The sequence below is a fragment of a genome, unplaced genomic scaffold (genome assembly GCF_019419815.1).
Source record: "Pyrus x bretschneideri cultivar Hongxiangsu unplaced genomic scaffold, Pyrus_bretschneideri_v1 Contig6, whole genome shotgun sequence".
NCBI lineage: Eukaryota > Viridiplantae > Streptophyta > Magnoliopsida > Rosales > Rosaceae > Pyrus > Pyrus x bretschneideri.
Window position 1 is genome coordinate 8728493 of NW_025999798.1, and position 244911 is coordinate 8973403.

At 37.1% G+C, this 244911-nt stretch overlaps 26 protein-coding genes, 1 long non-coding RNA gene, 1 other non-coding gene and 1 pseudogene across 46 annotated transcripts; 15 read left to right on the top strand and 14 right to left on the bottom strand.

Annotated features, from left to right (window-relative positions):
• The first annotated feature begins 4325 nt into the window (after window positions 1–4325).
• On the top strand, window positions 4326–7048 carry LOC103938388 (inactive beta-amylase 9). The gene is made up of 3 exons (XM_009348395.3): window positions 4326–4716; window positions 5332–5814; window positions 5915–7048. The coding sequence occupies exons 1-3, from the start codon at window positions 4492–4494 to the stop codon at window positions 6797–6799; spliced, it is 1593 nt and encodes a 530-aa protein (XP_009346670.2). The 5' UTR covers window positions 4326–4491; the 3' UTR covers window positions 6800–7048.
• Window positions 7049–8791: 1743 nt separating this feature from the next.
• LOC103943709 (tubby-like F-box protein 3) lies at window positions 8792–11952 on the bottom strand. Of its 3 annotated transcripts, none has more exons than XM_048572319.1 (6): window positions 11464–11952; window positions 10690–10777; window positions 10298–10439; window positions 10042–10221; window positions 9330–9803; window positions 8792–9088 (listed from the first exon to the last, which is right to left on the bottom strand). In XM_048572319.1, the coding sequence occupies exons 1-5, from the start codon at window positions 11767–11769 to the stop codon at window positions 9332–9334; spliced, it is 1188 nt and encodes a 395-aa protein (XP_048428276.1). In that variant the 5' UTR covers window positions 11770–11952; the 3' UTR covers window positions 8792–9088; window positions 9330–9331. The 3 variants fall into 3 exon arrangements, with proteins under 3 accessions (XP_048428276.1, XP_048428275.1, XP_048428277.1); XM_048572318.1 differs by having other exon boundaries at window positions 8792–9093; window positions 11464–11949; XM_048572320.1 differs by having other exon boundaries at window positions 8792–9093; window positions 10310–10439; window positions 11464–11941.
• Window positions 11953–16357: 4405 nt separating this feature from the next.
• LOC103943612 lies at window positions 16358–23125 on the bottom strand. 5 transcript variants are annotated; one of them, XR_007253650.1, is made up of 13 exons: window positions 22724–23125; window positions 22215–22437; window positions 21998–22084; window positions 21676–21722; window positions 20410–20467; window positions 19832–19945; window positions 19429–19554; window positions 18852–18963; window positions 18064–18152; window positions 17495–17578; window positions 17165–17286; window positions 16818–16970; window positions 16358–16675 (listed from the first exon to the last, which is right to left on the bottom strand). XR_007253650.1 is itself a non-coding variant. In XM_048571949.1 (13 exons), exons 2-13 carry the CDS (start codon window positions 22294–22296, stop codon window positions 16623–16625), a joined length of 1188 nt encoding a protein of 395 aa, XP_048427906.1. In that variant the 5' UTR covers window positions 22297–22343; window positions 22724–23125; the 3' UTR covers window positions 16358–16622. The 5 variants fall into 5 exon arrangements, 4 of the variants coding, with proteins under 4 accessions (XP_048427906.1, XP_048427905.1, XP_009352204.2 ...); XM_048571949.1 differs by having other exon boundaries at window positions 16818–17031; window positions 22215–22343; XM_048571948.1 differs by having other exon boundaries at window positions 16818–17031; window positions 22215–22390; window positions 22724–23124.
• Window positions 23126–34744: 11619 nt separating this feature from the next.
• On the top strand, window positions 34745–39295 carry LOC103943611 (sodium/hydrogen exchanger 2). Its single transcript, XM_009353925.3, has 15 exons — window positions 34745–34945; window positions 35281–35512; window positions 35684–35802; window positions 36199–36296; window positions 36573–36632; window positions 36716–36762; window positions 36850–37044; window positions 37133–37179; window positions 37350–37416; window positions 37517–37617; window positions 37734–37835; window positions 37955–38093; window positions 38184–38246; window positions 38467–38550; window positions 38651–39295. Exons 2-15 carry the CDS (start codon window positions 35336–35338, stop codon window positions 39005–39007), a joined length of 1656 nt encoding a protein of 551 aa, XP_009352200.2. The 5' UTR covers window positions 34745–34945; window positions 35281–35335; the 3' UTR covers window positions 39008–39295.
• A 484-nt stretch (window positions 39296–39779) lies between these two features.
• On the bottom strand, window positions 39780–43225 carry LOC103943610 (vesicle-associated protein 2-2). Its single transcript, XM_009353924.3, has 8 exons — window positions 42875–43225; window positions 42653–42723; window positions 42368–42449; window positions 41851–41966; window positions 41587–41769; window positions 40917–41249; window positions 40338–40415; window positions 39780–40098 (listed from the first exon to the last, which is right to left on the bottom strand). The coding sequence occupies exons 1-8, from the start codon at window positions 42927–42929 to the stop codon at window positions 39982–39984; spliced, it is 1035 nt and encodes a 344-aa protein (XP_009352199.2). The 5' UTR covers window positions 42930–43225; the 3' UTR covers window positions 39780–39981.
• A 7346-nt stretch (window positions 43226–50571) lies between these two features.
• On the top strand, window positions 50572–51784 carry LOC103943609 (annotated as a pseudogene).
• Window positions 51785–54543: 2759 nt separating this feature from the next.
• LOC103943608 (classical arabinogalactan protein 27) lies at window positions 54544–55164 on the bottom strand. Its single transcript, XM_009353923.3, has one exon. It carries the CDS (start codon window positions 55086–55088, stop codon window positions 54696–54698), a length of 393 nt encoding a protein of 130 aa, XP_009352198.2. The 5' UTR covers window positions 55089–55164; the 3' UTR covers window positions 54544–54695.
• Window positions 55165–57441: 2277 nt separating this feature from the next.
• On the bottom strand, window positions 57442–63634 carry LOC103943607 (serine/threonine-protein kinase RUNKEL-like). Its single transcript, XM_048571471.1, has 11 exons — window positions 63398–63634; window positions 63202–63291; window positions 63020–63072; window positions 62822–62897; window positions 62583–62644; window positions 62405–62483; window positions 62252–62311; window positions 60487–62133; window positions 59341–60210; window positions 57716–58838; window positions 57442–57631 (listed from the first exon to the last, which is right to left on the bottom strand). Exons 1-10 carry the CDS (start codon window positions 63443–63445, stop codon window positions 57726–57728), a joined length of 4098 nt encoding a protein of 1365 aa, XP_048427428.1. The 5' UTR covers window positions 63446–63634; the 3' UTR covers window positions 57442–57631; window positions 57716–57725.
• A 13995-nt stretch (window positions 63635–77629) lies between these two features.
• On the top strand, window positions 77630–97984 carry LOC103943606 (chromatin structure-remodeling complex protein SYD-like). The gene is given in 35 exon segments (XM_018646561.2): window positions 77630–77786; window positions 78531–78650; window positions 78773–78834; window positions 79511–79599; window positions 79694–80515; window positions 80893–81068; window positions 81489–81655; window positions 81759–81823; window positions 81930–82538; window positions 82708–82877; window positions 84121–84218; window positions 84703–84888; window positions 85040–85220; window positions 85302–85496; window positions 85572–85615; window positions 85903–85959; window positions 86175–86271; window positions 86358–86530; window positions 86614–86827; window positions 86968–87093; window positions 87196–87285; window positions 88701–88817; window positions 88895–88975; window positions 89139–89246; window positions 89397–89566; window positions 90199–90277; window positions 90368–90442; window positions 90575–90672; window positions 90750–90857; window positions 91395–91452; window positions 91584–91814; window positions 91919–93134; window positions 93228–96598; window positions 96897–97683; window positions 97686–97984. Coding segments are annotated over 34 exon segments (10272 nt in total). The 5' UTR covers window positions 77630–77786; window positions 78531–78545; the 3' UTR covers window positions 97733–97984.
• A 3947-nt stretch (window positions 97985–101931) lies between these two features.
• On the top strand, window positions 101932–107024 carry LOC103943605. Of its 4 annotated transcripts, XM_048571747.1 has the most exons (4): window positions 101932–102193; window positions 102738–102851; window positions 103702–103917; window positions 104028–107024. In XM_048571747.1, exons 3-4 carry the CDS (start codon window positions 103845–103847, stop codon window positions 106622–106624), a joined length of 2670 nt encoding a protein of 889 aa, XP_048427704.1. In that variant the 5' UTR covers window positions 101932–102193; window positions 102738–102851; window positions 103702–103844; the 3' UTR covers window positions 106625–107024. The 4 variants fall into 4 exon arrangements, with proteins under 4 accessions (XP_048427704.1, XP_009352193.2, XP_048427703.1 ...); XM_009353918.3 differs by having other exon boundaries at window positions 103555–107024; XM_048571746.1 differs by having other exon boundaries at window positions 103702–107024.
• A 388-nt stretch (window positions 107025–107412) lies between these two features.
• Window positions 107413–107484, bottom strand: TRNAP-UGG. The gene has a single exon. It is a non-coding gene; the product is annotated as a tRNA-Pro (tRNA).
• Window positions 107485–107841: 357 nt separating this feature from the next.
• Window positions 107842–113860, top strand: LOC103943604. Of its 4 annotated transcripts, none has more exons than XM_048572108.1 (10): window positions 107842–108365; window positions 108714–109265; window positions 109625–109681; window positions 110196–110288; window positions 110376–112537; window positions 112617–112886; window positions 112961–113041; window positions 113174–113285; window positions 113372–113438; window positions 113603–113860. In XM_048572108.1, exons 1-10 carry the CDS (start codon window positions 108251–108253, stop codon window positions 113697–113699), a joined length of 3606 nt encoding a protein of 1201 aa, XP_048428065.1. In that variant the 5' UTR covers window positions 107842–108250; the 3' UTR covers window positions 113700–113860. The 4 variants fall into 4 exon arrangements, with proteins under 4 accessions (XP_048428065.1, XP_018502072.2, XP_048428067.1 ...); XM_018646556.2 differs by having other exon boundaries at window positions 107843–108365; window positions 110367–112537; XM_048572110.1 differs by having other exon boundaries at window positions 107843–108365; window positions 110232–110288.
• A 671-nt stretch (window positions 113861–114531) lies between these two features.
• Window positions 114532–118407, bottom strand: LOC103943603. Its single transcript, XM_009353915.2, has 8 exons — window positions 118118–118407; window positions 117123–117536; window positions 116567–116681; window positions 116072–116384; window positions 115580–115652; window positions 115129–115219; window positions 114967–115046; window positions 114532–114775 (listed from the first exon to the last, which is right to left on the bottom strand). Exons 1-8 carry the CDS (start codon window positions 118202–118204, stop codon window positions 114635–114637), a joined length of 1314 nt encoding a protein of 437 aa, XP_009352190.2. The 5' UTR covers window positions 118205–118407; the 3' UTR covers window positions 114532–114634.
• Window positions 118408–122295: 3888 nt separating this feature from the next.
• LOC103943602 lies at window positions 122296–124527 on the top strand. Its single transcript, XR_007253748.1, has 4 exons — window positions 122296–122462; window positions 122584–122669; window positions 123616–123750; window positions 124314–124527. It is a non-coding gene; the product is annotated as an uncharacterized LOC103943602 (long non-coding RNA).
• An 8351-nt stretch (window positions 124528–132878) lies between these two features.
• Window positions 132879–134948, top strand: LOC103943706 (peroxidase 24-like). The gene is made up of 4 exons (XM_009354048.3): window positions 132879–133130; window positions 133468–133659; window positions 133783–133948; window positions 134162–134948. Exons 1-4 carry the CDS (start codon window positions 132897–132899, stop codon window positions 134563–134565), a joined length of 996 nt encoding a protein of 331 aa, XP_009352323.2. The 5' UTR covers window positions 132879–132896; the 3' UTR covers window positions 134566–134948.
• Window positions 134949–136913: 1965 nt separating this feature from the next.
• LOC103943598 (probable 1-deoxy-D-xylulose-5-phosphate synthase, chloroplastic) lies at window positions 136914–141333 on the bottom strand. The gene is made up of 10 exons (XM_009353911.3): window positions 140980–141333; window positions 140692–140823; window positions 139987–140151; window positions 139717–139867; window positions 139155–139426; window positions 138775–139048; window positions 138223–138530; window positions 137800–138081; window positions 137418–137702; window positions 136914–137305 (listed from the first exon to the last, which is right to left on the bottom strand). The coding sequence occupies exons 1-10, from the start codon at window positions 141103–141105 to the stop codon at window positions 137156–137158; spliced, it is 2145 nt and encodes a 714-aa protein (XP_009352186.2). The 5' UTR covers window positions 141106–141333; the 3' UTR covers window positions 136914–137155.
• A 2752-nt stretch (window positions 141334–144085) lies between these two features.
• LOC103943600 (50S ribosomal protein L33) lies at window positions 144086–145640 on the bottom strand. Its single transcript, XM_009353912.3, has 2 exons — window positions 145501–145640; window positions 144086–144444 (listed from the first exon to the last, which is right to left on the bottom strand). Exon 2 carries the CDS (start codon window positions 144440–144442, stop codon window positions 144269–144271), a length of 174 nt encoding a protein of 57 aa, XP_009352187.1. The 5' UTR covers window positions 144443–144444; window positions 145501–145640; the 3' UTR covers window positions 144086–144268.
• A 120-nt stretch (window positions 145641–145760) lies between these two features.
• Window positions 145761–147166, top strand: LOC103943601 (NADH dehydrogenase [ubiquinone] 1 alpha subcomplex subunit 8-B-like). The gene is made up of 2 exons (XM_048571469.1): window positions 145761–145948; window positions 146828–147166. The coding sequence occupies exons 1-2, from the start codon at window positions 145761–145763 to the stop codon at window positions 146958–146960; spliced, it is 321 nt and encodes a 106-aa protein (XP_048427426.1). The 3' UTR covers window positions 146961–147166.
• A 117-nt stretch (window positions 147167–147283) lies between these two features.
• LOC103943597 (serine/arginine-rich SC35-like splicing factor SCL28) lies at window positions 147284–151276 on the bottom strand. 3 transcript variants are annotated; one of them, XM_009353909.3, is made up of 7 exons: window positions 150942–151276; window positions 150450–150527; window positions 150097–150261; window positions 149915–149976; window positions 149752–149791; window positions 148216–148431; window positions 147284–147506 (listed from the first exon to the last, which is right to left on the bottom strand). In XM_009353909.3, the coding sequence occupies exons 1-7, from the start codon at window positions 151124–151126 to the stop codon at window positions 147497–147499; spliced, it is 756 nt and encodes a 251-aa protein (XP_009352184.2). In that variant the 5' UTR covers window positions 151127–151276; the 3' UTR covers window positions 147284–147496. The 3 variants fall into 3 exon arrangements, with proteins under 3 accessions (XP_009352184.2, XP_009352183.2, XP_048427425.1); XM_009353908.3 differs by having other exon boundaries at window positions 149915–149979; window positions 150942–151275; XM_048571468.1 differs by lacking the exons at window positions 147284–147506; window positions 148216–148431 and adding an exon at window positions 148433–149372 and having other exon boundaries at window positions 149915–149979.
• A 6684-nt stretch (window positions 151277–157960) lies between these two features.
• LOC103943596 (squamosa promoter-binding-like protein 7) lies at window positions 157961–163941 on the top strand. Its single transcript, XM_009353907.3, has 10 exons — window positions 157961–158642; window positions 159730–159902; window positions 160007–160230; window positions 160328–160402; window positions 160508–160615; window positions 160727–160844; window positions 160963–161098; window positions 161598–161760; window positions 162274–162837; window positions 163312–163941. Exons 1-10 carry the CDS (start codon window positions 158080–158082, stop codon window positions 163633–163635), a joined length of 2448 nt encoding a protein of 815 aa, XP_009352182.2. The 5' UTR covers window positions 157961–158079; the 3' UTR covers window positions 163636–163941.
• Window positions 163942–168891: 4950 nt separating this feature from the next.
• Window positions 168892–172705, top strand: LOC103943592 (sugar transporter ERD6-like 16). Of its 2 annotated transcripts, XM_048571650.1 has the most exons (19): window positions 169102–169233; window positions 169335–169482; window positions 169607–169669; window positions 169761–169850; window positions 169951–170010; window positions 170098–170163; window positions 170308–170373; window positions 170477–170552; window positions 170653–170717; window positions 170834–170926; window positions 171018–171098; window positions 171206–171290; window positions 171391–171434; window positions 171520–171582; window positions 171669–171728; window positions 171833–171886; window positions 171993–172052; window positions 172147–172261; window positions 172376–172705. In XM_048571650.1, exons 1-19 carry the CDS (start codon window positions 169133–169135, stop codon window positions 172519–172521), a joined length of 1536 nt encoding a protein of 511 aa, XP_048427607.1. In that variant the 5' UTR covers window positions 169102–169132; the 3' UTR covers window positions 172522–172705. The 2 variants fall into 2 exon arrangements, with proteins under 2 accessions (XP_009352178.2, XP_048427607.1); XM_009353903.2 differs by lacking the exon at window positions 169335–169482 and having other exon boundaries at window positions 168892–169233.
• An 835-nt stretch (window positions 172706–173540) lies between these two features.
• On the top strand, window positions 173541–178665 carry LOC103943593 (LEC14B homolog). Its single transcript, XM_009353905.3, has 10 exons — window positions 173541–173702; window positions 173981–174459; window positions 174604–174723; window positions 174895–174972; window positions 175699–175872; window positions 176050–176127; window positions 176499–176674; window positions 177333–177488; window positions 177720–177780; window positions 178214–178665. The coding sequence occupies exons 2-10, from the start codon at window positions 174070–174072 to the stop codon at window positions 178403–178405; spliced, it is 1425 nt and encodes a 474-aa protein (XP_009352180.2). The 5' UTR covers window positions 173541–173702; window positions 173981–174069; the 3' UTR covers window positions 178406–178665.
• Window positions 178666–179448: 783 nt separating this feature from the next.
• LOC103943594 lies at window positions 179449–180197 on the top strand. The gene is made up of 2 exons (XM_009353906.3): window positions 179449–179706; window positions 179805–180197. The coding sequence occupies exons 1-2, from the start codon at window positions 179559–179561 to the stop codon at window positions 179945–179947; spliced, it is 291 nt and encodes a 96-aa protein (XP_009352181.1). The 5' UTR covers window positions 179449–179558; the 3' UTR covers window positions 179948–180197.
• A 17260-nt stretch (window positions 180198–197457) lies between these two features.
• Window positions 197458–197967, top strand: LOC125471488. Its single transcript, XM_048571924.1, has one exon. It carries the CDS (start codon window positions 197458–197460, stop codon window positions 197965–197967), a length of 510 nt encoding a protein of 169 aa, XP_048427881.1.
• Window positions 197968–205919: 7952 nt separating this feature from the next.
• Window positions 205920–212774, top strand: LOC103943704. The gene is made up of 12 exons (XM_009354044.3): window positions 205920–206249; window positions 206987–207166; window positions 207266–207376; window positions 208018–208350; window positions 208669–208845; window positions 208945–209232; window positions 210238–210360; window positions 210468–210665; window positions 210875–211128; window positions 211322–211526; window positions 211760–212065; window positions 212271–212774. The coding sequence occupies exons 1-12, from the start codon at window positions 206043–206045 to the stop codon at window positions 212574–212576; spliced, it is 2688 nt and encodes an 895-aa protein (XP_009352319.2). The 5' UTR covers window positions 205920–206042; the 3' UTR covers window positions 212577–212774.
• Window positions 212775–214534: 1760 nt separating this feature from the next.
• On the bottom strand, window positions 214535–216547 carry LOC103943591 (histidine-containing phosphotransfer protein 1-like). Its single transcript, XM_009353902.3, has 6 exons — window positions 216100–216547; window positions 215835–215965; window positions 215614–215682; window positions 215099–215170; window positions 214916–214988; window positions 214535–214810 (listed from the first exon to the last, which is right to left on the bottom strand). The coding sequence occupies exons 1-6, from the start codon at window positions 216157–216159 to the stop codon at window positions 214751–214753; spliced, it is 465 nt and encodes a 154-aa protein (XP_009352177.2). The 5' UTR covers window positions 216160–216547; the 3' UTR covers window positions 214535–214750.
• Window positions 216548–221679: 5132 nt separating this feature from the next.
• Window positions 221680–224313, bottom strand: LOC103943590 (probable prolyl 4-hydroxylase 4). The gene is made up of 7 exons (XM_009353901.3): window positions 224109–224313; window positions 223963–224020; window positions 223770–223874; window positions 223504–223561; window positions 222772–222947; window positions 222280–222349; window positions 221680–222168 (listed from the first exon to the last, which is right to left on the bottom strand). The coding sequence occupies exons 1-7, from the start codon at window positions 224246–224248 to the stop codon at window positions 221873–221875; spliced, it is 903 nt and encodes a 300-aa protein (XP_009352176.1). The 5' UTR covers window positions 224249–224313; the 3' UTR covers window positions 221680–221872.
• A 1029-nt stretch (window positions 224314–225342) lies between these two features.
• On the bottom strand, window positions 225343–228649 carry LOC103943589 (receptor-like cytosolic serine/threonine-protein kinase RBK2). Of its 2 annotated transcripts, none has more exons than XM_018646552.2 (9): window positions 228484–228649; window positions 227629–227744; window positions 227103–227537; window positions 226728–226979; window positions 226475–226629; window positions 226308–226387; window positions 226074–226209; window positions 225838–225987; window positions 225343–225716 (listed from the first exon to the last, which is right to left on the bottom strand). In XM_018646552.2, exons 1-9 carry the CDS (start codon window positions 228549–228551, stop codon window positions 225528–225530), a joined length of 1581 nt encoding a protein of 526 aa, XP_018502068.2. In that variant the 5' UTR covers window positions 228552–228649; the 3' UTR covers window positions 225343–225527. The 2 variants fall into 2 exon arrangements, with proteins under 2 accessions (XP_018502068.2, XP_009352175.2); XM_009353900.2 differs by lacking the exon at window positions 228484–228649 and adding an exon at window positions 227836–227879.
• A 2067-nt stretch (window positions 228650–230716) lies between these two features.
• On the bottom strand, window positions 230717–233506 carry LOC103943588 (uncharacterized protein At4g15545). 3 transcript variants are annotated; one of them, XM_048572227.1, is made up of 9 exons: window positions 233099–233506; window positions 232946–233014; window positions 232800–232856; window positions 232631–232718; window positions 232259–232360; window positions 231913–232134; window positions 231718–231760; window positions 231163–231241; window positions 230717–231044 (listed from the first exon to the last, which is right to left on the bottom strand). In XM_048572227.1, exons 1-9 carry the CDS (start codon window positions 233375–233377, stop codon window positions 230952–230954), a joined length of 1032 nt encoding a protein of 343 aa, XP_048428184.1. In that variant the 5' UTR covers window positions 233378–233506; the 3' UTR covers window positions 230717–230951. The 3 variants fall into 3 exon arrangements, with proteins under 3 accessions (XP_048428184.1, XP_048428182.1, XP_048428183.1); XM_048572225.1 differs by having other exon boundaries at window positions 232259–232372; XM_048572226.1 differs by having other exon boundaries at window positions 232259–232363; window positions 233099–233502.
• Window positions 233507–244911: the final 11405 nt, after the last annotated feature.

A 244911-nucleotide genomic window follows, 5' to 3' on the forward strand; every position in this document is an offset into this window, starting at 1 on the left:
TCTGGGCCCCACTTTTTGATTCCCTTGAGCCACCTGGCCCACCTGCTCTTCCTCCTCTGTCACCTGGGCCTGGATCCTTGTTCACTGCTTTACTTGCAATAAATACAGAAAATGATTACTCCCATGGAGGGAGAGAGTGATTCCTCTTGCTCATTTTTTCTTGTTCCCCTAAAATATTCCAAGTTAATTACTTAGCCCTATTTTCCAAATAGGTTAGTTTGATCATTGACTTAAAATCGTTGATTGATGTGAATTTTATAGATACTAAATTTGGACATGTGATTAATTGTTCACACGTATATAAATAAGTCAACAGATGTACGTGAGATTTAAAATAGTAATGAAGTTAATCTTTGTCTATAAAAGTACAAAACTAGCCACATAGTGATATCTTTCAAGCACTTAATTCTTTTAACAAAACGATGTTCTTATTATACATAGTAATTTGTATAAAGATAAGTTCGAACTTGAATACAAAAGATCACATACTGCCGTAATCAACTGACTTAACTCATATCTGTTATAGAGCTTGTTTGGATGTACTTTTAAAATGATTGAAAATGTTTTTGGTGAAAATATTTTTAGAAACAATCCTTAGTAAAAATGCTAGTAAATTATTGAAAAGCAGAAGCACATAACTAGTGCTTCTTATAGAAATCACTTAAAGTGCTTTTGGAACCCAAAAACATTTTATCTAAAAGCATTTTCAGTTATTTGAAAAGTATATCCAAACGAGCCATAATCTTTTAAGCACTTAATGCAAGACTCTAATCTCTTAGTTCGATCGCTCTCACTACTAATTAGAACAAGAGAAATATGAAAGATGATACATGTTTTGCCATAATATATGCAAAGAAGGAAAGAGATAGTTGCATTGCATGGAAAAAGCACTAATTCAACATTTGCCAACAGTTTGACAATGCCTTATCCAACCTAAAACTCGTGTCAAACGTTTGAGCTTACCTTTCTTGACGTTCTCGTTTAACATTTGACACCATTGCAATTGGTGTTATATCATTTTCATCATGAAATTATTAGAGAGATGACTCACGTTTTGCATCACAATCAGAATTATAACGATAGAAATCAATTAGCAGTATGCAGAGTAGCAATGCAAAGTTTCCTTTGCTTCTCGCTATGCGATTTAGCTCCCATATAATCTCGCATTATTTGTACCAAGAAGTTATCATATATTGTAAGCAGAATAGGATATCACATCCGGCATATAAAACATACAATTAATATATGAGAGATTTTACAGTTGCTAACACCAAACTCTATTATGATAAACCTTACATGTAGTGATAGGTAATTAAGTAAAAACAATACCGGTGATGCTGGTGATAATTGAACACAGTAAGCTAGAGATGAGGAGATATGGTATTAATACAACTTTTTTTATCCTAATACTCGTGGGTTAGCTAGATTTATATACATGATCGCGAAGAAAGTTCAAATTTCCTCGTAAAACCAATTGACAGCAAGAACAATGCACCAAACCCTCCACAAACACGTCGAAAACAAGTGGCTGATCGAGGCTGATATCATGTCGGAGTTTGCAAGTTAAGGCTAAAAATGCATGTTCCAGAAGTTTCACTCAAAACTTGCAGACACCAGTTGGGCTAATTGCAAGCATTATTTGCCTTGTGATGACTGGATATGTGTAACCAAACAAAATCCAGATGCTCTCTCTTTTATTTATTCCTACTCCGATCCCAACTTTTCAAACCCACAACCACAACATCTCTGAGGGCTGGTAATGTTGTGGGTCATGTGAAAGAGCAATGTGAAAGTGAATTTTTTGTTTACAGATTTTCTTATATGCGCATGATTTGAATTGACGACTTATCACTACAATATTGATAGTATAACGACAATACTTATATATTATTAATATGGTCAGAGGTGAAATCAGAATCGTTTTTTAATATGGTGGAGTTACGGTGTCAATACTTTATTTACAATTATCATGTGTAAATTATGCACACAATTCAGATGCACAAATGAGTAAATCATAAAAAACTTATATTTAACGCATTTCATTATTGCAACAAAGCATCATCATATCGATAGTATATCATGCACGTTCTTATCACGAAGACGTGTGCGGTTGGCAATTAATCAGACTCATCCGAAAAAGAAAAGGAAAAAAATAAAAACAAAAACAAAAACGGAGGCATAAAAAATAGGAACTCAGTGTGTCCATGAAAATAAAATAGGAAGCAGTCTGGCTTGGAGCTGAGTCAGCACCGTAAACGATTGCTTTGCTTCCTGAATTATTTACCACATGCGATGCCACGCCAATCCAAACATCCATTCCAATATTCCAAAACATGATCCAATCTTTGAATAATTTCGGAATAAAAATAAAAAGGAAAGAGAAGTCGGTTTTGTGGTTGATGGAATTTGGAATGAGGCGGCTGCCTAGTAGTCCATGTAAACCAAAACCACCACGCAACTCAACTCATCCTCCATGACGAGGCTTGGAAAAATCATTTTACGTTGTTTTCGTATTATACTCGTTATCTTAATAAATCATGTTATGTCAAATATGTTATTTTAACGGGTTCTTAATAAGTGATCCGATAACTATCCGATTCGTTAACAGGACGTGTCGGATTAACGGTCATGCTTAATTAATGTATAGATCAAGCAAACAATATCTAATCAAGTTCTTAATAGGTGTACCGATAGTGATCTGACTCGTTAACGGATCTTAATGGGTGATCCATAACATCCCAACTCGTTAACAACAAATTAACCTGAAACCTGTTATTTTCGTGTCGAATTAATAGGTTGTGAAAGAAATTGTTAAAGCTTCACTCCTCATGATCAATGTTCTGTTTTGGGTAAGCTCCAATATACAGTTCATGAAGGGTTTATATAGCCCCTGTGGAGGATAAATTTTTGTATGTATACAAGACTGTTAGAGAATGAATCTCATATTGAGTGATGAGGGATATTGTATGGACTTATAAGTAAGTTAGATTACTCTCTGTATTGTCAATTAGTTTTATAGTAGAGCCTCAGCTTTCTTCATGGTATCAAAGCCAGGTTATCCTGTGTGTGAAGTTCAATAGTCACACATGCTCCATGGCACATCGTTTTGTTGTTCATATATTACACTTGAAAATTCACCACGCGTGAAAAAGCATGTTGAGAATGAATCTTATGGATGAAAGAAGAGATGACTACTTGACTATGACTACTCCCCCTCTGATCTTTGTCCATGTCCACAAATGATGTCTCTCCACATATATATGTTTTCCACACCACACCCAAATCTATTCAACTCACAAAATTCTTAATTAAGTCGAATTCTAGGATTAGGATGACAATTACAGAATTCTTGGTTAAATGTTGTAAACTAATTTACTCTGAACTTTTCTAATAACAAATAACACTCTTTGTTGTTGAATATATTCAACTTTTCTTTAAAAGTTTGGGACTGTTTAGTCGTATAAAAAACAAATGGTGAAGATTGACTTTAAAAAAATATAACGGTGAAGAATATTTAAAAAGTCAAACTACTTGGTAGACCGCACTACCAAAGACAATAGGTCCTTATGCATTACCTATGCTTTCTCTTAGGCTAGTAATGTTAATCCTCGTTCTTTAGCTTTGTCTATTCGTTCTATTTTTCTCATTCTACCGTGTATTACCAATATATCACAGACAAAATCTGTATTATATCTCTTTATGTACCATGATTGACACATGACAACGTGAATTCTTGATAATGGCATCAAGATCCATCGGATGTGCACAAAATTTTGACTTTTTTAAGGTTTGAGTGGTTGAAACTTGAAAGGATACTATTTGTTTTTGGAATGACAGAAATGGATGGGCCAGTTCTAAATCTTAAACGAGACAACACATAACCTCAACGCCACGTATCAACACAACCACACCCACATGCCTGTCCTATATTATTAATAACCTAGCAAACATCACCTAATACCATTTGGATTGGAAAACCAAAATTTATGTGGAATATTTTTGCTCACCGCATTCGGTTGGCAATAATGCTCATCACAGGTGAATTTAAATTTAGAAATTTTGGAGAAATGTGCATTGAATAGAAACAAATATTAAAATTTAAACTTATTTAACGGTGATAAACAAAATGTAAGCAAAAATGCATCCAAGCACAAAATTTTGAACAAAAAACGTAAGGATAAAACAGAAATTTTCAAACAACCTATATGGCTTCCTGTGCGATCGACACGTGGCAGATTCTTTTGGCTTTTCAATTTTTTTCTTTAAAAATAAAAAATAAAAAAGACGCGTATGAGGACATCTGGGGTGTATATAAAGCTCAGCTTCCAGGTTGCCGTTACCTTAACTTCTCAAAACTCGTCATCATCTGCATTCAGAAGCTCTCAAACTTTCTGGATTTTCAGAAGTTAAAGCCACAAAAACCAATCTTTCAATTGTTTTATTCTGGGTTGTGAAAAGTTTGAGTCTTTCGGGTAGCCGGGTTTTTGGGAAATGCAGGTTTCGGTATTTCGCGGCTCTCAGGCGGCGGTCGGAAAGACCGAGTTGGGGCGAACGGAGCTTGGGTTTTGTAAATTGAACGGAAATTTGAAGACCAACGTCTGTTTTGGTCAGAGCACGAGCTGGAAAAATGAGCGGCTTCAGTTTACTGTGAGGGCCGTACAATCCGAAACGGTTCGGTCCGGTAAAGTTTCGGGACCTGCCAGAAAATCAAAACCGGTAAGTGGTTTCTTCTTCAATTCCGTTGTGTTAGATTTTTGTTTGGTTTCTAAAAAATTGGAGGAAAATGGAAAAGGAATTTAAATTTCAAATAACTGCTTAGGTTGGAGTTGTTTTTGTAAGATTGTGATTAAATTTCAAATTTTGATTCATATAATTGACCTTTTTTTTAAGAAATTATATATTTGATCTTAAATTATGAAATTATAAAAGAATTCAAGGTCCTTAGTTCGTTTGAAGACTAGAATTTCAGATCCTCTCCGATCCTCTCACTGCGACCCGGGGGTCAATACATAATAACCGTTCATCAAAATTGTGCGATCATAATTTTTTCTTTTTTTTTTTAATTTTTTACGCAAAACGAAGCTATTTACTTTTAAAAGTATAAAAAATATTCAATTGTGGCCGGACGTTCTTTTAAGAACGGTTACTATGCGTTGATTCTTGGGATCCTCGGTGAGGGATCCGGAGAGGATCTAAATCCCAAATAAAACAATCCTTAATTTAACTTTAGCAACTGTTCATGTTTGAGAAGTTGAATATTTTATTTGTTGATTTTCCGGCATGATTTGTGTAACTTAATTGACTTGTTTTTCTGATGTGCATGCTATGCAGAACGATGGAGTGAGATTATTTGTTGGGCTACCTCTAGATACGGTTTCAGACTGCAACGCGGTGAACCATGCTCGAGCGATTGCGGTCGGATTGAAGGCTCTGAAGCTGTTGGGGGTGGACGGCGTTGAGCTCCCGGTCTGGTGGGGAATGGTTGAGAAAGAAGCCATGGGGAAGTATGAGTGGACAGGCTATCTTGCCGTTGCGGAGATGGTTCAGAAAGCCGGCCTCAAGCTCCATGTCTCACTCTGCTTCCATGCGTCTAAACAACCGAAGATCCCACTCCCTGCGTGGGTATCTCGCCTCGGCGAGTCCCAGCCTAGTATCTTTTTCAAGGACCGGTCAGGGCAGCATTACAAAGAGTGCTTATCGCTTGCTGTGGATGAACTTCCTGTTCTGAATGGAAAGACTCCGACCCAAGTTTACCGAGACTTCTGCGAAAGCTTTAAATCTTCGTTCGAGCCTTTCCTGGGTTCCACAATCACGGTAAGAAGCCATGCTGCTTAAGCTTTATAACGAAACATTAGTTGTCTCATGTTTTGTACGCGTACTAAACTGTCATTCTCTCCCGTTTTGTCAATTTCAGGGCATCTCAATGAGCTTAGGACCGGATGGCGAGCTTCAATATCCATCTCAGCGCCGGCTAGGCAAGAGCAAGATTCCCGGGGTTGGAGAATTCCAATGTTATGATGAACACATGCTTAGCATTCTTAAGCAACACGCTGAAGCAGCCGGAAACCCTTTGTGGGGTCTTGGTGGTCCTCATGATGTTCCTAGCTACGACCAGTCCCCAAACGCAAACAACTTCTTCAAGGATGATGGCGGCGGTTCATGGGAGTCTCCATATGGTGATTTCTTCCTTTCCTGGTACTCAAACCAGCTTGTTTCTCACGGAGACCGCCTCCTCTACCTTGTCTCTTCAACTTTCAGCGACACTGAAGTGGAAATTTGTGGCAAGGTCCCGCTAATGCACTCTTGGTACAAAACAAGGTCTCACCCTTCTGAGCTGACTTCTGGGTTCTATAACACATCCTCTAGAGATGGTTACCAAGCAGTTGCCGAGATGTTTGCGAGGAATTCGTGCAAAATTATATTGCCTGGAATGGACCTATCGGACGAACATCAGCCACAGGACTCCCTTTCGAGTCCCGAGTTATTACTATCACAAATTAAAACCGCTTGCAGAAAGCATGGGGTTGAGATTTCAGGCCAAAACTCATCAGTTTCGGGAGCTCGCGAAGGCTTTCAACAGATGAAGAAGAATTTGTTGGGAGAGAATGCAATCAACCTGTTCACTTATCAGAGAATGGGAGCTGATTTCTTCTCGCCCGATCATTTTCCTTCGTTTTCTGAGTTTGTTCGGAGCCTTAACCAACCGCAGCTGCAGTCAGACGATCTACCTATTGAAGAAGAAGCTGTTGAGTCCGTACCTACGAATTCGGAATCAGTCGTCCGCATGCAAACCGCTTAATACAAGTTAGAATTTGTGGTTGTATTTGTATGTATAAAACTAGTCTCCTATGTGTATCCGACGCACAATTGTATATAATTCAAGGTTTTAAAAGACGCTAGGCGCTAGTTGGGTAGGCGCTAGTTGGGCGGGAAGCTGAGGCCTAACACCTAGACGCCTAGGCGGACTAGACGGATGTAAGTAAATGTATTATATTTCGTGTAAATAATTGTGTGTTTATACTTAAAATATATATAATTTTATCATAAACTACAAATTAGAATGACATATACATTATGAAGTATTAGAACATAATAAAAACATGGAAAACAAGCATATAATGTGTGTTCATTTAAATATTCAACAAATCTCTTATTGAAAAAATAAAATGCAAAATGAAAGTTTTCTATTTTGTCTAAGTGAGTTGCAACCGAGGCAGGTTTTGGCGGGTTAGGCGGTGGTCTAGGTGAGAGCCTCAGCAAGTCTAGGCACCATTTCTTAATTTTCAAACGCCTAGGCATTAATCAATGCGGTGACTAACCGCCTAGTGCCTAAGCAGGACCTAGGCTGCGTTAGTTGGGAATTTTTAGAACAATGATATAATTCAAATCATAACAAGAACAACATCATATCACTGCGTTACGTTGTACCAAAAACTATGGTCATATGAGCAAAGTTAGGCTTTTATTCTCTCTGGTACACAGTACTATTGGAATCCCACATCGGTGGGTGCAAAAGAAAATAATGGGTTTAAATATGATTACCTTACTATAACTAATATTGAGGCATTTTGGGGTTAATATCTCACACCTGACGGATTAGGCAGGTGGTAAAGTTGGGAACAGTATAGGTGTCGTCAGAGTAAGGCCCTCCCAAGCCTGTCAATCTAAAAAATTTCAATATGGTACCAGAGGCAAGGTTCGGGCCTGTGCAAGCCAATGAGCTTGTCACCAAGAACAAGCCAGGACTATTAACAGAGAGTCAACCTTTGAGTTTCATTGAAAACAAGTCTAGACTCTTAACATAGAGCCGACCTCTGAGTTTCAATTGTCCATGTGTGGATCTCCACATGTGAACCACTAAATAGGGTTTCACATGAGGATGAGTGTTGGAATCCCACATAAGTGGGTGCAAAAGAAAATAATGGGTTTAAATATGATTGCCCTATTCTAACTAATACCGAAGCTTTTTGTGGTAAAATTCCTTGGGCAAATAATAAAGTTGAGGATAGTATCGGTCTTGTCCCCTCCCAAGCCCGTCGATCCAAAAAAATTTCAACAAGTACTTCAACTTCGGCCACCAAATTTTTACAAGCTGTATCGTTTTGTCCGACCACATCTTCTATAGGGCACCTCACAAATGCATCGGATAGCACTATAATTTGGTGCCACTCGACTCAACACCGTGCTATCCCATTCGATAAGAGAGCTGCCTTAACTAGGCAGGCCTAGTGAACTTCAGAACCAAGGGTCTTCAAGCGTGTTGTCGTAGGTTGCTAACATTGCAGCGACGAGGATTAGACGTCGTCCATGTCCTCCGGTCTGAACCTGGTGCCGCCTTTACGTTAGTGGGGTCGCCGATAATAGCTCCCTCACATCCCAAAGCACGCTGCGCTCCTCGGCATGCAACAGTAAGTAATCGGGTTTTATGCCGTACGTATACCAAAGAGCCAAGGTTTGGTATCAACCTCTGCACCAAATGGCATGCAAACACTTCACAAATGCTGGAGTTTGATCAACAAGTATGCTGTGCCTCATCACTCCATAAAACCCAACTCAGCCCTCTTCAGAAAACTCGCAAAATCGGTACCACTGTCAAAATGCACGTAGATTCTTTGATAAATTTCTACGTTGGCAGAAACACATGTCGTTCCATTAACATAGCAAATACTACAAGAAAGGACGGGTGAGGTTTGGGACAGCGGTGGAAGAGCCACCGTCCTTCATCGACGAAGCTTTGCAAAGCAAACTAGTTATAAGGAAGTCTGAATCCAACGGGGGATTGAACAGCCTATACTGACGAAACAAAATATACGTATAAAATCAAATGTGGTCAAATTTCAGGAAAACAGGGTTTGTAAACATAGGCTACTATGTACATTTAAGAAGTAAAATTTACAGCACATGGTGGATGACCAAGAACCAAAGCTCTCCATCTTTAAATTCCAGAACTCCTCCAGGATTTGGCAAAATCATGATCCAGGAAGGGCTGGAGCGTCTGAGCATGCTGTATGCCTGCCAATCCCAGCACTACGATCAGTCAATCACCTTCAGCGAACAGCCTCATTGAATCAACCCACTATAGCTGCTCCTGGACCGCAAGAAAAGGATAGGGTTAATCATGCTCGTTTAAACAGATATTGGCATCTAAAGACCAACCAACTCCATCAACATTACAAACAAAGCACTCAAACAACCGTATGGACTCTGGAAGTGTTACGAGTGTCTAGGGTGAAAGAGTTGTGTTCAAGCATATAATAGTTGGTGAAGTTAGGTTCAAATTTAACTAATTACTATCACGGAAAATAGCTTTCAAATTAATAAATCAATACCTTTATTCACAAGCAATCTTGGTGTCAAAGCTACTGAGGCAGATTGAAAATGCCTGGAATGCTGATATTGGATACCGGTAATCCATGGTAAATAAATCCTTGCCCACTTTCCCAAATTGGAGGATGATCTTCTCGTGTTCTGGTCCTGTGGGTCCATTTTCGGGAGAAGCCACCAACTGAAAGTTTTTCACTGAAGCAACTGTTACTCGTCCATGAAAGTTCAAACACCAACACTGGAGTTGTTCATGCCACCGAGGAGACTTGTTTCTTAACACCAGCACCCCATATTTCTGTCTGGCCAAAGGCCCTGACAGAAAACTCTCAACGCGGTTTGATTTCGATCGGAAAAATGGGAGGGATGGAAATAATTCTGCATTATTATGTGAAAACTCTGCCTGTGTGGGGGCCACTCCTCCAGGTTCAACTGAAGAGGATGGAATCGAATCCATGGTACACTGCATTCTCCTTGGACCCCTGCTTATAAATATTTTCTGTGAGCTTTTTAGTATCCTCAGTTTGTAAAAAAGAAAATGCACCCCAAGTGTACCGAAAAACTTATGATCACACACAATGTTGTTGTGAGGATTGCGAAGAATTATAGGAAAAAAATGAAAGCATCACCTATGCAGATGGAATACTAGATCTAGATGTACTCTTATAATTTCATTTCTAAAGTATGGTTCAATAACTTGTCAACAAGCATAAATTTTACCTGGAGCCCATCATATTTAGTTCATACTGGATTTGAGCCACTGGATAGTTGCCAGCAGGGACCCTAGGGAAAACTTGTTTCAAATTGACAAGCCTAGTGGAGCGGCTTTTTGCAATCTTGTCTCCCGAATGACTTGGCTGCCCATCAAATATTGTGAACTTTGTTCCCAAAAAGTTTGATCTTCACAGAGAGAGAGGGGAAAGTGTGTCAATATTTATGTTCCTGGGGAACAAGAAAAAAGTTAAATCATATACACCTTTCAGCACACCTCAGTTTCCCGATATAGTTGCTGCTCCCCTTGGACATATCATCAGCATGTAGTGAGACGACATAATCAGTGCAGGTGGGGCGTTTAAACTTTCTTGCAGCAAGTAAGAACTTTCCTTCATCAGTTAGAGCTGCCATTGACAAACAAAAAAGTTAACAAAAACCTATAGCTTAAAGAGGAAACCAGAAGAGGACAGGTCCACTATTTACAGAAAGCAAAATAGATTTCTTAAGAGAGAAATCAATACCTACAAGATCTAACAAAAAATTAGAGCAAATATGGAAAATCTATATCTTTGAAAGACAACCTAGAAAAGTTACATGTAATTCAAAATGTACTCAAAACAATGGAACTTCCTTTTTCGGTTAGAAAATGCTCACCATGGGTCAAACCAAGAAAAAGATAATATGTTTGGGTGGAACGGTTCCGTTTGATAAAGCACCGGACAAGGTCATCCCTCGGACCAGGCTGCAACCAGAAAAGAAAAACATATACTGAGCATATGTACAACTGCGATTACGAAGGTAGTGAACAATAAATCAAAAAATTGGAAAACCCAAGATTTTCCAACCCGAAAATCCAACATAATGAGAATTCAGAACATGATTCACATGATCTTACACCCTTCCGCTCGCCTATTAATCCATTTACACTACATGGTAACTAAAGACTGAAAATTGCAATTTTAGCCACTTAAAGCTAGAGCTGGCATATAAACCCATTTGGTTGTTAATGGGTACCCGTTAAGACCCATTTAATTTGATATCACCATGATATAGAGGTAAGATTGGTAGTGGTGATGATAGCCATTAACAACCCAATGGGTTGATTTGCCACCTCTACTTATTGGCAAGAAATTTGCTTTCCAAACATTACAACGACTGAAAATTTGGCTAAATTTGCATATAAGGTCAAGAATTATGCTAAATTTTTCACTCCAAATTCCAAGCACACTCCAGAAGCATCCCAAACAAATCAAGAAATGAAATTTCTACCGAAACCCAATTGTAATGCAGTCATAATCAATAAATCAATAAAAATTGCACCCTAAATGTAAATATTGGACACAGACTCAAACAATTAGAGAAGAACAAGAACTCAATCAATATAAAGTTTTTCCTTTTTTTTCCTAGAGAGAGGGTGGAGAGATAGACCTGCTTGACGGAGATGGGGAAGGTCAGCTTCCCAGAGAACTCCGGCGCCTTGACGATCTCCTTGGTAAGGTGCCTCCAACTCCGGCAGACACCGGCGCAGGCGACCACGCTCTTCCGCGGCGGCCAAGCGGCCTCGGAGGCCTCGATTCTCACTAGCACCTCTCTGAGCAACTCCTGAGGCATCTGCGCCCAGCACATCTGATTCAACGGCTCCCCCACCGCCTCGCCGGCCGGCCTCGCCGCCGAAACCACCACCCGCTGCGACCGCGAGAACTTGATGTCCTGGATTAAACTCCTTATCGACATTTCCCAACTGATTCAAACTCCACGACAAAGAAGAAGAAGATGAGATGAGAAATTGGATTTGGATTTCAAATGGAGGATGCGGGAATTTGAAGAAGAATCCAGCGGGCAGAGCACCTAGGCATATTTTTTCATAATTTTCTCAGTTATTTTATGCTGTTTCTTATTTGTTGTTTGTTGAGTGTTTTTCTTTTCTGGGGTCCATATTATTATACTCTCTAATTATTTCGGGGGGTGATTTTATAATTTAATTATTCAAAATTGTTCAACAAAAATTGAAATCTGTGAAATGGAAAACGTGATTTTATTTTATATTCTTCCTGATGTGGAAAAAAAAGATTAGGCATATTTTTATCATGTCACAAATAATTTTCTCTTATATAATATGCATCTCTCAATTTCTCTTTTTCTTTTATTTATCCAATTATACATATGTGAATTTTCAGTATAATCGTCATACTCAACATGTTACAAACTACTTATGTTAAAATGCATATTTTATTTAGGGACGGTGGTACGTACACCCAATTCATGCACCAATTAATGTAGCAAATTTGACGTCATATAAATTTTTATCGTAATTATAAATCAAATTCCAACTTAAATTGAAGTATCAATTGGATTTGTGCCATATTATTTGATGCACAAATTTAAAGTGAAATTTTTTGTGACTCGCATTATTCTTTATTTATTAAAATCATACTCTTAAATATAAAATTTTATTTACCATTAAGTAATAAAGGAATTAGTAACATCAAATGATAGCACTTGTACCGAAATTGTATTCCAAAAATGAATGGATGTTTTATTAGGTTGGACTTCAGCGGTAGGTAAGAGTTTTTAAGTCCAATACAATTTAACCAAACTAATTAACCAAATTAAGTTCAATCTAATCTAATCTTATCGGATTTGGTTAACTTTGGTTTGGTGTTTGAATAAATAATCAGTATGTTTTAATTTGGGGAAATTTGTTTCAATGCAAATTAGTTGATTTCCTTCTACTTTAATGTTAATGAAGAATATCTTCCCCCTAAAGAAAAAAAAAAATTACATTCCCCCCGTTTGTAAGACCAGCTCCAGTAATACTAATTAATTTTTTTATTATTGTAGCTAGCCAAATGAATTAAATGTTGTCATTTAGTATCTACGATTTAGTGATATTTCTCTTCATTTATAAGTGAGAGGTTTTATGTTCGATTCTCGCCAAAGACGAATTTGAATCACATTATTGCTAGTCCATTGTGAAGCTATGCTCACCTCCTCCCATTAATCTAAATATTATCGTTTGTTCAAAAAAACAAAAAAAAAATCAAATGTTAATTTAGGTATCACAAGTTTCAGCAATACTAGTTAATATACTTTAGTATTATATTTTTTCAAAACTTGACAACCAGACCCCTTTTTCTTCTCTCGAAGCCCACAAACAATCTAATTTTATAGTTTTCAGATATTTAGCATAAAATTAACGATCTCTCCTCCTAACTATAAGATAGCTAGCCCGTTGGAGTTTGATTTTTCTGCATTTTTTTGGCCGAAGCAGCCAAAAGGTCTCATTTAGCTAGGGTGTTGAAAATACTCTAAGCAAGACAAAGCCTAACCCATATTTCAACTAATAATTTGGTCTCCAACCAAATAATAATAATAATAATTTGGTCTAATAGCCTCATTTAATTCAGTTGCTGCCTGGTGAAAATGCAATTCAAGAAGTCGGATGGAAATTTTCAAATTCAATTCATACTTTATACATCTTGTTAAGTTCCTTGAAAGTGAAATCCATAAGCTCAATCAGACGATAAAGTCTTAAGCAAGATTATCGTGAGAAAATCTTAAGTAAAGTTGTTGTGCGGCGCGGAGAGACACAACGCCCAAAATGGATATATAATCACAGTCTAACTCGATGGGCGGAGCCGCGGATAGCACAAAGTTGCCGGCTGATCAAGTAGGTGGAATCTAGGTATTATAAAACAATTTGCACAGACTAATCCACAAATTGGCTTTCCCTTCCTCTTTATGCACACACGAATTTTTGTTTTCTTGCAAAAGTAGTATCCTAAATTTACGTACTCTACGACTATTACAGCACTTATTTTTGTTTTTCATATTACCTAGGACCCTAGTACAAATTCTGACGGGAATCCCTAACCTAAATTCCATTTTTTACCTTATTGTTTAATTTATTTTTATGAATTTTAAACTCGACCTTTTTTCTTACTTCTTATGGAAGCAACTTACATAGACTGGATTCATCGGATCTTTGGCACCTCGGTCCAATACGCATTGTCATGTAAGAAAAAATTTACGCACGGCAAAGCATATTGTTATATCGAAACCTCATGAGCAAAGGAACTAGTTCTATGTAAGTTCTATCCACAAGAGACTTAAACGGCAAGCAAAGTTCGTAAACATAAAGGGATGAAACAAAAGGAAACAAATGAGGAAAAAAAAACATGTGTAAATGAAGACAATTGAATTGGAGAGGAACACTTTGTTTGTCGGTTGTTAAATGAAAACGCTTGAAATCAGAAACCACCAGACAAACAAACTGGCAAATGCTAATGCTTTGAGACATATATGAGATCCTCTTTCGGAGGAGTCAAACCTGATGTGAAGAGGAACAAAATTGACCTTTTTCTCCCATGAGAGGATTTAGGATTTAGGATTTGCACAAAGGTTTGTATTTGACTCTTGTTTAAGAATACTACATTAGAGACATCTGCAAATCACAGTCGGATACAAAACCAAGTCATTACGATCACAAAAAAAAAAAGTTTCAAACACGTCAAACTGTGATTTGTCCACAACATAAAAGGATGTTGATAACCCCAAAAACCACCCACTCTTCATTTATTTGCTCACAAAAAAAGTGAGCCCACATAACAATTGGTAGGATTAGGAAAGTGACACTCCCCAACTTTTTAAATGGGGGCACTATTGCAAAAAGAGGATGCCAGTCTTATTAATCACATGACCAATATGATTTTCTCAAAGCATCCTTCACCTACACCTACACCTACACCAGCCTTAAATCATCTTTCAATCACTTGTTACATAATTTAAAGAATTTTTATTGGCACTCCAAAAAATTTATCATGCACCCTCTGAAACGTAGCTTCTCATTTGTGTTTTCCCGGGTGTGAAAAACACAAGATGAATTTTTTAGAGTGTAAATAATTGCTCCTACAATTCGTACTGATGAAGATGTTGATTAACAATTTCTTGTTCCAATAAACATATGAAAGCATCAAATTAAAGCCAAGACATGATTAGCATTTCTAGGTAATTCTTTTATCTTGATATCTAGACATGCTTTTGGAAACAAGACCCATCACACACCTAATTGTACTGATGAAGATGTTGATTAACAATTTCTTGTTCCAATAAACAAATGAAAGCATCAAATTAAAGAGATCCAAGACATGATTAGCATTTCTAGGTAATTCTTTTATCTTGATATCTAGACATGCTTTACTGATGAAGATGTTGATTACCAATTTCTTGTTCCAATAAACAAATGAAGGCATCAAATTAAAGAGATCCAAGATATGATTAGCATTTCTAGGCAATTCTTTTATCTTGATATCTAGACATGCTTTACTGATGAAGATGTTGATTAACAATTTCTTGTTCCAATAAACAAATGAAAGCATCAAATAAAAGAGATCCAGGACATGATTAGCATTTATACGTAATTCTTTTATCTTAATATCTAGACATGCTTTTGTAAACAAGACCCATCACACACCTAAGAACAGGGAGGGGCATAATTTAGCATTACTTTAACTGGCATGCCATTATATCTAAAGAATCAAAATATCTAGAATATAATTATGGCATATTTGTCGATTTGTCCCCAAACTTAAATAGTCAATTTCCCCCTTGAACTTTAATTTTAGCCAAGTAACCCCTAAACTTTTGTAAATAGCCAATTCTTCCCTTGCTGCTAGATTTTCAAAAAAAATTCATCCAATTTTCCATTCATTTTGATCACGCAGACAACACATGATAATTGCATGGGGGCAAAAAGAATGGAAAATTGGATGAAAATTTTACAAATCCAACGTCAAGGGGGAAATGGGCTATTTATAAAATTTTAGGGGCGCAATCGACGAAAGTTAAAGTTCACGGGGAAAAATGGCCAATTATAAAAGTTCAGGAGCATAATCAGCTAAAATTAAAATTAAGGGAGAAAATTGGCAGCTCCATACAAATTCGCGGGGTGGGGGGAATCAACAAATACCTCTATAATTAAGCAAGATATTTAAAAATATTGTACCACAATAACAAGAAGCTGTCTAAATCTGTTGCTGTCACACACGTCTTGTGCTGTCTGCTGTTATCACGGATTAGGCCTGTGCTTCTTTCATTGCATAAATGTCAAATGCAAACTTACCAGGGCCCCACCAACTGAGAATTCCCACGTAATTTCAGATTGAATTGGAGCAACATGTTTCCATCTCCACCAGACTTTCCATAGCCACAGGCCCACGGGAGAGGAAAATAAACGATGAGGTGAAATGTTTCTCCATGTAACAGATCGAAGAGTGTACAGAAGAATTGTAGTAAAAGGAAGACGATATTAACGAAACTAATGTAACAGAAAGAATATTGCATCAATTAAAAAGATTCCAAGTATTCATATTTACAAATTCAAGAGTAGCATTTGTTCGACGGAAACTTAGGACAGCGTGCACAGCAATTGATATACAAACATAGTTCAGTGTTGACTATTATGTAGAGGCCTAGAATGAACATTTTAATGATGAGTTTAGTCAATTTCAAAATGAAACCTAAGTCCTAACCTCAAGTATTAGGTCAAAATTAAACCTTAACCGAAGCAAAAATTCCTACCAGCACTCCTATATAACGGGAACGCTGCCAGTTTTCTGTTGCATGGTCCCCAATGATTGTCCTACAAAACCAATGAAACTGTCTGGGTGAAGGATTTATTTACCATTGTGGAAGTAGTTACAGAACAAACAGGTATGATCAAATCTAATGTACACTTCTAACGAAACACTAGACTAAACATCTTACAAAGGATTCAAGAATACCTGAGTTACCCGCAAAAGAATAAGGTTTTGAAAGAATTTTGCTTGTTGCTAAACCAACGCCAGCCACCTGAGGCCTTGGAACATTATCCACAGGAAACTGATTTGAGAAGTCACCATCAGGCAGGTAACCTATTGAGTTCTCCAAACAAACTTCTGAATTTTGTGTGAGAATTTGGTCAGGTTTCCGCAAAGAAGGCAAAGGCTGTGAGTCTCTCTGTTTTACAATAAGTAATTATATCTCAGAGTAGCTGTCTGTCACTAAAAAGTTTGATGGAAAAAGGAGAGGGGAGACAATTTTGCGTATCTTGTTTTGATACTCATTTAACACCTTAATACTAGTGACTCACCATGTCACTACAAAGCTCCTCAGTTGATGCCATTGCCTCATGGTATAGATGACTAAGATCTGATCGGAGCCGATTGCCTCTTTGAGAGTAATATACTTTAGTAGCCAGGGGAAGAGGACAATCTGATTAACACTCTTTGTCAAATAGTGTGAGCAGAGAGCACGTACAGTAGATTATTGGGAAGGAATGGTCATCAGGATAAACTTTCCCAAGAAGTTGATTGAAGTTCAAAATGTACATATGATGATTCATCTTTAATCCAAGACCTTATTGTTAATCTTTGCATGGAAAGTAAAAGAACTTACCAAACGGACACTATTATTAGCATACCTTTAATTGGCAGGCAGCAATCAAGGGCTTGCCCGGACTTCTTATATTTAAGAGCAGAAATGGCTCCTTTTGGAGAATCCCTATCTGCGCACATTCAAGAAATACATACCTAGTGAATACACCATAAATTTAGAAGCAACTAGAGAATCAAAAAAGTTTTAGTAACATCAGAGGTGATAGTTACCATATTTATGCATATATAAAATAATGAAACAATGAAATCCATTTGTAGTTTATTCCCTATTTCAGTTCTTCGTTTCCTCTAGGGTGTGGGGTGGAAATCAAAAAGTTTGAATTAATGCGTAATGAGAATCAAACATCAAAATCAACTATATCCAACTTCTCATACTACGAAAAATGGTTGCGATATACTCATTCCCAAGTAATGAGGGTAGCTATACATGAAAAGTTATAAATGCAAAGACCCTCTATTTTAAATTTTAAGATTAGGGAGGATTTATAAGTATAATATAAAATAAAGTGATTGGATATTCGATAATTGACAAGCTACATAAAAATGTATAAGAAGATGATTAAATATAAAAATTCCAAGAATTAAAGATCCTCACAAGGATATGCATCCTCAGTACTTGCAAGTTTTGATACAGCAGATGCTGTTCCTATATCATCTGATAAAGGCAGCTGCTGACCTGGTATCCTACAAGTGGGCAAAAAGGCATTTGCATCATTTAATGGAAAAGAAAGACAAATATCTAACAGCATTTAAAGGCTTCTTCTATAATAAATACAAAAATAAAAAATAAAAAAAATAGATCAACTGAACATTTCCAATAAGCCATTGCCTTTGACTTATATAAAGGATGCAAAAATTTATCCCACTTTTGAAACTTTGCAATTTCACCCTACCCACCATTGGTAGGTAGCTAATAAACAAAAATAAATAAAGATAAAAAACTTTGCAATTTAAGGCATCAACAAAAGTAGCAACACGGCCCTTATCTCTAGAAGAAGCCAAGGGAAGCACAGGTTCAGGAACGATTAAAAGAAGAATTCACCTAGATCACATTCCTAAGCGCACATTGTCTAGACATTCTTTCTAACCCCACTACAGGAAATATGTCAAAAGCCACTACGAGTCCATTCCTCTAAATTGCTCCAGAAACACAATGCACAAGTACTCAAAATCCTTAAAAGAGGGAAAGAAAATTGACTACGGTACTTGGCTGTGCGATCAGAGGAACTGGGGAAGCGAAAGAAACTGACTGAAGGAAAACAGCGAGAACAGTAATGTGCAATATATGTTCAAAGTTCAAATAGAGGCCTTTTAGGTACTTAAGATATGTATATATAATCATAATGCAAAGATGATTAATGGTTACAAGAATAAAAAACATACATTTTAAATCGTTTTGTCGGTGGAAGGGTCACAGATGTTGAGCCATTAGTATTTCCTGGACTAACTCCAGAACCATCAATCATGTACGTCGCGTCCGCATAAGCTGAATTCACTGTATGAAATGGTACATAATTGAACAAATCTTTATGCAGAATAGCTGTATAATAATTTATTTTATTGCTTTATTTGGGAGATCTTTTTTGCTCTCTGATAAAGTCATTATGCACTCCTCTCTAGTGAAGAAAATAAAGGAGGGAAGAGTGCAGATTTGAGCAAATCAACTTAAGAAAGCTATTGTAACATTGCTAGATGATACCAAGAATAGAACTAAACTCCAGGGAGAATCTTATATATACACAGAGTCTGCAATATGCCAAATACTTCACAAACCAGGCCTTAAGTTATAGCCTGATTAATTTGTTGAGGAACATGATTTAAATGCCAAATTGTACCCTAATGGTGAAAAAGTAACAAGTGGGGAAAGGAAAGGAGAAGCGTGATAAAACAAAGCAGAATTTTGAAATGATGAAGTCAAGATATCAAATTGAAGACAAGAATAAGTGCAAGAAAGAGTTACTTTTTGCCTCCATAAAAGAGCCAGGATTCATTCCAATTTGCCCATCCAACTGGAATTGTGACACAGAGTTATCGTCTCCATCTACATATTCAGATCGTTCTAGCTCTCCAACTAAAGTGGCCTGGTCTAGAAAAGGTTAAGAACCATTGAATTGTCACGCAATTAGAAAACGGTATCCTCTGATTCAGAAAAAAAAAATACCACCAAGATGCTACTTGCAGAACACTTAGAAAATTGTGTTAACATAATAACTGCTATTAACTCTTCCATAACACTAAACTTTAATACACTTTGGTTCAAATAGAAATGAATAAGAGAAACGAGATGAGGCATCAGTAAGAAATGTAAGAAAGAACAAGGAAACACTAAACTTTACTATTAAAATAAATAAAAAGTAGGATACTAGCATGAGCAGTTGATGACTTTTTCCTCTCCTTTCTTGGAGGCTTCCTTTGCCCCATACTTCCATCAAGCTCCAAAGTAGTTTCCTGCGTAGATTTTAATAACCTACAAAGTTCTGAAAATTTCGGGCTATTTCAGCACCGGGCTAAACCGGCAGACTTAAAGAGTTAGGAAGGAACCAATTAGCAAACACTACATGCAGTCCAATAAACATGGATAAGGTCTCTGCCACATTGAGAGATCCTAGATTGGAACGTGAATATTCATGCAACACTCTTTTCTCTATCAAGCATGCAACACATTTTTTTTCTCCATCAAGCATGCAACACACCACATACAAACATTTGAGCAATAAATATTGTGAAGAGAACTACTTCACATCCAAAGGTTTCCATTGGGTGTTAGCATCGAGTACTTTTTTACATGGTAGCATGCTTCAAATTATAACGCGCAAGAATACTGCGCTGACACACATACACATATAACAAAGGGGAAAAAACATGTGCGTCTGCATATAAAAGGCTTAAGTAACACAAAAAAACTATTTGAAGGAAATAACAGAAAAAAGGACCTCCAAACCTGCATGAGCTGCATACTGACTGGCCTTGACCGGTTTTTTACAACCATTGCAACATACCTTCACAGTATGTTAAATAATCAAATTGGATAGAGGTTATGCATAGAGATATAACCACACAAACACGTAGATATAAACAATTACACAGATCAGTTAGGTAAAGTTAGGTACCTTTTTTTATTTTATTTTTACTTAAAGTAGATAAGTTATATAAAACACAAAAGTATTCATATCTAACACAATCCATCTAGTAAAGGCAATTTGTGCATAATCAAAATATCATGTTTTTTTTTTTTTTGAAGATTCTACCATGGCATTTTGATACGTAATAGACCATAGAGAGACAAAAGGCGCAACTTTAAGTACTTTTGTCCCTTCGGGATATTGATAAAGATTTTAGTCATTATATGCATTCACATAAATACTTGGGAGTAACAGTGTCTTCAGATTATAGAAGCAGAGGTCTTATTGTTGACACAAACACTCTCACAGGCTAAAGTAGTCACTAATCGGGTGATGATACTTGTTTGACCTATATAAATCTAAACCTGAGAGAAATGTCTTAATTTCTCAGTCCAGTGAAGGACAGTGGATGGTAATCCTCTCTCATCCACAAGACCTCAAACCAAGGTAAAGGCCAGATTCAACCCCTGGTCCCTGGATATAAACCCCAAGGTACCTTACCTACATTTCTGCTAGCCACAAAATCATATTCCATATTAGTTACTATATCCAAGAAGTCATAAGGTTCCTACAGCGATCACACAGAAAACTGTATAAAGTTCCACTCAGCCTCTCACTGCACCATAATTCATATTGACTTATTTGTACATAAAACGAATTTTTTTTTGTTACAGACAGAGACCATAGTAATTGTTGATCATCACACTGATCCAGTGTAATCAATTTGAATTTTGATGACTTCGCGATCATTTACTTTCTTCAATGTGTTACTGCAACTATCCACTACTTGAAGTTTACTCACCCCAAGAAAATAAATTCATGTTCATTTATTAGCAAAAGAAGTCACTAGAGACTTAGATGGTTAAGGTCTCCCTTATTTCCAGTTAAGAGGAAGTTATGAGTCTTATGACCACTTACAAGCACACAGGTAGTAAATATAAGTTTCTAATGTTTATGACTGGAGATATAAAGAAAGTGCCATCTTGAACAGTATTACATACGTACATGATTAGGTACAAGTTTGTTCTGTGCAAAAGCAGAAATACTCAGAATACATGGGCAAATCAATGTAATCTAAACCTTACCAAATGTAGAGGATCATCCATCGGCTTCAAACCAAACACATGCATATCTGCAGACCCATATGGAAATCATTAAACAAAATTGAACCAAGAACTGTGATACATATGCATCTGGAAAACTAAATTTTTAGAAACAGAATGAAAATAATTAAAGTTGCACATTAATCTGCCAAAGTTGATCAAAATGGTCTTAACTATGTTTATGGATATATAGTATTTTAATGTCGAATAAAAGATGTTCCTAGTCGATTATCATTAACCTCGTGACCGTAGAACAAGTACACTTCTTTATTAAAGCCGTGTCCGAATTAATTAAAGATATCACCTTCTTCATCAAGTAAATTAGCTTCATTTGCCTCACTTAATTCTCTGCAGATTATTTGAGCAGCAAACTTGTGATGGCCAACTCCTTCTGTACGGATAATACAGGGAATGAGGTTCATAACAAACCAAACAGGCAATGCAATGCCATAGATTATAGTGAGGCAGAGTGTAGAAATCCCACATAATGAACAAGACTACATGCAAAGGTCATATAGTACCTGTTATGCTCTGTGAGACATTCACGCCCGCCAGAAGCCTTGCCATGACGGCCATCGTCCCATTTCCAAGTGGACAGACCATTGAGACTCGTATATTTGGTAGGTAACAATCAGCACTACTCACTTCCACTGTCGAAAAAATGAATCCACGTAAAACCGTACGAACATTATCCAGCCTCGCACTACCACAGAAGAACCGAAAATCACTACGCGGATTGTGAGCCTGCAAGTAAAAATAAATTCACATAGCAAGCACATTTCAAAATGCATGGCCAATTCACAATTACAAGCACGAAAGAACCTATCTTTTTTCGCAATTCAAACACATAATTAACCGCTGCTCTAAACCCAAATTTAGCAAAAAAAAAAAAAAAAAAGGGATTCATCAATGTGCGACCGCAATCCAAAACCCTATCAAAACCTTCATCCTAAAGATCAATTCGAATAAATGCTTAATCAACCACCTCAAACAATCGAAATAAAAAAATCAAGCAGCCGATGAACCTCACCTACACCTCAGTCCGTGCTCGCAAGATTCCTCCGAACAAAAGCCCTCGCAATTATCGGAGACGACACCGAATCGGAGAATCCGAATCGGCAGCAATCGAAAGTCTCCGCGAGCCCGGAGCAGTCAATGCTCGCAGTAGCGGAGCAGGAAGAGAATGCGCGAATGCAGAAACCCTAGAACGAAAGGGGAGAGAGAATTTCACTTTTCGTTTTTGTTTGCTTTTTTGGAGTGAGATTTGAAACCGGAAAACGATAATTGAGTGTGGGTGGGTTTTCTGTATTTTCCGTTTTCTGCTCCTCCGAGAGAGAGGGGGAGAAGAAAAGAGGGAGAGAAGAAGAGGTGGCAAAGCTGGGGACGGCCGATAGATTTTTGTCTTTTTCCTGAATTTGTTTGGCCGCGCGTTTGAAATTGTAAGCCAACTGCCGACACGTGTATCTCGGCCCCCAAGGGTTTCAAACAAATTTCAGGAGAAGAACCATCACAGACCAGTAGTTAGGGATAAATTTTAAGAAGAACTAATGAGAAAAACTAAAAAATTATGAATTTTAATAATAAGAACTAAATAAAAGGTAAATAAATAGTACTAGGATTGACTTTTTAGGGTAAAAATATGATTTTTCATTAAAGTGAACAGTACTGAGAACTTTTCATTAAACTTCTCTAAATTTTAGCCCGTATTCTATACGGCACATCCTGAGTTTGATTCCTAACATTGGTGAATCACACGATGATGACCAACAAAAGGCTGAAATGCCTTTGTGAATCTTTCCAACTACTGAAAAGGTGGATTGTCATGACGAAGTCACCAGCTAATCTCTTTTAAAAAAAAAAAGTAAATAAATAAATAAATTCAAGAAAAGTATGGATACATTATTACTAAACTTTGATTTTCAGCTAACCAAGCACCAATTTTTCCATATATTTCTTGTTGGAAATATTCTTGTTCCTATTGATAACGAGTGGGACCAAATAATTCAATCAGGGTAGTTGTTGAACCATACCACATAATTTCAGCAACTACAAAAGTGGCAAAAAAGATAGCAACAATCCTATTTGGGTGATGTTTTGACTCTCGTGTCAATACAATAAAATATTTATTTATTTATATGCTCTTGTTTCGTTGCATGAGATGTATGACAGTGTATCTGTGACATGTAAATTGTTCTCATAGTAATAACATTTGGTAAGTTCTCTTTTTTATTGTCTCCACATTATACACAGTGCTTTTTGTACCCATAATTATGTTTTTGTTTTAAAATTTGCATTTGATTTATTCAATTTAAAAAATAATAATAATAAAATAGTGTAAAGAAACAATAAGGAAGCGCAACGATTACTCTCACTAGGTGACTGGAGCAACCTAACAAATGTCACAATTTTAACATTTTACATTATTTCAAAGTCTACTCAGTTTTGTGCATCAACGCCAACTTTTCTTTTCTTTTCTTTTTTTATTACCTTCATTTCTCTTGGGTTCAAAACCAAATTGAGTTTATTGGAATATGAAGATGGTGGTAAACCAACCCAACAAGTATCCATACAAGCTTAGACATGGAGCTATGGGATCCAAGCCCATTGACTATATAGCCCAAGCCTAACTCCTCGTATAACCCTAATGAGCCCAGATCAACCTTCTGGGCTGGTTAAGGCCATGGTGACAAAGTTATGTTGAAATTGGTCTTCATGATGTTCCTCTTAGGCCCATTATAATAAGATCTAGCTTTTGGGCAATCTTATTAGTGTCATATTACAATACGTTTATATGATCATGAAGAGGATCTTCTCCATATCCACTTTGTTTTCACATCTTAACCGTTCATCGTACATAGTGTGATCAGTTTTCATCAAATACTATTTGTGTTTAATTTTAAATAAAAAAAGTCAAATGATTTCTAACCGCACGATACATAATGAATGGCTAAAAGCATCTCCAAAGGAGATGTCAAAATTCTAGGTGAAATGCCACTATACATATTTGACATCAAAAGTTTCTCCAACCGAAATGTTATTTGCTAACTGTATTTACCGGCTTAGTGATTTAATGTCAAATTTGACATCAATGTCAAATTTATTTTTAATTCCTTTTAATAGTGGGTCCCTTATTCCACTAATATTTCAACCAATAAAAATTTTGTTTCAACATGTTTTTAATAATTACAATCATTTAAAGTTCTATCTAAATAATAAAATAATATTTGATAATTTGGTTGGAGAAGTACAAAATTTGACATAAGGCTTCAGATTGCCACATCAGCGATCAATTGTAATTTGACTCTTATAATTTGACATTTCCTTTGGAGATGGTCTAAGATGTGGGGATCCTATGGTTTAAGATGTGGGATCCCCACAAAGTGGATCCCAATGGGATCCAATTCCATATGTTTATGATACTGTTATTCTCACTGTCGTTTGATTTCAACATTGTACGTGAGAGGTATAGAATAATAAGATAGTGTATTTATAGTTTGGAGCAATCCACGACCACTAACATGCTACATTCAAGTGTAATTATATTTTATTATGCGATGCAAGATTTTACTTTCATGATGTGAGATAACCCTCTCAACGTATATATTTTTTACTCCTTCAGAAGCTAAAGTTGAATGATCGAAGTCTCTTTTAGGTTCAGTCGAAGAGATCGAATCATTGGATTTTGAAATTCTGACATCATGCACGAAAGGGGGAGATAACTTTTAATCTCACGCCCCAACGATGAAAAAATTTGGAGTGTTGTCAAAGACAAGATCAACATAATAATCATGCTTAGGCATATATCCATGCTAGAAGCTTAATTGGGAAACAGAATCAGTGAGAAGGGTTTTGGTTGATATAGGGTACCCCTCATGGTACAACTTGGGTAGGAAGCAAACTCATGCAAACAATGGGTCCATGCATGATGGAATATGGTATGTACTACTATTGGTCTATTAGAAGAGAGAGACTTATATGAAAGGAGTTTGCCGTTACAGTGGTATCATGAGTCAGCGGCATCACGAGTTACTAATACAAGGTTATGGGTAACACTCTCTTATCTTTGTATTAGTGGTTGGAAACACTATGACAACTGTGAGCCCATTCCACCTAAGCCATTCTCCCTGTCAAAAATTTCTCCAATCGAATTTTCCTTTATGTGATCTTTACACCTTTTTATGATGTATCACTATATTCTAATGTGAGTATTTCTATAACACGTCATGTGATTAATTAGTAGCGGAGTTAGATTGGGGTCAATGGCTGCTCATAACTGTTAGAAGTATAAGAATGTAAGGCTGAGATGATGCCACATGTAAACAGATTAGCTTGTTTGTTATAGTTGTTATAAGAGTCGGTTTACTAAGGATATAAATACTCCATCTTGTAATAGCTTATGTGTTAAGATACAGATATTAATTCAATCATATTTTCTCTCTACAATCTTCATTCTCTTTCTCACTCTCTCTCTCTATCTTCGTAAGAACCTGTGTTACTGGGTTAACATGGTATCAATCGCCATTTTTGCTCACGCATAAAGATCTGATCCTTTGTTGCTTCCGCATTCTACCAATCTTCGTCTGCTACTCTGGAGCTGAATCGTCTCTTCTCTTGGTGATTTCGCTTGGTGATTTCTCTTGGTGTTCAAGATTCTAGGGTTTCTAACTCACATCACGATTCTTGTTTTCTGGGTGTTTTTTGACTGCACACCAGGTGTTTGCTTTTTTGTCTGAGCCACAGAAAGGTATTCTTTCCCTCAGTTTCTTTGTATACAATCATGGTTACTGCTTCGCAACTTCAGATTTTGCAATCTCCGATTACTGGGTTGATTTCCTCTGTGTCCACTTCTGTGAATGTCAAATTGGATGACTCTAATTACCTTAATTGGCATTTTCAAATGGAATTAATGCTGGAGGGTTATGGAATTATGGGGTTTGTTGATGGTTCGTCCCCATGTCCTCCTCGTTTTGTATCTTCTTCTTCTGTTGCATCTGAAGTCAGTTCTGGTGATTCATCTGCCAATGTTGAATCTGATGAATATAAAGTGTGGAAAATGCATGATCGTGCCCTTATGCAGTTGATCACGGCTACACTATCTCCTGTAGCTGTTTCTTGCACTATAGGGAGTACTAGTTCTCAGGACATTTGGACTCGTCTCAAAGACAATTTCTCGACAGTTTCAAGAACTAGTATCTTTCAGATGAAGTCTGACTTACAAAACATTAAAAAAGGCTCCAATACAATTTCTCAGTATCTGCAGAGAATCAAAGAGGCTCGAGATTATCTTTCTGCTGCAGGAGTGTTCTTTGAAGATGAAGATATTGTGATTTTGGCTCTAAATGGATTACCTCCTGAATATAACACCTTTCGGTGTGTCATTCGTGGAAGAGAAAAGGTTATCTCGTTGAAAGACTTTCGATCTCAATTGCTTGCTGAGGAAGGAATTGTTGATGCTAGTACTAATGCTCATATGTTGTCTGCAATGTTGGCTACCAATTCTTCTCCTACTGACAGGGGTTCTAGTGATCATTCTTCTAGTCATTCTTCTAATTCTGGGCAATCCAACTATGGTTTTCGGCAATACAATAATAAATACAAAGGCAAGGGCAAGTTTCATCAAGGCAACAGATTCAACATGCCAAGGCAGTCATATAATACTCAAACTCGAGTCCTTCCAACTCCAAGTCCAGGTCTTCTTGGTCATGCCCCTCAACAAGCTTATGGTAGTTGTTCAGATCCTTATAATACTTGTCAACTGTGCTATCAAGAAGGCCACACTGCACCTTTCTGTCCTAATCAATTCCGGTCCAAGCCTAAGTGTTACATTTGTGGCCGACAGAATCACACGGCTCAGTTTTGTTTTCACAAGGATAAAGATCCTCGTCTCTCACAACCACAGTTTGGCATGTTTCCTAATTCCTCTCCTCCACAATACTCTATGCAAGCAATGAACACTGTGTTTCCTAATCCTTCACAGTCAACACCTGGACTGTCCTCCACTCCAGCTGCTTCACCTCAAGTTTGGATTGCGGATTCTGGTGCCACCAACCATATGACTGCTGACTTCAACAATTTGACCTTGGCTACTCCTTATCCTACTTCTGAAACAGTGCACACTGCTAATGGTGAAGGTCTGAAAGTATCTCATATTGGGAGTACAATTCTCAAATCTCATCTTCATCCCATTAAGCTGAATTCTATATTATATGTGCCTAAATTGTCTCAAAACTTGTTATCTGTGCATAGACTCTGCCTTGACAACAACTGTTGGTTCATATTTGATGCCTATAATTTTTGGATACAGGACAAGGCTACAGGGAGGATACTGTTCAAAGGAATTTGCAGTAATGGGCTATATACATTCCCTTCACTTGTCAATCATCATCCTGCATCTCAGAAATCGGTTTTGCAACCCACAGCCTTCCTTGGTCAGCTTGTCTCATCTACTCTCTGGCATAGTAGACTAGGTCATCCCTCAAACCCTATTGTGTCTTTAATGCTAAGTAAAGCTAAAATACCTTGTACAACATCTTCATTACCTGTGTTGTGTCAAAGTTGTTTACAAGGCAAGTTTAGCAAACTGCCATTTCATTGTAGTGTCAATAAGGCTGTTAAACCTTTTGAAGTTGTTCATAGTGACATTTGGGGGCCAGCACCATGTATTTCTGCTGATGGTTTTAGATATTATGTAACATTCATTGATGAATGTACTCGGTTTTGTTGGCTGTTTCCTCTCATCAATAAATCAGATTTGTTTGACACATTTGTTGGTTTTTATTCATTTGTGTTGAATCACTTCTCAGTTTCCCTTCAAGTGTTACAAAGTGATGGGGGTGGGGAATACCTTAGTCACAGATTTCAAAGGTTTCTTACAGAAAAAGGCATTTCCCATCAAATTTCTTGTCCTTATACCCCTGAGCAAAACGGTTTAGCAGAAAGGAAACATAGACATTTGGTAGAAACCACAATTACCCTTCTCCAAAATGCTCAATTACCATCCCAATTTTGGTCATTTGGTTGTCAAACTGCTAACTATCTCATCAATAGGATGCCCTCTGCAACTTTGCACAATAAGTCACCTTTTGAGCTTTTGTTTGGGGATTTACCTGTTATTTCACACTTAAGGGTCTTCGGGTGTACCTGTTATCCTCTTCTTAAGCCTTACAACACTACCAAATTGCAACCTAAAACAATCAAATGTGTCTTTCTTGGGTATGCTTCCAAATATAAAGGGTATATCTGTTATGAGGTGTTCAGTAAAAAATTCTACATTTCTAGACATGTGATCTTTGCTGAGACAGAGTTTCCTTATTCAGTCTTATTGACAGCAGTTAATTCTTTACATAAGATATCTTCACAGTCTTCTACAGCATCACCTTTTCCACATCCATTACCTATCCCTAATAGTCTGAATGAATTGGTTACCTTCCCATCTCATTCCTCCTCACATACATCTTCAATACCTGTGTCACCAAGTTTATCATCTCATAGTCCTGGTGTTACACCATTACATCATTCTGTTTCCACTCCCCCTTCATTAGTACCCTCACAACCAGTCACCTCCAATCTTGGTTTTCAGTCCATTACTGCAGCTACAAATTCCTATCCTGAGATCCCTGTGGCCACTGATTTTAGTCCTGATAGTCTGCCAGTTGTATTACCCATACCTACACTCAATTTACACCCTATGCAAACAAGGAGTAAAAGTGGAATTGTTAAAAAGAAGGTACTCTTGACCACATTTGATGAGTCTCCACCTGTTGATCTTTCTTTGGTGGAACCTGCTACTTACAAATCTGCACTCAAGGTTCCAGTTTGGTTCACTGCTATGACAGAAGAATTAGATGCATTGTATAAACAAGGGACATGGAGTTTGGTTCCTTTACCACCTAAAAAGAACTTAGTGGGCTGCAAATGGGTTTTCAAGGTCAAAAAGCACTCTGATGGGTCTATAGCTCGGCATAAGGCTCAGTTGGTCGCAAAAGGGTTTAGCCAAGAACCTGGTTTAGACTATGGCGAAACCTTCAGTCCTGTAGTAAAGCCAACTACTGTCAGGTTAGTTTTGGCATTAGCAGCTCAATTTGATTGGCCCCTTCGACAACTTGATGTCACAAACGCTTTTCTGCATGGAGTTCTTCAAGAAGAGGTATATATGGCTCAACCTCCTGGGTTTGTAGATGCTAACCACCCTGAGCTTGTTTGTAAGTTACACAAGTCCCTCTATGGGTTGAAACAAGCCCCTCGGGCTTGGAATGAAAGGTTTACTGCATTTCTACCTTCTCTGGGGTTTCAACATACATATTCTGATTCTTCTCTCTTTGTCAAGCATGCTGGTGAATCTGTTGTGATTTTATTGTTGTATGTTGATGATATAATCATCACAGGGAGCAGTTCTGCAGCTATTACACAGGTCATTCACTCTCTCACAACTGAGTTTGATATAAAGGATTTGGGAACTCTCCATTTTTTCTTGGGTATTCAGATTACTAGGAGTACAACTGGTCTGTTCTTATCACAGACTAAATACATCAGGGATCTGCTGCATAAAATTGAAATGATTGATTCTAAAGCTTGTGATACTCTATGTCTACCTTATACTCGGCTATTGAAGGATGATGGTCAGCCCTATAACAATCCAACCATGTACAGGAGTATAGTAGGGGCTCTTCAGTACCTCACATTTACTAGGCCCGATATTGCCTTTTCTGTGCATCAAGTGTGCCAGTTTATGCAAGCACCAATGAATTCTCATTTTACAGCAGTCAAGAGGATCTTAAGGTACTTAAAAGGGACTATGCATCTGGGGCTCACATATTCCAAGGGTGATTTGAGTCTGAAATCTTTTAGTGATGCTGACTGGGCCGGCGATCCTAATGATAGGAGGTCTACAACCGGTTTAGTTGTCTTCTTAGGTACCAATCCCATCTCTTGGTCATCTAAGAAACAACAAACTGTTTCTCGATCATCTACTGAAGTTGAATATCGGGCACTCTCTTCCACGGCTGCTGAGTTAGACTGGGTACAACAACTTCTGGCTTTCTTGAAGGTTTCTGTTTGTTCTTCTCCTGTGTTGTTTTGTGATAATCTTTCAGCTATTGCATTATCCTTCAATCCAGTCCAACATCAGCGCACTAAGCATATTGAGATTGATGTTCACTTTGTTCGAGAGAGGGTTGCCAAGAACAAATTGATTGTTCAATTTGTGTCTTCTCAAGAACAGTTTGCTGATATTCTCACCAAGGGATTGAGTGCTCCTTTGTTTAAGATTCATTGTACCAATCTAATGCTTGGCGGTTCCACGCATGAGATTGTGGGGGGATGTTAGAAGTATAAGAATGTAAGGCTGAGATGATGCCACATGTAAACAGATTAGCTTGTTTGTTATAGTTGTTATAAGAGTCGGTTTACTAAGGATATAAATACTCCATCTTGTAATAGCTTATGTGTTAAGATACAGATATTAATTCAATCATATTTTCTCTCTACAATCTTCATTCTCTTTCTCACTCTCTCTTTCTATCTTCGTAAGAACTTGTGTTACTGGGTTAACAATAACCCCAACAGCTTCCTCATCCATGATTTTTTTTTTTTTTGGTATATTTATCTTTGACCCCAACTAATGAGAGTGAACAGCGTTGAATTACAACCTATTGTTGCTTCTTGATTCTCCAATTTTCTTCTTTCTTTCCCATGTCTTCCTTCTCATTTTTCTTGTGTGCAACCCAATGGTGCACACCACACGCTCCACGTAATGCTTCCCTAAAAAGTCTTGGCAAGCATGTCTTGACAGTCTGCTATCCTGGGCACACCATGACAGATGCAGATGTTAGAAGAACACAATAGTTATTGATAGATGTCATCACAAGCTTTCGACGAATGTTGGTAAATTTGGATAGGCGATCACCAAATGCTTGACAGAATAGTGCAATGAAATTTTTTTCTTGGTTGAAATTATGACCTTGTTGTTTTAAAATTCTGACCCTGCCACTATATGCCATAGTGTAATCGTCCGAAAATTTTTCTAACCCGATGAACATGCGTACGTAACCACGTGTCAATTGAATGGTGATGATTGTGGACCATGCGATTGATTGATCCAATATAATGATGATTCCTCTTCTTCCACTACTCAGTCGGCCCCTGTATATAAATAGATGGATCGATCTTTAAAGGTTCCGGCATTAAGCTAACCAGTTATCACAACTTTGCACCCACAGATGGGTCATCATAAAAGAGCATGCACCACAAATTAATTGACATACAAATCTCACTTTAGGGTATCAGCTTCGATTTTTCATTTTTTACCGTCTTCTCTCATCTTAGAATGTCAATGTCAGGGTTCACAATTCATAAACAAATAATTGAAGTACACAAATTGACACATTCTTTAATACATATAAGTTTTAGCATGGTCTGATATTTACATAAATTCAACTATATTAGAATCCGTAGTAATAAACGTGTCATTTTTGTGTGTTCAAATAGTATGACTTATTTAACCACCAGTGAATAAGTCATAAATATTTGGATGAGACTGGTGTGGGTATTATGATTTCTATGATGGTGGCTGTTCGAACCCTCCACCAGCATCGTGCCTTGCGAACGTGGGGAACCAGTTTGGTGCAGTGTTAAGTGGGGGAGCAAGGCTTGGCCCATACGTTAAGATTCTTCAATGGTCCTACTCAATATTTTCACGCATAGGACTTTGCAAATTAGGCATTAAAAAAGGTATTAGGACCTTTATCAGTGTGTACTTAAGAATTTAGTTTACAGTGATTGCCACGTTGCCACATACCTACTCTATATTTTATAGAGAAAAACGTACTTAGATTTTGTTAAGATTTTAGAGAGAGGATATCGCCGAATTCTCTCTGTGAGGATTTCAGAGATCCTCCAATCACTTTCGTTCATTGTACATCGTGCGGTCAGTTTTTATCAGGTACTATTTATGTTTAATTTTAAATAAAAAAAATTTACAATAATTTATGACCGCACGATATACAATGAACGGATGTGATTGGAGAATCCCCAAGATCCTTACAAAGAGAATCCAACGAGAATCCTCCTGAAATTTTAGATAGACGAGACAGTTGTCTACTACTAAACACATTGATATTGTATTCAATTTGTGTCTTATTACTTGCACAATACGGTAAGCGAGGGTGTATTTAACATAATTAGAATTAGAACCACTAGAGATAAATCCTATTAAATTTTGTCACTTCTTCAATGTGTGACACCTCCCAATCCGGACACGATGCCAAATATGATTCCTTTTGACATAAAACAAAAACATATTACCATGCACAATAAAATGAATAAAATAATAAAAAACTTTTTAAGATCCCCATTTCATTCATATTAAGACCGCGCAAATGGCAAGCATGAAAACGAACTTTCTTAAAAAATTTAATTAATTTAAAGCTTATTATATTAACATTTCACAAATTATTGAATAAATCCAACATATTTAATACACGGGTTTTTTTAATAACACCCCACAAATTGTTGAATACACCCCACTTAATATTTAGTGTTAAATGACTTGTATAAAATGATTATTTAAACCCTATTTTTCTCAAAAAAAACCTAAAATTAAAAAATAAAGATATAAAAATATAAAATAAAATAAGCAATTATTTTCTTCCTACATCCCAAATCATGAAAAATAAAATCCTAAAACTACCCGTAAGTTTATTTATAATTTTAAGCATGCTTGCTGTTTATTTCTTAGGATGGGTAGGGGTGCAATGTCATTCAAGCATGATTGCAGAACCGAATTTTTAACCTGGGAGCAGCAGGGTATAAATGGTCTCTGGTAAAAAAATGATCTTCATGGCTAAATTGGTTGTGGGTACTGAACATTTCGGATTTGACAATCAGATAGATTAGTAAATTATGAGCTCTAATAAAAAAAATGATCTTCATGGCTAAATTGGTATTTAAACAAAGCAAGTGAATACCATCATCCCCAACCAAGATGCCAACACCTAGTCACCGAGAGGAGATAGTTCAATATGTTAAATAGAAGCAAAGGAGAAAGTCAAAGTAGCAAAACTATCTGTCGGACAAAAAGAAGGAAACGAAAGATCATTCCATGGAAAATAATGAAAGGCACGTAAGCAAGAATATAAGCTCAGATCAATTTTTTATAATGTTTTATTTAAGGTAACAGATGCATCGACTAACAGAACTTTAATATAATAAAATTTAATGAATGTGGGGTGCATGTGAAAATGTAAGGTGTGTATTAAGATAATTTTTTAGGTGTGTTATTGTGCCATTGTGTTCCCAATTTAACTAGTATATATGGCTGGAAAAGACCAGATTCTTTGGTTCTATTTAATATCCATCAATACTTGTCATTTTCTCGGCATGCATTCTCTAAATGATTCTCGCACGCTTTCGGTTTACCTCATGTGAAGTTTCTAAAACATCGATTTCGTGTTCCATTCGTCAAAATTTTTTTTTTTCTTCTCAAGCAACGTGTTGTAGTTTTGCTAGTTAGGGTTTTGTTCAACAATGGAAGGTGGAAAGAGGTTTTGATAGTTGAAGAAGATAAATAATACATTAAGTGATTTGTAATGTATTTAGAATATCATAAGGTCGAAATTGTCATTCCACGTTAAGGAACACAAGTTATTTAATATTAAATTTTAATATGGGGTGCATTCAATATTATGTAGGGTGCTAATAAAAAAAGCCTGAATTTAATCTTTGTTTTTTTTTTTTTTTTGGTTCAACCGAGGTATTGATCTCTATCTGTTTCATGTAAGATATATTTTTCAGTATGTCGAGAATAAAAATCATAACACAACTAGGTACATGCTTTGAAAAAAAAAATTTACAATCACTATTATGATATTTAATGTACTAAAACTTTGTCGACTTGCAAAAACAAAAATGTAACCTTCCACGAAAATAAAATAAATAAATAAAATGTAAAAAGATCCTTCGTTCAAGGAAACACAAACACGATGTTGCACAACAGAACAAACAAGTACAAATATTTCCTGTTTGTTTCCATTTCAATACCGCCTGCTGAATCAACGGTCACTTTTGCTCCAAGTCCCCTTGGCGGTCTCTTTTCCTCTTCCCAACACTCGTGCTTTTCCTGCTCTGCTCTCTCTCTCTAAAGCTTTGAAATTTGATAGCTTTTGCAATTGGAATATCAGAATCCAGATCCAAATTTCGATCATTGGTCTGCTCAATTTTCTTGTTCAAAGATCGAAACTTTGAGCACCAAAAACTGGTGAGTGAATCAAAGACTGAGTTTATCTGTTTTTTTAAGCTTTCATTGATTATTTTTTATTCAATTTCCACAATTTAAGGTGAAATAGTTGGTCTCTGTTTGGCTGGCGAGAAAATGGAGGAAAATTTGACTTGGGGGTTATCAACAGTCACAAATGGAGATATTTTCCACTGATAAAATATCTGATTTCAGATTCTCTTCCTTTTTGGGTTGGTCAGATCAGCATGCTCCAGTAGTTACTCAAGTTCGAATAATATAGATTAACTTAGCGTAGAATATCGCTCGAATAAAATTAAAAGTTTAAGATATTTTTCTTACAAATTTCCACATTTCAGCTTCCCAGAAGCGGAGGCTTGAATTGAATTGAATTGAGCTCTAGTACTGCTAGTAATGGCGGTCGATGCGAGCTCAATTGCAACGGAATCAATGGGAATTTTGATGTCCTCTGACCACAAATCGGTGGTTTCTATGAACCTTTTTGTGGCGCTTCTCTGCGCTTGTATTCTACTCGGTCATTTGCTGGAGGAAAGTCGATGGATGAATGAGTCCATCACAGCCCTTGCCATTGTGAGTCGGCCTTGGTTTTTCGATGTCTGTATATGATTTTTTGATATATGTTCTGTACAACTGCCGGAAAATAAAGAATTGGAAATCATATTTGATTTTTTGCCGTTGTGTGTGTGTGTTTTATGGAGCATTGGAAATCATATTGTTGGAATTTTTTATTTTGGTGGGCAGGGACTGTGCACTGGAGTTGTAATTTTACTCATAACTGGAGGAAAAAGCTCACATTTATTAGAGTTTAGTGAAGATCTCTTCTTTATATATCTGCTTCCGCCTATCATATTCAACGCAGGGTAAGTTAAATTTGGTTTTATGGATATAGTTGTTGTAATTACGGGTTTGTCTGATCAGTGTAACAAGTTTCACAAAGTATGCAATTGTTATATGGTTTGTTACACACTTTGATAACTGTTCTGATTAACGTAAATGGTATCAAATGATTGGAGTTCTGTTAAAAAAACAAAAGCTTCTGGCTATAAGCTTAACATGTGGCATGATTGAGTTGCGAGCGATGAGTCAATGAGGGTGTCTATTTTTCGGAAAAAAGGCTACCAATGATTTGTCATCATTTGATCAGTATAAATCTTTCAAAGAGTAGATTAATGGACTTTGTAAAAATCTAGTTTCAAACTGTTATTCAACAGGTGGTAGTAGATTATAACTGATATTTCTTTGCAATATATCATCAGGTTCCAGGTAAAGAAGAAGCAATTTTTTCGTAACTTCATGACTATCATGACGTTTGGTGCTGTTGGCACTCTCATATCCTTTACCATCATATCCTTAGGTAACTCGACAACCTGAGGATTTTAGATTTCGTAGCTTAGCTTTATGCTATAAGGTTTAAAGATGTGAGACACTTTATGCATGTTAGGATATTCGTTATATATATATATTTGTTTGAAACAATAGATCATTTAAGGTTTGAGCAGGACTGCCTCTTCACTATAATTGGTTTCAAACAAGCTTCTGTACCACTAGCTTCTTCGATTTCAATTGACCAGCGGATAATTTCAATCATGGTTTTACTTGTGGTCATGAATTCTTTTCTATTTTGAACCAGGTGCGATGCACTTTTTTCACAAGTTCAATATTGGTTCCCTCAAGATTGGAGATTATCTCGGTATACTTTATGACTTTAAATGGTTGCTGTTTGTTTTTCTTTCATTTTTTTTCTGCTTAATTGGATCAGTCACTTGGTTGCAGCACTTGGCGCGATATTTTCAGCAACCGATTCTGTTTGCACCTTACAGGTACGCATGGTCTTGTGTCATGTGAAGATGTGGTTCTGTTTTAGACTTGGTAATGACCACTGAATTGATCCAAACTGTCGAATGCAGGTGCTTAATCAGGATGAGACGCCTTTGTTGTACAGCCTGGTTTTTGGGGAAGGTGTTGTTAATGATGCTACATCAATAGTTCTTTTCAATGCAATCCAGAGCTTCGACCTCTCTAACATCAATACAAGCACTGCTTTGCAATTTTTTGGAAACTTTTTATATTTATTTGCTACAAGTACAATGCTAGGAGTCGCAGTAAGCCTCTCTCTCTCTCTCTCTCTCTCTCTCTCTCTCTCTCCCCCTCCCTACACATGTCTTTTTTTCTTACGCCATTTTCTTGCAGGCTGGACTATTGAGTGCATATATCATCAAGAAGCTCTACTTCGGCAGGTTTGTAAAAATTAGTGTCTTACTTGTATTTTTCTTCTAATAGCATTTTCAATCAATGAGAGCAAAAATAACAAACTCAAGTTTGTATAATTTTACGCTGAAAGACGTAGTTTTCAATGTGACTTTGAGTAGTGCTCTTATACTTGTTTTTTCTAATTTACAATAATCAGGCACTCAACTGATCGTGAAGTCGCTCTTATGATACTCATGGCTTACCTTTCATACATACTATCTGAAGTCAGATTTCTGACAACTTGTATATCATCTCTTTTTTTATTTTTTTTTCTTATCGAAAAGGGGCTCTGACCATAAAATAAAATGTTGATCTATCTTGCAGCTATTTTATTTGAGTGCCATTCTCACTGTGTTCTTTTGTGGAATTGTTATGTCTCACTACACATGGCATAACGTGACTGAAAGTTCAAGAGTGACAACCAAGTACGTTAAATATCCATAAACATCTTCCTGGACAATTGAGAAGCGTTCTCATTCGATCTGTCAACACCTATGGAAATCATTTCTGATGTTTCGATTCTCTGTACAAACTAATGCAGGCATACTTTTGCCACTCTGTCATTTGTGGCTGAGATCTTTATCTTTCTATATGTCGGCATGGATGCCCTTGACATTGACAAATGGAGATTTGCGAGTGATAGGTATGATTCATGCATAAAATGGAAACTGGCATCCTTCTAAACTCATTACGTCATGTACATCATGTTTACTTGTTCTCCGATATTAGGTTAATTTTGCTTTGCTTTATTTCTTTGTTCAGCCCAGGAAAATCCATAGCAGTGAGTTCGATTCTGTTGGCGCTGGTTCTGGTTGGAAGAGCCGCCTTTGTTTTCCCCTTATCTTTCTTATCCAACTTGACTAAGAAATCTCCACAAGCCAAGCTCAGTTTAAAGGAACAAGTAAGAGTTTATCTTATTTGATCTCTTTTGGTGTACATTCTTTGAATCAAATGAAATATTACAGATCTCCATGCATGTCCCGGTTTTCAGGTTACAGTTTGGTGGGCAGGGCTTATGCGTGGCTCTGTTTCTATGGCACTTGCTTATAATCAGGTAAAGATTGAACGTTACGCAGTCCTTTCTGTTGCCTATGAAACTGATATGTATAGTCTTTGGGGACTTTTCAGACAGTTGGACGAAGGTGAGAATAAATTCATGACTGTGTACTTGTGATCGTTGTTCTATGCTGCTCTTACAATGTGGTTGAGCAGTTTTAAGCTTGGGAAAGTTTTGTCACACTAAAGTTGATATTTTGTTGTGAATGCGTATGCAGTTTAATAGCTCTGGCCACACGGACCTGCGTGCGAATGCGACCATGATCACCAGTACCATCACAGTTGTTCTTTTCAGTACAGTGGTAAGACACCGGCGACTTAAAAACCAGACTCATTCGGGACACATTTTGTATATAAGCCCACAAATGACTGGTTTTGTATATTATACTTTTGTTTATGCAGGTGTTTGGTTTGATGACTAAACCACTTGTGAGAATCTTGCTTCCTGTATCAAAACACGTCTCAAGTATGATATCTTCTGAACCATCTAGCCCTAAATCAATCACTGTGCCACTACTCAGCAATGGCCAAGATTCAGAAGTGAACCGTGGGGTGGAAGATTCAGAGGCAAACATAGGGCCCGTAGACATCCCCCGTCCAAGTAGTTTACGAATGCTCCTAGGCGCTTCTTCTCACACTGTCCACCATTACTGGCGAAGATTTGATAACGCCTTCATGAGGCCTGTTTTTGGTGGGCGGGGTTTTGTGCCTCTCGTTCCAGGCTCACCTGCTGAAGAAATTGGCCACCAATGGCGTTGAGAAGGAACTAACACACATGTATAACTATTTATACGCGTTTGCAGATGAGCACTAATTTATGTAATTTTTAGGTCGGGCTTGGGAGTGGCTGCGGTGTGCATTTGTTTGTACACAGGATGAGCTGCTGGTTTCGTGTGGTGGTTCGGAAATTTTAGTGTCTGCATAGGTTGCTGATTAGGTTAATTCCTTAACACAGCTGATGGCCTTGTAAGTTGTGGGATTGGTGTTGTACTGAATATTATTGTAATGATCTTTCAAATTTTTGACTTCGGATATTGCATTGTTAAACTAGCTTTGTGTTTGCATGTGCGTACTACTGGGTAATCTTAAAAATCAACGGTTAGATCTTGCATATAGAGATCTAATGCATCTTTACAACCGTTATGTGACAAATAAGATGAGGCTTGCAGCTCGTCGCTATCATTTGCATCATGTATAGAAGAGATTAATGTCGTTTGTACACATGAGTTGTCGTTTTCAGATATCGTGATATCAAACAAATTGCCCCCTTAGTTGAATACTCGAGACTCGTCGTTTTCAGACATTAGCTCTTATGGTTGAATGCCAAGGCACTCAACCATCAATGGACGAAAATGCCCTTTTGGCCGAACGTCGTTGCTGAAAAGAGAGATTACCGACTAACTCTTAGTTTTGTGGTACTTGTCAACCCAATTTCGAATGTTTATCAACTTTTTTGTTAACATTCAAAAAAGTAGTCACACTCATCTGATCACTCAATTTCTTGCAGCATAAGCTTCAAATAAACTTGGCATCCACAGAAAGATATTTTTTACAAAACAAAACATTATTTAGGAGGAGTTCTTACATGGAGAATTCAGATGGATCCATATATTACACATCACATTGAAGAACACCTATGGCGTCAGAAACATGCACGCGGATCCTTCTAACTCAGTCACGGAAGGAGAAACAACTTTGTTTTACTGTCTAATATTTGGCACAGAAAATTTTCTCTACGGATGGATGTAGTATCCGAATGCTAGACTGATAAGGGCAACCATACAAACATGAAAGAGAGGGAAGCCAACCGTAACCCTTTTTAAATTGTTCTTCCTCCTCCTCAATGACTCCTATAAAGAGAAAACGCGAACATCAGATCTCCAGACCGGGGCACAAAAGAGCAGCAAGGTTCTGATTATGAAAAAAAGAAGACTGAAACAAAATAATGAATTGATTGGATGGAAAATGACTACTCATCCATATCTCTCTCATTCTTCATACTATTTGATTCAAAGGCAGTTATGGGTGAGAGCATATCCTCGGATTAAGATAATATAAAAGCAAAGGATTCACGGAATAAATTACTCACCAATTCATGTTTAAGCATATTCTTCTCTCGAGTGGACCTGCTACTCTCTTCAGTTAACTTCGTGACGGTGAGTTCAGCCTGCAAAGAATATATGACAAATATAAAATCACTTCTCTTTACGGTTTCAAGGAGGGGTTATACGAATGTTAACATTACAATGAGTACTAGAAAGTCGGCTCCACCCAATGGAAATTTGAGGAGCATGCAGACCTGGAATTGGGCCATGTATTTTTTTTTGTCAAAGAAAATTGGGCCATGTATGGGATAAAATCATATGATCTTCGTACCCAGGAATGAGAAGAATTGATGCGTTATAAGCCTAGTCCACCACAATGGGATATGGAATGCGGAAGAGGAAGGACGAGAGGGTGAGCGTATCCGCAACATTTCGCATATCAGTTAACTACAGCACTTCAACGTGTTTAAATAGTAACCTCTTCCCACGTTATTCCCCTGTCAGCTTTCTTAAATTCAGATATTTTCCCAACTATCCTTTCATGAGAATTACAAGACCTTCTACCAAAAATAAGTTTTTCACGGTTACCATGCTATAAAGATATCTAGATGAGAAAAACAGACCTCTTTTAGCTTTGAATCCACCGTATTTAGCTTTGATTTCAGTTCCTCAAAATCCTTTGTTAAATTCAATACTGCAGCACCCCTAGCTGGTTTCAATTCCTCCGTATCCTTGGCTGGTTTCGATTCCTCCATATCTTTCGTTGGATTTGGTTCCTCCATATTTTTCACTGGTTTCAGTTCCTCCATATACTTAGCTGGTTTTGATTCCTCCACATCCTTATCTGGTTTCAATTCCTGCGCATCCTTAGCTGGTTTTGATGCCACCACATCCTTAACTGCTCTTGACTCATCCATGTCCTTACAAGTTTCAAACACGTCAACATCCTCACCAACCTGGCACAAGGAAAACAGATTATGGTGCGAAGGTTATTACAATATGAGAACAACTCTTTTTTGACAAGTCTAATTTCAGAACTGATTACAATACAAACTGATCTTGCTAGAAAGCAGGGTTTGGATCTATTTTTCTGCCTACCACATCAAAATGCTACTGCAGATATCATTTGGCGCTAACAGACGCACGCACATAATCAAGATAAATTAATATTCAAACACATACACACAGAGCAAGTAAACTATAAATAAAAGAGGAATACCAAACAAACAAAGAAGTACAAGCAATCAGTCAAGAATTCAGTTCAACGAACAACGTTATTGCTTTTGCTCTTACCCTATGACTCGGAGGTATGTTTTCAACTTCAGTCAGAACTCTATCCTTTTTCACCGATGTTTCATAGCATGGATCTTGCTTCGACTCCCCATTAATTGGTACAAATACTGGGGACGGGGGTGGGCTAATGAGCAACACTTTTAGCTTCCTTTCTTCAATGTTTCGTCCACTACCTTTTGAAAACTGCCAGAAAGGAGACGTTAAAATGAGAATTTCACCGAACAACTTAGACCAAGAGACACCCAATAATTTGTAACTTCTTACCATCTCGGATGTTATCTCCTGTTCAGTTGTCCCAAATGGAATAACAGTGCACTGTATTAGGAACTTGTCTTTGCACTGCAAATCAGGTGGAGCAACACGCTGAGCTTGCATAGTAACTGGATTGACCAAAAAGGTGAGAGTGAAAATCCATTTAGTTTCAACACTAGATTTTAGGTCAGCCATAACAGGCGACAAACAGTGCAGATGTAAGTTTTGGCTTGACATTATTTTCTCCTAATTCAGTACAGCCCTTGATCATCTACTTTAATTATAAAAACAAACTCATTACAGTACATGTTGCATTGTGAAACGTTGCTAGACCATCAATTCCAATCAAGTAAATTTGTGTTCCAACATTTGATCCGTGTTAACAATCAAACAACATAACGGATAATGCTTTGCGTGGAGCAACATATCATCAATGTATGCATTGGGATTGAAACCACAGCGACAACAACACATTACAGAAAAACACAAAAACACAAAAACCCAAGAAGAAGAGAGATGAACACAAGACCTGTAAAATCACACGTTGTCTTGGGTTTTACAATGCCTGCATTCGGCCGCACACAATATTTCTTCGGGGAAGTGGTCTTCACCTGCATATAGATTTTGCCAATTTTCAAACCAAAACATTAAGCACACCCAATTGATCTCCTAAATCTGAAATCAAACCCAAATTTATCTCAATTTTGGCCACATTTTCATGAAGAGTGACTAATCATATATGTTTCCATGCACACAAAACACAATCTACAAAAAACAATAAATAATTAAAAAAAAATTGAAGGAAGTGCAATACCTTGAAAGCAACATAGTGGTCGGACCTGTTTCCGAGTTGAATCGAGCACGTACTCTGCTTCTTCACTTCAACTGCAATCGGGAAAGAAAATTAAGACACGATTAAATAACAATAATAGTAATAATTAAACAAGAAAGTGCAATCACTTGGTTCTTGGAGATTATACTAATTTACTAATTAAAGTTATGAACCCAGAAAATTAAAAGTGGGAATGGAAATTACATGTGAATTTGAGCTCGCGGGGATGAACTTCCAGAAGCTCTGGCGGCGTCGTCATCAGCAGTTCTTGAGAGAATGCAGGCGGATGAGAAGAACCCAGATGAAGAAACTAGAGAGAGAGAGAGAGAGAGAGAGAGAGAGAGAGAGTGGGATTCTAGAGAGAGAAAGTTTGGAAGTGAAGGAATGGGTTTGGTGGGTTGGTGATGGTGAAGGACTATTTGAAGAAGGTGAAGCAGAGCAGTGAAAGGCAAGTAAGGATTTGTGGGGGAGATGTTGATGGTGGTGCCGCTGCTGAAATATCACCACAGAACACTGCCACTCTCTCTCCTCTCTCTCTCTCAACTGTTGAAGTTGAACGGTTGTACCCGCTTTTCCCTCTTTCATTTTCTTTCTTAGCAAACACCCAAGCAATCCAAATTGACCCAATTGCCCCCCCCAAAACGGTGAGGTAAATATTTGTGGTTACGTTTTAATTGTAACCAATGCATAGTTCAAGTAGCATCACTCCTCCATTGAATATTTGTTATCTGTTCGAAAATTACTTCAATCATCTAATATATGTTTGTCATGTGACGTCACTTGTTACGCAGGAGTATTTTTCTATATATAAGCGAATATAGTATGATTATATAACTTATATAGACTTATGCACTCGATTGAGAGTTTTTCTATTCTCTCGACTTAGATTAGTTTAAAGTAGAATATTACTTGAATAAAAGATATTAATAAACCTGTTGAATCTTAAATTTAGACTTGCATCGAATTTTTTCACTTAAAAAGTGAAAGAACACATTGGTCCGAATTGGATATCATTTGAATGGAAAGTGAGACGAAGAAAAGAAATTTACCGCACGAACATTGTTAAGAAGTTTTTAACCACAAATCTTAAAGTTGCCCTAGTGAAGGGTAAAAGAAAAGTAGCAAGGCAAAGCCACCAAACTTAGACATGACTGCTGGCCATTGTGTACCACATGGACCTGTACAGCTCCCTTCCCTTTTTACCCCACCGAAAGTAAAAAGCTTAAAAGGAGAAGCCATAAAAAATAACAAAGCTTTTCTTCTTTTTCTGCCCTTTTTCCTCTCCTTTTTCAAAGGAAAAGGTTGGAAGTCAAAAATTATATAATTTCCTCTTTTTCATTTTCCTTATTTTTGTGAAACGAACAATATTAAGGGAGGAAGAATTTAAACACAGGACCTCAAATGCAGAGATATACGTTTATAATTACTTGAGCTACAAATCTTTTGTCATTTTTCTTTGTCTTGGAATGGGTTGAAGTTGTGGCAGTACTCATTTGGTGACGAAAGGGTCGCGGGGAGGGTTGGATTCCAGACAGCAATGACTACATCTTTTGTACAACCCCACATGGTAACTCATTGACTTGTATGTTCACAAATCGTCAAATCCTCTGTTGGGTTTGTCATATTCGCACAGGAGAAGGATTATCTCCCCTCTTTTTTTTACCTCTCATTCCCTCCCCTCCTATTTGAACGGTTACGGTTAAGCCACGTCAACATCTTATATTAATTTTTTATAGAAAGAGAAAAACAAAATAGAGAGTGTAAGAGGAGAGAATGTAATGGAATGAAAAAAAAAAGGAGGGGAAAGAATTCTCCTAGCTTTCCTAATGATTTTCCTAGCTTTCCTAATGCCTCCATTATAATAGTCTGCAGAAGGTCATCTGGTCATTAATTCTCCACCGTTAGATGAAATTCAACAGTCCATGGATTGGTGCCGTCTGGTGTCATGTAGCACCCAAGAAAACTCAGTTCAAAAGATAATAATTTATTAAACTCATGCAAGGTCCTAGTTATACTCAATTTCACCTCTCACATACTCTTATTAATTTTTTGCCATTAATTCTCTTCTATTTTTTCGATTCGACGACTGAAAATTAAAAATTGTGCGTAAAAAATAAAAATAAGTATATAGAAAGCACTACCCTAAACTCATACATGTTTTTAACTCCACTTTGATACTACTTCACATGCTATTTGTGCAAATTGATTGTAGATTACAAATCCAATAATATTTAAATTTGTAAAGAAAAACTCAAATTATATATTTAATTAAGCAATGCTTTACCAAGAGGCACTTAGATGGACAAAAGAAGCAAATCAGTTTTGGATCCCTTGCAAATAATAAAGTATGCAAAAGACAGCAAATGTAGCAGCGTATCTACATTTTTTTATTATATCCTTTCATTTAACTATATATTTTGTCTAATAACAAAAAAACTATTTCCACACACAAAAATAACATACTAACACTCTTTGGTATAACTCACAACAAAAAGCATCACCCCTTATCGTGAAGATTGGAGAGTGAACAGAGTGAACTATGCAGCCCTTTTATAGTGAAATTTGGGGCCCAATGACCCCAACTTGGTGCCCTAATCATGAAAATTGATGTGCGAAGGATTTTTTTTCATATGAATTTGCAATTCTCTTCATAGTTAGAATTGTGAAATTTCACCTATCTAGACGAAAATTAAACTCAGAGAATCTTCATCCCCAATTTCCACATTCTTTTCCCCTTGAAATTTGCCTTTTATCTTGCTATAAGTTCCCAAATGAGCCAAAATTGCTTTCCCATCATAACAGGCTGTTATGGAATGAAGCGGTGACAATGTATGTAGGCAAGTGTAGGCAAAGTTAGGCGTTCCTAACAACTAGACAATCTTCCTTAACATTTAAGCCATGCTTCAGTTGGTTAACTAGGAATTTTATAGCTAAAAGCAACCAAAAGCCAAAGGCTACACACCATATAATTCTTGTTTACCTAACTTCATTGTGCTCTAAAGCAACAAATTATATGCACCCACAATTTGAACTAAGCAAACAAAAGTATGTACATTTATTGAAGATGTTTCAACAATTTATATGCCTAGTGTGAATAGATCGGTGCTAGGGTTTGGTCAAGCACTTTCAGATGGGTTGATTTTGATCGTTGCAGCACGTGGAGGAACTGATGAAGTATCACCGACTTGAATCAAATTACATACACATGAGCGACATATGATGAGGAGAGTGTTGATGGTGAAGTGCAAGAGGATAGCGCAAATCATACTCACCTCGTGTGATTAATTTTTTTCACACTAAGTTTGTTTGTTTGCTCTCATACTGGAAGGTTAGGTTTGAAACCCTCCAAGAATTGAATCGCTAGAAAGATCACTTCTTTCGTTTAAACCAAGTAACCTTAAGCCAAAGCTAACATCATTGCCAAACAGAAGATTATGATATCCATATAACCCTCCCTGAATCCTACTCAAAAACCAAAAAAGTCCTCATAACTCTGTTAACATCTCTGTTTCTTTGTTTCAAATCAAAAGCTTCTTGCGAACTTCAAGGGAAGTTGCAGACTCAATTCCCTCTTCTTTCTTTGAAAAATAACAACAATTCCCTCCATTTCTCACAGACTCAAACCCAGACCAACGTATTATGGATGGAGACCCAAACCCAAACCAAGGTATTACGGATGGAGACTCAAACCCAGATGAAAGTAGCTTTCTGCAGGTAGACTCAAACCTAGACGAAGGTAGCTTTCTGCAAGTAGACTCAAACCCAGACGAAGGTATTTGATTTTGCCTTTTAATAAGTTGTATGTGTGAGCTCTTAAACATTTTGCATGATTATAGGACACTGCTTTTTTGCTCTTGGCCATGATATTATTTTTTAATAAAATCTGATTATTGTTGATCTCCCAATGAATAATGCAGTTATTGATGTCGAAAGCAATGTAGAAAATATTCAATGCAATGCTTGAGAAAAAACTCCACCTATTGTAAGTCTTAAAGAAAGTTATGCTGGAGATTTGTATGGAAAGATTGTGAACAATGAGCAAGAAGCTTATGATCTCTATAATGAGTATGCAGCACGCATTGGCTTTAGCACTCGAAAGAAACAAAGAAGATATGACACAAATGGAGATCTTTCAACACTTAATTTTTGTTGTTCAAAAGAAGGTTTTTGGCAAGATAGTGACCCTTGTGAAGAGAAAAAGACTAAGAGATTGGACGAGAGAACAGGCTGCCAAGCCAAAATTCGATTTTTACTAGAAGATGGTGAGTGGAAGGTCTACAACCATTTTCACTCATCAATGTCAAGCTATGGCAAATGCCATTATGGTGGTGTTTCCTGGGACATGCCATCGTTTATGCACATGGCATATATTAACGAATGCTACAAGAAATATACCAACACTTTATGGAATCCCTGAGTTCAAGAGGCTATTCAACAAGTGTCTTGACGGATGTCAAACAGAGTTAGAATTTCAGCATACTTGGGATGCAATGATTGAGGAATTTAATGTTGCACAAAACAAATGGCTTAAAGGTCTTTATGCCATTCGTGAGAAGTGGTGTCCCGTGTTTAGCCAAGATGCTTTCTCTGTGAGGATAAAATCCACACAAAGAAGTGAGAGCGTGAATAATGTTTTCCATCGTATGTCTACTAAAACGATGACTCTTACTGAATTTATGCTTCATTATGAAAAACAAGCAAATGGCATGTGTTCAAAAGAATTAGAAGAAACCTTTCGTTGCAAGCAAGGTTTGCCTTCTACAGCAGCTAAAAACAGTGGTTTTCTTAAACGTGTTGCAAGTGTCTACACGAGAAAAATTTATAAATTTCTTGAGTATGAGTTTGTTGGTAGTTTGGCGGTAAAAATGCGTGAAGTTGAAAGTGATGGAACCCTCCAAACCTTTGAACTTAATGAGGAGGGTCATAGAACAGTTTATGTTGTCAAATTCAACTCTTCAACTTTCAACATCTCATGTAGTTGCAAGAGGTTTGAATCCATGGGTTTGTTATGTTGTCATGCTCTACGGGTAATGAATGTAAAAGAAGTTTCTCAAATACCAAATCCATACATATTGAAATGGTGGACGAAAAACGCAAAGAAAGAATGGAATGAAAATGAGCATGGAGAATCTTTACATGTAAGTGACAATTCGTTAGTGACGTTGCGTCGGAATACTTTGATGCGGATTGCTTATGGTATATTGAGTATGGGAGCTGAGACAGAAAGTCGTCATAGAATTGCAATGAAAAAATTGAAAGAAATGGCACAATTGCTTGACAAAGAAATGAAGTCAAATGGGGAAGAAATTGCTAATAAAGAAAGCAACGACGTTTTGAATGATGCTACTGTTTGTGATATTGATGGAGTCAATAACTCATCTGATGAGGCACCGGTGTTGAATCTTCCGAGTGTGAGGCCAAAGGGAGTAAGTACTGGCTCATCTAGTAAGAAACTTATACATTTTAAATGTTTACATCTGTGTTATTCTTCTGATATATATATATATATATATTAATAGTAGTTGTTGTTATTTACTTGTTCAGAGAAAACCACTTGGTGGTCCTTCACATACTGCCAATGCCAATGCTCGTTTCCCTTTAACTAATTAGGTAACTAATATGTATGTTTGATTTGGATTTTCTATATACATTTTGTTTAATTATTCATATTCGATATCGATCAATTTTTTGTAGTTCTATCCAACTATGACAATGCCAACTGCCAATTCCCATGCTTGTTTCCCTTCACCTAATCAGGTAAACTAGTTTATATTTTTGAGCAAGATTTTATAGATTTTGTTCAATTATTCATGTTCCATATCGTATCAATGTTTGTAGCTCTATCCAACACTGAGTTTGCTAACCACCAATGCACATGCTCGTTTCCCTTCATCTAATAAGGTAAAGTAGTTCTATGTTTGATCAAGTATATTTTATATATTTTATTTAACTATTTATGTTGGGTCTCGTATCAATGTTTGTAGTTCTATCCAACCACGAGATTGTCAACCACCAATGTCAAGACTAGTTTGCCTTTATCTAATCAAGTAAACAAGTTTATAGGTTTGAAATTTGTGTTGGTGTTCTCAATATTTATATATTACAATTTTCTTTTTTCTTTCAGAGTCCCAACTACACTTGGTCATGTTCCCGACCAAACTTTGCCTTTACCAATGTGCTCCAAAGTCAAAACTGTATGAAACATTTGAATCAGGTATTGTGTTTTTCCTTCTATCCTTTGCTTTGAATTAGGTATTTGTGTAACCAACAACAACAACAGAAAGTGCAAGGGCAACGGAGGCCCTGACAACAAGAAGTTCAGGTACCGCGGCATGCGCAAGCGGAGCTGGGGCAAATGGGTCGCTAAGATCCGTGAGTCGCGTAAGCGCACGCGCAAGTGGCTCGGGACCTTCGCCACTGCCAAGGACGCTACCCGCACCTACAACCAGGCCACCATCATCCTTTACGGTTCCAGGGCCCAGCTCAACCTCCAGCCCTCCGGTTCCTCGTCCCAGAACTCCACGCGGGGCTCCTCTTCTTCCTCTTCCTCCTTCACCTCTTTGAGTCTACCTTCGTCTGGGTTTGAGTCTACCTGCAGCGCTTAGCTCAACCTCCAGCCCTCCGGTTCCTCGTCCCAGAACTTCACGCGGGGATCCTCTTCTTCCTCTTCCTCATCCACCTCTTTAAGTCTACCTTCGTCTGGGTTTGAGTCTACCTGCAGAAAGCTACTTTCGTCTGGGTTTGAGGCTTCATCCGTAATACCTTGGTCTGGGTTTGAGTCTCCATTCGTAGTACCTTGGTCTGGGTTTGAGTCTCCATCCATAATACCTTGGTCTGGGTTTGAGTTTGTGAGAAATAGAGGGAATTGTTGTTATTTTTCAAAGAAAGAAGAGGGAATTGAGTCTGCAACTTCCCTTGAAGTTCGCAAGAAGCTTTTGATTTGAAACGAAGAAACGGAGATGTTAACAAAGTTATGAGCAATCTTTTGGTTTTTGAGTTTTCTGCTTTTTCAAGTATTTTTTAAGTGAACAAATGACAACATCTAACTGTCAACATTTAATAGGTTGGGAACATCACCTAGCTTTGCTGAGGTGGTGTTCCCGTCACTCTAAAAAATTTATCCCAAATCATAAACCCCCACTGGTGATTTGAAGCTATTTATCAGTCTTTGATATAATGGTGCAGCTTTTGAACTTCATGATTTTGTTTTAGTTCTAGCTTTTGGGCACAACAGTAAATAACTTTGTTCCGAAAATCGTTTATTGGATTGTGCTAATAGTTGTATGCATTGAGTTAGATTAACCAAAACATCATAATTGATTTACACAATTTGTTAAGTTGGTTTACACAATTAGTTCAAATTAACCAATGCTAGTGATTGATTTATCGAAGCTAATGACATTGAAAATGATATCGAAAGACAGTTGTATGCATTGTACTTGGAGATACTCATGGTACAAGTACTGCTAAAGGGATATGTTGTGTTTCTCGTGTTTTTTTACTTTAATTAGTTCCAAAAGGACACTTGCGTGTATTGTACTTGGAAAATATTATGGTACAAGTACTACCGAAGGAATACAATGTGTTTCTCATGATTTTATTACTTTAAAGAGTTCGAAGAAACAGGGAAGACGGTATTGAGTTGGTTTTTTTCAACTCCATGAGTTCTCTCCCTCTAGAACTTTGTTTTTAGTTAGTTTGATGTTTTGTTTAATTCACATTTACAACATTTCTTAAATGCTGCTCTTTTTTTAAGTTCATATGTTACATTTTCATTCGTGACATTTTGTTTTTATGGTTGAATGTTGAATTAGGCACCCAGCAGCAGGAGCTCTGGTTTGAAATCAGTTTCCTTTTCCATTACTGGAAAGCGCTTTCCATCCATTAGTTCCTGACCTTGGCCCTTCCTAGTTTCTTGTGCGGTAAGCTTAATTGATCATAAAGCTACTGTAACTTTTACTCTTGTTGTCGTCTGTCTCATACATAAATTTCTGCATTGTAAATGTATCTTCATTTCCTGTGATGTGGCATACCTCAGATTGTCTTCTTATTTTACCAAAAGAGGGCCTGATAACAAATAATGGCATCTCAGAAAGCCAGTGCTTTGTATCCATCTGCTCCTGGCTCATTATGATTCCTACACTCCTCCATAGTTTTCTTTAATTTACGAAACAAATTATCCTTTGGATATCATAACCATGTGATATGATGCTTAGCCTTGTGTTGTCTATGAAAGCATTTGTGTTCTTTGGAGGTACTAACTCTGTCGAGTACAAGTTAGGTAACAGTGATTAGTGGTCTATATTAATGAAATATCTCAGATCCCTATTGTGTAACAATTATAATAGTAATATGGTATTAAAAACTTTTTGCAGGCCAAACCGGAGACTATCACCGAGTTGTGTGGCATAGTGAAGAAGCAGCTGGCTTTAGCCGAAGACATTGATGTGTCTGCCGGCTTAAAGTTTTCAGAACTTGGCACCGATTCTCTTTACACAGTAATTACCAATTATCTTTTGTTGCTCTCATTTTCTACCATGCTGATTAATCATTAGCTTTCTATTGTTTTTCCTTTTCTAGAATGCAATTAGAATTACAAAATTATAAGGGTTTTATAGAGTGGATATATACATCATTCTATGGAGTCCGATTATCTCTAAATCCTCTCTAATTAGTTTTAAAGAGTAAATTTCCTTACCACTTTCAGATTACAACATTCTTTGACGTGTTTCTTTTTGCAAAACTGGTTGCAATTTGCTACAGATGTTTGTTTTTCTGTGTTTACTTGGTTATCCTGATTGATATATTCCCACCCATTGATACAGGTTAAGATTGTAAAGGGACTTGAGGAGGCGTTTGGCATCACCGTGGAGGAAGAAAATGCCCAGACATTGCTACTGTTCAAGATGCAGCTGATCTGATCGAGTATCTCGTTGCGAAGAAGAGTGCATAATGAATTTTAGAGAGAAACAACACAAACATGTGGACCCCTTTTCTCCCTTTTTAGTTTCTTTGTATGAGTTTTATACTATGATTTTGGTACTTTTATTAATCTTTTGTTATGGATGTTTTAGTGCTCTTAATTTGAAGGTCGATCGTTAGTGGCGTTTCTAATGTTCTGTATTTGTTTACTTTTATCTCGAGAAAAACAATGAAAAATTGTTTGCTAATGTGCTGAATTTTATTTGCATTCGAGTTCAAATCTCATGGACGAGACAATTCTCGAAACAGAAAAGAAAATCAATGCAACAAGCACCAGTTTGTATGATTTAATAACAAACACTAATTTGTGCAAATTCAGAAGCCCCTTCAACAAATCAAATTCTTATTTTAATTAATTACGGGGAAGGGGATTCGAGAGATTCGGACTCAAGTGCAGAATGGTGGACAATTGCCCTAGTATTCAAGAGAAGAATTTGAGGAATTCAGACTTGAGTGCAGAATGACGGACAAATTGCCATGTTGACTAATTGATCATGTTAGTCGGAAAGGAGTTTGGGGAGTTCAAATTCGGATGCATAATGGTGAACGGTCACCTTGTAAGTTGGAAAGAGGATTTGCGGAATTCAGACTTGAGTGCAGAGTAGCAGACAATTAACATGTGTGACTAACTAGCTTAGGCCATCTCCAACCGATCCGGCCAGAGGGCCAAAAATTACCCGAAATGACACGAAAATCGTCTCTAACAGAAGGTTAGGCCAAAGGGCTCGTGGGTCCCACCGGGTCACAATTGCACAATTAGGCCAATCGGATGGCCCGAACCAGACAGCCAGCCAGCCCCAGGCCGGTCCATAATTCAAGCCCAACGGCTACCTGGTGTCAGCATGACGCCAGGTAGCCGTTGGATTTGAATTTTATATTTTTTTTACAAATTAAAAAATTCTAATTTTTTTTCCTATAACTACCTAAGCCATTAAACAACATTAAAAAAACACATTTAACAACATAAAACTTAAATGCCTACTCCATGCTTCTTTTGACCCAAAGATGTGCAACAAAATCCTATTGAACACATATTGACACGTGGCACTTGAAATCCGAAATATAAAATTATTGAGATTCCATCTCGAAAAATTATTGAGGTAGTTTAATTTAAATAACCATATTAATTCAATTAAAATAATAAATTATGTTTGGCCTATAGCCCTTTGGCCTCCTCGGCTGAATATGATTTTTTGTCACATGGCTATGTCTGGCCTATGACCATTTAGCCTCTTAGTTGGAGATGGTAAGAAACATGGCATTATATTGTTCATTAAAATATTAATTTCTTGGATGACTATATGGCTAAAATGAGCCCTCTAAGGCCATCTCCAACCGAAGGTTGACCAGATGGCTCATTTTAGCCCTTTGGCCCTCCAAGATATTAATATTTTAATGAATAGTACAAAATCATATTTGCCTCCATCTCTAACCGAGGGCCAAATGGTCATAGGGCTCATTTTAGCCCTGTCACTAAAAACCGTCTCCAACTGTGGGCCAAAGGACCATAAGGCCAAACATAATTTATTATTTAAATTTAAAAAATACAACAACTTAAATTTAAAAACAACAACTTAAATTTAAAAACAACAACTTAAATTTAAAAACAACAACTTAAATTTAAAAACTACAACTTATATTTAAAAACTACAAATTAAATTTAAAAACTACAAATTAAATTCATTAAAAAATAAAAAATAAAAAATTGGCCCAAAAAAAAAATCTCCAACCGAATGGTCCAAATGGCCAAAGGGTCGAAAATAGCCTGAAAACTGTCTCCAACCGAGGGTTAGGCCAAATGGCTCTTAGGCCCCACTGGACAAAAAAGGGCCAAAGGGCCAACCAGCTGGCCCAAAGTAGCCAACCAGCCAGCCCCCGGACTGGGCTAGAATTTTCATTATTCTTGTCGGTTATATCCAACAGCATTGTACTTATTCCAGTCGGTTATATTCGATAGGAATGGTAGGCCAAAATTTCAAATACAACGGCTAGTTACTGTTGGATTCAAATTTTTTTTTTTTTTGGCCTTTTTTTTTTTAAGAATTTAATTTGTAGTTTTTAAATTTAAGTTGTAGTTTTTAAATTTCAATAATAAATTATGTTTGGCCTTATGGCCCTCGGTTGGAGACGGTTTTTTGTGACAGGACTAAAACGAGCCACATGACCCTTTGTCTCTCGGTTGGAGATGGAGGCAAATATAGTCATGTACTGTTCATTAAAGTATTAATATCTTGGAGGGTCAGATGGCTAAAATGAACCCTCTAACCAGCATTCGATTGGAGATAGCTTAACCTTTCTTCAGTTGGAGATGGCCTTAACTAACGTATGTACATCAAATTTTACACAAGAAAACTTAATCATTGGATGAATCAAGCCCCGGTGCCCCACCTCCAAGTTGGACATTTTCTTTGCTCAAATTTGCGCCCCCACCCACCCACCCACCTTGATTGGCGTATGACAATTCATTAGACAAGCATTCATATTAAAATCCAGCCATCACTTTTTGGATCAACAAATCTTATTGGTATTTAAGGATCAAGACAGCAGAAACAGACGGATTAGATTACCTAAAACACCAATATTATTTTTTCTTTTAATTAGGACAACATATGACTCGTTAATTGCTGTACATCTTAGGATGTCACATGCACTTTCAAATAAATTTATTTTCAATTGTCCGATTTCAATCTAGTTAAAAATTATGTGTCACTTTACTTTTTGGTGTTGTAATTTTTTCACGTGTGAAAATATTTTTGGCTATACTGAGATCACTTATGAGTGTTGTTGACTCATAGTCTTTGGTGAGTGGTGAGAGTAAACCAAGACACAAAACATTTCTGTTTTATATAATCGATGTCGAAGAATTGGATAATTCAATGCAACATCTCAAATGCAAAAATAAATTTTCTTAATTATTCGAGCTACAAACTCTAAATATTACTTGAAATCAATTAAAAATTCTTAACCTATACATATATATTGGACAACTTTGACTACAACCACTGACAATTGAATCATGTATCCCACAACAAATACTTACAACCTAAGAAACTGCATGAACCAATACACATGCAGCTGAAAATGCAAAAGTAGTAACCTTTAGAGTCCAAACTAAATCTGCAGATGCTCCTGAAGAAGCTGGCAATGACCCAAATGGTGAAAGTGCAGGGTAAGGCGGGTCGTCGAGATTCAGAGGGCTCGGGTTGGAGGGAATGGTGGGTTTGGAGGAATCAGTTGGAGTGGTAGGCACCTCAGGACCTGGAGATGGCAAAAGTGGAGCTATTTCTGGAGGTAGTCCTTGCAGATTAGAAGATGGAGGGGAATTGGTGAAGAATGTTGGGGAAGCTGAGATGCTTGAGGCTTTTGAATTGAAGGAAAGAAGAGGTGTGGCCATGAGAGCCATCATGAGGGCTACATTTAACCAAAAAGAGGCCATTTCTAATGATGAAGATATCAATTCTCACAAATTTAGTGGAGTGTGGTTTATATATTTGTGTAGTGAAAGTGCTTTTGGAGTTTAACCAAAGAAAAAAGTGCCTTGGGTGGAAGTTATGATTGGATTTTTTAAAGGATGACTACAAGTTGTCTTAGTACTAGCAATTTATTTATGTTCAATTATAACTAATAAGTCTTAGGTTCAAATTTCGTGGTTGATAAATTCTATACTAATTTATTCTCTCACCCTTTAGGTAAATATATCATTTGTATTTAGAGAAAAAGGATAATTCTCACTTTACTCACTCAAGTATCGTGAAACTCGCACTTTAGCAACCCTTAGTTTTTTTCTTCTCAGTTTCATACCTAAACTTTTATTTTTCTAACACTTTAATATTTCTGTTAGGTTTTTTGTCAATTTTCCGTTAAATGATGACGTGACATAACTTTGACCCACCATATTTGCCAAGAAGTGGCAATAGACACATCTGAATTGGATTTACAAGAGAATCTCTCAACCCCTTGACAAAAATGGTAGGCCAAAATTATCCACGTCATCACTTAATGGAAAACCTAATGAAAAGAAGATTAACTGAAGTATTAAAGTATCAAAAAAATCAAAGTTTAGGTAAGAAACTAGGACGAAAAAAAACTAAGAGTAGCAAGTGCGAATTTCACGATACTTGAGTATAGTAAAGTAAGGATTATCATACAGAAATAATGACTAGAAATATTACTTTTTATATTTATATACAAAACTATTTGTGAGAAGACTAATTGAACTTAAAACCTCTGGCTCGGGTAAATGCTCTTAACAATTGAGTAGCAAATACCTTGTAGATGATTAGAAGCTTTAGGTGGGACCAATGTGCCACATGGGTAGAGTGAAGTTTCGATGGATTTGAGCAAAACAGGTTGGCATGTGTAGGGAAGAGACAAAGATCAAAGATCGGAGATCACTTGACCGGATTTTTTAATTGGAATCAGATGATTTTTTTTCTTTTTTCCCTTTTGGCCTGTGACCTTGCTGTCCCCTTGTTTTTCTGAGAATCCGAAACCCTAAGTCCTAATCTACTTGATTACTTCAATGTTACAAAACCATCACTCACCCTATATTGCATGGTCATCAAGTTGATTAACCTCTTGTTTGGGACTTTTAATGGCATTGGATTCCCCAAGAAGATATGAGTAAATTGTTGATTGTTGTGCATCTTATAAATCGGAGATATTTTGTTATGAAACAATTGATATGATGTGTATTATAAGCACAAATGTTATACAACCAGTATCTGGTAAGTTTTTTTTACTCTATCTGATCATATTATCATTTACTCCACCAATCATATTATCATTTACTTGACGATTATAAGGCACGAGCATCGTAGGAAAGTCCTAGGAAATGTTTGAAGATAATAATACTTCGTGGAAAAGTTGATTGATGTCATAATTTGTTAATCTATATAATCCATCTTAAAACAAGAATTGCAAAAGCGAAACAATTTCCGCCCTTGCATTTTATTCATTTGCACCTTTTCACTTGTTTCAAGCTACAAAATTAAATAAATCAACGGTAAATAAGAGACAAAGACAATCATTGATAAAAGTGTAAGAGAATAAAAGGCTAGTGAGAAAATTATTTCCCTTATAAATTCAGATACAACAAAGAGCTGAACAGTCACTAGATTTCCTTGAGACAGATTATATTTTTCTCAACATAAGAAATTTTAATGCATAAATCATGGGGCATTATTGGCTCATAATTCAGAGATCTGCAGTCATGATAGATTAAAAAAGTGTAAGAGGTCAAGGACACCAATCAAAGGAATTTTCCCCGATGAAATCGGAACGTTGCATGAGCAGTGGATCTAAATTTTGTATGTTGTCGATATCTAATTTGATATGTATTGTTATAAGGGTAATGTTAGGAGACTAAATTTGTATATTAAATTTACAAACTAAATGATGTATCACTAATAAGAAATAAGTACGTTAATCACCAATAAGAAATGATACAACTACGCGGATCAGCCGCATTTGTGAGCAATTGCTAACCGGTGGTGCATTTGGGCCCAATATACGCGCAACAAAATCTTTGCGTGAAGTACAAAGAGCAGTCTCAGTGGAATCAAGAAGGATTTAGAACAAGCCTTGTCGCAAAGGCAAGGAATGCACAACCTTCGTGTACATGATTTCACTGATCGCATAAATTTGATGGGTTCACACTACCTAGGTAAATTTGAATGGATTAATCGAACAACTAAACAATTTCGTACCACAACTAACCAGCATTTATCCGATTAGCATACAAGGTTTTGATTGAATTGCAGTGAAGTAAATTCCAGAAAAAAAAAAACGAAAAAAGAAAAGAGATATATTCAAAAGAAACAAAATTCCAATGGAGATACAAAGTTTACAAAGATTATATAATGGCAAGCCAACCAGAGCTGGATTGGCCCTAATATAATGCGGAACAAATAAACTCACCTTCATAACTTGTCAATCCTTTATCAAGCACTCAGGAGAAGCCGATTGATTTGCATAGCACTGCATGCGAAAAGAAGAAATCATTAAACTCGAGAGATTATAATTATGATGATACGAAAGAGGGGAAAGAAACGAGCATGTTACCTCTAGTGCTTTACAGGCAGCGAGGCAGCCGTTGCAACTCCACAGCCACATGGAAAGCAGCGGTGGCTAAAACATGTACACCTGAACCTTTAATCTCAGAAACTATGACTTCAATTCTTGAGATCTCGGGTATAGATATCGACAGTATCATTGCGTGTAACAAATATTGCCTACAGGAATAACCGAGGGCATGCAGCACCCGCTGCACCAATAAGTGAGATGCGCCCCTACGCCAAGACTCGAGGACTGCAGTAACTTTTGGAAGATTAGTTAGCAGACCAGCAGTGGCTTCCCTTGGAGCTGCCTTGAGCAACAAGACAACGCATTCTGAGGCCAGATCTGCCACATTTCCTCCATATGATCTACTCAACTCTAATAAGACGCCAACATTGCTGCCGAAGTCCATGATATCTCTAATGCCTTGTTGCTGATCAGCACCACTTGCCTCAGAAGACGCATCACCCAGAAGATCAGGTTCATTTGAGTAGATGAAGCCTTTTCTACCACTCACTGACCGTAGAAGGAAAGCCCTACATAGGCCAAGGGTTGGTTCCAGAAAATCTTCCATATCCTTTGCATATACAAACTCTAGAAGGTTTCCTATTTTCCTAACTACCTTCAGTTGAGAAAGTAACTTGGTTTCCATCTCAGGTGCCGATGTCAGAGCCAGACATAGCATGACATTGTTCACATTTGCACTTGAAAGATCGCCAAGCAAAAACTCAAAGCATTGTGAGACTATCTTAAGATTTAGTATGTCTGCAATTTTGATGTAATTAAATTCAATAAGCATCACAAGAAGCTTCTGTGCATACAAGGGAATCGGATCTTCATCTTCAATCAGGGAAGGGTAGAGAGGAAGAAAATTCTTATTGGATATGGATTCCAGTTCTTTGGACCTTTGTTGATCTTCAGATTGTTCATTCAGAAAAATTACCATCACGTCAAACAAAATTTTCAAGCACAGAAACCTGGCATCACCATCCTTGTTACCCTTATAAAGAACAGCCAAACTGGGGAGAACCTCACGAATAAAAATGTCAGGGCTTTCAAGAATCACATGCGACTCCTCTGAGACAGACTCAAGAATTCGGAGAAGGGTAATCTGAAAGTCATCCCTGCCCTGTTAAATCAATAACAAATTATTTATCAGTATCAATGTTACCATATTACGTTCTCTTTTCATTAATCTGTTACTTTTTCTCGTCATAAGTTGGGACTAAACTAACTTTCACCCCACATAGTAGAAATTTAGCGTAAGTCCAGACTCCACGCTAATGGACTTTTATGCTGTAGCCTTCCACATGCTAAGTTAAAAGCTAATGACATGGTTATACTAGTGATTTATTAAGAAGAAAAAGGGGCCTGTTAAATAGTGGAAATGATCAGGTTGTCACCAGCCCAGGCATTTACCAACCTATAACAACCTCGGATCACTTGCCGAGACACTGTACCTAAGCACTGGGAAAGTTACATAACATCCCAAGTTCCAGTAACTAACAGTTAGCTGATCTAATCAGCCAGAAGTATTTTAGTACTACTATTTTTTACATCTTAATTATAAATCAGATTAAAAGACAAGCTTAGCAATGACTTAAACACAGACTGGTTAGGCTACTACCAACCTGAAATGGTGTCTCCACGAGTTTCATTAGATTTGCCAACTGCTGCAGGACCTGTTCATTCACCACTTTGCGCTTAAAAGACAAGCTTCGAAGAAGATGGAGAACTACGGGAAACGTATAAACATTGGTCTTTGGAGCAGCTCTACTGTTAAGGGGAGATTGATACCCATGGCGCCTACCTCCCATAATTTTCTGAATATCTCCAGTAATAGTATCCAGTAAACTGGGTATAGCAGACGCCACAACACACACAGATGCCTCTAAACACTGCTGCACATAACGGTCCTTCTCTTTCACCAACCTGTCCACCGCAGAAAGCAACTTGGCATGGCAAAAAAAATGTGGCAGCCACCTCCTACTGCTCTTACAAAGAAGAGCAACAAAAACAAGTGCCTTTCCCTTCAAAACCTCACTTCCCTGATCAATAAGAGACACAAGACTTGGGACAAGATTCTTATCCTCCATCAATGGGAGGAGGTACCTGCCAACATTCGTGAACACATGACTTCCCAGCATGGCCATGTTTAAGAGGTTTAAGCTTATTTGCTGCTCACGCAGACTGCCCTTCACAAGTGCCGATGCTATGTCCTTTAAGGAGAGCTTCTCTATTACTGGTTGAATGCTAGGTGGGTTAAAACGAACCAGACGAACCAAGCATGATCCTGCTGTGAGCCTCATGCTCTCCTGCTTTCCAGCAGCCCTATATAAATAGCACAGGTTATTAATCATGTCCTGGCTAGTCAAACGAGCTGCCCACGGCCCTGCTTGACTGCAAATATTTTCTATTGTCCTCAATGCATATAACTGAGTTAAATCATCCTCTCCTTTTCGTAAAATTGATGACACCAATGAAAGCAATGCATTTGAAACCTGCCCCAAGGAGAATAACTTATCAGTGACAACATTGAGTAGAAGTGAAGGGAAAACAAGGGAAAGTACTCAAGGACATCCAGTAATAACAGTTCTCTTGGTAGAACATACTTTTTAGCTCCAATTGATGAGGAAACAAAAAATGAGGGTTTACTAGAGCATATACAACTCCAGATTTCACTCGGTTAAGAGTAAAAGTACGGGCTATTGAGGTATAACGGTAATCTTTATGTGATCAGGAGCAAAGTTACAAGTTGCAATAGTTACAACACTAACCTGCCACCCAGATGTGGACCGGCTTTCCTTTGATGGAGACTCTGCTGGATTGTTGTCTGCATGCTCACTTTGAGTGGATATATAGAATAGCAACTCTCCCAAAGCAGCCATAGAAAACCTCCTCACCTTTTCCTGCTTGTCTCTAAGGCCATCAGCAAGTGAACCCAAAATTCCTGAATCTGCCAAATCATCTTGAATAAAAGTAGAATGTCTAATCAACAAACCAACCAGTGAAGCAAGTTGGACACGCAAAGCCAAAGCCTTGGACAGCCGGAGCATTTTAACAAGCAAAAGCATGATAGGTCCATTGGTCAAGATATTTGCAGCATCAGCATTATTGCTTAACATCTCAAGGTATCTAATTACATTCTGCTTCTCGCCAATGCTACTGTTCCCATTAAAAATGGCTATAATCTTACTGTTGAGTGCATCCAACTGCTCTTTAGAGATCTTCACAAAGTCAGAGGCTTGCAGTGCCTCAAAGGGAAGAGAAGGAATTACCTCCGAATTTTTGTCAGATTTTCTGCTGGGCATCACAGGTCTGACTGAGAGATCTGATGGATGCCAAAGAACTTGTGAAAGGTTATTTGGAGATTTTGAAGAATCATAGTCAACTGCAGATCCAGAACCTTCTTTAAATCTCTGATTTTTAATTTGAGGACTGGCACTGGGTGGAATTGCAGCCATTTCAATACTCTGGGGAGATGGTTCCTGATCATGAACTCCGGATTCATCTGAGGCAGGTGTACTAACCACAGGCAGGGCATCTGATTGGTTCAAGTTGTTTTCCATCTCTTCCATTTTACCCTGGTGCTGAGTTGAAAATTTGTTGTCAGGTGGACAAGCTTGGATATCAGACCCATCAGATTCATCATGTGTGTCATCTTCTGTGTTCTCATTAAAGTCAAGTTCCATGTCCGTGTTCTCAATTTTGACTTCAGAATCATTCTCAGTATTAGTAGACACTGGCCTGCGGTAGTTTTCCTTCTCATTTTCCCTCTGCAGGTTCTGTTTTGCAATTCTTGAGAGCCTCAAAAGATTCACACCCCTCGTGGCACCAGAAGGATCCTTTTGTTTTTCACTAACCCCTCTGCCAGAAACCTTTGCTTGAGTTCTGCGGCTTCCAGGTGTACCCTTGACTGGAGTCTCATGACCGTTTGCTCCCAAAATAGAATTTTCATCCTGCTTAAAAGTTCCTTTAACATCCTTTTGGCAAGATTTAGGAGTTCTGATTTGGGAAGATTTATCACTATTGCGCTCTGACAGACATGGCCGAGCATATTGCTCTAGCATATTATCAAAAGCAGGCTGAGGAGGTAGAGGCACTAAAGTTAACTTCGTCCTCCAGAAAGCATGACCACAAAGTTCAGGCCACTGTATTCTTTCTGCTGGATCCTTTATGAGTAAAGAATTTATTAGATTGACAAAAGAACGGCTAGGAGTTCCAGGTAGAGGTGGAGTTGGATCTGATATAATGGATTTTACTAGCTGAGTAAATTCCCTACCCACAAAAGGAGGCCTCCCAGCATAGCACTCATACAGTACACACCCAAGGGCCCAGAAATCAGATGCATATGAATGGACACCCCCATCTTCAAAAAGCTCAGGAGCCATATAACAAGGTGTCCCGCGTTTCGCTTGTGGCAACTGAACATATACAAGAAGGGAAAGCTACATTAATATTCTCATATTTTCTAATTACATTCAGATTACTTGATCCAAAAAAAAAAAAAAAAAATTCACATGTTGTGGCAAGATAACCTACTGAAGAAGAAGGTATTTGTGATATATCACTCAATTTTCTCGCCAATCCAAAATCACAGAGCTGCATTGTGCAAACATACTAGTTCAGATGAAGAGAAAAAACACATATAAAAAAATTGAGAGAAATATGCAAGGACAGCAGCCTGCCTTATACCTTTGTACGGCCATTCTCGTCTAACAAGATATTTGATGGTTTCAAGTCACAGTATATGATTCCCTTTGAGTGTAAAAACCTAACCGGAAGTGAACATTTCGAGAACATGAATTAAATGAAGTAAAGAAATAGACACTCGTAACAAGGACAGAAAAATGAAGCAATTCAAGGTTCTTACAGCAAAGCTCTAACAAGGTCACACCCAAGGTCATGAATTGACTCTTCAGGTAGCTGCTTATCCTGCATTTCCATACATTATCAGTATCACATTTCTAAAAACACAGAATCATCTCGACATAAACATTAGCACCGGTATAAGACCGACCAAATTAGAAATGATTCCGTCTGTACAATATAATATATCCACAAACTCTACACATAACTTCAATGCGAGGCTCAGATTAAGTGATTAATTACCTGGTTTAATAGTGTCATCAAATTGCCCCCAACGCAATACTCCAAAACCAACCACAAGTGAGCAGAAGTTTCATACCTGCATTTTATAGCGGCACACAAAAAAGGAAATTCGCAAATAAACAATTCAATTCTTAGCTCGAATCAAAGATAAACAGGTATTGATATTTCGCAAGCGATTATCTGACGAAGAATTCTCACCACCAGTAAAACTTGAGGATATTTTGATGATCTAGAGTGTGAAGAATCTTCACCTGCATCAAATGGAAAACTCTATAACCTAAATCGTCTTCGAATTTGAATTATCCAAACTAAATTAAAGCCCATACATTGCTAAATCCGAACTTTGGTTCATAGTTTGCTTACTAAACTTAATTACTTACTTCTTGGAGAAGCTTGCTCTTCTGTGACTTCTCGACGCTCTTAATCGCGAAGTACTCAATCGTCTTCTTCTTCCTCCCTTTGTACACAGTCTGCAAATCCAACGCCAATCGGATTAATTAAGCAACAAATTGAACTAAAAGTCGCTGAATCGGCGAGTTCGGAGAAATGCAAAAGAACTTGCGAAGCAAATCCTACCGAGCATTTTCCGTGGCCAATGGCTTCGTAGATGTGGTACTGGTTCATCTCTGAGCTTTGCTTCCTAGGGTTTGCAGATTTCAAATTTGAGAGAGAGAGATAGAGAGAGAGAGAGAGAGAGAGAGAGAGGGATTAGGCTTTTGGATTTGGGACGAAAGGTCAAATGTTTGGCACAAGGGAATGAGCGGGAATGTGGATTCCCATTGAAATATTAAACGAGGAACTTTTAGAGAGACAAAAACGGCTTTTCGGGTTTTGGGTTTTGAGTTGTATCCAAACACTCAAACAGTATCTTTCCACCCGTTTCAATTTTAAATTTTGAAAGATGGGATGCAGTAATGACTGCCACGTGGCACAAATAAATATTATTTTTTTGTTGGAATATGCATATAATATGTTATGTATGCATGAAATTGTCACGTGTTTCTAGATTTTTAAAGCCTAAAAAAAACTGGCGGGGATTCGGGCGAACCCGCAACCCAGATTCGGCTCAAGTTGAACCGTACGCTGTCTAAACCCGGTAGCGACCCGACACCCAGATCCATTTCTGAACTCTGGTCAAAATATTCCAGGTATATTCTGTACTATTTTCGTTAACTATGACGGAGTTTTTCATCCTATGACAAGATATTCCATTTCCAAAAATTATTCCGTGTGGTGACAGAATATTGCATCTTCGGTGATCAACTTAGCCACCGGCGCATGCTGACCACCCCTTGGTGCATGGCGGCAGCCCATGACAGTATGTGGCGGCAGTCGGTGGTTTTCGAATACCAATTTTGGCAGCTTGATCTTTGTTTTTTTGGTAATCTTCATAGTTTTCGTTTACTTACCAAGTAAGGGTTGCTTATTTTAGCGCGCTGAGCAAGATGTGCGAGAACCTGTATTTTTAAAGTAAGCTTATAAGTTAGTTGTTTAGCTCGTGGGAATTATACTAGAAATTTATGTTTGAATTGTTTTATGAGAAATGATCCTCGCTCGATCCTCTTTGTGAGGATCTCGAGGATCCTCCAATCACATATTTCATTGTACATCGTGTGGCCAGTTTTTGTCAGATATTGTTTATATTCAATTTTAAATAAAAAATTTACAATGATTTTTTTACCTCACGATGTATGATGAACGGATGTGATTGGAAGATCCCTAAGATCCTCACAAAGGTGATCCTCCTGGTTGTTTTATTTGCTTGTCATTCGATTACTTTCTACCTTTTTTTTTCAAAAAAAAAAAATTATTATTAAGGAGAGGGGGAGGATTCAAAATTAATATAATAATTTATGGGAAGGGCAATTTCGAACCCGAGACACATGGGTGAGAACCCAACACCCTACCCTAGAATAAGAACAATCTGTTCAAAATGCCACCTTTGAATAATCTGTATGGACACCTATTTAATTTGGTGTCCAATCCATAATTATGCAAACCAATTCGTTCCATGCAAGTAACTTGAGCTGGCCACGAAGTTGTTCATTTTACACAGTGACTAAGGTTTAGCACCAAGTTGGTGGTGGCAAACGACTATGCTGCCTTTAGAGCAACTACAGCCCTCCACAAATTAGTTAGGCAACAACCCATTTCTTCCCTTCACCCCCCCCCCAAAAACCCACTCCACCCCATACACAGAGCCCAGCTTCTCAACCAGCTGAAAATCCACTGACCCAATACCCAACTAGTATGACGCCAGGCTGACGTCAGTGCGACTTTATACTGATTTTTATTTTTTTTGTGCCATGCGTGAGTAGGCACGCGGTCCTGACAAGTTTCAGAGGTGGGGTCCGCGCTGGCAGGTGCACTAAAGGGACTCGGTAGACAAGCAACTTGGCACACCTATGGTTGTTGGATTTCCAATGGCTAGTTTTCTTGGACCGTTGGATTTCCAACGGTAAAAAAATTTTGAAAGTCAAACCCAATGGTTAGTGACGTGGCAAAATTTGGAATGTTCGATTTCCAGATTAATGGTTCAGGTTTTTCGACCTAAAAGAAAAAGAAAATGTCAGAATCTTACCATTGGGCATGTGTCCACTTTTAGGCTGTTGGATTTGAATCTTTTTGAAATCCAACAGTCTATATTAATTAACTTAATAAAATTTTATAAAAAGTGATTAAAAATACAAAAAAAATAAAACGCAAAATTTTTTTTTTTGTCACATCCTAGACCAACTCCGTCATAGCACAATATTGTCCGCTTTGGGCTCCAACCACACCTTCACGGCTTTGTTTCTAGGAACTCATATGAGAACTTTCCAATGGGTCACCCATCCTGGGAATGCTCTCGCTTAACTTCGGAGTTCCGATGGAATCCGAAGTCAGTGAGTTCCCAAAAAGCCGCGTGCTATATAGAGGTGGGCATGTACATATAAGACACATCACCCCTTCTCCGTTGGTCGATGAGGGATGTTACAATCCACCCCCCTTAGGGGTCCGACATCCTCGTTGGCACACTCGCACCACACGGCAGAGTGGCTCTGGTACCATTCTGTCACATCCCAGACTGGCTCCGCTATAGCACGATGTTGTCCGCTTTGGGCCCCGGCCACTCCCTCACAATTTTGTTTCTAGGAATTCACACGAGAACTTCCCAATGGGTCACCCATCCTGGGAATGCTCTTGCCCGAACTCGCTTAACTTCAGAGTTTCGATGGAATCCAAAGCTAGTGAATTCCCAAAAGGCCTCTTGCTACATGGACGTGGGCATGTACATATAAGGCACATCATCCCCTCTCCGTTGGTTGATGTGGGATGTTACATTTTTAATATATAATTACCTAACCATCTTCCACAAATATTGTACTTTCGGATAACGACATGTGGCGTGACAAGGTTGGTTAAAAATCATATCCGAAATTAAAAATAAAATTATTTTTAATTATTTTATAAAAAAATTAATAATATATTAATAAGAATTGACTAGGCTATTCAGTTTAGGGGTGGAGATGCACTTGAGTAGTTAGTATTCATTGCAGTCAATTAATATTCATTTTGGGTGGATTGAATTGACTCTTGACTAGAGAGTTTTTAGGAGTGGAGTTGCTCTTATGTCCCTATAAATAAGAGCTAAGCTAGCATGCAGTGCATGCTCTGGAGCTCACGTAATACATATATATAAGATAAGAGACATAGAAAGAGACTAGGGTTAGTGAGCTTGTGTGTGGAGATTTTTAGTGGGCTTGTTTTGCCGAGGTTCCAGCTATCGATTAAGGTGAGTGGTTTATGTAATGTGTTTCAAATATTTTTATTTTCTAATCAACGAAAACCACAAACTATTGTGGGGTTTCTTTATTTCCCAAAGTTCATTTATTTTTCTATACAAGCATATTTGATTTGTTGAACTGCCTTCAGAGTTACTATATAATGTGGTGTGAATTATTTGGAATTGTTCATGGGGCATGTGAACTTTAGTGTTGGGTTATCCAAGGAATAAATGTATGGCACATGGCGACATTAAGGCAGAATGACCTACTTAGGGTTCATATGGTGAGCTATATATTATGAAGGATAACCAACATGTGAAGGGATGATGTGACATGACATGATATATGATGAAGACTTTGATATAATTATATTATGTTGCAGTGTGAGGTTTGATTGACATAGTACATATTCTACTCACTGGACGACAATGATTGTTACTCACCCATCACCCTTTTATTTTTCAGATGAGTTATTTGACAAGATAAGTGTTAGAAGAGCTAAGGTTGTGTTAGATGAGGGATTTAAGAGTTTCATTTTTTTTTTGAACAATTAAGGCTTTTGGAGTTATTGTATAATAGAAGTTTGTTTGTTTTTTTTTTATAATCTATACTATATATTGTTGTAGCTATCTTGGAAATATTGTGGTTTTTACTGTATACTTGGAAATAATTGTTTTATTCAGTACTTGACTTTCATACTTATACTTAGTACGATTTTTTTGAAATTATACAATTTTTACAAGTAGGATTATTATGTATAGAAGAAAAAGAAGATTTTATTAAACGCTTGTTTTTGCCCGCTCACATTTTCTGTTTTGCCCCTGTAAACACGAAAATTTTGTAATGAATGAAACGAGAACACGTGCACAAAGTAGATTTGTATTGATTTGAATTTGTAGGTTACAATCTCTGTTTACAATTTTCCTCTGATTCAATCCTCAAATTTGATGTAGATGTATAGGTTGTTGATCCAAATGTTGCGATGACTTGATTTCGGACGAACGATTGAATGATTGCTTCAAGTATTGAGCTTGAAACGATGCTTAGATGGTCTTCACCTCAAAGTTGCGACAATGATGGTGTAGATATGAGATTTCGTTGATTCAAGGGCCTTGACGACTTGATCTTGAATCGAACGTCGTTACAAGTTTTGAGCTTGCAACAAAGTCTTGAAAGAATTGGCACAAGTGCTTGTTAATTCTTCAAGGGAGTGCTTCGCCTTTTGGTCAAAAGAAAGCTTCGACTTTGGTTATGAGTTCTTCGAAGAGAGCTTTAGCAGCGCATTAGTCTTCAAAGATTTGTGTAAAGGTTATTCTGAATGTAGGATTTTCAGCCCTTCAATGTAGAAATTGTCCACCTTTTTTATGTCTTGGGACCTTGTATTTATAGACTTCTTAAAGCTTGCCTTTGGATGAATTTGGCTTTGATTTGTGTCTTGATTCGTCCATAGGAGAATTTAGGCATGTTTTGTGTCTTAATTTCAGCCATTTTCCCTTGCTTGGCCGAAATCTATAGGGCTTGTTGCCTATTTTGTGAGTAATCTTCAATTCTTGCTTGTTTTGTGAAGATACTTTAGCTTTCTTTCTGGTTTTGAGAGATTATAGACTCCTTTCCGATTTTAAGAGATATTTTCTCCCTTTTGCCGAATTTTGGGAAGGTTTTGTACTTCATTTGCTTGATTTGCGCCACATGTCATTGATGACTTGTCTATTTGTGATGAGTCATATGTCACGTGAAGCTTTGTGATGCATCATTTGTATGCACTGAAATTTACATGTCTACAGCCCCTTCCAGGATTAAGAGCATCTCAATGAGAATTCTATATGGGGGCTGGAAAAGTGATGGATATAGCCCATTTTAGAGCTCCATGAATATGTGGGGCTCTAAATGAATTTCTCACAAAGAGGGGCTACATACCTTTCGGGGCTCTATATAGGCCTATATATTTATTCATGTATGACTCGTTTGTATGTACTTTTAAAATGATTGAAAGTGCCTTTAGAGAAAATATTTTTGGGTTCCAAAAGTACTTCAAGTGCTTCCTAGAAGAAGCACCATTTTTGGGACAAATTCCATTTAACCATGGCTCTCGCATGCCACACATATTATAAAAAAGGGCAAGAATAGGAATAATGGACAAAGGGAAGCTTTCTGAACAACCAGAGATCTTCTAAAAAAACTGTTTCTTACTCACTACAATGGAACCCCCCGATCCTGAACAACTACAATAAATCTTAGGCAAGAGGTAGATCCATATGCGAATTTTTTATTTTATTTTTTTTAATTTCATAGGGGAATGATGCTTAGAGAAAATGGGCCTAGTAAAGAAAATAAAAAAGTCTACAAGAATGACTCATAATGTGCTTCTTGGAGAAAGCACTTTAAATCCCTTTTTCAGGATTTACTTGCATTTTTACCAAAGAATGGTTTTAAAAACATTTTCATCAAAAACGCTTTCAGTCATTTTAAATGCACATCCAAATGAGCTCGTAGTAATTAGATTACGTGGTAATATATATATATATATATATATTTTTTTTTTTTGAACAAAGGATATTATCTATACTAAGGGGACGTGGCATGCTTAGCCTTATAGTGGACTAGCAATAATGTGATTCAAATTCGCTTTTAGCGAACATTGAACCTAAGACCTCTCACTTACAAGTGAAGAGGAATACCACTAGACCGTAGTATTAAGCGGCGGTAATTTTTTATTTTTTATTTTGCTAACTTGTTTAAATTGATTTTTGGATGTGTTGTCTTAAATATTATTTATTGTTATAAACTTCTTGTTTAAGTGTGATTGTGTAAATCATATATTAGATTTGATTCTAGTTATTTTTCCTTATTAGGACTTGTATTCCTTGGAGGAGAATTATTTCTTCTCTCTCTTATTACTATAAATAAAGGCACTGCGTAGGGGAAAAAACAACATCCTCTACACAACCCTACAAACACATCTTTCTCTCTATTCTTTCTCTGTGCCGCCGGCCTATTCCCCTATCAATTAAACATAGGCTACAATACGTTATCATCATGCTTCTACTGTTGCGCCCAGGAATCTGACGTGGAAGCTTTCTGCATCAAACTAGTTCACCAATATCATCACGCAATCAAGTTATTCCAAAACAACGATTTTTATCTCGATATTTTGGCAGCCCTGATAGCATAAACATTCATCATAATGCATGACCCAACTTTACATTTTTCAAATTTTAGATTCTACATAAATTGTGTATGCATTATATCTATAATTGTTGGATTATGTGAATTTGATATTGCCATGAATTGTATCAAATATATGTCCATGCATTAAATTATTTATATGAATATGCATTGAATTAATCTAAAATTGAAAAAAAAAATTATTAAAATATGGATTAAGGTTTCGTTCTAAACCCCTTCACCGTGTAAGTAGTGGCTGGCAAGCTGCCAAGCAGTCGAGCCATTAGCCTCAAGCATACAGCCTATGTGGCTAAGTTGAGCCGCAAAACCATGAAGCCGAAGCTATGGGCTCCTAGTCTGAAACCTAGAAAAAAACCCGACATCTTCCATGGCATCTTCTCCCTCATAGGTGGGCCTGCAGCCCCATCCTGACCTTCGGTATTCGTCCCGACGACCTGAAAATCATCTCTGATGGGTTTTTGACCGAGATTCGATCAAATCTCACCGGTTTTTCTTTGAAATTTCGAGTTAATTTTTCTAGGTTTTTTAAACACGCTGAGAGTCTCTATTCTCCATTTACCTCTATAGGTCACCTCAGGTATATATGTCCGCGAAGCACCAGATCAAATCCCATTTGGGCCTTTGTCTTTGGGCTTGCACCTACAACCCATTTTCTATGATGCTGAGCCTGCCTGCATGCTAGGCTCGTGCCTACCCCAGCCCATTTTTGGGCCTCGACCTCACAACACCAGTTCACTCAGCCCACTCGTGGGCTTTGGTCCAAATTTTTGGACCTCGAGTGTTAATTTCCTTTTTTTTAGGTACTTTTGTGTTTTATGATTTTTCATCTACACTTTAAATTTGGCCCGAAGTCAATATAATTAATTCCATTATAATAATAGACCTGAAATTCTATTTCTATATTTTCTTGTTGCATATTTCTGTATATATATTTGTGTTTGTCTGCAGGAACATATGAACCTGAAATTCATAATTATTTCGAAACTTGAAGTTCAGGAAACATGCCTTGTTTAAAAACCTGAAGTTTTCCTTAAAAACATCACCCATGAAAAGCCAAGGCTTTTTTCATGCGAATTTAAACCAATACATATCTATTAGAACCTGAATATTCTACTCCTATGTGAATAGATTGATTTTTTTTTTCTCCATTGCACTAATCACATCTTGTCCATTTATTTTGTGATAAGGGCATGTCGAATTTGAACAAACTCGACTTTACCGCTTTAGAGGTATTTGGAAGAAACTACCTCAAGTGGGTTTAAGATGTGAAGCTCTACCTCACTGCAAAGAAAGTCACTACCATGATCTTCATCTGAAGACATATTCATGACACACTGCAAATCAAGTACCTTGCTGAGGATGATCCACGAGCACTCTGGGTCGCTTTGGCTGATCGCTTTGATCACCAAAAGGACATCTTCTTGCCTAAAGCAAGATATGATTGGCAGCATTTGTGCTTCCAAGATTTTAAGTCTGTGAATGAATATAATTCTGAAGTTTGTCAAAGCCGATCACTTCTCAAGTTCTATAACGAGACATTGACTGAAAAAGATCTCTTAGAGAATACCTATTTGGCATTCTCTACTACTAATATTGTCCTGCATCATAATATATGGCTCAGAAGTTCACTAAGTTTTCAAATTTGATCCCTATTTTACTTCTCGCTAAAAAACAGAATCAGCTGTTGATGAAAAATTATTAAGCTCGACTTGGGGCGAATGTTGTGCCTGAAGCACACTATAACACAAACAATCACCCAAAATAGGTGTGGTATGAGCGGCCAGAAGTCACCCCATCAAGGTCAATAGAGCCAAGGCACATCTAAAGGAGGAAACCAAGCCCATAATCACTCTAACCTTTGCTCCCAATGCCCCAAACTTCAAGAATAAGGGCAAAGCACCTGAAACCATGGATGCAAACATGTGTTATCGTTGTGGTTCAAATGACCATTGGTCCCGTGTTTGCCGAGCTCCCCATAAAGTTGGAGTTGAATATCATTTTCGTCGTAAGAAGTTTGAATCAAACTTTGTGCAAGTGGACGAACCGGAGAGTACCAAGATGAAGGTTTCTGACTTTCAAAAGGCTATTACTCCTATGGAAGATTATAATCTTAGACAAACTATTTTTTTAGTTGAAATTTAGACAATAGGGCCGAATTCCACCTAGTGGCCGAACGCCCCTTTTGTTTTTGGGTTAATTTTTTGAACAATTTTCCTTTATATTTGGATTATTTGTTGGTGATTTGTTTTTAGATATTAAAATTTTAATTAATTACCATCCTTGAATACTTAAATTATTTTGAATGGATATTTGTTTTTAAGAACTTTTATGCATATGACCGATTCAAATTAATTTTTATTATAGGTATGACTAGTGGGAAAGTTAGTTATTTGGCAAATAGTGCAACCACGCACACCATTTTACGTGAACACATCTATTTCACTAACTTCATACCTAAGAATACACCTCTGACAACCCTTTCAAGCCTATCCAACCTGATCGAAGGATACAATAAGACACCTATAATGTTGTCCAATGGTACAATTTTGACCATTGATGAGACACTCTATTTTCCACGTTCCGAAAGAACGTTGTTGAGTTTCAAGGACATTATAGATAATAATTACCACGCTGAAACCTATGTAGAAAATAGAGTTGAATTTATGTGCATAACTTCCTACAAATATGGCCAGAAGCGTATTCTAGAGAAAATGAAGCATATCCCAAGTGATTTGTATACTATGACCATACGCCCTATAGAAAGTCACTATGTGGCCAACCCTACCTCTGGGACTGCACATGAAATTACACTTTGGCATGATCGTTTGGGACACCCTGGATGAACAACGATACGCCGTATCCTTAAATCATTACACGGGCATCCACTAACCTGAAGTTTAGGTTTGATTTAAGGAATCATATGTCAAACCTGCTTCATGAGAAAACTTATTATTAAGCCTTCTTATGACAAGATTCGTTTGAATCCTCTTATTTTTCTACAAAAGGATTCATGAGGATATTTGTGGACCGATTTACCCTCTATGCAGACCATTTAAATATTTTATGGTTTTGGTTGACGTTTCCACAAGTTGGTCACACGTATGCTTGTTGTCCACAAGGAACGCTGCATTCTCCAAACTGTTGGCTCAGGTTATCAAATCTATTCAATTGGATAATGCTGGAGAATTCACATTTAAAACTTTTGATAATTATTGCATGTCAGTTGAGGTTGAAGTTGAACATTCAGTACCCTATGTTCATACCCAGAACGGCCTAGTAGAGGCATTCATTAAGTGCTTACAAATGATTGCTCGATCGTTGGTCATACGTACCAAGTTCCGATCGCTGCTTAGGGCTATGCAATATTGCAAACACCCATGTTGGTCCGCTTAAGGCCTGTTGTGACCTAAACATATAACGCCATTCAGTTGGTTACCGGATACAAACCCAACATATCGCATCAACGCATTTTTGGTTGTGCGGTTTATGTGTCGATTTCGCCACCCTTATGTACAAAAATGGGGCATCAGTGAATGATGGGAATTTATGTCGAATATGATCTTCCTTCGAACATTTGTTACTTAGAACCTTTGATCGGTAATCTATTTACCGCTCGTTTTGCGGATTGTCACTTCTATGAGACAGTATTCCCGTCGTTAGGGGGAGATAAAAACGTCAATGTTCCTGAAAAACGACGCGAATTATCGTGGATGACTCATACTTTGTCTCATTTAGATTCTCGCACCGTTCGGTCTGAGATTGAAGTGTAGCGCATATTAGATCTCCATAGCATAGCTAAGAGCATGCCAGATTCTTTCATCGATTTAACGCGAGTGACAAGATCACATATTCTAGCTGCAAATGTGCCTGTAAAGATGGATGTACCAAATGTACGACGAATTTTTCTTCTAGAGGCCCGGGACGCCACTTGGGCCAATCCATATACATTAGCGTCCAACCAATCCTTTGCCCCTACGCAAAAGCATGGCAGACCTCTTGGTTCAAATGATTCATGCTCCCAGAAGAGGAAACCCACGACACAGGCACTTGAAGAGCCTACCGTGAATTCAACTATCGCTTACTCATTATATCCAACTCATAAGGAAATTCTAGATTAAGGAAGCATCCTTGGAGAGACGAATCCATCTTCCGAGAATCGTGAGATTTCGGTCCATTATGCTAGTTTGGATGGTGTTTGGTGTAGAAATGAGATGATTGTCGATGATGCAATAGCATATGCAATAGCTACTGAGATCATGTTAAACGATGACATTAAACCCCGTTCCGTTGATGAACGTCAATGTAAAACCGATTGGTTAAACTAGAAACAAGCAATCTAAATCGAACTCGATTCGTTTACGAAACGTAAAGTGTTTGGACTTGTAACTCCTACTCCTCCACATGTGAAGCTCGTTGGCTACAAGTGGGTTTTCATTCGGAAGAGTAATGAGAAGAACGAAATTGTGCGTTGCAAAGCTTGTGTTGTTGCGCAAAGCTTCTCACAACACCCCGGGATTGACTATGACGAAACTTATTCACCCGTTATGAATGTGATTACTTTTTGCTACCTTATCAGTTTGGTAGTTTCCGAAAAACTGATTATGCAGCTTATGGACATAGTAACTACGTATCTTTATAGGGATCTTGATACGAAAATTTATATGAAAGTTCCCGAAGGACTTACATTGACTAGATCAAATATTTCCAAACCTTGGAACATGTTCTCAATTCGGCTGAGGCGTTCACTTTACGGTTTGAAGCAATTTGGAAGAATGTGGTATAACCGTCTGAGTGAGTATTTGAATAGTCAGGGATATGTGAACAACGAACTATGCCCTTGTGTGTTCATTAAGAAGTCACATTCCGGTTATGCGATAGTTGCAGTTTATGTCGACGATATGAACCTCGTCGGAACTCCTAAAGTGCTCGCGAGAACTGCTGTGCACATGAGGTCAGAATTTAAGATGAAAGATCTAGGAAATACTTGATACTGTCTTGGTCTCAAGATAGAGCATCGTTTGGATAGAATCTTAGTAAACGAACTACACATAAAAGGTGTTGTGCTGCTTTAACGAGGATAAAGCAAAGCCTTCGAGTACTTCTATGGTCGTTCGATCGCTAGATGCAAAACTAGATCTCTTCCGTCCGAATGAGGATGATGAAGAGATTTTGGAACCTGAAGTTCCTTATCTAAGTGCAATAGGCGCTTTATTGTACTGAGCTCAATGCACTAGACCCAACATCTCATTCGCTATTAATCTTTTGGCAAGATACAGTAATGCACCAACACGCAGACACTGGACTGGTGTTAAAGACATATTTCGCTACCTTAAGGGTACTACAGATCTGGGCTTGTTTTATCCGTACAGATCCTCGAGTGATGCCGCACCTCCTTATCTCGAGTTGATTCTCGCTTTGTCGGTTATGCCGACGTATGATACTTATCTGATCCTTATAAGGCACGCTCTCAAACGGGTGATGCCTTTACCATTGGAGGCACCACAATCTCTTGGAGGTCAACTGAACAGACCTTAGTTGCCACTTCGTCTAACCATGTTGAAATTCTCACCTTACATGAAACAACTCGAGAATGCTTTTGGTTGAGAGCAATTGTGGGCCATATTTGAAGCTCCTGCGATCTTTACCCCGTTGTTAATGTCCCCATGACGATCTATGAAGACAATGTAACATGCATCGAACAGCTCAAGAAGGGTTATATCAAAGGAGACAACACCAAGCACATTGTGCCAAAGAGAACGTTTCAGAAGCTTGTTCAAGGATTTGGTATGCGTAAACTTTATGAGTTGTAACATTGCTAGTTCTCTTTGAAATTATGTCAAACTCAGGGGGAGTATCTTGAAGTATACTTGCTTGATCTTAATGTACTATTTTTCCCTACGATTAGAAGCATTTTTCCCACTGGGTTTTTACTACTTAACGAGGTTTTGACGAGGCACCCGCCTTAGGTTAATCATATCCCTGATGACATTCTGTAAACGTTTCATTTGACTTTGCATTACTTACACAATTTTCCTTAGACTATAAGTTTTATCCCTACTCGGGTTTTTACCATAGCCAAATGGTTTTTCATGAGACTTAGTTCCTTATTCAAGTTCTTACCTTATTGAGAATAACGTGTTCCTATAATCAATGTCGATGAGTCGACTTCTTCAACCTCTACTTGATGCCAAATCTACTTGAGTATTGACACACTCAAGAGGGAGTGTTATAAACTTCTTGTTTAAGTGTGATTGTATAAATCCTAGATCAGATTTGATTTTAGTTATTTTTCCCCATTAGGACTTGTATTCATTAGAGGAGAAAGATTTATTCTCTCTCTTATTACTATAAATAAAGGCAGTGGGGGAATAACAACATCCTTTACACAACCCTATAAACACATCTCTCTCTATTCCCTCTGTGCTGCCGGCCCCCTTCCCCTGTCAGTTAAACATAGGCCACAACATTTATGAAATTTTCAACTTAAAAAATTTTAACTTTAGATAAAATTAGATTTCATATGAACCGTTCGATTAGTTCATTATTTTCCAAAATATGTTTTAATAAAAACAATAATATTTAAAATAAGTAAAATTAAAGAAAAATAAAATAGTAAAACAAAGAAAAAGGCTAATTGCCAAAAGGCCAGTAAAAATATAGGGGACGTTTGTTTGCCCTTACTAAGTGTTACTAGACTAACTATTAGTCTAATCCCGTATTTGTTCCGTAATGGGATTATGTTTAATGAGATTAAAGAGGACTTGCATGGACAAACTCCTTCAATAGGAGTTCTTAGCAAGACCCCCCAATACCCATGGGATTACCAAGACCTCGTCTGCTCCGTCTCATCCTCTTTGCTCTCTTGAGCATTGACAACCACCATCACATCGCAACTCGCCAACTCTAGCAGGATCACACCACTAATCCATCACCACTCTCTCCCTCTCTCCTCACCTTGAACCCATAATTTTGAACTAAGGAAGATCCCGCTCTTACTATCGTCCGTCCAGCTCTAGCCGTTTGCTTCGCTGCGCTTCGAACTCGACCTCGGACTTGTCGGCTTCGCACGATTGATGGGATCTTGTGAACCCATCGATGGGTGAGCCACCCAGTGCACTTGAAGGAATATGGGAGACCAAAAACGTCAGAGCCTACGACAGCGATACAGACATTGGTTGGATTAGGATGACAGCGAAGTGTTCTTCGCCAAGGGCAACGACTTGGGATTCTTGTTTTCATTTGGTATTGATTTAAATTGGGTTTTGATTTCGACTAGGTTTGATGTGATTTGAAATTGGCATTTGATTTGCTCTGCTATTGTTTGAATGATCTGCAAGTGTGGAATGAATTTTCGGGAGAGAAGAAGAGAACTTAGAAAAAAGAAAAAGAGATTAAATAATAAAATACTAATATATATTAGATTAAATAATTGGAATTGTTATTGACACTTTAAAATTCTCATTCTACACTCCAAACTTTCTATACTTATAAAGAAAAATACAATTGTAAGAAATGTAGAATGAGATTTTTACTGTACCAAACACTTCATTAAGTTAGTCCAGCTTAATCTAGTCTAAGTCAATCCAACTTAATCTCTGAAGTTAGTCCAATTGGTTCAACAAACGTACCCATAAAATCTTAAAGTTCGTTACTCGGTTTATTCAAAAAATTATTTTGTAAAACATCATCCAACGGGCCCTCACTTGTCGGATTCAGCACGGTAGTTTAAACCATAATCAGATGGAAAGGATCACTTTGGTAACATTGGTAAAAAAGCAGACCAAATCAGCTAAATTGCAAAACGTAGGGACCATTTTGGTATTAAAAGGGCTCTCCGGTAATTTAAACGGAGTTAAATTTCTCACGCAAATCTCTCTCTCAAGCCAAATTACATTTCTTAGCGCGAGGGTTTTTACACAACTGCTTCTTCTCTCTCGCTCTGACTCTTATTTATGAAGCTCTCCAGCTCGCAGCAGCATCGCCTTCGAATTCTGGGTCGGATCTCCGATTAGGTAAACCCCTTTGGCCTTTCAAGCTGCCGCTTTTCCTAGTATTTTATTTTGCCGTCTACAATTTTTACTGTTCCTGAACTCAATCGCTGAAAAGCTGATTAATCGAATTCGAGGACCCGTCAGTGTCAGTTTTTGTTTTTTGAGACCGAAAATTTACGCCGTAAATTTAATTTTCTAGGGTTTTGGGACAGGATTTTCAGCTCAATTTTCATGCAAAAGGTCCAAGGTAGGGTTTTGTGATTTTTTTGGGGTTTTTTGTGTTCTAGTATGTGAAAATTGACTTGGGTTTTTGTTTAAATTGAATTTGGAAAAATGGGTTGAAATTGATAGTATTAATGCTTTAGTCAATTTTAGAAATTATTGTCACCGTTTCTCAAATAGAAAGTGCATGTCGACTCCATTTGATGTTTTAATGATTGGTTTACTTTGCCTAAACAAAATGCACTTATTTTGTCACTGCAATCAATGCTTCTCCCTTTCCCTCTCAGTAGTTGAGGGGGAGAGGTGTTATGGTCTTGTAACACACTAATCATGGGGGCGTATGAGATGTCGACAAGCGGTTGTAATCACTAGGCGGTCTTTGTGATATTTTTCCCCCATTAGGTGCTGAATATGCGGTACATCAAAACTGTAATTCTCAACAATATATATGCATTGCGATTCTGACTCCAAAATTTGAACCAGAGAATTCATTGTTTGGTATGCTATGATAGTTATACTGTTCGTTGATTTCACTAATTGCAGGGCAGTTCGAATGAGATGGCATCTTCACATAATGTTGAGTTGGAGGCAGCCAAGTTTCTCCACAAACTCATTCAAGATTCTAAAGATGAGCCTGCCAAACTTGCTACGAAGCTTTATGTGGTTCGTGTAGTTTTCTCTTGACAAATGGTCTTTTTAAATCTTAACCCCCACCCACTATTTGCTCCTATTTATTCTGACACGTATGTACATGTATTTATTTGCATTGTGTTTGGGAAATGCAGATACTACAACACATGAAGTCAAGTGGGAAGGAACATTCCATGCCATATCAAGTGATATCAAGGTAAAGGTTAATATTTTACACTCTATTTGATGGTATTTTGTTCATATTGGACTTATCATAGGGCAATCAGAAATTTTAAGATCATTATCTAGACCTGTGAAAGAATTTCAAAACTGTGCTAGCATTGTTATCATTTATATAGTGAATCCTAATGATAATTTACTTAATTATCTGATAACATCGAGATTGCAGTGTCCAAGAAAATAAGTTGTCTATACCTTTTAATCTGGAGGGGACGGCTGCATTTTCTTTTATTTGGTTATTTACGCCTCGCATTGAGGATTGTTGGATTATATCCAATAATATTGGTTAGGTAGTTAAATAGTTTACTTAGTTTTGGTAAAAAATAAGATTATTTCAATATTAAACTGCTTTAGTATGGAGATTGTTTTACATTAAGCTATGTTTCTTTCTTTTTTTGTGGTTAGCTTTTCTTATCACTACCTATTGTTTTAAATTTTTTCCAACACTACTATTTTTCGTGGATTTTCTTTTATTTTGTTAAATCAACTATTTGTGTAGAATGTCAACTCATAACCTGAAAATTTTGGTTTCTCACGGTTGATTTGTCAATTGGGTCTTCCTCCATCATCTTCATTTATTTGGGGGCTGTGAGGAGAGGGAGGGGGGGGGGGTTCTTATACTTTCTCTAACTTATCTTTCTCGATCCACTTAGGGCCATGGAGACTGTTATTAATCAGCATGGTCTTGATATTGAAGCTTTGAAGTCCTCACGCCTTCCTATGTCTGGTGGAACTCAAACAGGTAATTTTTCAGTCACATTTTGAGGTCAGTGTTGTTTTATTTCAATCAAATTGGCTTGGTCAGTGAGAGGTAATTGAAAGCCACTTTTCTGCAGCTTCTTCTCATGCTGTTGCCGTTGCAAAAGATTCCAAAGCAGGCTTGGCTGAAAATGAGATATCTAATATGGACAAGTTTTCTTTAAGTGGACCACCTGTTGGCCCTAGCAGTACAGGAAATGATTATTATCAAGGATCCGCAACTCATCGGAGTAGTCAATCTTTTGATCATGAAAGTCCATCTAGTTTAGACTCTAGGTCTGCCAATTCACAGTCACAAGAAAGGCGTGATACAAACAAACAGGTGAATCGAAAGGATGGTAAAAAACCCACCACTAAGAGGAAGAGGGGAGATACATCCATGCCTATGGAACCGCATCCTGAAAACCCTCAACATCTTGATACAGGAAATGCTGCAGTTAATACAAGGAAGGGAAAGACAAACAAGGTCGAACCACCTGCTGGTTTCTCAAGTAAAGGTGGTGAAACTGCTAGTTTTAATATTGGTCTGGGTGGTGGTCAAATGGAACATTTTACATCGTTCTCTGGAAGTATGAGACCACTGCTCAGAGCCAAGCAAGAAGGTCAACCTTCAGAAAAGCAGTTGGATGTGACAAATACTACCAATTCGATGTCTCGGGCTCTAAGTTCAAATCACCCTGAAGAAATGGAAGTTTCCTCTACTCATAATGCTTTAACAAAGCAGCAAGCCACTTCCATACCTCCTATACATGACACTATGGGCATATGGAATCAAAGTAAAGCTGGCTTTCCATTTGAAAAATCTCAAGTTCCCAGATTTTCTTCTAATGTTGCCATTCCAGGTAATATGTCAGCAGACATTCCAATGCAGCAGTCAACGTCTCCATCACCTGGATCAAGTAAGAATTTGGAAAAGCGTTGATATTATTGTGGAATTAACTTGTTGGAAATCAATGCATCTGAAATTTCAGCTCTCAAAATTGAAAATTTCCAAATAACCAGCATTAAAATGGTACTAAAAAATGGACCCCTTGGACTATGTCCTTAAACAATATCCTCTCCGCGGGATTATTTGAATGTCAAGTATGGTTGAATCATGTTGAAGATGACTTATCTATATTTTGGAAAGATATCTTCTTTTTCTTTTGTACTGAATTAATATACAAACAAATAAATTATTTTTAAAATGAGATTACTCTTATTAAGGCAGAAACTCTTCTACTATCTCCTGGTTTTTTGAGTAATTAAGGCCAACATGATAATATTGGAACTTCAGGCTCTTTTGGCAAGATTCAAGGAGGCGTGCCAGTTGCATCTGGTTCATACCAAGTAGCAGAACCTGGATTCTCAAGTCCAATCAATTACAGCAGCACATTGGCCTCGACTGGAAAGGTCTCTGAGCATGATGGAGGAAATACTAATATATTAGCGGATGGAAATAAGACATCTCAGGTCCTAAATCTGTATCCATTATTCCATTATGTTCTCCACTTTTAGGCAAAACAAGGGCATTGTGTTTAGTTGTGTCCATCTTGCTGAATTAAGTTGTTTCTAGTATTCTTACTTGATATACGAGGAAGACATACTAAAAGAAAACATAGCTAGTACAATATACTTACTATTTGTTTTCTTCTTTCAGATCTTGTGGAAACATTTATTTTTTACAATGCGTATATTGCATGTGGTTAGTGTGTGTGTGTTTTTTTTTCCTTTTTTTTTTTCTTTTCATTTTAGCAGTCTGCTTAGCTGGCATTGCCTTGTGTTTAGTTGATACCCTGTGGAAATCTGTTCTGCGCATGAAATTATTTGCTCCTATGATGTTTGAAAGTTTGTGCATATGGCAATTTGCAAGTTTGACACATTTGTTCATAGGCTGGAAGGCAAAATAGTGCAGTAGAAATGAGTATGCTGAGAAGTGCAGCTCTGAGAGATACTGGTAAATCCCCAGTTCACTTGGCTTCTGGATCTCCTGGCATGCCTTTCCAGGAACAGCAGTTGAAGCAGCTCAGAGCACAGTGCCTTGTCTTTTTAGCCTTCAGGTAGATAGTTATATTTTGGATATGATGTTGTGCTGTTTGGTCAAGATGCTATCCAGTTCAAATCTTCGTCTTTGTCGGGTTAACTGTGGTGTTTTGCATGCAGAAATGGTTTGATGCCAAAGAAACTACATCTTGAAATTGCACTCGGTAACATTTTCCCTAAAGAAGGTAACTATTTTCATTTTTTTCTTTCTAAATCCTCAATTTTTACTGACTTGCAGCCCTAGAGCTTTGTATTTTCAGCCTTGATGTGTTAATTTAAAAAAAAATTCAGGTGGCAATACAGATGGATCTCGTAAGGAGTTCATTGACCATAAAGGAAAAGCGCAGTTTTCAAATGAGCCAAATATCATTTCTGATGCTACTACACCATATGGAAGACTTAGCAATGAGAGGGAAACTGATAAAATGCTGCCCGGTGCCTTGTCCACCGGAAAGTTCCCTGAGACTGACTCTTTGTTCATAGAAACTGAGAACCCGAAAATGGAAGAAAAAAATGGCCCACCTCCAGATCACTTTGTACTTGCAGAAGAAAGAAACCATCTTATTGGTTTACAGAAACCAGAATCTGAAATACAGACCCATGAGACCACAATCTCGCCAGCATGTTTAACCATTTCATCACAGCATCCTGAATCTTCAGGTGCAAGGAGTGGTTCAACTGTCAGTAATCCTTTGGACAATATGGAAAATGGACATTTGCAACTTGGAAGGGTCCCAAATCTTAGCAGCAGCAATGTCATGGGGAATCAGTATACAGGTAATCACCCGGCTTCTTTTTCACTCAGAGATTCTTGGAAACCGATTTCTGGAATTGGAAATGATCATCACACAGCAGGTGCATCAAAGGATGCTCATATCCTACCGAAACATTTATCTCAGGGTGAGAACAATATATTTAAATCAGTCTGTACTTTTTCTTTGTACTGATCTTGCTAGTTCTGGTAATTATGGTGTAGATGGTTTATAGGTATTAGTATTTCAAAAGAAATGCTTTTTGGGTGTATGAAATCTTTTTTGAATCTCTGAAAAAATACCTTTTTCAACTGCAGGACAAGCAAAGAACGGTAACCATGCTGATTTGCCACCTTCACCAAAGTACACTATGTCAGAAAAGTGGATTATGGATAAGCAGAAAAAGAAGCTTTTGGATGAACAAACTTGGATTCTAAAACAGCAAAAAGCGAAGCGAAAAATTGCGACATGTTTCCACAAATTAAAGGTCTGTTAGAAAAACATTTGTGGCTTCAAATATTGGTTGTTCTTTCATTACCCCAAAAACATTTTTTTTATTCCTGCCTGGTATTTGTTATGGGCTTAAATTGTAGTTACTGAGTATTTTTTTCGGGGAAAAGAAAAAGAGGGCCGGGGGGGGGGGGGTGGGGGTTGGGGGGGAGAGAGAGAGTTTGGGGTTTGGGGTTTGGGAGCGATACCTTAGTCCCCTTTCTGGACTTATGTGAAATACAAAAGGGATCATCTTCACACATTTCAGGTAGAATTATGCTGATGCAGATGTGGGTTATGCCATTTGGCTAGGTCAGTGTACCCTTGCACCCAAGTTCGAGCCCCCCTCTAGTAATAGAGTAGTTTAGAATAATCTAAAAAAGTATTATGCTTATTTGTACTTTAAAACTGATCCAACTGTGTTAGAAGTTTCAGGGAATGATTGATTGAATTCAAGAAAGTGGTTAGTATGGAAAATTGTCTCCAGAATGCTAAGTGTCATGTATGTATGCAATGAAAACAATGGAGCCATCCAGAGAAGTTAAACCATTTATAAAATTTTGTACCTTGTTTCTTTGTGAGAGTAGCATAAAGAAGGTTTTGCGGGTCAGGCTTAAAGGTAAAATTTGAAAGCAATGCTCGCACTAAAATTACTTGATTATAGGTGCATCTCTGCTGGAAGAATAGAAGAATCAAATTCTTTGGGCCAGTTTACTTATTCAGTGAGTTGGCACCTCATAGCTTGTATGATGCACGGATCAGATTGTAAGAGACGCATAAAAAAGAGAACATAACCAACCATGTATTGCCGTGTTTGTTTTGTTATGAACTGCATCACAACTGTGTTTACATGACGCTGTACAGAGTTGCACAAGAAACGTTTTGGGCACGTCATAATGTTCACATCACTGAAGGGATAATGTTTTTATTTTATTTTATTTTTTGTTATTTTTCATGTACTTTCATTATTCCTATGTCTCACTCTTCAAACAATACATCGGTTACGGAAAGGAATTTACTCAACTACTTATCTTGTTTATCTTGTATTTTTTAAGCTGTTAAAATGATCTCCATATCATGTTTTGACCAAATACTTATCTTATATATACTCAATTCTCATCTATGCGTATGAATATATCTTTGCAAAATGATATATTCAACTCGATGCATGGTGTGATAGATTCATTTATTCTATTCTTAATATTGTATTTGCCTCATGTACTGCATTTTACTACTCGTAGGAAAATGTGAGCTCTTCTGAAGATATATCTGCAAAAACCAAAAGCGTCATAGAACTGAAAAAACTACAACTCTTGGAGCTGCAATGCCGTCTCCGAAGGTTATTGATTATCCTATACAGGCTTCCAAGTGAAGACCAATTACTCCCTCTGTCCCTTTAAAGAATTATCTGCGTTGCCGAAACATAAATTTTAAGTACCACTTTAATGCTTTCTTACCAAATTATTTGGAACTATTTTAATGGTTTTCTACAGATATTTAAGTAACCATTTAATGCTTTCCTACTTCTCGGGTGTTTGCATTCAATTGTTTCTCATATTTTTAAATCTAAAATTATGAAGTATTTCATATCAAATTCATTTAAATAGATGACTAAGGGTTGTGGAAAAAATGGAAAGAAGTTATTTAATCTTTTACAGCGGGTAAAGTTCTTTTCAATTCCTAAAAGAGAAGCGTGGACCATTATTTTCGGACAGAGGGAGTATAAATTTATCTTTTCAGTCTAATTAGTGCAATTCTTTTTTTCTATATAATTTGTTTTATTTCCCAGACACTTAAAACCATGTTTTGATTTGTTTGGGCAGTGAATTCTTGGGTGATTTCTTCAAACCAATCAATACTGAAATGGATAACTTGAGAAGTTGTAAGAAATATAGACATGGTAGGAGGATAAAACAACTTGAAAAGTTTGAGCAAAAGATGAAGGAAGAGCGACAAAAGAGAATTCGGGAGAGGCAAAAGGAGTTCTTTGGTGAAATTGAGGTTCACAAGTATGTATTATATCTTTGTCCAGTGCGCATCAATATTTATAGCATTCTATGTTTTTGAGGAGCTATAGGAATCATTTATCCATTTCTCAGTTGATTTGGTTTCCAAAGTGTTCTGAGCAGTTTCTGACTTGCTTTCTAATCTGGACTTCAGGGAAAGACTGGACGATGTGTTTAAACTTAAGAGAGAACGCTGGAAGGTTTTCAATAAATATGTGAAGGAGTTCCACAAAAGGAAGGAACGTATCCATCGTGAGAAGATTGATAGGATCCAACGTGAAAAGATAAATTTATTGAAGATCAATGACGTGGAGGGATATCTGCGAATGGTGCAGGTATGTTCTAAGTTTTTACTGACTTCAGCATTGCTTCTTAAGTTTACTCTTTTTACATAACCTTTTTGAAACTCATGCTAGGATGCCAAATCTGACCGTGTTAAGCAACTTCTCAAAGAGACTGAGAAATATCTTCAAAAGCTCGGTTCCAAACTACGAGATGCAAAGGCTTTGGCAAGCCGATTTGAGCATGATGTGGATGAAAGTGGAACTGCAAGTGTAGTGGAGAAGAGTGAGCCTACTTTTGAAAATGAAGATGAAAGTGACCAGGCTAAGGCAAGTTTATTCTCTCTGCACTTCACTTCTTAGTTAAGTCCATGCTCATTTTGTTATTTTATTTTTATTTTGCAGCATTACATGGAGAGCAATGAGAAGTACTATTTGATGGCTCATAGGTGCTGATATGGCTTCTTTGTCTTGGGTTTATTGTTGATTAAACTTTGTTTGCTGCTTTGGAATCGCTATTCCTCACTACCTAACATTTACTTAGTGGTGGTTGAACTGAGCTAAGCTCTCGTTCCTTTTATTAACCCCTGTTTAAAAAATTTCCTTTATGACCATAACTCTTGGAATTTTTTTTTTTTAAGAAATAAAGTCTGGCTTTCTTGAGGCTGTCAATTGTACTACTTTCCCCTTTACTTGCTCTGCCAAAGTATCTTACAATCAACATTGATTTTTGCAGTATAAAAGAGACTGTTGCTCAGCAGCCATCTATTCTTACTGGTGGAAAATTGAGAGAGTGAGTTGAATGTGCTTTGTTAGATTCATATATTTGGAAATATATATTTTTGATGGTTGTGGAGGGGTAAAAGTTTGGATTTTTTCCTAAACTGTAAAATGGTGTTATTCAATAACAATTTTATAATTGTTGTATCCATTTTGCAATGATTGAGGAAGTGCTTTTATCAATGCACAGGTGTGAATCTTTTCAATAACAGTATTTTTGATCTTCAGGTATCAAATGAATGGCTTAAGGTGGTTGGTATCACTATACAACAATCATTTGAATGGTATTCTGGCTGATGAAATGGGCCTAGGTAAAACTGTTCAGGTAGGGATTGATTCTCAATCTCCCTAGACTGATGGCTATTTGTTTCCTGTTTACACATCTAAACTCTATAACATGTTTGTTTGTAGGTAATTTCATTAATTTGTTACCTGATGGAAACAAAAAATGATCGAGGACCATTCCTAGTGGTTGTGCCATCTTCAGTTTTACCTGGATGGGAGTCAGAAATTAACTTTTGGGCCCCTAGTATTCTTGGAATTGTCTATGCTGGCACCCCTGAGGAGAGACGTAGGCTATTCAAGTAATCACATAAGACCGAGCAGCTACCTCTTTTTATGTTTTACTTTAGGTATACAGTGGCTCAGGAGTTACTTTACATTGCAGGGAAAGGATAGTTCAACAGAAATTTAATGTCCTCCTTACGACATATGAGTATCTGATGAATAAGCATGACAGACCAAAACTAAGCAAAATACACTGGCATTATATAATAATTGATGAAGGTCACCGGATAAAGAATGCTTCCTGCAAGTTAAATGCCGAGCTTAAGCATTATCAGAGCTCTCACAGATTGCTGTTAACTGGAACTCCATTACAGGTTTCAGGCTTTTTTATCTTGTGCTCTTCTTTTGTTGTTGTTGGCACTCGTTCTGTGATGGTGTTGTGAATGTGTATTGTCTCCTTGGTTTGTGTAATAATGTGATATCCTGATTACCTTTTATTTTTGTGTTTGATTAGAATAATCTCGAGGAGTTGTGGGCGCTACTAAACTTCTTGTTGCCTAATATTTTTAATTCGTCAGACGATTTTTCTCAGTGGTTCAACAAACCATTTGAAAGTGGTGGTGATAACTCAGCTGAACAAGTGAGCTTTGGAATATTGTATTTGAGTCATTGACATTCTCTATGACTCCTGTTGCATGAAAATCTTATAGTTATGCATTTGTTGTTGGCTTATGTTGACAAGGCCTTGCTGTCTGAGGAAGAAAATCTATTGATCATAAACCGTCTTCATCAAGTACTTCGACCATTTGTCCTCCGGAGGCTGAAGCATAAGGTACCCAAAATGTGTTTTTGGCTTATTAATAGCATTTGCCATTTGAAATGTGTTTCTTTGGTACATATTGCCATATTGGGTTCGTATGTCCTTGTGTGGATTTAGTATCACTATTATGATGTGTAGACATACAGGCATCCATGTTTGGGGTTCTCCCATGTTTGTGGTTCTCCGGAGTTCTTTGTGTATCCATTTATGTTGGTGCTCCGGGCAAGGAAGCTTTTTTGCCATCATAACTTTTGTAAATGACTTTGTGTCTTTTCCATGAGAATGTCACATGTCAGTCATTTTAAGAACTAAGGGGCTCCTTAGTGCGCAGGAGTAGACTGGTTTGAACTATTGTTTTGGGCTGGTCTGACTTGGATTGGACCCAGTTTAGTAATGTCTTATGTTTGTTCAGTGTTGGACTAAGAAACTAGAGAAATTTCTATATATTATGTATTTAGCATATGATCGAGCTGTACTGCTATAGTTCTTAAGATTTAAATGACCATATATGTATCAACTAATGGTAACTTTCCAAATATAATGAAACATCTGAGGTAAGTAAATTAATTAAGATAAATTAAATGTCTTAGTAAATTGAACATAGATAAATAGTGTATAGTTTGTTTCTTCAATGAACTAGTTTTTTTTTTTTTTCGTTTTAGGGAACAATGAACTCAGTTATATAAGTTCATTTATTTTATTCCAAGCCAACTTTTATCACCTGCATCCAATTTATCCAGAAATTAATAATTCATAGGTCCAAGCCATACATATAAACTGCAGCCAGCTTTGTTCGTTGGCTTCCTTCATTTGATAATAAAGCTTAGGTAAAGTAGTCTGTGAATTTGAAAAATGCTGATTAAATGTTTCCCAACCCTACCAAAATAAGAAGACAGAATAAGTGGGTGCGATCCCCGCGTCTTCTGACTCTTCTCTGAAGTGGACCTGCCCTTTCTAGTCTAACTACCAAACATGTGATAATTTCTTAAATAAGCCAGCCAGCGTCTTTTCTGGGTTATGCTTGTAAAGGATTTAGCTTGTTCTATACTAAGAACGCGGAGATGGGTGTTGAACGAAAAAATCCTTGTTAATTTCCTTATTTTTGTCTAGAAGGAACGTGTAGACTTAGCCGCTTAATTAGGATATGCAAATGTAAGTCGATCATCAATTTAATGATGCATGATTGATGAGGTCCAATATGGCTTGACTCCTGGATATTTTATTTGGGTGCTTAGTGCCTTTACCGGTTATATTTGATTTTTTATGGTGTTTGTTACATCGAGAACTTTGGTATAAAATATATTGCTTCTGGGGCCTTGGTGACGTTTTATCGAAGTTTGTGTGTTATCGTTAACAAACCATTCAATTTATTAAACTTGAGTATGGAAAGTCACGATATTAATGTTCTGGAATTTTAAATACTTCAGGTTGAGAATGAACTACCCGAAAAGATTGAGAGACTTGTAAGATGTGAGGCTTCTGCTTATCAGAAGCTTCTAATGAAGAGGGTAGAAGACAATTTGGGTACAATTGGAAATTCTAAGGTATTTTAATTCTCACTTCCATTAGACAGGTGAATTCGAATCCGTATGTTATTATAATATCTGCATATTGGTTGCAGGCGCGGTCAGTGCACAACTCTGTTATGGAGCTTCGCAATATATGTAATCATCCATATCTCAGCCAGCTTCATGCAGAGGAGGTATGTTCTTTACCTGTTCATTTGAAGTTCTTATTTGCTCTCCTAAAGATATTGAAAGGGACAAGAAGCAGTTGTCGTTGTTACCTTATGCTCTCAAGGCTTTCCCTTGTTCTTCCTGAGTTCCCAATTAAGATAAACTTCTTTATCTTATTGCTTCTTGTAGGTTGATAACTTAATACCAAAGCATTATCTTCCCCCAGTCATAAGGCTTTGTGGGAAGCTTGAGATGCTAGATCGACTACTTCCCAAGCTAAAAGCCACAGATCATAGGGTATGGAAGGCTTTTTCCCGTTTCTAGTGACATGATTTTTTTTGTTTAACTATCATCTCATTCTTTAATATGTATTCATGTCTCTTTGGAATATTCTAGTATTTTGGTTTGATATCGGACTACAACTTAATGAAACTTGTCATTGTGCAGGTTCTTTTCTTTTCGACAATGACTAGGCTACTTGATGTTATGGAGGAATATCTTAACATTAAGCAATATCAGTACCTTAGGTTGGATGGACACACATCTGGGGGTGATCGTGGTGCCCTAATTGATACGTTCAACAAACCGGATTCTCCCTATTTTATATTTCTTCTTAGGTGATTCTTTATGTTTTGTGCAAATTATTATTTTTTGTATGCTTTTACCAGGTGGTTCAATAGTTAATGGAACCTTGGGTTCTAGGAGGTTTTAAGATAACCATCCCCCTCCCCCCATTTCCCGCTTTTATTGTTTTACCTGAGAAGTCATAAAGGGAGAGATTTAGGTTACACCTTACATGTGAAGGGGAAGCAAAAAAGGGCATGTTTGGTGGCGGCAAAAGCACTTTCAGATAAGGGTGTCTTTTATTTTGTTTGTCTGAAATGGGCATAGGTTTTTGGGGTTGAGAGGAGCCCTTTAGTACTTTCTCAGGAAGCACTGCTAGGTATATATGGAGGATCCTTTTTTTTTTTTTTTTTTTTAATGAAAGTTCGTATGTGCCTCTAACAGATGCACTTTATACAGAAGCACTCCCAAATAGACTCTAAAAATCCTGCATTAATTTTTTAATGTCACTGAGTTACGCTACTGCTATATTTTTGCCCGAGTCCACTTTTAGGGGTTTGCTAACAAGTAGAAAATAGCAAATGGAAACTTTAAAAGCTTTGATGTGCTGTTCACATGTCTTGATGTTTATCTGCATGTGCTGTTGTCTGTTATAATGGTACTGACATTCGTATGATTTTGATAGCATTCGGGCTGGTGGCGTTGGAGTAAATCTTCAAGCTGCAGATACAGTAATCATATTTGACACTGATTGGAATCCACAGGCAAATCGTTGTTCATTAATTTAAATTACGAGTTTTAAACATACAATTCCAAGTCTCAAGTTTTTAGTTTTTTGGTTGGTAAATCTTCAGGTTGATTTGCAAGCACAGGCAAGGGCTCACAGAATCGGCCAGAAGAGGGAAGTCCTTGTTCTTCGGTTTGAAACGGTAGACACTTTCCCCCTTGGTTATGTTTGAAGACAAAGTACATCTATAACTCTTCTGTTTATATCTTGAAATTAAATTGTTGCTACTTTAGAGTTTTATATCTAACAAATTGAATTTTTTCTTTTGCACAAGGTTCAAACCGTTGAAGAACAAGTCAGAGCTGCAGCTGAGCACAAGCTGGGAGTTGCGAATCAGAGCATTACTGCTGGTTTCTTTGACAACAATACAAGGTTAGTTGCCTATATACGTGCTCTGTTGAATACTTCTAAAGCTGTTTCTAAGTATTCCCGAAATTCTTTTACGACAGTGCTGAAGACCGAAGAGAATATTTGGAGTCCCTTTTGCGTGAGTGTAAGAAAGAAGAAGCTGCACCTGTATTAGATGATGATGCCTTAAATGATCTTTTAGCTCGCAGGTAGATAGTTTGATGATTTTGTTGTTTATCTTTCTGCCCCTTCTTTCATGCAACTGTTCATCTAAATAAGGTGGACGGGTTAGATCCATCATTCCTGTTCCAGCTAAAGCATGTCCATCATTTTGGAGAAAAAAATTCCGTGCATGGGTTTCTTGAAAAGATTGAGCCACTGTAGACTATGGTATCTAATTGTTTTCTTTTGACTTTGTTGGCATTTAATGTTTGTCATAAAGCAATCATGAGTGTTCCCCCCTATTTTTTATTTTTCCCCTCCTGGTAGTATTATCTACAAACTGAGAAGCGGTGGAAATTTCGCAATCAAAAGTCATTGTGGAATTTATTACTGATTAAATTGCAAAACCATTGTTCTCCTGTCTGATTTTGTTTGTCACTGGTTTAACTGTCATTATTACATTCATATGTTTGAAAAGCTACTCCCATTTCAAATGAGGCAAAATTAATTTACTTATTTGTTGTTTTTCTTCTACTTGATTTTTTGTTTGAAGTAGATATCAATGATTTTCCCTTTTCTTGTAGTGAGCCAGAAATTGATGTTTTTGAATCAGTTGACAGAAGAAGGCGAGAAGAAGAGATGGTATCCACTTAATCATTTGCTGTCAATGCTGTCTATCTCTTTGCTTTTACATTGTACAAGTATCCTTGTATATTATCGAAAGCTATCTGCTTCTCTTAAGTGGCAGCTTTATAAAAATTTTAATTTTGCAGGCAACATGGAGAAAGTTGGTATGTGTAAAAAGCATGGATAGTTCGGAGACTCTACCTCCCTTGCCTTCTCGCCTTGTTACAGATGATGACTTGAAGGAGTTCTGCGAAGCAATGAAGGTATATGAGGTTCCAAAAACTGGTGAAAGGTCTAATGATGGGTTAAAGCGGAAGGGTGGATCTCTCGGGGGCCTTGATACTCAACGTTATGGCCGGGGAAAACGGGCAAGAGAGGTTTGTTTGTCATTTAGCATAAATTTTTCCTCTATATCCTTGTTTTTCTTATACCACAAAACTTGATAGTTGAGTATGAACCCGTTTCTTTGAATGCTATTTAGGTGCGTTCATATGAAGAGCAATGGACAGAAGAGGAATTTGAAAAGTTATGTCAAGCCGAATCACTGGATTCCCCTACAAAACCAAAAGAAGAAGCTACTGAGACAAACATGCCAAAAGATGACAGTGGGTCTGTGGTGGCTGTTTGTGAAACAGAACTTCCTGCTCCACTCCCACCACACATATTGTCACCCTCAGTGGAGCTTTCCCAGATGCCGCAAAGTAAAGAGGTTACCCCACCAGTTAAACGAGGCCGTGGAAGGCCAAAAAGAGCAACATTAAATCAATCACCAGCTGCAATGGTTCTTACAGCACCTTCTGGAACTATTAAAGTGGATATTGGGTTGCAAAGAGGGATGACATCTAGCCCTGCCACAAACTCGGGCCCTGATTCAACACCTACTTCTGCTAATGCACAGAATATTGGTGGAATTGTACAACATACTAGTATTGTGGCCTCACCTAATTCTCAGGCAATTGCTCCTAAACCTTCTGTTACTCCTGATTCTCAGACGGCCGCTATTAGCCCTTCTCCATCAACACAGTCAAGAGGAAGAGGTCGGAAGGCTCAAAGTGGACCAGAAGTACCCAGGCGTAGGGGAAGGAAACAGGCGCCAATATCACCTGGTGTTGGTGGAGTATCTGGTCTTGATCCAAAACAAAATGAAGCATCACAGAACATATCTGTGAATCCACTAGAAAATCAAGCCCTTGGCATGAGTGGAACTGTTTCTAGTACTTCCGCAGTCCAACAACCTGAGTCTTTTTCTGGATCTGCTCCTTTACAAGGTCTGAATGGGGCTGATCATCAACTTGGTGATGTTGTAGCTTTGAGTTCTCAGCCAGCCCTTTCTTCTCCGTCTGTTGCTTCTTTGTCTCAGTCTTCTCCTTCCCCTTCTGTTCCCGAGCAAATGAAAGGGCAAGATCGGAAGGTTCAAGGTGGCGTAGGGGCACTGCGACGTAGGGGAAAGAAACAGGCGCCAATATCGCCTGCTGTTACTGATGTGTTAGGTGGTCAAGATTTGAAACCCAATCTGCAACCACAGGATAAACCTGGGGATTCATCTGGAAGCAAAGACATTGCCATGCAAAGTAAGCAAGAGGCTGATGGTTTAGCTGGTCAGGATCTGAACTTAACCGAAGAGTCAGTAAATTTGGCCCAATCCAAGCAGATAACAAGCTCAACAATGATGCATGATACATCTGTCAGATCCCTTGGTAAATACTTTCATTTATGCACACCTGAAATAAAAATTTCAACTGAAATCATGATTATATTTTCCTCACATGAATTAATTTAACATTTGACAGGTCCTGCTTTGGGAGAAAGTCAAAATGTTGTCGCATGCAATTCTGCTGTTACAGTGAATGAAGGTGCTGCAGCACCGGCTATTCCAACTCCCTTAACTGCACCTCCATGTACTCCTTTAATTGAATCCTTTCCCAATTCAACTGCCGTGGAAAACACCGGTGAGGCGAAATATGATGTTGCTAAGACTGCTCCTAGCTCTCAGTCAATGCCTTCCAATCCTTCTGCTCGTCTAGCTTCTCGATCTCTCACTCCTTGCTCTTCTGAAACAGTACAAGTCAAAAGACAAGGTCGAAAGACTTCAAACAGAGCCGAAGCACCTCGTCGTAGGGGAAGGAAGCAGGCTCCGGTGTTACCATCTGTTTCTGATGGTCCAGCCAGTCAGAATCCAAACTTAAGTTTACAATCACAGAATGCATCTGCTGATACATATGGGAGTAAGTCTGCTGCACTGAGAGGTAAGCAAGGTACTGATGGACAGGAGTTGACAAATGTTACTCAAGACCAGGCAAGTCAAGCACATTTAGTGGGTCATGATCCAAAGAGAAAAGAGCAGCCAGTCTTTTCAACCCACAATAAGCAGCCTGCAAATTCATCGTCAACGCCTGACGTTCCTCCAGGATTCCCTGATAAGAGTTCTGCTTTGGGCCGTATCCAGACTGCTGATGTAAGTGATGTTGCTCGTGTGATGAAGGAGGTCTTTTCTGGAACACGTTTGTCAAAACCTAAAATTCCCGAGTCATCTGTGAGAGAGGGTAAGGTTGTCCCTTGTGTACCTGTATCAAGCAAGGCTCCTGTGGAATTAGCCAAAAACCAATGTTTGGAGGATAAGGCATCTCCCACTGTGTCAACTTTGGAAACCGCAGCCCATCTACTTGACCTCCCAGCGAATTACGAAAAGCAATCTAGGACTGGTGTTAGTGCAGAAGGGGAGAGGGACAAACCACCTGCTTTGAATGAAACCCATGTTCCCATCACAAATATGGACCAAGACTCAACAGCTGTAGGTTCCACTAAAGAAATGGAAGACTCAAAACAACTCTGTGTTGATGGTTCAACTATGGTGAGTAAAACAGAGACTGTTGTTCAGACATTGTATCGAGATGTTGATGTGCCTGCTTCTAGTATTGGGTCCTCTGGGGGTGAGATGAATTCATCTTTGGTATTTGAAAGTAATATTGAGCATCCTCAGGTGATTGGGAGTGATTCCGGAAAGAAAATTGAATCTTTTTCAGGAGATTCTCATAAATCCTCGTCTGTTGAGCACCCTTCAATTTCCAAGGACACTGAGAATGCTAGTCTTCATCTTGTTGTTACACCTCCTGTTCCTGGGGTCCCAGTTGAGTCAAGTGAGGTAGGCCTTCCTGCTGTGGTTGATTCTGAAAACAAAATAGGGAGTTATGCTAAAGAGAATCCAACATCTCCTTGTATTACCAAGGATGCTGGCCATCATTCTGAAGACCCTTCACCTATTACTTCAAGTCCAGATCATTTAGTTGTTGCTCCTGGTATTACTGAAATGACTGACATAAATTCAGCAGACAAATCGGAGCATTCTTCAAAAGAGTCCCAAGAATCTTCCCCTCATGATAGAAAAACCATTCTATTCATGTCATCTGAAAATGTTTGTCCTGGAGAAAGTGCACCCTTGTCTGTGGGTTTAGAGGATGTAGTGCCTCCTGTTAGGGCTGAAGATGACCCTGGAAGAAAGAATAAGCCTGCTTCAGAAGGTTGCGCACAAAACTCTCCTCTGAGCCATGGTAATTCCACAATTATTCTGGCAATGCTAAATCTTGATTCTAGTGGGGGTTCTCTTGACAAAGTTGACATGCCTTTTACAGAATCTGAAGATGTTAATCGTTCTGGTGAAGGTGTTTGTTTAAATTCAGAAATTTCATCCAAGATTGATGATTCTGAAGCTTCTCATGAATCAAGTGGTGGCGATTTAGGGCGTAATACCACTTTGCATGTAATTCCTTCTGAAAAGGGCATCTTGGAACTTGGAACCGAAATGATTGGGGATGGTAGTATTGATGTTTGCGATATGGAAGTGGACCCTGCTGAGGGTGATCACATGGATATTTCTCATGCTGGTAGTTGTCCACCTGAAAAAGTATTGGACATGGTTTTACCCTCATCTTCATTGGTAGTGGTGGGAGAAATTCATGAATCATCTGATAGAGCTCAAGTTGGTAGCTATAAGGCACAGGAGAACCCAAAAGTTTCTAGTCCTGCCTTGGTTGTTTCTCAGGATGTTATATTTGTATCAGAAGATAAATCAAAAGTCTTGCCGTCATCTTCTGTAGGGGAAGCGGAAACAGTGGAGGGCTCATCTGTGAGACGCCAAAGTAGCAGCTCACAATCTCTAGTGGAACAGAATCACGCTGTCACTGAAATGGATGTTAAATCGCCACAACATATCTCTGAAAAAATTGATCTTTCTTCATCTTTAAACACAGGGGAAGAAAAGATTGAGGGTTCATCTGAGAAGAGGCCAAGTTGCAGCTCAGTACTACCGGAAGACACAAAAGGTTCTGAAGCTTTAACAGTTGTTCAGATGGATTTCTCTCAGGTTCATGGAACTGTGCAAGAGAATATTGTATCAGAAGTTTCTAGAGCCAAAAGAGATGCTCTAAATGATTCATCTCAGATTGATGGGAATCTACCGGAAATGAGTGTGACTGGAAACTTAGATTCTCCTCTATCTTTAGTGACAGAGGAAGGAAATACTGGTATATCTGGAAAGTTTCCAGTCGGCGGTCCAGTACCAGTGGAAGAAGAAAAGATTGATGGAACATCTGTGAAACTTTTCGGTGGGAGTTCAGACTTATTAGGAGAACCGAAAGGATCTGATACTGAAATGGATGTTTCTCTGGTTAGTGAGCTCCAGCCCGAAAATTTATCAGAAAGTGATATTCTGTCTTCATCTTCTGTTGTAGTTAAGGAAGGAAAGGTTGAGTGCTTATCTGAGAGCGGTCCAGCCAGATCAATAGTGCTGGGGGATGCATCTGAAGCTTTAGTTTCTGATAAAATGGTTGTCTCTGAGGTTGACACATTTGTGCCCGAAAGGATGCTAGAAGATATGCCTTCATCTTCCTTGACAAAAGAGCATGGAGGAACTGAGGGCTCTACCGAGAAGGGTCAAGATGGCAGCAACTCAGTACAACTTGAGGAATCAACTGGAAAGGAAGATGAAATGGATCATCCAAGGGAAACACCCAGATATTCTGGGGATTTGCTTGTAAAAGAAAGTGTTGATTCAGAAGAGGAGGTTCAACGGTTATCCAAGAAGGAAGGTGTAAGGAGCTCAGCGCAGCTGTTGGAATCAATGGTTTCTGAACCTGAAACGGGTGATCATTCCGATGCATCCAAGGTTCGTAGCACTCATTCGGAACTAAGATGAACAATTTTTATCAATTTTATTTTTTCAAATAAATAGGTCTGTACCTTAATGTTGGAACCTACAAGGGTGAACCTCCTCCCTGTTGCCCAGCGCAAACCTCTCTTATCTCAGAACTTCCTACTAAACAGAATTATAAACTGTAATATCTCGAAGTATATAACAATTACTTATGAAATTCAAATGCACATGAATGTCCACAGACAATCACAAAGCTGGTTTATTGCTATTAATTTCATTACTAATGTATAATGTTATGTGTATGACTCAGGTTGGCATGGTACCACTAGAAGATACAATGGCGGAGGATGTTGACCTGCCTGCATCCTCGATAGAGACTGAAGGAAAGGGTATAGATCGTCCATCTGAGGTTCTAGACGGCAGCTCAGTGATGGAGGGTCCAAAAACACCTGTAGCTGACAAGGATACTCAGGTGAATGCTCCTGATACTTGTGAGAGGGAGCCAGAAGTTGTGTCTGAATCTGTGGACATGCCTCCGGTTACCTCGACCGTGGTGGATGATGGTGTCAAAGGTTCATCAGAAGCAGTTCCCATAGGCAGCTCCAAAGCACCAGAGATGTTGGAATCTGAAGCTAAAATATTTGATAGTGTTGAATGCTTATCTGAGGCAAGGCCCGTAGGCAGCTCTGAATCACCAGAGTCAAAATCTGAAGCTAAAGTTGCTGATACTTCTCAGGTTTCTGAGACAATGCCAGAACTTGCATCTGAAAATGCGGATCAGCCTCCAGTTAACATGGCCGTGGAGGGTGACAATATTGAAGGCTTATCGGAGGCAGGGCCAGTGGGCATCTCGGAACCACCAGAGGAATCAAAATCCGAAGCTAAAGTTGCTGATGCTTCTCGGGTTTCGGAGACAATGCCAGAAGTTGCATCTGAAAACGTGGATCAGCCTCCAGTTAACATGGCCGTGGAGGGTGACAGTATTGAAGGCTTATCGGAGGCAGGGCCAGTGGGCATCTCGGAACCACCAGAGGAGTCAAAATCTGAAGCTAAAGTTGGCGATGCTTCTCCCGTTTGTGGGACAATGCCAGAAAATGCATCCGAAGACATGGATATTCAGCCATCGATAGCGGCAGAGGAGGGTGAAAATGTGGAGCTACCAGCTGAGGGACCTGTTGGCGGTAACTCAATGGAACAGCCTTGAAGTTAACTAACTGCCTGACTAGAGAGTTTTAGTACAGCTTGTTGGAGCATAAAAACACCTAAACTAACCATTCAGTAAATTATAGTTTGCTGCCCCTTCTAAAAGGGAATTAGGTTCCTAATTAATATTTATGTAGATAAAGTATTCATATGACTTATTTTGTGGAAAACCCTCTTTCTGGGTTTGCTGCTTTATCATTGGGTTTCGAACGCGCGCTCTGCTTCTTGGTCATTATTATTCTGTCTGGTAATGTTTTACAAACCGATTTTTGAAGAATTGTATTACAAAAATCTCATTCTACACTCCTCACAAGTGTATTTTTCTTTCATAATATAGAAAGTTTGGAGTGTAGAACGAGATTTTTGGAGTAACAATTCTCAATGTATATAATCTTATTAATTTGTGTAAATATATTATTGGCTGCTTTCATTTTAAATTTCAATTGCCTCATGCATGTGAGGAGGATGAGGGTCGAGTTGTGATGGAGTTATTTGCTGATAAAAAAAACCCGAAAATGCTTAAAATTTATGTGGTCTTTGTACTAAAGACTTTAAGGGCTCCATATTTCATCGCATTATTCCTAATTTTATGTATCAAGGTGGAGATTTTTCACGAGGCAATGGGACTGGAGGAGAGTCGATTTATGGGAAGCATACCGACCTTGGAATATTGTCCATAGCAAATTCTAGACCTAATACTAATGGTTCGCAGTTCTTATTTGCACTGCAATGACCCCGTGGCTTGACGGAAAGCACGTTGTGTTCGGAAAAATTGTTGATGGATACAGTGTTGTTGAGAAAATGGAGGTGAGTTCGGAGAGTGGGATTACTTCTGAGCTGTGATCGAAGATTGCGGCCAGATAAAAATGAGTGTTGATGTTTGAATAGTTGGGTGAAGTTTCAAGTAACGTGTAGTAGTTTCAGATAAAACATGGGCGGACAATAGAAGAAAATTAAGTAATTGGTGTAGAAAGTTAAGAAATTGAAGAGATACAGAAATAATTTGATGAGTATCGAAGAAAATTAGAAGAAGAAAATGCGTTTGGAAGGTGAGAATGTGCCAAGAAAATTCAACAAGAGGAGAGAGAAGAATGTAGTACTATTAAGTTTCATAAACACTGTAGTAAGTTTCATAAACAATGTGATAAGTTTCATAAGTAGTGTCGTAAGTTTTCATAAACAGTGTAGTAAGTTTCATAAACAGATTGTGTGAGGATGCATGGGTCCGTGCATAAGTTTTTTTTTTAATATTAAAATTAGGGTAAATTACACTTTCATACCTCATGTTTGGGGTCTATTTCAATTCCTTACAACATCTTCAAAACATTTCACTTTCATACCTTAAGTACTATTTTATTTCAAAATAATACCTCCGTTACATTTTCCATCCATTGATCCGTTAAATGCTGACGTGCCTGCCGCATATATGCCACGTGGCAAATAAAATAATTTTTAAAAAATTTTCTCAAAAAAAAAAAAAAAATTGAAACCCATTTTTGCAAGAAGAAGAAGAAGAAGAAGAAGAAGAAGAAGAGAAAGAAGAAGAGGGAGGAAGAAAGGAAAAAAAAAATTGGGGGAACCCTCCCCCCACCCACCTCGACCCATCTCCCTTCCTCCCTCTTCCTCTTCTTCTTCTTCTTCTTCTTGTTTCAAATTCCTAGAACCCACCCCCCCCCGGTGACCCTCCTCCCGTCCCCCCACCCACCCCGACCCATCTCCCTTCATCCCTCTTCTTTTTGCGATGTGGGTTTCTCTTTTCTTTTTCTTTTTTTTTTTTGAAAAAATTCAAGTTTTTTTTTTTAAATTAAAAAATTATTTTTATTTGCCACGTGGCAAACATTTGGCAGCCACATGACATATATGTGGCAGCCACGTCAGCATTTAACGGATCAATGGATGGAAAATGTAACGGAGGTATTAGTTTGAAATAAAATAGTAAAGTGAAATGTTTTGAAGATGTTGTAAGGAATTGAAATAGACCCCAAACCTGAGGTATGAAAGTGTAATTTACCCTTAAAATTATGTATTTTTCATTAAAATTTAAGTATTTTTAATTAAATAAAATTATAGTATGGTTTTTTATTAAAATAAACTTAGCCCAAGCCATTTTCATAAAAGTTCTCATTTAAATAAGCAACTTAATAAAATGAATCGGATTAGGGATGGCAATGGAATGGATCGGGTTCAGATGTACCATCCTCATATTCAAATCTGTTTATTTTATTTCTTTGAATGTAGAATTCCCGAAAAGTTTTCTTCATAACCAAGCTTGTCGAATAACAGATTTTCCATTGAATAATAATTTTCTCCATTATAATATTTATATTTATTTACATTATTAATTAAATAGTGAATTTTAAATTAAAAAAAAAGACTAATAGGCTACTGATATAAAGCATGCAATGCATATAATGAATAATATATACATATACATATATATATATATATATATAAATTTTTTTTTTAGGGGGGTTGGGTTAAGCCTCACAATGAGTTAGCAATAATGTGGCATTTGGCGAGAATCAAACATAAAGCCTCTCGTTTACAAGTAAAATATAATACTATTAGATCATAATACTAAATAATAATATTATTAAATATTACATAATGTATTATTAATACAACCGATACTATGCATATAATAAATAATATTAAAAAAGAAATTACTAATATTTAAACAACACATCACTAATACAACTGATACAGTGCATATTAAATATTTGTGCCAATGATAATGCATATAATTACTAGAACGGACTTCCATATTTAATGCATTGATGACTTGTTTCTCCATATAATAAATTTTTTATTAAAAATGAAAACGGTTTGGATTCTGGGATGCCCTAAATAACCATAGCCAAATTCGAAATTGAGAAATTTACCTGACGGCTACCCATAACTGTAAAATATTCATATTTAATCTCCAAAATCAAATTGTTTGGACCGGTTACCTGTAGAGATCAAGTTTGACGGGTTAAATTATCATCCCTGATCCAGATCTACAGTGTTGATTGTGGCTCATGAAGATATTTCGAGGAATATAATTGAACTCTTCAATGTTGCTTTTTTTATTTTATCAAACGATAGATTTGTTAGATTAGATGTTAAACTAGGGAACCGACGAGGTTTGAACCCACGTCAGGTGCAAGAACCACACACAACCATTATTTCAAACTCATTATCAAAACGCATCTATAAATGATATGTATGAATGCACAACAACCATTATTTCAAACTCATTATCCCAAAACCAATATACCATCTCCCTTTTGCTAGCACTCTTGCATAATTCCTTATTGCCAGTCCCAAATATTACCCTGATTTAATAGGCACTTTGGGGCTGAAATGAGACCTAATACCTGCCAAGAATTAGACTCAACTACACAACAGTCTTCCTCATTACCCATTTTCCTTTCTCCTTCACAAGATTCTCAACTCAAGATAATCAGTTCAGTGTTTGACAAATGAATGAAAAACATGTGTATCAATCCATCCAAGTGGTCTTATACGCAATGCGTTTGTGAATCCAAGTGGTCTTTTATATAATAGCTAGTAGTAGATAAAGAGTTGGAACACCAACTAAAAAATCAGTTCCTTCAATTTGTCTCAACAAAGACCTACCTCATATATCAAAGGGATGAGGTTGATCGTTAACTCAAAGATAAACATCTATTTAACTTGATCCTTACTCCAACCAAATGGGATCATTCAATTACCAATTTTGCAGCATGACAATGGTAATCAATTTTAACATGCGAGATGTTTGATATGATAATCGGTATGCTATTTTTGGTTCCGTAACCGTACCAAACACAATCTTACTATTATACATCTTTAGTTAGTAGTTTACAAGGAACTTGTAGCTTATACAGTTAAATGCATTCAGGCTCACTTTGATCCAAATCTGCGAGTTTTGGTTAAGGCTTTAAAATCGAAATCGTACTTGACCTGAAATAATTTATAAGTCCAAAACGATCCAACCCAAGCCGGGCCAGAGCCCAACTTCAAGAGGTGGGCCAGGCCCGAGCATTGATATTCCCTATGCCCTAATTGATGAGTGTCCTTTTTAGTAATTTCGAAAGAGGCTAGAATTGTAATTCCATGGTGGGTCATTGAAGTTCAATCCCAACGTTTCCCTTTCTTGGAGCGAAATGCAGTTCTTCACGAACACCACAATGGGAAGACCAAGGGGCAAATCGAAAATCTAATGAATAGAAATCCCCCTCAATTTGAAATAAATTACAACTCTGATTACCAATAAACCCAAGAGACTGAACGAGTGCCATTAGAGAAATAAGCCGAAGTATTAGAGGTCTTCTTCTTCCCCACTTCTGAAAGCCCCAGCTCCCTCCGGACTCCTGTCTCCCAAATCCAGCCCTGTGATTTCTCAGCCAAAACAAACGAGTAAGCGCTTCATTTTCAAAACCCCCTTTTTTTTTCGAATTCGTTTTACCATTTAATCACTTTCTGGGGTTTTCCCAAAGTTGTTCAAGCTTCCATCTTTAGCTTGAAGAGCGATGTTTGACTTCTGTTTGTTCGCTGTATTATAGTACGCATACTTTTTGGGGTTTATTTTTACGATTCAAATATGCCAACAAATTACAGTAATTTTTCAAATTTTTCATACTTTTTTTTATTAGTTTTTGGGTGAAATTAGGGTTATGCCTCCCCATTTTACCAAATTTTACAAGGGTTTTGGTTATTGGACTGTGATGTTATGGGTTTTTTTGGGGTTTGATTGCATGTGGATTAAGGCTTCTATGTTGGACCGGTTGGTATAATGTGTTTGGTTTATAAAGTGAATTGTGCTCTGGGACCAAATGAAAATAAGTTTCTTTTTTTTTTTAAATTTGCAAATGAATTCATTTGTGAATGGAATATAGTGTTTAGGACAGAATTCAATGTTTATTATTGTCTAATTTAAACTTACAAGTCGTAATTGCTGCAGGTCAGTTTGGTAGTTTAGTATAAGACCAATCCCTTCCAGTTGGACCAAGTTTTCTCCATTGTGCCGGCTGTAGACAATCGCCCGCTGTACAGATTTGTATTTGTTCGGGTTGAGGTAATACACAATTGTCTCAGTTTGAAAGGATTTTTGAAAATTCTTACAAATCATGAATTTGAGAATGAACTCTACACAGTTTTAGCTTTCGAAATATGGGGGAAAATGTTTGGAATTGAAATTCTATAAACTCAAGGATTTCATTTGCGTTCCAAAGGTACCGTTGGGGAGGGGACTGTGTGAGATAAGTTGCTATGTCTAGCTCTGGGAAATGGGATATTTTATTGTGTACTTCTTGTTCTTATTTCTTCCTTTGGTTTTAATTCGTATTGTGTTATTATTTTATGGTTTTCCTGAGAAAGCAATTCATTGTATTGTGGTTTTCTATATTTATTTTTTTATTTTTAACTTTGGTTTCCTGTTTTTCATTAATTATTTTGAATGTGGTTCTGGGCGGTTTATGGAGTTAGTTGAGTTGTTTTCTGATATGTGATGATAATATTTGCGCTGGTTATTTGCTTATTACTCAAGTTTTGTTTTGTTTTTCACATCTCATCTTTTTAAGTTCCACCACATAAGTGCTTAGTGATTTACTATTATACTGAAAAATGCATTTTCCATTACCTTCCTTTAGTTTGAATATCAACTTAATAAGTAACACTGGAGGTAAAATGTTGCACACTTGTAGTCGCTTACACCTTGTTTGTTTTTCTCTATGTTGATTAAAGGCTTTTAATTGGTCCTAACTCTTAAGTTGATACAGAATTGGCAGGGTTCAAGTGGATGTGACTTGTGATATTGAAAAGTTCGGAATTCAAACTTGTCTTTATTTCATCAAAGAAGCATGCTTTTGGGATTATAATGTTTCCTGTTGCTTTATGCACTATTAAATCAGCTTAAGTCAACTCAGGTTCTCCAGATTAGTGATGGATTGCAATAAGGAAGAGGCCATTAGGGCCAAGGTGATTGCTGAGAAGAAGATGCAGAGCAAGGATTTCGTGGGGGCTCGTAAGATTGCTATAAAAGCGCAACAACTCTATCCTGATCTGGAGAATGTGTCTCAGATGCTTATGGTTTGTGATGTGCATTGCTCTGCTGAGAAATTGTTTGGGACTGAGATGGACTGGTATGGTATCCTTCAGATTGATCAAACAGCGGATGAGATAACAATTAAGAAGCAGTACAGGAAGTTTGCTCTCCAACTTCATCCTGATAAAAACAAGTTTTCTGGTGCAGAAGCTGCTTTTAAGCTGATTGGTGAAGCTCAAAGAGTGCTTTTGGACCATGACAAACGGAGCATGCATGACCTGAAACGCAAGACTTCTGTGAGTAAAACAGGTGTGCCACATCGACCCCCACATAGGGCGAGTTGGAACTCAAATCCTGGAGTTCAAAACTACTCCAGAGGCAACTTTTCAGGTGTTAATCTCCAGAGCCAGCAGCAGCAACAGCCTTTTCCACCGGGGTATTCAGATGCCCGATCGACTTTTTGGACTGCCTGCCCATTTTGTTCAGTTAAGTACCAGTATTATAGAGAAGTTCTTCTTAGATCTCTTCGTTGTCAAGGCTGTGGTAAGCCCTTCGTTGCATATGACACAAATGTGCCAGGTGGCGCACCACCACCACCACCACCACCAACTAACTTAAGTCAGCAGGCATTTCCCCCCAAAAAAGTCAATGTTAACATGTCTGAAGTGAGACTTCAGAGGAATGTTGGAGCTGAAAACTCCAAAGCTAAACCTTTCCAAAAGACAGACCAAAAGTCAAGTAGCTCTTCAGGTGTTCGCTCAGAAAAGGTAAAGCGTAAGAGAGAAAGGAAACGTGTAGTAGAATCCAGTGAAAGCAGTGACTCTGAAGGCAACAGTGATTCTGAAGAAGATATGGTCATTGATGATGCAAGCAGCAGTGATTCTGAAGAAGATATGGTCATTGATGATGCTGTTCTTCAGGCTGGACTGAAATCTGGAATTTATGGAGACCAGCAACCACGGAGATCTTCACGGCATAAGCAGCACATTTCTTATAAGGAAAATCTGAGCGATGGTGAAGACACTCCTCTATCAAAAAGGGAGAAGAGGAATGTCTCATCCTGTGCCACTGAAGAGGAAAATGAAGACGCATCTAAAGTGGAGGAATCTATAATGAATAATAAATCTGATCGTGCCGCTGACACTAAAGTAGATGAAAAGGTGAAACAGAAAGAAGAGTGTTTGACAAATAGAGTTGGGGAAAAGAAGTCTGGGGCTAAAGAAAGGGTGAAAGTATTTGACTCTAAGAAAATTTCTGAGGCACTTGAGAATTCTGCATCACATAAAAGCTCCAATGAAAAACAAGAACCAGACCCCTTGTATTCTTTTCCTGATAATGATTTCAACGACTTTGAGAGGTACCGGAAAGAAGAACTCTTTGAAGCTGGGCAGGTGTGGGCTATTTATGATACTCGAAATGGGATGCCAAGATTCTATGCTAGAATCAAGAAAATTCACTCACCTGAGTTCAAGTTGCAGATAACCTGGCTAGAGCCTGACCCCGATGATGATAATGAAATGAAATGGGCCAAAGCTGACTTGCCGTTTTCTTGTGGTAAATTCAGACAAGGTGACTCTGAAATCACAAAAGATCTTCCCATGTTCTCTCATTTGATGACTTGGGGGAAGATTAGAAGTTCTTACATGATATATCCAAGAAAGGGAGAGACTTGGGCCATTTTCAAGAACTGGGACATAAACTTGTACACTGATCCAGAATCTAATCAGAAGCTGAACTTTGAATACGAATTTGTTGATATTTTATCAGACTATTCTGAGGATGTTGGAATATCTGTTGCACTCTTGGACAAGGTGAAAGGTTTTGTGAGTGTTTTGTGTCGAAGGGTTAAGGATGGGAAAGGCACATTTCAAGTTCCACCAGGAGAATTATTGAGGTTTTCCCACAGAGTTCCATCTTATACATTGACTGGTGACGAAGGAGTAGGAATTCCATCAGGATCTGTTGAGCTTGATCCTGCCTCTTTGCCTTTTAATATTGAAGAAGTTCCTATTTCTAGAGATCGGAAAACGGAGGCTAGTACTCATAGTAATGGTTTTTCTAAATCTCCAGATACAAGGAATGAAGACAGTAATGTTCCCGAAGGGTCATCCCCAGAAGGCATCGCTATTCCAGAAGCTGAGTTCTACAACTTTGATGCTGATAAATCTCTGGAAAAGTTTGAGATTGGTCAGATCTGGGCATTGTATAGTGATGAGGATGGCTTGCCAAAATACTATGGCCAGATAAAGAACCTTGATTGTCACCGGTCCAAATTGCATATTGCATGGCTTGCTTCCAACTTACTACCAGACAGGGTGATTCGATGGCATGATGAGGAGATGCCCGTTTGCTGCGGGAGATTTAGGGTTAGAAGGAGTACGCTCCAGGACTATGATTCTACTCTGTCCTTTTCACACCGGGTAACTGCAATTTCTATTGGTAAGAATGATTTTGAAATATATCCTCAGAGAGGTGAGGTTTGGGCGTTGTATAAGAACTGGACAGCTGATCTCTCGTGTTCTGACTTGGATACCTGCGAGTATGACATAGTGGCAGTGTGGACAGAAAATGATATGCAAAGAGAGGTCTTGATTTTAGAGCGTGTGGATGGTTTCAAGTCAGTTTTCAAGACTCGGTTGAAAGGAGGATCAGCTGAAACCATGACCATCCGTGGGGTAGAGCTACTAAGGTTTTCTCACATGATTCCTTCTTTCAAGCTAACAAACCAAAAAGGTGGCAGCCTCAGGGAGTGCTGGGAACTTGATCCTGCTGCATTGCCGCTTCGGTTCTTTAGTCAGACTTGAGTTGGCAATCAGACTAGCCTTTTGCTTCATAGGGCCTCTTCCCAGGATACCGGTGTGGGAAATGGAACCGTGTGGGAGAAGATTCTGATGTATTCTAGCGTGACCGAGCCTGCCCAGTTCTGATTAACGAACCAACCAGCCGTCTTTTGATTGGTATTACGAGGCAGGCAAATTTTGCAGGCTACTTTGGTCTTTGGTGAGGAAGGAGGAGGTGTCTCTGCCGGTTTTTTGTATTGTGTATTCTGAATATCTTGTTTATAGATCCTTTAGTTTTCATTGAAACTTGGGCTACCAATGCTGGAATGTTGGCCAAACAGTTAAAAAAAGAAAAACTGAAATTTTTTCCTGTATCTGGAACCTAGTATTTGAAGTTTCTGATGAACAACCACATCTTCCTATATATACGCTTCTGTTAGCTTTTTACTTTGATGTCAAAATATTAAGCTTTGTTTTGTAGTTGTTCATCCAACAGGTTGGCTTCCTAGTTCAAGTGAGTGCTTTGGTCCGACCATGTCCGACAGCTGCCGGGAAGTTAAAAGGCAATTGTACAGCATATGTTTGTTGTACTTGGGATTATAGACCTACAGTAGTAGGTGCTGCATCCAATCACATCCCATATACTTTTGTATGTTACTCCCTTATTATTGAGGAGAAGAAACACTTGCATTCTTGTTTAGGATACGGTCATATCAGCTTCCCGGTTGTACACTCGTTGCATGTAAGTTTATCTCTTCATTAACTCATTACCCTACTAATAAACAGAGAGAAGAAGAAACAAAAATAAAAAGGGGCCGTTCCGAGAATCGAACTCGGGACCTCTTGCACCCAAAGCAAGAATCATACCACTAGACCAAACGGCCGGTCATGTTATTATATCATTATTTATATTATTAGACCAGAGATTATCAAGTAAGTACATCAACAAGCTCTATAATAGGCTGATGATTTTCAGCCGTTCGATCTTTATTTTATCGTTTCCTGTGACTGGTGAAGTGAAGGTTGTTTGCCAACAGGATTCTCCGGATCCTTTTGGTAAGAATTTTGGGGATCTGTAAATTATGTCTGTTCATTGTATATTGTGTGGTCAGTTTTTATCAGATACTATTTGTATTTGATTTTAAATAAAAGTATTTAAAATAATTTTTAACAACATAATTTACTATGTACATATATGATTTCCGAATTTTCAAAATCCTCACAAAAGAAATGCGGGAAGGATCCGGATTCGGTTTTTTGTAGTACTTTTGTTTTCACAGTTTTACTGTACAGGTGTCCGACAAGTAAAAACAAAAGAGAGAGTGAAGAAGAAGTTACCAACTTCGGTTCCGGTTAAATCAGACAGTCACAAAGTGTTGTCCTACATTCCTTAATTTTCCCTCCAAAATTTCATTACTCCCCCCACTATTTTCCCTCCACCTTCAAAAACCCTAACCCTAACCTCTCTCTCGCTCCTCTCTTTCCCAATTGGTCGTCTTTCTTTTCTCACTTCCGCATTTCCCACTCCGCCTTCGATCCTCTCCATCAATTTTTCTTCTTTTTTATCGTATTTTTGCCTTCTGAAATTTCAATGCTTTTTTTTTTCTGGGGTTCCCGTGGATTCTGATCTAGTTTCCGATATGAGTTGAAATGGGTTCTCTCTGGAATGGCGACGATGAAATCATGCCGATGGAGACAAACTCAGTCGCCGATTGCGCAGACACCGAGCCCATTGACACTCAGATTTCAAGCCCTCCATCGTCCGGTAATTTTTTTTGTTTGTTAAAGTTTTGTTTTTTATGGTGGTTTTAATGTGAATTTATATACAAGGAGTTAAATTTGTTGAATTCATGCTCGCATGGTAAAACTTTCGATTCAAAGATTTCTGTTGTGTTTTTTCTCTCTGAATTTTTTCATGGAAAAGTGTGATTTTGTTACATGTTTGAGCTGAAGTGTGACTTGAAATTGTGCATGCCATTGTGAGCATTTTGATGTGGCTCTGCTTTAGTATGTCTTTCGCGCATGTCAGGATGTGAATGCTGTTGTCTTTTCGTTTAGGATTATAATTGTGCTTGAGATTTCTTTTCTTCTTTTTTGTTTTATTGAAAATTAGATGAAAAGGGCAAATCGAGGGATGCGGATGAGTTAGTGCGAGACACCGTGCCTTGTAATGACACTGTTCCAGTTGAAGATGCATTTGAAACCCAAATGGTAGATTTTGGTGGTGAAACCCAATTAATAGATTTCGGTGGCGAAACCCAATTAATGGATTTTGGTTGGGAAACCCAAGTAATGGATTTTGGTGGCGAAACCCAAGTAATGGATTTTGGTGGGGATACACAGGTGATGGATTTCGGTAGTGATACACAAGCAATGGGTTTTGGTGGTGAAACACAAGTATTGGATGATATCAACTGCTATGCGAACATGGAGGAGACCCAGTTATTAGAGTTTGATGATGTAGTTGTCAGTGACACTGACAGCGAGGAGTCGGATACAACTGAAGTTTTCGATGATAGTAAGGATCTAAGTGATGATGAATCAGTACAGAGAGGTTCTGGTCAATTAGTGAATGAGGAGAATATTCGCCGCACTCCTTGTGAAAATAGTGTAAATGGGTTAATGGAGCAAGCCAATTATTCAGTCGACGATCAACACAATGCAGGTTTGACCTCTTTAATCTAGGCAAGAATACTAATCCTTTCATAACTACTATATTTTAAAAACTGTCATTCACGGTCTAAATCTTAACTATGCATGATTAAATAATTGACGCCTCATTCTTTTTCTTTATCTGGTATTTCATGAATTACATAATGGTCTCATGGATTGCAAATTAGTACACTTTCCTTATTATTGATTCTTCTATTGAATGAAATCTTAATTCCTTGGTTTTCGAATGTTTCTTCTATTTCTTCATTTTTAGGAATTCGTGAATTCAAATGAAGCTCTCTTTTTCATATAAATTCTGCATGCACTCATTATGTGCTAATCTTAAAAGTAAGTTGGGGTTTTATCTTTTAGGGCTCCATGTTTCTGCTGCAACACCTGTGGTTGAAGGCTCCCCGGAACTGAGACCAGGTATGATCTATCCCACTTTTTCATGGTTAGACTGCATTTTTGTTAATCAGAAATTGGGTAAAGTTTTATGCATGCAAGATCATGGTTGTGTATTAAGTAACTCCTTCATTGCTTTGTTTGGGATGAACTCGCAAAGACTCGACCCTCATGGAGTTGCATCTTTTATAAGACTCAAGTTGTATGGAAGGCGTATCATATATATTTTGCTAGACTGGTTTTGGTTTATGGCAATGTCATTTTGTTTGAGCATACTATTGTTTTTTTATTTCAAGGCCGGATGTCTGGGTCTATTGTCTATTGATATGTTTAATTGATTTTCTACTAAAATAAAATAAATTATAAAGGAAACATCATCTGAATTATTGTCTAGCTACTTACATTGGAATTTCTGGTGGATTGTCTTTTTGGTCCTAATTGTAGGAGTATTGGGAAAGTCAGAATTCATGACTGCTCAATCTAATAATATAATGCACTCCTGATACGATCTAATATGTCAATCTGCCATTTTAATCAGGTTCTGTGCTTAAGCATTTTACCTCGGTTTGTGCAGCATCCTTACAGGCCTCTGATCTAGCAGCTTGCAGTACGGTTTTGAAGGGCACCAACAGTAAGTCTTGTTCTGTTTGAAGTAATAATCAGTCTTTGGATCAACTTTCCGGTAAAGATAACGCAGTATCTCTTCTAGGGGGTTCAGCCATAAATGGAGAAGAAGTCAGGCAGGAACATGATTCAAGGAATGAGAAAAAATGCGGGACTGGTGGTTCAACAGCGAGAAAACTTTTTCCTGAGGATTCAGATGCTGAAAACACGGAAATTTCTCATCACAGCGGTAGTGGTGAAGAAGGGGAAGATTTGCTTCAGTTTCCTTGTAATTTGGCAGGGTTAAGCTATGTTGACTCTCAAGAACCAGGTGAATTATCACAAGCTAATGCACTTGATTTTGTGGATAAGTTCCTCCAAAATAATCTTGACGAGTCTAATAAAGAAGTTGGCCATGGAAAGAGTGCTAGGGACACTTCAAAATTTGTCTCAAGTGCAAAAGGGCCACAAATATTGGCCAAGAAAGCCAATGACAAAAGCATAGATAAAGGGATTTTTGATTGGGATGATAACCGTGAGGATGAAGAAGGAGGTGAATTTTTCCGCCGAAGAAAAGCAGACTTCTTTGATGGTGGAAGCCATGGGTGGAGATCTCTACCCCAACCCCAGAAGTCTAAAGGGAAAAGACAGGAGGAGAAGAAGGACCTCAAAACACAATTACAAGGAAAGAACAAGATAATAGGTGTAGTTCATTCTGATTCAAAACTATTGTTACATAAATCAAAAGTCGACAAGAAGACAGCACATGAAGATGAAATGAAGCATATAAAGAATCTTGTCAGTGAGTTTGACGAACAGTTCAACAATGACTCCCCAGGAGAGCAGTTGGATACTAATGTTAATAAGAACGATGCACCTGAAATGATGAATGTAGGCTTTGATACTCAAATGGCAGCTGAAGCTATAGAAGCCTTGTGTTATGGTGTAGGGATTTCCAATTGTGATGCTAGTGATGAAAATCAAGGTGCTGGAAAGAGTCCTCCTGAAGGTTTGATGGGAGAAAAATCAAAGAATAGAATTTGTTCAATGAAACCTTCTTCTCGAAAAAGAGGGCGTTTTACTGATGCAGGGGTTGCTTCTCGAGAAACTCGACAAGCCAAGAAAACAAGGGTTGGTGCCAGATTAAGCAAACACTATTCAATTTCACCTCTGGAATTTTCTAAGAATGCTAGAAAACAGTGTGAAACAGAGGTGGTGATAACAAAATCAAAGAAGGGGAAGTCCATTGGTAAAAATCATCTTAACATCGATGGGAACAAAAACATGGAGAAAATACCTCCTGTTGCTATTGACCTAAGAACAGAAGGATCTATGAAAAAGAATTTACAACTGGATGTTGGTACTTTTACACCCATTGCACGTCGAACAAGACGGTCTATGGTGGTAAATCAGTTAAAGAAAGCTGACAAAGCATCCAGTGATTGTGGAGAAGAGTCGAGCGCTCAAACAGAGTATATTGCAAAGTTTTCAAAGTCGGGTCCCAGTCGATCCGGAGAAGTTGGAAATAATAAACCAAGCCAACACGATGGTTCAGATCTCAAATTTGAAGCTATTTGCGATGGCATCAAATTGGATGCTTTAAGCTTCTCCAAAGGGAAAAGATCTAGGAGAAAGTTATCTGGTCAGGTTTGTGGGCCTGATAACTTAAGTGTTCCGTCTACCCCATTTGTTCAGCCAGACAAAGTTGGACAGCGTGTCACTAGGCACACAAGATCGCAGGGTGCTGCTCAAAGAATTTGTGTTGATGTAAAATCAACAAGAAGAACCCGATCATGTACACGTGGAGACCAGAATTTGGCTAGAAAGTATGCACATCAAAGTTTAAAAAGTGATCCTGGGAAAGTTCCTCTTCACAAGGATGGGAGAATGATATCAGAGATTATAACTGGTGAAGAGGCAGTTGGAATTCCTGACAGGAGAAGTGATGCAAATCCATCTTCTGCTACTAAAATGAGGGATGAATCCCCATTAGGGAAATGCAAACCATCGGATTCAGGTTGTGCTACTCCAGTTAACAGTAAGGTGCCTGCCATTGACAATGATGCATCTCCAGTTTGTATGGGTAGTGAATATTTCAAACAGACATGCAAGAAGACCCCTTCAAGGCCAGGTCTTTTGAAAGAAATCCGTGACTTAAGTGCAAATGGGAATACACCAACTTCAGCATCAAAGGATTTAAGGAAGAGAGATAGGACTGATGTTCGAGTATTGTATAGCCACCACTTGGATGACGATGTAATTAAGCATCAGAAAAAGGTATTTTGTGAGTGAGTATAGTCTTTTTTAAAATATGTAAGTTCTAAACTAATCTTATCTGCAAATCTGTTTTTTGCAGATTTTGGGCCGACTAGGAGTTTCTGTAGCATCCTCTATGACAGATGCCACGCACTTCATAGCAGATCAATTCGTGCGTACAAGGAATATGTTAGAAGCTATTGCTGCTGGAAAACCAGTGGTAACGCATTTATGGCTTGATAGCTGTGGACAAGCTAGTTGTTTCATCGATGAGAAAAACTATATACTAAGGGATACTAAGAAGGAGAAGGAGTTCGGTTTTAGCATGCCAGCTTCGTTGGCACATGCATGCCAGCATCCACTTCTGGAGGTAAATATTAACCTAATGTTTGTCCCCACAGATAGAGACTTATTATGCATTCCCATTAAGACTAGGTTTTGCAGGGTCGTAAAGTCTTCATCACCCCAAATACGAAGCCTGGTAAAGATATAATTTCAAGTCTGGTCAAAGCAGTTCGTGGCCAGGTATAGTTTTCTTTCTCTTCGCACATGCATATACGGCAACATGCACATATAAAGTTCATCCTGTTTTTATCTCAACTTTTGATTGCGATTAATTCCAGAAATGATTTTGATTTTGTTCAAAATGCTCATTAGGCTATAGAAAGAATTGGTAGATCTGTTTTGGAGGCTGATAAAATTCCTGATGATCTGTTGGTTGTATCTTGTGAAGAAGATTATGAAATCTGTGTGCCTTTACTCGAAAAAGGTTAGCAGCCATCTCTTTTATTTACCAAGTATTTATAAGAAGACGAGATTATTATTTTTTGTTTTGACACTGCTTTATACTTTCAGGAGCTACAGTTTACAGCTCAGAGTTGCTATTGAATGGGATTGTTACTCAGAAGCTGAAGTTTGAAAGGTTGGTTTTACTTCCCTGGATTTTACCTTTATTATTAGAAAGTAATGTCTCTTGTTCTTGTATGCTCATTGTTGTATTCGATTGGTTTGGAAGAAACTGAAGATTATGTGCATTGAGGATTCAAATCTTAGTTTCCTAACACGCTTGCACAAATTATGTGACAGGCATCGCCTCTTTACAGATCAAGTTAAGAAAACCCGTTCCACCATATGGCTGAGGAAAGATGGCAACAAGTTCCTCCCTGTGACGAAAGATAGATGAGGAATTATATTTGTTCCATCTTTTTTCCTCCTTCACAGCCAGGCGTTTTCATTGTGATGATGTGCATTACTAGTTGAGTTTTCCCTGTAAAAATCTCCATGTTGTATATAACCGTACTACTTGCAAATATGTGAAAAGGTTTCTTTGTTCTCCCTTTTTAATTGGGTGATGTAGCTGATTACTGGTTACTGCATCTAAAGATTTGCATACTGTAAAAGCATCAAGTTACGGTTTTCAGTCGTACAGATATCGTACTTTCAGGCCTCGTTTGGTGTGTATCAGATTGGATTGGATTATGTTGAAACAAGAAATGGATATCAAATTCCAAGCGTGTCCAAGTTAAGGGTAGAAGATGGATTAGAGATAAAGGAAACTTCTCATTCCAATCCAACGAAGGTGGACGGCGTAAGTTTCCTTCATGTCTAATTCATCATCCACCTTTAGCTTGAACAAGGTTTCGAAGTCGACATCCATTTGTTGTATCAACATACCTAGAATGTGGTAGCTTATCCAACACAAACCACCACCGAGGCCTAAACTCAATGCCTCAGAGTCGTCATTCCGGCACTAATTGCTCTACGGTTTCAACACAACGGTTCCCAAACATTTTTGAGCTCTCATTTTATAGAGCTTTGGTTTGGAGCTCATAATGCAAACTTCTAGTGCTTGCTTGAACTAGTAAATGTTACATCTTGAACTTGTAAATGTTACATCCTTCAACCAAACCTAAGTGGGTAAGAGCGTTTATCCTTGTACTCGAAGTCTTGTGCTCAATTCTCCCGCCCCAAATGGCACGACATTGTTTAGAAAACTAAGTAAAAACTTATAAATATAAACAGAAAAATACAAAAACTTGTACATTCAACTTGGCCAGAGTATATAAGATTGCAATTTACCAACACAAAATGCAATTGCTTGTTAATTACAGGAATCAGTCATACAGGGCTAGAGCTTTGAGTTTGTGCAACTTGAACTCTCCAAGTGTAATATTGGATATACAATGAGTTGAGGCTCATCGCTATCCCGAAACCCAATACCGCAGCGAGCAATACCGAGTAAATGGCAGTCAGATGAAGCTGAAGGAAAGAACAAAAAAGCTTTTACTTAACAAGGCAAAGAGTGAATAATCAAAGCACTCAAGTCTGGCGTTAGGCAGTTTGGTGCACCATAGAAAAAACCGCAGTAAGCAACGCAAACACACACACAAAAACCATGGAGCATATTAACGACAGGGTTTGGATCACAAATAATCGAAAGCATCACTCACTGTGCTGTAGAACAGGTGGACGATTAGAGCGACAAGCGCAAACTCAAGAGCTGCATATGTCCATATATACTCCCTGATTGCTGCACATTAAACAAGCAAGTGGTTACAGTTAATAAACTTATAAAGATAAGAGAAGCAGAAATCTCAGAGGCTCCGCTATACCAAGGATGATGGCGAATATGGATGCCAAGAGGCCCAATGTAAATGCAAATGGTGCTGCAATTACAATCGCTTGATTTTTCAAGTCACGAATCTACACATTGGCAAAGAGTAGAATTAGCATCGTTATGCCAACTATCGGTCACAATTTGAACCAGCTCTGTCCTTCCTTTCAATGCGTACTTTCTGGGACCCTGTATGTGCTCAGGTAGTTTGTAGACCATACAAATGAACAGATAATATCTCACGGCACCTGAAGCCGCATAATTTAGGTGTTCTTACTTCTTACACAATGTCTTGCATAGAGCTCGGTATGGTATAAATACATACAATTCAATTGGATTATTTTGAATTTCATTGGGGGATATCGAACTCATCAGGAGACATGAACAAGTTAGTATAGCAGAAATCAAATTCTTAGTTCCTAATTTTTTTCAATAGAAGAATGGCATACCAGTAGCTGCTCAAGGAAGAAGAAATAGCATATGGTGCTAATTAAAACCAGTACCACAAAGTCCTGCCAGGCACTGCATAAAATATGACTTTTATAAGCTACAAAAGAGTAAAAAGGAAGCACGATATCTATCATAAGTTGGATTCTACAAATAACGTGGACGGTGACATGATAAAAAAGAAAAGTGTACGGTAGCACTGTCGCCTGCCTATTCATAAATCAATGACGTGGGTACGATGGCTGACATTTGTCTCTACGAGATAAGAAATTATGATTTCGATCCAAACGACTTAGATCCTCTTCTGACATTACATGTTGAGAAATCTATTTGGACGTTCGTGACTGTTCAGTCGTGAATGAATGGAAATGGATGCATCATAAATAGGTTTCTACCTGTTTTTTCTTTACCTTTAATAGTCATGATATCATGAATCTATATATATCATCCCTCAAAGTCCTCAACAGAAGGATCTCAATACTGCATTATCATACCTGATCGTTTCTGGATGCAAACCCTGTTGGTTGTGCTGCTGTCTGCTACCCCTTTGAGCAGTGCTCTGAACCCGAAGCAATGTTACAGGTAAATTCTGAACCTCTTGACCACATACATCACATTTCTTGTTTCCTTTTGTGCTAAACCACTTAATGGCGCACTCTTCATGTAGAAGTCTGAGAGCACCTTTGCAAAAGCATTCCATTTTGAGCGTATTTTGTTCATCACATACATCAAGACATATCCTGCACACTGCTTCTTCTTCAGGAATTTCTTCATCATTGGCCTCCACCGGAACCGGAGTTATTTGATCTGAGTTGCCAAAAATAAATTTAGAAGGGGTTATGTATGGTGAATCATCTTTGAGAGAGAGAGAGACAGACGTAAGCCAAAAAGTAGTTGAAATATAATGAGTAAATTCATTCATTGTTACAAATATATAAGTTGCATATGTAGCATGAACAGAAAACCAGAATTATAGATTCACCACATACCATCACTAGGATCTGTTTGAGTCTGCCCATTTCTAGTTGCAAAAGATACGGATCTTACAATGACTTTATTTCGTCCAGGCATAGAAAGGGACCTCGAAACTGCTGTAGTTTCTTTCTGCACGAAATTAATCACAACCATCTCAATTTTTTCGGATGGATGATTTCCGGATTTACAAGCCATTTCTATGGAAGCTTAAGCATTAGCAGCGGAAAAAAAAAAAATTAAAAGAAGCACAAAGATTGGTTAATTGCGAAGTTGACCTGAATGATCATATAAAACGATTAAGAGGTATCTTGAGTGTCTGAACTCTGAACTGGAAATGTAAATCAGATTCCACTTCCGGAACAATGAATGTACAGACACCATTCTTGGAAACAGCATTTAAGAGAGGAAAAGAAAAAATATCTACAATGTCTGTAGGTAAATCGTCGATCACAATTTTTGTTTGGAAGATTATGATCTTCTATTGCACACCAGTTTTATACCTCCGAGTGTAAAGAAGTTCATGTGGAATTTCAAAATCTAGGGAAAACTCTAGAATGCATGACCACTTACATGTTGCTTGTGCGCTTCATTATACATCCTTGCGGAGATTGGTGTAGCAACCGAGGGGGACAAATTTGACGCCGGCGTAACAGGAAGAGAGGTACATCTTTTCCAAGAAAATGGCGATACTGAATTGGCCATTGTAGGACTTTCAGGAGCTCTACTGGGGCCTGTATTAAGGAGGCAGCTTTTCTCACCATCCGGTTGGTTACCTTTTTTCTTGAAGCTTAAACCCCGGAAGAGGCCGCCTGATAGCGAGCTACCCTTAGAGGAACCTTGAGACTGTAGTAAACCCTTTCCGCTACGGCTACTGCCAAAACCTGCAGGCCTTGGGGGTATCTGAAGTGATATATCCGGGCGCCTCCCGGCAGGTTCTGGTTCGGTACCTTCTTCCTTTACTGTCTTCAGATTTTGGAGACCACCCTACATCATAACATCTAACACTGCTTCTCATTTGGTCTATAAGCTTTCATAAGATTTCTTATATCAAAAAAAACAAATTTAAATAAAAAGACACTTTTTTACACAAAAACAACCCAAATGGCTGCAAAGATGAAGGGATTTTCTGGTATACTCCGGGGTTTTTAACCGTTATTTAAATCAGTCCAGATCTGCAATAATTAGAAAAGGTAACAGAAAAGCAGTTTGCAGAACACAATCAAGATCTGCAAAATACTAATAAAGGAGGGCAAAAGAGAATGTAACAGTTGGGTATCTGAAATCCAAAAAATCACCAAAGGTCCCAACTCTAATTTAATAAAGTAGCACACCTAATAAATATTCTTAGAAAAAGTGGGAGGAAATGAACAGACAAAAAAAGACACCCACTTGATATCTTGAGCTAAAAAATGAAAATCCAAGTTCAAATCTCGCATTTTGTCCACAAAAAAGTTTAAATCTTGCAAGAAGAAAGCATAAGTTGCATCAAAAAGGTACAGAAACAGTAAAAGCAAACATGGAAACATAATAAAACAGTAAAAAGGTGGGGAAGTTGAGATACAAACCTGAGGAGGAGGAGGGGGAGGAGGAGGAGGAGGAGGAGGAGGAGAAGATTCTACAGCTCCATTGGAGACTGATTGAGCTGCTTGCATTGCTATTTTTAGGCCCCTCCCCAAGAAAAAAAACCCAGAAACGAAAAGAGTGGCAAATCTGACAGAGTGAGGAATGAAAGATTTGTTAAGGAATTGGAGAGTGGAAAGTTTTTATTTTAGTTTATTGTATTGGTGAGAAAAAAAAACATGGAATTATTGGGAGGGAGGGAGGGAGGGAGGGACTGGGAGGACTCTGGTCTGGTCCGGTCGCGTATGATGTAGGAAGGATGACAAGTTTTGTTTGAGAGTCTTTCGTCTCGTTGCCGCATTCACTTCCCCCACTCGCGCCCTTGTTGGTTAACTTTCTTACTCGCTGCTTCATAAAAACATTATTGTGGTTCAAAAAATAATTTAAATATATCCAAAATTAAATATAAATCAGGAAATTATTTCAACGCCTCTTTGAAGCTCAATTTTCTATTAAGCACAAGTCAATCTTTAATAAGGAAGTATGCAGTGTAGAAAGATCAGGTAGGAATAGGATTCCTCTACTTATTGACATAGGCTTGGCTATTATAATCTCTGTGGACTTCTCACCGAAGATGAGGAAGTTCCATACATTTTAAGGGAAGACGCGCTGAGTCACACTGATTGTTTTTTTTTTTTTTTTGTTTTGGAACAAATGACGATATTATCTACACTAAAAGGGAGGGGATGAGTTTAGCCTCACAATGGGCTACCAATAATGTGGTCCAAATTCGCCTTTGGCGAGAATCGAACCTAAAACCTCACTTACAAGTGAAGAGGAATACCACTAAATCATAGTACTAAGTAGCAGCCACACTGATTTTATCCCCTAGGTTGAATGAGAATAATAAGATTGTTTCAATTTCATAGTTGGTTGCTTTATTAAGGGACTTTTTTTGTTTTTTTTTAATTAGTTATGTTTGTTGTGATACTATACTTTTGTCTTGTATTTGAAATAATTTATTAGAAACTAAACAATCATTTTATTCTCAAAGTATGAAAAAATATATATACAGGAATCATTCAACAAGAGGGATCTCCATTTTTCAAAAAAAAAAAAAAAAAAAATAGGGATATCCTCTTGACCGTTAGATTTGGCTTTAATGAAATTGTGTGGTTGAGATTGTGTAGCCTGTGATTTAATCTCAACCACACAATTTCATTAAAACCAATTCAACAGTCAAGAGGATGTCCTTATTTTTTTTTATATTGTGATATCCATATAATTATACAATTCTAAAATTTTACAGATCAGTACTCAACTATGTTAGTTAAGCTCAAAGTGGCTAAAGCAATTTGGAAATGATTTTCCCTTACCCACTCATGTTTGTATTTTACCTTTAAGTTGAGTAAATCAAATGAACTCAAGAGACGTGATATAAGAAGGGCATGCAACACCTCATTTTTACACCCCTTTTTGTTTCACCAAGTGAGAGGATACGATGTATTTTTTCTCGTCACTTTCCAAGTGGTGAGCATTACTATTATTTCAGAGTCGTGATGTATTTTTGCTCACTACCTTACTTATTACTATTTGATGAGTTTAATTTAGAGATTTATGTATATTCACTATATAGATCTCAAAATTCAAATACATCAAACAAACAGTAATAAATAAAGTGATGACTAACAATCATTTGAGAGTTGTGAACGAAAATATTCCTGGAAAGTATAGAGCAAGTCAATCTACTTGTATTCACGAGATGATGACAAACAACCTACTTGTAGTTGTGTGGGGCCCTTCCCATTGAACATTAGCATCGTCATCATCAAAGACAAACCAGAAAGAGAAAGGTGAAGCATAAAGGAAAGCATCCTTTCGGGGAAGCTGCGAGCCTACGAACCTCTCTCCTCCGCGACTTATAATTATTACGGTATCAGATTCTTTTTCTTTTCATAAAGGCATTTCTGTTCGTCAAAATTTCGTATCAAACTTTATATTTACGCGTACATTGAATAATTGTTTATCTTTTGTTATAGTTTCGTATTGAACTTCATATGTGTGCTGCATTGAGCAATGGTTTACCTTTCGAAGATGGAGAGATTTGAGAGAGATGATATCAAATTCAAATGCTCTCTGTAGATATTGGTTTCTGATGTTAAGCATTAATAAGTGGTGATGAACAATAAGAAAATATCGCAAGTGTTACAACAAATAATATAGATTATGTGGTTTTGAGGTCAATCCAAATAAATTATGATTTGGTTAGTGTAGGTTTTACTGTAAGCAATATCACTACTCTAATCATGTCACACTTCATACGCGTACATTAACTAATAGTTGAGAAAAATTATTGCTATTTGAAAATGAAGAAATTTGAGATTTGTGAGAGACGATGTCAAATTCAAATGCTCTCTATGGATTTTGGTTTCTTATGTTATACATTAATAATGATGACCAATAAGAAAATATCAAAAATGTTGCAACAAATAATACAGGTTACGCGATTTGGTTGTGTTTTGGCGGTTTCAAGGTTAATCCGTTGAAACTTTGATTTGGTTAGTTTAAGTTTTATTGCAAGCGATAGAACTGCTCTAATTTATTCCATGATTTAGGATTGGGAGGCATGTTGTAAAGCTTTCATTAAAACTTTAAAGCATTCGTTTTTAATCTACGACACTCACAGGTAAGACTCCGATTTCTTATTATTTTATTTTACTTTTACGAAAGTTGTGCAATCTTTAGGAGTTTTCAACTTTCAACACGAAATAATTCTAAGGGCCGATTAAGAACTATTTTGTGTTCAGTTTTTATTTTTTTGAAAACTAAAAACTGAAATCTTGTTTGGTAATTATTTTTAATTTTCAGTTTTTAAGAAAATGAAAAACTCAAGGCCAAATTTTGAAAAATTGAAGAACGTATTTTTAAGTTTTCCAATGTTCATTTTCAAAAAGGTTTTTATCATAAATGGTCCCTGAGATTGACCAAACTCATCATTTTGATCTCTCACTTTCAAAATCAATCAATGTTGTCTTTCACATTCACTACCTCACATCAATCTGGTCATTCCGTTAAGATTCCGTCAATTATTCTGTTAGTTTGTATATAGGACTCACAAATCCAATAAAATGGTGACATGTGGATTACACAAAATAAGAGTTTTTATCGCAAATGGTCTTCATATTGACCCATCTCCTTATTTTGGTTCATCAATTTCAAAAATCGATCAATTTGGTCCCTGACTTTCACTACCACACATCATTTATTCTCTCTGTTAATGTGGTTCAACTAATCCAATTATATGGCTCAACGTGGATTAACTATAAGAAACTATTTTTTTAAGAGTGAACCAAAGGAAGAGTATTCCATGCTGGCATTTTTCTCGCAACCTACAACCCCAATTGGCAAAAAAAAAAAAAAATCTAAATTCGATAAAATCGAATCCGAATTTGATAGGATTTAGGATTATAACCAACTAGAGAGAATAAAGTGAGTTCATGAGGCCAAGTACTTAGTGGTGTCAAGGTGTATTCCTTTTCTTTTAAGCATACCTTGATGAAGACGCCGATGACTTTTTTTTTTCCTTTTAGTTTTGGTTTTTAGTTTCTTATTTTACTTTTAGTTTTAAATCTTAAAAAAAAAAAAAAAGTTTCTTATAGCTAATCCATGTAGCGCCATATGTTTGGATTAGTGGGACAACAAATATTGACGAAACTTTAATGGAATGATTAAATTGATGTGCGGTATTGGAAGTTAGTGACCAAACTTCTCGATTTTTGAAACTTGGGGACTAAAATGAGGAGTTTGATCAATGTCAGGGACTATTTGCAATAAAAACCCTTATTTTGTATAATCCATGCGTCACCATTTTATTGGATTTGTGGGTCACACATACAAACTAACAAAATAATTGGCGGAATCTTAACGAAATGACTAAATTGATGTGCGGTAGTGAATGTCAAGAACGACATTGATTGATTTTGAAAGTGAGAGACCAAAATGATGAGTTGGATCAATCTCAAAGACCATTTGTAATAAAAGCTCTTTTAAAAACTGAAAACTAAAAAGACTTATCGAACAAAATATGAGTTTTCAGTTTTCAAAAAATCGAAAATTAAAAATAAAAAACGAAATAGATATCCAATGTTTTCTAAACTTTTCACAAAAGAAAACAAATATCGGTGGGTTCTAGTTTGGTTTGGTTCGACATAAAAACCTGCAGCCCAAAACGCAGGCCCATCTCCGAAGTTGTCCAGTCCAAACTCGAATGGACGGAGAAACTCGCCACTCTCGCGGCCGGTGAGAGTCTCAGCCTCCCGGAGCTCCGTCTACTGTTCAGACTTCAGCCATGTAATATCTAGCTCTCGTTCTTACCTTGTAATTCTTTAAGCGAAAGCATGCCCTGATTATATGTATTATATATACATAGTGGTTGCTGAAATTGAAGTTTTGATTTCTTGTTTTTGTGTAGTGGAAAATGAAGTTTGTGGATTGGTATTTGAAGATCGCATTCGGGTCGGCTCTGATTGGAGTTTGTCATGATCGAGGCCGGCTTCTGTGTGAGAACTCTCCATTTCATCTTTACCCTTGTCTTTCTTTCTTCTGATTATGTACCTGTTGTTTTTTATGACACAAACACAATTGATGGAGAAATATTGCAAATAATTGTTCAAAAATTGTACTTAGTTGTTTTGTAAATTAGATTATAGTTTGTCAGATAAGAAAAGAGAGTTGCAGTAGGAAATTGTGAAAAGGGCTCAGACAGCATTTCATGTGGACTTTCATTGTTGGATACAAACATATCATTTGTGTTGGTTGAACTCAACTTAGATGAGACTTCACATTCACTCAGATTTTATCGATTTTTGAACCATTTCGATTGGAATTTGTGTGCAAACATAACCAATTACCGGTTGTGCTGGTTACTCCCCAAGTGGTTTCGAGGATTGAAAGATTGAATGGTTTCGAGGATTGAAAGATTTAGAGTTTGATCATTGGGAACAATTGTCTCGACTAAATATTTCCTTTGATCTGTCTTGCTCCGCATTTGAACCGTTGTTGGGGGTGCCCTTTGGGTTTTACAATGGTTGGGCCATCTAAGTTGTTCCTTTGCTCCCACCGCCCTCTAACTTCGGTTCTCCACTACGCTAAGTTGTTCCTCTTTGTTTTCTGCAAAAAGCCTCCAATCTGTAGTGGCCCCTCATTACAGGAGACTTGTTACTTTCATATGTTGACATTTTATCTAAAACTGCTCTTTCGCTTGTTTGGATATCTGCAATTAGTTTGCTTAATGGAGTTTCTCATTACTGTTTCAATTTTAGGAGATTTTATTTGCTGATTTGCTGCGTGCTTTCTGGCTTTACATATGGACATCTTGATCTTGTTGAATAGTTATGTATCACATTATCGGAAACAGCGCATGCTGCGTTTCTCTTATGACTTTATAATTTGTTCTTGCATAATCTAATTCTTAGTTACCCTCTTTTCAAACATGATGACAAAGTAACTGTTCTGGAGTCAGAAAAACAGGCTTGGGAGAACTCGCCAGAGGCCCAAGCTATCAGGGATCAATCCTTGGAGAAACCGCGATGCAGAAGCAAGCAAGGAATCCTAAGTAGGATGGCTGCATGTTCACAAGGTTTGTTTCAGCACATCGTAGTTGGGATCTAAAGTACTCTGTACATTGCAATCCATTTTCTTGGTGGAACTTACAACTACAAGAGCTAATATTTTTATAGCTGTTATACAATTCGACATTCACAGTTTCTAGCAGACTCTAATTCACTGTCTTGTTTTCTTTGTTTTCCCGTTCTCTCGCAACTTCTGGCTGGGTGATGATTCTAAACCATTTTTATCGGGGGTGTTATCTGCCTTGTTTTGTTTCAAATAATCCATTAGAGTTACATATCACAGATATTATTCTATGGACTTGGCCATTTCTTTTCCATGATTGACTGATTTTGCTAATATATCTGTTTACAAAATTTGGATGATAGTTTGATAGTATTAGAATCTGTTTATTGACTCGGCTTGAACTATGCATGGAAAGTATCACGACAAAACATCTGATTTATGAGAATTTTAACTCTCCAAACTGCACCTACGGTTTACTTGCTAGTTACACTATCTAACTGCTGAAGATTTTCTGTAAACAAGTTCGGTTTATTAAAAACTAAACAGTTTTTTTGTGTGGCTCTGCAGGAAGAAGATAACAGTACTAGCAGGAGATCAATCTGAGAAATACTGTAAAAGATGACATTGTTTCTTTTAGTTGAACAACGTGAGAGGTGACCTTGATCATCCTGAAAATTATTTCATTCCTTCGATTTATATAACTTGTATCGTTCTTGTCCTGGGGAACATGATCAACAGTTTTGAAAGAATATGAATGTAGCCATTTTGGTTGGTTCTCGTACGCATCTATACTTACGAATGAATACGCTTGAGAAAATTTATGTTACTCTTGCCTTGTCTCTTCGCTCTCTATGTGCCATGGCTACAAAACTAAAACCTTGCTGCCAAAATATATGAATCAAGCATCCCGTTCCATAGCAAATTCAGGGTGTTCTAGTAGACCAAAACTTGTCCCTTCCGTTCCGGTTGTATCCTACCAGTGTATCTTTCTTGTAATGACCCATCCCCAAATATTACGGTTTTTATAATTTTAAAACATGATTTTACGAAAATGCCCTTTGAGGAAAAAAACGTTGACTTTTGTTGACTGCCTTGTCATGTCACGTAAGATTCGTTTCTTTGGCTATCCTTGTAGTACTCAGTGTTATGGATGCGTGGACGCAAGAGGAATCAAATTTGGAGCTAGAACGGAGATTTTACGAAATTCGAAACGATAGGGGTATTTTGGTAATTTTACGTCCCTCAAGATATTTTCCCGTTTCGTCTTTTCTTACTTTGTTTGGTGTGCCTGTGGGGCCCACACCCCACTTTTCCTTCTTCCCCATGTCCTCCCTCCCCGATTCTCTCTCTCTGGAACTCTCTCTCTTTTTCTCTATCTCTCCTTGATCCTCCCCGGGACACTCTCTCCCCTCTCCGAGCAACACCCACACGCACGCAGACCAGCAACCTTCTCTTTCCGTTCTCCTTCATCCCTCTCGAACTCTCTTGCATCTCTCGTTCCTCTTCTCCCTCTACAAGTGTAGAGACTGAGACCACCACGACTACCACCGTTGTCGATGAATCTGGTGAGTTCCACCACCTCTGATTAGGTGAGCCTTGGGAATACTCTAAATCTTATACATTCTTCTTCATGGTTCGATTTTCAGCATGTTTGTTTGCTTTGGACTGGTTTTGTGACAGAAAATAGCTCGAGGAAACTAATTCCTAGATTTAGGCGAAGTCCAAAGGTTTCAGACCTTTTTTCAGTCAAGTCTGGCCACGGAGAGAGACCACAATGGTATAATCTTACTCCTTATCTCCCTAGCTTCAATTTGACTATTTATACGCTGAAAATGGTTAAGTTTTGACCTTGATAGGAGTTCGGGAAAATTTCCCCAATTTCTGGCCTTCTTCTACATTTGGCTTTGGCGGTGCAACCAGTGAGCCCAATCGGGTAAAACCTAACCCGCAACCCAAACCTTTGGCCCATGTAACCCAAGCCCTTGGCCCAACCCAAAGACTTAACCAAGCCCAGATCCAACCTAAGCCCTGTTTTTATGGTCGGCGCATGGGTGTGCATGGTGGGCTTTCATGGTCTGCGCGGACGAATTTTTCAATGACCCATCTCGGCGTGTGCGGTGGCGCATAGCCTTCCGAGCTAACGCCCCGTGGCGGCGCGTGGGGGAACCCGAGGTCCCTCCTTAGGTTTTTTGACTTGCCAAATCTGAATCTGCTGTCCGTTTTCCCAAATTCTATCGTTTTAGTAAAGTTTTATTAAATGGCCTCCATTTGTGTTTAGGTGCATTGGTAGGAAGTGACACCGACCTCTCTAGTTCGAGCGGCTCTCGGGCAACAAAATATCTATAAGTGGACCCCTTCTTAACTTGCATGTTTTTTTAAATAAAATAATAGGCTTGCATTCACAAAAAGCATGATTTCATGATTTTACATTTTATGCATTATTTATGATTTATCGAATTTACGTTTTATGAAAGGTTATGAATCATTGGATTTTCGTATATAAAATTCTATGGATTTACGAATATGTTTTGTTATGGATTTCTGAGATAAGGCTTTGAGCTTTTGAGCTCCAATGATTTGATATGAGATTTTGAGATACATTTTCGGTGCTTATCTAGTGGGTTATCATACAGCACATACACACAACGAAGTATGTAGACGTATATGGCCATAGGACACAATTGATGAGATTTATGACATACTCCCAGCTTCAGTAACCCGGGGCTAGTGTCGGTGTGTTATGTGTGTGTGTGTATATATATGTATATTTCTTATCTGGCGTAGCCCAGAGTTGTACAGCTTTACTTTCAAGTGATGGACCCCTATTTTCTTCTCTGGTGTAACCCAAAGTCGTACAGCTTCACCTTCGGGTGATGGACCCCTATTTCCTTCACTAGCGTAACCTGGTGTCGTACAACTTCACCTTTGGTGATGTTTATGCCATCGGGCCACTATGATACCCCTAGTTGAGTACATCATTGATGAGATTTACAGATTTGCCTTCAGGTGGCGATATCAACGTTATTGAGCATTGTTTTACACGTAGATGTTTTATGAATGTTTTCATTGCATGCTAGAGTTTTCAGAAAACCTACTATGTAATACTATATATGTGTTTTCAAAACAGGGGGTTAGTATGTTCAGAAAGAAAATGGTTTTCTTATTATTAGTATTAGTATTATAAACACCCTTTGTTTTGCGCCCCCTTCAGGAGTTAGAATCGAGGCATATAATCCCTACGTCAGGGCACTTCCGCATAGGTATCTTCGAGTTTTCTCAAAGTAGAACCCACTCCTTTGTTTGTATCATTTTATATTAATTCTTTCACATTATTTTTAATTAGTTGTATGCTCTGAACACGTTCCTGCAATTGCATACTTCATTATATTTACATATTTTATTTACATCGTTCCTTCTTTCTAACTTGCATGCATGTTGAAATAGCTTTGTCACCCTTGGGTGTCGGCCAGCACTTGTCTACCCTAATATATAGGGATATTGGGGTTGGGGCATGTTATTTCTCCTCGTGTGACTTAATTCCGAAGCATTGAAATTAGACGAATTTGTGGCTAAAATTGTCTAATACTCTCTAATCCGTGTTCTCTTGCTAACCACAAATTAAAATTTAAAAAGCCACACTTTTTGGGGAACAAAGGATTTGAAGCCATACATGCTCTCTTGTGGATGCAAGCAACAACACATCCTCAACTGAAACCAATATCTCAAAAATCACAAATTTGAAACACTCCAATACTTGTCCGTAAAACCCACATTAAAGGTTGGTGAAAACGATTATGAGGGATTCAGTTCAAGATTTCAAGTGTCTTTGCTAGTGCGTTTTCAATAATTACAGTACTGCTTTTGTGCTAATGATGATTAGCATTTGAGGAAAGTAGATTCTAATCACAAAATGAACCGTCAAATTTGGGATTTTAAAACCCACTTAGAATGATAATCAAGTACACGAGTGCTTCATTCCCTTGTTCTATTAGTGCTTTGCTTGTGTTGGTTAACCATTTAAGAGATACATTATACTGTTGTTACCCTAGTTAGCAGTGGATTGCACGGTTGCATCGACAAGACAGATCAATTCCTTACTAATCAACACTGATAATTTTTCAGAACTTGCATATTGGCATGACATGTGTGAGGTTCTAGCACAAAAGGGATCAGTATAATTAGTTATTGAAAGTCATACATTATATATTATAATTTATCGAACTTTTGATGTGAAATTCTTTCATTTCTTGATATATTTAGTAGTGAAATCATTCATTATACTGTAAAGCGTATAAAACTGTATTAATTTCCCGAACATGAAATTTGTACTGTGTCTAGATTCTTGTGTGGAAGATGAATAGCAAGATACTTTGAAAAGATGGAGTGGATGGATGACATAAAACCCACCACGAAATTGGAATGACAAGCAAGAATTAACCTACCACATTTTGACCCAATAGGAGTGACGAGTGCGTTTTGTCACTATCGCATCAACAAACAGGAAAAGGAGAACGTTTTAAACCACAGCCCTAGCTATAAAAAGAAAACTAATCAAGATCAAAACCCACCTAATTAAACCACCACAAAGTTAACTAATTTCAATAAAATAGTAGTGGTGAAGACTATGGCTTGCAAAGAGGGTGATTTTGTTGATGTGTCTTGTTTCTTTTTGTTTGAAGGAAGTGCAGATTCAGAGGCAGCAGATCATCAGACTACTGCTCCTCTCAGAGCTAACAACACTAACACAGCACTCGTACTACTTGAAGATGATGAGGATGCAGAGTCATGTAGCTCTCATACAATTGGTGTTTGCGTTCATAATTACTCTACGGATCGCGTAGAAGATCAGCGTCCGCCACAGAGTTGGGGTCGTAGCATGGTGTGGCTCCAGTACTCAGATGGAGAAGCCAAAGGATATGAGGAAGAAGAAGTGGACTCGAAGCTGGTTGGTGTACTTGGCAACATAGATGAAATGGAGGATAGCCTCTTTTGGGAAATTTGCATGGCAGTAGGGTACCCATGAATTTAAGTGTTGTTTTTTTTAAATAGAGAAAATGTCATGGGATACGTTTATACTACTTATTTTGATGCATGTCATATGTGTGCGCGTTAGTATTACAGTCTAATGTATTTCTTTTCATTTGTATGTGAGAGGTCTCAGGTTCAACTCCTATGGATGAGGAGTTTGATATCTAATTGTAACTGGGTCATTGTGTGACTTAGTTCAAATTTCCCCACCAATATTGTTGTATCAAAAAGGAAACAAAAAAGACAAAGATCAATGTGTACATATTTTGTGTTGTGGGTAGAGTGAGAGTCTGGATTCTTGCTCTGACCCAGAAGGTACGAGAAAGATTAATATTGGAAATGATAAATTTTTGCAGTATTGATAATAAAAGTCACATGCATACACTATTTTTGTTGCGAGTTCATGCATTTGTGATAATATGCTTCTTAGATCAAGGGGCTTGGTTTTTTAGACTATAGTACGGTTAGTCATTTAAACGTGTATGATTACCTAATAATACTTATTAACATTCATTTAAATTTGGTGTGACTAACCATAGCAAAATCAATTGTCACAATGTAATATTTATGTGTATTCATTTTCACCTCAGTGGCCTAGCTTTTTGTTTAAGTTGTTTGAGCACGACTTTAATGATGGCATAGTGATATATAAACTAGAAAGTTGATTAACATTAACATTAAATTAATGTTATGAATATTATTGGACTATTGACTTCATTTATCCGAAAAAAATTTCAGTATCCGAAATAGGGGCATATACGTAATATGTCATTATATAAGTGGAGGAATAAAAAAGAAAACTTCCCTTCACTTGTATAATAACACATGACATACGTCTTGTATTTTGAACATACTGAGAAATGTCTCATTTATCTACACAAAGATCATAATTAAGGATCCACACGGCGAGATTAACAAGAGATTAATTGGAAGCCATTCTCAATCTCATGAATATCCAAAGCAAATCTTTGATTTGAAGCTATCCCCAGATCGAAGAGAACATGCTGTATTATGCTTTGAATGAAAGAGATCTTCACTAGTATTTGTAATTCATATTTCCCAGATTTTAGCGGTTCCTTCTTCATATGCAAGTGTGAACAAAGTCCACGAGCAGACGTACATGGCTCGAAAACGAGCTGTCCTAATAAAAATTTAGGTGCTTTAGATTTTGGCCCTTGCAATTCATTATTTCTAGATAAAAACTCATCTATCTTTAAAGATCCAGTTTAAGCTCAAATTTAAAATTTGCAAACATATAGGAACACTATTGACCTATTAATGCAATTTATTTACACTCATGCCACTCATACTTTATGGTCCCTTTTTCAAATTCCTAAATTTATGCCAAATTAAAAGTAGTAGAAAAAGTGAAATAAAATGAAAAAAGTGTTTGCATTAACCATATCTATGTTAAACTAGAAAAGTAGGTTTTTTTTTTCATGATATATTTTGTTGCAATTTTATCCATATTAATTGGTAGGTAAATTAGTTTGTTCCAATTATTTAAAAAAAAAATACTACACCTATATTATATATTTTGAATCAAATAACATTCCTCTACCTTGTAGGTAAATTATTTTCTATGTAATGTTATATATGTTAGACACGTTTTGTTGTTGTATAAACATGAGTGGAATGTAATAGTGTTGATTTTATACATCAAACTGCATTTCTTTTGTTATAGGTAAATTATTTTTCATGTACAAGTACTAATGTTAGGCAAGTTTTGTTGTTGGCACATACAATATTTTGTATCATTGTAAAGAAAGATATTACATTACACCCATGGTATAATTGTTGTAGGTAAATTATTGGAAATTAATTTGTAGTTAGGTAATGAACATTTTGAATTATTGGAAATGAACATTTCAAAGAGTAGGTAGGTAAATTAATTTGTTCTAATTATATAAAAAAAAATACAGGACACCTAGTTATATTTAATTTTTCCAATTATTAAAAAAATTTATGCTACAACCAACCAAATAACATTTCTCTAACTTGTAGGTAAATTACATTCCTTCTTAATATAGGTAAATTATTTTCCATGTAATTAGTACATATGTTAGGCACGTTTTATTGTAGGTATAAACATTATTTTGCATCATTGTAAAAAAGAGATATTATATTACACCCATGGTATAATTGTTGTAGGTAAATTAATGTGCATGTAGATAATGAAATACAATGTTCTAATATATTAATAAAAAGGAATAAATTCAAAAGTATTGAAGAGTAGGGTGAAAAAACTGAATCGAATGGTTTTATGAAAATTCAAAACCTTTCTAAAAAATTAATATGCAATAAATTTTTAACATTAATGTCTTTTTTTTTCTTGTTGCAAAATCATTTACTATATATTTCCTTACAATTAATTGTCTACATCAAGTATGTAATAGGGGTATTTTAGGCATGTGAAAAATGTAAAATGTGTGAATTAATATGAAGTTAATGAATTTGCTTATGTGGATCCTAGTCATTGGGTTTTCTTTAAGTAAAAAAGTTATGTAAGGTTTTATATGAAGAAAATTGAGTTTGAAGGGTTAAAGTCATATTTTCACTAAAAAATTTAATGGTTATGTATGCTTTATGGCCGTAAAGCTTCATATATATACACAGACACACACATACATATCAGAAACTAATTACAAAACGTCGAATTGTCATTTGCTTTGCTTTCTTTTTACTCTCCATGAAATGTGCACAGATCTCTTTCCAACAAAATTGAACTCCACAATTGCCAGCCATTACATATTTCTTATGTCTCTTAAGTAAAAACAACAGCAGACAACTTTGATAATTGATCGTGGGACGTGCAAAATCATGCATTATATTAACAGAAAGTATATACCTTGAGCTACCAAGAAACATTGAATTTCTGTCTACTTTCTAGATATTTGCACGCATTTTATGTATATCCCTTAGTGGCGCCAACACTTACCATGACTGAGTTGACAGCATCTAATTTGTTTATATACTTTGACAGACTTTGTAATAATAACCCTCCGCGGATGATACCAATCTTCTAAGTCGGACCTTCTTATTGTTGAGAGTTGTTCCACATCAGTGAGGGATAAGGTTTGCTATGTGCTTATATAATCTTGGGCTATTCCTCATATTGCCAATTGATTTTATAACCCCAATTTAATCATGGTATCAGAGCAAGGTTGTGCACGTGTGAAGCTCAATGGTCATACGCGCTCCACGTCACCTAGTTGTTGTCCACGTGTAGGCTTGAAAATCCACCACACGTGTTGAGGCGTGTTGAGAGTTGTCCCATCGGTGAGGGACAAGGTTTGCTATGTGTTTATATGATCTTGGGCTACTCCCCATATTGCCAATTGGTTTTATGGTAAAATCTTAAATTTCATCACTTATTCTATATTTTCGCTCATTTTCATCTTGTAATCTTACATGATGATCAATGCAGTCTACTTTCTAGTTCACCATTTAAGATCAACCCTGCAAAAAATTAATTAATTTAAAATTTTTTTAACCGTTCAAATAATATTGTTTAAATTTCAGTGTTTAACTGAATAACCTAGTTCATGTATTATTCTTGTATAACCGTAATATGACTAATGGATTTGAATTTGGTTGGTTTTTAACAGGAGTTGATCTTTGAATGACGACTTAAAAAGTAAACAATTTGAATCATTCATTCACGCTGTAAAATGAAAAAGAATGATGAGAAAGTGGAACGAGAAAGAAAATTAAATAAGAAGATTCCACTCTAACCCTAATATCCCAATTTCTATTATTCCTCTTTTTGCTTTCCATTGGTCAATGGCGGCCATTATTCAACGTATAACAAGTGCGATGATTAGCTAGCGGCTGCATCCTGCATGTATGTTGCAATTAACAAGTAGTTGACTAAACCAATCTTATACTTCAATCATCAAAATGTATCATGAAGAACATTATAATGTTATACCATTTGAATACCGAGATCACTTAAATAAGTATTTGATTGATTAATTTATTGCTCAAGGAACCAAGAATCTACTTCGAAACTAGGTTTTCCACGGCTATATATACTCCTAGAGTCCTGGTGCTTTTCATATTGCACCTTCAAAAAACAAACTCATACTCCAAAGTTGGGTTTTTGGATACATATCTTTGATAATGAAGCCCAGCATAAATGTCGTGTTAGTTTCTCTTCTTCTGCTCATTGACGTTATTAGCGTTTGTCATGGCGGTGGTGGTGGCCGTGGCGGTGGGCTGAGTCCGGTGTTCTATGACAAGAGTTGCCCTCAAATTGAAAGAATAGTGAGGAACATCACATGGAGCATGGTTGCAGAAAATTCTACCATGGCACCGAAGCTTCTAAGGATGCACTATCATGACTGTTTTGTTAGGGTACGTATGTATGAGCACAAATTCCTTTCAATTGCAGTTTATCGGCCACATGTGCATGGATCAATATTTTAAAAAGCCTTAAGACACACCTTAATTACCTTAATTAGAATATATATGTACACACACATACACGTTATGCGTCTTTGAGAATATGTTATCCTAATATTATAGAATTGATTTTGGGGGTTGGATACTCTAACTCTATCATTTAGAAGGTGGATCGGACTTATTGTCTTGCTATGTATTAAAACCTCATAATGTGTTAACGTTTATATAGTGGCGATGAATTGTCTTGCTATTAATTAGCTTGCTTAATTTTCTCTAGTGTACGTTGTAGGGATGTGATGCATCATTATTGCTAGATTCAATCAGAGGCAACCCGGCGGAGAAGGAAGCAATACAAAACAGTAATATTAGAGGTTATGAGGTTATTGATGAAATAAAAACCAGATTAGAAGAAAAGTGTCCCGGCATCGTCTCATGTGCTGATATTCTTGCCTTGGTAGCCAGAGATGCTGTCTCTTATCAAGTACGTGCCATGCACTCAAATCAGTTTTATTATTAAATAGTTAATATAATCATTGATATGGTATATCGTTATTGATGGTAATACTACGTGACATATATTTAATTAGTATTGATCATTGTGTAGTTTGGAAGGCCCATGTGGCAGGTTCTAACCGGGAGAAAAGATGGAAGAGTCTCCCTTTCGTCAGAGGCTTCAATAAACTTACCCTCCGCAGGTGCAAACTTCACCACACTCAACCAGCAATTTATTGGTTTGGGGCTGAACATCATAGATCTTGTGGCTTTATCAGGTATGTATCAAGTTTTCTCTTCTCCGTGGATAATCAAATAGTCGCGTCATGTGATAAGTATTTAGACAGCCAATCTAAATCACATATTCAAATGATAATCTATATAATCAACAGTTCGATTCAACTGATTAAATCTCGTCTAGTAAGAAAACATTTTTCAATGTGAAATTCACTATGTTAATATATTGTGACATTAATTTTAAACTTTTGCAGGAGCACATACAATTGGAGTGGCACATTGCGCAGTATTTCAAAGGAGACTGAACGTAACCGGAAAGGGTGACATAGACCCTACACTTGATCCAGATTACGCAGAATTCTTGAGAAAACAATGCACCAACCCGGGCGTCGCGGTTGCACTGGACGCCAACAGCTCAGCTTCCTTTGACAGCCATTACTTTGCGGGGTTGAGGCAAAACAAAGGCCTCTTGAGATCAGATGCTGCGCTGCTCACTGACCGGCGTTCGGCTTACATTGTAAGACGTTTTGAGAAGTTCCCTGTTTTCATGACCTACTTTGGGAATTCAATGAAGAAAATGGGTTCCATTGGAGTCATAACGCGAGAAGAGGATGGCGGAGAGATTAGAAAGAATTGCAGGGTTGTTAATGCTAATTAACTTTTAACTAACAAGATTTTCATCATTTGGAATATATATTAAATTCCAATTTCTGTAATGTCATAGTTGCTGTAATTTTTATTATATTCTCCAATGGAATAAATAATTAAGCAGGGCTTTGTTTGCAACAGCTAAAAGCTATACTGCAAATTTTATGAAATCACTTGTTTTTTTTTTTTAGGGAAAATTTGAAATAAGTCCAATTTTATAGGCCACCTTTTGAAATATGTCCAATTTTTAGTGACTTTTGACTTTTGAAATATGTCCAATTTTTAGTTACTTTGGACCCATATCAAAAGACCTCTTTTTTTTAATAGGATAATTTACACTAACTTCTTTTAAATTATGAGTAGAGATAAGATTTGAACTCAAGATGTAGTGAGTTAAACAAGAATGACTTAGCCAATAGGACAATCCATCACTTGCAACTCTCTTTTATTTTTGTCAAGTTTGTTTATGATCTCATTAGGCCATAAATTTATTATCAACTAACCCTTAATTTAGTAGTATTATTTTTCATAATGTTAAAACTATGCCCTAAATTCGAATGTCCCTATATATTTTGGTATTTTAATGGATCAAAAGGATTAAAAAAACAAAAAGACTATTGTCACATCCCGGCCCGGAACGGATTACTTCCCCGGCCCGCTCCACCACTGTAGCACGATATTGTCCCCTTTGGGCTTACCATTCCCTCACGGTTTTGTTTTTGGGAACTCACAAGCAACTTCCCAGTGGGTCACCCATCATGGGATTGCTCTAGCCCCCTTCTCGCTTAACTTTGGAGTTCCTACGGAACCCGAAGTCATTGAGCTCCCAAAGCGGACAATATTGTGCTACGGTGATGGATAAATTATTTTTTTTGGGTTAATTTAATTGTCAGGGGTGGAGAAATTTACAACAGAAATGAAGAAACACAAAGTTGTGGTGACTGGGAAAATCGACCCACAAAAGGTGTTGAAGAAACTGAGGAAAAAGACGGGCAAAAGAGTGGAGATTGTGGTTGACAAGGAAGAACAACCAAAAGATGCGTCGGCTGAGGGAAATCTTACAAAACCTAATGTTTGTCCACCATTTTTTGATTGCTTTAAAGAGAGAGAAATTCTTTTTATGCTCAGTGATGAGAACCCAAATGCTTGTTGCATTATGTGGTAGGGACGAGGAAGTAACAAAACTTGTGTTAAAAAAGATGCCAATTGCGCCCATCTTTTACGTAAATAATTATGGAATTAACAAAACAGACTTGCAGTGATCTGGGCGAGCGCATGCAATAGACAGTAGTTTATTATTTTTTTGGGTATTTATTATTATTTGTTCCATGTTTATTAAAAGGTGAAAATAATGCAATATTGTTCATGTTGGTGGCATTTATTTTGGGTTCTTCTCAAATAATCACCTCAAAACTCCATTTTATAGTAAAAATTACTTAAAACAGTTTTGAAGAAGAAAAATTTCTGAATTCAACTGTTATTTCATTTACTGTCATTTCATAATTGGTGAGAGATTTCTTTTTCTTTCTATAGTTTGATTAAGCAATTGGGAAACTAATTAAGTATTTGTTTTGTATATTTTATTTTCAGGACCAATAGGTCAAAGTGGCCTAACTTTTCAGATCAAGGGAATGTTTTGGAGAAATCACATACATGAGATATAATTGGAGGACTGAGGGATGTGGGCGCATCACTTGGGAATGTATTTATATGCGTCAGCAGATTGTTGTTATTTCGTTTTCCTTCGGCAAGAGATGACATGACATTTCATGACACATACTTTGGATAATGTGATTTCAAATCAATCACCACTAAATCATTTCCTGCCTACACATATATGGAATGTTGGGTCTTGGCCAAACCCTCTTAGAAACACCACAACCACAATTGCTCTCTCTCTCTCTCTAAAACGTGTCAACAATCCCTTAAAAATGCATTATTGAATTAAAATATTATTGTGATGTTAAACTCGTTCTATATAAATTGATTTCATCACTTACGGTCTCCTTTGACCATGATTACAATATGGAATGCATAATGCAATGCATGTGAAGCTTCCACCAGCGACCCACCTCTAGTTTTAACATATCCTATTGGGATAATTCACACTTCTGAACAATGTTTGTCCTACTTCATCAAATTTTCAGCACAAAATTAAATATGAGAATATGAATTAAAATTCCCCACTCTTATTCCACTTCTTTTATTCCCACTATCTTGAATAGTATGTATTTTTCTCGACACGAGCAATAATTTGCACTAAATTAATCTAAATTAGAAAAAAAAATTATTCAAACTTGAGTGCAAAGAACGATGAGGTAACTAAAGTTAAAAATTCAAAATTGACACCATGCAAAAGACTTAGAAGAGTTTTCTTCCAGTTAGAAATCAGTTCTTGCATTTATAGGACATGTTAAAGGCTCAGGTACCTCAACTAGTTGGAGCTACTAATTGATGAACTGGATTATTTAGGTTTCCTTCCGCTACCTAATGCTACTCCTTGCTCAGATATGGACTTTTTATACAGATGGAAATAGAGAGGATTACAGTTTCGGTTTTGTATACAGCGAAAAAATGGCGCTGCTTTGTAATTTCTGTCTTCATGACACTATCTCCAGGGCCTTTCTTTTTTGTCCAAGCATATTGAATACTGTTGCTGCAATGTGAGAAGGGGTGAGTCCAGCCTCGGCCAATTGATCAGCAGGGGAACCGTGGTCAATGTAACGGTCAGGAAGAACAATCGGTCTCCACTATAAGTTATAGACATCAACGTGAGTTTTTCAGGAATTTGAGGAGTATAATGTTAATGCAAGTCATTGAGACATCATACTAAGTATGTCGTAACAAACGACATATTCATACCTTGAGTTTTCCATCAAGAAGGCCATCGAGGGCCAGGAAATGAGCAACGTGAGAACCAAACCCTCCGATGGATCCTTCTTCAATGGTAATCAAAAACTCATGTGACTTCGCAAGGCTTCGAATGAGAGCTCGGTCCAGTGGTTTGCAAAATCGTGCATCAGCAACTGTTAGGCGCAAACCATGGGATTCCACCAAAGAAGAGGCAGCCAAACAGCTCTGTACTGCTGCTCCGTAACCCAAAAGTGCAACTCTTTCCCCTTCGATCAATATTCTTCCTTTTCCCACCTGTAGGCAAATTGCCAAACATTCAATCATTTTTAAGTATTTGAGACTTATGGTTACTATATATATATATATAGTAGTAGAGACTGCTGAAAGTCACCTCAAGAGGAGTGCCTTTATTCCCTAGTGGCAGCTCAACACCAACCCCATTTCCTCTTGGGTATCGGAAACAACTTGGTCGGTCATCTATGGCAGCAGCAGTGGCTACCATATGGAAAAGCTCGGCCTCATCAGAAGGAGCCATCACTACCATGTTAGGCAGGCATGCCATGAAAGTGACATCAAAAGACCCGGAATGCGTAGGACCATCAGCTCCGACCAGTCCAGCTCTGTCCATAGCGAATCTCACTGGAAGCTTTTGCAAATCTACGTCATGTACTACCTGTGGCATGAATGTGGAAATGAAATCTTTGAGTTTGTATACTTTTCAGTAGTATTCTGACTATCTAAGAATAGAACCGTACCAGTTTTTGAAGGAAGATAAAAATGATGAAGTTAAAGATGAAAGAAGCTAATAGCTTGCCTGGTCATAAGCTCTCTGCAAGAAAGACGAGTAAATTGCACAGAAAGGTTTTAGGCCTTCACAGGCCAGACCTGCAGCAAAAGTAACCGCATGCTGTTCTGCTATTCCAACATCAAAGCATCTTGTTGGAAAACAGCGAAGGAAGAGATTCAACCCTGTTCCACCTCCCATTGCAGCATGGATCGCAACAATATCTGTGTCCGCTTCAGCTTCAGCAATCAAAGCCTCTGCAAAGTATGTTGTGTAAGATTGTGTACTAGCACTGGCTTTGAATTGCTTTCCGGTTGCAGGATCAAACTTGGCCACTCCTGCAATATCAAAAGAAAAACTACTTTATTCATCTTTCATTGACTTTATCCAGATTAAGCATATATGCAGACGACATGAATGAGATCTTTTTAACTGCATTAAAGACGTTCAGTTTTCCTTCTATAGCATCATCAGCGAATAAATTGTTTCCATACAATAATGGATCTAATTTCAGAAAATAATTCAATGAATAATAATGCACTCGTGTGCTCAACTGCCTCTTCGGAAAGAAATGTATATTACCATGGTACTTGTCTGCCGCTTTTTCTGCATACGGATATCCCTGGCCTTTCTCAGTGATAAGGTGGATCAGGACAGGACCCGTTGTTTTGGTAATTTTAACCTCTTTGAGAATGGAAATAAGATCATCTATGTTGTGACCATCAACTGGACCTATATAATATAGTCCAAGCTCTTCAAATAGTGATGAACCAGTACCACGGATCATTCCTCGAGCATGCTCATCAACTTTTGCTGCCAGATTATGCACAGAGCCACCAATTTGTTTGGTAACTCCCTGCAACAATCTCAAATCAAAGTTGAACCCTAATCAGACTTGGCGCATTTTGGAATGCAAGTGTTTTCTTTATGCTTAATTATGTTTAGACTTCAGTATTACTTACCTTGGCAACCTCTCTTAATTCTCTGAGTGGCCTGTTTGATTGCAATCTACTGAGAGCACTACTCAAAGCTCCTACTGGTGGGATGGGTCCGTCGAGACTAGCAGTAGGTAAAGAAACCTGTTTATTGTCATTAAGGATAATAATCATGTCAGAATCAAGGTACCCCGCATTGTTCATGGCTTCATATGCTTGTCCTGCTGTCATGGCACCATCACCTATTACAGCAACTACATGATTGTTTCCTCCCCTTAGATCCCTCCCTACTGCCATCCCTGCATTTTCAATAACATCCCAGATTATCAAAACCAAAAACAGGAATGGACCTTGCGACCGAAGAATGTAATCCGGACTCAAGAAACTAAATAGAAGTCGGTAAAAGGAATCTGATTTTTCCAGCGTGAGGATAATAACATTTTTCCATAGCATTAGATGCATGATGCAAGTATATCAATTCGTAAATAGTTACATGAGAGTATATCTTAAACTCAATTGCTAACCAAAAAGGAACACTATCAAGTTCAATACACTTGAGTTGTCAATGTTGAGCAGAGAAGGAAATTACCCAAGCCTGCAGAGATAGTGGTAGAACTGTGACCAGTGCCAAAGCAATCGTACTCGCTCTCAGAGCGCTTAGTGAAGCCGGCCAACCCATCTGTCTGTCTCATGGTGTGCATCTTATCTCTCCTTCCAGTCAAGATTTTGTGTGGGTAAGACTAGGCAAATCAAAAAACAAAATTCACAATCAAACATGGAAAAAGTTGAAGTTATCACATCAAAGCTTTTTCGAAATCAGAAAAAGAGAGCAACCCAAGAAAGAAGGTGAGGTTGAAACCTGATGGCCAACATCCCACAAGATTCTGTCCTGAGGAGCATTGAAGACATAGTGAAGAGCCACAGTGAGCTCCACAACACCAAGGCTTGAACCCAGGTGTTCTCCAGTTTTGGAAACATTGAAGATCACATCAGACCTCAGCTCATCTGCTAGTTGCTTAAGCTCCTGAATTCAACGGTTAATTACCACAAACAAACAAGAAAAATTAAAACCAATGCAAATATATATTTAAAAAAAAGGTTTTTTTAGTCAAAATGGTTCTTAGATTTGTATAACACATAACTATAATTCTTAACATTTAAAATCAATAGAAATGATCCTGAGTTTGTCCACCATTCATTACTTTGATCCTTCCGTAAAAAAAACTCTGTTAAGTTGAGGGTATAACACATAACTTTGATTCTTGAGATTTGCATAACACATAATTTTGGTTCTTAAGATTTGCACTACATATAACTTTGGTCCGTGAGATTGTCCATTATCCATCATTTTGATCATTCCATTAAAAAACTCAATGATCACTTATCGGAGTTTTTTTAATGGAATGACCAAAATAATAGACGGTGGACAATCTCATGAATCACTTCTATTGATTTTAAATCTCAGAAATCAAAGTTATGTGTTATAAAAATCTAAAAGATTATTTTGACTAAAAAAACCCAAAAAAAAAAAAGAAAACTAAATTAGGACAAAAAGGTTATGTACCTTGACAGAAAGATTTTTCATGTGAATTGGATAGTTGATGGTGTCCAAGACAGGAGTGGGAGGTCTCTGTGAGTGATACTCCCCTTTCTCTGACAGTGATGCACAAATCCCACTTGGCCTTTTTCTCATCACCTGCTCCAAATGATAACAAAAAAACAACTCATTTTTGTTATTTTCTGAATGATGAAATTGACATTTTAAACAAAACCCATTTCTCCAAAACTCAAATCATCCATGAAATGAGTGCCTTTTCTGAGATTCACAGGAAAGATGCAAACTTTTTCTGACCTGATTGAGCCTCTGCTGAGATGGGCATGGCAGAGATGTTCCCACAGAGACGAGGGATTTCTGAACATCTGCAGGTGCTGCTGATTTGCTGATATCTGCGGGAAAAGAGAATGTGCAGAGAGCCATTGCATGTAGAATAACAAGAAATGGAGCTCAAGAACTTCAAATTTGTAATCAGTGGGGAAAAGAAGAAGAACCCACAAAAGGGTCTTGAGAAATGAAAATCTCTGGGGCTCCCAGAGTCTTTCCCACTGAAACGGTGATAGTGTCAGTGGGAGTTACAGAATAACATATGAAGAGAGAGAGAGAGAGAGAGAGAGAGAGTGGATGGTTGGAAATTAAGAGCCTTTTTTCAAAGACCAAAAATGGTGAGTATGTAACTGTCATTACTTCCATTCCATAGCTTTGATGTTTCTGGGTAACTGTTTTGCGTCTGCATTCGCTGGACCACGTCATCAGAAATCTCATGAAGGATAGAGTGGATGATAGGTATGAATAGGGAAATTTTTAATTTTTACGGGAACATACGTGGTACATCACGTGTTTTAATAAGAGTGGTGAGAAATTTTATTTTTTAAATTATTAATTTTTTAGCATACATAAATTACCATTTCTATAATGACATGTAATGTACTACTCCGTATACCGGTCACACTAAAAAAATTTCGTATGAATACACCAAATTACTTTTCAAATTGTGTTGAATTACTGACGTGGCTATCCCAGGATTTGCCACAACAGCATTTTTAATTAGTCAACAAATTTGGTAGCGTATTGAGTTGGACATCAACCATGCACCAATGCAAAAATGCCATGTACTGAAAATGAAATGAAATGATATTGAATTGTTGAGTTGAATAGTTATACTAAAGAGTTGAAATAAAATGCTGATAACTAAGACATTTATTATATTAGAGCATTATATACACAATTTTCCCTAGAAAAACAATATTATCTACGCGAGTCAAGTCTTACAAACGTATAGTAAGAATCGAACCTAAAACTTCTCATTTACAAGTGAAGAGGAATATCACTAGACCATATCAGTAGTCCCTTTTTATATTGTTAGAACCAAATTGATCATAACAGAATTGTCATTTTCCATGTTCATGGTTAAAACCAAACAAATCATTACAAAGCTGCCTTTTTCTTTTCATCGTGGTTAAAATTAAATGGATTATGGCAAAACTGTCTTTTCCTTGATTTTTGTAGTTAAAACCAAATGGATTACGACATAGACGTCTTTGTCTTAATTTTTGCAGTTAAAACCAAACGGATTATGACATAGCCATCATTTTCTTAGTTTCTACGATCAAAACTAAACAAATCACGACAGAGCCTTATTTCCTTCATTTTTGCGCTTAAAACCAAACAGATCACAACAGAGTCGTCTTTGCCTTAATTTATGCAGTTAAAACCATATAAATCACGACATAACCACCTTTTCTTTGAATTTTGCAATTAAAACTTAACTGATCATTGGCAGAGCAGCATGTTTTCGTATTTTGCAATTAAAACCAAATTGATCACAACAGAACTGCCGTCATAGCCGGCACCCTGTTTTCTTATTTTACTCTTATGTTTGTTTCTATGCATTTTGGTCTCATGGATGCCGGAAGATTTATATTTTGGTCCTACGGCATCCCCCAACAAGATTTCAAATTTGAACTCAATGCTTCCACAGTTGCTTCATACATTTTGCAATGTGTTGTTGCCTTGGTTGGTTAATAGACAAGAATCTTTGTCGGTTGCTTAATTCTCAAGCAATGTAGGGTTTGGTCTTATCATTAGGGCTGTGCTATCCACACACCCCTTTTTACTTCTCACACACCCCTTGTTAATTTATGTCCGTTGATCTTCTTCAATTCATCCGATCTGATGGCTGAAAGCTAAAAAAGTGTGAGAGAAGTAAAAAATAATGCGTGGATATCACACCCCCTATCATTAAACTGTGGGTTTAACATTTAGTTGGTGGTATGAAGAATTATCGTATTTTTGTTGCTTCTCGTTTTATTGTTGACTTATTCAATCATGTGACTACAAACAAGAGAGAAGATGCAAAGGGAAAAAAACGAGAGTGCAGAGATCATTTTTCTTTTCCAATTATTGGATTCAATGGAATGGTTTCACATAACAAAATCTGAGGAGCGGGATACAAATACGAGAGCGTAAGTACAAGAATAAATAATCTTAAGCACATGTCGTTAGAATAACAAATGAGAAATCATTGTTGTACTTTCAAAAATTTTATGTAATTACTTTTTAAACATCAAACAACTTGTTATTCTTCCACTTACCACTAAGAAACCAGTACATTGAGACCATCAACATCTCAACCAAGTCAATTGAAGTCAACACAGGAACCTGATGCATGTATAAAAGAAAATACTCAAAGCCATAACTTGTTTTTGGCTTCTGTGCTGAGGCAAGTGCGGCCCTCTTTGCCCGAGCTTGTCTTGCACCCTACTCGACCGGCTTCTTCTGGAGATGGAAAAAACCGGCGCCAGCCGCTGAGATGAGTAGGTAGCCTTTCACGACAATTTGACTTGGAGCCGGCTGATCATCTCTTTTTTATAGTGCGCTTTTGCACAACAATTTTGGTCGGCATGTTTAACGTGGTTTCGAGTTTCTTCTTGGTTTCATGACATTCATGGTTTTGGTACCCCGCATTTCCCATTACCACCAAGAAATCAGTACACTGACCATCAACATCTAAACCCACACAACCTGAAATGTACATTTGCCTCTTCAGATGGGACTTAAAACCTAATCAAACTTTGGCGGATGAATCTCCAATTCCAACTCTGGTGACTAGGATTCTCGGGTACAACCAGGAATGTTAACCCCATTCGGTATCTCTCTCATCACGTGTACATGCCGGATTTTCTCGGTGACTACAACCCAGAAAACAACTCAAAAGCAAACAGCTCGGAACGTAAGACAGAAAAGCAAACATCATATGGCCGAGACACAGAACCAAAGAAGACATAACAATGCTATGATAGAATGATGGTCTTCCAAAAAAGAAACCACAACACATTAACTCTTAATAAAGCTCTTCAATATTTCAATCACCCATGTTTTCGAACAGCATGAGAATAGTAGATTAGCAATCAAAATTTGAGCTTATTATACTTCAGCTAGAGAGAGAGTGTGTGAACTTTCATCAAGATACAACAAAAAACACAAATAATTAAATCAAGTTTTTACCTTTAAACAGAGTGCCTACAAGTACTACAGGAAAAAGATGGACAACAGTGAATAAATCCACATTGCACTGACAACTTGCTCATTTCATTTTTGCCTCGGTAAATAGAACATGACGATTTACCCGAGGGTCGAATTTCCGGAACTCAAGCTTCTCTTGGACCCTACTCGGCTTCTTCTTGACATAGAAAAAACCAGTCCCAGCTGCTGAGATAAGTCGGATGAACAAGGTAGCCTTCTTCTTCTTTTCACCCATTCCTTAATTCAAATTGCAGAAAGACAAAGCCAATCAAAAGTGAGAGAAAACACAAGTTTCACTATACAAACAAAAAAATATTCAAACTAAAGTTGTGCATCTGCAGTCCAAAACAAAATTCCTACATGGGTTCAATATCGCCCCCCAACAAAAAGGAAAAAAGAATGAAGAGGAACAACAACTATATGTAATCCAAATCAATTAAAGTAGTTCTCGGAACAGAAAATCCCATCAAATTGCATGGGGGGAGGTGTAAAATAGCATCCCAGAACGGAACCGCTTGGGGAAAGTCATAAACATAGGCATACATAACATCAACAAAGGCCTTTGCACAAACAAGTTTACAGCTTTACATGGCTGAGAATCTGAGATTCATTTTCCCAAGCCCACAGAAAAACCAAGGTTGAATTTCTCTAAACGTAATCACTTGAGTTCATAAATCTGAATAATATCTGAGAGGGAGGTGATTTGTACACACACTTTTTAGCACTCTCCCCCCCCCCCCCCTTTTCTTCTCTTCTCTTCTTCTCTCTCCACCCACTTTTCATTTCTAACCATCAGACTGAATAAATCCAACAAAAATGATGAAATGATTAAACAGAGGTGTGTGCGAAGCTAAAAGGGTGTGCGTTTTTCATTTCCCTACTTGTTACCAAGTCACTGCCCCTCAATTGATATGATATTTACCTCTAGACAAACACTCATAAACACAACTACCCTAGAACCATAACAATACCGTTATCCAACCGCCTTTCAAATTGCTGCAACCCAACTCAAATTACCCAAATCCAGAGAAACCCCAGTTGAATTCTGAGCAGAAACTGATTCAGATTGGGAAAAAATTAACTGGGATTTGGGAATCCAAGTGGGTTTTGAACAGGGTCAGATTGGTTTGGTTCTGGGTCTGATTCAACCTTCCATCAAATCACAGAAAACAACATAACTCCTACAACCATTCTCATTTCAAAACAAAAACACGAGTAAACAGAAAATCAAAACAAAAACCAAAATCAAAAGAAGAGGAAAAGCAGAAATGATTGAAGGAATTTCGGACTTACTGTTCAGCTTTTGGAAGCTGCAATCGCCTGAGAGGTACAAAGCCGAAATGGAGTCTGAAATTGGAGAGGGCGAAGCCGCGGTGAATTCAAGGGCAAGGGTTTAGGGCTGTTGAAAGACTAAAATGCCCTTTTAATCTTTTCTTCTTTTCTTTTTGGCCCTCCAAAGTCACCTGGTGTTTGTGGACTTCTCCGGATTAACATTTTTTAGCTTCGAAGTTTGGATCTTTTTTCATCGGAATCGATCGGAGGAGGAGCTGGAGATGGCGAGCGCGGTGGACCCAGCGGGAGATCCAATCCCAACGTCGGAGGTGCTGACGGCGGCGGCGAAGCACATTCAGTTCAGCTGCCAGGCCGAGAACGTGGCTTTCCTCAAGTGCAAGAAGAAGGACCCGAACCCCGACAAGTGTCTCGACAAAGGTCGTCAGGTCACCCGATGCGTCCTCACCCTGTAAGCCAATCTCAAATCCGCTTCCTACTTTTTTCAATTTTCTGAGTTTGTTATGAATTCTTACTTGTTTGTATGTGAACCCTTTTGAATCGAAACGTTTCGGTGTTGTGATTTTTTTGTGAATTGAGGCTTGGTTTGCTCGATTGAGCTCAATGTGATTCATGGGTTATGCAATATGCTCAAATTTTTGGGAGACAGAGAACTGATTCAACAACAACAACAACAGCAAAGCTTTTTCCCACCAAGGGAGGTCAGCATTATGAATCCTAAAACATCATTGCGCTCAGTTAGACAGGGAACTGATTAATCGAAAATAAAACTAAAGTACACTAAACAGATAATAAGCCGTTATAAACTGCGGTTTAATGTAGAATTGGGAGAAAGTAATGCCAAAATTTGTAAGGTATAGCTGCATATACTTTGTATTTGAACACTTCTCTGTGCTTAATTGTTCACCCTCGGTGTTAGAGTATTATCTGTAGCTTAACATGACATATAAGCATTTTTCATGTCTTATCAAGTAGCCTAAAAACACTAGAGTATTTCCCCAAAGAGGAAAAAATAGAAAATCCTGCCGGTCTTTACTTGTATAGAGACACTCTCAGACCATTAGTTAGCATATGTTGTGTGGACACTCCCTAACAGCGTTTGAATTGGATCAGTTTTCAAGTATAACCATTCCCTTTACGTTCTCTTGCCACAACTTTTTGATATCTGCATTTCCTTCGTTATATGTTCACTATTTTCATATTTGGAATTGGTTGTGATTTGATCATCCTGTTAGTTTCATGATGTCTATGCAAACTTGCGCGCCATCACACGCATACACAAGCGCTATGCCTTGTTACGCATCTAAATACGAGACATTTCTCCCTGCAGGCTGAAAGATCTTCATCAGAGCTGCACAAAGGAGATGGATGCTTACGTCGGGTGCATGTATTACAATACAAATGAGTTTGATTTATGTCGCACAGAGCAGGAGGAATTCGAGAAAAATTGTCCGTTGGCATGAGAATCCTACCCCTAGTTTCTGGAGCTCAACTTATTTTCTTAGTTGTTATGTCCAAATTTTGCCTGGGAAATGCTTCCTTTCCTTGCAGGAAAATTTACACCCTTTTAAAGCTTGATTGATTTCTCTTGTATAGCACTTGGTACTGTAATGGAATAATTGGTTTAATCATGAAAAAACCAATCCTTGTTTGGTTTCCTTTAAATTTAGTATTACGAAAATTCAAAGACAAATATACCCTCTTCTTTCTTCGTCAACGTGGACGTGGGATTTATAAATCAAAGAAGAATCAATGGGGGCGGAAACAAGGAGACTAGAGGAGTAACTAAAGTGAGAAACGCCAGCAAAATTACCAATTAGAAAACTTAGATCCACCCGACTAACATACAGATAGAATAAATCCATACGATGAAAACCGATATGGTCCAAAACTCATATTTACCAAAATATTCATCATCTTCCAGAATACTAAGCATATCACTCTAGCTAACTATGCTCAGAGTACACTTTGAAGCAGCAACCAACGTACCCGACAGGCATCAGCGAGGACTGCAAAGCCAAAAAACATAATAACAATATACAGATCATCACCACAGTAGTTACGTCTAGCCAATGTAATTAAATAGATAGGATATAAATGTGACTGTACAGCAATAGTTGTAGAAATTATCACCACTGTTACCTATTTGGTTAGCCAATTTAAGCATATAGGGTCATACCCGCACATAACTTTAGGGAACCTCAATCACCAACTACATTGACACCAGACTATTAGTATCCTTCCTAGTAGGGACTTCGAACGTAAACCCTTTTTCAACTCGTTTTACAAACATATACAGAACTTTTGTTGGCACATCAGCATTAAAAGAAAGGTAAAGCGGATAAGCTTTCATCCTTGCCTAATGACTAGAACCAAGCCCAAAGTAATTAACAGCCGCACTCAAATTATACAACTAAACCCAACCGAAAAATAACGGACAATGACTTGGAAGTAGATATTGTTTTCAAAATAAAGTTGAAATTAAAGATACAAAATGCACTAAACTCCACTTCCATAAGGGTATCTCTCACACATTATATGAAACTATATTCCGCAAAATTAAGACCATACTAAACTCCACTTCCATAAGGGTACCTCTCGCACATAATATGAAACTATACTCCGCAAAATTAAGACCATACTCAGTGGCCTCAACCAAGCTTATTATGATTACACTAGAAATTCTTTACATGAGTACAAAGTGGAAGAGGCACCTACCTGTAGGATCGCGAACGAGACCTTGACGGACTGCGACTGCTAACCCTAGGACTCCTTGATCTGCTGGATGCATACTCTCTCACATCACGAGGACTCCGACCATTCTCCCTCGGACTTGGGGACCTCCTGTAGTCTCTTCCATCCCGTGGTGAGGGAGATCGTGAAATTGATCTAGACTGTACTGGGGAGCGATAATCATCTCTAGCCCGACGGTCCCTTCAAATGGAAAAAACACTTTATTATGTTTTGAAAAAACAAAAATTGCAGATGCAGGAGATATCTACTAAAACCATCTTTCATTTTCCACAAGCGAAAAACTTCCCCATTAATAATCTACTACAAGTGCACAAGAAATAGTAATGTGGGCATAAATCAACAATTCAGAACCAATTATCTGTTTCAAGATAACAGAACAACTACTTACATCCTCTTCAAAATCTAACCGATCAAGATATGACCTTTACTTTACCTGAACCTTTACAGGGTTCTGAACAAAAAATATGACACTTGGTCCAAACACTCAGAGTTAGGCTAGTACTGGTTGATCAGCATCTGAAAACTTCATAGCCCACTTTGCCCCAACTTTTCTAAAACCAGATAATATCTTTTCCTTCAACATGTCACCATACTTTACCGGTAAAAACTTTGAGTGGCTTCATTTCTTTGCAGATGATTTCTTTCTTTGGCCAACTATAAGCTTTATATTCTTTCTTTACTGGATGGTATATGCAAAACAAGATATCAAACTTAACAATTTTTCTTCAAAAACTTACTTAAACAGCTAATATAAGAAGGAAAAGTAAATATATACTAGTAAAGATTCCAATATCTCTAGCACCCTGTTTAGCTTGTCAGTTCAGTTGGTCGTAGAAAGGTCTCACAAACTGAAGTCATAACAATAGGAACCCAATGCCATTTGCAGATGAAAGTTGATGGTGGATATAGATGGTACTTATGGAGAGCATAGGTGGAAGGTAAAGAAGTTGCCCATCACTTGTATGATCTCTTTTCTCATTAAACTTTACTAATCCAGAAGTCTTTAAATATCCACCATAGTACTTATGGAGAGCATTGGTGGAAGGTAAAGAAGTTGCCCATCACTTGTATGATCTCTTTTCTCATTAAACTTTACTAGTCCAGAAGTCTTTAAACTATATCTGTATAACAAGGCCACCAGAAAATATTACACAATTCACTAAACACATGATACATGCAAAAGACGCGATCTCCATACCTAAAGAAGATTTCATTCTGCAATTTCACCAGAAACACAGGTATGTGAACATAAAAGTTGGATTCAGAGATTTTCCAATGAAAATGTGATCACCCTCTATTGTACTCATCCATGAAAACACGAATTCAAAAACTATAACCATTGATCAATTTTGGAAAAAATTATATCGCCACATGAAAATGTCGCTGATGAATCTACCCCACCTTTGAAAGGAGTAACCACCCAACCATGCAGACTACGGTGTTATAGAAAACAAAACAGTGTTAATGAATAAAAGATACGTCTAGAGATAATATACAGACCTTGAATCACGCCTAACAGGTGATGGTGATGGCGAGTAAGCTGTGACCAAAAAAGTTTGACGATAGTTTAGAAGAAAAATAGGAGCAAAATTATTTCACAAAGGACTTGAAATAAAATCATGCATGTCGATCAAAAAATGCCAAGTAAAAGTTTAACACTGACAACGATATTGCCGTCTAGGGGACCTTGGTGGAGTTCTCCTTCTGGAGCTTCCTCCATGTCGACTACTGCAGATAAATATAAAATAAAATAAAATAAAAATTGTATTCATGAAGTGAATATGTAATTATATTTGGGGAGGCATAATAAACTATGGGGTAGTATTGGAGCCAAATACAATGTACCTTACGCGAGTAGTTGTGCGCATTTCTTGCGGAGTTTTTCTATTCTCCTCAGCAAACACAATTCTTATCTCACGCCCACCAATAACTGTATGATTCAGTTGTTGCTTTGCTTCTGCTGCATCCTCACCATAACGGTACTTCACAAACCCAAAACCCCGTGGCTCCCTATGGATGGAAAGTATAAATGCTGAGTAAAAATAACTTACATTTGTGTTATCCAGAAAACCCAGAATTATATCAACTTTCACAGGAGTATCTATTCCAGCGTGCAAGTTTTACACCACTGAACCACGGCAGAAGAAGAATCACATTATGTACAATAATTCACGCCATAACAATCAAGAATGGCATACCCTGTGTAGTAATTCTTAGGAAGATACACATCCTTTACCGGGCCAAATCGCTCAAATGGGATCCTAAGATCTTCTGGCCTGCATATAACAGGTAAACAATGAATAAGCCTGGATGTTTAGTAATGGAAAAAAAAAAAAAAAAAACATGCATCCGTAATTTGGGGTTAATGAACTTGTTGTAATTAACTCAACTAGCTGAAGGATTAAGTCTATAACCATGTAAAATATAGTTATTCTTCGATAATATACTAGTATTACCATTAACAAGAGATTAACACACAATCCCATATTTAGAAAAGTAAGGCACAAAAAATTACTAAAAAAATACCAATCATTCACAATTACAACCCAATTTTAGTCACGCATTTGAAGAATAAACTACATAAACATAAAAACGCCACAACATTAAAAATCCTGATTGATATAAATACAAATATATATACATATCTATGCATACACAGAGATGGGAGAGAGATACATATACATATATACCTAGCGTCGAGAGGAAGATTGCGAACGAGCAAACCGGAAGGGGCGGGAGAACTACGGTCTCTGTGAGACCTACTGTCACGGTGTCGATCACGCGGCTCGTCGTCGTATCGCTTGCGTCCGCGAGGCGGAGTCCGACTGCGCCGACGAGGGCTGTAGCTTCTGCTTCGGCTTCTGTACCTGGCCATTGTTGCAGCTAGGACTTGAACCCTGAGCGCGCAAAACCCTAACCCTAGGTCCCCGGTCTGATGGTGAAGAAGAACCGAAAGGAACGAGCGCTTGCTGCTTGTGTGAGGTGTTTTGGGTTTCGGATTTGGATGGAGGAATTGAGTGCGGTGCAGATACCGATTTAATGATGCGCGCTCTTCAAGTAACTCGGTTCAGTGTGTTGGCCAAATAGTAGTAACCTGGCCCACCTAGCTACCAAGGCCCAACCCAATCGATTTTTTTTATATTTCTTTATTTACAAGAAACTCCTAAGAGCAACGGAGTATGATTCTCTCATCTCCTAATCTTTCTCCTTTTTCATCCCTTTTAATTTAAAAGGTTACGATTATGCCATGTCTACATTTTGTTTTGAATTTTTTATGTTGAGAAAAAGACAAAAAGAAGAGTGTAGGAGGAGATGGTAATGATAGGGAAGAGAATCCTACTACAATAACAAGCAATTACTGCCCATGCTATTCAGCCAAGGCAATTACTGGCTTAAGTGCATTTTCACCCCCAAACGGAATTGTCCAAGCTATTGTTATTAAAATATTACTATTTTTATTATAAAATAGTAAAAGTTAATTTTATCTTTAATTTTAGATATGATTTTTAATCAATCTCGTCACGTCACGTTTCATTATCCGAAAGTATAATTTTTATGGATAGACTTTATCGAGTACATTTATAGGAAAAATTATAATTCTTTTTAATACTTTTCTGAGTTGTTTCATAATTTTTATCTAACTCAATTAATATGGACCGTTGAATTACATTGTATGGTTTTTCCAAAGACCCAGATTTTGACATGTAATCCCAACAGTAATAATAGATTTTTTTTTTCTGATTTTTTTTTATTTATAAGCCCCAAAAATCTGGATTGTTGATTGAGATATCTAACTGACTAGAATTCGCCACATGTACTCACCGTTAGATTTGAATTCAAATTTTATTAACCTTTGGAAATCCAATGGCGCAAAGTGAGCCACATAGCCCCCATTTCTAAAGCGCTTAGTGCACCTGCAACGCGAGCTTCAACCGTGTTTTCTTGTTTGCTCACTCGTAAATTCCTACGGACGTAATTCATGCGCTTAACGCAAAAAATTTAACGTGACTGATGTCAGCCTAACATCAGACGCAGTCACAAGGTTAGGCTATTCTAGCCCATGTGCTTGGTTGGGCCCGCTATAGCCCAGCTAATTGGGCAGCAGTGGTTGAGTAGTTTTGGGTAGCTTAGGGGATTTGGATGGCCTAATAACCCAAGCAATTTGGTTGGGGTGGAATTACTCTAAGAGGCTAAGACTCGAGCAAAGACAATATAAACTCGTAATTCATACAATTCAAATTTGAAACCTCATAAGTACAGGAAAAATGCCACTAAATCGGAGTGCTAATGAATACTGGGGTACAACTTTCATCTCTTCACATAACTTGAGATCTCCTGCTTTGAAATTTTTTCCATCATCACATGTTTATTTACTATTAGTGAGAATGCAAGGTATGCATGCCATTTTTATCCTTGACAAATTATTTGTTAACCAACCAACAAAGGCATGAAAGAAATAATTCGGCCTCATGCTGAATTATGTGTTCCTTTCCCAATTTCTACAAATATCATGACGAATTGAGTATGTTTATCTCATACTTAGTACAATTTTAGTGTCATTTAATTTTCTAAAAGTGTAAATAAGCCTGTCCTAATTTAATTCAATCCATTCCACTATTAAACACGAAAGGAAGCCTTAAACAATATCTTTCATTTTACACTAATTAATATTATGGTCTAGTGATATTTATTTTCAGTTGTAAGTGAGATATGTTAAGTTCGGTTATCGCTAAAGGCAAATTTGAACAAAATTATTTCTAACCCATTATGAGGCTAAGTCCACTTCCTTTCCTCAGTGTAGATAATTTCGTTGTTCAAAAAAAAAAATTATATTTTTCATTTTACACGCATCACTTTTCTATATTCCTAATGGTTCTACTATTGACACTTGACAGTCAAAACCCAATTAACGACAAAACATAATAATGTTCATTTCGATATTTGTATAATTATCTCACATTTTTTATATGGGTGGTTCTATCTACACTCCTTTCATAATTTTCATCTGTTAATTCAAATGAATTAAAAAGTATAAAATGACAAAGTTAACAGGATGTGTGAAAATAAAAAAGAATGTGTGGATAACACCATCCTTTCGATATTTCTAAGCCAATGTCCCTTCGTTTCAGTTGCACACTTATTTTCTTCTTTTTGCACACATATTATTATCTTGTCACTGATTATTCTGTACTTTATTTGATGAAAAGCTAAACATAAACATAAATGCACATGAGAAAAATAGAGGTGTGGAATCATTTTCCTATCATTTTTTGTGTTTTATTTTCTGTTTATGATTGTATAAATATTCAAATAATTTTATTTTCTATGGACAATATTCAAATTATTTAAAAGTTGAACCCGTAGCTTAATTTGAGCCCTAATTATACCAATTGAGTGTATTAAGAGAATATGCCATATACTCAAAACTCTGTTTAGTGGTTGCAAAACCACCAGCATACGTGTAATGCCATATATCAAAATCATTGATTTTATCCCTTTAGTACTACGATCTAGTAGTATTCCTCTTCATTTGTAAGTGAGAGGTTTTAGATTCGATTCTTGTCAAATGCGAATCTGAACAACATTATTGTTAGCTCATTGTGAGGCTAAGCACATCCCCTCCCATTTAGTGTAGATAATATCGTTTGTTCCAAAAAAAAAAAAAATCATTGACTTTATCCCACACAATAATTCACATTGCACAAAATCTCGATGACCTTGAAACATAAAAACTACCATGTATCCAAATTCTTCCAAGAAAACATCAAGTGCCAATTAGTAGCCAATTTATTCATTTATAGATGAATCATCCATCATCTTCGTATCATTAGATGATATGAGAGGAAATGAATCTAAATAAGATCCCGCCACTTAGTACTAATGAGTAATGATGTTTCTCCAATTTTTTTTTTTTCCTTAATTTCGGAGAAGTGTTATTGGCACTCAAAAAATCTCATTCTACACTTCTCAAAGTGTATTTTTCTTTCCAAATATAGAAAGTTTGGAGTGTAGAATGAGATTTTTGGAGTGCCAATAACAATTCCCTAATTTCGGTAACAAAAAATTCAGGAGGGGAGGCTACACCATGTTAAGCGCAGGCATATCACAAGCATCTTTGAGAACTTACATAATGGGTCTTAACTTCTTTAATGTTTCTCTTTGAGGACTTACAAAGAAAATTTATAACAAAAATCAATCTACAAATTCATTAGCGGACATGTAAAAGAAGTCATGAAACAAAACAAAATGATGAATAATTTAGTAGAAACTATAAACACTAATCCAAATTGCAACAACAAATGATATTCAAGTGATCATATATTGGCTAAAATTTGGAACACTTTGGAGGTGGGGGCTTATGTGCAATTGCGTAAGTTGCTCCTCCTCAAAGTTGGAACTGTGTTTAAAATGGCTTTTAATTTTCATTTTATGTACATTTTTCTTGCACGTATATTTACATCTATGACATCATCCTTCTCCACTCCTAATTTTTTATTATACACATATATCATATTTATATCTAACAAACGAAAACTAAAAGTGGAATTATTATCCAACAAATCCTAAATTGAAATATTTTAAGTGCCTCTCATGACCCCAAATCTGATTGGAATTTGAAAAGTGTGTCTTTTCCGCTAAATTGAATTTGATAAATGCAAGGTTATTGATTGTAGTGGCATAAAGTCTTTAACCAAGGACCAAGATTCTCTCCAAATCCTTTGTGTGCATACTCTTGAAATCAATTCATCATAGTCGTTCACCATATATCGAACAGTTACGATCAGGTTAATCTCTCCTTTTCTTCTTCCTCGTTTTATCCACCTTCACAGACCTTGAACTCCCCCAACAACCCACCACTACCTACTCCAACCCTTCCCCTCTCAATTTCTCTCTCTCACAACACCTACCGCCTCTCGCTCCTCTATTCCCATCGTTGTGACATAATCACCCCGTCCTTTATGACCTCTTCTGCCTAGTCTAGCAAAGAGAAGCTGTTGGCGTGGAGGTGACGAGAGGACGCCGCAAGAGCGAGGACGACGGAGAGGGGGGGGAAGAGTAGTTGTAGGCGTTAAATAGTTTTGACAATGAAAATCAAAAGAAGTGGTCATTGAGTATGTCTACTGTAACTCATTTTGGTCATTCCGTTAAATACTTGTCAATATTCTAGTTAAATTGTCATGTGAACACCTTTTTAAGGGTCTTTTTGGTCAAACCAATCCTTCCACAATTCCACTTAACAAGATATTAATAGATTTTTCACGGAATGACCAACATAATTTACAGGGGACAAACTCAATGATCACTTCTATCAATTTCATTTGGAAACAAAAGTATGTCAATCTCAGAGACCATTTTGGTTAAAAAGCCAATAATTTTGGGAATGTATTGGTGAGAGAACGAGAGAAGAGGGAGAAGAGAGAGAAGGCAAAGAACAAGAGTTTGGGCGGGATCGTAACCGTTCGATCTGTGGTGAACGACCAAGATCAATTGATCACGAAGGTCCACACATAAAGGATCCAGAGAGGATCCTGGTCCCTTAAAAGGCATCACGCTTATGTATTTACTCCTCAAAACTCGATTTTTTTACAAAGTATTTTATCTTAAAAAATGTCTCTCATTTTATTATTTATTTATTTTCTATATAATTCCTGGTGGTAAGGGGCAGAAGGAGAGCATGATTTTGCAACCTTTTGTTGTTTTATGCTTAAGAGCAATCTATGATTGTATAGACAATTCAAGTAGGCAAAATTGTATTATACAAGACTGATATGGTATGTTGTCTATTTATATAAAACGAGATGTGAGGTTCAATTTACCTATTTATGTTGAAGCAGGCAACATCCTACTTATTTTAAAAAAGTAGATAAAATTTACTTCCTCAATTACCAACCGCGTTTAAGCAAATTTTTTAACTGCATAACTCGTCAAAACAAGATTGCCTACTCATCATAAAACAATTAGTGGTTGCTCTTCATACTTTGTCCTGATGATTTTGCAACACAGAATATGCTCTCTGATTTTTATGATTATATTCGTGGGGCCGCGTTAGCTGTCAAGCTCCTCTTATCTACTATTGCTTTTGAATTTGTTGTTCGACAGATGCACATGTCCTCACCATTTCACTGCCAGATTTGGCAGCCAGTCAACCTCAAACCATCCGACTTCACCAACCCACTCTCTTTGAAGCTTACGCGCCACGCACATCGCCACAATCTCACCGTGCAATTCGCGCGTAAATGGCAAGCGCGCCTAAATCAACGTCCCTTGCCGGACGGAATAAACCCAAAGTGTCGTCATAATTTGCCACACTCGTCCAAAACGACCACGCCACCCTTTTTATTGGAATTAACTTCGCTGTCGAACATTTCAGCAGGAATTCTGGCTTACATTCAATTTCAGATTGACATATATTCAATTTTTGATTAAAAAAAATTAAAATTTGGACACATGTCCACCCAGAATTGGATGTAAGCAGGACCTCGAGTTGAAATTTCAGTCTTGTTCATTTTTATTATCTTCAACTCGGAGGGAAAATAAAAAATGGTTCGTGCAATCCAGGCGGAACACGACAGGCTCTCCACTCTTAAATTGTCTTATGATATTTTTAATGAGAATCCTCTTTGGATTCTTTTTGTGGGATCCTATTAAGCAGGAGGTGCATTTTGTTGGATGAGGATCCTCTTTGGATTCTTTTTGTGGGATCCTAAAAATTCTCACATCATAACTGTTCATCGTACATAATACGGTCATTTTTCGTCAAGTACTATTTATGTTTAATTTTAAATAAAAAAATTCAAATAATTTATGACCGCACGATGTACAATGAATGACTAAGATGTGAGGATCTCTAGGATCCCCACCATTTGGATCTGGATGGGATCCAAATCCCATTCTATTCACCGCTGTTCTGTAGTTGTAATGTTCATCATTTTATTTATTATTGTTGAATGAGTATAAATTTTGAAATTTATATTTAATTATTACATAGATCTAAAAATTTAAATTTATCGAACACTAATAAATAAAGTAATTAGTATCAACACCAGTTTTTGAACACAAATATTCGTATTAAGTTGTTAAAAGTGTTTTTTTTATCCAAAGTAGTTAGAAGTGGTTGAGATGTGATATTTGTTGATCTTGAACATGACAAAGCTTTTGGGCATTTACATTTACAAGTTTATCTCCTTGAAGGTCAAACCGTTTCAATTTTTATTCGTAAAGGTAATCTAAGTTTTAGAAAATATCTTTATTTGAAAATTAAAAGTCAATTCAATATATAAATTATTTACTGTCATATTAAACTTGCGAACAATTTTATATAACTCTAGTATTTAATTTATTTCTAAACAAGTATCTGCGACAACAATCTAGTAAAAGTACTATATTCTTAATTCATCGTATAAGGTTTTATGCTTGAATATTACAAATAGAATACGCGTCATAATTTAAATCAATACAAGACACGATATTAGCATTGCTAGTGAATTTGAGTTTTTTTTTTTTTTTGGATAAAATGTTTTTATTTCCAAATTTCAAAAGGTGCTTAGAAGAAAATGTACAATTTTTATTTAATGATCAAGGCTAAATGAGCGGTGAAAATTAATTTATAAAAAATTAAACCATAAAAATTATTTAAAAAGTTGGACTACTTAAATATTTTGACTATCTAAGACGGGGAAATATGATAACAATGATTTGTAATAAAAACCCAAAAAAGTTGCCACTTTACTTAGAGCACCGTTGGGAGGAGGAGAATCTTGACGTCTAAGGTAGGAGACGTTAGGTCAGCTGCAACTGCCAGGTTTAGGTAATTTTGACCCATAAACGATGGAAAGGCCACCCTCTCTCTCTCCAACGCAACCGCGACGGCACCGTTTAGACCAATCACCTAGGGTTTCACACATGGAAATTCAACCGCCGCTGCCCTCCGACGACACCTCCACAGTCTGGGATTGGGGAGATCTCTTGGATTTCACCGTTGACGACGACTTGTCCATCTCGTGGGGCTCCGCCGAGAATCCGGACCCCGAGGTCGGCCCGGCCCCGGAAAGACCGCCGGAGGATCCGAATCTCAATTCGAGTCGGATAAGGAAGCGGGACCCGAGACTGGCTTGCTCCAACTTCTTGGCGGGTCATATCCCCTGTGCGTGCCCCGAGGTCGACGCGAGGATGATGGAGCTGGAAGAGGAGGAAGCCGGGCACGGGAAGAAGCGGGTTAAGACTGGTCGGGCCCCAACCGGGACGGCGCGGTGTCAGGTCCCGTCTTGCGGGGTCGATATCAAGGAGCTGAAGGGGTATCATCGGAGGCACAGAGTGTGCCTTGCGTGTGCAAATGCGATCACTGTTGTTATCGACGGTGAGACCAAGCGTTATTGTCAGCAGTGTGGCAAGTAAGCTTAGTTTTCTACTTCATTTTTAGGGTTCTCGATTCTGTTGTTATGGAAGTTTCGGTTTTGTAGCTTCGAACTGTTTCACTGAGTAATTTTTCGGATAAATTGGTTTTTCTAGCTCAATTCGGGGGTAGTGATTGTAATCAAACTTAATCGCTAAGTGCTAATGACGAGAACAATATCCACAAATCGTTTTGGCTTCAAATTGACTGTTAATTTGAAGGCTGTACCTAAGTTGGGGCAGAAGGGTTTCGCTGGACTTGTTTAACTCCGAAAAATGTGGAGTAGGGAATGTTTAGAAGCAATGCTGACAGTATCAACCCTGCTACTGTTAGACTACCCTGAAGTCTCTCTGTGTTCGTGAGCGAACACAGAAGAGATAAATAGTTACTCAAGGCTTAGATTGATATAAATTAGTGCCGCTAAGCAAATTTGGTAACGATAAAGCACATGATTTATCTAACTGGGAAATCATTTGAATTTGTTGGGTAGAATTTGTCTGTGGAAGTGTTTAGGTGTAGGGAATCGGAGAAATTTTCTTAGGAACGAGACAAGTATCACTCTATCAAAAAGGATATGCCTTCTAAGCTTTCTTCTGCAAAGCTGGAAATATTGGGGAACTTTCAGTGAAATTAAAAGCTTGACAAAATAAATAAGAAAAGCAGTTAGGAGGATGGTACAATATAATGTTGGGGGAACAAATTTAACGCAACAGACACCGGTGGTTTACTTTGCACGGATGACACCATATTCATTTGTTGGTTCAGAGGTACTGAACTAAGATATTAATATCAAGGTGTTAGCTTCTTTTTGCTAAGGCTCTTTTATGTATAAAGATGGATGCTGAGAAAAGTGAGGTAACTCCTATTAGCAAATTAGCACATTCTTTTATGCATACTGCTTGGTGTTTTTGAGAAGTGTGGCAGGTTAAGTGAAGAAATACTTTATACCATATAGAAGATCAGCTGGTCTGAGATGAGAGAGTTGTAGCGTTGTCACTGCTCTATTTTATTGAGGAACTGCATGCATTATTCTTGGTATAATGTGCTGGGATTATTTTGATATTGGTTTGCCCATTCTTTGGCAGGTTCCATGTCTTACCAGACTTTGATGAAGGTAAGCGGAGTTGTCGAAGAAAATTAGAGCGTCATAATAACAGACGGCGAAGGAAAGCTAGTGATTATAAAGGAGCAAGTGGAAAGGAATCACAAAAGGAAAATCAAACTGAAGAGACCAATTTTGATGGTGGAGCAACAGAAGGTATTTAATGTTTGTTTTTGATGCAAACAGCTTGTAAAAGAGTAGTAAAGCTGCAACGCTGCTTTGGAAGAATTTACTAGTCTAATTGTATGTATAATGTACAGACAGTCTACAGTTAAGTAGTCAGCTGAATGAGAAGGAAGAATTGCTGGAGTCTGAAGGTGGGCGAACTCTTATCCTCTGTTCAGTGCCTGAATCCCAGAATGTCCATAGTGACAGTGTTGTATCAGTTATGGCTTCTGGTGAAACCCAAAAGGATGCAAGAAAACATGATTCTAACAACTCTCTTTCTCCGCCTAATTGCGACAACAAAAGCTACTCATCTATGGTAGGTTTTGCTGAATGTCGTAGCTTTGGCATGGCTGACATTGATTTTAATATGAGGAGCTCTGTTTGAGGCATACTGATTTGATACATTCTTGTAGTGTCCAACAGGTCGTATATCATTCAAGCTCTATGATTGGAATCCAGCAGAATTTCCTAGAAGACTCCGGCACCAAGTACTATTAAAAGATTGTCATTACAGTTTAGTATATACAGGGAGATTTTTTTTCAATGGAAAAAACAACAGGAATCGATTAACAAGTGGGCATATGTATTTGCAGATCTTCCAATGGTTGGCCAATATGCCGGTTGAGTTGGAGGGATATATCCGCCCCGGATGTACTATCTTGACTGTTTTTATTGCAATGCCCAAGTTTATGTGGATGAAGGTAATGATGTTGACAATCTTATTTGTAAGATTGAGCTTGGCATAGCCTTTCTCTTACCTTCACTCTACAAATTTTGTTCAACCACTTTGGTTTTGACGATATTTTTTTCAGTTGCTTGAAGATCCTGTATCATACATACATGAGTTTGTTGCTGTACCTGGGAAAATGCTATCCGGGAGAGGCAATATACTTATTTATCTAAACGACATGATTTTCCGTATTGTAAAAGGTAATCTGATGCTTCATATGGTGTTATGTTTCTATTAGTTTATTTCGTTTTAGGGAAAGTAATTGGTCTTTACTAGTATTTTGAATTACTAACGTGCTTTTTATTTTGATATGCACAGATGGGACTTCTGTAATAAAGAAAAAAGTGGAGGTGCGAGCCCCAAGGCTTCATTACGTTCATCCTACATTTTTTGAGGCTGGCAAACCCATGGAGTTTGTTGCCTGTGGAAGTAATTTATTACAACCCAAATTTCGGTAGGGCTTCCAATCAAGGTTTTCCATCCATTTTAGTAGTTTATTGTGTTGTACTTTTGATTCACTCCTTTCAGCTCTGTTGTGTAGCTTGTCTCAAATTCTCAATCATGTATTATTACGATCAGCTTGCTTTTTATTCACACACCGTTTCCTATAAACGGTAATTTATTTGAATAGTTAATACACTTGATGGGCACTCTCAACACTCTACATAGACTTGTCACCATTTGATAGCACATAATTGCTACTCTTCTCTGTTTCTCCTAAACTTTAAAACTCATGGTGATCTTGAGATGTCTATCAAGTATGGAAAATATTTATAGTTGTCTGATGGCATAATCTTCAAATCGTGAAGCTTAATACCAAAAAAAATAATTATGGTTTATTGAAAGCTTTGCATTTTGGTGTATCTTTTATACTATTCTGTTAACTGTTCCATGCATGTAGAGAGCAAATTGTTGTCACATAAGCTTCTTAATAAAGATCTTTACGGTTACAGGTTTCTGGTATCCTTCTCCGGAAAGTATCTGGCCTATAATTATTCTCCTCCATCTTCTCATAGTCAGATTGAAGGGGACACTGCTAGTAATTTAGACCATCAATTGTGCAAGATACAGGTCCCTCAAACTGACGCAGATTGTTTTGGTCCTGCATTTATTGAGGTAAATATTCTGGTTTCTTTTCTCTTTCTTACTTTCTTTTACACCACGTTCAACTATCAGTTGGGACATTCAATCTATCTATATGGTTGTTGGTCATGTGTAAATATTTCTGATATATATTTAAGCCTCATTGTGGTTATATCTTATCTAATTATATTTCCACTCCAGTGATCATAATAGCATTATGACCAGGGATTTATAAAATTGATATGTGGTTGGTTTCTTTAGCTGGTCATGCATTTGAGAGCGCTTGTGCTTCGAACTGGCATCTCGTATGGTATATGGCAGAATTACGTAGGTTGCTGATAACATTAGCCATAAGCTCTAACTCTGGACCAGAATCTGCTATATCTGTACTGTACCAGATTCATGTAGACAAAAACAAAACTTGAACATTCATATAGAGATATAACCATGGTTGACCATAGCATTTTAAAGCATGATACTTGGTTTTGAAATTAGCACGAATTTTTCTTGTTTCCTAATTTATTACTGATGGAATCTATGTTGCAGATTGAGAATGAATCTGGCTTATCCAACTTTATCCCGGTACTCATTGGGGACAAAGAGGTTTGTGCAGAAATGAAGACTGTTCAGAATAGATATGAAGAATCTTTCTCTTCGCAAGGATTACACTGTTCTTTCAGTGGTTCTCTTTCAAACTCCTGTGAAGCATCTTCACTGAGGCACACAGCATTTTCTGAAGTTATTTTAGATATAGCATGGTTATTAAAACAGCCCTCGTCAGAAAACTTTCAACAGATCATGACTGCTTCACAGATTCAAAGATTCAACTATCTATTTAACTTTCTGATATCCATCAAATCAACAACCATATTGGATAAAGTTCTACAAAATCTGGAGATTCTGATGGCTAAAATGGAGTTGAACAGTGCAATTAATGGCAGCACTGACGCAGATATGAGGCTATTGCAGAATTACATGAATTATACCCGTGATCTTCTTTGTAAAAAATTCGAAAGCTCTGTAAGGTTGGTGAAAAAAGAGGATCTTGTCTCACAAAGTCAAACCTGCTTTCAGAATGATGGAAAATTGGTTGCTCCATTCTACTGCCAGGTGAGGGCTTCAGTTTTCAGATTTATATTTTCTGATATCAGTTAATCCTTTATTTAAGTTAGCTTTTTGCTTTACATTTTCCTCATTTTAAATTTCGCATTTATCCTCACCTGGGGCTACAAATCTCTTGTACTCGTGGAGGAATTATTTGATTGTACAGTTTGCCTAGGTTGTGGTTGAGCTTACAATCCTTGTTTTTTTTTTCCTCCATTTTTACAATTGAGATAACAGTTTTACATTTTCCATCTATGATCTTATAACTATTTTGAATAATTCACATTTGAATTTGTACCTGTAAAATGTTTTTGAACTTATAGCTGGTAAGAGATCTTCATTGGGAGTATGGTTGTTTTGTTGAGGAAGATTGATGGCTGTATATGTTTAAAATTTCTTTACTTTGTCCTGTTGTAGTTTAGCATTATTTATTTCATAAACTGATACGGGTTTGGTTACATGAATTGTTATGTAAAGCAGGATACGGAGATAACTGTAGATGGTAGGCTGGGTGTGATTGTGGGTTCAACTTCTGACGAGAGAAGTGAAACTGTTCCGCTTTTAAGTAAAAAGGCAGTTGGTAAAGCTAACCTCACCAAGGAATTGCCTAGTGTGGTTAAGTGTTACACTTCTGGGGAGGTCTTAAGGTCTCGCTCTGGTGGGATGTTCTTGAGATTTCGCCCTACGCTTCTCGTAATATCTGCTACAGCTATCTGTGTTGGATTTTGTGCAGTCCTCATCCATCCTCACAAGGTTGGCGAGTTTGCAGTAACGATTCGCAGATGTTTATTTGACAAACTTTAGATGTTTAGGCATTTTTTTTCTTCGCCCTTTAATGTATTTCGCAGCCCCTAAATCTTCTGTACATATTATCTCCACTGTACACAACTTTCTAACACTAGATTAAGACAAGCCGCTAAAAAGTTATATTGTCACCGTTGTAGTTCTTGCTGGAATCGGAAATTCCGGATGCGCTTTTGGGCGATGTTTGCCCACGGCGTTTGAGATGGTTATAATTCTTTTCGCAAATGAAGCTTTTGCTCGTAATTTTGCTGTAATGTCTAAAGACAGGTTGCATGTTGGGCGTTAATGACAAAACCTGGTTTCCAATCGGTTTGCTTCCAAATTGTAAATTTGTGAAGATCTGAAATCAAGGGTCTCCTGCTATTTGAATTCTAGTTTTAGCAGTCTTTGTAAGAGGAGGTTGTAGCAATAGTCTCTCAAGTTTAATCCAATTGGAGTAATGGTCATTTAACTAAAAATCTGTGACTATTGGTTCCTTAACTTATCAAAATGATAACCCTAAACTCCATTAGAAAATTTGTCAAAATGAGTCACGTGCCACGCATGTGAGGTTGAATCAAGGGGCAAAGATGGAAAACCAAATAAGAAAAATTGTAGTAGTGGTCTCTCAACTTTAATTCAATTGGAGAAATGGTTCATCAACTTTAACCAAACTGGAGTAATAGTTCATAAACTTAACCAAATTGTAGCAACGGTCCTTCCAACGTGACTCATTTGGATGGAATACTAATTGAGTTAACAAAAAGGACCATAGTTGCACATTTTGATGAATTAAGGGATCAATGGTCATGTATTTTTAGTTGAGGAACCATTGCTTTTCATTTGGGTTAAAGTTGAGGAGCTATCTCTACAATTTTCTTGTCTTTGTAAAGAAAGTGTACTCATTCGAAAGAAAAGAGTGACACCATATTATATGGGGTGCATTTTTGCTTGAACTTTAACTCATCCAACGGTGATAAATAAGATGATGAGCGTTACTTTCATTTGAGGTTGTTAAGCAAAAATATCTCCTATTATATGAAGACCCTCAACTAAATTGAAACTTCTCATTGGCTGGCTACAATATTTACATGCATTTAATACAATCATCATTTGATGGTCATGTATAATGCATGTTAATATATGTGTTTATTACAATCATCATTTGACGGTCAAATGATATTTATATTAATTTCATGTAAGTATTGTATTCAAATCCTAATTATAGATTTTCAGCATATATTCTATTTAAAATCTAGACTATAATTTCAGGACATAGTATGTGACATGTTTCAATGTTCTAGTATAATTGGAGATTGAAAACAAAAACTGTGAATGGGTGAGTGTTTATACTTTAAGGCATGATATTAATAATTAACATGTGTTAAAATGAGTAGAAAGTTGCAAAGAGTTCGCATGTTAGTTGGTTTAGAGTATTCATTCACACCTTCACTCTCTTCGTATAATATTAAAAATGGTTGTACAGAGCGAAATTTATTCTTATCAAATAGAAGAAGACCAGCCTCAAATACCCATTTACAAAATTTTAAAAAGAATTTTATTAAAAATAAGAGTAGAAAATTATTCCGCATCAACTTTATAGAATCTATAAACTAACGTATCTTTCAAACATTTTGGAGATTTTAAGAATCATAAATGTAACATAATTACATACACCGAAGCCCCCAACAAAACTGAAGATGATGCTTCTTTACGTAAGTGTATTGTGTGTGAGGATACGGTGGCTACTTTCAAATCACGATGTGACATGGGATATTTTTACTCCTCTCGCCATAAATCCTCCAAATACATAATCACTAACGTAAAGAGAATTTGAATTATTTTGAAGGTTGTAGAAGATAAAGAAAGATCTCAGAAGTAAAGAGACTTAGAATTTTGAAAGTGACCCACCACTCCCATCATATGATATATATTGCCTATTGATGTAACTCACCACCACACTATAGTACGGAGTTTCGTTCTACCCACTACTCAATCGAAATTTGAGAAAAATTATATTTTGTACCACGTTAGTTACTATCTGATGTAAAAAATGATGTATATATATGTCACATAATATAGGACACTCTGTATTATAAATATATAGCATCCCCCACACTACTCATTCCCGTATTATGATGAACATTGTCTTTGTAACTTGCAAAACATAAAACTTGCATAAATAATTAAGCGATTTTAAAAACAATAAATTACCAAATTTATAACAAATGTGTGTCAAACTATGAGTGGTTCGTTTGTAAGGAGCTTAATATTTTCCACGAACAAAAATTGGACCATTCAATAAACATATTATATGAGCTTGGAAGTTAGGAATGTTGTTGTCTCTAAAAATTACAAAACCTACATGGCGCGCAGGCCGAGTAACTAATAAGCTAACTACGTCCTTCGGTTGAATGCGGGGCATGCCAACTCGTCGGCCGAGGAGTAAAATTTGATGTTGTCGCGTTGGGCGCGCTGTTGACTTCTATATCTTGCGATTGCGACCGAGGAAGGAACGTTCTCGGTCTCTGGGTTCTATAGCCTGAAGACAAGGCTACTAATTCTACGGAGTTCACAAATCGTCGAAACCTGACTCGGTCACTGTGATTATATTCGTAAGAGTATAAGCACGCCGAATCGAGACCAAACTATATGGGCACAGGTACTCAAATGTGATATATGTCTTGATGGTAAACGTAGTTCGGCCGTCGGAATGCCGAACCCTGAAGCTTACTTGCGAGTATCCAATCATAAAATCACTCGGCGTCCAATGCGCCGAGCAATGCAATTCGTAACACCCAACTATGCCGGAAAGGCTAGCGAGATGACCTCTACCAACAAGGGCTCGAAAACCCTTCTCGGTCGAGACTTAGATAGATAATCGGTCGACCTCGACACAGTACTGTTTATCCAAACTGAAGGTGCTTCTCGGTCGGCTGATTCTGCGGCAGCAGTGCTGTTTATCCAAACTGAAGATGCTCGCCGGGTGCTTCCACAGTGCTGTTTATCCAAACTGAAGTTGTGTCGGCAGGAAAAGAAAAGGAAAAATCTCAAGGTGTTTGAGAGGTTTTGCGCAGGGCAATTGTATGCTGATTTTGAAGGGCTTTCTATTGCGTGATTTCTTGTATTTATAGCACCTCATTCCTTGAGACCAATCCGCACTCTGATTCGGATTGGGAATCCTTGTCCCATTTCACCTCTAACTCGAACAACCCTACTCCTACTGGGATTCTGAATTTTCCTTCCTTTTGAGGCTTTATTCCTTGCCGGTCGAGAATCCTGGTCGCACCAGGACTTCCTTGCCCTTTTCTATTTATCCGGACCACTTAGGATAGGATTTGGCCGACCCAGCCAGCTGGCCCGCGATTTATTATTCGGCCCATATTATTTGTTATCACCTTGGGGCGAGCACATCCTGCTACTCGGCCCAGCAGTAATATTTTGGACCCAAACAAATGCATAGGATATTATCTACAAGAAAGATGGAGAGTAGACTAAATCTCATAAATTGAAGAGTAATGCTATTCATACAAATTTTTTATACCACATTTCTATACCATCTTAGTTGGTATCCGATGTGGACAACCACATCATTTGAAAAATTTGCAAAACCTAAGGAAAGGAAGGAGAATGACTCCTCATATGCTATAATAATCATTTAATTAACTAATTTTTCAAAATTAGTTTATTAAATAATGAACTAAATTTTCAAAATTAGTTTATTAAATAATGAACTAAATTAAAAAATATGATTAATTCAAATGATGTGGCTGTCTATACTCTATATCAAATGCCACCTAACGTGGTATGAAAATGTGATACAAAAACATGGTATGAATAACATTACTAGAAATTGAAAGTCTAAACTCACATAAATTATACTTAATCATGCTCTTTAAAGAAATAGGTCTTCATTTTTTTAATAAAAAATAGAGATTAATTATGAACTCCGTTCCATATGAAACTTTAATGATCTGAATTCTAAGTCATCTATTTTAGTCTTTATTGATAGATGATACTTGCAAAAAATTTATTCAATCTGAAATCATTTGTCGATTTAATAATGAAATTTTAATATTTTTTAGAACATAGTGTTCGTTAATTATTTTGAATTCAATAAGAGCTTAAAATATTTTCGATTTGGTTAATATTTTACTAGAATGATCTAGGAAGTGCAACTTAAAAAATACACAATTGTGATCAATGAATTTCGATATGAAGTGGACCCAATAGCTGATCCTATTTTTTTTTTATTTGTAAACATAGACATCCATTTCCTTAAAAAAATATGAACACTTAATTATTACAACGAGTGATCGGTCAAATTATGCGCACCGTTTATTTTATTTATTAAATAAAATCATCTCTCTTACTTGCCAGCTCCATCTTTGGCAAAAAAACACGACACACACAGTGCCTTGCCGCCCACTGCGCCGTTTGATTTTTGTCATCGTCCTTAAACTGCATAAGGTCCACGTAAGCATGCACAATCATTTATCCTTAATTAATCATAAAATAATATTAATTTGTAAAATAAATAACATGTTACCAATAAGAATGTGTACATTTATCAACTCTTAATAAACCAGTCATCAAATTTCATATCCTTTAATTTTCTAAAATTTTGTATGTAAATTTAATTTCTCTACTCTCCTTGAATAACATAAGTTTGATCACATGCATAGTCCTGCTTAAAATTCCTTAATTATCGCTAACACCAGACTTACGTTTTAATCTGCTCCCCTTGTTCAAAGAATTCTTTTCAGCGTGCCAAAACGGTTCGGTTCCAAAGTATCTGGATCTTGGATTTAGAAATTTTTACATCTTAGTCATTTATCGTGCATCGTGTGGTCAGAAATTATTTGACATTTTTATTTAAAATTAAACATAAATAGTATTGACAAAAACTAACAACATAATAATGTAGGATAAACGATTAAAATGTAAAAATCTCTAACATCTTTGCAAAATGAATCCGGAAAAGATTCTCTTCCAGTACCAAATATCATACAATATAATTGATTAAATTTTTAAACTTTTCAACTAATTATGTTAGTACACTTAACAAACCAGTTCTTTGTACCCTAAAAAAAATCTCTAGATCAGCTGCTACAACCTTCTAGCGTTGCCCTTTTCCTATTCATCGTAATCAATTGGTAGCAGCCAAGCTTATAAATATCTAGATGCACTTTATAATTGTTTATTATATTTAATTAGAAAAAATCTCGAGATGCATGCAGTTTGACATGTGTATAAATACATCACAAAAAAACCAATGTTCTGCATCCCAATCCCACCAGGATTCTGGAGGCCTACAGGAGCAAAACTCCTCCAATTTGCTCCTGTTTTTCTTCTTCTTTGTTTTTTTTCAATTAAAATTAAAAATTTTTAATTAGAGTAGTGAATTAAAACATGGCAATTGGGGAGTGCAGAGATGTTGAGAGTGGGGAAGGTAATGATCTTGGGGATTTAGATTTAAACCAGCCCTTGGTGATTGAGAAAGACAAAATCTTTGCTCATGAAGATGGTGATCAAGGGAGTGACAAAAGTGGATCAATTGGGATGGTTTTGGTCAGCACATTTGTTGCTGTTTGTGGCTCTTTTGAATTTGGATCGTGTGTAAGTACTATTCTTAAAAAACTACCTATAAACATTCTTGTTCTTTTTGAGTTTTTGTTTGACAAGACGATGTTCTAAATTACTTTAATTTAATTTATGGGGAATGAAACTCGAAGTTGGGTGTATGCACGCTGTCCTGACCAATTGGCCTCTTTGAATTTGGCCTTCTGTTTTCTTGGTCTTTTTGCTTTTGCAATTAGACTTCCTGCAGTTTTGCTGGTTTTAGAAAGCTGCCTGGTTTACTCATGCGTAATTATTGTTGTTTATGTTTCTTCTGATAATTAGAGGGCAAAAATACAAAATAATCCAAAAAAAAAGAAAAAAAAAAGAAAAAAAAGAGAGGTTTGTTTAGCTTAAGTTATTGTTTTGGCAGGTGGGATATTCAGCACCCACTCAATCTGGTATCAGGGAAGATCTTAATCTCTCTCTTGCTCAGGTAATTTGCCTTCTTCCTCCTCAAGAAATGCATTTTTTTTTTTTTTACAGTGAAGTGAATTGGTTACTAATGATTTGAAGTCATATGGCAGTTCTCCATGTTTGGATCAATTTTAACAATTGGTGGAATGCTGGGTGCTGTAACAAGTGGCCGGACCGCAGATTTTCTCGGCCGAAAAGGGGTATGGTGAATGTTAATTTCTGATGTAAAAGTTGAAAGTTTGGAAGCTCTGGTAATTAATTTTGTACTAACTGAGTTTCTTGAAAATTATGTGAAAGTAGGCAATGAGGATGTCAGCTAGTTTCTGCATCACAGGATGGCTAGCAATCTACTTCTCTAAGGTATATGTCTGCACCATTTGTAATTCTTCAATTTATATAACTTAGTTCATTCATATTTATCAGGTTTTTGTTATAAATCTTGTGCAGGGAGCTTTGTCACTTGATGTGGGAAGGTTTTTTACTGGATTTGGAATTGGCGTTTTCTCTTATGTGGTATGCATATTTCCTTAAAACTCGAGTTCTCGTGTTTGCAATGTATGAGCAAGGATGTTTGATCTGGTGATTGTTTTCTTATTGGAACCATTTATTGATGATTATTTCGAAGTTTTAACAAAATTCAGCAATCTGGATGGACAGGTACCGATATTCATAGCAGAAATCGCGCCCAAAAATCTCCGCGGAGGGCTTACAACGCTAAATCAGGTGCGAGGGTTTAGAGATTTCCGTGCACATAATTTCCTCCCTACTTGAAAAGCATATGATCTTTTAACATAATGTTATCTTTGTCTCTCTACTTGTTCTGCAGCTCATGATTGTAACTGGATTATCAGTTTCGTTCGTGATAGGAACAATAATAAGTTGGGAAACACTAGCTCTGACCGGTGAGTTCTTATTTGATAGGATATCTGTTGTTCTTAATTACAATAGGTGGTTTACGTAAGTGCTTTTGAAAGGAACTGATAGCTGTGTTTTGATCTGAAGGAATTATTCCTTGCATTTTCCTGCTTGTCGGTCTATGTTTTGTTCCGGAGTCCCCTAGATGGCTGGTGAGGTTTCGATCGAAAATGATGCTTCGGGCTTTTTGTTATCATGTTTTCACCGTTATAAAGGAGGAATAAATAAGAACAAGAAAGATGTTTAAGGCTGAAAGCATTGTTTTCAGGCAAAGATTGGCCGTGAGAAGGAATTTCAAGTTGCACTGCAGAGACTCCGTGGAAAGGATGCAGATATATCTGATGAAATGGATGAAATTCAAGTACTTGTTTTGAACCATAAAAAACATTGGTCATCTTTTATATCTATCAAAATTAACATTTCTAACAAAACAACCGTCTGTATCTTGACAGGAATATATTGCTACCCAACAAAGTCTTCCAAAAGCCAAAATGTTGGATTTGTTTCAGAGAAAATATATTCGAGCTGTGATTGTATGTGTCCCTCTTTACTGTCGATTTTCATTATTTCCTTTAGTTCCATTAAGCAAATGCCATCCAATTTTTTTTTACTGAAATCCTGAACATGGTTTTGGTTCTAGATTGGGGTTGGATTAATGGTATTTCAACAATTTGGAGGCATTAACGGAATAGGATTCTATGCAAGTCAAACCTTCGAAGAAGCTGGTATATAGACATATATATTCAACCAGGGCCTTCCTATACCTCGTTTCATTTCGCTAATCTTTCTCGTAAAACTTATCTCCTTCTGTAATGTCAATTGCAGGAATTTCAAGCAAAATCGGAACCATAGCTTATGCGTGCGTTCAGGCAATCATTTTCTCCTGTCTTCTGTTAAATCTCAAATGTTTGAGTTTGTTCATCCAAGCTCATCTCATGTAAAATTCATAGACAGGTACCGATCACCGTAGTGGGAGCAGCGTTAATTGATAAGTCAGGAAGAAGGCCTCTTATAATGGTAGCAATTGATCTAGAAAACCTGACCGCTTACGAATGATCTTTATGTATATTCAGAACTCTGATGATTTTTGTTTTGGTATGAAGGTTTCTGCAACCGGGACATTCCTAGGCTGTTTCCTTGCAGGAACTTCTTTCTTTCTGAAGGTACTAAAAGTTCAAAAACTATATCCTGCAACAAAATTGTTCTGCGCCTGAATCCCGTTACATCATGGTCTAATGTTGCTGTACAATTCATCTTTCAATATCAGGGAAATGGATTGTTGCTCAATTGGGTACCAATAATAGCTGTGTCCGGCGTGCTGGTAACTTAACCATTACCATACCGCATACTTAAAAAGTATCATGTAACTATGTTATTCCAGCTTCTCAATGTACTAATTTGTTTGTTCTTTGCCCCTTTGAAATCAGATTTACATTGCGTCCTTCTCGCTTGGAATGGGAGCAGTGCCTTGGGTGATCATGTCTGAGGTAATGTTGAAAAATTAACCTGTCAGTTCCTCAATGCGACCGATAATATGATACATGCTTAAGCACGCTGAACCGAGTGTGATTCCCTTTGCAGGTTTTCCCAATCCATGTGAAGGGAGCGGCCGGAAGCTTGGTGGTGCTCGTGAACTGGTTGGGAGCATGGGCAGTTTCCTATACTTACAACTTTCTTATGAGCTGGAGTTCCTCAAGTAAGTAAACAACTTCTGCACCAAACACACCACGTACGTTATACCGCTTGGTTAGCGCGTGCCAAAAAATTGCGTTCCCTGATCCCGACCCTATATACTTGATTTGTCGTACAGGAACTTACTACATTTACGCCGGATTCTCTTTGTTGACCATCATATTTGTGGCCAAGTTAGTCCCGGAGACCAAGGGCAAAACACTAGAAGAAATCCAGGCTTGCATCAATTCAGATAAAGGAGGACAAGATGTTGTTAACCGATAGCATTTAGGAGTAGAGTTGTTAGAAATTTGTATCTTGTGTTTGGCTCATAGTGTCTACTCCATTTCGATTTTGCATTCTGCGTCGAATTCTTTGGCTTTCAGCTCAAAATGGAAGAGACCTTGTAACAAAATGCGCTTTTGTGTTATGCCTGTATGATGTCTACTCCAAGTCTTTCTTTTGTTAATTTTCCTGTCTTTTGATTCTCCTTTGATTGGTTAACTACACCGCTTGAAGATTGATTGGTTGATCAATTCCACTCGTTAAATGGTGCGGCTTGGTTCAAACCGAACCAAATCGAAAATTAGTTTCGCCCTCAAAACTAAAAGACTAATCGATGGTTAATCGTTTTTTATACAAAATATTCTGCGTTGACCGTATATCTGAAAAGAGATAATTTAAATATTTTAATTTTATTTTAATTAATATCGAGCTATTTTGTAATAAAATCTTGTACTTGTTGAACTAATTAAGTTGACATAGTATTAGAGTCAGGGATTGGGCCAATACTCTTATGTGATGGGTGGGTCCTCTTGACCCTGGCGATGATGGTGGGTCCCTTGACTCCGCATGTAGGGTGAGTTCTCTTGGCTATACGTGGTTGTCAATATGTAAATCTTCCATGTGTGATCCACTAATTGAGTCCTGTGTGAAGGGACGTGTTGAAATATCTTTTATTGACCGTATCAAAAAAGTTTTTTTTTTCTTCAGTATATTAATATTTTTACACTAATGGGAGACGGAGTTCGACTAAAACACACAATGAACAACCTAATTTAATATTAAATTTGTCATTTATGTGTTGGGTGAGAAATCCGATGGTCCACAAATATTCACAGTAGGTAACGGTTCCACTCTTCGAGTTGATCCTTCCCTCCTTATTTGAACGGTTACGATTAAATCACGTCAACATCTTATATTGAATTATTTTATAAAAGAAAAAAAAATATGTGAGAGGAGGGGAGGAAAGTGAACAGGGGAGAGAGAATCTACTCCGCTCATCATCATTTGTTTCACCATGACCACGCCCTGCATTTAAAACACGTATAGCTCCACCTTAACTACCTCTCCTTCCACACAAAATCCATTCATGGCGGTGATCGTTCCACTCTCGGGCTCAGTTGAAAATCGCACGTCCTTTCTCCTCTCCTCCAATTCGTAGAGATCGAAACTCGATTGGCCACGTAAGTCACCGTAGCTCTGGTTATCCTTCAACGGTGAAATTTGTAATCCTTTGCCTACAAATGTTGAATGGGAACTCAAAGTTCGAATCTTTTGTTTGAATATTGTTTGGGTTTTGATGAATTTGAATTGGGTTTTACTGGGTTTGGTTTAATTTTCTGGTTAATTTGAGCTGTGTTTTTACTGTGCGTGAACTGTGAACCGTGAGTAAGATGGTTCAGGTTTGAAGTTTAGGGACTTTTAAGGTCTGAGCGCTGAATTATACACTTTTACTGTGCAGGTTTAACCATGATCAGAACTAAATTACGTTGATAATTTGTTATAAAGGTCCATTGAGTAGTTGGTATTGGGTTAAAATTAGAAAACAAAATGAGTTACAGAGCGAGGTTTGGTAAAGATAATAGCGCCTGTGATAGCGGAAATCCTGCTGAAGGTTCCGGTTCAAGTAAAGGACCTGATGAAGTATCCAATGATTTTGATCATGAAATTGCTCAACTCACTAAGCATCGATCAAGACCCCACCGACTTTTGAGCGGGGATATGGCTGGGAAGTTGAGGTTACCGGTTTCAACGATGAAAATGCTGGCCGGTCGTGAAAGTAATTATTCAGGGCGGGGAAGATTCTCGTTGGCAGATTGTTGCCATGTTTTGAGCCGGTATCTGCCCATAAATGGTCCTTGGGGGGTGGACCAGTCCGGAAGTCCTGCTTATGTTTCTCAATTTTCGAATGATGGTTTGTTTTTTGTTGCTGGATTTCAGGTATTGTAATTTATTAGCTTGATGTTATAATTCATTTTTCTTGTTGTGATTTTGAATTGTTCTACTTAAAAATCAATTTCCCAGTATTCATGCACACAACTGCAGTTTTGCAATCCTAATTTTCTTCTTCTTTTAATGAAACAGGGAGGCCATATTAGAATATATAATGTTGAAAAGGGATGGAAGGTTCAGAAGGATATCCTGACCAAAAGCTTGAGATGGACTATTACCGATACATCTCTATCACCGGACCAACGTTATCTTGTGAGTTTATGATGTTTGGTTTGTTGAATAAGAAGGAGCTTGTCTATATAACTATGACTTTACAATCTGAACTTATTCTTCCTTTATGATATATGCGTAAGTGTAAATACTGCATGGTCCTTTCTGAACCCATGTTTGTTTTAATGCCTGTTTTTGCCGATGGAATTACAGGTTTATGCTAGCATGACACCGGTTGTCAATATTGTGAATGTGGGATCTTCTATGACGGAGTCACTTGCAAATGTTACGGTATGTGAAACTAGTGGTCCTTATAGTGCTACTAGCTTTGAATTTCATATGAATCGCTTACTAGTTAATTGGTTCATCTACAGATTTGGTAATCAACAATGTTCCTGGTGATTCTTTTTTAACTAACCGATGATTTTTTCAGCATAATCTTGTATGAATCTTTGTTGTCATCTTGTAAAATAGGTTACCAAATCAACAATGTTCCTGGGGAATCTTTTTTATCTAACCGATAATGTTTTTCAACATAATCTTGTATGAATCTTTATTATCATCTTGTAAAGTAGATATCTTTATCAATGTTACCAGATCACAAGATCTGTAAAATGTTTATCTGAAATCAGCTAGGGGTACTTGTCTTGGATATCTGTTAAAGGTTATGGTATCTGAATTGTGGTATATGCTACCATCTGTTGAATCTCGAAGTGGAGATCTTCTGGTGAAGGAAAAGAAAGTAATCCAATTTGACGATGTTTACATTTCCAAATTATTGTTTTTCCTGGATAATCTATTATGGCATATTGATGACTTCAGATGTTACAGCTCACCCTATAATGCTCATTATAACATGAATTTGTACTTTTTGGGGGGTACAATTTTTTTAATCAATTGATTATTCACGTTTAATAGTCGGTTTCTTTTCTATGATGATTTTGTGCTACAAAGAGTCATTTTCTAGTTCTTACTAGTCTTTTTTTTTTTAGCATAAAAAACTTTCTTTTAATTCAGGAAATTCATGAAGGTCTGGATTTTTCTATTGAAGGCGATGAGGATGAATTTGAAATTTTCTCAGTTAAATTTTCAACTGATGGGCGAGAGCTTGTTGCTGCAAGTAGTGATGCTTCAATATATGTTTATGATCTCCAAGCAAATAAAGTTAGCCTCCGAATACCAGCTCACCAGGTAAAGGATCTAACAATATAATATACTCGAATTACTTCTTGATGGTGGTTTCGAAGAAGTTTTTCATTTACTTTTAATTTTAAAGACACACAGTCTCCCATACTAGTTCCTTCCTCTGGAGACTCTGGATGGCACTTAAAAGCATCATTTGATTATTTTGTTCATCTTTTGTTGCAGTCTGATGTAAACACTGTGTGCTTTGCTGATGAGACCGGCCATCTCATATATTCTGGCAGTGACGACAACCTCTGTAAGGTAGGGTTCATCTCTGGTCTTTATATGGTATAAGATGTAGAAACCATGATTGCTTCATTGTATGGTACTCTTTTTTTCTTTTTTTTTTTCAACTCTGGCTTTCCTTATTGTAGTCATTGAACTGTCACTCTAAAATGCTGTTACGTTTTCACAACATGTTCTTTGCTAGAGTTGTTCAAATCTTGAGATTCAATATCCCAGCATCAAAACCTAAATTTGGTGCATAAGTGTTGTTTAACTAATGGAACGCTTTTCCTTTTTATGTTGTCATTTTCTCTCTCATGGGTGTGGGGTTAAGTGCTTAATATGTTCTTTACTATTGAGCTATGAAGTCCCCATGAAGTTTAGGCGTTTTCTATTTTCTCGCACAGGTGTGGGACAGACGCTGCTTAATGACGAACGGACAAGCATCTGGGGTCCTGATGGGACATCTTGAAGGCATTACATTTATCGATAGCCGGGGAGACGGGCGTTACTTAATATCAAACGGGAAGGACCAGACAACCAAACTCTGGGATATAAGAAAGATGTCCTCTAGAGCTATCTAGTACGTCTGTATTACTTGTTTCCCTTTTCTGCTCATTTTAAGTTATTGGCTTTCTGTTTGGTGCTGTAGAAATATGAATTTTACTGCTGTCAGCATGAGATAAGTCGACTTAATTTTAGTATATTGTCCTCCAATTGTTTTGACTCTATAATATTCTATAGTGTGCAAAATAGTTTTGTTGTATTTGGGCTAAGAATAATGTGGTTAAATTGATGTTTAATGCTTCAAGTTTATTTTGGTCTAAATGACCGGGGAACATATAGTAGCAGAACGGAGGGCTATTTGTGAATAGTACTATAATTAATGTTGGAATATTTCTTGTTTTTGGTGAACCATTTATCATATTGTTTTGTCATATTAAAGCAGCTTTGTGAGATCAAGCGAGTACAACAGCTTCTATTATTAGAGCATGCTGGGATATCTCTTATTTTTGTTGAACCATTCTATTTGTACCATATTAAAGCATGCGGTTCATGGGTCTTAAGTTAATTTGAACCCGTCTGCTTGTGTTTGTCTGTGCACAGAATCGCATTCTTGTTGAATAACTTTTGTTATTTAGATACAGTGGCTCAGGGCCTAAAGTCTAGAGTCTATAGACCCTTTCTTGGTTAAACGTAATATTTTTGTGGCCTCTGATTTTCAACTTTCCAATGAGCAGCCCTAGGCTTACAGATTGTGACTGGGATTACAGATGGATGAAGTACCCAGCTCATGCAAGAACTCTGAAACATCCAAATGATCAGTCATTGGCTACATATAGAGGCCATTCAGTCCTGCGCACTTTAATTCGCTGTTACTTTTCTCCAGCATATAGGTAATTTTTATTTCTTTATTCTAATTCTGTATGTGGAATTTGTCTTAAAAACATTGTGCGAATTCAAAGATGCTGGAGTACGTGTATTTTCCGCAATCTTATAGCCTATTCTTTTGGTTCTAAGGCTTCTGGTTTCATCTGATGATATCATATGATGAGTTGGCTGTGTTGACACACAGTTGTTTAGGAGTATCAGATGATGTTTCTAACTTTCTATTCTGCTCATTGCAGTACTGGACAAAAGTATATCTATACTGGCTCAAGTGATCATTCCGTCTATATATATGATCTGGTAAGTAACTGGCCTTTTATGTTTCTCATCACCAAGATCATGTTCTTCTCGTGTCCTGTTAAGGAAAATGTAATGGGAAGTCACTTGCCATCTGTTTTCATGTTCATTTCTAGGTATAAAATTTCATGTGCATTTCTATGAACCGTAAAAGGGATGTTGATACATAATTGGTTCGTTTTCAGACTAGTTAGGAAAAAAAAAAAAGATGATTTGAAAAGTAAATGATGGTACGAGAGTTCCTTGTAGGAAAGCAAGAATCATCGTTGGCAGTCCTTTATGAAATTAACACTCCCGTTAAAAAGTTTCATAACTTTAGTCTGTAGGTTTGTTATTACCACAAAGGCCAGTAAAACAGGCCATCCTGCACACTTCAAACTGCTATATCTTGAGAACGTGATATTCGATCTCTAGTAATTTGTTTGTTTCTATGAAGGTAACCGGAGCTCAAGTTGCGAAACTAGATCATCATGAAGGACCTGTAAGAGACTGTAGTTGGCATCCTCTGTATCCCATTTTGGTCAGCTCTTCTTGGGACGGGACCGTCGCCCGATGGGAATTTCCTGGTGATGACCAAGTTCGCACCCTCGTGAGGCCGAAAATACGCCGGAGGAGAGGCTTCTATTGAACAAGGCTCATTGTTTTGCGCTTCACAAGATGATTTGGTATTATGTTGGTTCATGATTTTCGTACCTTCTCTGAAGTTATACTGCTTTTTTTAAACAACTTTTGCAGTAATTACAGAGAAATTATAAAGTTTAAATTGGTTCCTGGCAGCTTTGTAACAGCTGTCCGCATGTAAAATATGTAATTTTATGTATTTAAAATCGAATTATTGTATAAAGTTTCACTATTGTTCAAATAATGTATTTCAAATATTCATTCCAATTGTTGGTTTTTAATTATGATAGACGAGGCATGTTGTAATTCATTAACATATCTGAAAATGTAATCTTTTTACAGTAAAGTAAACAACTTAACAACATAGACGTTCCCCTCCAGAATTTTGCAAAGCAGAAAACCTTATTGGCTTGAGGTCGTTCTTTTTTTTGATCTTGTAAGAGCATCTGCATGAATGAGGATTCTCTCAGGATCCTCTTTGTGAGGATCCCGGGGATTCTCAAATCGTGTTTGTTCATTGTACATCGTATGATTAGTTTTTATCAAGTACTATTCATATTTAATTTTAAATAAAAGTATTTAAAATGATTTTTGATTGTACGATGTACGATGAATGAACATGATTTGAGGATCTTCGAGATTCTCACAAAGAGGATCCAGCGAGAATCCTCATTCCATTTGCATGGAGAGATACAAATTTATGATGTAAAAACCACAACTACATCCTGTCTATCTTTTAAGGTAATGAAAATGATGTTTTTGAGAGCAATCCAAGAGTGGAATAACTTAACTTAGTGTTTTTTTCTTTCTTAAAAAGGAGACCAGTTGATGGCTTCGTGATTGCATTTTATTGTTTTGGGGGTTAGAGAAACTCATAAAGACATTCCAGCCTCTTTGATCATTATCGTATGATTCACACACGAGAGAAATTAAACCTAAAACATAATGTCTGAAATACGAATTTAAAATTCGTGCCCAACCATTGAGACTTCGAAGTGATCAACGTAACCTTGTGTTAGTGCCTACTAAATAGTACTATACTCGGAAACTCCCACCTCCTTACGCACGCACCACCAAACAACAAAATCTATTTTCCTCGCCAACGCCAACTGACATAGCCAAAACACCCAAGCAATCGAGAACACGAAAAGCAGACGAAAATGGCGTCGCCCGCCGCAAGGATCACCTTCCGCATACTAATCGTGGCTCTGGTCGTTCTCGTCCTCTTCTACGTCGGCCGCCCTCTCTACTGGAAAATCTCCGCCACCATCCACGAGATCCGCCAAAACAAACAGACCGTTAAGCAAGGTAGCATTCATCTCACTTCCCAATTTTTTAAATTTTTTTCGTTTCCGGGTGAGACTTTTTTTCTGAATTTTGTGATTTGGGGGCCGAATTCTGTTCAGGTATATCGCAGATTGTTCTGGAAGCTCAGAAATCGGTCGGTTGGTACCACGACGAGTCGGATTCGGGTGCCCGCTACGATAGGGCCGCGAAGAATGTCGGGTTGGCCACGACCCGGAGGCTGCTGCTCCGCCAGGTTTCGTGAAATCCCTTGATTTTTCCAAAATTTGCTGCTTTGTAAGACTGAGGTTTCAGTGGGTCTGTTCAAATCTGGTCACATTTCAAATGAATCGGTTAAATTATGTTGAATTAATGTGTTTAGGGAGTGAAATACTTCTTCCTGACACTACTAAATGTTAGAAAAGTTTGCACAACTGCAATGCTGGATTATGTATCGGTTTCGGAATATATATAGAATTTTACTGAGTATGATTATATATATAGTATTTTGGGTTTGTTTGGTGCATTGGATTAGTGATTGCCTCTTATTTTGAATTTTGTTACACTTTTAATCTTAACTTAATATGCAAACCCAAAAAGGCGATGAATTGGATTATTCGGACACTCTGGTTTGATTGCTTGTACATAGCATTCATCAATGATTCCTCTGCAAAAACAATTTCCTCCATTCTGCAAATTGTTATGTTACTTTCAGCTGATTTTGTGTTGTATTTGTTGAGGATATGCGTGTCGTCTTAGTCTTCAATGCTCAAGAACTATTGGTAATTACTAATTTGGTTATGATCCAACAGATGATAATTCATTCGGATTTGGATAATTAGTTGTTTGATTTTGGTTCAATAGTGAATGAGCTTGAATTTTGTGTTCGTTGATGTTAGGATTCTAAGAACATTTAGGTTTCCCTGATTGTTTTGGGGATGTGTGGCCTGACTTCCTAAATCAAGTGAGTTTGTGGACCTCAAGGACCTCAACAAACACTATGCATTGGCACATATAACTATACATATCCTCAAAGTGTAGTGAAGGTCTAAGATGTTCGAGTGTTCTTGTTTCGGCTATCATAAGTCTTGGAAGTTTAGTGAGAAGGTCCAATAGTGAATGAGCTTGAATTTTGTGTTCGTTGATGTTAGGATTCTAAGAACATTTAGGTTTCCCTGATTGTTTTGGGGATGTGTGGCCTGACTTCCTTAATCAAGTGAGTTTGTGGACATCAAGGACCTCAACAAACACTATGCATTGGTACATATAACTATACATATCCTCAAAGTTTATTGAGAAGGTCTAAGATGTTCGAGTGTTCTTGTTTAGGCTACCATAAGTCTTGGAAGTTTAGTGAGAAGGTCTAATAGTGAATGAGCTTGAATTTTGTGTTTGTTGATGTTAGGATTCTAAGAACATTTAGGTTTCCCTGATTGTTTTGGGGATGTGTGGCCTGACTTCCTAAATCAAGTGAGTTTGTGGATGTCAAGGACCTCAACAAACACTATGTATTGGTACATATAACTATACATATCCTCAAAGTTTAGTGAGAAGGTCTAAGATGTTCGAGTGTTCTTGTTTAGGCTACTATAAGTCTTGGACCATATTTACTTGTTTAGTGATGTAAAGCATCAGTAAATGTTGAGTATACCTCAAAACTTCCTTGGTTTGGATGAGGCACCTTTTGTGAATGATTTCATTAATGGTTTGTTTGCTAAACTGCGCTTTGAAGCTTCACTTCCTGCAGTAGGTGTCCTGGTGTTCAATCTCTCATAGGGGTCGCATGTGTAAAACAGAGAGGGTAAGTGAGAATCTTGTACCTACACTGATATTCGATGTTAGAACTTGGACGGCATATTTTTGCAAGATTTTCTGTACATAGATTGGTTAAGAAACTCTGAGTAAGCCAGTAAGAGCTTCCTGTTGGTTTATTTTCTTTAGCTAGCTGTTCTAACTTTTTGGGCCACTACAGTATGTTGTATTACAATTTCTGTAGGTTGCGGCCCAACCGTAGCTCTAGTTCTTCCAGCTTCTTTCAAATTCAACTATCAAACTGGCTCCCTAAGAATGGAATGGATGACTTAATTTTGTTCCTCTTTTGGGGCACGGTGTGAGTAGTCTTAGAACTTTGCTAAGGTCAGTCGCCCAAGCGCATTATGATCATCGATCAAATTTGGGTTCCACAGTAATCTGCAGTCAGGAGTTGTGGCTTGTGACCGTCAGCATGATGTAGCATGTCATGAAGCAGGAGCCACGAGATGATCAAAGACTAATAAAAACGGGCCATAAGAGAGATTTGGAGTAATGGGACTTTGAATATCCTTAGTACATCACCTGGAGCACTTTTTCGTTTTCTATCAAAAGCAGGCGAGAGTGCTTTTGGTTGTCATAAAGCAATTTTAGCATTTCCGTTTGCAATTCCTTCATGATACTCGAAGAATGTTAAATTTTATCTGGAGGCATCTTCGCTCCGCGAACCCGGCTGCTGTTGAAGCATAATCATCTTCTACTTCAATCACCAGCAACCCAACCCTTTTGAGTTCTAATCCATCAAAATTATCTTCTCTTTCGTTATCATTCAAAATCAACCTGTTATACATCCTGTGGTGGAGATTAAGACATCAATGTGAGCATCACTTTTGCAACCTAGACGATCTTCTTAAGTGAAATTGATTCATCTTCCATGGATTAAACTTTTAATTTTTAGATTCAGGTTGTAAACTACGTGCGTGCGCTTGATCGAATGTTCTTAACAAAATTTATGTTCACATTTGTATTCACAAATTATTAAACATCAAGGAGGCAAAGAATATATATCCAAAATTGTTTTTTTTTTTTTTTTTTTTGTGAGTAACATGACTGACATGTATCTTTTGGATCTTGCACCTTATATAAATTATACATGCCCATGTTAACACAATTTATACTTTGTAAAGGTGGTTGACAATTCTGGCAGATCTTATGCATCTTCAAAACGTCCAAGTTTTCCGATTCACATTCATACACACATGCATGCACCATACTTGTTCTGTAGAATTTTCAAACCTGATTCTTTACATAAAACGGGGAAATTAGCCGGAATGATCAATTTTTAGTAACGACAACATTGTTAACTCAATGATGACATAACAACCACGAAACGATGATACAACAACAGCATAATAAACACTAATTATTTTTACAACCAAATGTCAGAGATTAACCTTTCCTGCTAATTGTCCTAAAAAAGTTGAAAACAGAAGTATAAAAAAATGAATGGTGATGGAGAAACCCATAACCCATGCATTGACTTTGAGTTTTCTTAATTTTGTATAAATTTCCACCTATCTAAGGTTTAGGTGTATACATTATCTTAGCACGCAGTTTTAGCTACAAAACATGAGCTTTTGGCTCAAATGATCTCATTTAGAACCTGACTGCTGAATTGAACAAAATTATACATGAGCAACACATCAATACAAATTTGACAATATAACGATCAGAAACTGATAATATACTAAAAATTGATCATTTCAATAATTAGAATTTAAAAAAGAGCTTTAGATTAAAATGATCCACTTTTAACGTTTGACTGTTAAGCGATGATCCGTTTTTAGCATGTTGTTGATATATAATCCATCTATCGTCGATACTTGATTCAACCATTTAAGCAATCAAACATAAAAAATTGATCATTTTAGCTAATTACCTAAAATGATCATTTTGATCAATTGCGGACAAAATATTGCAAAGTGGATCATATTTCCCCGTGCAGATGGAGCCATCATTGTCCCCCATTTTCTATGATGAGCAGTATTTTATTTCATTTTCAACATTAATGGAATCGATTAATTTGCGATCATCCGGAAGACTAGATGTGGATTGGCCAATTTTAATAATGTTTAATAGGTATCTATTAGTAGAAATTTAAGTGACACCCTTATGCTTAAGCTTATGGAGCATGCGTTATATGAACACCAGCAACTTTTGTTGCTTTTATACGTGGCCTTGACTTTGTATTCTCACTTTAATTAAGATACCCTTGAAAAATAATTAGAGTATAAATATATTCTTAATTGTATTGGGATCCTACAAGTTGACCTCTACAATTTTCCAAATGTAATAATTTCTAGATTAAAGTTTGATATGTTGGAAGCTAAGATCTTTAGAGGATCCTAATCTTTATCTTGCAGCGGTATTCACTAACTTAATAGTGCAGTTGACTTATGTTTAAGCCTTAGAGGATTGTTATTCGAACCCGCACTAGAGTTTATAGGTATTATTACGTTCCGTCACTATGATAAAGTATCATCTGCAACATATACTGATTATTCCCACATTAACTTGCCTTTCTAAAAGTCTAAATAGAATTCATCAAAGAAATATCATTCGATCTATAATTTTTAACAATATTCACATGAAAATAATTATGACATACCCTATTATTTAAAACCCTATGGATCAAATGGATGATAATTGGAAGTCAACTCCATCATGGGTCACGTATTGTCTTTGTTCCCTACATACATATGATATAAGATGACTTTAAATTTACAATCATAACCATCATCCATGATATATATATATATGTACCACTCACTTGTCAGGAGAAGAGGCTCGACCTACGGCCACCTTAAAATGATATTATATCCAACTTAACCATTAAAATTGTGTATGGGGTTTATCTTTAAAGGTTTTGGCAGAAATTAAAGGGATGTCTTGCTTGATATATCAATGATGGCAGCTTGATTCATGCTTCCTATACTACCTTTAAATGTAATTGGGTGGTCGAGGCGTCAAATTGCCATGCACCCTACCACCCCGCAATGAATATTAGAATGTAAAAGCCCCTCCTCCATTGTTAAGGGCCATCTCTCAATTGAGATAGAATAATACACACACACACACACTAATGCAAAGTAATATAATATAATTGATGCAAAGTAATACAATAGAATAATGCGATATTGAAATTATAACTTTTTATTTATTCAAAATGAACTTACAGAAACCTTGACTAAAAGATTTTATTGAAGAGTTGCAAGAAAATAAACCGAAATAAATCATGGTAATTGTACTAATTTATCCGAACTTGAGAAAATAAATCTTGAAATTAAAAAACGTTATGTCTAAGGCTTTAGAGCCTTGTATTTATAGGCTGGAGCTTGAGTAAGTGAAAGAGTGACCGTTGGAGCACGCGTGAATAGAGGCTTGTCCAAATAATTAACTTTTATTGTTAATTTTGGATGTGTAATAATTCTGCAAACAACAGCACTGTAGATAAATAGTAACTTGTTAGAACACTATTTGACATTTTTTGTCCTAGATGAATAGCGACCGTAAATAAATTGTCTTCAAAATTAATTCCTTGTCTTCATTGAGATCATATGGATCTTTAGCATCTTGATAATATGCCCATCTCAACTTCTGAGTAGGAGAACCGACCTTTGACTGGAAGCTGAGGCTAGCGAAGAAGTTTGTTGTTTTCGTCTTCTTGCCCCATTTAGGAAACTTGGAGTATTCACTGTCAGGCTATTTCTTTGGTTTTTACCTTGATTTTCCATCGATTGTGATGGAAGAAGTAGAGGCTTCTGAAGTAGCAAACCTTTGTTGGAGAGGTGTAACTATAGGGAATTCATTGTTTACTTGTTCAGTTATCCTGTAATGTTTGAAGTTATCCCACCATTTGACTGTGATTCGGCGGAACACATCACTTTCTTCCCAATTGGCATTATAGTACAATTTGAGAATCTAGGGGACCTTGTATTTTGCAACAAAAAGTAAAAGATTGGCAAAATTTGTTTCCCCTTTCTTGACTTTGTAAACTGGTAAAAAAAAAAAAAATTTAGGATTTGTTTGGTATTCTACTTGAATCCAACTTTTTAAACTCAAAAATAATTTTCAAGTTTTAGACCTTAAAAACTTGTTTGGTATGATTATTTTCAAAAACTGAACTCAAGACTAACTAAAAAATATAGTCTATTATTTAAAAGTATAAAAAATGAGTTTTTAGAGTTTTTAAATTTAAACTCCTTATTTCTTCTCTCTCTCATCTCCTCTCACTCCAAATTTATCTCTCTTTCTCTTTTCTTCTTTCTTTCTTTCCTCTTTTTTTTTTTTTTTTTTTTTACCTTTTTCGTCTCTCTTCCAATCCATTCTCTTTATTCTCTCTGTTTTTTCTCTCACTTCTCTTCTTCTCTATCTCATCCGATCCTTTCTCTTCTTTCTCTTTCCTTCAATCATCTCTTACTTTCTTTCCTCCTCTCTCCTCTTTCTTCCTCTCCTACGATCTTCTCTTTTTAGATCTTTTTGTCTAGTTTAAGTCGTAATATTTAAAATTTTTAAATTGCAAACCAATCAAGTTTTTGAGTCTAACAGAAAATTGTTTTCAAGACATATTTTGAGAAATGATAAAAAATTTCAAATAAGATACCAAACAGACCCTTACTAATTTTTTGAAACTTTCAGAAAATAGATCAATGGATGGTCCATGCCATGCTTATATCCCACCAATATTTGAACAAAGTTGGGAATTGGCTTCGGAACTTACCGAGTGACTAAAATATTTTGTTTGGTGTAGGAAGATATTATGCCATGCATCAATAAAATCATAAATTCATAATAATTGCATCGAATATTTGACTCAAGTGTTTTAAAGGAGTGTGGATGACCTCCCCATTGGGAATGGTAAGAACTTTATTGGCATTGTTTTTGTTTTCGATGGGTTTAATGACCATGGACTCAGTTTCAAATAGAATAGCTCTATAAAACTTAAGTGACTTTTCTGGGCATGGTGGAATGAAATGACAGTTTGGGAGAAAACAAACCTTGGCAGTTTGAGCTAGATTTCTAAGGTGAGAGGATCATAGCTGGAAACAAGAGCTGACTGGTAATTGTTGGCTATCCCACATCAGTGGGGGAAGTCACATATAAGGACTTTAAATATGATTACTCTACTATAATTAATACCGAAATTTTTTGTGAGAAAACTTCACATCTAACAGATTGGGCAGTAATTACTAAGTTGGGGATACCTAACGGATTGGGTAGGTGGTAACTACTAAGTTGGGAGCACTATTGGTGTAGTTAGAGTGCCCGCCCGGGCTTGTCGACCTAAGAATTCCAACTTAGTATCAGAGTCCACGGTTACGGGCTCATGCAAGCCAAAGGCTTGTCACTAGGAAGTTGGGCTTGGAAACAAGTTTGGCCTCTTAACATAGAGCCGGCCTCTGAGTTTTTAAGAAGCACTTCTTGAAAATATTGAAAACAAGTCCGGACTCCATTGGAGCCGACTTCTGAGTTTCAATTCAAAACTCTATTGGGGTCGACCTCTAAGTTTCAATCCAGACCTCTGAGTTTCAATTGCCGATGTGTGGATCTTCACTTATGAACCACTAAATAGGGTTTCCACGTGAAGGAGCGTGTTGGCTAAGGATTTTAAATATGATTACCCTACTTTAACTAATACCGAGTTTTTTGGTGACAAAACCCCACACGTGACAGACTGAGCAAGTGGTATTATTAAGTTGGGGACAATATCAGTGTAGTTAGAGTAGCCCCAACTCGATATAAGAATTCTTACAGTAATTAGGTTGAATGCTGCTAGCATTAGACCCTAAGCTAGTAAATCAACTGCCAATGTGTGAATCTTCATGTGTGAACCACTAAATGGGGTTAGCTATCCCACATCGGTAAGGGGAAGTCACAAATAAGAACTTTAAATATGATTACCCCACTCTAACTAATATCTTTTGTGACAAGACCCCACACCTGATGGATTGGGCAAGTGGTAATTATAAAGTTGGGAACAATATCGATGTAGTTAGAGTGCAACCCCCCCCCCCCCCAACAAAAGGCCTGTCAACCTAAGCTAATAAATCTATTGGCAATTTGTAGTGACTGACTCTGGTGAGGAATGTGAACTATCTGTGATGAAAGTTGACTAATATTTCTAACTAAAGACATGGATGAGGGAGTTTTATAGGTTACTGTTGTTGTGCTAGCTTTTTGTTCGTCATGATTTTCTTGTAAGAATTCCCTGGTGAGAAAATAAGGTATACAATTCTCACTGCCTTTCAGGTATAGATTGCCATCTTGTAAAAAATTGTTTTGATGCAATGTTTTGGACGTCTTTTTCTAAAATGAACAATTTGCTTAGGTTGATATGTAGATATTTTCTATTTGAGGATGCCACCATAACCAATTTAAGAGGGCATTAGTTTCAACAATTTAAAAAAAGTTGAATGAAGGAATGCCAAGACAAGGTAATGTTTTAACATATTGTTTGATGTTCTTAACAATTTCAGTATGATTAAAAGACCAAGGAGGAGGATTACTTTGGAGTCTATCAAACAAGGGTTTACATTGTTTTCTTAGATTTTGATAGAAGTCTGCAATATAATTAAGAGAATCTAAGAATATCTGAAGTTGACTTTTGTCAAGAATTCCATCTAGAAAGTTGTCTACAAATTGTATGACTCGATTAATTGGGCTGATTTGGGACTGGTGGATATTAAATCGAAGGATTCTGATTGGTTTTAAACAACTTAATCTTAATGGTAGAGACTACCAGTCCATTATTTTTTACAATTTTTAAGAATTTATTCAAATGCTTCTAATGTTGCTCCACTGATTGGGAAAATATAAGAACATCATCATTGTAAACTATGAAAATTTTACTCAATGGGTTGAATATTTCATTGATTATATTTTGGAATTTGCTAGGTGCATTTTTTGATCCAAAAGGCATTACATTCCACTCGTAATGTTCAAACGGGGTAACAAAAGTAGTTTTGTATCTATCTTTTTTTTTGGGTAAATTACATGTTACCCCTTCAGGTTTCTGTGCAATTACAACCTCATACAATATCTTTAAAACATTTCAATCTCATACATTTAGTATTATCTTTTTTCAATTCCATACAACCGTTAAAAAATCTGTTAAGTTAACTTTTAAGTGATGATGTGGCAAATATGGGGTCCCCATTTGTGTTGATGTGGCTGCTTCATTTATGCCACGTGGCTAAACACTTAATAAAAACCCCAAAATCCCCTTCCTCTTCCCCACCTGAGCCCACCCGAGCCCACCCCCTTCTCCCATCCCCCATCACCAACCCTTCCCCCATTAATTCTACACCTCCATCTAACCCAAAATTCCAAATTCCCCTACCTGAGCCAACCTTCCATCAACCCACTGTTCTGTTTCCCAACTGTGGCCCTTTCTCTCTCTTCCGTCCCATCGATTTCCCCTTCCCCCTTTTCTCTCCCTCAGAAAATCTGAACCCAAAAAACCCTAGAGATTTTCAGAGTAAAAAAAAAAAAAAAAAAAAGGACTTGAAGCTTGAACCGGCGTTGAAAGAGGAGGAGGTTGAGTTGGATTTGGGGTTGTCGATTGGTGGCAGCTTTCGAAAATCGGAGAACTCGAAGTTGGCCAAAGGGTTCGATGTAGATCCGAGAAAGGATGAGCTCCAAATACCACCATCCCAATTGAATGTGCCATCTCCGTCACCGTTAGAGTCGTCGGAGCCAAAGAGCACGCTTTTGGATTCGCATACAAAACGAGAGATGCAGACGTTGAGAAGGCAGGAAACGAAGAGGAAGCGAGAGCAGAAGAAAGGCTGGGGGACAGAACGATCCCCAAGCGGGGGAGCAGTCGGCCAAGAGGGTTAATCCAGTTGGTAAGGAGAAGGGGGTAGGCTCGGGTTAAAGTTTCTGGATTGATGGGGAAGACGAAAGGGATTGATGCCATACTTTTTGGGCTCAGGTAGGGAAGACGAAGGGGATTTTGGGTTTTATTTTTATTTTTAATTAATTATTTTAATTTAATTTTATTAAGTGTTTAGCCACGTGACATAAATTAGGCAGCCACGTTAGCACAAATAGGGACCTATATTTGCCACGTCATCACTTAACGGTTAATTTAATAGATTTTTTAATGGTTGTATGAAATTGAAAAAAAATAATGCTAAATGTATGAGATTAAAATGTTTTAAAGATGTTGTATGAGGTTGTAATTATACTGAAACCTGATGGGGTAAAATGTAATTTACCTTTTTTTTTTTTGGTTTGGATTTGAATTTTCCAAAAACCACTCTCCATATCAAAATTTGAAACAACTAGGCGTAGTTAGTCATTTTATTAAATCTCTTTTATATGGGATTGGGTATCTCATCCATTCTAAAACAGTATTGAAGGGGTTGACGACCAGTCTTGGTGCACCTCATTCTAATTCAACATTTTATGGACATAAAACCCTGAGCAAGACCAAGGGGATTTACTTTTACAAATTATTTTTATGTTGAGTAATTCTGATTTTCTTGTTTACAAAATTCCATTATTTCTTGGCTCATTTAACTTGGTCAAGCTTTAGTGGGAATATTTTTCTTATAAGCCCCTTGTCATATCGAAGGCTGTAACATGGTGTTTTCTATGCCAGAAGGCAGTAGGGATATTGACCCAAAAAAAAAAAGGCAGAACGGATGATGCACAGACTTCTTTTTCAAGTTTCTCTTCAAAATTTTGAATTTTATGTTGAATGGTTTCATTATTGAGCTGACTATCATTTCTTTTAAATCTAATTTCTTCTTTGAGAAAATCACTTAGTCTAGAAACTGCATGCCGGCGTCGTCCCAGCGCCGTGTTAGGTCTTCTGCCTCGTCGTCCGTCTTGGTTCGCTGCGTTGGTTGCCCATTGACGTTGAATTTTTCTACACTTGCCATTGACGTTGAATTTTTCTACACTTGGATTGTGACTTCTTTGGTTACTTCGTTAAATTTTTCTGCACTTGTGTTTAGACTTATTTTTTTGGGAGGTATTTTAATACTACTTTGGCCTTCTTGGCTCATGACTTTCTTTAATTTTCTTAAATACTCTAATTCTTAATTCAGGATTTTCAACTTTACTGATTAATCAATTGAATGATACAAATAGCATAACGGTATCAGTTAATTACTATATATTAGAGTAAAATGACTTTCTCTTTTTAGTTTATATGCAGTCTTTGTTAATATGCAGGCATGGGACCAGCGATCACCTAATTCTGATATAATATAAACTTTGATTTAATTACGTTTTCACAGAAGTACTTTGTGTAGGCTCTAGAATTTGAACTTTTCTTATTGTTTTGTTCCTTGCTTCACAAACAATCGCAGTTGGCTAACGTGTTTTTCATTGTTTTCCATATCTCTTGGTACAAAATAAATCTGGTTAAATCCAAGAATGATTGAGAAGGACTTGTCTGGCATCGTTGAGTTCGACTTTATGCTACGATATGAATGGATAGATTCTTGAAATATACGGAGGACATATAGGAAACTTAATTTCAAGGTAATTTAATTTTTAGTCCTAAGAATTCTCAGTCCCATACATTCTAGGTTGTACGTCTCCAAACACCCCCTTACCAAGGAAAAGTGACATTGATTCATTTATTTGATCAAAACAGACGATATATTTGTCCTAGTGGTAGAAAGTAAAGCACCTTTAGTTTCCTCTTCTTTTTTTGATAGAGATGTGTATGAAGAATCCATGTACAAAGATGTCTACAATATATTAGAAAAATAAATTTTGTGTATAATGTTGAGGAAATTGTGTACACACGTCTTACACTCCGATGGTGAATTTCATGTATTATTTGTTAACTTTTCTTGTGCTCCTAGCTATTTAAATTTTCTCGTAATAAAATATTTCTCGTGCATCAAGTAGAGTACAAAAATTCTTGTATAAATATTCTATATCTCCATCTCATTATTCTTTCACATAATTTTTTCTCATCATTCCTTCACTTTTTTGCCCATTAACTAATATGTATATGTATATTAGAAGTGGCCCAAATGGGGTATCTTTAATTTCATCCCAAATATTCTTAAATCTAATTAAGCTCAAACTTAACCTTTCATTCTTAGGACTTTGAAATACCAATAAATTATTGGAAATTGATATGACTATGGAGTATGGATTAATATTGAACATTAAATTAATTAGTATTATTGACTGTAGTCCTCCGTCTTCGAGTGCACAATAATATAGCTTTTATGCTTTTACCCTTTTAGATACTGCTTCTAAAAACTTCTAATCACTTCTTCGCTATGCGCCTAATTATGTTTCAATGGTCAATATATTCATTCTAGCAACTTATCCAGTATTTAATAATTATGTTGAACTTTTTTCACTCGATTGCCACCACTGTGGAAAAATCAATAAATAAGGGCAATGCGCGCAGGATAATATATATATATATATATATATATATATATATATATATATATAAGTATATAGTTCAACTATAAAGTTCATGCTCATTCAGTGGCTGCAAAGTAGGATCTTTGCGGGGTGGGGTTTCCCTCAGCATGAGGGAGTGCATGAATGGAGCTTGGAGAACAATCAAACATATAAAAATTTAGGGTTTATAAATGACATATGAATACCTGATACACACACACACACACACACCTGATATATTTCCTACTCAGAATGTGAGTATTCGATTCAAAACTAATTCTCAATGAAAGTTCAGCATCTTTTTGAACTTTTATTACAAGACTTGAGTCTCCGACTTCCCGGTGTGGGATACCCTCAGCAATACATACGTTTAGTAATGTATCATCTTAATATTCTTTTGTATTGACGATGACCCTGTATTTGGATCTTGGTATGGAGTAGGGATAGGGATAGCTACTTAATTTTCAAACCTGGCTGTCAAATTTTCAGTAATCGTGATTAGTTTATGGGTCTGATTTTCAGATTTTACTCAGGCTTGCATGTAATTAACCAAGTTACTTTTTTTTTTGTGTGGTCAATTAATCAAGTTACTTAAAAGCCAAATGCTCATCGAGTATTAAAAACAAAGGAATAGTCTTGTCAATCTGGTGAAAGTTTTCAAGTGCGGATCACTTGTTCATTTGGTGAGTTCCATCCTCGTTCCTAAATAGTAATTAGTGGATAGGGTGTGTGGTAGCAAAGGTTTCTATACTTTATTTCATATTTAGTTTACATGAACTCTAAAATTAGTTTTTTTTTCATCCTCCAACTTAACTCTGCGTTGCATGAGTGGTCATTCCATCAAATCTGTCTTCTTTTCCATCAAATTTAAGGATACAGTGGATTTTTCATACAGGAAAAAAAATGTAATTTATTTTATAAAGGAGGAGCTCGGCTCTTAAGATTAAGAGGAGTTTCTCCTCAAAATACTTCTTGGTCTACTTAGAAGTTAGTGCTTATGATATGAACCGTTTATATTATAAATTATTATGTAAAAATCATCTCTGCAAAAAATAATTAAAGCTAAGATCGTTTAGTCATATCCTTAAGGAGTTTCAATCATAAGCACAAAGTTTTATGAATTGGTCACAAGGTATTTTAAGGAGGAGTTTCTCCTCAATCCTTGAGGAGCCAAGTATCTTTCTAAAAAAAAAAAAATCATTTTCTTATTGTTTGGATGAAATTCCAATTTTATTCCTCAATTAGAATGATTATAATTTGAAGACAGAAGAAACTATTAGTAGACTTCAGAGACAAAAATTAAACTCGTAGTATAAATCAGAGACTTTGTTAAAATTTAGTCTTGTGGATATTATGATACTCGTGTGTATGTTGGAATTGAGGCCGACCAAAATGGTATATTATATATTAATGGAAGGTTTAAATAATGGATTAAACAATAAAAAGGAAAGTGAAAGAATCAAATATATTCCAACCGCCAGAACTGAAAGTGGATGCTAGGATTTGGGTTTTGATTTACAAACCAGAAATGTCGTGGGAAGCTGGGAATCCCCGCATTAAACGACGAAAACAGAAATTAGAAACGCATAAAGTTGTCGAAACATGGTGACTGATGACGTGTAAATATAGAGAGAGTCCCACAAATGAAAATGGAACTGCGTGCAACACCTGGGCAGATGCCATTGGAGAGAAGAAATTTGGAGGATTTTTTGGGAGGTTTCATACGACGAATTTTTTAGTGTTACATTACACGCATAATGAATGAAGAGTTGAATATATAATTAATGGTCTAATGCCCTAAGATCCAACAGCCAACAATTTAAAATAATTGCGACGGGCGAAGAAATCCAAAATTATTTAAACAACAAAGGCAAAACTTCCTATTTCAATGAGCTAGTAGTGGTGAAGAGAAAATAAGAATTGATTATTGCTAGCGGAAAGTTTCAAACAATGTGTCTCCATAGTCCATAGAGAGACAAATGACACATCGCAGCATAAGTTGTTGGCCTCTCTATGAATCCCAATGCAGCATTTGCATTAGCTAAACATAGTTAGGTGTCAAATTTATTATTCATGAAAGTAATACTTCATACTTCCGTTTACAAATGATGAAAAATAATTTGATAAATCATGAGATTATACTAGATTTTAACAATGTAGGTAATCAAATGAGTACAATCAAAATCTAATCCAACACATGAGCTTAGTCAAGAAACCATATCATCAAAGATAAAAAAGAATTCAAATACACCAAACTAGTCATATATTAGGTATTCGGTTCACTTGGTAACAAAAATGAAAACAGAAAATATATCTTAAGAATCTCAAATTCAAAAGTGAACGTCTGTTGGGGGATTTTTGTGAAATCATTTGTCTGCAATTTTTGGATCACTAATATCTCTGTAGGTCCCATGATTACCTTTCTCTTTGTTTGTTGTGGTCTCTTGTCTCTTGACATGTGTTCTTTGTTTGGAGATTTGTCCTCCCCTGGTTAATATTTTCTTGGCCAAATTGTTTTCGTGGCCTATGTGGTAACACGTCATTATCAATATCTCATGATGTTGAAAAAATTGTTAACTAAACTCTTGTGGTGAAGTTTGTTAGCAATTGAGGTCTAAACCAAACTTCCGTTAATATTCCCCTTAAACAAACTCACGTGAAGGGGTCAAAATCATCATTTCAATCTAAATTACATTGTATGTCATGGACATCTAGTATAACTTAGGGTTTAACTGAAATTGACATGGATTGACAGCTCCACGTGATAGTCACATAAGTTTGTTCAACGGAAGACTAAAGAACGTATAAGTTTGGACCTCAATTGCTAACAGGCCTCGTCACGGGAGTTTAATTAACATATTTTTCACTACGAGGGTGACATTAAAAGTGGCGTGTCAACACAAGGACCACACAATTTTTTTTGGCCTATTTCTTTGAGATATATATATATATATATTATTCCTACCAGTGCTTGTTTGTTTATCTTTTACACAAGTTGAAATAAATGTAACGCATCTAATTAAATAAGATAGACAATTTGTAACGCATTTTTTACCCAATCAATTACAACAAATAGATAGACAATTTGTAACACTTTTATCAATCGTCACCATGTGTTTTATACAGTTTGGTGATTGAAAAATAACTTATTTTATATATTCTTCCTTCAAAACGTTGAGTAGCCTAGTATTATTCTAATGACACGTTTACATATAGGTAATCGGAATCAAAATACGGAATTAAATTCCGATTACGGGATAACCCAGTATTTACCAAATATTGGGGAATAAAAAATTTGGTGTGACCCACTCAAATTTTGGAATCCAACTCCAGAATTTGAATTCCCTACATTTAAGCGGGAATTGAATTCCGGGTTGTTGGGGGTATCAAAATAGATTTTTACCCTCACTTATTTCTAAAATTTCAAACTTGTCCTTCACATTAACCCAGCACCACAAACTGTTGCTTAGTTTAATATAAAATCTTCCAACAATGAATTCAATTCTGACTCATTTCTATTCCAATTCTTTATCAATTCAATTCCTCCTTAACTCAATTTCTCCCATTTTAATTACGGATTAATAAACTAACCATAAAAAAAATCTTCCAATCGGTAAAGAGTATAGAAGAAAAAGGAATAACATGGATTGAAGAGAAAAGTTGCTTATGAATGTCAAGTGTCCCTTGTAAAAGAGTCAAAACTTACCGATTGGACATCCATTGTCTACGCTCATTGTTTCTCTATAATTGACCATGAAAAGCAAAAAATGGCCGTAACTAAAGAGTGCATAGGGGGAGCATATTGATTCTACTTGATTTGGTTACGTGAGTTGCGTTTATCACTCCAAGAAACTTAATTATTTTACACACACTAGCCTTTATACATGAGCTCACGTGCGTGCACAAGACAATTTTTGAATCACAGCGTGTTACGTGCGACTTACACTTTTTAAATGTATTTATATGCATAAATTGACAAAAAGAAAGTCAAATATTTGAAGTAAATGAATAATCTTAGATCATGCTAGAAGAAACCCTTCATAAACCAAACAAATCAAAGCAGCTAAATTCACATAATAAAATTGATCTATATTGAATTTACATTAAGAATAGAGAAAATAATATTTAATAAACAACTAATTGAATCACATTATTGTTAGTCCATTGTGAGACTAAGCCCACCTCCTCCCCTTTAGTGTAAATAATATCGTTTGTTTAAAAAAATAAAAAAACAATCATTTGATAACTAATTTAATCACATTATTATCCGCGTGCAAAAGACCTTTTTTATAACCGATATTACAAGCCTCTTAAGATGCTTTGAACGTGTTTAAAAATAGAGAAAATAATATTTAATGAACAACTTATTGAATTACATTATTGCTAGCATGTTGTGGAGTACTAATTATTAAAAAAAATTGTACAAAAAAAAAATTAATTATTAAAAAATACTGTTAAAATAACAAAAATACCTCTGCCACATTTGATGCATTATTTTGGACTGCTTTTGAAATATTTTGTTTGAGGGGCATTCCTGTCCACTTCTTTTATGAAGCTTTGTGACCCTAAAAAATATTGTTCATTGGGCTGTTGGCTTTATATATAAGATAACTGAATATGATATCGGCACATCACTCTGTTTGGCGGACCAAAAATCCTCTCTCCGCCCGACCTTGCCAAAAAAAGGGAAACGCAATGCCGACGAAATTAAATTGTCCTTGACATAGTCTAATAAAATTCTCATAAGTGCACATATTTATGTTATTTACTAAACATGCGTGCTAACATATTATTTGGTTAACAAATTTGACAATTTTAGTTTTGTTACTGAAGTAATAGCATTTTCACCAGCCAAAATGGTGATGTCGATATAGTCGAATCAAACTAGTACATTTGTCTCTTAAAAAAATTGTTACAATTTTTGCAAAAAAGAATTGTTACAATTACACAACTGAAAAACATGGAGAGGAGAATATGAACTCATGTTGAATTTGAAAGGGTAACACTGCCACTGTGTAGGAGGACTTTAGGCCGTCTCCAACCAAAGGCTGGCCAGAGGGCTTGTTTTAGCCCTTTGGCCCTCCAAGAAATTAATATTTTAATGAACAGTACATGTCCATATTTCTTACCATCTCCAACCGAGGGCCAAAGAGCCATATGGCTCGTTTTAGCCCTGACGCAAAAAACTGTCTCCAATCGAGGGCCAAACATAATTTATTATTTAAAAACTACAACTCAAATTCAAATCCAACGACTAAGTGACTTCAGCTAGCTATTGGATTTGAATTTTTTGGGGCTATAAATAAGGTGGATATTAGGCTATAATTCACACAACTTTGAATTCAATCTATTTCAATTCAATCTCTTTCAATTCAAGTTCGCAATAAATTCCAACTTTGGATCCTCTTTGGATTCCAACTGGGGGTCCTCATCCAATTCCAAATTGGAAGAAAAATGGGCGCAAATGAGACGAGAAGATGAGAAGTCTGATGAAGAAGATGAAGTATGACGCAACGCACAAAATAGAGCAGTAACCATGGCTGTGGCCATGGTGTGTTAGCCAACTACGCAACAACCTCAATGGGATGGCTCTATTGCTGGTCACTCTTACAAACCACGAAACAGAGCGATGACGCATGCCAATTTGATGAACAACTACTTCAACCCCAATTCGGTGTACACAGAAGAGGATTGCAAACGTCGCGTCCGGATGAGGCATCATTCAAGCGTGTACTTTGTGATGTCCAGCAGGTCAATCCATACTTTCGACAGAAGCAGGACAGAGTAGGCTGCCCTAGTTTCTCACCTCATCAAAAGGTTACTGTTGCACTCCGAATGATGGCATATGGCTCCCAAGTTGATTCGATGGATGAAACCCATGGTATGTCTGAGTCTGCATACCTTGATACTCTTAAACAATTATGTGTCACAATTGTTCAAGTTTACAAAGATGAGTACATTCGCGAGCCAAATCACGAAGGTCTGGATCAGCTCATTCGCAAAGCTGAAGACTGTGGGTTTCTGGGCATGATAGGGTCATTAGACTACATGCATTGGGATTGGAAGAACTGTCCCACCGGATGGCAATGAGGCTTCTGCGGAAGGTCGAGAAAGCTAACTGTTGTGTTAGTGGCGATTGCCTCGAATGACATATGGATCTGACATACTTTCTTTGGAGTTCTTGGATCCCAAAATGACATTATAGTTCTTGGGCGTTCCACCCTCTTCAATAGCCTGACGGAAGGTAAATCACCTCAACTTTACTACATCAATGACCGTCAGTACAATATGAGGTATTACTTGGCAGATGACATCTACCCAAAATGGGCGACACTTGTCCAAGCAATTCCAAACCCTAGGAATGATGCCAAAAGTTGTTTACCTTACACCAAGAAGCATACTGGAAAGATGTTGAAAGAGCTTTCGGTATCTACAAACACGGTGGAAGATCATCAGCGAACCGATAAGAGGGTGGAGTCGAGAAAATTTGGACTCTGTCATGATGTCTTGCATCATATTACACAATATGATTGTAGAGGATGAGCGAGATGGGTATATTGATGGAGAGTCTGATGACGACCAAGATGATCCAAATAGGTCAAGAAGGGCTCGTGCAAAAATATATGATAGGCTTACTTGGCCTTTCAATCCAAGAATTGGTAGTATCTCTATAAATAAGTAGATGAGGCGCTATAGAATGATACGTACCCATACCACAAACAAGTACCTACAACAGGATCTTGTTGCACATATTTGGGCTAAAAATAGCATGGAGTAGGCGTTTGAAGTTTTATGTTGTTAAATGTTTTAAAAAATGTTGTTTAAGATTCATGTTGTTAAATGTTTTATTTATTTATTTATGTTGTTTAATTTATTTAATGTTGTTTCATGTTACTTAATGTTATGTAATGTTTAATGGTTTAGAAGTTATAGGGAAGAAAAAAAGAACTTTTACAATTTTTAAAACAAATTATGTAAAATATAAAAAAATAAAAAAAAGTTAAAAAAAAAAAAAACAACTAGCTGACGTAAGCAGTTAGTCGTTGCAAATTCAAATTTCAGCCCCGCTCGGGGCCAGCTGGCTGACTGGTTTGGGCCAGTCGGTTAGCCCTTTAGCCCCTTTTTGTCCAGTAGGGCTCATGAGCCATTTGGCCCGGCCTTCGATTGGAGACTGTTTTCTGGCTATTTTCGACCATCTGGCCCTCTGGATCCTTCGGTTGGATATGACCTTAGTGATTGGTGAAGACTTTGAAAAAGAAACTGACATTTATGTAATAAAATTCAATTGGTTTAGTAGAGTGTAACCAGCCATTCATGCGCTTTTTTGTTTTTTTATTTGGTGTTGGATTGGACATCAGGGGGAGAAAGTAAGGCCATCTCCAACTGAAGAAAGGTGACACACCCAGACCTAGAATGTCCACTAGGATTCCAAATCGAGCTGTCATGGTCGACACCTGGAAGGTGACGAAGCCATAAAGTGTAATGATGTGGAAAATGTGAATCAAATTAAACCTAAAAGTGCCTAATCAAAAGAGTGCACTGGTGTACAGGATTGAACCCATTTCACACGTGACGTCAGAGTATAAGAACAATACAGTAAATAGGGTAAGAGTTATACCATTGAAGATAACCACTTAAATTGAGATTTTCTATGAGTTATCGTCGATACGTAAGCTTAGCTACTAAAACCTGGAGGGGTGAAAAAGAGAAGGGTGAGTGGGCACAAAAACAAAGGTTTTCAAAATCCATTTATTTTCAGGACATTCTAACCCCTCGCTGTAAAACATGTATAGCCTCTAGAAAATCATACTACGTATAAGTATGAAATCAAATGCATGCCAATAGTAAAATACAAAAGTATGCCACAACACAATAAGTTAACAGCAATATAAATATAGGCATGTGCTCCACAATCTAAGTAAGTATGTCAGTTGGAGTCACCTAATGTGACCTGTACGACTGCACCTATTGCTCATCAATCTATGCTAGCACATGAGTCAGAGTCGCCTAATGTGACTTGTACGACAGCGCTAGGTGTAATAATAAACGTTCTAATGCTACGATCACGCGAGGGCTAGCGCTATGCGCGGTTACTTACGAGTCGGAGTCACCTAATGCAACATGTATGATAGGGCTAGGACCTACTTGGATCCGAAACGAGCGTGCGGTGCGGAGGTGAACATCACGTGAAAGACTGGCCCTGGCCCAGGGCGGGAGTACTAACACCGAGTGCAGCAATGATGAGCACTACATGAATATATGCATGCCATAATGATTCTATGATTGCAACAATATAATAACTTACCTATACTTACCTGCGTATCCCGTAAGATTATTTTAGCATCTCATAATAGTGCAACATTTATGAGCAAGTAAAATGCATATGAATATGCCATGACAATATGTAAATCTCAACCACACAACAACATTTTCGAAATTAAATAAATCATGGCATAAAATGCATAAATCGATTTAAAGGCATTTGTGAAAACTATAAGGTGTACACACACACACACACACGCACACACACACACACACACACACACACAGACAAAGTGCCCATTCACAGATACACAGTAGGAACGAAGCCTCCGAGCCTTGTTTGACCCCATACGTCCTCAGGATACATTTCCCTTATAGGTGAAATTACTAATGCAATTAGTTTAATAACACATATACGGAAACTTAAATAAAACCCTTAAAGTTTGCTCAAACATAGGGTTTAAATATATGAAATTGATCTAGTCGATGTCAGGACCTACACAAATTGACAGAAAGGTAATCGAAGGCCGGACACGCCACCACGCACGGGTAGAGACTGACAGAGGCTCTAACGGCTATTAAGAATATTCTGTTAAAGTGACCGGATATTCTATTAAATGGTAACGGCGTTACCTGATGCCATTAGAATATTCTGTCGGAGTTGACGAAATATTCCGTCAAAGTTGAAAGAATATTCCATCGTCTTCTTCGGTGGTCCTCATCGGTCGCTACCATTTGAACTCGCTGGAAATCTAGAAATCTTCGCCGGTTTCTGGGTAAAATTTCAAAGCTTCATAACTTGCTCATTTCTTAACCATTTTTCACAAATTTAATGGAAATGAAGCTTATGATGAGTCGAACACGATTGTACATTTTGGAAGTCCAAAAAATGGACGGAAGTGGCCTGAAAATGTCTCGAAAGGTTCGAGTTAAACTCCGACTTCTCCAAACCTTATGTTTCGAGGTTATATCTTCTTCAACCCTTCACTAAAGACCTCAGGGAGTTGAGTGGAGACCTTTAGACTTCTTAAAAACTTGTATCTCGCTCGTAACTCGTCGGGGAAAAACTGAGCAGAGTTTGACCTTCCGAGTTGGCGAGTCAAAACTCGTCCAAATCGTGATATGGGGGTACGACTGTGTTCGTGGAGGTAAGACGAGTTCGAAGGTGTGGTTTTCAAGGCATATTTGTGTGTTTTGGTGTCTGTTTGAGAGAGTTGCAGAGTAAGAGTGTGAAAGGGGGTCTTCGGGGAGAAAGAGAAAAGAGAGAAATGTTTGCTTAGTTTCTGATTGGTAGAACATAAATGGAACTTGTTTTCTGATTGAGCGTTAGTGAGAGAGGGAAAACAATTGATTGCTGAAGAAGAAAATTAGAGAAAAAGGAATGGTGGTGATGGATTGGTGGAAAAAATCAAATTGAATAATTTGATTGGTTGTTGGAGATAAGGGGACCGGATCCACCAATTAGGGAAGGGAAGGATTTTGTACAATTTTTAATGTACAATATCTGTAACATCCCACATCGCCCAGGAGAGTGGATCATGTAAGCCTTATATGTATATTCTTTTCTCTACCTAGCACGAGACCTTTTGGGAGCTCACTGGCTTCGGGTTCTGTAGGAACTCCGAAGTTAAGCGAGTTCACGCAAAAGCAATCCCAGAATGGGTGACCCACTGGGAAGTTCTCGTGTGAGTTCCCAGAAACAAAACCGTGAGGGCGTGGTCGGGGCCCAAAGTGGACAATATCGTGCGACTGTGGAGTCGAGCCTTGGATGTGGTGGGGGCCTAGGCTGGGATGTAACAATTTGGTATCAGAGTCTAACTTGGTCGTTTTTGCCTACGAAGACGTCGAGCCCCTAAGGGGGGTGGATTGTTAGATCCCACATCGCTCAGAAAAGTGATCCTTATATGTATATTCCTATCCCTACCTAGCACGAAGCCTTTTGGGAGCTCACTGGCTTCGGATTCCATCGGAACTCCGAAGTTAAGCGAGTTGGGGGCCAGAGCATTCCCAGGATGGGTGACCCATTGGGAAGTTTTCGTGTGAGTTTCCAGAAACAAAACCGTAAGGGCGTGGTCGGAACCCAAAGTGGACAATATCGTGCTACGATGGAGTTAAGCCCGAGATGTGGTGGGGGCTTGGGCTGGGATGTGACAATATCTACCTCTTTGATAGTGTTTCCGACATTGTAAATTTGTGCGTGCGTGTACAAAATTACTCGTGATTAATGTATTTTAATGATGCATAACTTTTTCGTTACAGATCCGATTTGAGTCTAACACGCGCTCACACGCTCGTAACAACGAGTACTTTTTAAGTAGGAAACCAGAAAAAAAGAAACAATAGTCGAAAAACTACGTCCACATCAAATTCCACATTTGTCCAAAGACGGGTAAAATCGTCAAATTGCCCAAATGGAAAAGAAATTACAGTGAGAACTAAGGACGGGTCGTCACAAAGGGCTAGAGGGCTCATTTTAGCTCTCTGATTCTCCAAGAAATTAATATTTAAATGAAGGGTCATATTTCTTACCATCTCCAATCGAGGGGCCAGAGGGCCATAGGCCAAACATAGCCTTGTGAAAAAAAACCATCTCTAACCGAGGCCCAAACATAATTTATTATTTTAATTGAATTACTGTGGTTATTTAAATTAAATTACCTCAATAATTTTATGTTATGGATTGTCAATAATTTTCATGTTGTTAAATGTTTGTAAAAATGTTGTTTAAGTTTCATGTTGTTAAATATTTTTTTTATGTTGTTTAATGTTACTTAATGTTATTTAATATTGTTTAATGTTGTTTCATGTTACTTAATGTTATTTAATGTTGTTCAATGACTTAGGAAGTTATAGGAAGAAAAAATAGAATTTTTTTTTTAAATTGTTAAAAAAAAAACTATTAAAAGAAAAAAAAATCAAATATGACGTTAGCATGTGGCCCCACCTAGGGTTGGCTAGATTAGGCCATCTCCAACCGAAGGCTAGGCCAGAAGGCTCGTGGAATCTGAGAGGGCCCCACGGAATCTAAAAGGGTCAGGGCTAGAGGGCTGACTGCATGACTAGCTTTCTGGCCAAAAAAAAACATTAATCATGTCGGTTATAACCGACATGAATGCTTAAGCTAAAATTCAAATGCAACGGCTATTGCATTTGATTTTTTTTTTTTTGATGTTTTATTATTATGATTTTTATTTACAAAATTTTTCCTATAACTCCTATTTTTCATATTTTTTTTTAAATTCTATTTTTTTTTCCTATAACTTTTATTTTACAAAATTTGTTTCATATTTTTTTTAAATTCCATTTTTTCCTATAGCTTCTATTTCACAAAATTTGTTTCATTTTATTTTAAATTCTATTTTTTTTCTATAACTTCTATTTCAGAAAATTTGTTTCATATCTTTTTTAAATTATATATATTTTTTTTCCTATAACTTTCTAAGCCATTATACAACATTAAATTAAATTAAGCAGCATGAAACAACATTAAACAATATGAAACAACATTAAATAACATTAACCAACATACAAATTGTACAACATAAAAAAAAAAAACATTTAACAACATGAAACTTAAACAACATTATTAAAAACATTTAACAACATAAAACTTAAACGCCTACTCCATGCTTCTTTTGGCCCAAAGATATGCAACAAGATCCTCTTGTAGGTACTTGTTTGTGGCACAAGAATGTATCATTCTATAGCGCCTCATGTACTCATTTATAGAGATACTACCAGTTCTTGGATTGAAATGCCAATTAGGCCCATCATATATTTTTGCACGAGCCTTTCTTGACCTATTTGGATCTTCTTGGTCGTCATCGGACTCTCCATCAATATACCCATCTTACACATCCTCCACTATCATATTGTGTAATATGATGCCAGACATCATGATGGAGTCCAAATTTTCTCGACTCCACCCTCTCGTTCATCAGATTGGCATGCGTCATCGCTCTGTTTCATGGTTTGTAAAAGTGACCAGCAACAGAGCCACCCCATTGAGGTTGTTCCTCAGTTGGCTAACACACCATGGCCGCAACTATGGCTACTACTCTATTTTGTTTGTTACGCCTTACTTGAACTTCTTCATCAGACTCCTCATCTTCTTGTCTCATTTGCGCCCATTTTGCTTCCAATTTGGAATTGGATGAGGAACCCCAGTTGGAATCCGAAGAGGATCCGAAGTTGGAATTCATTGAAAACTTGAATTGAAAGAGATTGAATTCAAAGTTGTATGAATTATAGCCCAATATCCACCCTATTTATAGCAAAAAAAAAAAATCAAATCCAACGGCTAGCTGACGTCACTTAGCCATTGGATTTGAATTTAAGTTGTAGTTTTTAAATAATAAATTATGTTTGGTCCTATGGCTCTTTGGCCATCGCTTGGAGACGATTTTTTGTGACAAAGCTAAAACGAGCCCTATGGCCCTTTGGCCCTCGGTTGGAGATGGAGGCAAATATGGCCCTGTACTGTTCATTAAAATATTAATATCTTGGAGGGCCAGAAGGCTTAGGCCATTTCTAACCGAGGGCTGGCCAGAAGGCTCCTTTTAACCCTTTGGCCCTCCAAGAAATTAATATTTTAATGAACAGTACAGGGTCATATTTGTTTCCATCTCTAACCGAGAGCCAAAGGGCCATATGGCTCATTTTAGCCCTGTTACAAAAAACCGTCTCCAACTGACCGTCAAAGGGCCATAAGGCCAAACATAATTTATTATTTAAATTTAATGTTGTTTCAAGTTACTTAATTTAATTTATTGTTGTATAATGACTTAGGAAGTTATAGGAAACAAATAGAATTTTAAAATAATAAAAAAAAAACAATTTAAAAAAATTTTGTAAAAAAAAAATTTCAAAAACAACGGCTAGCTAACGTTAGCCAGCCGCTATATTCAAAATTTTCCATATTTGTGTCGGTTATAACTGACACTACTTCTGTCAGATAGCCGTTTATTTCAAAATTTTCCAGCTATTTGTGTCGGTTATAACTGACACCATTTCCCTTATTTCTGTCGGTTATAACCGATAACAAAACCTACACTACTTCAAAAATTTCCAGCTAGCCCCGGGCTAGCTGCATGAGGCCAGCCCTTTGGCCCTTTCAGATTCCATGGGGCCCACGAGCCCTCTGACCTAGCCCTCAGTTGGAGACTACTTTCAACCCTCTGGACCCTTCGATTGGAGATGACCTTAGGCTAGCTGGTTGGCCCTTTGGCCTTTTTTTGTCCAGTGAGGCCTATGAGCCCTTTGGCCTGACCCTCGGTTAGAGACAATTTTCGGGCTATTTTCGGCTCTCTGACCCTCTAGACCCTGCGGTTGGAGATGGCCTAAAAACCCTAGTACATGAGAAAATCTAGACGACTGATACTATGAATAAATATGATTTTTTATTTAATTCGTGCAAAATATTATAATACATGGTTACATAAAATCAGTAAGAATCTTATACTAATTATAATAAGAAATTATATTTTGATAATACATACAATAATTACAAAGACGATTCCAAATTAATTAGGGAATTGGTATTAGCATTCCAAAAATCTCATTTGACACTCCTAACTTTCTATAATTAGAAAGAAAAATATACTTGTGAGGAGTATAGAATAAGATTTTTGAAGTGTTAATAACACTTCCCATTAATTAAAGACTATTCTAACACTTCTCGTTCTTCACGTGCCTCCGGCGTGTGTGACGTGTGTTCCATCCCATACATATATACTTTCATCATTAATATTTCTAAAACTCTCTCGACCAGTATCTCTCTGATTCTGTAAATCTCTTCCCATAGTTAAGTTGCAGGATTAACTCCAACCAGTATTAAAGTATCATATCTTTGTAGTTTGGAGGGAAAAATATTTCTGGGTTTGTTTTGAAATTATAAAACAGAAATGTTGTTGCAGAAGCAGAAACGTTTTGATTGGTTAGTGCAGATGCTAGTTGTTGTCGGATCAGTATTAGTTGTGATTGGAGCTAGCAATTTGCGGACTGTGGAAGGCAGGCCTCACCGGATTCTTTTCGATACAGATGTTGATACCGATGATTTCTTCGGTCTCTTGTACATCTTGAAACTTAACAGATCAGAGTTTGAGTTGGAGGTGAGTTCATCATCCAATATCCATGATCATCAATTGTTTGTGTTCATTCATGCTCCAAATTTTTTTGGCCAAAAAGTACTCAAGGCTATAAGTTGGGTTTGTCAAAGCTAAGCCTTCCAAATCTGCAAATGCTTAGAGCTCTCTACACTTCTCTTCGATGTATCCAGAGAATAACTGTATATGTATGCATATATGCATGCTGCATGCATGTATATATATATATATGAATGATATTATATAAACAATAAAATATATATACATATATAATATTATATTCATTTCTTGCCTTATAAATCTAAGCAAGTGATGATCACCAGCTTAACTCATCGAACTAATGTTGATTTAATTCATATATTTGGCTTTGAAGATGCAGAACTTGTTTTTTCTTTTTAATGGCTTTAGCAAAAGTTATAGTTGATACCACTAAGAGTCCTTGAGGACCGAGTCAAATGATTCATACAGTTGAATGGATTCTATGTTTGAAAATATGTGTAATTAATTAAAAAAATAATATTTTTGGTCAAACGACATGTAACAACTTTTATTTCCTTTATGTAAAAGTGAATCACTAAAAATATATTCCTACAGTTTCCACTCCTTGCACCTAAATTAGTGTCTCTTTCTACACAAATTAGAAAAGTTTTTTATTGAACCAAGTAAAAATAAATAAATAAATAAATCATTGTTGTTTCCTGTAACTTTGGTAGTTATAGCACTGTAGATTTGTTTTACCACAGGCAGTGACTGTAAATGCAAATGCTTGGACCAATCCTGGGCATGCTGTGCATCAAATCTATGACATTTTATACATGATGGGGCGTGATGACGTGGCAGTTGGAGTGGGTGGTGAAGGTGGGATCAAAGAAGATGGTACAATTTTGCCAAATGTCGGTGGATATCTTCCAATTATTGAACAGGCATGAACAAATTATATATATCTAAATTCATATATAAACCATAATTATGCTTAATTATTGACACCAATTTATATTACTTTTAAAAATAATTAACTTCAGGGGACTACGACAGCAGGAGGATGCAGATATAGACAAGCCATTCCTGTAGGTGCTAGAGGTCGATTGGATGTTGATTCTAATTTTGGCCTCAGAAAATCTTTCCTCCCCCAGGTAAAAATAATGTAAGGACAGTAATTTTAAGCTGTATTTTTCTTATATATTTCTCTGCTTCTTTTTTCTTCACTTTGAGTCTGTCTTGTAGAACTTGTTGCGAAGTGGTGTTACTCCTTGTTTCTTAAACCATTTTTCTTCTTCTGCATATACCTGTTTAAAACTATTTTTCTAATATAGAATGAAGTGAATGAGATAAAAAAATGGCACGTAAGAATCATTTCTCAAAGTTAAATATTTGGCTTGAAATATAGTGACCCAAGTGGCTTCACATTGAAAATAAAAACAGTTCTGCATTTAAGCTAATAGGGAGAAATTCTGATGAGCATTATTTACTGTACTAATTAAACAACAATATCAACAACATACCGATACTTGATTTATTGTCAACATATAAAGGATATAGATATATACCAACAACATATAAAGATAGTATCGATATAATATGACTAGTTCATAACAATTATAGTGTTATGGAAGAACAGTACTATAGTAATGGTGTTACATGATAGCTTGTCTGATAAATTCATACATGAACAAGTGAAGAACTGTTTCCCTTGTTCATTTTTGGTGTTACATTAATTCTACATTTTGCTCAGAAATTTTTCTTTTTTTCTTTTCTTTTTCGTAAATGAAATTAGGGGAGCAGGAGATATACTCCCTTTCGACAACCTACTGCTCAGCAAGTGATGATTGACAACATATCTGCAGGTCCCATTACTGTATTTCTGATAGGAGCACACACAAACTTTGCCCTTTTCCTTATGAACAATCCACACCTAAAGAAGAATGTTGAGCACATTTATGTCATGGGTGGTGGTGTGAGATCGAAAAACCCTACTGGTTGTTGCCCGGATAATTCTACGCCCTGTGTTCCTCGGCAGTGTGGTGATCCTGGCAATGTCTTCACAGACTACAAAAGTAATCCTTATGCTGAGTTCAATTTCCTTGGTGATCCCTTTGCTGCATACCAGGTAGTACTATAGTTCAATGTATTTTTTCGGCAGCGAAATCATTGTCAGACGGTGAATTTGGACCTCACATTTTAACAAATGCCGTCAACATAACCAATGGTTCAAATTCACAGTCTGACAAGAGAACATTTATATAGTATGTATAGTAGACAAATTATTGTGATCAGATTCACACCTTCGAGCAATAACTAACTTGGTTAATGGTTCAGATTCACACTCTAGTCTAATACTTATGTTGTCTGACACTTTGAGAAGAGAACATTTTCCGGGTTTGTAAGTGGTCGCATTTTTTGACAACGAAATTAATATGTATTTCAGGTTATACATTCTGGGATTTCAGTCACCCTTGTTCCTCTGGATGCAACAAACACCATTCCCGTTAGTCAAAACTTCTTTGAGGCCTTTGAGAAGAGCCAGAACACATATGAGGCACAATATGTCTTCCAGTCCTTGAAAATGGCTCGTGATACTTGGTTTGACAAACAATTCTACACGGTACATCCACGATCATTAGATTTTTCTGTGTTTAACACAATTTGCATCTATTTTTAATGAATCAAATGATCTGATATGATACAATGTGACTATTTTCAGAGCTATTTCATGTGGGATTCATTTACAGCTGGTGTGGCGGTATCAATCATGCGAAACAACTTGAATAACCCTAATGGACAAAATGAATTTGCAGAAATGGAGTATATGAATATAACTGTGATTACCTCAAATGAACCTTATGGAGTAACTGATGGCTCTAATCCTTTCTTTGATGGCGTCAAAGTTCCAAAGTTCAACTTAGACAAAAATGGTGTGCATAGTGGTCATGTTCAAAAGGGACTAAGAGATCCATTTTGCATTGGGGAGAATGGCAAAGGGAAATGCAGGGTAACTTGCCTTCCAGTTTACAACTTCCAAAATATAATCTCCTATGCCCCATTTGTCTGGGATTGAATTGGATTGGATAAATTCACTAGATTTAATGTTTGTTGAATGAAGAAATAGGTGCTAACTTCTAAGTTTTCGTCCAAGGTAGAAGATAGAGATTAGCCATGAAGGAAACTTATCCTTCTGTGACCTATCATTTTGTGAGGATTCGAAGAAATTTGTTTTCTTCATGATAATCCATCTTCTTCATAACTTGGACAAGATTTAGAATTTGGCGTCAATTTCTTCATCCAATCCAATTATAGAAACCAAATGAGGCCTTAGAGCATCTCTAAGAGAAAATCTAAATTTTTGTTAAACTAATAAGTGAATAGTGTCAAAACACTATTTAGCTACTCAGTTTAACTTTTCATTTCAAGCAACACTCTCTATTTTAACAAACTTTGAATAATTTATTATAAACAATTCAAACTCAGCTCATTCGTTTTCTAAAATAACATTCTCTCTCTTCTTTTTATGCTCCAGGGTCCATCCTTGAGTTTTATTACTTTTTTAATATATAGAAAGTGAATAGTTGCTCTCTAAAATTGAAAAGTGAATGGTTATTTTTATATAATAATGACTCTTTTACAAATTCTCTTAGAGATGAATTTTTGAGTTTGGCCATTTAAAAAGAGTTTTGGTTGTTTTACTGCATCTCTTAGAGATGCTTAGTGGTTATAAGCTTAACTAACACAATTCTCATTTAAGGTAAAGTGCAGTGAAGTTTATCGATGATATATCCACGTTCTAAAAAAATGCGGATAACTGCACTAGAGAAAATTTGCTTGCTTATGTTATAATCTTTATAAACTTGATTTTGTTTTAAAATGTTAAAAGAGTGTTTAGATTAAGGGACAGCTATAATTTTCTTTCCTATATTCATTTAATTAACAACAACTCTCATGTTCACATATGATTTTCGTGAAATGGTGATTAACTTCCTATTTCGACAAAATCCAACAGGATGGTTATACAGAAGAAGTAACAGGATCAGAGGCTGTGTCTGTGCTTGTTGCTACAAAGGCCAAACCAAATCAGGACCCTCAAAGCCCACTTAACAGAGAATTCTTCGTAAGCTTCCTGGAGGTAATTAACCCCAGTAAAAGTTCCTTTTCTCAATCATTTTTTTTTTCTTTTTTTTTTTTTTGAAAGTTTTCGACAAAATGTCAACTCTTTTCCAATTGATTTTGCAGGTTCTGAACAACCCCAAACAGAAAGGGAGATTCAATTTAACCACACAATTTCCATTCTACAAGGAAGTGACATATAAACCAGAATTTGGAAACAAAAAACTTGGTAAACCTGTTGTCTTTGACATGGATATGAGTGCTGGAGACTTTGCAGCTCTCTTCTACCTCCTCAAAGTACCTATTCAAGTGATTAATCTCAGGGTAGTTTTTTGCTTCTTCTTCTCTTTTTGTAACTTGACTAGTTTAGTCGCCAGCAACTACTAATGTTTAAAGCGTGAATTAAGGGGCTTATTTTCAAAAAACGCCCACTTTTTCGGGACATTATATTGGCCCAAAAAAACTCAAAAGAGCAGCTTAATTTGTCATTGATTTCCATAGTATGAGCAAAACCTGTTTGTGTGTGCTTCCAGGCAATAATAGTGAGCCCAACAGGCTGGGCAAATGCTGCAACAATAGATGTGATTTATGACTTGCTGCATATGATGGGCCGTGATGACATCCCTGTAGGTCTTGGAGAAGTATTTGCTACGAACCAGTCTGATCCAATTTTCCCTGCTGTTGGAGGCTGCAAATACCAACAGGCCATCCCTCATGGCAACGGTGGATTGCTGGACTCAGACACTCTCTACGGCCTTGCTCGCGATTTGCCACGAAGCCCACGAAGGTATTACTTTTCGATCATTCATCAAATAATGTGTCAGTATACATGTCAGTATCTAATGAGGTTAAAAGTGGACCCAAATTTGAGTAGTGAACAGAACTTGGTAAACGAATTTGGTGAGTGTAGCAATACTCTATGAAAAATCGTGTGTTTCTTTAGATAGACCGAGATTGAAATCTTAAGTACTTTTTACCAGGTATACAACAGAAATTTCTTTAGAACACGGAGCCCCGAAGGATACAGATCACCCTGAGCTCAGACAACCACTGGCATTGGAGGTTTGTGAGACTCTGGTGAAAACACTGGAACCCGAATCCAAGATTACCATATTGACCAATGGACCCTTGACTAATTTAGCTAAGATTATCTTGTTGAAAAAGAACATCGTCTCTTTAATACAGGTAAGTTCCTTGATCTTAGTCATATTTACCATCGTTCTTCCCTTCCCACGATCGTCAACACGTGTGCATCAAGATTAGCAGCAGAGAGAGCCTGTGGCAGATATGTAAATAAGTTGAAATTCACACCAAATCACTATTCATTTGAATAGTGCAATTGAGAATCCTTCTTTATACTAAAGTAATTTCATCACATCAATATTTGCAGCAATGATGCCAATGTTTGCTAATTGCAGGATGTATATATTGTTGGAGGGCATGTCAGCAGCAATGACAAGGACAAAGGAAATGTGTTTACTACTCCTTCCAATGAATATGCAGAGTTCAATATGTTTCTTGATCCCTTGGCTGCAAAGACAGTGTTTGAGTCCTCACTTAACATCACACTCATTCCCCTCGGCATCCAACGCGAAGTTGGTTCGTTTTCCAAAATCTTAGAACGAATGCGCCGGAAGAAGAAGACACCCGAGGCCCTTTTTGTCCGGCGGTTGCTGTCAAGGCTCTACCGGTTGCAGCAATTGCACCATAGATATCATCACATGGTAACTAAGCTTCTTGTCTAAGACCACATGCCTGACTTATGCATTGTTTTTCTCAATCTCTGTATTGGTTTAATGGGTAATGTTCTTTTGCCGGACTTGTACTGCCAGACTTGCGCATTCGGGCAACAATCCACCTGATTAACGGTCTAGATTTACAGTCTGACAACTTACCTTCTCACTTCTCATATGTTATATTCCGCTGCAGCAAACTTTCTTGGGGGAAATTCTTGGTGCCGTTCTCCTAGCTGGTGATTCCCATCTGAATCAAACCTTCCAAACGAAGCCCATCAAAGTTTATGCCGAAGGTGTTGAATCCAGAGATGGACAGCTTTTGATTGACGAAAATCAACGGAAACTGGTCAGAGTATTGGACAGTGTAAATCCTCAGGCCTATTACAATCTTTTTGCAGACCGGCTTAGTGATTCAAACCAGTCTGCTATACTGGGTAGTTTTGAAGAACAAGTAGAATTCTGGCGTAAACCGCCGAATCAAACCGAGACTGCAGCGTAAGACGTAGAAATTTGTACGAGTTATATTGTACGAAAAAAGTATGAGTAGAGATTCTGCTTCAAATGTAGCACAATGGCAAACACAAAGTTCTAAAAATCTGTCTGAGCGGCTGGTCATCACTCCGATTAGTTAATGGATTTGAAATTAAGAAATGACGCCTAAACATGTTTAGCCGCCCGCCTAGACACTCACTTAGGTCGCAACTTTCATCTAGATAAAAAATAGATAACTTTACTTTTGTATTTTATTTATTTTAATAACTTGTAAAATAATTATTGAATACTTGGATGAATACTCGTTATATATGGTTGCCCATGTTTCAATATGTTCTAAAACTTTCTATTCTATATATCATTCTATTTTTCAATTTATGTATCCTAATTTTGCATGTGGTCCAATATTTTAGTGGATAGGGTGTTGGGTTTCTACCCAGCGTCACGGTTCGAAACTCCCCACTTTCCTATATTATTGTAATAGTTTCAAACTCTTCTCGTACCCTTAATAATAATAAAATTAAAATAAAAAAAGTTTATGTATCCCAATACAATTACATATTTTTAAGTATAAATATACACTTATTCATACAATATAAAATGAGTTTGCTTAAGCTACTTAGTATTACGGTCTAGTGATATTCATTTGCATGGGTAAGTGAGAGGTTTTGAATTTGATTCTCGCCAAAAGAGAATTTGAACTACATTATTGCTAGCGCATTGTGAGGCTTAGCTCATTCCTGCACCTCCTTAGCATAAATAATATTGTTTGTTAAAAAAAAAAAAAAAAAAAAAAAAAAAGAAGAAAAGGTTTGCTTAAATCCGCCTAGATGATAGGCCCCATTCCGCCGCTCGACTAGCACCTAACGTCTTTTAGGACTTTGGTAAAAAACATAGAATACAAAATCGGAAAATGCCATTGGAATTGTTCTTGGCCGTATTTGTTTAACAAGGTGAATTGTTCTTTTATACTTGCACAGAGGCTAACCTGCTGGATCATATTTGATAGTAACTATATTACCACCATCCCAAGCCTGCCAACGTTTGAAGTTCTATCCCTTTTTGCGTCAAAACTCAATTTAACCGCCCGCTACAAGGAATGATAATTCTCTGCAATGGGGGTCCATCGCTTCCCTTCCTTTCTCACATATCACGGGACATGTGAGAAAAGAAGAAAATGGCGTATATCAATGTGAAAAAGGAAGAGAAGCGTTATATCCCGGTTTCACGTAAGTTATAATGCATAACCAAAAAAACTTAATATGGATATAATCTTCCTTTTTCCTTCTTTATTCTGAGAAAACAATCAAGGATAATTTTGAAGGAACAAAATGTTATTGTCCAGCAGTGGTGATCATTGACCCTTTCTCATAGATTCTCCTTTCCCTAAAGAAAGAATTTGAAGAGAGAAGCACGTTTTAGAAGCAAAACAAATGGCCAGCAAAGCAGATCAAGATTGACAATTACAGCTTCAAAGAATCAAATCTTTCACATCTATTTTATAATATGGACTTACTAAACAAGACTGCATGATCATTTGTTTAATCTGTGCTAGCATGGATGACAGCTAAGGAGTGATACGAACGGTAGCCATGAAATCCTACTAATAATAGTACAAAGGAAATGATTTCCGCGCGCCCCTTCTCCTCCAGCACTTCCCCGCTTGTTTCTGTCCTCCATTCACCTCGGTTTATTCAATCGTGTGGCCAGAAATAAGAAGGGGAGTGCAAGAGAATAAAAAGAGAGTAAAAATCATTTCCCTAATACGAGACCAACCAAAACAAACTTGAGTCATTGCAAAGGTTCTACAAAGCAGAAACTGCAGGCTGGAGATTTCTCACAATCAAAACCCTAGTCCGGTACAAAACTTGGGATCGATTTGCACAGCCGCAGTTCAATCACAACGACCCATATATATGAACAGGTTAAAGTAATTAATCAATGAAGCATGTCGCCAGATAAAACTGGATGGGAAACACCTTATCATAAATAAAAAGGTTAAAGGTTCATCAAGAAGTGGCACCAGATGGAAAAACTACTCCTCATAATATTCATCATACAAGCACAAATTCATTAGTGAAGAGAATTTTCAATCAATTAAGAGAGGTGCTATACAATACTTGTGCGACGAGATCTCTCCAACCACCCCAACCTTCTTGTTTTCTTTTCACAATTGTAGGCCTAGAAATTCAATTCCAACATAGGAATCGACCCACCAGCTGCCATAATTTGTTGCTCCATCTGCAATCATCAACAATATTTAATTTTGGAAAAAAAAAATTACGTAAATGGAACAATTATAAGTTATATTAATAAGCAACATCAAGTGTATACAATTCTACTCACTGCGAAGAGAGTTTCAAGCTTGCTCTTCACGAGGTAGTACTCATGCTTTACTTGTTGAACACATCTAACACACCTGCTAACAAGAAGTCTTTCAGTTTTCATGGTTCAAGACCTCACAGCTTCGGGAGCTGATTAAGAAAGAATTAAATGAAAAAATAACATTATAAAGTAAAGTAAAATCACCCTTCAGTGTTCTTTTCCTCGCAGAAATTGCGGAAAGCAATGCAGGCATTTTTAACTCTCTGAGCGCCAATACTGTCAACCACAAAAGCTCTCATCAAACAACATTCAGCTAAACATGAAGAGCAATTAGCTCTCAAACCTATGTCCCTATATCTAAACTAGATTAAGTTTAGGGTAATGAATAATGATCACACCCCCGTTTTCTCCTTCTGTCCTTTCTTCTGTCCCTTGATTCTCTTTCAATTATTCAATCGAAAGGAAGGAGTCCAGGGGGAGAAGAGGGAAGTGCGAAATTCTCTTCCCGGAGTTTAATCTATCCAAGGGTGTATAAATTGGATTTATCTCAGGTTGAAGAAAATGCACATTGTCCAAGTAGCTACAAAACTAGGAGTTCTAAATCGTAAAACCAGGAGTTCAAACTATAAAATCAACTGAGAAACTAAAAAAAAAAAACCAACTTTTGCTACTCTATTTCATGTTTTTTTCGTAGTAGGCAAAAAAAGAAGCAAGTGTACCTGGAGCTACTACCCTTGAACTGGTGAACATGGGCATCAACCCTTTTGAAGTCTACAGTTGGTTGTTCTCTGTGCAAACAAAAAAAGGGAAATCATGCACTCCTTAAAAGTATCCATAGCAAAATATGAGCACCACACAAATCAATCCAGTCCGGTCCAGTCGAATCCAATCCAATCCCAGAGACAAAAAGATAGTGAAAAGAAAGATCCTGGATTCTTACAGAGCTCTGGTGAGATCATTGAGAAGCTTCTCAGAATCTTCAAAGAAAAGAGACACCACTTCAACAACAAAATCTGGGTTGCTCTCATCCTGCAGCTGTTGGAGCTGCAAAAACTGACCATCCAGAAACCCCTTCTCTCACCCAACCAATAAAAAAAATCCCAAAAAACAAAAACATCAGGAACAAAACAAGCAAAAACAACAATATAAAAACAACCCCATCTGTGATTTATGCTTAAATTTCAGAGTTTTTCTGTTGCTTTTACCTCTAGGAACAAGGATTTTGTGTAGTCAACCCACTGTCTCTGCATCTGCCCCACCTCCATGTCTTTGCTTTTGTTCCTCTCCACACAGACAGAGTCACAGAGTAAGAGAAAGAGAGCCAGCAGAGAAAAGCTTGTGCCTTGAATTGCAGATCTTGAGGAATTATTGCACAAATCAGAGACTATAAAGTTATAAAATTTTGGGCAAGCCAGAAAAAGGATTTGGTGAATTCAATGTGAAAAAACAAAATCCAAAAGCTGCTTGCTTTTGGGGTATTTGACCCCTTTCTGGTTTCTAGAATCACAAAACCCCACCAGTTGCCCTCCCTTATATATTTAAATTTATTATTATCACACACTTTCTCTTCCTTAATTTTGTTGTAATTTTGTTCTTCATTTTTCAAAGTGGTGGACGGAAGACTCCACAGATCATGTCCTTCAAGTTGCACGTTGCTTTTTGCCACATTGTTTCAAGGTATTTGGGTTTTATTAGGTAAATAAACCCTAGGGTTTTTTCAAAAAAATGACCTTAGAAATGGAGAAGGATTTGTGTGGATCGAGACTTCACGATGGCGGTTGATTTATTTCATATCTAAGTTGCTTTTAGTTGAAAACGATGTGGTATACGTTTAAAAAATGTGAACTGAATCAAAATTTTTAAATAGGCATTAACCCATATGATCTTTTGGGCCTTAAGAACCTCAGCCCTAGTATACAAAAATAAAATTGGTTATAATCTTTTAATTGAAAAATGAATTCAAGAGATTATAAGGTGCAGGGTGCAACTTAGATGAGTTGGAAGGTCAATCGAGTTTCGGATCATTTAGGTTTATTAGGGCTTGAGTTCATTCGAGTTAGGTTTGTGTTGCTCAACTTTGAGTATAATTTTTGCGGTCAATCAACTTCATCGAGTTTGGCTCTACCAACAGGTCCAATTTTATTCAAATTTTACAAAAAAAATTATTCATTAAGATTTGATTTCCACATCTAATTAAATCTTTTGTTTTCAATTTCAAATTTTGTACCACTCACTATTACATACTATTTTTAATTAAAAAAATTGCAGTTGTTCAAATTCACTTTTGGCGAGAATCGAACCTAAGACCTCTCACTTACAAGTGAATAGGAGTACTACTAAAGCATAGTACTAAGTGGCAGTATTACATACTATTACAAATAAAAAGTTAGCGGTTGTGATGGTTGGAAGTAAACAAGAGCCAAATTGTTAGGGATTTCCCCTTGTTTGTTTGCCCACTTAGAGTAAAGATAATTATTAGAATAATCCCCAACTAACCAAATGACATCCCATCCCAATATCTCACGTGGCAGAATTATCATTTGCCAAAATGGTGAAGTAGGTTTTGGCAACATCACCTCATCTTCAAGACTTGAAGTTGTTAAATGTACCATCCAAACTTCATGTCCTAAGCTCTCCAATAAACCAAAATAGAAAAAAAAATAAAAAATAAAAACAAGAAGACTTCATGTCATATTTGATGAATGTTTGTTTATTTCTCAAGACTTACAACTTAAGTAATTTAAATCACTCAGGTTTGTACTAAAGTTGTACTTGATGCACACGATGTCGCTTGTATTTAAAAGAAGGGTAAAGTACAAAAAACTACCCCAACTATTGCGGTCATGACAGTTTCATACCACATCTTTTAAAAATGACAATGTCATATCGCATCTTACGAATTTGTGACAATGTCATACCTCCGTCAATTTTTCTGTTAGTTTTTCTGTTAAATGCTGACTTGGCAATAGACGGGGACCACTTTCTATTAAAAAATTAATAAAATATTATTAAAAACTAAAAAAATTATTTAATATTTTTTAAATATTAAAATAATAAATAAAAGTAAAATTAAAAAAAAAATGGTAAATTACAAAAAACTACCTCAACTATTGGGGTCACGACAGTTTCATACCTCATCTTTTAAAATTGACAATGTTATACCGCATCTTACAAATTTGTGACAATGTCATACCTCCATCAATTTTTCTGTTAAGTTCTGACGTGGCTTGATTCGGGACATACTTTCTATTAAAAAATTATTAAAAACTAAAAAACAATTATTTAATATTTTTAAAATATTAAAATAATAATAAAAGCAGAGAAAAAAAAAACCATCAATTTGTCCCTCCCCTCCCCCTCCCCCCTCCTGTCACATCCCGGCTCAGGGCGGATCACTTCCCGGGCCTGCTCCACCACCGTAACACGATATTGTCTGCTTTGAGCTTACCATTCCTTCACGGTTTTGTTTTTGGGAACTCACGAGCAACTTCCCAGTGGGTCACCCATCATGGGATTGCTCTAGCCCCCTTCTCGTTTAACTTCGGAGTTCCTACGGAACACAAAGCCAGTGAGCTCGCAAAAAGCCTCGTGCTAGGTAGGGATGGGAATATACATATAAGGATCACTCCCCTGGGCGATGTGGGATGTCACAATCCACCCCCCTTAGGGGCCCGACGTCCTCGTCGGCACACATGCGACTAGGGTTAGGCTCTGATACCAAATTGTCATATCCCGGCCCGGGGCGGATCACTTCCCGGGCCCGTTCCACCACCGTAGCACGATACCACGCCCTCACGGTTTTGTTTCTGGGAACTCACACAAGAACTTCCCGATGGGTCACCCATCCTGGGAGTGCTCTTGTGCGCTACTCGCTTAACTTCGGAGTTCATACGGAATTCGAAGCCAGTGAGCTCTCAAAAGGCCTCGTGCTAGGTAGGGATGAGAATATACATATAAGGATCACTCCCCTGGGCGATGTGGGATGTCACACCTCCTCTCTCTTCTCCCCATCTTCATTTTCTTCCCCCCACTTGCAAACCCAAAAAAATAAAAAAAATAAAAAAATTTTGAAAACCCAACAACCTCCTGCAGAAGAACAAGAAGGAGAAGGAGGAGGAGGAGGAGGAGGAAGAAGAAGAAGAAGAAGAGGACAAAAAAGAAGGAAGGAAAAAAAAAATTCCCCCTATCGGCGCGGAAGAAGAAGAAGGGAGAAGGAGAAGGAGGCAGAAGAAGAAGAGGAAGAAAAGGAGGAGGAAGAAGAAGAAGAGGAAGAAAAAATAAAAAAAAAATTTGAAAACCCATCAACACCCCCTACGGAAGAAGAAGAAGGAGAAGGAGGAGGAAGAAGAAGAAGAGGAAAAAAAGGAGGAAGGATTTTTTTTTTTTTTTTTTTTAAAAAAAACCATCAACTCCCCTGCGGAAGAAGAAGGAAGAAGAAGAAGAAGGAAAAAAAAAATTATTTTTTTGAAAACCCATCAAACCCCAAATCCACCACTTTCATCCATTCTCCACATCCTCTTCCGCACCCATCCTCCACCTTCTTTGTGCACCCATCTTCCCACTGACGAGATCCGGTTTTTTTTTTTTTTTTTTTTTTTTGGGTTGCAGGAGGGAGAAGAGTGTGGGTGTGGGGAAATTGAGTGCGAGTGTGGGGGGAAGACAAATTGGATTTTTTTTTTTTTTTTTTTTTTGGTTGGGATTTGCAGGTGGGGGAAGAAGATGAAGATGGGAAGAGGAGAGAGGAGGGAGGAGGGGGGAGGGGAGGGACGAAATGAGGGTTTTTTTTTTTTTTTTTTTTTCCGGCCTTTTACTATTATTTTAATATTTAAAAAATATTAAATAATTATTTTTTTAGTTTTTAATAATTTATTAATAGAAAGTAGGTCACAAATCAAGTCATGTCAGCACTTAACAGAAAAACTAACAGAAAAATTGACGGAGGTATGACATTGTCACAAATTCTTAAGATGCGGTATGACATTGTCAATTTTAAAAGATGAGGTATGAAACTGTCGTGATTCCAATAGTTAAGGTAGTTTTTTGTACTTTACACTTTTTTTTTAATTTTATTTTTATTTATTATTTTAATATTTAAAAAATATTAAATAATTTTTTTTAGTTTTTAATAATATTTTATTAATTTTTTAATAGAAAGTGGTCCCCGTCTATTGCCACGTCAGCATTTAACAGAAAAACTAACAGAAAAATTGACGGAGGTATGACATTGTCACAAATTCGTAAGATGCGGTATGACATTGTCAATTTTAAAAGATGAGGTATGAAACTGTCATGACCGCAATAGTTGAGGTAGTTTTTTGTACTTTACCCTTAAAAGAAAAATGATTTGTTTATTTCTTGGTCAATAAACAATACCCAAATATAGGAAAATCTTGAAATTTCACGCACCCAAATCAATTGTGTTTTGTAACAAGAAGGGTCACTTTTTTCCCTCAAAAAGACAACGTAAGGTGTCTTCTTGTTCTTTTTTTCAATAATTGGTAATGAAAATTGTAATACATGGGTGGAAACATATTCTTATATATTCCTATAGATAAAAGGAACATATCCTACTAGTTGTTTAATGCTTCAAAGGATGTAGCTATTTGTGCTCCATTCATATGCTTGGATATTGCAAAACCCAAAAGGTTAGTTGTTCACGTGCGAGTGGATGGCTTTTAACGTGCGTTAGCTTCTGGAAACTTGACCATCCCAAGCACTAAGATAAGGAATCATTAGCATCACCATCATTCCACAACGAGCAATTAAGCACCTTTCTTTCTTTCCATCCTATTCAAACCTTATTACCGGCGCCCAAAATCAGTTTACCAATAAATCAAATATGGAGGCACCAGATAAATGGAGCGTTGAATGTACAACTAAGAATCCAATAATTAGAACTCAACGGCTACAGATGTTGGTGTATGGTATACACGGGCACATACTAAAAAATTCCGTTTGTTTACAACCTCAATTCTCGAATATTTGAGAACTGGGGAGGGGGATGCTGGATCACAAACTTCTGATGCATGTGTGTGCCATGCTTTTTCTATGAATTACCAAATCACAGCATGCATCGGAAGCTGCCAAAATGACCTAATGGTTGGACAGACATGCAAAGGATGAAGGACCACTACTCTTACTTGGGGTAGGGGCCTCCCCTTCTGACCTTGATGGGAATCCAAGTGGGGTCCTACCAATTTGCAGACATCACGACATGCGACGATTTCAACCCCCAATCAAACACAGATAGGAAAGTACATACGTTAATTTATGTGGCTAACAAAATTACAAGAAAATCAATGCGTGACACCACTAAAATCTGGGCTGCTTGGTCCCAGTGAAAATTCTACTATGATATGGTGTATACGTGTATCCTATACACTCTTCCCCTGAAATCTAATATATATGTACTATCAAAGAAAACTCCTAAATCTTTCATCACACCATCAGCAGTATAGTAATTGAGAACCTGCATCTCTTTTTCTCATGAAACGCGCAATAACGCACATAAATAGCCGTGCGCAAGTGCATATGTCTCAGTTCTCAAACTTCAAGCATGTGGAGAGTGACATGGAAGATGTTACAACTAATGATTCCTAACGGAGAAAAGGATAGTCGAACCGTGAAAAATTATAAACATAAAAATAGCACAATACTCCAAGCAACCAGCTAGATTATAAACAGTGTGTAATTACTCATGTCATTATTTCAGGTCTCAAGAATATACATGGCCACATTTCTTTTGGTGGGTTTCTATTGCCGAATTTCATTTCAAAAAGCAAGGGTACAGTTTTAACCAATATAATTAGCAAAGACGAACAGAGTTGCCACCCAAGTAATGGGTCAATTCAGCTATATACGTCTGTAAAGTACTTGTAATGAAAATAAAATTACAATCGACCAAAAAAGTAATGAATGAACACAACAGGAACAGAAAGCCTCCAAAGGATGCTCCAAGTGGAAATCATGAAGTGAATTCTAACATACCTTACAACTCCTCCTACAGTAGCCAGGAAGCTCAGGAGTTCCAACCATATACTCTTGGTTCTTGGTGCATTCCCCAAGGGCAGCCCATCTCTCACAACTCTCATTCAGATCTCCACAGTCCCCACCGACATCCAAGTTCTTGTCAAATGAGTCAACATGAATCCACTTTGTTGCTGACCATTTCTCACCTTCAATCACTGGGCAACCGGCATGGAGACTGTTCGGGTCTGGAACAGCATGTGGGGTGAGACTGAAGAAAAGAAGGGCATCTCCACGTCGTGGTTTCACTGAATATTTCCAAGGTGAAGTGAGAAAACAACAGAAAACACCAACTTTTCTACAACAATTTCTATATTTTGATAAAAGCTGTATTGATTTATAATTTATAGAGAGCTTACCTGCAATTCCTTTCTTTGCACACTCAGAGAGACTGTGATCTATTTCTGCAGCCTTACGGCGTAAAGGTATCTGCAGCCAGAGTGGTTTACAAAAAATAACTATCAACAACATTAACTAAAAACCTCTTTATATCTACTACCCAACCAAATAACACAACTGCTGACTTTTTTTATCTTACTTTCTGCGGCTTGGTATCCTTCTAGGTTTTCATGATTTCTATAATAGACAGTTGTTGAAATAACTATCAGCAATGGCAAGGGTTTTGCTGATTCAAATGCGACATAGAACAAGCCAATGCAGATTAACAAGCATGTCAGTCATGCTAATATTACCAATCCAAGGGCGGCCAGGGAAATCATCAAAATAAAGATTATACTCTATGTTGGTAGAGAACTACCAAATAGAAATTCTGGTAACACTAATCTGTTCAATGGTGCTCGAGTTAGCTCAATAGAAATTATAGAACACAGGAGGCGAATAGTTCAGCTAACCTCTGCTTCAGGGAACACAGTTTCACCACCTTTGGCCACATCAGTAAGATACATCAGTACAGTTGCTATGCGGTGTCCACCCCTGGCAATATTGACCTTGTCGACAAAGTAATCGTAGTGTGGTTCATATTTCTGCCCAGGCTCATACCTCAATACTTGTATGTCTTCTCCATTTTCTGAGAGGCGAGAAACACAAATCACATGTAAGCTTGCCCCAAAAATGAACCCTTTTTTTTTTTTTTAATAATTTCATCACATCAATTTTTCTTTATCAATCCTATATTTTCAATGCTCAGTTTTTTAGACCAGAAGAATAGACAACCTCTGAAATCTTACCAACATGGCTCTCCAAACATTCGAGTTAGCATTTCCCATGTTCACCGAATTCATTAGCAATAACAATATTTCTATCTATACTGAAAGTTACGCTTGTCGTATTTTGATTTTCCCTGATTTACACTCAGTTTTCACATCAATCTTCTTCATCAGAACATCAAAACATCCAATTATAAGCAAAGAGGGAAGAGAAACAGGTCGTCCTGCTAGAATCTAGATACATGGCCCCATCAATGCAACGCATGAGGACCTCAATAAAAGGTCAACAATTTTGATCCCTGATTTTTGAATCGCCAATGTATGACTGGATATTAATTGTATCATTCAAGGTTAACTACCTGTTGAAGGTGATAAGAAAAGAACAATACAAACAGTATTCTTCTGCAAAGGGTTTACCTTTTGGAAGAAATGTCCATGTTGAAAGCTTGTCCTCAATACCAGCAACAATAGGATCCTACACAACGAATTTAAATCGTCAAAAGCATCATACATACATTAATTGCGCCGACTTGCAATCGGATTTGTGACCAATTATTATCTGCGAACAATCGAACATCCACATTTATAATGCAATCAATGCATTTTGTGTTTAAAAACATAAAATTGAATGGCAAGTGGCAAATAATTAGAAATGATGAGTAATGGATAGCAAAAAGGCAGACCTTGGCCTTGGGAATGAACATGCCGGAGCTGGTCCGCACCTGGCTGAGCTTGCTCTGACCGGACAAGTTATCGGCGACGGCGGATCTCTTGAGCTCCGATTTCGCCTATTCGCAACAACAAAATCAAACACAACGACAAAAGCGTGAAAGAAAAAAAAAATCAGAATTGAAATGCGCAAAATGGAAAACTCACGATGGAGATCAAGTGATCGCACTCGGCGTCCGTCAGCAGGCCTTCGTACACGAAAGCTCTGCAATTGATCATTCAATCACATCAATCCACTTCCAATCGCATAAAAAAAAAAATTAATTTTAGAGAGAGAAGGGGAAGAGAGAGACCTAGGGTTCCATGAGATCTGTTTGACTTTGGACGGATTGACGGTGAAGGTGCGGGAAGCGGAGGAGGAGGAGGAGGTGGAGCAGATTGAGAGCAGGAAGAAGAAGAGGAGGAGAAGCTGAAGGCAAACCCTAGTCATCATAGCTCGGTCAGATTTTCTCAAAAACTCTCAGATGGAGAGAATGTGTCAATGTCAAATTGTCAACTGAATTTGTTTGTTGTTTTGGAATAATCCCAATCCTAATCTCAAATCTTAGTGCACTGCGGTTGCTGCTGCTGCTGTTAACTAACCGTGGCGCCATGTCTTTTTCATCTTGATATTTACTTCACTGTTATACGTCTTCTACTTTACATTTTTGTTTTCGAGATGAAAGTTGAAATTTTATTTCAAAAAATTCAAAAATCGAACTTAATTTCTCTTTTAATCTTAATCTTGGAAAAAGAAGTAACTACTAGATATAAATGTGTACCAACAGATAAACGTCAAACAAATAATTAGTTCTATTCGGTGTGTTATCTAACATACCAAACGAAGCCTATATCCATTGATCAACAATTGTTGCTAAGTAACTATTAGATTATTTAATTATTTAATTTTATAATTTCATCAAGAATCAAGCTAAGTAGTGATTAGTTTACTTAAATAAATAATTTTATGAGTAAGTAGATGGACCATATTTTCTAATCTCATTTAGGTGGCAAGTCTATTAATAGGTGAAGTTAATAATTAATGTAATGAGTAGATCTTACCTGCCATAATTTTTATTTATTTACTTGCCATATATATTATGGGACTTTTTGGTTGAAATGATTTAATTTCTGTCTCTAGTTGATGAAATGATCTAATTTTATATTATGTCATCGATAAATGATTAATATGTTGATATTTGATTTTATATCAGTTTAGCCAAAAACCTTATATTATATAGTTAAATATTTACTTACCAAATAACCTAGCAGTGTCTGATTGACGTAAAATCCGACCAACTATGAAGCTCAACCACATTGCAACATCATTTGTTAACGAAATTTGGTACCTCTTAACATTATTGAATTTTGTTTTAGTAAAACGTTACATGTGTAATCAAGTTGAGAAGAAAGAAAGTTGAATCATTTTCCCAAACACTATTGGCACTATTCAGAAGAAAGGAACTTGAATCAAATTAAACTTGTAACTTTAACCCTTCATGAGAAATCACCTACTTACTTGTTCCAGCAGCTGTACATACATGCTCACAAAGTAATCACCTCTCCCTCTGGCTTTTCTTTCATTCCACAGTCGTTTCGAATTTCGATTACATTCATGGTAACAGATTACAAGTAATTAACAAGGCACGTACATTAACATCTCCAACAACGTCGTCTGCTGTTCCTTCTCTCGTAGGCTGATCGTTTTCTGCTTCCGAAACTGTCTCGAAAGTTTAGGCCTCATTAGAACTAGAAGTGCCTAAGATAAACTCCAGTTGTTTATCCCTGTCACTTAGATACTTGGTCGAGTTGTACTCATCTGCATCCAAGAGCTCCTCCGAATAAGTCCTTTGAAGTTTAGACTTGTGATATTTTGTAGCGTACTCCAAACTGGTTTCATCACCTTCTAAAATTTGGACAATCTGCAGCGGATTTAAAACCAAACCAGAATACGCGACATAAACTTGTTAATGAAGTAATCACTTGTAGGCACTGTAAAATGATAAACTTGTGAGCAGTCATGGTTAGAAATAAAAGACGTGCCTGGCTCATTTGTGGTCGATTCATTGAAGACTGGTGTACGCAGAATGAAGCAGTTAGCGCAAGACGTTTCATTTCTTTCAGGTCATAGGCATCGCCGAGGCATGGATCAACTATCTCCTTGATGTTATTCATGGAGAGCAAGGGTTTGGCCTGAAAAGTAATGTTTCAAAATACATACTACTTACTGCCTACAAAAATTAAACAAGAAAGAACCGGGTATACATAAGAGAACATACCCACATGACAAGGCTTTTATGTGAGCTATCCAACGCTTGCCTGCCGGTGATGAGCTCTAATAGTAGCACCCCATAAGCATAGACATCGGTTTTTTCATCTACTATGCCGTGCATGAAAAACTCGGGAGGAAGATATCTGTCATGATTCGGGGTTGAAAAGATGTCAAATGATCGAGAGAAAACAAAACTACTTTAGTACAAAAGCAAAAATCTAAAGATTTTGGATTAACAAACCCAAATGTGCCTTCGAATTTCGATACAACATGGTGAGTCCATGAATCTGGTAGCCATTTTGCAAGCCCAAAATCAGATATCTGGATTCAAATCGGGGTAACAGAGAATTATTAACGCAACGCAGCTTTTCAATAATCCATCATAGCAATTGATCGATGAGAGTGTACCTGAGGCTCAAAATCCTCTGCCAGCAAAATATTAGAAGCCTTAATATCTTTGTGGATAATTCTCCTCTGGCACCCCTCATGAAGATATAGAAGGCCCTTAGCCGTACCAAAAGCGACTTTATATCTGATGTCCCAATCCAAACTCTCTCTCGGTCCTAGAAAACACACAACGAAGAAGCAAAATCATTGAGTCACTTACTTGTAAGTTTGAAATAAATTCTCGTGTATATAAGATTCGCAATGATAAACAAACCGTAAAGTATAGACGATAGGCTCCCATGGGGAGACAAATGAAGAACAAGATGCATCCCTCCTTCAACCCCATATCCAATCAACTTTGCAATATTGGGATGGTCAACATGAACTATGACACCAAGCTCAGATAAGAAGTCTGCAGTCATTTCTTCTTGAGAACCCCGAGTCAGGCGTTTGATTGCGACAATCTGCCCATCTTCCAATGTTCCCTTGTAAACTTCAGCATAGCCTCCCTCTCCAATCAAATTCTCTTCAAGGACAAACAGCAGAATGTTATCGGCATATAAGACAGTGACAACCCTTCTGAAAGAACGGAATTATCGCGAAATATGGCCAATGCAATGTAATTCTATGAAGAAATGTGAATACACACCGTGGCTGAAGTTGTTGGTTGCGGTTTCCAGCTCCAAGAGTGAGTAATTCTTCCAGGAAGATTTGAAGCGGCAGAAGTCAGCATCGAAAGACCTCAGAGTAGGAGAGTTGATCTGTGGAATGAAGTCCTCTCTTACTCTTTTGCTTTTCCTTCTGGTGAGTTTTGGTTTCTGAGCACCTTTAGGAGGGAAGGTTGGGAAGGGATATTGGGGTCCTTTTTTCAAAATACGAAAGAAACCGCGCCATTGATAGTTGGCTCTTGGATCGGAGTCTGAAGTAGCAGTGCGGCTGCCTCGTCCATCCGAGTCTGAAGTGCTGGTCATAGGAGAAGATGCTCCGGATCCCAAGCTTCTCGGGCAGTACTCATCCTCGGAAACTCCTCTCGAAGAGAGCTCATGTACTGAGACATCCTCATCCAAATTTAATGATCTCAAGTCTATATGACAAGAATCCCAACAGAATTAGTACCACATTGCTATATATATGCAATAAAAATTATTAGAAGAATAGGAAAACGAAGTTGTTACCTTGACTTGAAAAAGAGTCGGAGAATCCAGCTCGTGCTCTTCTTGATCCTCCGTGAGCAGAAGGTGTTGTAGCCTGCGCTTCTTGATTGTCTTTGGCCGTTTCGCGGGAACCATTGCTGCCCATACGAAGCTTCGTGTCAGCAAAGAACAGAAAATATGACAAAATCCAACAGCGTTAGAGAGCCTAAAGAGCAAATTCAGCCAAACCAAGATGATGTAGTACTAGTTCCAACCATCCATGTGGGGAGGGAAACGGGAAGAAAAGGGCCACAAAATATGACACATGCATAAAGAAATATCTCAAGGTACGTATATAGAATCAAACAAATCATTTGTGTATGGATTAGAGAAGAACCGTTGAAACATCATCTCTTGAGAAACAGGAATATTCAAAGCAAAACAAATAAAATCCGAAAACACACAAAATTCCAAAGCGACATTGTAAACCAACCAAACCATAGTGTAAATGAAAAATGTACCAGCAAAACGATAATGCTTGGCTCCTCACATGTAAGAAACAAACTATAGTTGGACACATATACAAACATATCTCATTTAAAATAAGAAGAGAAGCAGACGTAGGCGTAGTCACATTGGCTAGAGTAGATGTGCTACCGAATGCAATTTAAGTTAGTTTAAAGAAAATTGTCGCTTGTATTATAAAAACAACTTCAAGAAAAGTTTCTACACACAAGTTGCATTCTGATTTGTCTGCAAGGAGAAATGACTCGTATTTTATCCTAATGAATGCAATGTGACAAGTAAATGAAGCCCCTAGGTCATACGTTCATATTACTAAAAGGAAATGAAAATTTTACCATTGCATGATTAAAGTTTGAAAGATTGACTGCTTACTGCTTAGAGACAAAAGCCGCCAAACCCGAAGCTATGATCTGAAAAGCAGGCACGGAGGTGATTACCATGAAGAAGTTTCTGGTTCAGATTCTGGGGCATCTTCCATGAATTTTCAGAGGCCGCCACAAACCAAAGAGAGCTGCTGAAGGTTTCAGAAGACAAAGGAACGACACACCACACACGCAGAAAACTAGAGAGAGAAAACCAAGAGAGAGAGAGAGAGAAATGGAAAATAGTGGCTGCCATGATTTTTCCTGTTTTTTCCCTTTAAATATTCCTGCATTTCTGGACAATTCAGCGAATATTCATGCATAAAAATCGGCTTTTATTTGTTATTGGCACAACGCTAGCTTCATAATCCAGTCTATCTGATCTGTCTAAAATAAGTAGAAATAGCAACGTGTAATTTTAGCATGTTTGTGAAAGGCTTTGCAAGCAAGCACGTATGGCTATGGAGGTTCCCCAACTCCTACAGTTTACACGATTTCTGGGTTTTTGACACATGGCAAAAATTAACAATCAACGGTCTGAAATGAGGGGGAGTATCTAGCAGACTGTGCTGTGTGTGGGGCTGTATCACACTTCTCACAATTGTATTTTTTTTTTTTAAACGTAGAAAGTTTGAAATACAAATGAGATTTTTAGAGTACTGCTAACAGTTTAGTAAGTTTATTATTCACCTATTGGGGTCAGGTTTGTCCTAATAACCGGCTTAGAATGTGCTTCATTTGATCTCAGCATAGGGTGTCAATGTATTCTTTTACACTCTTATCCCTCATAATTCATAATGACAAAATAAATCACCTAATAATGCTTTATCCCAAGTGAAATACAAGAATTCACCTCCTAATACCATTATTTTGTCAAAATAGTCTATATAATTATATCAACTCGTCACGTTTGTCATTTGTATGAAAAAACCATGTACTACGTTAATTACCTTAAGTGCAATTTCAAAAGCATTCCTTGTCGTTGTGAATTTGTGAAAAGCCAATCTTCAGGGAAACAACACTTTAAGGATGGACTCTGATTCAAGTAATATCAAGTTGTTAAAGTTTGGTACTGAAGAAAGTCTTTTCCACGAGTCCGACATTGCTATGTCTCATTTAGTGGTACCATTTTTTGAATTATTTAACTGCTGTAAAAATCTGTTAATTTTTCAAACTATTCAGTGATACGTACTATAGACACTGAAAATTATAAAGTTAAAAAACTTAAATAAATAATTTTAGGTGGACTAAGAATCTAAGATTGAATAGACTCAAAGTTGTAAGTGGTTCATCCCTCAATGCACTGTGTTGCTTTCAATGTATTGATTTCAAGACTATATAGAACTCGGCTAATGCATCCACTCTATTCTCTCTTATTTATCCGACCCACACAATGAAAGTCTCTACCCCTTTATATAAGCCCTTCCCCATAGAGACCTCTCAAAACAGCATTTTATGTGCCAACGATTTGTACCAGCCTACTGATAACTTTTCACCACCAACCTGGCCTTTGTCGACGAAGTGATGTATTAGCAGTCGGATGGCACGACTTTTAAGGCCCAGATAGCTCGAGCGTCCTGCTCAGGCCTCAGTTGCTCTGCATTGCCTTGCCAAACACAGCCCCGATAACCTTTATGTCCCATCCTAGGCATCTGTTGTTGCTTGCATGTCGTCGAGCAGTCCAAGTAGCACTCGAGTACTTCTATTCTTGGAGACTTGTGCCCATGTGCCCATGTGCCCACGGGTTCTTCTTGGTCGGGAAACCTTTCTCTTGTCTCAATCGAAGTGAGCACACGGGCCGGTCTTTTCAAGAATCCTTAGGCCTTGGGCTTCCTGAAATTTCCTTGGTCTTATGTCCTTAGGTGGGCCTAAATGGGCTCAGCATTAACACGTACCATGAAAGAAAAACTTGATATTCACATATAAATTTTTTTGATGTAAGTACTTCTCACCTCACTACTCTCAAGTAATGTGAAATTTACACTATCAGCAGGTTTTTTTTTTTTTTTTTGTCTCAGTTTCATATCTAAACTTTGATTTTTTTTATTTTTTTATTTTAACACTTTAATATATCTGCTAGTCATTCCTTCAACTTCTCTGTTAAGTTATGTCCGTCATCACTTAATGAAAAACTTAACAGAAAACCTAAGTATTAAAGCATAAAAAAAATCAAGGTTTAGGAATGAAACTGAGACAAAAAAAAAAAAAAAATTAAGAATAACAAAGTATGAATTTCACGATACTTGAGGGTAACAAAATGAGAATTATCTTTTTTATTTTTATCTTTATTTTCAAGAACGGACTCGGAACAAGAACAAGCTGTTTTCCAACAATGTCGAAGTTACTACTCATACAGTTAAGTAGCGGGAGTTCAAAGAATAGTAAACCTGGTTTAATTCGTATTTAATTTACAGCCAAATAAAAAAAAAAACAGATTGAAGTGGTAAAACCGGCCTTTACAAGCATCGAACCGTCAGTTTAATGGATATTGCGACTGATTAATCCTTCAAAAATAGCATATAGGTCCTTGTTATCTGGCCCAAATATCTCATCTGCCTTCTGTAATGTCTCCTGAAATTTTGCAGAACAGTCGCTCAATCAAGTGTTAATGGACAAAAATCAAATAAAAAGGAACAAACGCTGAGCGAGAGAGCGAGGATGGAAGGAACTCAAGGAAGGAAGCGCATACCTCTTTGGTTTGCTTGTGGCCGTTTAGTTCCTTAACATTTGCCAGGAATGCACCAAACTGCTCGTAAGACAAACGACTCCTGCAGGAGAAAAAGATACAAAACCACACTGTGAGAATGAACTTCCTCAATATTTTCTAGAATGCACCGAACCGCTCATCAAACAAGTGACTGCTTAAAAGGTGGCATTCAAGACTCGAGAACCAGTTCCATGCTTTATGACCGTCTCATGTAGTTACAGAACTAATGGGGATGGCAATGCACCAGGCTTATTCCTTGCGCGGTTCATAAGCATTCAGAGTCTCACAGCCAGTTACTTGGAAGTTAGAACTACTAGAAATAGCGGTAGTAAGATGTGAATCATGGCGTTGAATGAATTGTAAACCTGGTTCAATTGATTTAAAGTTCGTTAAACAACCTTAGCGGTTTGGGATTGTTCTGTGTTATTACTTTGGAGGAGCATTTTTTCATCTGTTTCAATATTTTTCAGGCGTAAATTTCTGTAACTTGTTCTTTCGCACAAGATTCAAATTCCAAAACTTAATTAGTGACTTTACCTGACTTGGCGGAAAAATTCTTTCCCATCCACCCTAGTTCTTCCTGAAACAGAATAAGCGAGAATCAAATAACCATACATGAACAGTGACCAAACTATTTAACATTGTTGCAGAGATACACCACATCCTACCTAAAAACAAAAATTATTTGGAACTGTGATTAAACAATTTCTACAGAAGGTTTCTCGAGCTAACCGGATTCAGAGCTGTGATGGCTTGAGGGCACAGATGATCTGTTGTCAAACATGCCTCTTGAGGTGGCGAAGGACATGGAATGTCGCTTTGGAGACCCAGGTTTCGATGTTCTTGTTGGTGATGTGGATGCAGAATAGATAGGAGGAGAACCTGGGGGAGTGAACCGGGGTGTGCTAGTTTGGGATGCTAGCAAGAGGCTGTGTGCTATGCGAGGTCTTGAGGCTGCCATTGCAAAAAGAAAGCACAAGAAATACAACAAGATTAAATTTGACATGTTAAAAAGTTGTTCACTTAAAGCATAACTGGAGCCATTTTTTTGAGACCAAGATCCTAATTCAAACAGTACCATCTGTGTCGCGATCCTCAGTAAACGTACTTCCTCTTTCAGAAAACGTGCTTTGGACTGAAGATGACCTCGACGGTGGTAATGTGGAAAATGTGACATCACCTTCTGAAATTACTGTCAAATTATCGTTTCGTTGTACATTGCCAAAGCAGAGAACCAAAAGATATAAAGCATATGGAGTTGGCCAAAAACAAAACATGCAAACGGTAACAAAGGGGACACATAGGCATTCACAGTCTAATGGTTAATATTTTTCCGCAATTTATCGCCTGACAACATAAACATGTGACTGTTTTACGACAATGAATTGAACATACGACTAGAACAAAACTACGATGAAAAACTGAAAATTAAGATTCCGGGACAGCAAACCTCCATCTCCATCATGTGGTTTTGAAGACAAGTGCTCTTCGGCTTGTACAGTATTAGTAGGCTTAGCAACAACCTCTGAAGCTCCACTCTGCGTCACAAAATCCAATCCAACATATCAAATTAATTAAAATAATTAAAAACAGAAACGTTATTAAATAAAATTGCTTACAGGATTTTCTTCATCCTCTGCAAGTGATCGCATAAGGGTCTTCCTGAACACCTCCAGCTGCGCACGTTAGCAAACCAAGCTTAGTCTAACAGAAAAACGGCGCCGTTTTTACCTCCGCAACGTGAAATTTCAAATTGTAGTTATACCTTCGAGACATCTCTGTTCAGCTTCCTCACAGTGTTGGCGAGTACGGCCTTCTCCTTCGCCAATCCCCCCTGCAATTTCGGAACCCAAGTCAAATTTAGTCAACGAATTCACTGAAAACTGAACAGGGTTGAAATTCTTGGGCCGGGTCGGACCTTCTCCTGGTCGGCGAGGGCGAGCTTGTCGGCGGTTTCGGAGAGAGAGGCGTCCAGGGACTCCACCTGTGATTGGAGGTCGGCAATGAGCCGGTCCTTCTCGGCCATCTTCTCGCGCAGAGCGGACGACTCTGATTCCAGGGCCGAGACACGTGTCGAGAGAGCAAGGGACGTGATTTTGCGGGCCACATCGAGCTGCTCGAAAGGATCCGGCGGCAGTACTTCCAACACTTCCTCGGGAAGATCGAAGTTCGAACTCCCCGATTCCTTCGCGAGCATCTCTCCTTTTTCTCCCTTTTTCCTTTTTCTTTGTTTTCGATTTTTTTTCAACTTTTTTGTTTTTTAATTTAGATATTGGAGATTTTGATTGGAGGGATACATGTGGCTTGTGAATGGATAGGATTTTGAGAACAAGTGACACAGGTAATGTCTGGGAATGTCTGTAATTAGATTTACGTGCAATGATGTCCTCCTTCACTTATAAATATATTTTAAAAAATTTAATTAACATAAGAGGTCAACATTTCGTTATTACTACATTTTACTTATGTTTTTTTCTTGGTAAAAACCCATTTTAAACACTTTGATGAGTTTTTATTACTAACACAAACTTGCACAATGATCCGATGATATTCGACTTTAATTATAAGTGCAAGTCTCAATTTCAACTTTTATAATGACGAATTAGATAACTAATCACTCATTGGGTGGCTTTGCCAAAAATTGACCCTTCCACTACTCAATATTATTGTATCACAAAACAAAAAAATTGATCGGACAATTCACGACCGCGAATGTCACCACCATTGTCAGTACAACCAACGACATTTGCATTTTTAGCCACTAGGAATAGTTATATCCCACAAATAAGCAACTTCTAAAACAAACAAATCAGTCTCTTTTTTTTTTTTTTTTTTTTTTTTGAACAAACAATATTTTTTGTTTTAAGAATAATGAGTGGGCTTAGCTTTACAATGGACTAGCAATAATGTGGTTTAAATTCGCATTTGACGAGAATTTATATTAAGACCTCTCACTTACAAGTGAAAAGAAATACCACTATTTTATACACTAAGGAGATGGGGAAGTGGGCCAAGCCTCATAATAAGCTAGCGATAATATGGTTCAAATTTTTTTTTTTTGTGAGAATCAAACCTAAGACCTATCACTTATAAATGAAGAAGAATATTATCAGACCATAGTACTAAGTGACAACAAAAATCAGTTAGAGCATCATGTTATAAGCAATAGTTTGCTTCTCTTAAAAGAGTGAGGATCCTCGCTGGATCCTTTTTGTGAGGATCTCAGGGATCCTCAAATCACATTAGTTCATCATACATTGTGCGGTTATAAATTATTGTAAATTTTTTATATTTAAAATTGAATATAAACAGTACCTAACGAAAACTGATCGCACGATAGATAATGAATGAATGTGATTTGAAAATCTTCGGAATCCTCACAAAAAGGATCTGCACGAGGATCCTCTCTCCTCTCAAAAACAAGGTGTCGCAAAAATGGGATGTTTCTTTGATAATGCTAAGATATGAAAAATGAATGCTTGAGGTTGAAAATAAAATCTTTGAACATACGTGGAAATCAAATATGACAATTAAGAGGTCGTTTGAAAGTGCTTAAATGATTCAAATGCATCGTCCTACAATGCAAAAAATCACTAGCTTCGTGACAAGAAAATACAGTAGCATATATATCCTTGTCTTAATAAGGCAAGGTCATGAGGGTACGTAGCTAATGAAAGATTTTTCAGTGTGACCAGTACATAGAATGGTACACCATGTGTCATTATACAAATGATGAGATACGTGTGCTAAAAAGTTAATAACTTAAAAAATAAAATTTCTCACAACTCTTATTAAAACACGCGGTATACCACTTATGTTCCCGTTACAATTAAAAATTATGAAAATGACTTGAAATTTTTGAGTTTTAATGATAAAGACAAGTAAAGGGTAAAGTAAATAGTATCATGATTGACTTTTTAGTGTAAAAATAAAATTTTTCTTTAAAGTAAACAGTACTGTAGATTTTCGTTAAAACTCTCTTAAAAATTTCTGGTAGCTAAGATCGGGAATAACTTGGCATCCTCAAGCTGCTGCTATGTCTTTTTGTGTGGTTGGAAATTGCAATACCGGCCAACCAAATTCACTTGATTATTGTGGTGTGGTTGGAAATTGCAATTTTTATAACCACATAAAGTCCACATGTCGACATGTCGGTTTTCTTCTGGCCTTGAAGGCTTTACAAGAAACCATTTTGATGAGGAAACCTTCCATCTTTGATATATACCAAACGAATACTGAAGAAATTGGACTTCTTGCTTAAGTAGAAAGAGAAAGCAGTTCCCCAGACGGACATGGCCAGCCACTTTTGACTGCAACATGTTCTTACATCCACTTCAATATCCAAATTTATCTTTACATTCATTTAGAAAATAAAAACTCAAAATCAATATTCTAGAACACGTTCAAGATGTAAAGAGAGTAATATCTCTTACCTATTTGTCTCATACTTAATCTTTGTTGTATATTTGCCACTCTAATATACAAAGGCAAGGACCTAGTGGGTACTGGAAATGGTGCAGTACTCGTCATTCTAATATACAATTAAGTTGAGTTTAAATAATTGTGTCATCTCGGTGCTAATGTTTGATCCTTGCTCCTGCATTTGTCAAGTTCAAGCTTAATTAATTAGAGCTAGGTATAAATTATATTCAATGGTTAAGTTATATAAAATAGACAACGTGTAGTTTAGAAATCATAAAAATAGTTTGTTGTGTGTCAATGTTTTAGTCAATTTTCGCATCTTACTTGCCCGGAAGATTAACTACTTTCACAGTAGAAGGCTTTGGATAATACTAACTAGTAGAAAAACATGTTTGCGCGACGGCATCTTGCGCGACGAAGAAAATTTTGTAGCGCAAAGTCCGTTTGCGCGACGTATAACACAAAACGTAGCGCAAACGTACTTTGCGCGACGGTACTTTGCGCGACGAATAAAGAGTTGCGCAAAACACATTTGCGCGACATAGGTGAACATACGTCGCGCAAAGCAGTTTTGCGCGACGCCGTCATTCGTCGCCAAACTTTTGGCGCCAAACCAAGAAGGTTTACCGCGTTTTTCGTTGACTTTGCGCGACGTAGGTCCTCATGCGTCTCGCAAAACAGCTTTGCGCGACGTAGGATCTTATGCGTCGCGCAAAACATCTTTGAGTGACGAAGACTGGTGTCGCGCAAAGCTGTTTTGCACGACGTATGCCCACCTGCGTCGCGCAAAGCTGTTTTGCACGACGCATGAGGACCTACGTCGCGCAAAGTCAACGACTTTTTTTATTTCATTTGATTAGTTCGGGAGGCAGAAACTGCAAACCCAGTTTGCAGCAGCTACCTCCATCTTCCATCTCTCTCTTCAAAATCGTCTACTAGATCAGGTTTGAATTGATATTAATTCTTTGTCTTTTTTCGATTGCAATCCTTCCCTTGCTCTTAAACATGATGTAAACTGAATTAATAATATGTAGATCCTTCATGTGATTCATTTACGAAATTGAAATTGTAAAATCAAGGGAGATAACTATCTTGTTGATTTTCTTTTTCTCTATACACCAAGTAGTTCCAACAATACTTTAACTAGTAAATGTGCTTTGAAAAATATTGTGTTACTAACCTTGTTTCTACTAGTGCTCTTAGCATATGAGTATTTCTAGGATCCTTTCCATGCTGTTAATAGGAAAAATTAAGGAAATTATCTACCAGAAAGTAGTCATAGTATATGAGATAGACATTCATTTGATGCATATAAAAACTATGAACTTAATGCAAATATTGTGTTCTTATATTAAATAAAAATGCTGAAAAAATGATTTTAAGGAGGAAACATGTAACATTATATATTATCGATCGTGTGTGGCTTAGAAACTTCTTTAGCTTACATACAGAAAGTTGAGCTAAAACATTATCACCTAACTAACATTGTTGATTTTTGCTATATATGTTGCTATTTGCAAGTGTTAGTGTTGTGGTGGGAAAAGATATGAGAGTTGACTGGACAAAACCAACGAATTTAAATTTGAATGCAAATATAATTGCTTAACCCGGATTGAACATTGGACAAATACATATGACGACTGGAGAAGTTTGAACTCTAGCAACCAAAGGCGCTACAAGAATCTTATGCATACGTTATATTTTTGGAAAGTGATTTCTATGCACATTATAAACTCCTATTTATTTATGGCCAATTATAAACTGAATAAATTAGAAAATTTTCAAACTAATCATATAATACTCAATTGTAAACCATATTTGTACTTCGGTTAGCTTTCTCGAAATACCATGATTAAGTGACAATTAATAAAACAAAGGAAATATTTCTATAAACATAGGAAACTAGCTCTCCATGGAAAGCACAGACAAATTAAGCCCTCCCATGCATGTTCAACCCTTTTTCAATTATTATTAAGAGGAGGGGAGGATACGAAACTATTACAATAATTTAGGGGAGGGGGGAGTTTGTATTAATAGTTGGTGAAGGAAGAAGAAAGAGATGAGCGGGTCAAGAGAGAGAATGGGAATTTCAATTGTATTGCTTATTAAATGATAAGGGTCAATGAGTCATACAATATGTTGTACAGCAACCCGACTTTACAACGAACTTGATCAATACTGGCATATGATTATTAGTTTCAAACCCGAGACGTATGGTAGTTCAAACACCTTGGGTGCACCAATAACATATGGCCTTGATTCTATCACATTTCCATGGGAGTCTAATATTTTTTTGATAATGTCATGTTTCTGCAGTACATAAGAACAATTAAATTTTACACAAGTGTCTTGCACATGTCATTTTCAGGGCAGTGTGGAGAGAAGGCCATTTAGTGGCTAATTGTTACAAGCAGTTTTTTCGAATGCTACTTTGAAGTGGCAGCAAAGATTCGAACTCTGGAGGTAAACCATTTACTGGATGATTATTGGTACTGTAATTCTTCTGCAATTCTGGTGTCATAAAAGAGGTCAAACACACATTCATCATTTTCCCATTCCTGAGCATAATTATTATTTGGTGCTATGGTCTAAAGTAGTCTCAAATATAGAGCAGTAGGTTGTTCGAAATACTATGCAACCATAAGGCACATAGTTCTACTTCCTCATGATTGAGAGTTGAGATACATATAAACACTAACTCATCTTTTAAACTTCCATTTCCAATTTGTTAATTTATGTATACGTTCATATATGTGTCCAGTTATACATGGTTTTCAAATTAGCAACTGCATACACACGACCCATCTTTTCATTAGAACCACATATATACTTCATATCAACTAAGACATGCAAAATCACAAATCCTATAAATTGACAAGATTAGGTAGTGAAAGCAACTAAGACGACAAAATTCATACAAGCTCTTCATCTAGTTGAAAAGTAAACTGTCTGCAAGTAAAACGGGACCAGGTTCTAGTATGTAACCTTCCTATTATAAATTTTTGATTTTTGGTGGAGAAAGGAAACCATCCAAACTTTCTATTGTAAATAAGTTTTTCAACTTGATTTGAATCTTTTTATGAAACAAAGAACTTGGACCTTTTGGCTTTTGCAAAGGCATGCCACATCATGTTAAAGACAGAAATTCCTTAAACCTCTCTCTATCTCTCCCTCAAAACCTTCTCTTAAATTATTAGTTCTTTCGTTTCACTTGTTACTACCTTTTGTAATCAACTTTTTCACAATCATTATTTACTCTGATTGGTGATGACAGAGGCATGGCTACTATATCTCATATAAGAGTTTACCAGAAGCCGTGAAGCGAGGGAAAAATAATTTTCCCCATATATTTTTTATTTAGTTATTGGATTAAACAAAATAAAGGAGAACTAAGGACTAAATTAAGAGGTAGATGCGTAAAGTGAAATAAAGGGTGCATAAATCACTTTATATTAAATGAAGTCTAAGAGAAATTTGACTACATTTGAGATGTCACAGTGTACATAAATCACTTTATTTTCTTTGCTAAATTAATTTTTATTAATTTTATCTATTTTATTTAGTTTTAGTAATTATCGTGATTTAGTTTATTTGTATGCACATATTTTTGTACATCACCTACAAAATTGTTTTGTGTTGTACGAAGTTAATACTACTTAACTTCGTACACTTTTTTCAAGAAAAGCTTAGTTTCCCATTTGAGAATTAGTTGGATTTCGTGTATGGATGCGAAAGCATGACTACGGTCCAATTAATTCTTGAATTGTCCCATTTTTTGGATAGTTTGGGAATGCAAAGTTATGTGTTGTAGTTTGCGGTTCATGGATTAAGTTTCGATAGTGGAAATTTTGGTAACATTTCTTGATGTTCTTCGAGTACACGGTGGATATTATGTATCTACAACGTGCACTTGAAGAACTGTAAGGAGATGCTGCCGAAATTAGCCCACGTCAAAATTTAATCCATTGGAATCATAAATTACGGCACATAACTGTGCATTCCTGAATGGGATAGGGCCCTTACTAGAGGAATAAGGTGACAAAATAATAGTTAAAGTTGTTGTAACTCTTGTACTTTTATTGGGATTGCAGACAATGAAGGAAGATTTGTGAAAAACATGTTCATTTAAGCAACATCAATAGCATGCAATTAACATATTAAAGGCGGAATCATGCTTGTATGCACTTAAAACAAAACATTTACCCATGAAATTCAAAGCCTAGTAGATAGGTGAATCAAGACTCAACTCAAAAATAAAGTGAGTTGAGAAATCAATACCTTTGTAGATTCCTCTTTGCATAAGCAAAGGCTAATCACCCAAAGAGAGGGTCTTCATTCCTTGCATCTTGGATCCATGGATTTGGATGGATGAAAAGGTTTCTCCAAGTTCCCAAAATTGAGAACCTCTAAGTCTCCACACCAAGGTATATTGAAAGAAGAAATGAGTGACCTAGAGGAAGTAAGATTGCTAGATTTTCCCCTCTAGATTAGCCGAATTCTTTGAGAGCAAAGGGAGGTTTGTGTTCTCATCTTTACTCCCTAGAAAACCCTTAGGATGAAATGGCTATAAAGATGTCTTTATACCACCTCACAATGGAGTGGCAAACTTGCAATTAAGCCAAGTTCACTACCCTCCTCTAAATGGCCGGCCTATGGGGATTAATTGGGCTATTTGGGCCTTTGTGAATCATTATTCATTAAGTTGTCATACAACTTAAGTCAATGGGCTTGACGTTCGAAGCCCATTGGGCCTTAAGGTCCAAAACTATCCCGAGGTCTTCAACGAACTTATTCGTTTGATTAATAATCATATTAATTAATCCTTGCCATAAATAATTAAACCATTTAATTATTCTTACTCATCTCCGTTGAATCTTCAAACTCTACCTTACACGGTGTACGATCCATTAGGTTCTTTTTAGCGAGGCAGTGGGCGATTCAAACTCTTTCAAATCGATTGTGAATTGAAACTTACTTTCAATTCTCCCGTTAATGATAATACACTTTTAGGGCTTCCACAAACCATGAGTGACACCTAGCAGCATATCATGGTTACCCAAGCTAATCAGAAGAGGTGGAGAACCTATTCAGTTTAGGATTACAAATGCAATACGGTCTTTCTCTAATACAATACTCTTGACCACATTGTTTGGATTGATAGTTTATTCATGTCTACTATCCAATGTGAATCTTGTGCTTATATGATTACCTTGAATGTGATCTGGAACGCATTCCAACATTTCATTCATACTCTGGCCAGAGATTCCAAATCATATCATAGAGTATTCTCCCTCAAACAGTTTGAAGGTTAGAGATCCCTTGTTGCGCATTCACTTGCCTCCATGGCTAAGTGGCTTAACCCCGACGATGCCGTGGACACCCTGATAGAGTGACTTTGACATAATCAAAGATTAAGGACCTAACCACAAGACAACTGTGATGCCTCAGGTCAAAAGACTAATTTGCATTATCCCAACCATGAGTTCTCATGTGACATGAATATGAGAACTCTTCGTTGATCGTGTTCAGTGAACTCATTCTCTATTGAGCACCTACGTACTTGTCTTGATGTCACACACACCAATGACTCGAGACTAGTCACTCTCCCTGAGAGAAGACATAGCACGTACTGATCTTAACGGACTGTTAATGCCCAATTGACAATCCTATGATCAGGAACGTTTAGGATGTGTCAACGAAAGAATGGTCTCATGAATCTAACTTCTTTAGATCGCATTCTTCCAATCACATATTCCTTGGACTTATCGTTTAAGCATATAACATTTATATGAGACGGCTCAAACAATAATGTTTGCCCTTTAAACTACATTAGTTTGAAATGTCCGTAAAGTATCATCATATGATTGGTTTTAGGGCACATTTCCAACAATCTCCCACTTGCACTAGAGCCAATCAGCTTAGTCATCATTGATGATACCTCTTCTGTAATTCATTTCATAAATGGCTGAGTAGTAGGCCTAGACAATGGATATCTATATGTTATCCATAGAAGCAACCTTGAGAATAACGACGTCACCATTATACATGATTCTCAATCATGTGGTTCAGTCTCTCATTTGAGTTCGGACCTTGATGAGACCTTGATTCCCTGGCTTGAGCTATCGCCCCATTAGTGTCATACACTTTCTGGTTGGAACCGAATGAAGAGTTCATGAATGAACTTTCCCATCCAAACAACAATGTTGTAAGCTTCTATATGGCAATATATTTTGCATACATGATGGAACACATTAAAGTCATTTACTTTTAACGTTTCTACCCAAATATCTCTTTAGTCATAATAAAGAGATATCTCATTATCACTTCATTCATAATGAAGAGATATTCTATGATGGATTAGATTCATAATCTAATACATTTACGCTTCCATTACGTTACTCTAATTCTTCCTCATTCTTGAGGAATCCATCCTTAGTATTTCTTAAATACCTAAGGATTCACTTGACAGTTGCCATGGTTCTGATCCTGGGCTTGCACTGATATCATCTTGTACCGTTCTAGGTACGACTTATATCAATGTTTTCATACAATATGAAATACATAAATCACCTTTCTGCGTATGCATAAAGGATTCTATTTACGTATTATTTCTTTGGGAGTCAAAGGGTACATTCCCTTTGAGAAGAACAACTTCCTAGTCTCACTAGAATTGTCATTCTAATTGAAGTTTATCATCATATGAGAAACTTCCTAGCATCTCTTGTCTATTTTAGGGATTGATATAATCCAATTATATCTTGAAATCTATCATTATAGATTTCCATCCCATGTATATAGACTATGTCTCCCATATACATTCTATCATTATAGAATGTTTAAAGTCATAACTTTAACGATGAAGAATTCCTTTCATTTTCAAAATTAATATATATCATGTATATATATATTCTAATTTAGGAATATGATCAACTCCCACTAATCTTTTGTAAACCTAGTAAACAAAAGATTCATTTACATCTTTATGAGAAATCAAACAATTGATCTTTTCTCATAAGACGCTTATAGCTCCCACTAGCTTGCTAAGATCCATGATGGATGGATCTTCTTACAACTAACATGTCTTAGAAGTATATATCATATATATATGGGTAATTGATAATGTCCAACGAACTAAATCTTATTTATGTTCATTCTCTTCCTAATGGAGAAATTCATTATCTTATGATGCTACTTTCCTTGATATTTTTCAAGGAAATTAATCTAAAGTGTTACTTTTTCCTTGGATCAAATCTAAGGAGGTAAATACTTTAGACGTCTTACTTATCTACTTACATTTCTTGAATTCTTTGAAACCTTTTGCAAAGTATTCGGACTTATGTTTATTCAAAATAAACTATAGTCCAACCGAGAGTGATCTTCGGTGAATGTCATACAACATAAGTAGTATTATGTTGTGGACAAGTGCCACTAACATCTAAGTGAATCAACCTCAACAACTTTGTGATTCTTTCTTCTTTCCAAAAGAATAAAGATTCGAACATTTCGCCTCTATACAATTTTAACAAGAAGGTATTGGATCCGGATCTAACGATCCAAAGCATCCATCTATGACCAACTCGTAACTTATGTTTTAGAGGTATCACAACTCAGTTGGGATTAGTCACTACCTTGCAACCTTTTGGGTTTTAAGCATCATCGTATTCTAAACAGTTAAACTACCACATCATCTCTACTATAGAGATAACCAATTAAATTACAATAATCTAATTATTGATTAATAAAGAACAATGTTTTGTCAAACAAAACATTCATCCATCTCTACTATAGTGACGGATTTAAGTTCCTTAAAATTGGAATGTAAAGACAATCTTTAGTATTTTCCAATATCTTTGGTAGTTCATATGAGGAAGTAAGTACAATCCGCTTTCGCAGAGATCTATATTTTATTCACTTTCCGAATGTGAAGTACTTTCTCTTCTCTCATTTAATCTTCTACTTCTTATTAGCACACTTTTACAACAATTGTAAAACATAGTTACTAATACGGAATCAAGCATTCAAGTAGAAGAACCAACTGTTTTGAACTATTTCAAGAACATATTACAACACCTTCGAAAGGTGTGTTCTTGACACTTGCAAGACATTTCTTGCAAATACCCCTTCCAATGTCCATCCTTTCATAAAGAAAGTTTGTTCCTTTGGAGTTATTTTGCCTTCTTCATTTGACTTCCCTTTTGATTACAATAGTCATGGTCCCTAAACTCCCACTATCTCTCTTGAAACTTATTTCAAATGTGTTATACACATCAAACGATTTGGAGAGCGTGCGGTTATTGTTCACTATATAGTTTACAATAAACTTAGTGAACCATTAGGATAGGGACACAAAGGTGAAGTCCTTGCCTAGTTTCCATCTCGTTAAGTGGTTTAACACTTCAACACTCAATGATTCAAAATCATCATAAGTCCATATAAATGGACTATTTTTGTCAACCAACCATTATGTTCTAAACATACTAACAAACTTTCAAGAGTTGTTCAAGGCAACTCTCATTTCTTCATACAACAATTTGTAAGTGAAGAATCATGGCACATAAAGTGTCCATGCCCTTGTGCTTACTTCTCAAGTTCCTTGTTCGTGTAACAAAGAGACAAGCACTAAAGTTTGTGTTGATTAAGGGTTGTTCAAAGCAACTCTTATTTCTTCATACAACAATTTGTATTTGAAGAATTATGACATTAAAAGTGTTGTCCTTCTCATGTTAGACTTATCTAACATATTCTTCCAATGATACATTATCAATAGGAAGATTGTGAGGATGAGACTACTTAGTTACATCTACAAGCCATTAAAGACAATCTATGGGATTGTAGAACTAAGTCCGGAAATTAAAGCGTTTGGTTTTTCTTTGTCAAGTTTTGGATAGCGTTTGCAAATATATATTGGTAAACAAATACATAACGAATATAAATTGATTGATTTTAAGCCATTTGATTCGGGTCTTTAAATCAAATAGCACCACCCACTATTTTTGGCAAATTCCATATCCCTCATCGGAATTCGAGAGTTTTGGAGGAAACTCTTAGTAGGGTATGGGAGGCTCACTATTACCAAGCCCACCTCACGATGATACGATGTTGGTTAGCAAAAATAATGATGAGAGAATAACGCTTTACTCATTTACAACGTTTGTAATTACCCATCTTGTTTGGCCTCTAGAGAATGTTGCCTCACGATGATACGATGTTGGCACTATTGCACTTAGTTAAGTTATTCCCACCATGCTTAGTTCATGAAGGGGTTCAAGAATAGCCTCACAATGATATGATGTTGGCCATCCTCGTTGC

Bases quoted from the DNA above. Each gene is read 5' to 3' on its own strand.
- LOC125471488 (XM_048571924.1), top strand. From the start codon at position 197,458: ATGGGATGGCTCTATTGCTGGTCACTCTTACAAACCACGAAACAGAGC.
- LOC103943605 (XM_009353918.3), top strand. From the start codon at position 103,718: ATGGATTGCAATAAGGAAGAGGCCATTAGGGCCAAGGTGATTGCTGAG.
- LOC103943600 (XM_009353912.3), bottom strand. From the start codon at position 144,442: ATGGGTGAAAAGAAGAAGAAGGCTACCTTGTTCATCCGACTTATCTCA.
- LOC103943596 (XM_009353907.3), top strand. From the start codon at position 158,080: ATGGAAAGGCCACCCTCTCTCTCTCCAACGCAACCGCGACGGCACCGT. The intron at 159,903-160,006 runs GTATTTAATGTT...TATAATGTACAG, and splicing joins TGATGGTGGAGCAACAGAAG to ACAGTCTACAGTTAAGTAGT. The intron at 161,099-161,597 runs GTAGGGCTTCCA...TTACGGTTACAG, and splicing joins TTATTACAACCCAAATTTCG to GTTTCTGGTATCCTTCTCCG.
- LOC103943592 (XM_048571650.1), top strand. From the start codon at position 169,133: ATGAAGATGGTGATCAAGGGAGTGACAAAAGTGGATCAATTGGGATGG. The intron at 170,927-171,017 runs GTACTTGTTTTG...GTATCTTGACAG, and splicing joins ATGAAATGGATGAAATTCAA to GAATATATTGCTACCCAACA. The intron at 171,435-171,519 runs GCAATCATTTTC...ATTCATAGACAG, and splicing joins TAGCTTATGCGTGCGTTCAG to GTACCGATCACCGTAGTGGG.
- LOC103943612 (XM_048571949.1), bottom strand. From the start codon at position 22,296: ATGGTCTGTCCACTTGGAAATGGGACGATGGCCGTCATGGCAAGGCTT. The intron at 21,723-21,997 runs GTGATATCTTTA...ATGGGTCTGCAG, and splicing joins TAATTTACTTGATGAAGAAG to ATATGCATGTGTTTGGTTTG. The intron at 20,468-21,675 runs GTAAGGTTTAGA...CATACTGTGAAG, and splicing joins TGGATGATCCTCTACATTTG to GTATGTTGCAATGGTTGTAA.
- LOC103943593 (XM_009353905.3), top strand. From the start codon at position 174,070: ATGAGTTACAGAGCGAGGTTTGGTAAAGATAATAGCGCCTGTGATAGC. The intron at 174,460-174,603 runs GTATTGTAATTT...TTAATGAAACAG, and splicing joins TTTTTGTTGCTGGATTTCAG to GGAGGCCATATTAGAATATA. The intron at 177,489-177,719 runs GTAATTTTTATT...TGCTCATTGCAG, and splicing joins TACTTTTCTCCAGCATATAG to TACTGGACAAAAGTATATCT.
- LOC103943610 (XM_009353924.3), bottom strand. From the start codon at position 42,929: ATGACGACGCCGCCAGAGCTTCTGGAAGTTCATCCCCGCGAGCTCAAA. The intron at 42,724-42,874 runs GTAATTTCCATT...TCCCGATTGCAG, and splicing joins CCGCGAGCTCAAATTCACAT to TTGAAGTGAAGAAGCAGAGT. The intron at 41,770-41,850 runs GTAAGAAGTTAC...CCTTTCTGGCAG, and splicing joins AGGAGATAACATCCGAGATG to TTTTCAAAAGGTAGTGGACG.
- LOC103943607 (XM_048571471.1), bottom strand. From the start codon at position 63,445: ATGAACCAGTACCACATCTACGAAGCCATTGGCCACGGAAAATGCTCG. The intron at 62,484-62,582 runs GTAAGAACCTTG...ACTTCCGGTTAG, and splicing joins GACCTTGTTAGAGCTTTGCT to GTTTTTACACTCAAAGGGAA. The intron at 60,211-60,486 runs GTTAGTGTTGTA...TCCTTGGGGCAG, and splicing joins GGTCCACATCTGGGTGGCAG to GTTTCAAATGCATTGCTTTC.
- LOC103943591 (XM_009353902.3), bottom strand. From the start codon at position 216,159: ATGGAGGTGGGGCAGATGCAGAGACAGTGGGTTGACTACACAAAATCC. The intron at 215,966-216,099 runs GTAAAAGCAACA...GGGTGAGAGAAG, and splicing joins CAAAATCCTTGTTCCTAGAG to GGGTTTCTGGATGGTCAGTT. The intron at 215,171-215,613 runs GTACACTTGCTT...TGTGGTTGACAG, and splicing joins TTCAAGGGTAGTAGCTCCAG to TATTGGCGCTCAGAGAGTTA.
- LOC103943594 (XM_009353906.3), top strand. From the start codon at position 179,559: ATGGCGTCGCCCGCCGCAAGGATCACCTTCCGCATACTAATCGTGGCT. The intron at 179,707-179,804 runs GTAGCATTCATC...AATTCTGTTCAG, and splicing joins CAAACAGACCGTTAAGCAAG to GTATATCGCAGATTGTTCTG.
- LOC103943598 (XM_009353911.3), bottom strand. From the start codon at position 141,105: ATGGCTCTCTGCACATTCTCTTTTCCCGCAGATATCAGCAAATCAGCA. The intron at 139,868-139,986 runs GTTTCAACCTCA...TGATTTGCCTAG, and splicing joins TGTGGGATGTTGGCCATCAG to TCTTACCCACACAAAATCTT. The intron at 137,306-137,417 runs GTATGAATATGT...TATAACTTATAG, and splicing joins TTCTTGATGGAAAACTCAAG to TGGAGACCGATTGTTCTTCC.
- LOC103943590 (XM_009353901.3), bottom strand. From the start codon at position 224,248: ATGATGACTAGGGTTTGCCTTCAGCTTCTCCTCCTCTTCTTCTTCCTG. The intron at 224,021-224,108 runs GTCTCTCTCTTC...GATCAATTGCAG, and splicing joins CAGATCTCATGGAACCCTAG to AGCTTTCGTGTACGAAGGCC. The intron at 222,350-222,771 runs GTTAGCTGAACT...CTCTGGCTGCAG, and splicing joins CTGTGTTCCCTGAAGCAGAG to ATACCTTTACGCCGTAAGGC.
- LOC103943709 (XM_048572319.1), bottom strand. From the start codon at position 11,769: ATGTCGATAAGGAGTTTAATCCAGGACATCAAGTTCTCGCGGTCGCAG. The intron at 10,222-10,297 runs GTGTATATGATT...CTCTCTGTGAAG, and splicing joins AAACTGAGGTGTGCTGAAAG to ATCAAACTTTTTGGGAACAA. The intron at 9,804-10,041 runs GTAAAATTTATG...ATTTATAAGCAG, and splicing joins CTAAATATGATGGGCTCCAG to GGGTCCAAGGAGAATGCAGT.
- LOC103943601 (XM_048571469.1), top strand. From the start codon at position 145,761: ATGGCGAGCGCGGTGGACCCAGCGGGAGATCCAATCCCAACGTCGGAG. The intron at 145,949-146,827 runs GTAAGCCAATCT...TTCTCCCTGCAG, and splicing joins ACCCGATGCGTCCTCACCCT to GCTGAAAGATCTTCATCAGA.
- LOC103943603 (XM_009353915.2), bottom strand. From the start codon at position 118,204: ATGCAAGCAGCTCAATCAGTCTCCAATGGAGCTGTAGAATCTTCTCCT. The intron at 116,385-116,566 runs GTATGTGGTGAA...TTGGCAACTCAG, and splicing joins TCAAACAGATCCTAGTGATG to ATCAAATAACTCCGGTTCCG. The intron at 115,653-116,071 runs GTATGATAATGC...TATTTTATGCAG, and splicing joins TTGCATCCAGAAACGATCAG to TGCCTGGCAGGACTTTGTGG.
- LOC103943597 (XM_009353908.3), bottom strand. From the start codon at position 151,126: ATGGCCAGGTACAGAAGCCGAAGCAGAAGCTACAGCCCTCGTCGGCGC. The intron at 150,262-150,449 runs GTATGCCATTCT...TTCCATCCATAG, and splicing joins CCTAAGAATTACTACACAGG to GGAGCCACGGGGTTTTGGGT. The intron at 149,980-150,096 runs GTACATTGTATT...ATTTATCTGCAG, and splicing joins CGCACAACTACTCGCGTAAG to TAGTCGACATGGAGGAAGCT.
- LOC103938388 (XM_009348395.3), top strand. From the start codon at position 4,492: ATGCAGGTTTCGGTATTTCGCGGCTCTCAGGCGGCGGTCGGAAAGACC. The intron at 4,717-5,331 runs GTAAGTGGTTTC...CATGCTATGCAG, and splicing joins CTGCCAGAAAATCAAAACCG to AACGATGGAGTGAGATTATT. The intron at 5,815-5,914 runs GTAAGAAGCCAT...TGTCAATTTCAG, and splicing joins TCCTGGGTTCCACAATCACG to GGCATCTCAATGAGCTTAGG.
- LOC103943604 (XM_018646556.2), top strand. From the start codon at position 108,251: ATGGGTTCTCTCTGGAATGGCGACGATGAAATCATGCCGATGGAGACA. The intron at 109,266-109,624 runs GTTTGACCTCTT...TTTATCTTTTAG, and splicing joins CGACGATCAACACAATGCAG to GGCTCCATGTTTCTGCTGCA. The intron at 112,538-112,616 runs GTATTTTGTGAG...TGTTTTTTGCAG, and splicing joins TAATTAAGCATCAGAAAAAG to ATTTTGGGCCGACTAGGAGT.
- LOC103943608 (XM_009353923.3), bottom strand. From the start codon at position 55,088: ATGGCCTCTTTTTGGTTAAATGTAGCCCTCATGATGGCTCTCATGGCC.
- LOC103943704 (XM_009354044.3), top strand. From the start codon at position 206,043: ATGTTGTTGCAGAAGCAGAAACGTTTTGATTGGTTAGTGCAGATGCTA. The intron at 210,361-210,467 runs GTAATTAACCCC...TTGATTTTGCAG, and splicing joins TCTTCGTAAGCTTCCTGGAG to GTTCTGAACAACCCCAAACA. The intron at 211,527-211,759 runs GTAAGTTCCTTG...TGCTAATTGCAG, and splicing joins ACATCGTCTCTTTAATACAG to GATGTATATATTGTTGGAGG.
- LOC103943706 (XM_009354048.3), top strand. From the start codon at position 132,897: ATGAAGCCCAGCATAAATGTCGTGTTAGTTTCTCTTCTTCTGCTCATT. The intron at 133,131-133,467 runs GTACGTATGTAT...TGTACGTTGTAG, and splicing joins ATCATGACTGTTTTGTTAGG to GGATGTGATGCATCATTATT. The intron at 133,660-133,782 runs GTACGTGCCATG...ATCATTGTGTAG, and splicing joins GAGATGCTGTCTCTTATCAA to TTTGGAAGGCCCATGTGGCA.
- LOC103943588 (XM_048572225.1), bottom strand. From the start codon at position 233,377: ATGCTCGCGAAGGAATCGGGGAGTTCGAACTTCGATCTTCCCGAGGAA. The intron at 232,857-232,945 runs GTATAACTACAA...TAACGTGCGCAG, and splicing joins TGAACAGAGATGTCTCGAAG to CTGGAGGTGTTCAGGAAGAC. The intron at 232,373-232,630 runs GTTTGCTGTCCC...ATAATTTGACAG, and splicing joins ACCACATGATGGAGATGGAG to TAATTTCAGAAGGTGATGTC.
- LOC103943611 (XM_009353925.3), top strand. From the start codon at position 35,336: ATGGCGGTCGATGCGAGCTCAATTGCAACGGAATCAATGGGAATTTTG. The intron at 36,633-36,715 runs GTATACTTTATG...ACTTGGTTGCAG, and splicing joins CAAGATTGGAGATTATCTCG to CACTTGGCGCGATATTTTCA. The intron at 38,247-38,466 runs GTAAAGATTGAA...ATGCGTATGCAG, and splicing joins TGGCACTTGCTTATAATCAG to TTTAATAGCTCTGGCCACAC.
- LOC103943589 (XM_018646552.2), bottom strand. From the start codon at position 228,551: ATGGTAATCACCTCCGTGCCTGCTTTTCAGATCATAGCTTCGGGTTTG. The intron at 226,980-227,102 runs GTGTGTATTCAC...TTGTCCTTGAAG, and splicing joins AACCAACAACTTCAGCCACG to AGAATTTGATTGGAGAGGGA. The intron at 225,988-226,073 runs GTATGTTCTCTT...ATTACTTTTCAG, and splicing joins ATAAAAGCCTTGTCATGTGG to GCCAAACCCTTGCTCTCCAT.